We start from the raw sequence: 221066 nt of genomic DNA on the forward strand, positions 1-221066 counted from the left end.
TTCAATAAAAAGCGAAAGCAGCTTGTGTATACATCCAGCATATCATCAGTGACTAGCATAGCAGAGAAATGCCAACAATCGCTACTACCCTATGATTAGGCAGTCTGCTCTCGAGGTCGGGACTGAACGAATTGAACTCAGTAAGCTGTTGACGCAACATTTCTATTATATCACTTCATGATTCATGCAGCAAACATGCAAGCAGAGCGTGCTAACAGTTCCCTGTGTACACATTCAGCAGATACAGAGAAGCGTGAGCATTAATGTTGTTGGACAACTGATGATACAAGACCAATTTTCAGTCTGCTCCTCACTCTGTTTCTGTCTCCACCGACTCCTGAGGGAAATATATAGCTGCTTATTGTTGTGATTGTCGGCTTAGTAGGTAACCCCACAAAAAGTGGATTCGCAGAGCTTTTTACGCCACAACGATCCTCTATGTCTGGAAACATCGGTGCAGCAGGAAACAAACATTAAGATAGTTGGGCTGAATTAAAAAAAGAGTTGTCAGGAGGAAAATGATTTTTGTCTTTCTCATTTTGACCACCTTTCACATTGCACAGACATGTATTTTGCCATTGTTAACATAGACTATTTAAAAAAAGTTCAGCTGTAAGGTGCACTGACAAGAGTTCATTCATTTTTCTGGTAGATAATTGGCATCTTTAACAACTGTTCCTACTCTTTGGATCTAGCTAATATCTGCATTACTTCACAAACCTAAAAGCCTTTTTCTAAAACAGCCTATGTGTGCAGAGATATATAGTGAACTGCTCCAAATAGTCAGTCAGAGGCATACAGTATACATATGTTGACTGTCTGTCATTGAAAATTGCCACGCTTCTAAGCATGAGAAAAAAAGAAAAGAAAAGCAAGTTGTAAAATTGCCGCTGCCACAGGCCAGGTCAGGAGGTCGGCAGGACTAAAAAGATGAAGCTGTTGTCCTCACGCGAGGCAACTCTGCAACCAGAGGCAACGCTTTTCTTTTTTTTTTAAATCAGGAGAGCTGTGAACTTGCTCGTCCGGTTTTTCACACTCTTGGCTCTGCTGCGTGCATGCGAACTGCTTGTAAATGACAGAGGAAGTCAAGGTGTATAGAGACCAAGAGCCTCGGGCCAGGGGAGTTTACACAACGTGTTGCCATTAATCCGCTCTCAGATTTTTCTATTCATGCCCGCCATAACAAGGCCAATCATGTGCAGCTCTCCTGTGAAGCTAGGCAAAAAAGCATTTGGCAACTTTTTCATATGCATTGTTGACAGATGGGATATTGTAACCGCATAACTTCTGCCAAGACGCACTGCTGTGGACAATCGTATCATTCGTGTGTCGTATACATGGTAAATAAATCAGACTTTTGCTAACTGTGGGAATATGTGGATATGCGCTCTTGCAGACGTGGCTATATGCATTTCAACATATAACGATTTAGGGTTTTATCCATTGATTTGTTGCCTCAACTGAGCTCCACTGAGCTTGCATGTGTGGCTCAGAGGGACCTGCACAGCAACACATTCTCAAACACAATACAACTGATACAGTGTGTAAACAGCTTCCTCTGGAAATGAAATGTCAGATTAACCACAGATGTAATGCCGAGGCTCAGTGTCTCTGATTGCGCCACATGGTCTCTTAAACAGACATATGCAGGACAACAGACAACACATACTGATCATGGGATTGGTGGCATGCTGTTGACACAGCTAATAAGTCTATTAATCATCGGACAGGCTTCAATTCTCAGGCCTCTTAGCAGCTCTATTATGACCAGAATGACAGAAGTCGGCCTACAATCGGAAGAGGGTGTGCCCAGAGACAAGGACTGAAAGAGGAACAGGCTTCAGAGAGTAAACTAGGGTGCTTAGCACTTAGAGCCTCAGGCACATAGCTCAGATTTAAGAATGAGGTCGCGTGTTAAGATAGCGTGTCTCGCAGCAGACCACGCCTGCACCTGTCAGGTGTTCCGTGGCTTGTCTGCGTTTTTCGTGTGGGAGATCGTGTGTGTGGCTGCACGATAGATAGTCCGACTAGCTGCATGCATATGTGTGTGTGTGCCCTCTCCTAGATGCACGCAGCTGCATACGCCGGCGATGATGGACACCTTTGCTCCACCTCACCGCTGCAATGGCTGCCGATCTCTGGAAACATCTAAATAGTGATCCGGAATTTCAGCGGTTCAGCTGCTGGGCATGACAACCTCCTCGCCCCTTTTGCTGACACATTCAATCTGGTTATATAAACTGTAGGATTTCTCTGTCGGCCTCCGACTCTCCAAATTACCTGTGCCTGTGGGTTTCATTCACAGACTCCGACTGAAGCTGTTCCAAAGCCGTGTGCGACTGAGATATGTTGCATTTTTGTCTGTCTCAATTTTCACACTTAACAATCCACACTGCACAATCCTGTAAGTGACAATTGACATTCAGGTAATGAATTCTTTTCACATTCCTCCTACAAAAAAGATCCCCTTCATGCCAAGCTAAAACTCAAAGTGCAGGAATAAGGCAGTATAAACTAGTTGTTATAGCCAACACGGTAGCGCTAAGAAGACGGGACAGGTTCTGGTGCAGGCTCTGGTCATGAAATGACCAGAGCCTTTGATGGCACATAACAATGTCTGAGAAATAAACTCTTATACATGGGCGGCACAAAATCCGAGGGAGGAAAACTTTCTTGATTCTTGTTGTTTTGAGTTTGTACTCAAGGTCTAATACACTTATTGTCAGTCGCTTTGGATAAAAGCATCAGCTAAACTAGAACGGGCACTCGGTAGAGCGCATACCTTCACATATCACAAGATTGGGCATTGAATTATGAACATTTTGGCATTAGTTGCATGCCAATTGGATAAAAATTGACCGCGCGATGGTAAAAAGAAGAGTTTGACATTTCCATGAACTTGACCTTGGCCTTTGACCCGATCAATCCCAAAATCTAATCAAATGGTCCCCGGATAATAACCAATCATCCCACCAAATTTCATGCGATTCGGTTTAAAACTTTTTTTGTTGTGCGAGGAACACGCATACAAATAAATAAATAAATACACTGCGATCAAAACATAACCTTCCGCATTTTCAATGCGAAGATAATTACATGTAATGTAATGTAAAGCATGCAAACAATTGCTTATTTACACATCCTACAGACTTGTAGCAGCTGAATGGCCTTGGAGGCGAGTTTCACCCACTGTGCTCGCCAGTAGCTAGTTGCTAGCTAGATGCTAGCTTGTTGCTAGCTTTTGGCTGATTCACTGCGCTGGAAATGAGGTTGATGGAAGTGATTATAAAGTTTGTTTGTCAAACTTGTGGGCCGGCTCATTAAATCAACTGTGTGCCTCAGTCAGTCACCAAAAGTTGCAATTTAAATAATTAATAATTAATAATTAATAATAATTAATAAGTAATTTTAAGGTCATCCTTGTTCGCTAAGTGGACCTTTGTGCCCTGCATGCATTCCTGAGATTCACAAGAATGGCCTGGATGAACAGTCAGCACAAAAAAACACTGATGCAGCTTTGAAATTTGCATCCCTTCGTTATTACACCGCAGGTCTCTAAATGAGTAATACAAGTGACCGATGTGTCACAGGTTAGTCCAGCTCTCTGGGTGGAGCGCTTACCTGCTGCCGTCTGTTTTTCCCCCCCTCGAATTTTGTGTCGCCCATGTATAAGAGTTTTTTTTATCTCAGACATTATACATGCCATCCAAGAAAGAGATGAATGATAAACTTGCAGCAACGCTGACCTGTTACTGGAGCCTCTACTTCCAGGTGCGTGACACAGGTAAAATAAGTTTTCAAGTTTCTAGACATTGATTTTGCACTGCACTGTAATCTAAGAAGTTAGCCTGGAATAAATCAAATAATAATAAGAATAATTTATTTTATATAGCGCTTCTCTAAATACCCAAAGTCGCTTTACAGAGTCCAGAGGTCACACACACGTCATCCCGGTGGTGGTAAGCTACATCAGTAGCCACAGCTGCCCTGGGTCAGACTGACAGAAGCGTGGCAGCCAATCAGCGCCTACGGCCCCTCCGACCACCACCAACATTCATTCACATCTATACGAACCGGGGTGAGGCTGCGGTGCATGTCTTTATGATGGTGGGGGAAACCGGAGTACCCGGAGTAAACCCACTCAGACACGAGGAGAACATGCAAACTCCACACAGAAAGGACCTGGAACAACCGGGATTCGAACCCAGGGCTTTCTTGCTGTGAGGCGACAGTGCTAACCACTGAGCCACAGTGCTGCCCAAATCAATCCCCCAAATAAAATGCATACATTGTTCGGTGCTTTAATACCAATTGGGGCGTCGTGAGTTGGAGACAATCATCCTCTAGTTAAAACACAGAATAATTAACCCCCTCTGAATCTCACACCTGACCCCCCCCCCCCCTTTATAATTTACCTGAACCTACATACACACGAATTCTCACATTTGCAAAAAAATACGTATAGTATAAGTCAGCTTCCCTTCCACACAGCCCCACACGGTACCCCTCACGCACACAACAAAAAAACAACACACACAGGCCCATACTCTTACCGATGACAGCCTCGTCGTGCATGAGGTGCATTTATGAATGGCCATAGCGTGCCAATGAGGACATTATTCTCATACTAGGAAACATCTGGCCAAATGTTATCTGTTGCATCTTTATTCTCATCCGAAGATGCAGCAAAAAATAACACAACTGGCCTCACAGTGGCGACATCAATGCTCGAGCTTGGATGAAAACACTTGGCAAATGTGTTACAGACATATGAGTTGAAATAAAAAACAATGCAAACAGATGATATCACTTAATTTATCAAGCTGTAACTAGTTGTAAAATAATGACAAGTTTGCCTCACTTTTTCTTTCTCCTATTATCATGGCGGATCTACTGTCGCAGGTGCTTCGACGTGCACTCCGTTGACCTCGCCTCTGCTGCCCCCTACGGGCCGAGGGCCAGGAAATGAGATAATCTCTTTCACTCTCTCGCTGACGGCTCTTAAATTGTTTAATGTTGTTTTTCCTGATCCCGGTTGCCCCAGCTACAACTCCGCTCGTGAGCGGTGACCGCACGGCAGGGGGCGGAGCCAATGGTGAGAGGCCCGTCGACACGCACGCACACACGCACGCACGCAGACACACACACACACAAACACACGAACACACACTTTAATATAAGTATATGGATACACATTAAAATACACACAGTGGATATCTATTTATGCAATACACACAGTATACACACAGTGGATATCTAAACATAAATGTATCAGTGCAAAGACACACACACACACACACTAATATAAGTAGATGGATACACATTCAAATACACACAGTGGATATTTATCTATGCATGAATGTATCAGTGCAAAGACACACACGAACACGCACGCACGCACACACACACACACACACACACACACTCTTTCTCAGCAGAATTCACGGGGATCTGCTCCTCAGGATCAAAGCATCAAACAATGCAAAACAAGAAAAAGAAAAGGGAGACAGGGTGAACTCTCGCTCAGCAGATCAATCACTCAGCGTGTGTTATTTTCCAGCCCTCTCTCTGGTGGTGGGTACAAGCCCAGACAGGCCCCCTCTTTGACAGCCTGTGGTCTATAATCATCCCTCCAGCTGTTTATACCTAGGCATCTGACCTCTCACCTCTGATACTTACACCTTTCTATAATGACACTCTGCCACGCTACAGTTCAACAGTGCTGAGGATAATGAGCGGGGGAGGGAGGGGAGGGTGTTCATGTGTAAAAACTCGAAGATGATTTATGGATTTTTACAAAAACATGCGTGTTTGGGAAACTATGACTCTTTTTGAAAGAGTAATGCTGTATGTGATGTAATGCTTTGGTTGCCTCACCTGGTCGGTGTTCAGAGTGGTGCAGTGGGCCTGCCACTTAGCACTCTCTGCTGGTGAACAGGCTTCACACAGGTTGCAGGAGAGCAGACGAAGGTTCCACAAACAATACATGTGTGCGGCTCTGAGCTGAAACTAAAGCTCCTCTGAAGGGTTTTTGTCAGGAAAATGCAAAAAAAGATTCAATGAGTTAATTAGTAGCCTAAGCTTTCGCACTCTGGCCCATCGACTGTAGAAAAGATGGGGACAGAATCACCCTGATGTCACTCATTGGTTTGTGGAGGGAAGTTTTGAACCCTTGAATTTGGCATTTTGGCGGTCACCAGCTTGACTTTTGCACCAATGAAAATATGTACACTTGTGGATATTTATTTAAACTTTTTACTCCCTAATTTGAACGTCATCCAGGCTCTTTCTTCACGAGATGAGCGGTAATTTCAAATAATCTATTTACTTGTTTTTGTCAAAACAGCTTCATTAACTAAATTAAATGTTTGATGAATAAATCTGTCATATATAACTCTGCTTGCATTCTCTTGAAATGATGTGTTTTGTATGTTCTATCTTCAATCCTCAATGTTTCTGAGTAAATGTGATTTTCCAGGCTGAACACTGATGTCCTCTTTGTTTACTTTTGTTACACTCCATGCATCCTCTGGTAACCCTGTTTTGAATGACACATTGCTATGAATTGTGGGTAATTCCATCAGGCAAAATCTTCAGATATAATGGACTTAACAGAAAGGGTTCATGAAGGGCTCAACATGTCTGCAACTGAGCCCTCAAGCCCGTTGACAGTAGGTCCGCCCTAAATGTTGGCCTTAACGTAATTTTGAGGTGACCAGAATGTAACAAGTGAAAACACACAGTGAAAGTGTTAAAGTTGTACGAGGAGTACACAGACACCTTCCAGACCGGACTACATCGCGGTAGCGACCTGTCAATCACAAGGTAAAAAAGGCCACAAAGCTTTTATGGTCTATTTGACTCTAAATGGACCATGATTTACTAAATAAACATCACGCTGTATTGAAGGAGACTTGAAACTAGAGATTGAGACCATAAACTCATGTTTCCAATGATTATATAACAGATGAACTTTTGCGTTTTTGTTAACATATTACAACTTCAGTCATTTAATTGTACAATAAAAAAAGAAAAATACATCAGACATAGCTGTCTTTGTCCAACAGTGGGTTGGTAATACTCTCATGAATCTCATGAATCAGCGCCTGAAGATCCCTCAGAGTGCAGAGGGGCTGCAGAGCTCAGACTCGAGGGCTGGAGGCTGCAGGTATCGGTGCATGGGGCGGGGGGGGGGGGGGGGGTCTTTGTCCCAACGCCTTGTGGACAAACCGTCGGAGGCAGCAGAGCATCTCTCTCTCTTTATATGTGCTGCACACACATCGCTCACACCGCCGCACGGGAAAGGCAGATGCACTGGCAGTGTCTGAGAGCGTCTAATTTCGGTTTGTTTGAATAGTCCTTGCATCTTTCCGTTTCACTGTCCGTGGCAGTGTCGAGAATGTGATCGAGGCTCCTCGCCCAGTTCAAACCGACTGTGTGGTTGAGGCCTATTTACATGTCGGCCCCTTGAACGCCGCCATCCTTCAGCAATGGGGAAACAAAAGAGTGGAGTTTTTGAGGAGGGATGGGGGTCAAAAAAGGGGTCAGGTGCTGAGCAGAATATCTCCTTGACCAGAGCCCCACTCCACAAAATCCATTTCCCCGTTGGAATGGGGAGGGCTGTCCAAGAAGATGCCCCGCCTCTCCCCGAACACCTTCTCCTGCAGTTCAATGATGTCATTGCGGATGTCAGCCATCATCAGCAGGAGGAAGTCGAAGGAGCCGGGCGGTCCCTGAAGACAACGGGGATGGGGGGGGGGGGGGGGGGCAAGTGAGGAAATGATTACATGTCATCTGTCACTGCAGGTTTGACAACCAATCAAGTGGGTTTGAATAGATAGCAAGACATGTTGGCATGTTATAGCAGGGAGATGAACAACTCGGTTCCATTTAGGTGAGACACTTGATGCAATATTACCCTCGTTCACTACGTCTGTTTCACCTGCACTTTCCCTGCTATGCCAAGTCAAAAGCTACAGCCCCCTCCCTGATTACTCCACCTCAAACAGGACAATGACACGAGACGTAAGCTTTCCATCCAGAAGGAAGAAAACCTGGCCAGTTTGGCAGCAAATAATTAAAAGTTGCATTAAAATGCAACAACCAAAACATCGTTTGATTACAGATTCAGAGTGCACATTTTAAACAAAATACGGTGACTATTAGTAGGTTTTTAAAAATTCACATTTCAAGTTTCAATATATAAATACAATGAATCTGCAGGTTTATGTTCTCATTTACATGATAACATGAGGGTGATATGTAGATGAAGGAGGCAGGTATAAGACTAGAGCTGAGCAGATTTAGACAGTAGCTTTAAAATGTGAGTGTTTACAAGGTGGTTTAAGTATAAATCGACTTACGGATGGACCTACGGGACCCGGAGCTCCTCTGTCACCCTGCAGATGAGAAAGAGCAGAAATTAACCCAGATAACAACTTGCTAACGTCCTGAAAAACTAGTTGAATGTCAAACAGGTTCAATATATATATATATATATATATATATATATATGTATAATGTATCATTGTCAAAGAAACCAGAAGCATGATAGAGCTAGCTGTCCAGAAATGCATTTTATAACTTGATGTTCATTTCATTTTAACCCTGTATGTGACCCAGTCAGTCGCTGCTTAAGTGTTGTGTATTAATATGGTGGTTCATACATAGAAACTCTCATTTCTCTATACTCGTCTCCCTCTCCTGGCCTTGATCTGGTAATCAAACGCGTCATCCTGGAGAATGTCTTAATTCCTAAAAATGCACCTCGAGGAGGTTTGCTGGAGGAGCTAGGAGCAAGGAGACGAGGATGCGTATCCTTTTGTGTGAGTGTTGTTGGCACCAGTAAAAGAAAAAGAGATTTCGATTGTTTTCCACTGGCATCTCAGGCGGGTGGGATAAATACGGAGAGGACGTGTGTAATCAAAGATGTACAAACTGAAAGATGAAAAGAGGTGAATAAATGACAGCACATGCATGGAAAATATATGATATTTATGTAATAATGACCTTTAGTCCATCTCTTCCTGTGGCCCCGGGGGGTCCCTGTATGAATGACAAGACACATGGATGGGAGGGTTTGTCAAGGCCGTTTAAAACCACAGATGAAAAGAGGCTGGAGCCGCTCTAAAGATAAATCTTAACCAACACGTCACTCGGTTTAGCAGTTTTCCTCAGAGATTCGAAAAACACATTTCCCCACCACAAAAAAATTCCACCACAGTTTTAAATGAATAGAAACTGAAGAGTTGATGGCCGACTCGTGTGTGCTCACGTAACAGTGGCACCAAACCCTGTCTTCCTATCACACACTGAGGACGTGACCTTTGAGGCTCTGAAGTAGAAGCTTCGGTGGGAAACAAACTGAAAAACAGATGTGACGATCCCCTCATTATGGGATGGATGTTTTCTTCTTCTTCTTCTTACCACAGGCCCCCTGCGGCCTCTTTTCACATGCTTCAGGTCAGGCTGTGGACCCATGGGTCCCATGTCTCCCCGTGGACCAGGCAGGCCCCTGTCCCCTGGGTCCCCTCTCTTTCCCGGTTCTCCTGGGTGTCCTGGTGAGGACAGATGGGTACAGCGACAAAGAGAGCAATGTTAAATGAGATCGTCATCGGCAACAGGGAGACAAACTGCTCAGCTCCTCAGACACACTGGTCCTCTTCTTGCTGCTTTAATCTGGTGCGTATGTTTTTGTGGAGATCTTTTGTATTTTCTTAGATTATTTTTCAATTCATTCAAAATGTCCTCTTTCTCTACCTATTCATTCTCCTTAATGTTGTTACTCTGACACCATCTCCATTACCTGGGACCCCAGGAGCTCCTGGAGGACCGGGTAGACCAGGAAGACAAGGGCTATCTGGACTTTTTACGGCCCTGCCCAGAGACGGCTTGTCACTGCTGTTGTCCAAGTCAGATACCTAAAACACAAAAGGGGAAGACTATGTAAGCCCACTGTATATATATATATTAGGGCTGTGAAACGATTAATCACAGGTTTTTGTGGATTAATCATGATTAATCACATATTACCGATATTCTCGGTATATTTTGTGAGAACATAGAGATTTATGACAAAAGACGGATATATACATTTATACATTCTTCTATACAATGGTGCTGCAACTCAGCAGTTATTTAGCAGTTTTCTTCCATATGGAACATTAATACATCTTCATCCTAAACAGAATGTTTAACCCTCCTGTTACCTTTCGGGTCAATTTGACCCCATTCAATGTTTAATGTCGGTGTTCTTTGGGGTCAATTTGACCCCAGGCTGTTTTTCACTGTGTCAAACATATCAGAAATATCAACTTTTTTATTTATTTAAAAGGCTATTTAGGTAGTCAACAAACAAACATAAAGTACCTCACACTTAAACTTGGGAAGCAATATTAATTCTAATAATTTTCTGGAGGTTTTAATTGCTGGGGTCAAATTGACCCCAAGGGTAGAATATGTTCGTAAATGTAAAGGTAACAGAGCATTTTTCTCTTGTTTGTCAACCATTAACTCCACCATGATACAATCTAAAGGTGGACAGATTGACAAGTGACTTTTTTTTGCTCGGTCCCGATGCGCGCGCACGGAGCTCTGTGGCGCGCGAGACGGAGATCGATAAGTGTTAACGCAACGCGAAGAGACAGAAATGACATGCTGCTGTGGAGATACGATCAACAACAGACGTTTAGTTTAATAAAAGAACAAAGACGTGCTCTAGAGAGCATGTCAGGGGGCGGGCCAATCTTTTTAATGTCATGCGATCCACCAACACTACGCCGCGATCGACTGGCAGGTCGCGATCGACGTGTTGAGACCCTGATCTACAGGAAGTAAAAGTCGTAACAAGGTTTCCGTAGGTGAACCTGCGGAAGGATCATTACGATGAACAGACCGTCTGCATGAGAGCGGACAGAGTTCAGATTGAAGTGGTGTATTGGAAGCTCATTTTGCAAGTGACTTTTTTTTCGTCCCGACGACCAACAACAGACGGATTGGAAGCTCATTATGCGCATGCGTTAAATGCGTTAAAAAAAATAACTAGTTAAACCTGTAATTGAATTAACTGAGTTAACGCGTTATTTTTCACAGCACTAATATATATATATGAAAATATATATATCTAATATAATATTATAATAAATAATTTATATATAGAAAAGCACATATTATATATATGAAAAACCTAAGTCCAAATACATTCAAATATCCAGATCAGATGTGCTACCTGGTTGGGTGACGGTGTGTTGCCCAGCCTTAGTTTGAGCTGCAGCAGACTGTTTTTCATATTCATAAAATCCTCACAGGTGAAGGAGCAGGTACCAGCACTCATCAGCGTGTCTGACTTCCCAGGTGAACTCACTGCAGCACAAAACCAAACTTCCAACGTTCCATTATTGGTGTCACACTATGATATTTGAACAACATGGTCAAATCAAACAGAACTCATTTCATTTCCAGAGTGTGAAACATTTGCTGTGCAAGCATAAAAAACAACCATCCATTTTCATCCAATGCTGTAGAGCTCAGTTGAAATGACAAACTCACAGTTGTGTACGGGGATGCAGGAGCGTTGGTCCGGTGCGAGGATGTAGCCGCTGTGACAGCGACACAGGAAGCTGCCCACTGTGTTCACACACTCGTGGTCACACGTGCTGCTGCCCAGGTGCTCACACTCATCAATGTCTGTGTGTGTGTGTTTGTGTGTGTGAGGGGGACAAAGAGAGACATTATATTTTAGAGATTAAACAAACAAATATCACAGCAACAGGAGGAGGGCGCTGTTTTTTCCAGTAAAAATAAAAGGAGAGAGAGAGAGACCACAGTAGTAGACATGATAGTCAAACATAGTGAAGCAGGAGAGATATGAGGAGGGAGTGTACTGACCCAGACAGTAAGGAGACTTGTGGTTGCGGTGCCGATCTCGGTCGAAGCGATAGCCGGAGTAACATGTGCAGACAACTCGCCCAAAGTTATCGGTGCACTGCTGCTCACAGGGCGACGCTGCACACACATCCACACCTAGAGAGAGAGAGAGAGAGAGAGAGAGAGAGAGAGAGAGAGAGAGAGAGAGAGAGAGAGAGAGAGAGAGAGAGAGAGAGAGAGAGAGAGAGAGAAACAATGGTTTAGATATAAGTTTGACATAGTTCTCCATCGTACCACTGCAGGAAGTAAAATTGTCTATTACAGAACAGAATATATTTTGAGTAAGACATTACATTAGTGGAATGCCAGACTGTGTTATAAACTGATGTGATCCACATTTGTGTAACTCTATAGTATAGCCATAGCTATATCTAGCTTTAATTTGCCCTCCTTGCCTTCACCTCTAAAATGTCCTTTAAAGAGACACTCACCAAACAGAAGGAGACTCAAAAGGACCACAACAAAGCATAAACAACTACATATTGGCTCTAAAGGATGACAGTGAGGTCTAAACAACTGCAAAGAGATGCAAAACGGCTGCTAAGAGACACAAGAAGACTGAAAACAGCCACAAAGACACAGAATGACTACAAAGACACACAGAAAAAAACTATTAAGTACTTGTGTATTGCTCCTATGTAAGAGAGGTGCTGGGCCTTTGGTGTATTTGCACCCAGGGGCCCAGCGTCTCATAATTCGCCGATGACTGGACACACAATAGTTTTCTGACAGATCCATCCTTTATGGAGGCCGTTGTGTTCATGGAGGAACAGTGTCCTCTCGTGGCCAATGTGACTCACTGCTATTCAATGGAGGCGCGCTGCAGTCTGCAGACACTAAACCAGTCAATACTGTTCACTTGTGTTCCTGATCATGATTATATAAGTCCAATTTCCCCAATTAGACATTTTATGGATGACCACAACAAGATGGTGTCAGTTCTCTGTGCCAAACCTGTGTGCAGTTTCCTCACTGGTCGGATGTTTGTTTGTTCCAGAGGGCTGCAACGTGCAAATGTTACTTACCAAGAATCCTTCAACACGATTACTCCAAAAGGATAAAAGTAAACTACAGTATTGCTATTTGGTGGACTTCTTCTTCGGAGGCCAAATGTGGTGGCCAGGCTGTTCTTTGTGCAGCTTGTTTTAATATATAAACTGCTGTGTCGGAGACAGCGTTTGGAGCATGTGAGATCAGATGTGAGTTCATGAGCCAGACTTCGAGGACAGTGTGAATGGTTAACCTACTTTCAGGTATGCACTGGCCCATCACGAAGCGGAATCCGTCACAGCATTTCCTCCTGGAAAGCAAAACAAAAAGTAATCAGACGCTTAGCATTTCTATCACCATTTAAAACCTCGGCTTATTAGCACCATTTGAGCCATCGTGTGACATTTTGGTTCATTTGCAGTCTTGCCCAGAGTTAGATGAGAGGGTTGATGCCACGCTCATGTTTTATGTCGAAAAGCAAGAAGCTGCAGCCAGCAACCGGTTAGCTTAGCTTAGCTTAGCATAAAGCCTGGATACAGAGTGAAACATCTGGCTGAGCTCTTTCTGAAAGGTAACAAAGCCCATCCTTTACCATCACCCTTTAATTAGAATGTTACAACTTGTCAGCTTGATCTGTACCAAAAACCAGAAATTGTCCGAGGTTACGTTGTCGGAATCATTTGCTCGGCGGCACAGATGTGTGTTTTGTAGCGGAAATTCATTCCAAGAAAGAGAGAGAGAGCAGATACTGTGCTGTTTGTAGTCCTACGAGTTGCTAAATTAGGTCAGCAATAAAACAGGTTAAACCAGCCTGATGATATGTTGATTCTGCATTTGTGGGCTTTATTATAAGAGAACCGCAGCCAGACTTTAAACGGCAAACATGTATAAGCAGATTGCCACTCCGGTTGTCTGAGGGCTTCTGGTCTGTTCTCTCGTCCACTGAGTTGTGTAAATACATATGTGGAAGCAGTTTATGTGCTACCCTTTTTCTGACTTGGCTCGTTTCCCTTCTTGTTCCCCGACCAGAACTTGAACCCTGACCAAATAAACTAAACTAAGAAACTATGAATGAAACTCATGTTCTCAACCCCTTTACGGCCTCGGCTTTTGCGGCGTGACCTCGTAACAGTTTGGTAGATACGCAGCAGCTTTCTTTAAACTGCAGCAATGTGCAAGGGATATTGAGAAAAAATGGTTTGGCAGTGACTCTCGTCAAGCCGTCCCGCAACAATCCGCCACATGTTATAGACATTACCGTTGCAAAAACGGAGAGGAAATGGCTCAGAGGCTGGAGCAGCACAGCCACGCAACCAACATCACACACAAGCTTCAAGAAAAAGGGGAAGAGTGCACGACTCCTGTCTGGAAAAACTGCATGCTGTAACTAGAGGGGAACTAAGTATTCACAACCCCCTTAACACAATAAGTTGCTTTTATTCTACTCCAGCATCCATGCAGTGTAACCCTCAATCACTCTGAGATCCCCAGTCCCCCCCCCCCCGCCCCGTCTTCCATCTCCTGAATGAAAAATAACCTTTAAAATGGCGAAGCTCGGCCTAAACTGATGAGATCCAGATGAGTGCAGCTTTAATCTGCAGCCTGTAGCCGGGAGTGTTGAAAGGGATGGATACGGCCGGCATGGAGCTTACGTGGAAACAGGAGAGTGTATGCTGAGATGCCACTCGTCCAGTCAGTCAATCAGTCAATAAATCCATCAGTCGGTCATCTCAGTTGGGATAATGCACTGCAAATGCAAGTCGACTGCTGGCCAGGAAAATAAGTTCTGATGTGACACAAAAAGTCCAAATGTATTGAAAATGATGATTTATTGAAGATGACTTTTCATTTCACTGACACGACAATTCAGGACAACGCAAAAACTTGAATTCATCCCGACCTTCCTAAACCTTGAGATTGTTCATATTGTTGTAACATAATTATCACTTTTAACCGAATGTTCGTTCAACGGGCAGAAAACTAGGGATGCACTGACCGGGTGCATCCCTCGATGTGCATTGAACCTCACGTTTCCATGCGTATTGTCATAAATATAGACTGGAAGCCTGAATAAACTCTTCATGGTGTTAGATCTGTGCTACAGCAGCAACATAGATTGATGAAAGGACTCAAATGTGCGCTGCATGTGTGAGACGTGTGATCGAAAACACTCCCACGTCTGATACAGTTGTGGTCTAGACTTGAAGTCGAGCCACTGGTGGGTTGTGTTTATTCAATCACACGTCACAGCAGGGGCCGTTGCAGACGCACCTGGCGGACATCTACTGAGCGCACCTTTCTTGTTTCCCTTTGGATTTACGACATTAGACTTGCTTCTAACCTCAACTCTGGATCATACACAACCTGTGCATGTATACTTTCAAAGCAACACACCCTCCCCCACACACTCACGCACTTGCATACCGAAACCCTGATGTTACTGGAAAAGCACAACGACTATTGCCCATCGGTCAAACATTTTAAACACGGTCAAACAGACCAGTGACCAGAACCAAGTGTGGCAGATAAAAAAAGACTCATAGCAAAGATCCACAGAGCAGCGGAAGCCAACTGACGTCTCGCTACAGCACATGCACAAAGATCGACAGGCCGCCTGTCAGTCAGACGTGCCCTCATCAGCTCTCCCCCTGGGTTATTGTGATGGACGGGACAGGGAGGCCGTGGGGCCTCTAAGCAGAAGAGGCTGGAAGGAGAGGTGACCCCTGTGTTTTTGTTTTGGCTCGTGAAAGTATGCCGGTCAGACAGGCAGCAGGCGCCGGTCAACATGACACGACCCCTAAAACAGAGAGCATCGCACATGGTGGGATCTGACTTATGTGTACGTGTGTGTAGAGGTTTTGTACGGTGGGAATACAAGTGTGTCTTTTAGCAGTATCTGTTAAATAGCAGTATTTTGAGTTGAATATTGGCACAACATATTGGCAAAAATATCAGTAGCCTTGATTATAAAGCTACCAGGAACCTAAACTTTCCAGAACAATCTAACTGTGTGCATGTGTGTGTGTGTGTGTGTGTGTGTATGTGTGTGTGTGTGTGTGTGTGTGTGAGGGCTGGGATGCCATCCAGTAATTAGGTACAGCCTTTTAACGCCAGTCAGAGTTTGTTAGTGAGAGCGATCCATGATGTTAGTAAGCTTCCTATCCTTCTCCTCTCTCCTTTTTTCCTGTCCTCTGTGCACTGTACTTCACCCGCGTTTTACATTGAGTCTGTGATTTGAAACATGTCGCTTTATATTCAGAGTGCACTCTGTTGGTTCACTCGTTGTTGACATAATCTCTGTCTCTTTCTCTCTCTCTTCTCCTCCGACTGACGTGTTGTTGGCCCCATGTTGCCCTCCGTCCACGAAACCAGATGAGGTGTCTGCCTTCGCCATCTTTCCTTCATTCTGGGGAATATTTTGTTTCTGTTCTCTCAAAGTCTGCTGAGGCCAGGAGGATTGCTCAAAGCCTTTAAGAGACACTGTTAAACTAAAGCACCATGTTGCCAGGGAAAATATGCTGTCATTGTTTATTTCTGCAAACCACATTGAACGTGGATTGACATTACTTAAAGCCACTGTCAATGAAGGTTTGGTGGTGTAATAACGAGTATATCAGTAGCGAAAGTACAGTACGGGCTGGTTGGAAGGGCGATGCGCGCACAAGACACACATCCAGTAGAGTGTTGTGCATGCGCACCTTGAGTCCCACAGTGAGGTATTGGGGAGTTTTTAATTTTAACACACAGCACAATGTTTGTTTCAAACCATAACCACGTAGTTTTGTTTCCTTAAACCAGCCAACCGTTTCACATCATTAACCAAATGGCGTTGTACGTTTCTGCAAGCGTAATATGAGGCTGACATGAAACTCATTGATGAATTTTAATTTTTGATACAGAAACGGCGAAATTCAACGTATCCCATGCAACCTACAATGCCAACATTTTCTTTTTCTGGCGTCTGCCTGATAGTGCTTTGTAATTCGTTCCACCGATCTCTTTGTTTATTTTTTCAAAACCTTTCACACAGTTTTCTTTACCAGCTTGCAGCTCCAAAATGTCTCCTAAAAAAGGTTAGCTTATTCAGATATATTGTAATTAGTAGGGATATGCGTGGTCCACAGCTGATTAGATGAATGGTTTGAAGGGTCTTTGGACAGCCTCTTGGCTTTCCCTGACACACTGGCAGTGTGAAAATCACTAACTGTGACTACTGGATGCAGTTTTTGACAGCTTGTGTACAGAGAACATGAGAACTTACAATAAACAACCAAATAACTGGAAGTAGACTGAGCATTACAGACCAATCCATGAATAAATGCCTTGATTGGCTCTGATACAGCTCCTGCAGAGGGAAAGGATCTGTAGCGAGCAGCAGGCATTATTCTTGGTGATTTTTTGTGAGTCGGATTAAAAACATTAGTCACCTTCGACAGGCGTCCGACAAGGCCTACATGTCTACATGCAATCTCCAGCATGTGAAGACAAATCCATATTGAGTCTGCGTGCCACACTAATCTGATCCCATTTAAAAACATCCTAAACCCCATCCTCCTCTTCAGTCTTTGGCCACCAACCTTGTCTCACCAGTCTCTTGTGATGGTGGTGGCTGACCCAGCATCTACCTGCCAGTTCCCAGTCAGCTGTGGCAGCTGCTGCCAAAATCAGCACGACACCACTGGAGGAAACACCGAGACAGGATCCAGAGGCAAGCCCTGGACCTGGATCACTTTACACTGAAGATTATGTACTTTAGCGAGGGGGTCTCCCTCTAGTGTGTGTGTGTGTGTGTGTGTGTTGGGGGCTCGCTGTTTTCTGGTTTCCCACCCAGCCTTAACTGTGATTTATTTGTGAATTCACCGGTAGGAATGCGCTACAAAGACAGGATATTTATTACAGCACCCCAAGAAAGAAAACCCTACTGCCTCCCCGAGTCCCCAAACCAGACAGTACAGGCGTCCTGAGGGCCGGCGCACAGTATGGATGATGCTTTCCATAGGCGACGCTGTCCCTCTGTGTTACAAGTCCCACTCACATCGCAGGGTGTCGTTCTCCTAGTTTGCAGGTAGAGTTTCTACATGTCTCCTGTGTGGCCGGGATCTGTGGGGGCATGTTAAGACAATGGGGGAAGGATATGAGTAAGAAGGGAGGGAGGGAGGAGGACCTCGACGGGAGGAGGAGGACAGTTGAAAGACAGGGATGAAGGTTGCTATCGGCTCAGTTTCCCTCGTGGGACTCCGTTTGCAAGAACACAGGAAGTGGAGCTCAGTGGAGGTCAATGGCCTCTTGACACGCCAGGACAGGAGACCAGGCCATTACTGTGTGTGTGTGTGTGTGTGTGTGCGTCTTGTCAGTTTGATGGATACCTCCTACTGATGTGGCTTATATATGTTATAATTACAGCATGCTGTATTCATCACCCGTGCTGTAATTGATGTATTTGCTCAGCAACCTACAGTCGCACGCAGTTAAAAATCTTGGCTGGTCGCGCTGCGCCTGATGGTGTGGTGATGGATTACACAGAAACACATTAGCATGATGAGATCAACAATACAACACATTTTTTGGAGGGCTATCATGTCCTCTCCTGATATAGTCAGTATCGCTCATTCCTGATGTCAAGCTTTGTTTTGTTTTGTCCATAAGCCCTTTTCCTGTTTTATTGATCCCCAGTGAAAGCACATTTATACGACTTAATAAGAAGGCTGAGTTTCTTTTATGTTTTTTTCCACCTATTTGCCTCAAATCTTTACACTCAAAAGAATCCTCTCGTGATCGTGGAGGTTTGCTCTTCACAAATGAAACAAAACCAGCCTCTCCATCGTCTTCCTCCTAAAGGTGCTGCGTTCTTAGTGTTGGCTTATAAATGTGTGGTGTGTGTTAGTGTGTGTATGTGTATTCATTTTAAACTCTTGTGAGTATACATATGTGAATGTGTTAGCGTAGCGAGCGTGAGCACCTCCTCTGTGTTTATTTGCTCTGCCAGCCCACTTCCAGGACCCCGGCCTCAGGGGGAACATCAGAGCTCTGGTCTAACAGAGGAAGCTTTGACTGGGAGCACAGGAGGTCTGAACCACTTCAACCAGAATACAAGCTGACCTGCGCTCCTCCTCCTCCTCCTCCTCCTCCTCCTCCTCCCCCGTTATGCCTCACCTCTCCCCACTCTCATCCTTCCAGCATGTCTCCTGGCCTTCTCCCATCCTAACCCCCTCTTTAAAAAAACACCCTTTGACCCTTCTTTGCTTTCTCTATTTTCCGAACCGTCACCATTGCAGGATCATCGCAATAGACACAACTATTGAAAATCGGACAGTTAGTTTTTATATTTTTCACCAACTTCATCGGATGTAATTTAATCATTCTCTGAGCGTCTGCTAACTACGCACTGAATTAAATTCAGTATTGGTCAGAAAGTGAAGCGTATTTCCCAAACGGTCAAAAACACATTTCATCACATCTAATATGACAAGAAACACAGCGGGAAAGTGACTTCATTCCCTGCTCAGGTAGAAATTGCTCCACTATATATTTAGCAAACCTCCATTAATTCTCCGAATCCCGTATATTGCACCTTCAAAGTGTCTGATACCACACCCTCTTTCTTCCTGTCTGTTCTTTGCTCCATGTAACACCTCAGATACCAGAGACCAGCTTTTCTTGATGACTGAGAATAATGCAGAGTCTCACCACCTCATTGTGGCCTTTTGTAAATTACCATTAGTCATGTGTGATTTCCCCCAAACCACTGACCAAATAACGTAACAGGCAAGTGACTCATTTTCACTCTTGCATGCCAGATTTTCAAATTGGCTCACAAGTACTGGGGTTTGTGTTATTTTTAAGAAGTTGCTCGATTCACTTTTTTAAAGGAAGGATTTCATGATTGTGATGACCATGTATTGGGCCCCTTCCAGTCGTCTCTGGCCTCCGAGGCCTCGTCCAAGCTCATTATCAGGAAGGAATGCGGCATTGCTGACAATCCGAGCTGCTATATTTGAGAGCAGACAAATGGGAGTACATTTTTACAATGTTGACACATATCATATTTTAATGAGGTAAGTTTCCATTCTGACTTAAGTGAATCAAGAGCCCATTAAGTGAACCAAGGGCTCATGATGAATAATCAAGTTGTTGTATTGATAAATATTGAGCTAAACACATGTATTTCTGTCGGATTGACTAATACATAACATATGTGATTGTAATGTAGGTAACAGCTGTAATGTTTTAGGACAGAAAGACTCTGATTTACACACTGGCCCGCTGGCCAGATTTTAATTCCTCCTGCCCACATTGTGGGAAGCCGCAGGAAATATTGCAATATTTCAGGCCATGCTAGTTTCCAGGCCATGCTAGTTTCTACTATTTTTCATCATGTCATTATTGGCATGAAATATCAGCATAAAAATAAGTGGATGATATCACTATCACCAGTTGTATACAGTTGTGTGTGACAGAGGGAGAAGCTGTCAATAGTAACACTAATTGTATTGGATGATTGAAGCATGTTTTCCTATATATATATATATATATATATATATATATATATATATATATATATATGTGTGTGTGAACCAATGCCAATGAAACACATTCATGAATCAGGGTAACAGTGACCAATGTGGGATAGGTAAGTGCTAGATATGGGTAAATGAGAGCAGCTAAGCGGTGAGGTCATGCTGACGACAGATCGCTCATAATGATGTGTCTGGTTGAGTTTTCATGCCAGACAAAAGAAAAATCCCCTCTGGATACTTTAACCGCAGCTCAAAGTAATGGACTGATAAGAGCAAGAGGGCCCTCTCCATTTTCTGGATGGCCTTGTGACGGCTATAATGTTGAGAGTTGCAACTGTTTTCACTTGTAACTGCCCAGCTGGGAAACTCAATTTTGTGACATGACACAAGGCTCCGTGCAAACAGGAACATGGTCCCCGCTGGGCTTGCCCACTTCAAACAACACTGCAACAACAATGCCGTCCCAGTCTGTGATCAATTGGCCAGTGATTTGTTTTGTCGAAGTATTGAGAGTGACGGCGCAACCATAAAGCGAGTGAAAGGGGCTAATCTAGAGCAGATTGTATGCAAAAGAAAAATACAGGGGGAAAAAAAACCATCCATTGTGCTCGTCTAGAGCGCCGTTCAGGTGCACACTAATCAGAAGAAGATGGAAGACGATGACTGGAGTTTTTTGGGAGGTCCGACTCTGCTCTGCAGCCGTACGAAGACAGTGCCTCCATTAAACACAGGAAGCGTAACTCAAAGGGCTCGTAAAAATTTCTCTGAGAAAACGAGGACGCAATGAAACAGCGAAACGCAGAGCGGCACAGCTTTTTCACCGAAAACGACCTGGTGTCGACTCCGAAGTGTGAGAAAAATGAACAGGTTGCCGTTCCCACAGCTCAGGCTTTGTTAATTGCCGTCCGAGGCACACAGAGAGTCCCAAAGGGAGGAATGAAAGCGACAGTTTGAACCGGGCGTCCCTGAGGACTTCTGGATGCAGCGCAAACAACCCGCAGTCAGTCCGAATGTGTTGCCCTCACGTGCGAGTGGGCCATTTGTTTCCACTTGTCGGGAGCAGAGATTTGAGAAGAGAGAAGTCATTTAGCCCTAAGCTAAAGCCACAAAAAATAACTTGTGTTGTAACGATGAGGTGAAGACAAAGCTATGCCACACACAAACACACACACACACCTACACGCACACACACACACACAGTAGGCTATATGCCCTCCTGCGCACATTGCGAGCCTCAAGGACAATCTCATATTGGCGCTCACCTGCGCACGCACACGCATGCAGAAACAACCGCGCATAAGAGTCTCCGATGTCGTGATATTCAACCCAGACATCCGCAAAGCAAAACAACCCCCGCACATGCGCCCATGCGCAGATATATTCCCGTGCCATCCATGGACATATGTAGAGAAGAAAGCAGGCACCGGTGCCAGCATCTGGTCCTTGTTGCCTGTTTGAAACCTAAATCAAATCACCTCCTTCCATTCGTCAGTCACACGTTTTACTGCTGTTTGACATAACTGGCTTCAGCACCTAATTTCACTGTTTAATGTTTGTCCATTTTCTTGTGTCGACTCCATCAGTGGAGGACGAGCCACTGGGGCTCCTGGTGAAATGGAAAGCGTGCAGGTTTTATTGAGCGATGATGGCATGTACAAACAGCTCGTCTCCTCAGGAAGAAGGAGATACATTATATAACATGTCATTGAGCACACGCTTTTATCCAAAGCAACTTCTAATAAGTGCATCAACCATGAGTACAAACTCAGAACAATAAGAATCAAGAAAGAAACATTTCTTCAAGAAAGCCAAACTACCAAAATACCATAAGTAAGTGCCATTCAAGTGGCACTGAAGTGCTCTAATACAGATGCACCTTCTCCACTTGAGAAAAACTAGGACATAGGATGTTTTTATTTTTAATTCTTTATCAGCGACAGCAGCATTGTAAGAGCTTGTTTTATGGGCTCATAAGAGAGGGACCTCTGACTGCAGATCCCAGCAGGCCCTTAACGTTCAGGTCCGTATCGTACAGTGCGAGACACACAGCAACATACAGCACGCAGAGGAGACACACACACACACACACACACACACACACACACACACACACACACACACACACACACACACACACACACACACACACACACACACACACACACACACACACACACACACACACACACACACACACACACACGTCTTCTTCTCATCACCTGCTACGATAGAAAGCAGCGCTCTGTCTCCACAACCAGAAACAGATGAATATCACTTCAACGATGTAATGCATTCTGCTTCCTTTCTTTCTGCAGCTGTCTCTCAGACAGAGGGGGCGAAAAGAGACTCTAGTTTCCAGTCCAGTTCATTAACAGTGACATTGATTGTGTTAAAGTGTGGTAAAACACTTCACTGTGCAAAAATAACACCCGTGTTTGTCTTTGACAATGAGGCAGACGTCCTGTGAGCAGGAATACGGAATTGTGCACATTTGACCTGACAGTCCGGGGAACGTTCAGCTCGACTTATGTTACATGCCAACATGAGCTTGAGCTGGAGCTGCTCTCCGTCTGCTTTCAGTGAAGCCGGACTTCAGTCGAGGAGCACAGGTGGAGTGTCTTGGTAGGCCAGCATAGACTGGGGAGTAGGGCAGGTGTAACCAGTGATGGATGTGACTCTCCACCACACAACCAGACATATGAACACAGGCATCGTCATGGCCAGCTCGTGTTGCCTGTTGCCATGCGGTCGTATAGAGACATACTGTGTATGTTACCCGTGGGCTTAAACGTTACTACTCAAATGGGTAGGGTTTAGACAGAGTTCATATTTTGTAACTTTAGTCACAGCCTTTTATTGTCGCTCACATAATCAACTTTGCATAGACGAGGTCGGCAGTTGTATCCTTTGGTGCAAGACATTGTTCTGCTCTCCATCAGTGTCCTTATTCATGATATTGAAAACTCCTACTAGTATGGGAGCCAAGGCGGTGTGCTACACCATGATAGTGACAGTGATGGGGAATATGGGAACATGAACTGAACACTTCAATTGACCCTTTACTTAGTGCCGCCTCCCCAAACACAGACTGGTCAATGAAAGTAGCTTCAGAGAGAAAAATAGTAAGATACAGGGGAAAATAAGGCAGGATAGATCGAGATCTGTGGGAGAAGAGAGAAAAGAGAGAAAACAGTGACAGTCGTGGACTCAAGAAGAGCAGAATGGAAGAAAGAATCTGAAAGGGAAGATAAGAGGGGGCGTGAATGTACTCGTCGATTACAGTTTACATTCGGTAGGAGAGGCCATCGGTCAGCATCCCACCACATCACATCACAGTGAGAAGCTACTTTCAGCAGAGAGAGAAAACTCTCCCTTCTCTGATTTCCCCATCTTGCTCTTTTAAAAAAACAGAAAAAAAATAAATAAATGTATGTGGTTTTCCATGCAAATCTCCCACAGAGCAGTGCACTCGGCTTGCCAGTGTGCAACTTTATTTTGTTTGGATCAAACAAATACCTCCGCTTCAAAAGCCCCCAAACCCCCCTCCTGCTTTACTTTTTTTTTTTTCCTTTTCCAAATGTGCCACCTTCCTGTAGTTTTCCTGTTGTTTTTGTATTGGCCTACTATCTTCCCTACGCTGTTTGTGAATGGCCCAGGAGCTCTCAACAAACCTTTTTTTTGGTAATTTGGTACATGCCCTATGATCATTGTTCGCACTAATCCGCCCAATTTGAAAAAATATTAAATTGTGCACAAAAATACATCAGATGGAGAGATATTAGCTTCTCCATAGCAACACACTTTAAAGAAACTAGTCTCCTTAATTCTGCATTTCCTTTTCGTGCTTTCAAGCTGATAAAATCTCAAAGACTTGTCGTGGGACGTTTGCATAATACAAGGCCGCTAAAATGTTTCTCATATTAATTAAAGAGACTTTAAGTATGCTTTGTTCTCAAAATAATGATACACATTTATATCTTACGCAGAGCTACAAACTGCTCAACAGTGGAACAAACAGTAAAAATGCTGAGGTTGAGAAACTAGAGTAGCTGGATTTTATCTTGGGGATCTGGACTGTGTTAACAGTCATTCTTTTATCCATCTCTCCTCCTGTTCCAACTGTTCCTTTGGAGTTTTCTGTGTTCCAGAGTCAGATTACTACCAAAAAGAAATGCATCAGCATTTTCATTTATATGTGACAGAAATTAATCATATCATGGTTTCTAATAGCTTGAATACATTTTCATTGCTGAGTTATTTAGTAAGCTGATGGCATGAAAGTCTCCATGATGTAAGGGAGTGAAGAAAGCCGTCACAGCAACATACTACATTATGTTCTCCCTCATTAACCTCGTCTTCATCGGCCCAGTTTACTCTGTGTTATGTGAGTCTCACTGATGTCATGTCAGTGTCTGGTTAGCTGCTTAGCTCCTTTTATTTTATATCAGATCTGCTGTGCTGGAGCTCTATTTTTTATGAATTGCTGATGGCTCTTTCGTTTCTGCACTTCATTCTGAATGAGCCCTGCTTTCAGTTGGCCTTTATTACAACTTAGCAATGCATCACTACTGCTAACACTGTTTCACGAGTACGTCTGTTTGTTTGGCTTTGCAAGTATGTGTAGAGACCACGTGGGCTCCAGAGATGAGGTGAGAGCCAAGTCTACTGCCATAAATCCAGACGGGAAACAAAGGAGACGAGAGGGAGCTTAAGACTCATGCGATAACGCTACTTTATCTTAAGCCCTGCAACGAAGGTGTCAAAGAGCAAAGTTCATACAAACACAGTCTTGGAGATGCATCACATACAAAATACACATGATTCAAGCTTGGATCTCTAAGCTAACAGCTGTCAATATGTGGAGCAATCGTACCAGCGAGTCAATCAGTCAGACAGCTAGCTAATCGGCCAGTTAAACGTTCAATCGAGATCAAGTCAGGATATCATTCACCCTGCAAGCAGACTCTGTTTCTCCCGTCCGTGTTATTTCAACTGCTGAAACTCGCAGAGGGACCATGACTCCGGAGATGCTCCCATGTGGCCTCATCCTACCCTATCCTACCCCCCCCCCCCCCCCCCCAACTAGATACTACTGTCCGAAGAGGAGGATGGGACTTAGCAGGACACAAGTAGAGGATGCTGTTGTTAAGAGCCTCTCAAAACAGATTGAAGTGTGTCCCATCATGTACCAGACGTGATCATTTTTGACAAGGACAAGGCTACGGTCGATTTCTCAACGCTAACCTTGCTGACCTTCTCTGGTTAACATAAAGCTCAAACAACCATCAAAGCTCTTTGATTATGAGCACTCCCCAAAAACACTTAGCATGTACGAAACTTGTTGTTTATTTAATTTGACCTGACCTCAACCCTGGCGTTAATACTCAGGCTACTAGACAGAGGCCTGGCTTCTGTCTCTTCAGAGCAAAACTACGAATTTGAGTCCAACGAGAAAGAGAAGAGCTGTAGAGAAGAGTGGAGATGGAGTCCAGGCCTGGAATGGAGTCGGTCTCAGTCGGGTCTCATTAGTGGGCACTTTTAACGTTTTTGGTATGACACGGCCACAGCAACTGTGGGGGGGTAGGGGTTTCAGGCTTGGTCTTCGGTCGGGAATGTACACCTTTTTTTTACATTTTCGCCTTGTTCTTTCTGAACAAAGGCAACAAAAGTACCATGCTAGAATTTTTGTTTGACAGGATGTTCAAACTGTGCTATAAACATAGACTGTGGCATGACCTTTAAAACCACTGGTATCCACTCTCCGGGCATCTCCGAAAACAAAACGAGCCGGCGTGGCCTGTATCATGAGACATTTAGTTCCCAAGAACAGAGAGGGAATAGCTGATGTGTAACGATCAGCAAAATAACTAACCTTCAGTAACCCCTTTTAGGAAGTTCTATGGATTGCATAAAACGCAAAGCAAAGTCTAGATCTGCGGCCCACAATCTCCAGCCAACACTAAGACAATCCCTGTGGCTCACTTAGCGAAACAAGCAAACCCCAACCGTGCAGTTCAACAACTAAAACCAGCAAAGATCTGAACTCACTGGTCACACCAACAACAATGTTCACTGACTAAAAGGTGCAAGTGTGGAGCTGATGTGGTCTTTACAAAGTCATGGCAGCATATTTCTGTGTTTGCATTGGTAAGACTTTACATTCTCCAGATGTTAATATTGTCTTATAGGTGGGTCATTAGACTGTTAATAACGTGTCAACAAACCCAGAAATCATATAACTGTGAATTACAGGTGCCTTAGAGGCTAAACGTCCAGAACAAAGCTATAGCTGTTCTGTGAGGCTGTTCGTCGGCTCAGCAGCAATTGCAGCTCAATGATAATATGAGCATACTAACCTACTGTTTTTTAGCAAGTGCCATGTTTAATGTATACCATCTTGATTTAGCCTGTTAGCATTTCAGCCATCTTCAAAGAATAAACAGCAAGTCACAGAAACATTTACATCCTAATAGACTAAAACTTTATTGATATTTTTTTAAATATAGACTGTATGTATGTGGAAATGATGCGTGGATCTGCATTAAATGCTATCTTTTGTTCTTTTTGCCTGCCTGCAGCACACTTAGTTGCTCACTTTTGTGTTATATTTTTAAGCTTTATTCTTCTTCTTCTTCTTCTTCTTATTATCAATCACACAACCTATTTTTTAGATTAAACCTTCATTGCTTAACATGTGGCTAATCGCCAACAATCTAGAGTTAAGTATTACAATTCCACAGGCAATAGTGTCAAATCTAAAAGCCAATCCGCTCTTCAAGCGTTTCCCATCATGCACTGGGTCAGGCAGTCGGCAAAAGGCAACGGAAGGCTTGGCTCCAAAAACTTCGGGCGTCTCATTCTTAAGTCATTTTCTCTAAGACTTCTATGCAATCAAACACATGTTTGCAACCAGAGGAGTCACCCTCTGCTGGCCATTATAAGAAATGTGAGTTTGAGGCACTTCCACATTGGCTTCACTTTTCTGAACCAGAGGTGCCGTCTGCAACTTGAAATTTGCAATGCCGACACCAAAGGTGGTTCAAGGTGAAACACGAGCTGAGAAGACCCCTTCACTTGCAGCTCTACCTCGGCTAGTAACAAGGGTTCTGAAATGGATTGCTTTATGTGGAAAGAATTACACACATGATTTCAATTTAATCAATCATTGCATAACACATGGGTTGGGTACAATTTTTTATAAATAAAAGCAGCATTTTGTCAATTTTTGTTGAATTCCTGGTAAAGTTTAAAGAGATTTGTCACCATACAGCGACATGGCCAGACACCAACTTTAATTCACATTTAACCAGACAACACAGGAGTTCAAGATGCACACGTATCATTTTATAGGGTGAAAAAGACATAGATAGACTCGCCCAAACTGGATTTTTGGCAACAGCAGAGAGAGGGAATGCAGCTAGGGTATCTAATGTGGACACAATCCAAGTATGAGATGCATGTGAATGCCAGTTGTAAAGAGGCCTTCTTCAGCCCACAATCACATGTTCCAGAGGCAAACCCTGCATGGATGGGATAATGAGTCAAGACAGGAAGTGGTTGTGGTTAAAATGGTATTAAAGCTGGCATAATGCAGTGGACCAGTGGAGCTCTACCGAGCACAAACAGGGTCGAAAGATCAGAAGCAGTCGGCAATGAAGAGTGTGAGTGTATAGTGATGCACATGAAGATATAGTCAGGTCATCTGTGTGCGTTGAAAGTGAGTGAGCACCTCATCGACAACAGATGAGTTGGGGATTTGAAAGTAAAAATATGTGTAAGGGGCCAACAGTGTAATGATACCAGAGACCCCCACAGAGAAGCTTCAGAGGCGAAAATTCTGCCAAAATGACCAAAGTCCGTGTGACTCAGCCTTGAGATATTTCTGTAAGCAAAGTAAAAAACACAGATTGTAAGCATTCCTTTTCTCTCTCAAACAGGAAACAGGAATCAAGTAATTGCATTCAGTGTTACTATATGTGTTAGGAGACCAATTTCTCTCTCAAGCGTCATCCGAAGTGATGACAGGTTCTGGATCAGCACCTTTTCTTTTTGTATTTGCACAGATTGTAGAGCAGATACCGTAGAGCCCAAACCGTTTGCTCCATCATTTTAGGGCTGCTAACTTTTCATCCTCGAGTGATTTATTTAGAATTGATTACCTTAATCGATTTATCTCTGGTCTATAGGATTAGTGAGAAGAGCCTGACAACATTTTCTGAAGCTTTTTAACACAGCTTAACATCTAGAAACCCAAGATGTTCAGTTTACTATCATGTAAGACAAAGAGAAGCAGTAAATCCTCTCAACTGTCAGTGACAGGGTTACATCAGGTGAAACATGCACATTTAAAGGATTCTTCAACATAAAACGTCCACTTGCAACTCTCATGTGAGGCACTACGCTTCCAACTTGGCAGTGGTGCAGCCATGATTACTTAAATGCTGCTAATCCCAGTGAGCACTGCTGTTTGGGGATTCGTTCAGGTGCTGGAAACCAGCGCGTTTGTTCTGATGTAAAAAAATACCTTTCAGCTCCAGCCATTACTCCTGCTTATAAAAATACTTAAATTATTATGGAATAAAAAAACTATGATGACCCCAGTGGGAGAGATAGATCATCCTAACAACAAAAGAAGCTTAAAGTATGGAACCAATAAAAATCTATTATGTCACCGTGACTTTTACTATCGTCCCTGAGCAAGTAGCATGATACCATGAGTGTTATCTTCTGCAGTAATGAGCCATGCAGGGTATGTAAACCAGAACAACATGCCAATCAACTGAAAGAACGGTTCACAGTTTAGTGGAGCCCATCGGCGCTGTCAGATTGGACTCCGCAGCTGAGAGTGTTTAGAGAGAGAGGGCTCAGAAAGCAGCATCAAATCAACTCTCATCATCATAGACCGGCTGTAGCTGCCAGCACAGACAACACAGACGCAATTCACACAGACTCATAAACACACAAGCTCACACAGGCTTGCATCACTCGGACCACGCATGTTTGGATTGGCACGGCTGAAATCCGACCTCCGGGGAAGACAGAGTCAGAACACCAAACGGCCAGAACAATAGAAATGTAGAAATCGAGCTGGTTTGCTGTAAAATAAATAAAAAAACGCAGTGGAGGAAAAGGAGACGTGCGGCCGGCATGGACTTTGTTTAGGTGGTGAGAGCATGCCGATTTACTTCTGCACAACATTGCACACAAGAGACAATCCCACTGATACAGGTTTCAAAAAAGTTTCTTTTGGGACAAATGAATCACCACAAGAAATAGTTTAGAATGCTTCTTAAATTTCACTTCTCGTTAAATGGCATGGCCTCATGTTAAGTGGTGCCATAATATAAGTACCATTAAGTACCATAATTTGCTTCACTGTTTTGATAGCAACTCAGTCCGCTTTCTTCGGGAAGGTGCGACTTTTTTCAAATGGTTAACACGCCATCTTCAATTTAAAAGTGCAGGCATATCTCCCTTTCCCAGATTGTTTGAATATGAGAGAGTGGTGCCAGGTGAAGAAATAAGAGAAGAAAGACAGAAATGATGGAAAGTGTCGACCCTGTCTGCACACGGCAGAGCTGAGAGAGCAGGTTATACTGTTCGACTGACCAGGTCTGGGTCAAATACAGTTTAAAAACCTAAATTGTTTATTCAGAGAATAGTAACCATAACTAGGTCGGGCAAAGCTGTCAAGTTTGGGATTTCTTCTTTAGTGTTCGTGGGGCGGTTGTATTGCGAAAGTGTAAGGACTTGATTGAACGGTGTGTTAATCTTAGCATAGCATAGGATAGCATATCCTCTGTGAGCATAGCCTGTAAGGAGTGGACCGTGCACCGTGACGTCGCCCTTTGATTCGTCGACGACCATTTTGAATCCTTTGCTTTGGCCTTTTGTCCGTCACCAACTTAGATTTGTGTAGCCAGAAGTGACCATATTTGGACGAGTGGGTGGAGCTAAGGAGGCATACGCATCGCTACACCTCTATCCTGACTGACAGGTTGCCGTGGTAGCAACTTGTCGCCATCCTAAGGTAGCCACGCTCGAAAGCATACCCAGCTTTATTTTCAGATTTACTCTAAATGGAGCATAATTTACTAAACAAACATCATGCTGTATTGAAGAAGACCTAAAACTAGAGATTAAGACCAACAACTCCAGTTTATAAAGTTTTACGAGTTAAAAATAACAAGTGAGAACCCTCATGAATTCCTTTCTTTGGACCAGTGCAGACAAAATGGGCCCATTCTGTTGGTTAGAATTGACGTACACATGAATTAATGTATGCAGTGCGACCACATGAGTCCTGACAGTTACACCTGACTTGCTGAAATACTGAAGAACTCAGACATGGCAAACTTCCTGGATGTGTTCAAGTCCTGAATAATCCGTCAAATGATCATGAGTATGATTCACGAAGCAACAAATACACAGCCTGTCATTCCTCCCCCCAAAAAGATTGTTTGATTGAATTTACTTTCCAGGATCCAAAACAGCGTTCTAAGTAAAACATGTCCTGAAGTAGGACAAGATCATTTCAGACTTGCATGGGATCTGAGGAAATCGCTGGGTGTTACTTTCGTAACGGTTCTCCCCAACAATAAGAAAGAAGACATCCATCCAGATAAACTAAAACTTCAACTTTCAGTCTGTCTAAAAAAGATGGAGATGAATAACGGCTGCTTCATCTGCCCTGTCTTGGCAACTTAGCACTCTTGGAAGGGATATTTGTGTCCAGACACAAAGGATCAATCTGATCGCCCCCAAATTTATTTGCTAAATAATTCTGACCGCCTCGAGAAACATGACAAGGAAAACACAACCTCATCTAATCCACCTCCTCCAGCACCACACTGTCACATGTCAGAGCCAGAAATAAAAGAAGACGCAGAGGCTGTTGCAGTCTAGCCTGGACAATAAACAGATCCGGTGGTCGGGCCTCACACTAGGTGCCTCATTTATTAAAGGATCTTCTTACGCCTACAGCCATACAGCCAATGTTTGGCTTCAGAGGAAAGTTATGTTCACGTCAGAATGAGCAATTGACTTTCTCCTGTTGTGATGATGTATCTCAAGTTAAAGGTCTCACAACCTGCCACAGCGCCTGCATTGAATTGATATAGTTCCTTGAGCCTATGTTTCAACACGCTCATACGATATGTTATCAAAGAATATTTTCACAAATTGGAGCCCTGGAGCCCCTTTAAAAAACTGACCCGCAGTCTCCTCTTATATGGTTGTTGTTTTTTGCCCTCATTTAAATGACAAAAACACTGAAGATTGCTGAACCACATTTGGTGTTTGGTGATCACTGAAATGCGTGTCTCGTCTCTGTCTTCCTCTGAATGTGTTACACCCAGACCTTCTGGGTAGTTCTGTGTTCACGGTCTGTTTCTGTTGTGTTGTGTGTCACTCACCTTGTCTCTCGTTTCAGACTCCTCCCTTCTCGTGTGCCGCCTTCCTGTGTGATTGCAAGCTCCGCCCTCATTGTGTCCACCTGTGTCTCGTTCCCCTTTTCATTCACCTGCACCTTCCCTGTGTATTTAAACCCTCTTTGTCTCATTCCCCAGTGTGGGTTCGTACTGTTTAGTTTGTGTGTGTTTGACCTGTTTTGAGCAAAACGATTACATTTTCTGTGGAACGTTGTTGGCATTTGGGTCCTATCTCTCTCTGACTACAACAGCCATCCTGACACAATGGATACAGTGCTATACAAATAACTTATCACATCCTCTTCTGCCACACAACTTCTACCTTGTAGGTTATAAAACAGGCCTAACTTCCTAAGGGAGCCTTCCCGAAATGTTTTAGCTCTGGACCTTAGCTAAGGAAGTTCAAATTCTCCTTTACTATCACTAAGCCAGGCTGGTGGAGTTCAGTGGGGAGCAGACCACAACTGCAGGAAGCGTAAAGTAAAAGTAACAAATGTTATCAAATGATTTACTTCTATTTTTCCAATATCTTGACTTCTCAATGCAGCGGTTTCCAACCCCCGGGCCTGGTCAGAAAAAGTGAATAAATTTATATATTTTATTTTGAAAAAGGAGCGGATACACTCGTTTGAGCCTCTCACGAGGTCACGAAATACGTGACACATCTCAAAAGGTCACGCTTTACGAGTCTCACGTGCCGAACCCGCTCTGCGTACCACTGGCGGCACATTTCAGTGACAACGACTTGGTCTTAAAACATATTCAACCTGCTCAATGAACTCAATCTGTCACTTCAGGAGAAAATGACAACTGTTTTTAAGTTGGCCGAAAAAGTCGCTGCAATTGTGGGGACGGCGAGTGAACAGGGGAATATTTGACATGTTTGAAACATTGAGCGGGATTTTGGAAGAGGCTGAGGCTGAGCCATCGTTCTCCAACTGGTGCTCCATCACTTGTCTTTGCTGTTAAAAGAGTTTGAGCGGTACTTCCCAACCACAAAAGACCCGTGGTCAGCGAAGGAATGGACCCGCGACCCATTTGTAAACAAACCCTGTGAATCGAGCCTGTCTGTGCCAGAAGAATATCAACTGCTTGAGATAAAAAATTACGGTGGCCTTAAAAGTACATTTCACGCGAACAACTCTGCCGATGTTTTAGATCAAAATCAAGGCAGAATAACACAAGATCGCAAAAACAAGCTTTGTAAAGCGGGTTTTCCGCAATGACAACGACAAGAACTAAGTTAGGGAACAGAACAGACATAACAAACACACTTCGGGTGTCGGTGTCTCCCATCAGGCTCATTGCAGATAAACAAGCTCATGGCTCCCACTTATTCGGCTTAATGGGATGTTGTATTTGTATGCACTTTATGCCGGTTGTATCATTTCATTACGTAATATATATATTACGTCATGTTTATTACGTCATGTTTATTACGTCATGTTTATCGCTCCCACTATGGAGGCCGGTCCGTGAACATATTGTTGACACGAAACCGGTCCATTACTCAAAAGGTTGGGGACCGCTGTCTTAAAGTGTCGATGGCTGCTGTTGAATTAAAATCATCATTCAGTCTCTGAGAGGTGACCTTCAGGAAATGATTTTATTTGTCTCCCAAGTGATAACGTTTCCAAAAGAAGGATCCACTGAGTGGGGTTCTGGAAATGACACAGCAGGCGGTTTAGTGGTTTCAGAAATCGTTTCCGAGCCTCGAAAGGTTTCAGGTTCAACCCTCCCTACAGGCATCAGCCACGTGTCCTGTCAAAGGGTCCTGGGGTAAAAATCTGTTCTGGATAAGGCGGAATACCAACATATAAATGTATCTTTGTAACTCCCTACGCGTCATGGCCCAGGCCTGTTGGACCCAGTAGAAACATCAGCTGGGAGTCTTACCTGAAACAAGTGCTGTTCTTCCCCCCAGCTCTGACACAGGGATACTCCACGGTCACGATCTTATCATCTGGACACTCCGTTCTGAGAAAAGAAAGACACGTTGGAAACGAATGTGATCGACTGGCACCGTCCACATGGTTTTCTCTGCAGCTCTATGCATAATAAAATTTATAAATGGACAAATGCTGAAATAAATGGAAATAAAATTATAAAGAAATTAGCAGATTGGAAAACAACGCAAGTTGGATGGGAAATATGTTGCAGTTCGCATAAACCTCTTTACAGGAATGTGCATCTGCTGTTACAGCACGAATGAACACACCACTCATCCCATCTGATAATAGCCGATAACAACACATTTATTTATTTATGTATTTATTTCCGCAGTTATGTATTTATTGTTTTTATATATGCATTCATTTCAGCAATTATTCATTAATACTTCAGCCACATTTTTGTCCTTCATATTTTGATCCATGTTCGGCCCCATGACAACCCAGGTTCCCCCATATTTATAATTATAAACAGTTAAAGAAAGTGACATTAAACACACACTGAAATTTCAGGAACAAAAAAGGAAGAAGCTACTTGTCTGATTGGATACATGCAATGTGAATATAACAGTGTCGTCATGCTCACTCTTAGTCTCAGCTACATAATGTCAAGTCTTAAAGGCTTTGCAGCAATTTACTGATGTTGGAGGCCCATCAATCAGTATTAAAGTGTCAGTTGACACTATACCTTTTCTTTTACGTTTTACCTTTAAAGTAGACAGAATGTGCACAGGTCTAAATTAAATTAAAATATAGCTGTTGTCTTGTCTGGGGACACTATCAGCAGTTTTCTTCTGAGCCGTTTCCTCTCCTCAGAATATCGAGAGCGTGTGTTGCACTCACATCATTTCCTCTCCTCCTGTCCATGCAGACACCTTAATAGCATCTGTCATGTTTTGTCTTAGTACAAGTAACATTTGGCTTCGTGCACCGCGACCGATTCCACCCCTTTGGAGTTTCCCTTTGCCCTTTGTTGTTGTTGTGCATTTCCCTGAACATCACATTAGATTAGACGCGCTGCAGCGGTTCATCCAGGGGTCTCTTCTTTGACAGCCTGCTCTCACATTATGTCGTAAAGTGCACACACCAATAAAAGACAGACTAAACTCTATTATGGCTGTTGGCACTGTGCGCTAACCTGACAAGGGAGCCACTTGTATACCGGGGAGTTTAAATTAAAAGTCGAAACAAACAAGTAACGTGAGGAGAGTCGCTGTTCCCAAGACATGTGGAGCTGTAATCTAACCTCTAAAACCACATCATACGCTGTTATTTAGATGATATGGTTTATACTGGAGAAAAACAATTTAGGCTACATATGAATGCTATTTCTTAAATTTGTCGATTTATTTTGCGTCTGAAACCCGACATTTGTAAACCATTACATGGATTAACGTTATTACAGGCGAGGTGGACAAGTCTTCATCAGCACTTTGTCTTTCATTCACAGAATATTAATCAGGTCCATGAGGCTTACCTCGAGGTGTCGACTGCAAGCGTCTCCCTGATAGAGCTGGCACCAGATTCCCACAGGAAAACAACACAGATAGCGCCAAATGGTAAAAGAGTCGCACCATAAAGTTGACCCATGTCCCCTCTGCGCTCCGGGACAGATGCTCTGTTCCAGGGAAAACGCGCCTTCACATCAGCAACACGCCCAACGTGTTCATCTGTCAGTGACGCGCGCGGGTGGTGGTATTAAAATTTCAGAACTCCTCGTCGAGTATCCCGCATAGGTGACGCACATGGAGCCAGTGGGATAATAAGTGCTGCGCAGTGCGTCCGGAGCCCCGTCCCAACTTTACGCACTGAGGCAGAGACCCCTTGGAGAGCAAATGAAGGGTTTACAGCCCAGCGTGTTCGCACTCATCCCCCTGGGTCTACATTCCTGCCTTTAAAGAAGAGACTGAGTAGATTCCCGCACAGTCCATTGGTGGTGATGACGCATCATAATAATGATTATAACAATAGCAATAGTTATGATACTATTACTACTACTAATAATAATGATAATAACTAAATCAGTTAATTAAAGCTCCCTTATCACAAAGTTACCTGCAAATATACAATGCTGACATTTTAAACATTTCATGAAAGAAACAAGTTTCATAATTGAGTTTCACAGCACCACAGTGAGCTGGGGAGAGCGGGCATTAGGGGGCGCAATTGGATGCTGTGTCTTTTTTTTATTATAGAAAAAAGGTGATTGGCATGAATATGTCTACTACTAATAAATAGTTCAAGAAATAGGCTAGACTAACTAATGACAAATGCATAGGATGTCAAAAAGATATCAATATCATTTGACCTAAAAATCAAAGCACACACCACATGTGATACAAAGGGCTTTTCTACACGACAAAAGGAGAATCCAATTGCAAAAAGAAATGGTAAACAAACACAATATCAATTAAATACAACACAAATAAAATAACAACATATATGATTTTCCAGGTATTAATTGGTAAATTCCTCGGTAAAATAAGTATTTGGTCACCTACAAACAAGCAAGATGTATGGCTCTCAAAGACCTGTAACTTCTACTTTAAGAGGCTCCTCTGTCCTCCACTCGTTACCTGTATTAATGGCACCTGTTTGAACTTGTTATCAGTATAAAAGATGCCTGTCCACAACCTCAAACAGTCACACTCCAAACTCCACGATGGCCAAGACCAAAGAGCTGTCAAAGGACTCCAGAAACAAAATTGTAGACCTGCACCAGGCTGGGAAGACTGAATCTGTAATAGGTAAGCAGCTTGGTGTGAAGAAATCAACTGTGGGAGCAATTATTAGAAAATGGAAGACATACAAGACCACTGATAGTCTCCCTCGATCTGGTGCTCCACGCAAGATCTCACCCTGTGGGGTCAAAATGATCACAAGAACGGTGAACACAAATCCCAGGACCACACAGGGGGACCTAGTGAATGATCTGCCGAGAGCTGGGACCAACGTAACCAAGGCTGCCATCAGTAACACACTACGCTGCCAGGGACTCAAATCCTGCAGTGCCAGACGTGTCCCCCTGCTTGAGCCAGTACGTGTCCAGGCCCGTCTGAAGTTTGCTAGAGAGCATTTGGAAGATCCAGAAGAGGATTGGGAGAATGTCATATGGTCAGATGAAACCAAAATATAACTTTTTGGTAAAAACTCAACTCGTCGTGTTTGGAGGAGAAAGAATGCTGAGTTGCATCCAAAGAACGCCATACCTACAGTGAAGCATGTGGGTGGAAACATCATGCTTTGGGGCTGTTTTTCTGCAAGGGGACCAGGACGACTGATCCATGTAAAGGAAAGAATTAATGGGGCCATGTATCGTGAGATTTTGAGTGAAAACCTCCTTCCATCAGCAAGGGCCTTGAAGATGACACGTGGCTGGGTCTTTCAGCAGGACAATGATCCCAAACACACCGCCCGGGCAACGAAGGAGTGGCTTCGTAAGAAGCATTTCAAGGTCCTGGAGTGGCCTAGCCAGTCTCCAGATCTCAACCCCATAGACAATCTGTGGAGGGAGTTGAAAGTCTGTGTTGCCCAGCGACAGCCCCAACACATCACAGCTCTAGAGGAGATCTGCATGGAGGAATGGGTCAAAATACCTGCAACAGTGTGTGGAAAGCTTGTGAAGACTTACAGAAAACGTTTGACCTCTGTCATTGCCAACAAAGGGTATATAACAAAGTATTGAGATGAACTTTTGTTATTGACTAAATACTTATTTTCCACCATAATTTGCAAATAAATTCTTTAAAATCCTACAATGTGATTTTCTGTATTTTTTTTCTCATTTTGTCTCTCATTGTTGAGGTATACCTATGATGAACATTACAGGCCTCTCTCTGTCACGAATTCCCCACCTTCCTAGTTAAATTCATCCTGCGTACATGTTTCATTAACTCTCCTGTCATTCCAGTTCCTGTCATCCTCACCTGATTGTCCCTCATTCCCTGCACCTGGTCCTCACGCCCTTCTCACCTGCAGCCCATCACCTCATTAGTCCCTCACTATTTAGCTCCCTCCCTTCCGCTGGTCCTCTGCCAGATTGTCTTGTGTGTCACCGCCAAACCTTCCAGCGTTATTAGAGTTTCTTTCTGACCTGCCTGTTACGACCCTGTTTGCCTGTTTACCCGACTCAAGATTTTGCCTGCCCCCTTTTTGGATTTGTTGCCCTGTTGGACTGACTACCTGGTTTTGACCCTGCCTGAAACACACAGTAAACTGCCTCCTCCTGGTGTTTGTCGTGCTTTTGGGTTCCAGTACCTATAACCCTTACACTCTCATCTTTTTAAGTGGGAGAACTTGCACAATTGGTGGCTGACTAAATACTTTTTCCCCCACTGTAGCTCTGAGACAGACAGGCATTCAATGCATATTTTTGATAATGTGATGAGGTCTTGTAAGGACTCCTGTCTGACCGCCTTTCTAGAAAGACCAAAGGAAAACTCTTTATTAATTATTCAAGAAATAAAGTCTGACGGACATCTAAAAGATCAGAATCCACTATGACTCCATGACAGACAGGATGAGCAGCTTCTTTCTTTCCTCTTCAATACAAACATTTCATTTTATTAATTTTTATTTTAGGCCCTGGTCCCCCCTTCCTCCGGTCAATGCTGAGGCAATCCTCATTTTATGATACAGATATGTAAATGTGAGTGTGATTAACAAAATAATTACATGAAAATGACTTGTTCCAAGCAGCCACAGACTCATAGTGCAACTTCCCATATTTTGGGGCCAGATCTTTGCAAAATGTAGGAAACAACGGGTTGTCGTCATAGCAATAACAAATACATGCCGTGAGATGAGACAGCATTTGGAGGAGGGTCCACACGCAGAAGGCTTTTGGAACCACGGGAGCTGCAGCCTCAGGAAGAAGTGAACAGTGTGGTCATCAGGCGCACCCAGAGCTTAGTGCACGTGTTTTGATAATGTTCTGCTCTGTTTCATGCACTTTTAGATAATAATGAAAAATAAACTTTCATAGAAACAATTAGCCCTCGGCTCTGTGATTGGACTGCACTGTAGTTACTGCTGATCAGTCTGTTGAGGGTGATTGTATTTTATGTTTGCTTTCACAAAACTTTCAAAAACGTTCTCCTAAAACACATATATTTCAAGTTTTGAAAATAGGCGAAAGGGGAAGGGAGAAGATTACAAAATAGAAAAAAAGTGATTTGAACCTCCATTAAGAGGCCAGTTCTCTATGCATAACAATCATCCGCTCAATAGTTGTGTTTTTCTAATCCCATTTGCAACCACAGCCTGATCACTTGAGCTCTAAGTGTGTCTTTCAAAGTTGAACCCCACATATCTGATTAACCCAGCACACTATGTACAGCATGTGTATTTCCACATTATGATGAATTTCAATATGCACATTTACATCTCGCCGTTATGGACATTAATGAACTCATGCGAGCCCTGTCGAGTGTTAGTTTATCTTTATTTACGCTGAAAAGAGCATTTGTCATTTCTTTCACAAGTCTTTCAAATGACTTGGTGAGTGAAACGGTCTGTACTTGCCAGTTAAGATGCTTTATTATTATTTATTAATCCTCGGCTTGACATATGGTTAATACAGAATACTTATACAAATTAGAGCATGAGTGATTGAATGAAACACGAGCCAAATGGAGTCAACCTTTTGCCTGGAGAACCTCTTGTGAAAAAAGAACTATAGTAATCCTGTAATAAACTTTAGTGCCATATTACACATAAAGTGAATCGGTAATGTAGTAATTGTGTTAATAATGAGTTTTTGATGGCATAAAGTATAGGAACAAGTTGTGAGTATCACACATAAAACAAGTCCCTATCTGAATGAAAACATTCATTGTCCCTGAATATGATATTTGTTTCAGGCGGACTTTTCGGACAATTTCTCAGCAGTAATAAACGTCTCTTCTAGTGTTGCAAGATCAGATCTGACCAATAGTCACCTCTGGGGGAAAGCACAGCGCGCTGGTCAGCGGATGGTCAGACGATGTTAGGTAACTCTGTACTCGCCGTCTATTCCCCCGGTGCATGGGGTTCTTGGCCACCGTTCAATAGAAACAGCTGGTTTTATTCACCACAAATGAATCATGTTAGGAATACACATGCACTCACTTACACACACACACTGTTGTACATGCATGCTCACGGTAACTCGGTCTAGCACATCAAATTAAACTGCACCGTCTCCTTTGGCTCCGCTCCCTCCAGAAATCAAATGAATTCATAAAACATATATAGCAACGTTATAAAAGAACCGCAGCAAAAGGCAGCTGTTGAAAGGCCGTGTCTGCTTCATTATTACGACCACACAGGCCACAGGTTTCTCTTGGTCCCATGAAGGGGAGTCTTCTGTCTTGGTTTACTTTGGTGGTGGCTTATATTTGGTGTTTGTCTATCTGCTTATGAGCAGGCTGGAAGAAATGTGTTTCTCATTCAAGGCCGGGGCCACATTCTGCATCGCAACCAACTTCATGTCATTTGTGGATAAAACTGCGAAATTGTGGAACACATAAAAGCCAAGATATTTATCCTTGACTTCCCAATGAATAGGGGATTTTAAACTGTTGGCATGAAGTGGGCACCGCTTTGCTGCTCATCCCTTTTAACCACGTGAATATACTGCTTTTACTACTTAGTACTGCTTGAAATATATATATATACACGATTGAATGATTAGGTGTTCATGCTAATTACTACTAATCAGCAAAAACTATTTAATTTCTCAATACTTTAAAGACCACGTAATATGTTAATTTTCAGGCTCACGCTTGTATTTTGGGTTTGCACCAGAACATCTTTACATGTGTTTATTCTTACAGATGTCCTGTAGTCATCCCCTGTCTGAATGCTCAGGTGCAGCACGTTCTAACGGTGTGAGTTACGAGGCAGCAGCTTGGTCCGTGGTCCGCTGATGTCATCACACACAATCCGGAAATGGCATGACCCTGGACGGCAGGAGGACGTACAGGACTTACTTTGTATGTACAACACGTTGTTGTTGTTGTTGTTGTTGATGTTGTATTTGGGTGGAGAGGCTCCACTCTTTTTCATTGGAAACAAGACACATGGTGGAGAGGCATCAAAGCTCGCTTATCAGTTAGAAGTACCAACCCATGCTAGCGGATGACCTCATGCTGGTTTTGGTGCAAGTGTAGATCATCAAACAAGGCGCTGCCCCAACAGAAACGGAGCTGCAATCCCTCAGCTCGAGGATGTGATGAATCCATCTCACCCACTGCATGACCTTCACTCTACGGAACTCAGCAAGTATCCCCCCTTACAGCATGTCCAGCAGTCCTGTTTTACACACTGCAGTCTTCAACCTTTGACTCTGGTAAGCTTGAAGTATTGTGTCTTTCTCCTTCTTTAAAATCGCTATGGTTAAATTTTTCTTTATACTTTGAATAGACTCTCAAACGCTCTCTTAAACCTACATCCTTTCTTTCTGGAGCGCACCGTCAGTCATTTTAATAACTGGTGTTCCCTTTCACAGAGTAAGAAACAGTCCTATACACGGCAGACGTTGCACAATGTTCAGAGATACGATACTGCACGCACTTTTCTAATTTGTGGCATTTCCTGATATTTAGTCCACTGAAACTCATGCACATCAAAGACATACTTGTGATCTTAGACATTGAGAAAAACCAAAGGGTCAGAGTTAGAAAATGACTGTGACTAATTTTATTTCTTCACAATGCTTTCTGATGCACATAAAACAAAGTACAACGTTTCCCAAGTCTCTGTTCGAGCTGTTGGCAACGGTGTTGCCTGATACACACAAGTATCATGAAGTCACGTCACAGAGATAAGTTATTTTTACAAGTGTACTCAGAGGATAAATCTGATCTCTCTAACCTATTTTTCATCTCTGTGATTTTTTTGTTCATTTATAGTCTTTCGCTGCCATGAGCAACACAGTCATCCAGCACTGCTTGTCAATAGGAGAAATATGTGTGAAGCAAACTTGGCCAACGTTTTCTTGTCTTCCGAGTAGTTGTGGCTGCATTTCTGCTCTTATTGTCATTCTGTTACACAGAAACTAAGGGAGTTTCAGAAACATGAGCGCCGCATGCCTCTCTTATCACAGTAAACACCTGACTGTTCGGGCCAAATGACACAGAAGCAATCCATCAGTGTCACAACTGATCATGTGGGGGGAAATCTCTTTTGTAATACGACGTGCACGTTGCACAACTCGAATGATTTGGTGTTGGTTTATGTTTCGCAGAGACAAACGTTAATAAATTGACATTTGGCTGACCTTTCGACAAATGCTTGGCTTGGGTTTTTGCGTGTGTTTCGTTTCGTCACCATTTCTGACAACAGACAGCCATGGATTTAGCACGGCCTTTTCTATAACAACCAACCGACTGCTACGTGTACATGCCTTCATCGGGTCTCATTTTTACATGTTAAGCAGGAGGTGAGGTCAAAGTGTCATGTAGTACAGACTCACAGTTCTCACAGGAACATGGACCCGGGGCCTTCGCTCCACAGGGACCTGGTTTGAACTTAAAAACCCAGCTCCACCACCTCTTATTGTTTCATGAAATTCAAACAAGAAAAAGAGATCTCCCCTGCTTTTAGAAAGCTCTAGAGATGTGGCGCAACCAATGGAAACCATTTCTTTGGTTTACTTTCAAGGGATTCATCCTCCCGCCTTCCAACTGCTGTTCAACATCTGACTTTCAGTTTGAGAAGCACGTCCCTTTTGGAAAATAATATTCGTAATTCTTCCTTGCTGCAGGTTCGCTATGTTGAATAAAGGTGAAATACATGTGAATCATTCACACATATTTCCTGGAACTGTCAAACGACTCCATGATTTGTCTGCTCAGAGCGAGCACTGTGAATCATGGAACTATGTCTCCTCGGCTTCTTTCCGAGGACGCAGTGGGTAGTAAACAAATCCCAATGAGAGTTCATGGGAACATCGACATTAAACTTGATTTGTGGGCATTAAAAACTGCACGAAAAGGAATAATGATGAGTGGGAAATGCTCAAAGGCCAGAGAAGGCAATCTCTCGGTTAGCTCCGGCCTGGATTGTAAAAAGGTAGTGGAAAGTTTAGCACATAAAGGATGAGGATAAGACAGCTCCCGTCGGTACTGCACATTGACGGCCGTTCAATGGAAAGGGCAAACTGTTTGTCAGGCTCCATGATCAGCGTTTTGGTGATCGGTTTCTGTGTGCGTGTCGGTGACAGCTGAGGTGGTGGACCTTTGGCTTTGGATATAAAATGCATCACGGTGTACTATTTGGAAGTACAACATTCAACTGCTTCATGCATATTCACCTTTAAAAAGTAATACTGCAGCACACTGATTAGCACACTTACTCAGCTCTTTGTATATTCAATGTGAAATGCAATCCTAATGAAAACAATTGCTGAAATGCTCATTTATGAGTTAGTGCTGGAGATAAATTGCCATAATCACTTACATTTTCTTCGCAGCTCACACCATTACTCCCGTGTGAATTCCCAAGTCGACCCTACTGTACCTGCACTAGCTTCTATGATGTATACGCTCCGGGAGGCTTTGAACGGGAGAGTTCCTTTTGCTCTCACAGGTGCGCCCAGCAGTAAGTAAGCAGCTGAAAACACAGCAAGTTCGTCTTTGACTCAGACCGCAGTACATGTGGCCCTCAGCAGCCCTGCAGCCATGTGCTGAAGATGTGTCATCTGGGATGGATCTGGCCCTGCTCGGAGGATGATGACGTGATGAAGTCGTCGACATAGAAGGGAGAAAGAGCAACAACCGAGAGTTTGATTCTGGGGACAAGTTACAAAAGAGCTGAATCTCAGAGCCTGAGCATTGTGTTATCACAGGTGAGCTTCTACTAACGAGACAAAAGGCTGTGATGTAATGATGAATACAAATCTTTCAATGTTTAAACTTGGAAATCACTCAATTAGTGCTCTTAATGTGTGTGGTAGAGTTCTGTATAGAGTTAAATAAAGGAATGTCTGTGGTACAGTAGACACGCCTGACATTTTGAATAAAAGAAAGGGGAAAGCTAAATCTGGTTCTGTCCATTTGTAGCAAAGTCTGCCTACTAGCAATAATCTCACCAATTAATACATCACCATTATTTAAATCCGTACAAACATCTGATTACAACATTGACAAGTTGGGTGCATCAAGCTATTATGTGTGAGATTATTTCTCGAGCAGGACTATGGACTATGGGTGTCGCAGTTAATCTATAGGATACATTTTAATATTGAGATTTAGAGATGCTGGAAGGTGGAGTGTGTTGCCTTCAGACAGGGACAAGTTAGCTGTTTCCCCGTTTATTCACTCTGTATGCAAAGCTCCTCTAACCGGCTGCTGGCTGGAGGAGCCTCCCATTTAGCATACGATAAACATGAGAGAGGGAGCAAACGGCTGACTGCCACAGAGGATGTGAAGAGGCCGATTTTTCAAAATGTTAAACTATTCCTTTACACATGAGCAATAACAATATCTACCTAGCCTGAATACAATAACACAAATAAATCCGACCCATAGCAAGACAACATTTTCGGTAAATCATGTACTACAATAGGTGCTGCGCAGCTTAGAAACACCACAGCCGGGAGACATCACCAGTCCGTTAGACAGCAAGGGAAGAGAACGATTTCAACTTGAATCTACTGAGAGAAAGGCGAAAGACGGTTACCAAGGAAATTCGACTTGTAGATACAACTTTCAACATTACAAATACTCCCTGATGATTTACATAAGGTATTATATATTCTACTCCTGTCCCATGCGTGACCTCTATCAGTCATGGTACTGGCACTTCATGTAAGTGTACGGGTTTGTCCTGGCTCAGTGGGAGGGTGTGTTTTGAGAACTGAAAAGCTGTGTAAACTGATGCAGGTGGGTTAACCCTCTTCTACAGCCTAATCAGTCAGGCCAGAGGGGGATCCCGTCGCAGTTGCACCGCGACCCGGCCAGGCGGCGGGAGCTCACACTTTGTGTGTGTTCAGTGGTCGGTTTAATGGGGTAGAAGCAGGGGCCATGTCTGGAATGCCTCCCGACGCGGCCGTGACCTCCTTGGACGGGAGGGATTAGAAGCTGTGGGAGAGGACGGGCCTTCTTTTTTTTCTTCCTCCACACACTGGGCCGGTCGTGTGGTCAGGCCTGCAGATCAGCAACATAAGAGCCCCAAAGGAAAAGATTCTATGACTTTAAAGTGCTGCCCGTGACCCTTTTTTTTGCACATACAGGCTTGCAAGGTTTACGAAGACCCCCTGGCTGAGTGTAGGGCCGCTGACCTACACGTCTAATATTGTAGATTGAAGAGGGAGGAAAAGGCTTTTACATCAGGATCATAATGTAGACCTCCTTCACGGGCACGGTTGAATACTTGATCCCTCAGCACTGCAGGACTTTTGAAAATCCACAACCAAATGTAACATAGTGTGTGATCACGTTTCATTGTCACAGTAGGAATCAGGACCCTGCGCCTGGCAGTGACCTCCCACTTTAGCTAAATGGGACCACATGCAGACAGAAGTCAGATACATGACAGTGGAAGGGTGTGCAGGGTTGGAACTTTATTCTCCCAGCCCACTTTGAATGTACACCCTGCCAGCATGGATCGGGGAGCTGAATGTGGAAAATGTGCAAATCTCCTTTCCGGAGCTGTGAGTTAAACAGCTCCGGAGAAGATAATGTGAAAACCCTGTGCTATGAATCAGGCTGCGCAGTCAGGCTGCACCGAACCTGTGCGGCCCGGGAAAAACATTCCTGCACGCTGTTAGTCACACACAGAGGTGGTGGTAGAACACACACAAAGGAAAGGACGGGATTATTCATCGTTCTGTTCACCCTCCAGAGAAATAGTTGACGTCTTAACCGAATCTGGAGGGGACGTTGTCCCAAAGGGAATCGGACTCAGGGCGACTAACCGGGCCAGTTCTTCTCCCCTCTCGTTACTCACTAAGCCGGAGGGCCTGCTCACTGTCCACCCAGCTCCAGACCGGCCGAGGAATCGCCACGCTTTGATTAAATGAACACTGTGCCACCGAGGGAACCCTGCAGAGCTTATCAGGTCGACTGGATGAATAACGAGGACATGCAATTCTAATTAGTGATGTGCACTAAATCTTATTCTCTGTGTGAGGTCTTTCTACAACACAATATTAGCATGTGTGTGTGTGTGTGTGTGTGTGTGTGTGTGTGGCTGTGTTAGACAAACAAGGTGAAATAATACAAGGGCTCTAAAACTGCAAACAGAGAAACAAGTGGCACTCACAATATGAATTCTACACAGCTGCACAATATATATATATATATATATATATATATATATATATATATATATATATATATCTATACACTACCGTTCAAAAGTTTGGGGTCATCCAGACAATTTTGTGTCTTCCATGAAAACTCACTTTTATTTATCAAATGAATTGAAAATTGAATAGAAAATATAGTCAAGACATTGACAAGGTTAGAAATAATGATTAATATTTGAAGTATTAATTTTGCTCTTCAAACTTCAAGCTCAAAGGAAGGCCAGTTGTATAGCTTATATCACCAGCATAACTGTTTTCAGCTGTGCTAACATAATTGCACAAGGGTTTTCTAATCAGATATTAGTCTTCTAAGGCGATTAGCAAACACAATGTACCATTAGAACACTGGAGTGATAGTTGATGGAAATGGGCCTCTATACACCTCTGGAGATATTTCATTAGAAACCAGACGTTTCCACCTAGAATAGTCATTTACCACATTAACAATGTATAGTGTGTATTTTTGATTAATGTTATCTTTATTGAAAAAACAGTGCTTTTCTTTGAAAAATAAAGACATTTCTAAGTGACCCCAAACTTTTGAACGGTAGTGTATATATATATATATATATATATATAGTATTGCATCTCTGTTGTGCACACAGTCTCAGCAAAGAATACCTTCTGAGGTATAGATGAAGTATATCAGACACAAGAAAAATAACAAGAAAAAGAAAACACAGGAAGACTTGGAGCGGCTGCACAAAGTCTGTAAAAAAGATGAACATTTGGAACAATAAGAAACAGAAGAAGGTGGAGGTTCATCCTGAGAGAGAGAGGATCATACAAGCTTTCATTTCATCTGAAACGTCTGCGCTGCTTCAAAGCTATCAAGGTCTCCTGCAGGACGATTTACATCACACCCGTCGAATTTCCTTCACATTGGCTTCGCATCAACTTCAGGATTCACTTCAAGGTTTTAGTTTCCCACACAGAGCATCAACACTCCTTCTGTGGCCATTGTTGCCGCCTTTAAAAAACGTCTGTAGACTCACTTGTTTAAACTGGTCTTGGTGTCACATTGTCATGTCCAGTGTTTCACATTTTGTCCGTGTTTTTTTTACATCTGTTCTTATTGATTATTTTATAGTTTTTGTAATATTTCTAATCATTTTAAAAGCACATGTTGAATATCATTATTATGAGAATAAGTATTTGAACAAACTACAATCTCTACTTAATACAATTTTGGGATACTTTTACTTTACATATTATCAAAAGTGTTACGAAGAGTTTACTTTTTGAGCACACGGTTAAATTGTTATTGGAACTGGTATTGTCTTTTTGCAGTTTTTACACAAACCAGGAAACGAGACACGCAAACTGATCATCATCAGAAACCTGAAGTCCAACTACTAGTTTAACCTATTCAGTGAAGCGTAACAGAAGAGTAACACACCCTTCAATATTGCAATACTACAGTTGGTAAATGAAATCACAAACAGGGTGCATGTCCTAAATATGGATTTACAATCCACATTAAAATCAACATAGGTTTCCTGGCTACCACAATAACCACTTCCTTGTTTATGAAGCCACACTAGCTCTGTTTATGAGGAATTATAAGTATGACTCAAACATGTCTTTGGCCAATCAAAGCGTTCATTTGAAACTATGTTGTTTTACAATTTCCTTCTCCTCGCCTTGCTGAAAGAATACACATGCTGAAAACACAGACAGAGCAGCAGTGTTCCCATGGTCACTGACCTTAATAAAAACCGTGTTCCGTAATTTTCTTTATGAGGACCAGACGGCACTTGTCCCTGCATTCAGACTTACAGGTCAAACCTCAGAGACCTGACAGAGGCACCGAGGGCCCATCTTAGATTTGTGAGATGCAATGTAAATAGATGCCGAACCAATTGGACTTCAGGCAACAAATACATTCTGCACTCCTTAACAAGATGGGCTTTATTCTACGGAACAGGCCGCTTTGAAATGGCGGGGAAGTGGTGATTTTCAACACAGTTAATGTTCCAGTAAGCAGGAGCAGATGGGGACAAACTTTATGTGGTAAAGTCTTCTAATTGCTCTGTGTAAATGTTTGCTTTTATTATTCGACGGGCTTTACTGTGTCCTGTAAATGTGCCGTTTGTGAACGTCGTCAGCACGGTAGAATGAGAGCACCAAGGAAGTTGTGTCATTAACAAACAATGATTTGAGCCAGCAGGGATGAATTAAAAGCATTTGATTGCATTAATCGGAACCATCTGATCATGAGCAACAGTCGACTGCAGAGAGTGTCAAGGAGGTGACTTTCGGTTACCGAGTGCACAGTGGAAACAGTGGAGGCTTGTTACACAATATAATTGTCTTTCTCTATCGTGAGGAAGGCAAGAAAAACACAAGCACCCCTTGAATACTTTTAAAACATTGAGAAATCATGATCTCCAGTAAGTTCCTTGATGGCTTTTGTATTTTGAAAGTAACGTTAAACTGAGGGAGGAAGAAACTAGCTGCTAATAGTCTGTGAATGGGCGTATCCATTCAAGAAAAGTGAAGCAAAACATTCGTGCAGATGGGATTAATTCTATTCTATTCAGGCCAATGAAAATGGCAAATTAGTAGTCTGGTGTTTGTAAAACTTTCATTCTGGCGACTTCCCCGTTTGGTTTCCCCATGTTCTTCAACAAAACGCAAGGGAAGTGGCTCTTGGATGCCTCTCTAGATAAAACATGATACAGTGCCCCAGTACAGTATTTTGCCAGTGAAGAAAACCCAATTGTGTTTTCTAGGGTGCTCTCATAGCAAAGAAAACATGATTTCTTTCTTTTATAAATTGTTCGGTATAATATTCTGATATCCTCTGTTGGTTATGTTTTCTTATATATGAGCATAATAGATAGAGTTAATTTGGTATTTTAAGGACTTCTCTTTTTCCTTTGTGTGTGCGTGTGTGCGTGCGTGTGTGTGCACGTGCACGTGTTTTCACAACTTTGTGAGTGTGTAATTGTGTGTCAATGAGTAGGCACATCTGTGTGGTCTGCATCCCTAAGCCTGACGTCCACCTCCCACCGTGCTGCAGAGCGAAGGCAGTAAAGGGGTTGATAAGGAACAAAGGGGTTAACAGGATCTGGGACGAACTCTTTCAGGGCCAAAGAGACATAGTCATGACAATAGACACACAGTCCGTCACACTAAGTGCCTGATTGAGCCAGAACAGTTTAAACTCAGAGTTTTTTATCTGGGGCTCTAAGCCTCTCTGTGTCAGACATTATTGTGGGTCAAACACAATGTGCCATGCCTTTGATCTGAGACTCCAAATGAAGAACTTATTGTGATCAGCATGATATATTGTCTGTAAACAAGAGCCGTTTCATTGAATTCAAAACAAAATCCAGCGAGGGACAGAAGGCAGTACATGATCGCACCCTTACAGACCGGATGTCGTTATGTTTACACATATACAATATACTTAGTAATGCTTTGTCTTCTATTTCTTTATGTACAAAGCAATAAGACGTCAGAAGCTCTTAGAGCGGACCGTCTGTGCATCACATGTTTAGCCAGAAACGCATCCCGTAACATCATTGTAACACAATCACCTGACTTCCATTATTGGTTTACTCCTATTTATTTACTTCCCCTTGGCAGGCGAACAGAGCCGAGGTGACGCAGCACGGCCGGAGTCTTCTGGCTGGGAGGGTCTGCAATAGCTGTCGGGAGTGAGGACAGCAGCTTGGCTCACTGCAGCGAAGCATCAATGTGTATTCACTCCAAGACTAGCTGATCCATCCATTGGCGTTATCTTGGGATCTGATGCTCTCTGGAGATTGTATATTCTGTGATTGCTGAAAAACTGGCATTTTAAATAGAAAAAATATATCTAAGAGTAGCATATAGGAGCAACATTTCATTTAGTAGAAAATAAGTATTGTATTCAGAAACTTCAATATTTCCGTGCCTCCACAGGATGAAGTTTACATTCCTGTCAGCAAATACTGCCATGGTACCTCAGAGCAAGGCATTTGACCCCAATGTGGGTCATTTGAACTTGTACAGGAAGTCATTATGTTCATAAAAAAAGAATACCTCAATGTCATAGTATAAACTCTGTCGTCACATTTTTTACTCGCGGAACCAACAGTTGTAAAAAAAAAAAGCGGGAAAACATTGTGAAAGTTTGTGATGCTTTTCTTCACTCAGCGCTCACACACATTTGGAAAAGCGTGTTTCTTTTCAGAAAAAATAATTGAATTTAGCTGATTTTGCCTTCAAACTGTCTGTTTACATAGTTTTTTACTGATAATCATCCAGAAATTAAGACCCCAGCCCATGAAGTGTGGACCCTTCAATGGTCTGAAGCATCACTGTAACAGCCGCGGTTCAGAGCATTCTCAAACCCATCAAAGGTCCAAACATGTGTTTTCGTGCAGAAGGGTCTGTCGGCAAACACAACAATGGGAAGAGTTTGAATACAAAGGAGTCTCACGTGTTTTTGCTTAGCGTTGCCGGGCCCATAGTTTACATGGAGACGAGAGAGGCACACTGAGTCCAGCTGCTCGGGAATATTTGGGCCTTGCGGTCTTTAACACATCTTCATGAGAGCGCTCGCCGACCCTCCGCTGCAGCTGCAGGCTTGCTCCATGCTGTCCCGCTGAACGCACAGCAGGGGCAGTGTGTTGTGGCGGAGAGATGTGTTTGAGTTTAAAGTGTGTAGAGGATCACCTGTTGCACAATTTGACTCTTTGGTTTCATCAGTTTTTGCCTAAAGCTAATGGTGTTGGCAGATAATGGCAGCTACATTAAAACCACCCGCTTGTTTAAACTTTTATATCCTGAATCATTGCTGCTCATTAATAAAAAATAAAGTGATGCAACTGGTGAGGAAAATAACTCATTAATGGACTGTGTTGAAATTATTGGGATTATTGTTAAAAATATCAGGCTGCAATATAATCCAATATTAATATTAGAAAATTGTTTTAAACAAATGCTGGGGAGGATTTTGCTCTAGTTTTTGTACAGGACACAATGTGATTCATGAAATTAATTGTGTCCCCATATGGTTGTAGGCTATGGATAGTGGGTAAGACTCAACGTGTTTCCTCTGACTGCGCAGCAACCTGAACGGCGTCCCTTTCTTCTTCGATCCAGCAGGCATTTGATCTGGTGCCGATCGGCTCGAGACCTCTGACCCGGCTGTGATTTCGTAGCCTGGAGCAACCTGAGCCGGAGGGGTTAAAGTTCTGCGCTGGCGCAAGAGGCCATGAAGCTGCTCTAATCGTGACGGAGCGTTCATTAATCATGGTCACAAAAAGTTTGAATACAGGCGACGCTATGGCTCTCTGATCCTCCACCGGGTCCGTAGTGGGCTCCAGATGTGAGGGCCGACACGCACGCGCACACACACGCACACACACGGGATATGTTTTAATCACACGCATGATGTTGCCTTCAAGGAGCAGTGACGGGGCGTGCTCTTTCTGCCCTAATGCAGCTTGAACGTGGCATTATTGTGTTACTGAGGTGGAGACGGCAGCTTTCACCGGGAGATGCAGGGGAACAGCCAAGCCTTTGATTCCATTTGTTCCACCGCCGTCTAGTCATCGTGTATATTGTGTACATCGTGTTTGTGTGTTTGACTTTGGATTCTGACTGCTGCGTCTCATCAGCCAGCAGATGCGTTACCTCGGAGATCCACTAGAGGGCGACCTTTAAGCAGTTTTTACGAGACATCATGGTCAGAGTTTCATTGTTTTCACAGTGGGGCCAGGAAGTCATAAACACACAAATAAAGACACTATAAAGCACTTTAATTACTGCAAAGATGAAAAATACAAGTTGTATTTAATGTTATTCAAAAAACAGTCCTCTAAAATCTAATATCCTGTCTTTCGTGACGGGGGCGGAGCTGGTTTTTCGTGACGTGGGCGGAGCCTGTTTTTCGTTACGGGGCGGAGCCTGTCTTTCGTGACGGGGCGGAGCCGGTTTTTCGTGACGGGGCGGAGCCTGTCTTTCGTGACGGGGGCGGAGCCTGTCTTTCGTTACGGGAGCGGAGCCGGTTCTTCGTAACGGGGACGGAGCCGGTTTTTTGTTACGGGGGCGGAGCCGGTTTTTCGTGACGGGGGCAGAGCCTGTCTTTCGTTACGGGAGCGGAGCCGGTTCTTCGTGACGGGGGCGGAGCCGGTTTTTTGTTACGGGGGCGGAGCCGGTTTTTCGTGACGGGGGCGGAGCCTGTCTTTCGTGACGGGGGCGGAGCCGGTTTTCCGTGGCGGGGGCGGAGCCTGTTTTTCATGACGGGGGCGGAGCCTGTCTTTCGTGACGGGGCGGAGCCTGTCTTTCGTTACGGGAGCGGAGCCGGTTCTTCGTGACGGGGGCGGAGCCGGTTTTTTGTTACGGGGGCGGAGCCGGTTTTTCGTGACGGGGGCGGAGCCTGTCTTTCGTGATGGGGCGGAGCCGGTTTTCCGTGGCGGGGGCGGAGCCTGTTTTTCATGACGGGGCGGAGCCTGTCTTTCGTGACGGTGGCGGAGCCTGTCTTTCGTGTCGGGGGCGGAGACGGTTTTTCGTTACGGGGCAGAGCCTGTCTTTCGTGACTGGGGCGGAGCCTGTCTTTCATTCCGGGGGCGGAGACGGTTTTTTGTGACGGGGGCGGAGCCTGTCTTTCGTTACGGGGGCGGAGCGGTTTTTTGTGACGGGGGCGGAGCCTGTTTTTTGTGACGGGGGCGGAGCGGTTTTTTGTGACGGGGGCGGAGCTGGTTTTTTGTGACGGGGGCGGAGCCTGTTTTTTGTGACGGGGCGGAGCCTGTCTTTCGTTACGGGGACGGAGCGGTTTTTTGTGACGGGGGCGGAGCCTGTCTTTCGTGACGGGGGCGGAGCCTGCCTGAAAAGTCTTTCCCCTCTATTCTTGAAGAAGCTGAATTTTTTTTTATTTGAATGGTTCAAATAGCTGAATATATGAAGGACTAGAAGAGGGACAAAAAAGGTACGGAATAAATAGAATAATAAGTTTATTAAAGAAGACGAGAACAATAGTTGGACTGCTGAAGCATTCCAACTAATTATAGGGCATGTCTAGACATGTCGACATTCAGTGTGATTTACACTGGAGGCAATGCCGATACCTCTGATGTTCAGCACTTCAGAAGACCTGATGCTGACATTATTACATTACATATCTTTTAGCTGACGCTTTTATCTCAGAACAACAAGAATCAAGAAAGTAACACCAACCAGTACATTATAGTCTAGTAACGAGCTTGTATTTTATTTGATTACATTTGGAATAGAATTTGTTCGTCCAATTCAACTTAAAATATTTTACATATTACATTATGTAAAAAATAGTAATTGTATAGTATGCCATAAAAATATCATGGCATAGAATACCTAGAAAATTTGATAAAAAGAATATATATATAATATTCCATAGTGAATAACATCAAAATATTAAGGAGAACATTGTAAGTTTGACGTGAGGTTCACATCCATGAGCCCATGGAGAAGTGCAGTAGCATTTTTCTCTCAATTCAGCTTTTTGTATTTTCAACTTTTGGGACCTAATGATTTAATTGAGGCCCAATTAAGTGTTTTTACTACCAACACAATCCTAAGGCACCATTCAAGTCTATAGAAAGACTTTTTGGACCAGATGGCATTGCATCGCTGATCTAAAAACTGTAAGTTTACCATTTCGCCACTAAGTAAAACTTATTTCAAATCCCTGCCACTCCTCCTGAGGGATTGGACTCCATGCTTCCTCCATCAGCTCCAGTAAAACGTCTCTTCAAGCCCACACACATGAGAAAAATCCTTTAAATTCAGTCAATTTTGAGACCTGTGTCTCATGGAGAGACAGCTGATCTCCTCTTGTAACACCCTTTTCTGCATATCTCACAAGTGTCTCCCTGATTGTTTCATTCCCTTCACCTGCCCTCAGCCACTCCTGTCTCTTGATTGTTCATGCCCTTCACCTGCTCTCAGCTCTCTTGATTGTTCATGCCCTTCACCTGCCCTCAGCCACGCCTGTCTCTTGATTGTTCATGCCCTTCACCTGCTCTCAGCTCTCTTGATTGTTCATGCCCTTCACCTGCTCTCATCCACTCCTGTCTCTTGAATGTTCATTCCTTCCATCTGCCATCAGCCACTCCTGTCTCTTGATTGTTCATGCCCTACACCAGTGTTGAATGTTCATTCCTTCCATCTGCCATCAGCCACTCCTGTCTCTTGATTGTTCATGCCCTACACCTGTGATTTCCCCCCTTATATATGGTCCCATTCTTTCCATTATCCCCTGCCAGATTGTTGTCATTGATGCTTTTTTAGTCTTGCCATTAATTCCTGTTGTTAGTCTCTTGTGTGACTTTTTCTTATACCGAGTTCCATGTTCGACTTTTTCCTCAGTAAAGAGTTTTTTGTTTCACCTTTACCTGGACTCCTGCCTGTTTCCTCTGAGCCTGAGCTTTTGCCCCACCACACCCGTGACACCTATGTTCCTCAGCTTGCAAATAATGGCGCTCCTGCAGATGGAATCCCAGAAGATTTGACCAACTTCAGTACACAACTTCAATACACTTAGGAGGACTCTTAGTTTCTGAGATAAAATCCAGCCAGATTGAACTGTCTGATACACATCAATACATGTGACCAAGATAAAGGACATCAATAAAAGTTAACACCTTTTCTTTCTGTCAAATAGCTTTTCATTTGTATTTACACATTGGTTTGAGCGCCTGGGCGTCACGTCCCAGCATCCAGAGTAACGTAGTGGACGACATGTCCCGTCTAACTCACATCAGAAAGGCTCCGATGTCTCCTCGGGTGAAAGCAGGTGCACGGTGACGGGCAGTAAATGTCAGACCATGGGTCTACTAGCAAAGGCAACTGAAGCAGCGCAAGACTAAAGGAGTGAGTCACTGGTGCGTCCTGTAGTTTGGTGTGCGGAGGATATAGAAACTCCATAAGGCTGGAGATCATTAGCTCCAAAATCATGAGCCAGATTTAATGGTTAACAATGATAGTTTCTATGCTAATGTTCCACCACCAGATAGTTTCCCACACAAGCCGTCAGTGTAGCCGTCACATACATGAAGACAACTTTGTCAGTATGATCCGTTCAGCGCTTCAGAGGAAGTTACTGCCGGTTTGTGAACAGACGTGGGATCAATAGCGTCAACACAGTCAATGGGGCTATGAGTCAGAAGCTGCTGCTTACTGAACTGGACACAGTTAGCTCCTGCTTCATTTTCATTCTTTGCACGGTAGAGAACAGAGTGTCCCACTCTGTGTCCTGCTGGTGTATTTTACATAACTCGTTTGTGGTTCACTGTGTAGCAATACGCAGCAGCACCTGTTTCCCTCTGAAACTCATTTGGTAGAACTAAGTTTAATATGTGATACAATAGTGAACAGTTTGATGAAAGATTGAACGTTGGTCCTTTTACACAAGGCAACATTTTTCTGTTTATAAGTTGTGACTTATAGCTTCATTATTAGTTCATTAATCATTTCTGGATTTATCATTAGATCAGCTAATAAGACCAACATTTGGGTTGCTTTGACATTTCTTTCTTCTTTTTTTACAATACATAATACATAATATAATTATTAGGGGATATTATGAGGAATATTCTGAAGAATGTATTGTAAAACATGGAAAAGTAAGATCACTGTATTATATTTTTAACTGTAATGTTGATTATGTGATGTTTTGTGGTTATTATAACTATAGGATGACTCGGGTATGAATGACATGTTTTGATTCTGGGACGTAGTCGGTTTCTCCTAAGAGATCGTAGAGTGTCTATTTCAGGCGAGAGAAGCTCTTATTTTGAAGCCACCTTATTTTGAAGAGTCTTCTGAAAGCCGGAAGTGTGAAGCAGCTGTGATCTCTTGGGGGAAGACCACGTCTCCTGTTTAACAGTTAGCCTATTAACACGCTGTATCAGCAGAATCGGAGCATGACGATTCCCACTAATCAATGGGGCCTTAAGCTCAACGAATGAGAAATGATGGCTTTAATAAAAAACAGTGTAAGGCGCGAGATTCAGTCTCTTTACGGATGGTCAAAAGACAGAAACCATCGGTCTGTTCAGCAGCCGGATGGGCTGTGGCCTTGGAATCACTTGAGCGCGTCCAGTTATGACCTACACATGTTGGGTATGTAGTTATCAGTGTGATACTGTTTGATTTCTTAAAATAAATGATGTTTATTATAAATTCCTAGCTTCGAGACTTCTTACTCCAAACACCAGGCTCTTCTTTTAGAACTTTAACAACTCTGAAACTCACAGTGCATTGGATCTAATGTTGCTCTAGATCAGTGATCTTTGCTCTTTATTTTGTTCCATAGTTACGGGGCAGTCTAACTATTATTTTTCAACAACATATAATACATTGTTTGTCTGCCCAAGAAAAACTCAATAAAATCCACATCTTTGGCAAAATTATTTTATATAATATATCAATTTATTTGAAATTCTTTGAACCTATTCCCTTTTCAAATATACAGTTAAGACAATACATGCCACCAGCAGGCATCTACATGGTACATATATTATAAGTACAAACAAAACACAATAACTCCTCCCTCAAAACACCCACAAAGTTTATTATTAAATGTCCTGCCATTATCGAATATGTGACGGGTGCCGAATGAATATCTTATCTCAATCAAAATTATCTTTAAACCCACTTCAGTTTGTTAGTCTAGAAGTCAAATTTTTCCAATATTTTAATTAAAGTTTTATGAAGATTACTTTAGTCTGGGCTCTGTAGCGTTCATTTAGTAATGTATGGTCAAACAGGATGGTTTAAATGTAGCCACGAGCTTTTGGTCCTGGCTACATTTAAACTGAGTATTTTTAACGTTGACAATATAACGCCAGACAAGCATCTGCTTGAGCCCAGAAATTATGCTGTAATAATTTGTAAAATATTATTATTCATACTCGAACTGAGTAACAATATTGAAATTGTTTTAATAGTCTGAATTAATTTCACTTGACTAGCTAATATTTACCCGTGCAAGGCTCTCGAAGCTAGGCCGCATCTATTTCAGTTGTTATTTTACAGATTTCCATCGACTGCGGAATAAAAATTAAAAGTCATCATGCAATCAATTGAATTTGTATTCTCCATTGAGGCTCCCGTTGTATTGGGAGGCGGCGTGAATCAAAAATGGAGTCACTGCAGCAGATTGTGTTCAATAATGAACGGCAATAGCAAGAGAGCCACGGTGCACGAGTAGTGCACGACACTCAATAATACTGCTGCTTGGCCTCACGTTGCACTGCAACACGGCAGACACGTGACTAAGTGGGTATTCCCTCTTGTATTTATCTGTTTTACCTTATTGTTGAATAAAGTGGGAACTATTATTAAAGTCTTGAAACCTCAGATGTATAGTATTCACAACGGAGCTATGGCCTCTGTGTATGTTTATTGTAGCTCAAGAACAAAACTTGGAAATCCTCTTGGGAATTGGAAAACAATAACCCTGCAGGCCACCGCAATGGCCTGTTACATACAAGAGGTGTTTACGGTCCTGAATGTAGACAAATAGTGACACAGTAATACACCACAGCAAAACCATGGCGACACAGATGTTCCGTAACATTCAACATTGACTTGTGCATCCTCTGGGCAAAGTACAGTACGACAACATCAGCGCAAGTCTCACATAACCACAATGATACAGTTATACAGACGACAGTTTTAATAGGTCACAGTGGAAATTATCACAAAGGCAATGCAGGCTACAGAGTACTGTAGGTATGGAGAAAGCTGCTGCACATCCAGCTCCATACAGTGTTCAGGGCTTCTCTCTTGAAAGCTCTGCAGATACTTCTGGACCATTTGGATGAGTTGTCTATTCGATCTGTTGAGTAAAGGAATGGAGATCTATCAAAGTTGCCAAAGCGACCACAGATAAAGTAAACAACAGACCCTTAGAGTAAAAGGAAATACTTTGAAGCGTGTGCACCCCAATCGCATGTCATTCCCATTTAACTCCACCTCTCTTTGATTCACTGGGCGGCGGAGTGGACAATCGGTCTGTAAGACCTACAGTACATCTGATTGGACAGCGTGCCAGTGAGTTATCTCAATTTGCCGACGACTGCACATTTCCTTCCAGTGTCCCTGTCCTGCCTCTGAGGTATCGCTGCCAATCGACACACGACCCAGACTGCTGCTCTTCGTGTAGAGACGGCCCTGTGGAAACAAGAGATAGCTGAATTAAAAAGCTATGAAAGACACGTCAGCATTTTATTATACAATTGCATGTTGCTGTTTGATATGTAATGAATATACAACCCGTTTTCACTCCCAACACGCCTAATAATGCAGCTCAGTCTGTGCTCCATGGCGTCTGACACCATTGAAGGTGTTGTTAGTGTCGTTAGTCACGTGACTTGCTCGTCAGTGAGTCAGGTGAGTAATTAGTCTGTCAAGTTTACGTCAACCTTGCTCTTTTCCTAAACGTAACACATTTTCGATGCCTAAACCTAACTTCCTGTGAAGACAGAAGTTCTTTTTGATAAGACACCATGCATGTAACAAGCGTAAATTGACACGTTGGCGTCATTGAAAAGACGGAGGCGAGAGGGGTACCTAGAGCGTCATAGTATGAAGCTCAGTGCCACTGACCAAGCTGCGTTACATGACACTGCATTATTTACCTGCATGACTATGAACTCAAGCACCAATGGCAGCTGAGTGATGTCACCAGAGGGCAGGTCGAACAGGAATGGGGCGTTCCAGATGGGGTTCGGGCCGCCGGCCCCTTTAGTCTCCTTGGTACCAATTACTTTCCCATCCTGTCGCAGGTTGATGACAACGTAGTGGTCTGTCGGGAAGAAAATATACATGCATGGTCATGATTTTGTTTCATTTATTTCAGATTTCTTTTCATGTCATATTTAGATAGTTCAACAAAGGTTTTGCAAATATTGCTCCTGCTGCCTCCTCTCCTCACCAGCACCATCAAAGCAGAGCTTTAAATCAGATGCAGTGAGACATGATACAGACAGGAAGGGAAATGACAACGAGCTGATCGGGTCCTAATCGGGTTATACTACAAGCCAATCAGGGATCCGGTCTGTCTGACTGTGGTCTGAGGCCGCAGAGGACAAAACAGACAGAGGTATGTGGGATCTTATGAGCAGCTTACAGTGAGAGTACACTGACAGTATCTGCAGCCAGGAACTTGTGGATTTTAAAGCTGTTTGCAAACGTTAAAAAGTCAACGAAGAAAGGGTTCAAATAAATGTAATAATTAATTAATTAATTTCCCCCTCTATAAAAGATAAGTCAGTTCTTAAAGTGCCTATACAGAATATTGATCACATGACTACTGTTGACTTAAAGGAGATGATAATAATGTAATGGTTAACAGTTCAGTTGGCATAAGTGAGCCTCAAATTGGTAAGAATAAGAACTCCTGAGAGAATTGAGGCTTTTAAGATGGAACTTAAAAACAAATGCTGGGATGAGGTGTATGCTGATGATGCATTTTCTACCACTTTTTTGGACTTATACAATAAGCATTGTCCTATTAAACAATGCAGGGTAAAGGATACATATATAGGAAAGCCATACATGACAACAAGTTTGCAAAGAGCGTGCAAAAAGAAAAATCACAAACAGAACTAGCATTACTATCCAAAGAGTTGTTGACAAGAGCTTGTTGTTCCATATCATAACACACATCACATACATATTACATAAGGCAGTGACGAAGAAACTATTTTTACCTGGAGCTCCTGGGATCCGTGTGAGCTTGGCCAGATTCTCAGCTTTTCGGACCATCACCTTGATGCGCTGGGCCGGCGTCTGGTACTGCAGCAGGATGAACAGCTGGCCCAAAGCCCGCGGCGCAGACACCGAGCTCTTCCTGCCACCCAACGTTTCCTGGGAACTCACACTCTGAGGTTGGGAAGGAGAGATAGATAAAAATGAAGAAAGATTTAGCAAGAGGGGGGAAAATGTTTTTCACGGAGCAGATGTGTCCTTCGTCCTTTCTGAATGAAACTAAACCAAGGAAAGAAACGAAGAGAATGGAGCGGATAAATGCTGTAAAGCACTTCAAACGCCACGCTCGTGAATATGTTTCCACAGTGCTGTCAGTGACCACTGTCAGAATTTCAGTTCCCCTTCATAGCGATTCGTCAGGTATCACTGCCTGTCAAAGTAAAGGAGCAGGTCAGGCATTCAACTAGAATCAGCTTTTCTTCACCTGAAGAATAAAACTCAAATCATTAAAAAAAATTATTTGCGGGATCTTGGATTGACCTGCCTGAGGAGCTTAGCTGGGCTGAAGTCACATACATGTAATATGGTATCATGTAGCTGTCAGGGTCAAGCATTGTGTCAGTAGGGGCGAGATCCCCCTAGCGACGCTGGCACTCAGTGGCACCTCAGTGGCAAGTCTGTGGCAAGTGCCGCTCGGTGCCAGTACTCAGCGACAACTCACTGGCACCTCACTGGCACCTCACTGGCACCTCACTGGCAACTCACTGGCACCTCACTGGCACCTCACTGGCACCTCACTGGCAAGTCTGTGGCAAGTGCCACAGACTTGCATAGATAATGTATTTTTTTAGACTTACTTAAAATATGCAATACGATATTGCTGTACAATACTGCTGTACTATATTGAATATTGTTTTGCTACTACTACGTTTCACTTCGTAATATATAACACTTATATACCATGATATGTATAATGTACCCGCCTTTCTTTAATAATAAAAAATATATAATTATTTTTTTTACCATGTCATACTGTTATACCTCCATGAAATTCTCCTTTGAGGAGATGCCACTGTTAGTCTAAAGTTTAAGCACTGGCACTCAGTGACACTTGCCGGCACTTGCCATCAGTTGCCAGCAGTTGCCAGCAGTTGCCAGCAGATGCCACTACTAGTCAAAAAGTGCCACTACTAGTTAAAAAGTGCCACTACTAGTTAAAAAGTGCCACTACTAGTCAAAAAGTGCCAGCAGACGGAGGGTCGGCCGCAGGTGCCAGTCTGCGACGATTTAGTGACAAGCTTCACTGAAGTGCCCGGACAGCGGAAGAAATCACTTTCATGATCACAGAATGGAGGAGCTGCGGTTTAGCTAGATAGATAGATAGATAGATAGCTAAAATAGCTAGATACACAGATGGATGTGTGTGTATATATATATAAAAAAGACACTAATTAATATATATATATATTAATTAGTGTCTTTGTACTGACAATATGCAATAAGATAGTGCTGTACATTACTGCTGTACTATATTTAATATTGTTTTGCTACTACTACGTTTCACTTCGTAATCTATTACACTTATATACCATGATATTGTAACGTCTCGGACGTTATGGCACTGATGACACGGAGACGGGACGGCGTTATTAATCCTCCCTTTATTGGGCATCCACCAACACAGACAGCGTGTTCCTCTCAGCTTAGCAGGTCGAAAGTCAACAACAACGGTTCCCGTCAACCACCCTTAACTCCCGTTTTCCGACAGGTTAACCCGCCTCCCTCTACTCCGCCAATCACAGGCACGCCCGACCAGCATGCACGGTGCCACACTTTGATTGACAGCCACTTCACAGGGTCGCTACAATATATTACGAAGTGAAACGTGGTAGAAGCAAAACAATATTAAATATAGTACAGCAGTAATGTACAGCACTATCGCATATTGTATGTAAGTGTCTACTAAAAGACACTATATATATATATATATCCATCTGTGTATCTAGCTATTTTAGCTATCTATCTATCTATCTATCTATCTATCTAGCTAAACCGCAGCTCCTCCATTCTGTGATCATGAAAGTGATTTCTTCCGCTGTCCGGCACTTCAGTGAAGCTTGTCACTAAATCGTCGCAGACTCGCTACCGCGGCCGACCCTCCGTCTGCTGGCACTTTTTGACTAGTAGTGGCACTTTTAACTAGTAGTGGCACTTTTGACTAGTAGTGGCATCTGCTGGCAACTGCTGGCAACTGCTGGCAACTGATGGCAAGTGCCGCAAGTGTCACTGAGTGCCAGTGCTTAAACTTTAGACTAACAGTGGCATCTCCTCAAAGGAGAATTTCATGGAGGTATAACAGTATGACATGGTAAAAAAAATTATATATTTTTATTATTAAAGAAAGGCGGTACATTATACATATCATGGTATATAAGTGTTATATATTACGTAGTAGTAGCAAAACAATATTCAATATAGTACAGCAGTATTGTACAGCAATATCGTATTGCATATTTTAAGTAAGTCTAAAAAAATACATTATCTATGCAAGTCTGTGGCACTTGCCACAGACTTGCCACTGAGGTGCCAGTGAGGTGCCAGTGAGGTGCCAGTGAGGTGCCAGTGAGTTGTCGGTGCCAGTGATTGCACTCGCCCTCTCTCCATTGTGTTGCCAATTCCACCACCCATCCCATAATAATACAGACATCACTGCACTAAGGCCCTCAGGATAGAAGTAATAGCTAATGTGTACGTACATATGACGATATTTTGCTTCCGGTTTCATGTCACATCTCATGAGCATTGAGCGTGAGCTGAGCCGGCCGCCGGCAGCAGAGTGTGAAGGCGGTTTCCGGTTCACCGCCTCGGTCTGTCGCTAGCACTTTGCCCTCAGACACCGTCACTCTCACTTACACCGCCTTTTAACAAGGAAGGGATATTGAACCCTCCAGCAATGGAAAGATTTGTTTTGTTTTTAGTGTTGTCCAAAGCTTTTTCAACCTTTTCAGTAAATGTTTCAGCTGATCGTCGGCCCCCCACCGCACGCTGTTTGGAGGCCTCTTTCTCATCATGAAACCTCAAGCATTTTTTTTTTTGTTGTTGTGTCTCTCTGAGACGGAATTTCATCACACACACTCAACATCGGAGAAGCCATCAACCAGAATTTGGAATTTGGTGTTTTGAGTTTGAGCCCGGTCGGTGGTCCCCCCCCAACCCAAATCCAATCAATGCGCCACTCCCCACTTGGAGCCCCGCATATTCAAATCCACTTTTTGGAGCGCATTGCATATTCAAACCCGCGCATTTGGAGCCAAACCCACTTGGAGCGCATTTGGAGCGCATTTAACCCACTTGGTTCAACAATTTCAAAGGTACGTAGCTATTTTTGGGGCTAATGTTGTGGTAATGTTATTTCAACCTGCTAGCTAGCAGATAGATGATGCTAATCTTAGCTGTGGTAATGTCATTTCTACCTGCTAGCGAGCTAAATCTGGTTAAAACATTAGGTAACAAAGTAAGATTAATTACTGCAGATTAATCACTGTATTTGAGTGATTGTTAATGGTTAGTGGTTATCTTTCAAATGATGCCTGTGAGGCACTTGACGTTGAGACTGGTTGACTTCCAGGCTGCTTTGGAATAAGGATACCTCTGAGGCAGCCACCAGTTTTTGGATAACTCTGAGGCATCATAGGTAGTGTTGACTGCCAGGCTGCCTAGTCGTTGGTATACAGGTTAACTCACAGGCATCCAGTTGGTTTTAGATACCTGTAAGGCATCTAGACGGACATTAAGAGGGGCTGACTCCCAGGCTGCTTCCTAACACTGGTTAGCTCTCAGGCAGCCAATTAGCTTTGGATGCCTGTGAGGCACTTGATGTTGAGACACTTGATGTTGAGACTGGTTGACTTCCAGGCTGCTTTGGAATAAGGATACCTCTGAGGCAGCCACCAGTTTTTGGATAACTCTGAGGCATCATAGGTAGTGTTGACTACTTTATATCAATAAATAACTACTTTAAAGACTTTAAAGACTACTTTATATCAATAAAGAACTTCAGAAAGCCAGCTCCAAACTATTACACCCCAGTGTCAATAAGTGTTTCATTGTCACATTGGTATGTGCATCAAATCTGAATTTAATACTGTGTTCGTGTCATGATATGTCTTTCCCATTTTTGTTAAGCGAAGCCAAGGACCTGTGCTCCTCCGTCGGTGCTCTGGCTGCCAGGAGCATCGAATTTAAAGAAGTGGCCATGCTGCCGGCATCAGACCCCACTGTGGCCACAGGGAGAGCCACGGAGTTCAAGTAATTTGCAATATTCCACATCCTATATCTGGGCTCTGACAGGTTTAATAGACATTATTTATCCTGAATTTATGTTTATCTTTTCCTCCAGACAACAGCTCCAGCACCTCGCCAACCAGGTGAGGTCAAATGAGCACTTGACCTCCTCACGCACACCTTGGGGCCAGGAATGGTAGAGGTGGTGGTGGATATTTTAAAGTTAAGTGTTGACACACACATTGAAAATATTAACAATTAGCAATTTGTTGTTTGTTGTGTTCATTAATTAAATATCTTCATGTTCTACATCACTGTGTATGTGTCGTGAATTGGAAGTGTATTGAACTTGGCATCTTGATTTAACTAGTCTGATAATTTAGCTAGCTGGGCCTGAAATCGCATGGTGTAAATTACAGATCCGACATGTTAGGCATGTGGATTAAGGCAAATAGTCATGGTAACACAATATGTCAACACTAATTTCTACAGCTTCACATAAGGGTTTATTCCAGTAGAGTGTTACAAGTTAATGAAACCCCAACTTACATTAATTATTTTTTTTAAATGTATCGTCAGAGGACACACACATGATGGAGGAGAGACATGACTGATGGGGTGTGACATATTCTTTATTGAAAATAAAGGCCAAATACAACCCTCATACACACAGTAAAATGGTAAAAACAAAATTTCACACGCAAACAGCTTAGTTTACTAAGCACTAAGGATGGCAGAATTTAATACACTATAAATATTATCTAAATATTTTATTGGGGCAGTGTGGGACAGGTCGGAAAACTGGGGAAAGACTAGTTACGGGTTCGCTGTCTTCGCCTGGCGCTTAAATGCCCGTCGTGATGGACAGTTTGTATCTGCCGCTTGTTGTGGTCTGTCTTTGAATAGTTTGCAATCAGGTGGAGCAGTCCTCCTCCTGATCTCCTCCACCGTTATCTGGTATCTTTGTAAAAATAATTTCTGAGTCACACTCAAAGAAGGTTTCAATGTTTCAACAATATTATTCGTAACAATATTAGGATTTCATCTTCTTTACATACAGTACAGTATTGTACACATGTAATGTCTGTACATAGCCCTTCTGTCTTTACTGCCATCCCAACAGATGTTCCTATAACCCAAAACTGTGATGGGCTCTGGGAAACCAGTCACATGGTGAAAAGGGACATTTGAGATTAGAGTGAAAATACTAGTAGGTCGAAACTCAGTATTTTGGTGAAATTGGGTTTTGATTCAATTATTATTCTATAACATGTCTATCATCCCTAAACATATCTACTTGTTTTCATTAATTGAATGTGTTAAAATGTGCTTTAATCAACCAGCCAGTCTATTTAGAACCCTCTCTTTAAAGTTGTTTTTGTCAAAATTCTATTCCATGAAATCTAACTGATCAGCTGACTTTGGGCAATCATAACATTTGAAACAGACAAATAATGAAAACATATTTGAAACAAGCTTGAAGTCAGCTTCCAAAAGGTCAAATTTCACCATGTGACTGGTTTTCCCAGATCCCATCACAAATGGTCTCAGCACTGTTACTACCACACTACCACTAAAAATATAAACCTGTCTTGAAGAAACCTATGCCTAGCTGTGCACTTCACCTTTGCTCCGATGCCCTGAGCATGTCCTCAAAAGGCTGTGGACATTCTGAAATGCCGGCTGGGATGGGGCAGTAGGGCTTGGTGGAGCAGCAGGGCCGGATGGGGCAGGAAGGGTGGATGGAGCAGCAGGGCTAGATGGGGTTGGGGCTGGGGCGGAGGCTCCACCAACCAGTGGTGACTGGTGGAAAATTGCGATCTTTGCAGATGGTCCTATAAAGTAACAAGAAGTAACCAAATTTGCTATATGAGGAGATGAACTAGTGTTGTAGTACTCGAGTCCAGATGGCAAGATAAAGAATAACTTACCACCTTTTGACACCTGCAGGGCCTTCCGCTTGTCCGCCTCTACTGTATAAAGACATTGCAAGGAACTAATAAGTATTTTTGGGGAATTATTGAAGTCATTGTTAAATGTCAGTGTGTCAAAGAGACTTTCTTTCGTCATTAAAGTAGGTCTAGGTTGAACCTTACGCTTCCTGGGCGCCATTTCTTCATGAACTGAAAGAGAAAGGCAATATGAGTGTGATTAGTATTATCACATAATGTTAGGCATATGCAATGTTAAAAATAATCTGGCAGATTTATTCAATAGGCCTATCTGTATGAGGAGGCATGAGGACAATTTAACTAAGGGATATCAGTCTACAGTCAACCAGTCTCAACATCAAGTGCCTCACAGGCATCCAAAGCTAATTGGCTGCCTGAGAGCTAACCAGTGTTAGGAAGCAGCCTGGGAGTCAGCCACTCTTAATGTCCGTCTAGATGCCTTACAGGTATCTAAAACCAACTGGATGCCTGTGAGTTAACCTGTATACCAACGACTAGGCAGCCTGGCAGTCAACACTACCTATGATGCCTCAGAGTTATCCAAAAACTGGTGGCTGCCTCAGAGGTATCCTTATTCCAAAGCAGCCTGGAAGTCAACCAGTCTCAACGTCAAGTGCCTCACAGGCATCATTTGAAAGATAACCACTAACCATTAACAATCACTCAAATACAGTGATTAATCTGCAGTAATTAATCTTACTTTGTTACCTAATGTTTTAACCAGATTTAGCTCGCTAGCAGGTAGAAATGACATTACCACAGCTAAGATTAGCATAATCTATCTGCTAGCTAGCAGGTTGAAATAACATTACCACAACATTAGCCGGCCCAAAAATAGCTACGTACCTTTGAAATTGTTGAACCAAGTGGGTTAAATGCGCTCCAAATGCGCTCCAAGTGGGTTTGGCTCCAAATGCGCGGGTTTGAATATGCAATGCGCTCCAAAAAGTGGATTTGAATATGCGCTCCGCTCCAAGTGGGGGTAGCGCATTGATTGGATCAGAGTTTTGGGGGGCGGGACCACCTTCCGGCGCCTTCCAGGCAGCCGCTGCCTGGAAGGCGCCGGTGAGGGCTCAAAACACCATCGAGCCAGAATTTGATGGGCATGATTGCATGAACATGATTGCATTTCTTCAGCCACATATTTGAAAAAGTCTATGGAGCTACAACAGATGTGGATTTTTGATTCACCAATCAGAAATTCCAACTCCAACTCTGCCCTTCATTTAAGCGACCATGAGGATGATTGTTGAGGTTCAGAGCACTCGAATCTCTTTAGAAAACCCTTTTTTCCTGCAGCAGGTTCTGACCCCGCACAGTCCTGGTTCTGGTTCTCCCGTGACTCCCTTTTCTCTAACGGCTTTAGGTGAAATGTTAACAAACACTGTTTTTGTATTAAACCAGACCATGATCACTAAGTGCTGCCAGTGCCTTAACATAACACTCGTTGAATAAGTATTCCTTTGTCACTAAAAGTAAATGTATTGTACTGCAAGATTAAATAATTTGGCAGAAAACCACTGAAATACATTGACAGTGAACATATATTCACATTCTTTGCAACTTTCCAGATATAGAAGCTAATAACATTTTCTCATTATGTTAAAGAAAACACAATCCGCTCGCCAGTATGTTAATATGATAGTGTTGGCTCACTAGAGCTGGTGAAGAAATAAACACCCAGCAAGTTAAAGAGCCAGAAATGTTTCTCATGATGTGCTGGAGACCAAACCAGAGCCAAAAATAGGAATGAATGGGATGTTAGTAGACAACTTTATGCGAACAGATTAGCCATAAAAGTGTGATAGTCTAGAGGTATATACGGCTTGAGTTTGGGGACTTGCTGTAATGTTAAGTATCAAACTCCAACTCGGCAGCCTTGTGTGACCTTCAGCTTCCCCCCGTGCCAGTCGACCGAGCCAAAGCAGTGCTGTCCTTTTGTGCAAATCCACCATCTGAAATAAGCCAATTTTACAAATTTAAAGCACAGCTCGAAATTGTGTTGCGCCAGACTAAATAGGTGGCCGAGGATAAAAGCAGGGCAAAGAAATCTGCATGATTACCTCAATTATCGCTTGCAGCATTTGGCAGGAAGATTCTTTTGGGTTTCCCATGCTTTGTTCTTAAAGCTGAAGGCAGCAACAGATCTTTAAACATCTATTTTTCATTTTTTTAAAGGTTGTTTTGGACAAAATCCGGTGATGATACATAGTATTTACTGAATATGTTGATCAGTTGTTCTTAGTTCTGTGCATTTTTATTCATGACTGACAATAGAAAGCTGAGGTTTGCAGAGAATGATATATGATGAACAAAGAGCCTGCATGCAGGAATGTAACGCAGATTATCCTGACAATCAATCGTCGCCCTGTCGTGAACGGGCTCCTTTTGGGTTGAAATGAACAGACATTAAATTGCTGCCACTTTATTGCCCTTACCCCCAAGACATGTTGAAGGGGGGATATAATGTCGACGGATAATCACCAATACTCTGAACTGGTCCCATTACGGCGACCCGGTGCTTCACAGTAAGTCCAGAACGCGCCTCGTCATCCGGATTGGGCCTTGCAGCCCGAAAGCTCTTTCACAGCAGCTTCCTGCTCCACACCCACGCAGAGACACACACCTGGCAGCTGCTTCCAATGAGAAAGAGGAAGGGTATGGTGGATGTGTGTGTGTTTATGGGGGAGGATGAACCATACCTGGACATTAGAGGAGACCTAGATAAGCACATCGGGCTCTAATTTTCACATTTGTACAACATAAATGTGCCAAGCGCACAGTAAAAATTGTCTGACAAATTCTGACTGCCTGAGTAAAGTCCACTGAAACAACAGGACCCTCCTCCCTTCAAACTTCAGATATTAATGCCCTCTGGCAGCATTTCAACAGAACTCCAGAGGGCAGGGCATGGGTGTGCTGCCAATTAGCTGCACTCTGCTTGTTTGCTCTACAGTCGCGAACAACAACGTCACCATGAATAACAACAGTGGAAGAAACGCTAATGGGGGAGCTGATTAGACGCTACATTCCATCATGGATAAAACATGATAGGCGCCATTTATTGGAATGCATGCGTAGTTTCCTATTGTTAAATCAACAACAACAACAAAGCTGAATTGGTTAAGAGATTTTAGAAAGAAAACACGTCGTATTACATCCAGGGAGAGCTGTATGGGGTCAGATCAGTCTCAATAATGGCAAATGCACACAGAGAGACTCACAAATACACGCAGAACGATTCACAAATACATTCCAATGCACACATCATTAAATTACGATTTATTTGTTTGTGAATCGCTCCACATTTGTGTACGGGTTTTTGAGACCCCCCTGCTGTGTCTCGATTCGCAAATGCGTTTTTTTCAACATAGACCTATCTGTAGCCAATCAGATGTCGCCCTCATTTTCAACCAATCACATGAGCGTCATTTGCTTCATTCCGGCCTTAGAGGGGCGTGGCTTATCTCCGTGGCTTTACTCCGTGGAAACGGTTATCGTTTCCTTCATCCACCACGAAGAACTAACCACTAGTCCTGCTTTATACTTGTTGAGGACATCCCACAAACGTCGGAACATCTAACGCCCTCGTGTCTGAGTTCATAACATCACCCGTAGGCTCACACAGCTCGGTGACTTTCACCGACTACGTCTGAATAACTGCCGCTTCCAGCGCTGCTAGAGTAGCAGCAAGTTAGATTCACCAACAGCAAGACGTCAGTGATGACGGGTGTAGTGTCTCAACACTGATTGGCTTTTGCAACTCAGTCAGGCGAAATTTTCGTCAAAGTAGAAATATTTAATCTTGTGTGTCTCTCATTCGCCAAAGTTGAAATATTATTTCTATTTCTCAATGAGGCAAATGTTTTGAATTTAACAAGATTTATAAGATTAAACCAAAGTTTCAATGACTTACAACCAGTGGTGTATAAAGTACCCAAAAGTCATACTTGAGTAAAAGTAAAGATACTTGACTGGAAAATTACTCAAGTAAAAGTAAAAGTCACCTAGAATAGAATATACACTTTTATTAATCCCCAAGGGGAAATTAGTTCTCTGCATTTAACCCATCCTTAGTTATTAAGGAGCAGTGGGCTGCGGTGAAGCGCCCGGGAAGCAACTGGGGGTTCAGTGCCTTGCTCAAGGACACTTCGACTTGCAACTAATGGGGAGAGCGGGGATCGAACCCACAACCCTGCGGTTGCAGGACGGCCCTCTTACCCCACTGAGCTAAAGCCGCCCCTGAGAATGAGAATACTACTTGAGTAAAAGTATTAAAGTATCCGATTTTTGTTGTACTTAAGTATCAAAAGTAATTTTCTGATATTAAATGTACTTAAGTATTGAAAGTAAAAGTAAAAGTAAATGCTGGTAATAAAAAAACAACAAAGGGTCAGAATTTTGAGAATTATGAAGTTTATTTGTTTGGGTGCTGTGGCCGCCATGAACAAGGAGTATGAGCTAGGATGAACTTAGCAATATATGAATACTATGAAATTACTAAAATATAAAAACACGATTAACACAGAAAAAAGCAGAACCAATAGTAACAACCAAAATCATCACTTTAAAGTGAAAAATGTCTTGTTCATCTTCAAAAGAAGTTGATTTTCAAAATGGACAGATTTCAGTGTCGCTCTTCTGGGGCTGAAGACGAGTCCTGCGATGCTGAAGAGCCGTTCACATGGTGCAGGTAGAGTGTGTCTAGCTTCACAGGCCCTGATGCAGGTAGAGTGACAGACAGCAGCACACAGTTGGGAAGCATTTCAGCAAGTCAACGTGATCCACGTCTCCATCCAGCTGTTTGCTGCTGTCACGGGCTTGAGATGACGAAGAAGAAGTCCTCTTCATCAGATGAACTGGACCTGGTGGCATCCCCTAGCTGCAGGGAGGGTTTTTCCATGTGCTGCTTGATGTAGTCCATTCCTGAAATAAAGTGAGAGTATTACAGACATGATAGAATTAATAACACTTCCTAACATGTCATGACCCTAACAAACAGTTTTGTACAAAATAGTTTTTTAAATTTGAAGTTTATACATTTAGTTTCATGCACTGTCCGTGCATCCAGAGTTGATTTGTGAATATGTACTTGTATCTCTGGAGTTAAACACAACAACAGTCCCAAATCAATATCGTCGGCATTACTGGACCGTCACTCTTATAATATTAATACAAATAATTATAATAATGCTGTAATGATTAGCATTATATTATAGCTAAGACGACTCAAATCAACAAATTCTCACAACTGTCAACACTTCTTCAGCTCATTATCTCGCTAGAGATCCGTCTGCTCCACTCACGCTAATTGTCTCATTTAATTGACGATAGCTAGCGAACCTTAGCCTAACATACAACATACGTAGGACAATCAGACACCTGTCTTCCCCTCTCCTGCCAAAGATATAACTTACTACAATCCTGAGGGCAACACTGCTAGATATCTTAACAGGTTTATGATGACTAAACATTAACGTTGCGGCTCATGGGATTAATCTTAATTTACCTCAATGTGTTTCCTGAGGTTGGTGAGTTGTTGAAGGCCATATCTCCGTAGCTTTCGGTCGGCATAAGAGGCACTTCATCCGGGAGGAAGGAACTTTCACTCCGACAAAAGAAAAAAGTTCGCCCAAATATGGCCTCGGACGTTGATCTTGGTCCCCGTGGTTGTTCGAGTAGCTTCCATTGCTGCTCCACATGAAATGAGTCGTATCTGTAGCCGCTCGCTCGCTAGCATCCTGGGCATCACTGGGAAGAGAAAACACGCGGCAAGGACCACTGATCCCCAACCTGGTGCTCGTGCTGCGTTCAGGTACGCTGCGCTGTGTTCCACAACAGTCCCCTATGTGCTGCGTTCAGGTGCGCTGCGGTGTGTTCCACAACAGTCCCCGATGTGCTGCGTTCAGGTGCGCTGCGGTGTGTTCCACAACAGTCCCCGATGTTTGTCTAATGATATTTTTTTCCCGTAGTAACGAGTAACGATACTGTTTCAGGGGAAATGTATCGGAGTAAAAGTACAAGTTTTCATTGCAAAATGTAGTGAAGTAAAAGTAAAAGTAAACAGAAATATAAGTAGTAAAATAAAGTACAGATACCCAAAAAAACTACTTAAGTAAAGTAACGAAGTACTTCTACTTCGTTACTATACACCACTGCTTACAACAACTTCCTACATACATTGTGTATCCCTCTGCAAATTGCGCAACTGTAATGCTGGGAGACTCGTGGAGAGGGGAGGGGATGCGCTCATGGTTGACAATGAGAGCGACATCTGATTGGCTACAGATAGGTCTATGTTGAAAAAAACGCATTTACGCGAGCCACAGCAGAGGAATCTCAAAAACCCACAACAAATGTGTTGCGATCCACAAACAAATGCGGTGCGATCGAAAAAACAAACAAATCTTAATTTATTTATGTGTGCATTGGAATGTATTTGTGAATTGTTCTGCGTGAATTTGTGAGTCTAATTTATTCGTAATTTCTTCTGTGTGCATTTGTAAATCGAATATATTTGGGAATTGTTCTGTGCGCATTTGTGAATCTGTGTTTGCGTTTGTGAGTCTCTCTGTGTGCATTTGAAATTATTTAGACAGATCTTAGCCCATAGAGCTGCACATGCACTCATTGCCCGAATGGTAGTTACAATCTACACGCACGCACAACTGAAACCACACCTTGCTTTATGGTCTATTTAAAGCAGGGTCATTTTCTCAAAGACTTCAAAGTTGTCCCATGATGGCCACGAGAAATAATACAAGTTTAAGGCACTTCTGCATTAGAATCTGGATAGAACAGATGATGCATGATGCCACTCACATGTCTATCTGTTCAATATGAAGCGACAGCTACTAGCCAGGTAGCTTAGCTTAGCATAAAGATGGGAACGCTCTAGCGTGCATCTCCTGTAGATAGATCAAACCAACAAGATAGGACTGCTGATCATGAGCTTGTAAAATAGAACAAGGCACCGAGTAATTTGTGAGGCCTTGATGCAAATTGTGAGCAGCTCATAGACAAATGCGCATCCTTGCATTGACTACATTGGTTCGGCCTGTTTGGGCTCCGGTCCAGTTGCTGACTGCCAGGTCAGAAGATCGCCAATCTGCAATCTTCAGTGTTTTTAATAATGTTTTTTCCACTGCATTCTTCGCTTTTGAAACTCAAATAACATAAAATAAATGAAACCACACATTTGCCGTATACCTTTTTCAACTTGCTTTTGGACGAGCTGAGCTGCCTTGTGTAGGTGCTGGTGGTGTCAGGCAACAAATCCATCTGCTCACAGGGCAGCTCCAGCAGCCCCAGCGCGGCCTCCCTCAGGCCTGAGAAGTCCCTGCTGTAGACAGCAAGTCTCAAGGTGCAGCCGCGCAGCTCTTCCACGGAGCCCACTTGCAGCACGAAAGTTTCGCCGTGGAGGTCCGGGCTGAGGCTGCGGCGCCGAGAGGCTATCTGCTGAGGGGTGGGGCAGAGGGGAGGAAGGCTGGCCCGGACAAACAACCCGGCGCGCCTTCGACTGGCCCCCGAGAGCCCCAGGATGTTGACCATCAGGGTGCCACATGCCGAGGAGAAGAGCAGGGAGAAGTGAAGGAGAGGAGCCGGCTTGGAGGCGTTGGAGAGAGAGTTAGAGCCATACTGAGAGATACATAGCCCCCTCTGCTGGGCAGGAGCGCTGGCAGCACCAGCAGTTAGTTGGCTGCTTTCGGCGTAAAGAAAACTTTCGCCGCCCACGGTGCTGCGGCGACCCATCGCCCGACGGGACCTGGACACCAGGCCCAGCTTAGTGAGGGAGGGCAGGGAGGCTCTGCCGCGACGCCGAGGCTTATTGGATGAGCAGGGAATCGCCGGGGTGCTGAGGCGACGCATCGGGAAAGAAGACCCAGGAGATTGCACCAGTCTGGTCGGGCTGTGGTCAAAGGGCAGGGCGGTGAGGTCATCCTCGGAGGGAGAAGAGGTGCTTTTAAAGGAAGGCAACTCCAACACGTTGCCATCCAGCTCCTCGTACTGCTGCTTGACAGGCTGGGTGCACGGCGACGGAGTTAAGGTCACAGTCACCCTCTCGGCGGGATGAGGAGACAGGAAGATGGCCTCCTTGTCCGCCGATGAAAAACTCTTCCTTCTGCGATAGCAAAAGACGCAGCCGAGAACCAGGCAGGAGCAGAACACAGCCAGACCCACAGCCAGCAGGATCTGCAGGTGAACTAGGAAGACAGTCGCAGATTAATATTGTGTTTGAGGGGTTAAGATAAGATAAGATAAGATAAGATAAGATAAGATATTCCTTTATTAGTCCCTCAGTGGGGAAATTACAGGATCACAGTAGTATAGCTCACTGATAAAACGAATAATAAAATAGAAACAAGTAATATAATAAGCATTAAAAAGAAAACATCAGTAGAATATAATAAGCATTAAAAACAGTAGAATATATGTACAGACTGAATAAAAAGTATATATATATATATAAACAAAGTATATAAACAAAAAGTACTTCAGCATATTGCACATGTTGTTGCACCAGGTAGTGGTAGAGTGATAAAGTGATAAACTGCTGAGTGACCAAGTTCAGTTTGGTTGTGAAGTGGCCTACCGGGAGCTCAGCCGGTTGTGTAGCCTAACCGCAGCGGGAAGAAAGGACTTGCGGTACCTCTCCCTCAGACACCGGGGATGAATCAGCCGGTGACCGAAGGAGCTGTGCAGCGCTACCAGAGTGTCCTGCATGGGGTGGGAGGCGTGGCTCATCATGGACGACAGCTTCGTCATCATCCTCCTGTCCCCCACCACTTCCACGGTATCCAGAGGACGCCCCAGCACGCTGCTGGCCTTCTTTATCAGCTTGTCCATTCTCCTCCTGTCAGCTGCAGTGATGCTGCTGCACCAGAAGACCACTCCGTAGAAGATGGCTGATGCCACCACAGAGTCGAAGAAGGTCTTCAGGAGTGCACCCTGCACCCCGAAAGACCTGTCTCCTCAGCAGAAAGAGTCTGCTCTGTCCCTTTTTATAAAGTGCATGTATGTGGTCGGACCAGTCCAGTTTGTTGTTCAAGTGAACACCCAGGTACTTATAAGATTTGACGATCTCAATGTCTAGTCCCTGGATGCTCACCGGTACCGGAGGAGGCGTTTACCAGCGGAAGTCCACCACCAGCTCCTTGGTTTTACTGGAGTTAATCTGGAGGCGGTTCCGCTGGCACCATCCTAAAAAGTCCTGGTTTAGCTCTCTGTATTCCCTGTCATCATCGGCGGAAATGAGGCCGACGATTGCAGTCATCGGAGAACTTTTGCAGGTGGCAGTTAGCAGAGTTGTGGTTGAAGTCCGATGTGTAGATGGAGAAGAGGAATGGAGCCAGAACGGTTCCTTGTGGGGCTCCTGTGCTGCAGGACACCCGATCTGACTCGCACCCGTATCCGCACATACTGAGGACGGTTGGTGAGGTAGTCCAGGATCCATGCGGTCAGGTGGTGGTCCACTCCGCTCTGCTCCAGCTTGTCCCTCAGAAGCAAAGGCTGTATGGTGTTGAAGGCACTGGAGAAGTCGTAGAACATGACTCTCACAGTGCTTCCAGCCTTTTCCAGGTGAGAGAGGCATCTTTGTAGCAGGAAGATGACGCGTCATCCACCCGATGCCAGATTGGTAGGCGAACTGGAGTGGGTCCAGGGATGAACTCACCAGAGGGCGGAGATGGGCAAGGACCAGCCTCTCCAGGGTCTTCATGAGGTGGGCTGTCAATGCCACCGGCCGGTAGCTATTGAGGTCCTTGGGCGCGGGTCTTTGGTACCGGTACCACGCAGGACGTCTTCCATAGCTGTGGTACTTTCCCCAGCCTCAAGCTCAAGTTGAAGATGTGCTCCGCTATCCCGCACAGCTGGTCTGCGCAGGATTTGAGAAGCCTTGAGTTGATGCCGTCTGGACCCGTGGCCTTCCTCACTTTGATCCTCCTCAGTTCCCTTCTCACCTGGGTAAGGGACACTCTGGGGGGTGGGTTGCTGTGAGGTGTTGGAGTGGGTTGCTGGTTGTGGAATGCTGTGTATGAGAGGTGTGAAGGGAAGAGTGAGCAGTTGAAAAAGGAAATAGATGGAAAACTGAAAAACTTTCAACGCAGTCAAAAGATGCAAAAAGATCTTCGGACATCTGACTTTAAACATTGCGTATGTATCATGTTGTGTCTGCACTCTGCAACCTTGATGAGATAAAAGAGGAAACGTCTCAGGGTTGTAATCATAATTGTATGAATGGCATTGACACAGATGCTGCTTGATCCAAAGCGGAGCAGAGCACATGCAATGCGTTGGTGGCAGTTTCCCTGCATCAAATTGTGTGTGTGTGTGTTTGTTTATCATTGGAGCATCTTACACATTCATGGTCAATTGTGATGTTAGCCAGTAAAACTAGTCCAGCATAAGTTTAATTAAACATTTCCCCCACATAGCCAACCTTACTGGATATATTCTGTATACGTGTCATAACGTTAACATTCCTCATTACATTGTGGCTGTACCATTACACCAAATGCAGTGTTTTACTTGATTTGTCATTTCCTGAAAGGCATCTCTTTTTTTCCCAAAAGGAATAAAATGTGTGGTTTAATCACATTTTAAAATAAGAAGCCGTTAAACGCCGATGTCCATTTAGCATCATAAAATGAGGGTGTGAGGTTTTGGATGACTCATGCATCGCATTGCAACACACACGCACGCACACACACACGCACACACATACGCACACACGGGGGTGGTGGTTCAAATAAAGCTGGAGAGCTGGGAGCTTCAGCCGGTGACCATCACAAGGTAAACATCCAGCACTGAGAATGAAAAGATGCATGTTTTTGATATTTTAAAAAGACAATACTTATAAAAGACACAACCCATCACTTATTATGGAGGACTGCTATGATGATTTCCCTCAAAAATAAAAGAGGATGTGCACAGCATGATTGGAACAGATTTGAAAACCGAAATCTCATCCGATTATCTGAGGGGTGTGTCCCAATAATTAGCAGACATCTCATCACAAGAGACTCTCCAGAGACTAAAAGCACACACTGATGAGGTGCATACTTGCACATATAAAAACATGATCACTATCAAAGCAGGTGCGACCTGTCAGTGCATATCCATGCCAGCCCTGCAGGAGCAGGCAGCTCCTCAGACAGCCATTATGACAAGCAGCGTGAATGTAGTCGTGAATGCAGCGGTGATGTTGGAAAATAAAATAGGATCACTCTAAAAATATGAGTCAGACTGGCCAGCCAAAACCTGAGCAGTGCCTATTCAGCATGTGTTGTTATTGTGGTATCCTGGTAGACTTCACTCACATGTACTTTACAAAGAGAAAGCAGTTGCTTGGCTAACATAATCTATTGTATTTGCCCACAAGCTCTTGGTGCCTATTCATACAACGTTATCTCGAACAAGCAGAACAAGGAACACCTCCCAAATGAGTTGCAGTTCAAGGAGAAACCCTCTCCTTTGGCTGCCTCCTCCCCTTCGACTCCAGCTCTTCTTAATAATGTTTGAGCTCAGTTTAACAGGAAACATTTACAATATTGTTGTGCTATGTCCTGATAGTTGCTCGTTGTTTGTCTCTCCGTCGGGAAAATAATAGATACAAGGAAGCAACACTTTAAAACAAACTCGCCATGCAGATATTTTAAAAAAACAAAAGCATTTAAAGTGAGAAAGAATAACTTGTTTCCTACCTCCCAGAGTGTACTGTGACATGTTTCCATACAGTTGTGTGTGTGTGTGTGTGTGTGTGTGTGTGCGTGCGTGCGCGCGCGCGTGCGCGCGCGCGTGTTCGTGTTGAGTCAGCGCGAGCCCTGGTAATGAGAGCAGTCCATCGCCAGTGCGCAGAGACCCGGAGTCCTCCAGCCAATGGCTGCATCGGACCAACGAGCTTTTTTCTTCAATCGCACTGATTGTGTGCAGGAGGCAGGACGCGTCACCGCCTCCTGCACACTGCAGCTGGAGAACCGCGCCGCCGGCATCGGACCGCTCGGACCGCTCGGATTCGGCCTACAGGTCTGAGACGCGATGCATTAAACAGGACACGTTATAGAAAACAGAAATGCCCCACGATGGATGAAACAGCCGCCATTGGCCAATTGAGACACAACTATAGAGCGTATTCACTCACGTGACCACAACAAACTCTGGCGGCCATCTTGGGGTCCCACCACTGCATTGTTGTGCTTGTTTGTATGCCGCTCTTCGCTGAGATGACTATTATATCCTGAAAGAGACACGATTTCAGTTCAAAGCGGTGTGCCTTGCGATTATGGCACTGTGCCTCATTGTTGGATGTGGGACTAATGATTCAGAAAATGGGTTTATCAGCTCAACAAGAGGCTATTACTTCAACTTGTCATGCATCTACTTCGGCTTCACTCGGCGTCTGAGCGTTAGGACTGTTCTCATGTGTTTCTGTTGATGCATCGGGTTGTGGGCACGTTTCCATTCACACACTCGTCAATAATCTCTTTTTGCTTTTTCGCTGAGCGAAAATCAATGTTTCACTTGCGCAAAAGGAACTGTGGATGGAAACTTGGGAGGAAGCCATGAACATGGCAACTCCGTCGGGCGATGTCTGCCTTTACTCTGTGATTCATTTCAAGGTAAAATAAAACACTGGCTCCATGGGAACAGCACTCAGCACGGCCAGCCAAACAGTCACTGCTGGTCCTGAAGGAGCTGGAAGCGGCTTCATCAGACACTCGTCCTTGAGGCGGAGCTGTGCGACTACGGATCATATATGAACCCAGACACGGGGCGCTTGATGTGGTATTTCTACAACAAGTATAACGCAGAAATAGTTGTTAATGTCCCATGGTCGATCGCGGAAATGAAAACTGTTTTACAGGAATGTGACCGGGCTATGTGCTGGTAACTAGGGGTAACTAGCGAATTAACCACAGTGTTGAGCGAGTAAAATCAGGTAAAAAAGCGTTGCAAATATTCAATTCCAACCGCTGAAATCTTTCTTTGGTAATGCAGAAGGACATGAGGTTGCTGGGCTCTCGCATAATCAAACAGCGGACACGATAGCCAGGTCTTCTTCTTCTGACATTTAATATGTGGGACCCCAAGATGGCGCGATTGAGATTCTGACGTCACGTGAATACGCCCTATACTGTTCGTGCGGCGCGTCATCACAGCAGCCATGCAGGGGACTCGTGCCAGGAACAAATGTGTATGTTTTTGCAATCTCCCGCCATACAGTATTATTTCTAAAGCACACTCGTGACTCTCTGTGACGACGTAAACATGTTTATGTTATCTATAAATAGGACAATAGTTGGGATTCACGATATTATCCCGAGAATCATCAAAATGTGCGCAAAGCTCCTGAAATGGCACCGAAACTAGTGGAATCCATAAATATATATTTATTCATATTTATATATAAAATATATATATATAACATACATGTAAATATAATGTATGCAACCAGGAACTGCATGATAATTATAAGTCAAGGAGATGGGGTCAGAGAAGTGGGTGGATAATAGAAACTATCACTTCTTCTTTTTACTGTTCATCATTTGGTAGATTATAATTAGCTTCTAATATAATTCAATTCAATTCAGTTTATTTGTATAGCCCAATTTCACAAATTACAAATTTGTCTCGGAGTGCTTTACAATCTGTACACATAGACATCCCTGCCCCAAAACCTCACATCGGACCAGGAAAAACTCCCAAATAACCCTTCAGGGGGAAAAAAAGGGAAGAAACCTGGAGGAGAGCAACAGAGGAGGATCCCTCTCCTAGGATGGACAGATGCAATAGATGTAATGTGTACAGAAGGACAGATTTAGAGTTAAAATACATTCAATGAATATGACAGAGTGTATGAATAGTTCATAGTAGGCATATTCCACGATGGAGACCTCCACGATCCATCAGGCAGATGGCGGTGGGGAGGAGGAGTGGGCGGAGTCTCAACAGGACAGTGGCGTAGTCATGAGCAGGAATTCCACGACCCAGACGATCCATCAGGCAGATGGGATCTATGCCGTCTCATAGGGTCCGATGACCCCATGAGACGTAAAGTCAAAAGGACTTCCGGGAGAAAGCAGAGTTAGTAACGTGTGATTGAGAGATGAAAATTCATCCTTAAGGAGAGAAAAAGAGGAGATAGGTACTCAGTGCATCCTAAAACGTCCCCGGCAGCTATAAGCCTATAGCAGCATATCAAGGGGCTGGACCAGGGCAAACCTGATTCAGCCCTAACTATAAGCTCTGTCAAGAGGAAGGTCTTAAGTCTACTCTTAAACGAGGTGACTGTGTCTGCCTCCCGGACTGAAATTGGAAGCTGGTTCCATAAAGAGGAGCTTGATAACTAAAGGCTCTGGCTCCCATTCTACTTTTTAAGACTCTAGGAACTACAAGTAGTCCCGCATTTAGTGAGCGCAGCTCTCTAGTGGGGCAATATGGTGCGACAAGCTCCTTAAGATATGATGGAGCATCACCAATCAAGGCTTTGTAGGTTAAGAGAAGAATTTTAAAAGTGATTCTTGATTTTACTGGGAGCCAGTGCAGAGCAGCTAGTGCAGGAGTGATGTGATCTCTTTTCTTAGTTTTAGTGAGAACACGAGCTGCAGCATTCTGGATCAACTGGAGGGACCTAAGAGATTTATTAGAGCAGCCTGCTAATAAGGAGTTGCAGTAATCCAGTCTCAAGTAACGAAGCGTGAACCAATTTTCTGCATCTTTTGAGACAAGATGTGCCTGATTTTTGAAATATTACGTAGATGAAAGAATGCAGTCCTTGAGATTTGCTTTACGTGGGAGTTAAAGGACAAGTCCCGATCAAAGATAACGCCAAGATTCTTTACAGTGGTGTTGGATGCCAGGGCAATGCCGTCTACAGAATCCACATCACCAGATAATTGATCTCTGAGGTGCTCAGGGCCGATTAAAATTACTTGGTTTTGTCTGAGTTTAACATCAAGAAGCTGCAGGTCATCCATGTTTTATGTCTTTAAGACATGCTTGAATTTTACAGAGTTGGGTGCTCTCCTCTGGTCTTATCGATAAATATAGTTGAGTGTCATATGCATAACAATGAAAGTTTATGGAGTGTTTCCTGATAATATTGCCCAAAGGAAGCATGTATAAGGTAAATAAAATTGGTCCAAGCACAGAACCTTGTGGAACTCCGTGATTAACGTTGGTGGTTATCGGCGTCATCGTTTACAAATACAAACTGAGATCGATCTGATAAATAGGATTTAAACCAAATTAGTGCCGTGCCTGAAATGCCAATCGACTGCTCCAGTCTCTGTAACAGGATGTCATGGTCAATGGTGTCGAATGCAGCACTAAGGTCTAACAAGACCAGGACAGAGAGGAGTCCTTTATCTGCTGCCATTAAGAGGTCATTTGTAATTTTCACCAGTGCCGTCTCGGTGCTGTGGTGTTTTCTAAATCCTGATTGAAATTTCTCAAATAAACTATTATGATGTAGAAAGTCGCACAACTGATTTGCGACCACTTTCTCAAGGATCTTGGAGAGGAAGGGAGGTTAGAGATCGGTCTGTAGTTAGCCAATACCTCTGGATCCAGAGTGGGCTTCTTCAGGAGAGGTTTAATAACAGCCACCTTGAAGGAGTGTGGTACGTGGCCTGTTAGCAGAGACACATTGATAATATCTAATAGAGAGCCGCCAATTAAAGGCAAAACGTCTTTAAGCAGCCTCGTCGGGATGGGGTCCAAGAGACAGGTAGACGTGTTCGAAGTAGAAACCGTTGAAAATAATTGGTCACGGTTGATAGGAGAAAATCCTCAAATATACACCAGGGCATACAGCGGTCTCCCAGGCCATACCACTTGAGAACAGATTGGCACTGGTTATGGGCAAGAGATTCTTAATCTTGTCCTAATAGTTAAAATCTTTTCATTAAAGAAGTTCATAAAGTCATTACCACTGAGGTTCATAGGAATGCTCGGCTCCACAGAGCTGTGACTCTCTGTCAACCTGGCTACAGTACTGAAGAGAAACCTGGGGTTGTTTTATTTTTCTATTATTGATGAGTAATAGGCTGCTCTGGCATTACGGAGGGCCTTCTTATATGTTTTAAGACTATCTCGCCAAACTAAGCGGGATTCTTGAGATTAGTTGAACGCCATATGCGTTCAAGCTTCGTGACGCTTGCTTCAGTTTGCGGGTCTGAGGGTTATACCAGGAGCAAACCTCCTCTTCCTCACTGTCTTCTTCTTCAGAGGGCTATCGAGTCCAGTGTCATTCTCAGAGAGCCTATGGCACTGTCAACAAGATGATCAATCTGGGACGGACTAAAGTTAGACCAGGAGTCCTCTGTTATATTGAGGCGTGGTATCGAATCAAATACAGAAGGAATCGCTTCTTTAAATTTAGCTACAGCACTATCAGTTAGACATCTAGTGTAGAAACTTTTGACTAACGGAGTACACTCCGGTAGTATAAATTCAAAAGTTATGAGGTTGTGGTCTGACAGAAGAGGATTCTGTGGGAAGACGTTCAAATGCTCAATGTCAACGCCATAAGTAAGAACAAGATCAAGCGTGTGGCCAAAGCTGTGAGTGGGTTTCTGTACTCTCTGACAGAAGCCAATCGAGTCCAACAAGGAGATGAATGCAGCACTAAGGCAATCATTATCAACATCCACATGGATATTAAAATCTCCAACAATAATAACTTTATCGGTTTTAAGAACCAAACTTGATATAAATTCTGAGAATTCAGATATAAACTCTGAATATGGACCTGGTGGCCGGTACAGAATCACAAATCGAATTGGCTGTAGTGTTTTCCAGGTTGGATGTGAAAGACTAAGAACAAGGCTTTCAAATGAGGTGTAGTGTAATTTTGGTTGAGGATTAATTAATAGGCTCGATTCAAAGATGCATGTGTACTTATACCAAACCTGTTTACATATTAATTGGTGAAGCAAAGATTATAGCACTGATAATCCTCAGTAGCCACCGCTGCCACCTGTGTCCTGTAAATGTTAATTTCACAGAACAGTGGTTCCTCATTTTATTATACAATTAAAAAAAAAAATGGATTTCATCTATTCCCTTTTCAATTAATGGATCAATTGTAGTCTATCAAATGTTACAAGTTTTCAGAGCAGGTTGACTTCAAATCGCTGGTTTTGTCTTAACAACAGATATTAAACTCATAACGACATTGAATAATATTGAAATAGAGAAAAGCAGCAAGTCCACATTCATCAGGCTGCGATGTGATTAGTGTTCAGATTCTCTTCTTCATCAGCGGCATCAACATTAAAGATGCTGACGTTTCATTTTCTAATGGATGAATCAACTGATTGTTTAAGAATGAACTTTAAATAACGTTTGATCCAATAAAAATCTATCAAACAGTTTCGACGACTGCTGACCACTCAAGGCTATTGGCTCTCTTCTAGTTTGATTTGAAATAGAGGGACCGGTTACTCAAGCAATGTATGACCACTAGGGGGCAGAAACAAGTAACCTTTATTTGTATAGCACCTTTCATACAGGTTAGTGCAATTCTAAATGTTTTACAGAGGACTGTTTGATAATAAGACAGTATATATAGAATAGAAACAACGAGAAAAATAAATAAAAAACTGCTGAAAACAACTCTATGAAATAGATTACAATTATGCAAAATAACATATACAAAGGGGGAACAATTTAAATAAAACACTCAGCTGCTCTCAGATCCTCTGGCAGACTGTTACAACGTCTGAGAAGTTTTTGTTCTGCATTTTGGAACAATTAAAGCATTATTGCCACAGAGAGCCTGAGGGGACGTCCTGTTTCATAGAGACGAAGCATGTCAGAAGAGTATGGTGCAATGAGACGGTCAGTGAACTCCTCCCGCGTCATGCTGGTTTACATGTCAACCAGCAACACTGAACACAACAGTCAACATCTCTACCCTCAGAGTTTCAGGCTACTCCATTTCAGCTGTTCCAAGAATCTTTTGCAGGACAGGTTTCCTGCAAATGTCACTGGTGCATCCACAAACAACCAGGTTTCAGTGGGAAATTGTGTATTTCATGATCATCATAAGATGAAAAAAAACTCAGAAACCCTTGAAGCCTGATGTATTTGAAACACTTCTTTAAACTGTCAAGAAGAAGATCACATTTTCTCTGAAAGTATATAGTAAGTTATGACGTGTTAGTCTGGCATTGGTCTCCGCTTTAGTGCTGCCAGACATTTTGGATTTGCCGGTTTGTTGAAGCGTCCTTCTCAGTGAAGTCATGTCGAGGTGCCACGCTCAGAGTTAATTATATTCTTATATTGGAATATCACTCAGTTTATTGACTTGTATATACCACAGGATTCATTATAAATCTGTTGATTCAGTTCAAGTCAGGGTTGCACTACCAATTTTGACAGGAAACTACCAATGAATCAAAAACAATTATAACCAGGAACCATTATTGTAATGTAGAGTATGTGTCGACCTTTTAGATGTTTCATACAGTTCAGGGGAAGGAATTTGAAGTCACATAACGGCCAGGAAGACCTCCGTCTACATCTATATCTCCATGTGTGGACATTTCTTCTCATGTTAGTCAGATTTTTACAGGAAAGATGACTCTTTTCATCTTTATGATTTTCTTTAGTTGAAGCTAATCTAAATCCCCCACCCTCTTAGCTTTGTCAAAGCTACCACACAAGGCTCTACCTCCATGTCAGTTCTCCCTGCATCAGCTTCACATCTTCAAAAGCTCCATGACTCACTGGAACTGAGTCAGCGAGTCCCAGACTGATGTGGTTATGGAGGTGTTGAGCGGAGTGAGGTTGTTCAACCCCCACCGACTCTGCTCAGCCCACATAACTAAATTAACTTTCTTTTACTACAAATATATCAAAGAAAGTTAACTACTAACAAGAGCAGGGACTATTGTATTCTCCTTTCTTTTAAACCAGGGAAAACAGCAGGAATAGATTGAATGTTTTTGATAGACCTCAATGGTTATTCAGAGATTTGATAGAAAAGAAAAGCTCCTCGTTAAAAGAGTTACATTGTTCTCAGAAAGAAGGACTTATTCATTTGTTCCTCACACAGGAACCCAGTGGCCTATTTAAGCACCTTATTCATTAAATGTATAACTCACTGTACTTTATATGTTGTGTTTTTGTCAATAATATATACATTTTTCTCAACAGTTGTTCCTGAAACCTGTAACCCTGTAATTAAGAACGATGACTTGCAGATTGTCACTGGTTTACACAACTTGGTTCATAGTCTCCAATGATGCCAGAGATACCTGAAATGTATCCATACATACACGTTAATGTAACACCAATTAAGATGTACAGTTACATCAGAATGGAGACTTTCATCCTGACTTATGAAAAAAGAATGGAGAGAATGACACTTAAAACGACACCAACACAAACATTTTATCAACAACTTGTCAATTTATGAATTGAAACCTTAAAAGCAACTGGCTGGTGAACTTCGTGGAGCATTTAGCGTCTCAAGACTCCTATTTGTCTCAGGAGTTGGTTGAGACCAAACACAGAGCTAAACGGGGAGTGAATATTGGATTTATGTTCATCAGGTGACTCAAAATGAATGATAAAGCAACTGCTTGGTAACGTGTTTCCCATGCCAAGGCTTTTTCAGCCCAAGTGAGGTCATATAATACAGCTTTTAATACAAAATATTTTAGTTTAAAGGGGATGACTCAGCCACCCATTTTAACACTGTGTCACGCTCTTTAACCTTCTACAAAGCTAAATACAATATATTGGGAGATGACATAACATGCCTTTTGGCCAACAGAGTGCCTGTTCATGAACCATGGTTCATGGGCTTTGTTATGCTATAAATACGGCTGCCCTCAGGGCCAAAGGGGCTCTTAACGGAAGTCTTATGTCGCTCCCGATTAAAGCATTAAAGCACCGGGGGGGGGGGGGGGGGGGTCGGTTACATTTTTCTGCCTTTGTGTGGGTGGTCCGATATCCTTTCATGTGCACACAGATCAATGAGCTACCATTTACAATGCCAAATTAGCATTATGGCCTTATGTTAAATTGTTTAAGATGTATTTCATACCAGGACACTCCTGGAGGTTTAACACTGGACTTCTCAGTGTTGAATGTCTCAGAATAATGGTGTTGACATACTAACAGGCTACACATGGTCATCATGTATGTGGGGTTGTGTGTATGTGTAAACATTTAGATGACACCATCAGTGAATGTCTTTTTTGGGTGAAATAGATTTGTTTTATTTTTGGCATTTCCTTAATATTTTTGGACTCTTTGCCAAAAACTCATATCACTATGATGCAAAGCAGGAGCTGCTTTCCAGTGAGCTCAACAATTATTTCAATGGACCAGTTTGAGAGGGATGATACATTACAAATGAGTTACAACTAAATGTAGTTGTGAATAATGTTTCTCAGAAAATATGAATATACACGACAAAGTGAGTATTACTTGGGGAAATTATTTCATGGAAAATACAATGGCTCGCTGCAGCTGGCACTCGAGCTCCAACCTGCTGATTATTACAGTAAAGCATAACCTAAACAAGCATTTATAGTTTATCTGACCGATGTGGAAAAGGGGTCTGGGAAACTATATTGTTCTAATTTTTCAAATTTTCTTTAGATTTGGATCTAGAACACTGTCTTTGGTACAGCAGTAGTCACCAACCTGACCCCTGACCTCTGCCTTGGTGAAAGGCAAATACCTATTGAGAGAAAAAGACTGTCCAGACTGGACTTACATCTTAAGGCTTATTAATTGGCCTTATTGTAATTGAATGAAACCAAACACTTCCGTCCAGCTTTCAAATTGATGTGACCAAGAACACACTAAATTACTTAATTTCAGAAAACATCAAAAGGAAATTATTTGTTAACTGCACACAATATGAACAAGAAAAACACATTTGCAATGAGCAGCTGGATGAACTACAATATTAACTGTTGTGTTTATCAACTTAAGTTACAACACTGACAACATGCAGAGCTGAGTGCATTTCAGCTGTGTCCCATCACATGCCATCAGAAGTCATGTGACTCAAGTCTGTGACTGAACACTGTCTGTGAGTGCTTTGTAGTTCGGCTCATCAGTCGGCGGCAGTCTGTGAGCTGTCTGTCAGTAATCCGGCTTCTGGACTTTGATTTGGTGATTTTCTGAACTCCATTTACGCGGTTGGTTTTCGGGAAACATTTGGCATTCATGAAAGTTTTTTTTTTTCGTTCTGAGCTTAGACCGTGGACGATTACGTTCACATCAACTCTACAGACATCCTCAGATTTAAATAATTATAGGCCTAATTATAAATACGAGAATATTTATATCATTAACAATTACGTTTTTTACATTTTTATCATGATTCTACGAGGTATCGTGATATCATAAAATAAACAAAAGCACGACACGAACACTGCAGATGTAAGTGATTAAATAAATAAGCACTATATAGCCAGAGTGGAATAGAATGGACACATTGTAGGGGTATACAAATTCACGAGGGCCCTTTAAGGAAAGGGGCGTAGCCCTGGTGACGAAGGGGGTTAAAGGGCACCAGGAAGTAGCGAATGAGACAGGTGTTGGAAAGGAAAATAAACAACCACGAGCAAGCAGAAATCACTCGACTCTTCGTTATTTTCCACGCACCTACATTGGTGACCCTGATTTCTCATGGACGTTTCCGGAGAGAAGATGACGACACATGCAGTTTCGCTGAAACTACCGGAGTTTTGGGAGACGCAAGCATCGGTGTGGTTTGCGCAAACTGAAGCTCAGTTTGCCTTAAAAGACATTACAGCGGACGCCACCAAATACTACTATGTCGTGGCGGCCCTCGGCAGTTCTACAGCGGGCCGAGTGGCGAGCATCCTGGAAGATCCACCGGAGAGGGGCAAGTACGCCCGGTTGAAAGACCGGCTGCTGAAGATCTTCGGGCTGTCTGACTGAGCGGGCTCGCCGCTTGCTCTCGCTGAACGGCCTCGGCGACAGCAAGCCGTCAGAGCTCATGGACACAATGTTAGCTCTGCTGGGACGGCACAGACCGGACTTTCTGTTTCAAGAACTCTTTCTGCAGCAGCTACCCCTGCCGGTGCGAGCCGCGTTGGCCAACACCGCGATCACCGACTGTCAGGAGTTAGCCGAGGAGGCCGATAAGTTTTTTTTGGCTGGCCAACAGAGCTACACGGCGGCGCTGAGGCCGACTCAACCCACGGCAGGGCTGCCGAGAGAGACGGATGTCGTTACAACAGCGGCAGCAGCGAGCCAACGGCAGAGAGCTACCGGCATGTGCTATTACCATGCTAGGTTTGGGCCGAAGGCTACACGCTGCAGATCTCCGTGCAGCTTCAGCAGGACGAGAAATGCCAGAGCCGGCGCAGCCATGAGCGTCGGGCGGGAAGGCAGGCTGCTGTTCATCAAGGACGACGTTTCCGGGCGGCGCTTTCTCTGCGACACGGGTGCGCAGAGGAGCGTGGTGCCTGCATCGCGGGTGGACATGCTGACCGGCGGGCAGGGCCCCCCCCTGGAAGCAGCTAACGGTACCCCCATACGCACGTTTGGGACGCGGTGCCTGGAGCTGTCCTTTACGGGGCAGCGTTTCAGCTGGGACTTCGTCACTGCCAAGATCGCCGTTCTCCTGCTGGGCGCGGATTACCACTGCGCCAATGGATTATTGGTGGACGTAAGGGGCCGCCGCCTGATAAATGCGGTAACATTTAGCTCGTACCCATGTACATTAAGTGGAGCTGGCTCTACCGGATTAGCTAGCATGCTAACGGTGGATGAGGAGTTTCTGCAGCTGCTGGCCAAATTCCCGGACCTCACGCAGCCCACCTTCTCGTCCTCCACGGTCAGACACGGGGTGGAGCATCACCTCTCTACCACTGGCCCGCCGGTACATGCCCGGGCCCGGCGCCTGGACCCGGCGAAGCTCACCATCGCCAAGGCCGAGTTCAAGAACATGGAGCGCCTGGGCATTATTCGCCGCTTCAACAGTCCGTGGGCTTCACCCCTGCATATCGCACCAAAACCTGGGGGCGGGTGGCGCCCGTGTGGAGATTACCGCCGGCTCAATGACGCAACGGTTCCGGATCGGTATCCGGTTCCACATATTCAAGACTTTTCTGCCCACTTGTCGGATCAAGTGGTGTTTTCAGTAGACCTTGTGCGAGGTTACCACCAGGTGCCTGTTCAGCCAGCGGACGTCCCCAAGACGGCGGTGATCACTCCGTTCGGCCTGTTCGAGTTCCTGAGGATGCCTTTCGGACTCAAGAATGCAGCGCAGACATTCCAGCGCCTGATGGACACGGTGCTGAGGGACCTGCCTTTTCTGTTTGTCTACTTGGACGACATACTGGTTGCCAGTACATCAAGGGCCGAGCACATGTCTCACCTTCGGATATTGTTCGATCGCCTCAGCCAGCATGGGTTGATCATCAACCCGGCTAAATGCCAGTTTGGATTATCCACCATTGACTTTCTGGGGCATCGCATCACAAAGGACGGGGCGATTCCCCTCCCATCAAAGGTGGAGGCAGTCAGTAATTTTGCGCGTCCACTCACAGTGAGGGCCCTGCAGGAGTTTTTAGGCATGGTCAATTTTTACCACCGCTTTATTCCCCGAGCAGCCCAGTTGATGCGGCCCCTGTACGAGGCCCTGAAGGACAAGGCCAGCAAAAAGATGGTGGACTGGACCGAAGAACGGGAACGGGCGTTCGTGGACGCTAAAATGGCTCTGGCGGAGGCAACAATGTTGGCACACCCGTCCCCTGAAGCTCCGATTGCCATCACCACGGACGCTTCGGACTACGCGGTGGGTGCCGTGCACGAGCAGTGGGTGAAGGGGGCGTGGCAACCGCTCGCTTTCTTCAGCCGGCAGTTGCGCCCAAATGAGCGGAAGTATAGTACGTTCGACCGAGAACTCCTCGGCCTGTTTCTGGCCATTCGGCATTTCCGGTTCTTGCTGGAGGCTCGGCAGTTCACCGCGTATGTGGACCACAAGCCGCTGACGTTTGCCATGAGGAAGAGCGCCGAACCGTGGTCTGCGCGGCAGCAGCGCCAGCTTGCCTACATATCAGAGTTCACCACTGATCTGCAGCATGTCGCAGGCAAGGAGAACCTGGTCGCAGACTGCCTCTCCAGGGCCGTCACCGGGACTGTCCAGATGGGATTGGACTACAGAAAGATGGCCGAGGAGCAGATTACAGACCCAGGCGTTCTCGGATTGAGGACGGCAGAGACGGGGTTGCGGCTGGAGGACGTTCCGTTTGGCGAGACCGGCACAACGCTTCTGTGCGACGTCTCCACAGGCCAGCCACGGCCGGTGGTTCCCGACGGCTGGAGGCGACAAGTTTTCCAGACGGTGCATGGGCTGTCACACCCTGGCACGAAGGCGTCACAGAAGTTGGTGGCAGCAAAGTTCGTCTGGCACGGGCTGAAGAAGGATGTACGAGTGGGCCAGGACCTGTGTGGTGTGCCAGCGCCAAGGTCCACCGTCACATAAAGGCCCCTTTAGCACAGTTTTCGGTGCGGAAAGGAGGTTTGACCACGTGAATGTGGACTTGGTGGGCCTTTGCCCCCATCCCGGGGTTTCACGTACCTCCTCACAATGGTGGACCGAACCACTCGCTGGCCAGAAGCGGTGCCGTTGGCATCGACAACAACGGAGGAAGTGGCTCGGGCTTTCATTTCGACCTGGGTTTCCAGGTTCGGCGCCCCAGTTGATGTATCCTCAGACCGAGGCCCGCAGTTCACATCGGAGCTGTGGAATGCGGTGGCAGGAAGCCTCGGCGTAAAACTCCATCGGACAACGGCCTACCACCCACAGGCTAATGGGTTGTGCGAGCGCTTCCATCGCTCTTTGAAAGCTGCTCTCCGGGCCAGCCTCAAAGACAGTGGTTGGGTGGACAGGCTTCCGTGGGTCATGTTGGGGCTTAGGTCGGCCCCCAAAGAGGATCTACAGGCCTCATCTGCCGAGCTGGTTTATGGACAGCCACTGCGGGTCCCGGGGGAGTTTATCCCCAAAGTCACAGACCCTTGGTCTGCGACCCAGGAGAGAGAAACATTGTGGGAAAAGGCCAGGCTGTTCAAACCGGTGCCCACATCGCAGCACGGCCTGCCGCAGTCACACGTCCCATCCAGCCTCAAGTCAGCGGAGTATGTGTTTGTTCGCCAGGACTGCCACTGGGGAACCTTTCAACCCCCCTATATCGGGCCGTTTCGCGTTCTGGAGACCGGGGACAAAGCCTGCAAGATCGACATGGGCGGCCGCCTGGAATACGTGTCGGTAGACCGCCTGAAACCGGCACATTTGGACCTGGAGCAGCGGTAGGGTGGCTTTACCCCACAACGGGGGCGACCTCGTGCCCTTGTACCTGCCCACAGCAAGACCCAAGGGGAAGCCTCAACGGAGGTCCTGCCCCCGGCCCCAGAGACACGGAGTTGTGCGGGTCGATTGATCCGGGCCCCGAGACATTGAGCTGTTGGTGGGGGCTAGGTGAATTCTGGGGGGAGGCATGTAGGGGTATACAAATTCACGAGGGCCCTTTAAGGAAAGGGGCGTAGCCCTGGTGACGAAGGGGGTTAAAGGGCACCAGGAAGTAGCGAATGAGACAGGTGTTGGAAAGGAAAATAAACAACCACGAGCAAGCAGAAATCACTCGACTCTTCGTTATTTTCCACGCACCTACAACATCTACATTCTGCAACAGTAGCTGCACCAATGAAGTTAGGAGTCAGTCAGTTTACTCGACTGGTGCTCGTAGGCTTTCCCCTCCGAAAAGATTTTAGTCTGAAGTTGCTCGCCTTGCCTGTGGAGTCTGTCGATTGTGCACACGTCCCTTCAGTTGCATGGGTCCGTGTACGTTTTGTTAGTTTGTTTTTTCGTTCATTCCAAATTACGTACACGGACCTGCATGCCCTTATAAAGGAACTGGCGGGGCGTTTCTGCATGCAAATCCAGGCGCACGAGAACCTCATTCGGCGAGCACATCTGAGAGGTCCGTGTACGGACCCCGGTCAACACTTGGGCTGATATGAGTCGGAACCCATTTGCAGGCGTTCATGAATCAGGCGGAGATCTTTAGCCGTTTCTCAATTCAAAGTACACTGAGTACAGACTTGTGTTCTTTTGGAGTCTGGTCTTCGGAGTCTGGTCTTGGGAGTCCAGACTCCGAAGGACGGGAGGACGGCCTTTCTGTGATTGGAACAGCAGCTAACTTGATGACGTCACCACATCAAATGTTCGTGCTCATGAGTTTACTCCAATTATTCACTGTAAATTATTTTTTACAGTCAAACAAAATATGACAACCCTGCTTTTTTCAGGGCTTGTGTGTATATAAATATATATATATATATATTTATATTCACACAATTCAAAATAAAATAATAATATGCATATAATTGTATATATATTGTAAAAAAAACATATATATATATTGTTTATAAATATTTAGATTAGATATAAATATGCATATATATAAATATGTAATATACATACATATATATGTGTGTGTATATATATATATTTGTATGTATATATAGTTATATTACACATGTAATTGCAAACAATTCGGCAAAAATACAGCACTATAGTTCAACGTTAAAGTTGAATTAAAATATTAAGTTATGAATCTTAATCTTCAGTCAAACTAATTTAACGTTATCTGTGAATAAATAATAAACTCTTTGTGCTCGTTAGATCCTTCTGTTTTACCGCTACGGAGACATCAGTGCCAGCGGAGCATTTCAAAAGGTCCTGCTGAAATCAGGCTGCTGTCTGCGGCCATACAGCACGCTGACCGCCCGGCGCTGCGGGGCTCACTGAGCGAGCAGGACCTCAAATCTACGGCGCAGATCTTTATTAGGCTGAATCATAACAAACCTCCACAGATTTTATTTTAAAACTAACTTCTCGCCTGAAAACATCCTAACATTACGTTCCTGTCTCAACAACAGTAGTATTTAGAAAAAGTCAACTGTCAGTAGTTTATTTTTTCCTCCGCTATTGTTGACGGTTGCTGGTGGGAAATGCATTCTGGGATATCTGCTTGCTAGAGTACGCACAAGTCTCCGCTGATGCATCCTCCGGAAAGTGGGCGGATCAAGTCACATCCGGGCATTTTGACCGTGCTTTGCGAGAAGCTGACTTTGAATTGGAACATGTACTCGGGCTGCGACTGATGACGTTTCACGAGTCCACGAGTACAGAAAAGTACGGACAAGAACGCATATTGAGAAACGGCTCTTGGTTTTCCGAAGTCCCTAAGAAAACATTTCAGAAGCTACTTCAAAAATGTTTTGAGATTTAGGGCCAATGTGTTTCTGAATTCATTAAAATGTTATTTCGTAGAGCGACAGGGAAAGTCTCCCCCTCTGATGTACAGCGTATGTACAGTAGGCTACAGGTAGTAACACTCTTAGTAGTTCTGAATAATATAAACAGTGTTAAGACAATTAGTCAATGTTAGCATCTTAACTCCAAGAAACAAAAAACTGAACACATTTATTATTATACATTTATAGCTCCCCCTTTTTAACCTTGGGTATCGCGTACACCCCCTTCCCTACATGCAGACACACACCAATTGATTGACATTTCAGTGCCTTCCAAATCTTGAATAAGGAGAACCTGAATCAGGAGTCAGGAGCAGCAGCACAACGCCTTCAATCATCCCCTATTCCCCTTGCAGCAGAAAGAGACGACAAGTGGACAAGGCCTCATCGAGTGCGGGTACATATTTGTGGAAAGTCGGTGGCGATCTTTGATTATCATCTTCCTCACTCATATGTATAAACAAAGATGCATTGAATGCATGAATATTAGTGAGACACAGACATTGTGTACGAGGAAACTCTCTGGATCCCTTTTTTATGGCCAAAGATATCACTGGAGGTAACGTTTGGCCTTGAGTCTCACATTTTGGAGGCCTTTTGGACTTTAAAAAGATGGGACTAGCACCTACTGCTGGCCTTTCTCTCCCCACATTCTTCCTTACGATCCAAAACACATCTCACAGTCTCAATATTTCTACTTGCACACAAAAAGGACTAGGCCTTTGAAAAGAAAAGCTCAAATTCAGAGCAGCTGATCTGCAGTAAGGTGACAACTTAACATTGGCTGATGAAACATTTGACTCAGGTGTGTTGTGCATCTTCACTCCACACGCCGATCAGCCCCCGGGGGAGGTGGGAAGCTTTACCTTTTCGACAGGGGATTTCAAAAGATCCAAAGTAATGGTTTAAATTTAAGAGAGAAGGCAAGTTTATTTGTATAGAAAATGTCAGCATAAAGGCAATTCAAAGTGCTTTACATAAAACGAGGTCTGGATCGTGGAATATGACTCCTACCAACTATTCATACACTGTCATATTCATTGATTGTGTTGTTACTGTGTTTTAATTTGTGTGTTATGATTCTTTCTGTACTCATGACATCTATTGCACCTGTCCATCCTGGAGAGGGATCCTCCTCTGTTGCTCTCCTGAAGGTTTCTTCCCTTTTTTCCCTGTGAAGGGTTGTTTGGGAGTTTTTCCTGATCCGATGTGAGGTTTTGGGACAGGGATGTCTATGTGTACAGATTGTAAAGCACTCGGAGACAAATTTATAATTTGTGGAAATGGGCTATCCAAATAAACTGAATTTAAAATTAAAATCAAGAGGAGTCTTTCAGCCCTCAACGACATCCTCGTGAGGAGTAACTTATTTAGTTGGCTGATTGTGTGATTGGTTCAGTGCCTTTGCTTGTTTTCCGTGATAAAAATGAAGAAACGACCAGTACATCCACTTCACTAGCTTAGTTACAGATAGTCACATGATTCTTCATCCCGACTTACAATTTATTCATGCAAAAATGTTAATACATAAATAAAAGGTTTGGATGTCAGGAAGTCACAATAATACGTAGTCAGCCGTTTCTGGTGAGGTAAGTGTTTATTCTCATCTTTTTTTAAAGTATGATTGATTCCAGTCAACAATGACACCACAGTGCCACCTAGAGGTTTAATATAAAGCAGGTCAAGTCCTGCTCAAAGGAAGGAGAGGGTGAAAAGTTCAGCTTCTTAATGTCATATAGAAAACTGACAAATCAGATATTACTCAGTCCTATAATCATTTTCATATAACATTGTAATGGATATCCGACCAATCGACATGACATTGAATGTGTGTATCACTGCTACAAATATAATTAACCCTTCACACATTGGCTTATTTACAACTATTAAAAGGATCTAACACTACATTTCAAGCCGCCGCTTGAAATGTAGTGCACCTCTATTCATGGTGTTACGGTACGAGGGCTTGTGCGGCCCAAAAGTATAGAAATAGACCCATTTCCCAGCAATAATTTCAAGTGAAAAAACAAACATTATTTTTGACATTATATGAAATATTATAATAACATACGAAGTTAGACTACTGTGCAGGGGACCTCATGAACAACAATCCAGTGGCAATATAATATAAACTTTAAGGATCTGCCTCAATAACATTATGATATTGAAATGATGAATATAATAATTGAATTTTAGCTGACTTTCAATTCAAAACATACAAATTCATATGTTATTATAATATTATTTCACAGGTCCAAATGAATGTTGTGTTTGACTTGTTATATACAATTGGACAAATCATTGCTTAAATATGGGTCTATCTCCATGCTTTTGGGCCGTACACGCCTCTGTACCGTAACACTAAGAATAGAGGTGCATTACATTTCAAGCGGCGGCTCACATGACCGAGTATCCGCGGATGCCGGCCTACGTGACCGCAGTGAAATACCCAAACATTCACCTGAAATTAGTAAAGGATGCACTTTGAAAGTTGTAATCTGACAAAATGAAAGAAATGCTGTCCCTTGTGATTTGACATTAAAACACTGTGTAATGGTTTAATGCTGCTGATAAATCGGCATTACCTTCCGGTTTGTCCTGTTTAATTGGTGGAGAGGCACCAAGAGTAGAGGTAGGGCTTCCTCTGCTCCGATCAGAGACGCGCAGTCGGCTGAGACCCCAGGAGCAGGATGATGCCCCTAATTCTCACGACATATGTTTTATGTCTCTGGAGTTTTACAGCGACAACAACGCTTTTACCGAGGATGACGTTCACAGAAAAAGGTATGAAATATTGAGCCTCTTTTCTTCTTCTTTCTAAGACTTTAAAATTAGATATTTCTGACGACGGCGCCAGGTGCATGCCCGGACGCATATTGAAGAAGACAAGGACAAGGAAAACGTTTTAGAACATGTGTTATCGTTGTCTGAGACACACAGAAGCCGAACACAGCTGCTGCATTGCGCTAGAAGTGATTAATAAAGTGCTTTTCTTTGGCTCAAGCAGCGACGATTTGGCACGTTCACTCTCCGGGAGTTAGGATGGAGACCATCCTTCTCGAAGAATTGTGTTTATTGTGATGGTAAACTGTCGGACATGTTGATAGAACCACATTAAAATATTGACTGACTACACGGTCACACACACCAAAGTCATTAATAGTATACGATGTATGATCATATTATGAAACAATACAAAAAGCTAAAAATGTCCTTGTATATAATTTTTAATTGCGCCAATATTATGTTGATATCGAATATATATTGTTTAAAAAAGTGTTTAAAGAATAATCGGTGAATACACTTTTGGAAAGTTTTAGTGTTTATAAAGATGCAACTTCATCATTAACAATAGGAAGAGGAACATTTAACACAAATGATAAAACGATGTCTGAATTCCATTGAGCTGCTTCAGTTTGTGTTACATTACTTGGATAGAACAGAAGCATCGGTAATGACCTTCATAGCACCTCTCGTTAAGGGGTCTGAAAAAGACCTGTCAAATTTCACGTTGACACTGAGGAAGGACAAAACGCTCCTTCTCGACATTCTCTCATGTGTAAACGCTGACTGCAGATCTTGCTGATTAATAAACCTCAATCTGAAAGCCCTTTTACAAGTCACCGTAAACTGTCACGCCTGTGTGCTTTTAAAATGCTTTCATTCTCACAATCCGGCAGCGTTCCATGTAGACCTCGTCTGTTGATGGGGACGTGAGGGCAGTTGTGGGAGCCTTTGAGCACCAGTAAGAAAGACAATGAAGAATTCATGAGATATATAAAATAAAAAAAACTTTCAGCCCAAACTGAGGTAGATTCTTTAAAACTCGACTCGAGACCAATAAGGACAAATGTTTTTCCACCTAAGAATTACACCAGCTTCAAAGTCTCACCAGGAGAGTCTCACCTAAACACTCAAAGCCTCTTTGGCTAGGAATAGGACAGCTAATTGTGAGGTTCAACACACACTTGGAATGGAGACCATACTAGTGTATGAACGTAGAAAGTCTCACAGGGACTTAACGAACAAGTACGGTCCTTTACTTCTGTTTCTCTTTCCCGTTTAGCATAAATGTAAATTGGGTATTGTGACACGTTTCTAGCCGTCACTAGTAGGTTCCCCTTTAAGCACCACGGAATGAGCAGTCGGAGTGATATTTGGTAATATATTTTATTATTCCCGACATCAGACAGTGTCTCTGCTCGGCACTCCACTCCCGTCTTCAGTCCATCCAGCTCCTTTAAAGACAAAGCCTCGCAGATACACAAAACACAGATTGTCATCAGCTGGACTGATTACCCATCAGACCAGCTGATGACAATCAGACACCGTTCCCTGAACCACACCCCCACTCCACCCACTCTGCAGCCAAGCCTAAACACACCCCGCTGCCACAGGTATATTTTGGCTGTTGGCATTTTTCAAAGACATTTCCAAGTTCCATTTCATGTTGGAATCAGTGGATATGGACATTTTAATTTGTCTACTGCTGTCTTTTAAACAGTGTTGTGTTTGGGGAAACTACTCCCATCATTTGCTACATTTTCAGTGGTATTTATGTGTTATGTTAATATCTTAATGAACGAGGTACGGCACGATGCAAGGCCGTACCGCGACTAACATCAGCACGCCAACATGATCACAAAGGCAATGCTAACAACCAGGTGCTAAGCAGCTGTGTTTCCCACGCTCTCCATCTCAGTTCAGTGTGTCAGCGTGCTAATCAAGCACAAAGTACACGTGAGGCTGATGGGAGACTCATCGGTTTCACAATCATTTGGTTGTAATTGAAATTATTAAACAGAGTCATCCTTGAACTTGATTACCTACACCAAATTTCATGACCGTCCATCCAGTAGCCTAGTTGGTTGAGACATTTGCCCCCAACACCACACCGTCAACCTCATGGCGGCGCTCCTGGAAAAGTCAGGGGACAAATGAAGTTTCTCATCTTGAATTCACGCGGGGAAAAAATAATGTTGAGCCAATTCATCAACTTGATGTTGAGATATTTCACTGGATGAGAGAACACATTGGCCAGCTGCTGTCACTCGAGGAAAAGTCATTAAGACTTGTTATTTAAGGAACATCAATATTCGTACCAGACATCATGGAAATCCATGTAAGCTTTCTGTCTAAACGTCAACCCCATGGTAGCACCGCAGGATTCTTAACGGCTTAGTGGCAATCCAGGGAATAGCTGATTGGGTGATTACATCTGGATAGCGCCGCGCCGCTGGCTCGGCTAATAACCAGTTAAGCTCTCGCTGTGTACACTTTACCTTATCCGTTGCACACAGTGTTGATTCAATATTTATTTTTCTTCCCTGTAGAGACAGCAATGAAAAGGTTACCGTTACCCGGACACCACGCATCCGTAGTGGTTGTCGTGGAAGGAGAGCCGGACACCGTGATAACCGCTGGACCAAAACACCTCAACTCACTCAACTTCCAAAATCCTCAGAAGGTACAGTGAACACCTCCGACAGTGTTTGCGTTCACAAGTAATCATCAGCGGCTTTGCATGTAATCCACATATGGCATTCATTCCCAGCGACGTGGACATGATAACAAGGCGCTCTTTCTCCTCACAGCCGCCTGTGGAAATACACGTGTGGTGGACGGAGTGCATCGACCACGGGCCTCCACCCAGACTGAGAGCAGTAAAAGAACATCCCTTCACAGCATGCAGCAGAACATGTGGACATGTTGGTCACATCGAATTGTAACATCGCAACCAATCTGTCTCTGGTCACTTAGGATTGCAACTATAACATCACATTGGTCCACAAGAGGGAGGAGGCCGACCAGCTGTTTCTGTGCGGGACCAACGGCAAGGAGACCCTGTGCTGCGACCTGGTAGGACGCCCCCACGGAGAGGAACAGGAACATGTCTGTCTCACCGTCACAACATCTTGGGGATAATCAGCGCTGGTGCTCCTTTCTGTCCGGTCGCTGAGCCACTCTCGTGTATTTGAAACAATCCAATTGTGCAACAGCTGGGGTAGTTTGAGATCTCTTGTGTTTTCTTGTAGAATTTATCAGAGCAGTCACCCGGGTGCCTTCCCTCGAAAAAAATGGAGAAAATAAAAGGCAGCATCAGGGAGTTTGTGATAAAGGAAGGTGAACCGTTTGCCCTACTGGGTGAGTTTCTGAACATGCAGGGTTTTTATTAAACTGCCCTTAATCTCTGCTTTTCAGCACAACTAACTTGCTTTCATCAGCTGAGCCCTTTCTCATGATGTTGCCTCCTTCTTTGCTCCCCATGCTCGGAGGGAGATTGCGCTGGTGTTTTCTGCTTGTGCCTACTGTTCACTCCAGACTCTCCCACCGGCCTCACAGCCAGCACAGATACATTCAGTCTCTTCCAGAGGTTTTGCATGTCGGTAAACTGCCGTCTGGAGTTTGAACCGGTGAACTGACTTTCTGCAAACCAAAAGCACAGCGATGCCGCTTTGATTCCTGAGACCTTTGGAACAGTTTGCTCTGTCTTTTGCAGATTCTCCTGAAAGTGATCTCTATATTACATACTCTGGATCTCAAGAGTATGTTGGCATCCATAAGTTTGGGAAAAACCGAGTTGCACCGGCAAGACACAATAAAGGTATTTGAATGGCGATAGATTTTGTTGTTGTTGTAAGAACTTAGTCTCATCAGTTAAAGGATCATCACTTTAAAATGTTCTACAGCGATAGAGAGAAACAATGACTTTGTCTTTCTCTCTATAGAGCAGCACTATGTGGGTTTGGTGCTCAGCAGACAGAACGAACCCCTGAAGGGTCGAGTATATGCCTTCTACAGGGAGAAAAACAGAGACACAGACTTGAACAGTGACATGTGGATCCCTTTTGTGGCCCGGGTTTGCACGGTAAGACCTGCGCAATCAAGGAATAAGTTTGTTCAGCAACATTTTATATATATATATATTTTTTTTTACATCAGATGTGTGCACATATGTGTAACACATCACTATACTACTGATTGCATACGCCTTATGAAAGAGTGATTGATCCGTTGGCTGCGCTATTGTTGCTAGGGGGATCGCGGCGGTCCCAAGAACATCCTGCAGTACAGCTGGACGTCCCAGATGAATGCCAGGCTCTTCTGTGGAGACGGCGACAGCCGACAGCATTTCTCTGAGCTGGTGGAAGTGGCCACTGTGCACGCAGACCAGTGGCAGGACACCAGGGTTTACGCACTCTTCAGAAATGAATGGTACAGACACGTGCATTATCATTCATGCATTCAAGAAAGGGTGGAGAGTTTCAAACACTGCCTCCCTCCAAGTTTGAATTATGTTGTAGGAAGATACATTAGAGTAGAACTCAAGTATAGCCATGACTTGAGTCTGCAATCCCCCCAAAAAACTCTTTCCAGCATCATAAGATTAAAACCAACCCGATATGAAAACAAGGATGACTTTTTGGCAATGTTGTGTCTGTCCATAAAACAGCAGTCACATGCCATGTCAGGCAATTGAACCAAACCATAACCACAAACCATCATGAGATGGGAGTAACGACTCTAAAAGTAGTTGTTTACTCAGAAGTAAAACAAGAGGAAAGTCTTCAGTTGACAAAACGGGCAAAGCGTCGAACATTTCCCCCGTGCTTTGAAGAGGATGATCACACAGAACTGCTCGGCGTTATGTGGTTTGTTCGAGCAGAGAAAGCTTCCCCTTTCGGGAGAGTTGAGTTCCTTCTTTCTAAACTTAGACCTGTCAGCTATATTTTCCTGACCAGCATGACTAAAGTTTACCCGCTGACCTCTGTGTCTCTCCGCAGGGGCATGAGTGCTGTGTGTGTCTACACCATCCAAGACATTGATCACATCTTCACAACCTCTCCATTCAAAGGCGAGGACGGGCAAAGCAACCGACCTAGAGAGGTACAGTATGTGTCAACACAGTTACGAAGAAGAAGATGTTATCAATTCCGAGTAACATATATGACTTTTTTATAAATCATCATGTCAGCACATCTTGAAATTCTCTTAAATTTGACAAGTATTTTCAAATGACCTTTTGTGTATATTATAGTATCTTTGAAGTCATCACCGGTGCTACTAGAATACCCAACACTGCATTATAATTGTTTGGTTTTAGCTCAATATTGTTGTTCGCCTTCAATTTCTATTTTCAAAAGGCTTTAACAATTACACCCACAGCGCCATGTACATATGATACAAGTCATTCAAAAGTGAGCCGGACAGGTTTTTCCGTCAACTCGTGGTGCCAACGATAGCTTGAGTCGCTTCTCTGCGTGCACACACGCGCGCACACACACGCACACACACACACACACGCACACATGCACACATGGCAACAAGTGTGCCAAACAAGAATTGGAAAGCTGGACAAGCAGGACAGGCGTTCACTGAACCACCACAAAACAAACTCAAACCCACATGTCTTTTTCTTTTTTACACCAGTGTGTTGAAGACAGCACAAAGATTCAACACAGCGTCCTGAGGATGATCGAGACCCATTCGGAGATGGCGCGATGGGTCCGGCCGGAGAACAACTCCGGCCCGCTCCTCTCTAATCACCACAGCTACACCCACATCCACGGTTTCCGGAACAACAGAGTCAGTCACCACAACGTCCTGTTCCTGTCTCTAAGTGAGTGATATTAATAAGAGAAGTTGAAATTAAGAATTGTGTTTCCTGGTCATGAATGTACGCTTGAGAGTCATTACATACACAGGTTCCTCTAAATAATCGTTACTATTTGAACAATCTACTGTTTGACATTTTAAATGAACAAGATATGTTCAGTTTAACATAGTAGCTGAGGTGTTGCAGCTCTAAACACGAGTGTGAAGTATTGGAGAAAGGACTCACAGCCTGACTGAACAGAGTCCTACATGGCTAAGACTGGACAGGTCAGCTTTGAGTCGGACCGGACTGGGCAGGGCAATAAAGGGAAGTGGGTTTTCTGTTAAACACTGACTGATCTCCAGATAGTCCAGAAATCGCACCTTTGGTTGTTGTTTACATTTTTGGGGTTTTGTGTGTAATTTCCCATGATGCATCATATGAAATAGGCTAATGTTAAAATTGAACCATTTTAAGACATATAATGTGCCCTTTTGCACTTTGGCCCATGTGCCTATTAAAAATAACATGAAGAGATGTAAGTCTTAAAAATTAAACCCTTTTTTTTGTGGAAGGAAATATGAACTTCAGCCTTTGAGCATATCTTTAAAGAGTTACAAATGAGGATATTAAACATGTTTGGACTTATTCTAACAACTGGCATCCAAGCCTCAAGCCTCCTATTTGACTGACATGGAAGCAACTTTGCTTATCAGCCTCGATTACGTCAGCACTGCAATACAGAGAACTGATAACGTCTCTGTTGGCTCGTTGGAAATGAATTATATTCAATATTCAAATTACAACATTGTAAAAGTATCCGTAGGTTACAATCCCAATGTAGTGCCAGGCTCAACAGGGCTTTCATTTTTTGCTCAAATCCTTTGCTTGACGAGTCATAACGAGGTGATGAAAAATGTGATATGAGTGGGTTGGTTTGTACAGGTTTGAGTATTTAGTTATCTTCTTCCGGTCTTCCTGATCTAGATAATGGAGCGATTCATAAGGTGATGCAGAATAAAAGTCAGACATTTATCATCGCTGAGTATCAACCTTTCAACCACAGGACCCACGTCATCAGCATCAGCCTCCACCCCTCCTCTGTGAGTAACACAGCCAACATAACTGTTCCACCAAAAACCAAGACACAAGGGGGGATTCTTACTCATATAGACCAATAATGGTGAGAGTGAGTAAAAGCAAAATAGTAGCAATTATGAAAGAAGGGCGTGCAACTTGGATGATTTTGGAAGCAGTCTAAACTTCTCAGAGGATATTGTTTTTTTAAATAATAATAAAAAAGAAAAGTGGTCCCATTTAATTTTTAAAAACAAAATATGTCCTGTAATTGCAGGGGAAGCTGTATGTGGGCTCCAGAAATGAACTGGTCCAACTGAATGTGGCAAACTGTGCCCAGTACGGGGACAGCTGTGAGCTCTGCGTCTTGGCCAGAGACCCCTACTGTGGCTGGAACGGCACCCACTGCACCCCCGAGACAGAGTAAGATGGATCAGGACACATTTCATGGTCTAAATATTCAAACATAAGCTTTCATTTCATAAACAGAGCGTACATGTCGTAAGGGCCTCGCCTCCATGGATACCACTTACTGCTAAATTGATTTGTTGTAAAGTACAACCGCGAGCTAGAAACAAGCAACACATACGTCTAGAACTGACCATGTAGTCCTATGACTCAGCACAAATGTGCATTGACTTCTATTGTCTGAACACACCTGCTATCATAATTACATTCTCACCTTACAGAGACAAGTTAACTTGCAATGCTTTCTGTCAAGAAGATAGTTTGTCATGAAATGAACATCTTTAGATTCCTCACATGTGTGTGGTACTTGGTACTACTGGTCTCTACACCACCTACATACAGAAACACAGACACCACCTCCACATCTGCATACACACTTCCTGTAATGTGCTTGATGACTTTGATCACTCATACGACGCATCGTAAAACTGACACTAATTTGCTCGAGGATGAACTTCTAGTGATGAGTTTCCCCTCATGGGGAAAGGCTGTGTGACGATGGGAACAGGAGAAAAGGAGTCTCTGAGTAAGAGTCTGTCTGGCAGCACATCTAATGTGGTGAAATGCAATGACTGCAAAATCCCCCGTGAGCCCCCCTTACCAGGAGGTAATGGAAGTGACTAATGGTTAATGTAACCTAGTTTTTTTAATGCTGATGTGGATTCATGTAGAATCTAATAAACTCCTCTCGTTACATCCCCTCTAAACTCGATATGATCATCTACCTTCCTCCAGTATATTACTTTGAGCAACACTGAATTATTTCCCTTTCATTTGTATTGTTTGAATTGACTTTTGTTTTATAAAATAATAAGATACGGTCACAAAGTAGTGGGATTATGGAGTAATGTGGGTTTCATATATATAAAATAATATATTTTCTAATTGCATGTTATTTTTTAAATTATTTTAAAGTTAAACTGAGGAGCTTGAAAGCGAACCTAAGATATATTTAGTCATAAATAACTTATTTTTATATGGCGTTGCCAGTGAAGTCTTCATGGGGTTCTGTGGGATCCAGTGAACAGGAGCCTGGATCTGTTCTCACACTGTGTTGTGACAGTTGTGTACTTTGTGTGTCTCCATTAAGACATTTTCTTTGGTTTATTTGATAAGGGACCGTCCACATTTATAAAAACATTTCTGTAAATGTGCCAGTTAGCTAAGAGGCTATTTTTCATCCGTATTGTCCCGAGAGGCAGATGTCATAAAACAAACCTAAAAACATAAGATTACACATACAATGTTTGTACAATATTTATGCTTTACAGTGGGTGCACAACTAATTAATAGTGAGTATCCTCTTAGACGTTGTAAAGTACCAACAAGACATGCAACAAGAAGACTCACACATTCAACACATTTAAATGTTTGATGGACTTAGACACGCTGACAGATGGTTTTCTTGTTTCCGGTGTGTCTGCACATATTGCTGGTGAGTTTTATGTACTCATAGTAGCTTTTGCTTTCGACTCGCATATTTTGATGCACATTTTGAAGTATCGCAATAGGCGAGCTGTAAAGAAACTGCTCAATTGCACACAAAGAAAATGTTTGCTTTTGGTATTTTTTTGCCTTTGACGCAAAAGTGTTGATGCACACAAATGTGTTATAGCGACGTCGTCGTCAGATAAATTCTGTCGCAGCGAACATTTCACTCACATGACTGATCAGCTGTTCCCGCTGCATATCTCTTTAATATATGAAGACTCGTCTTTGTCTCCGGACAGCATGACAAATGGCCAACAGTCACTGACATGACAGACTATTAAACAATTAGAACTGGCCTCACTGGAACTAATGATTGAAGACCTCTTTCCATTGGTTAGAAGGCCAACTTGTGTTGTTTACGGTTCTAAACCTCTAAGACAGCCATGCGTAGCTTTAGGCAACAACTCCTATCCAAACTATGCTGTAGCCCAGTTTATTTGCTCCAAACAAGTTGATGCAAAGGCACATATTTTACATTTCTCTTTCTGCGGCATGACAACATTTGACCTATTAGCTTGATAATTGAATGGAAACATGCACAGCTTCTGTTTGTAACCCAACTGCCATATTTGTCTCACTAAAAATATCCTTTCCGTGACAGTGGCACGCTGCAGGATCTGACCCATGGGAACCATGCCGTCTGCTTGCTCGTGTCGAAGGTTCAGCTCCCTGAAAAAGGTATGTCGATGTTCATGAGGTTACTGCATCCAGGTCTGGCTAAGCTAGGCTCACCGGCGACTGGCTTATACTGAACAGCCTCCCTCCGCCACCCGTGTTTATAAATGAAATCATTTTGTATGCATACAACGTACAAAACCCGACATTTTTTAAATTGCATACAACAGAAGCGAAAAGCTTGATTTGTAGAATTGAAGGAAGAGTCATCGTCGTTAATGTCGTCTACCGTCGCACCACCCGCCATGACACATTCATTTTATGTGTAAACATTAATGCCAATAAAGGATTCAGATTCTGGTAACAAAACAAGCCCTTTGAGCAAGGCACTACAATACAAAAACACTCATCACAGGTTCTGCCCTGTGAGATAACATTGATCCAAAAACATCAGGATATGCCTGTGGCATGAATAAGTAGGCAAACACATGCAAAACATATTCACAAACAACTCAAAGTAGACAGGGCTTCACAACGTTTACTGCCTGAACAGCCCAGTGGGTCCAAAGGCAGGTTTATGAATATAAATTAGGAATAATAATGGTCCAAGAATGGGCCCCTGTGGAACCCCACATATTAGTCTAGCTATTGTTTGAATAACACCCTTTAACAAAAACAAACGGTTTTCTTTTGGCGACATAACTTTTTCACCATTTTTATTCAATGTCTTGGAATCCATATTTATGCAGCTTTTTCAAAAGAATATTGTGGTTTACCGTGTCGAAAGCTTTAGTCAAGTGGAGAGATAACTTTATCAACTAGGTAAAGTAAAGCCATATACGTTGAATGAATTTGTACGGAAACCATGCTAGTGTTTTTAAAGAATTGAACTCTATATGAAACATGATCCTTTTTTGTACAATTATATTTTTTTAGGCAATACAGATATCTATAGTTGTTAAAACATGGGTTTTCTGCTTTAAACAAAGACAATGTGAAGACGAACAAATGGCTGCAGTATTGACTGTTTCACCTGTTTGACAAGAAATGTGGAAATGTTGTCATCGGCAGCCGAAGATGTTTTGAGATCATCAATTATATCACTTCTTAAATATCTGGGGGCAGAGATAATAGGGACATTTGTTGGAATAAAATCCAGTGGATTCCCATGACAAGCCGGAATATTGTTAGCTAAATCCTGACCAATGTTTACAAAGAGTTCATTAAATTATTGAGCGATATCAAAGAGTTTCTCAAGAGAATTTTGTCCATCCATCGTTGGTCGTCTCTTCTCTTTGCAGCAACTTTTCTTTTAACATTCAAACACTTCAAAAATGTTTCACTGGAATATTTATTTTTTGCAGATCTAATGATAGGGGTATAATTATTTCTTCAGGATTTCTGTGCACCGTGAGTCAGAGGAGTAGATGTTGAATGATATTTTCTGCAGTTAATTTTTTCTTCAATAGCTTGACAGCTTTTCTTGGAGGAACTACAAATTGGAAAACACTCATTGAAACTCAGGTTAAAAACTTTCATCGACATCAGTACAACATCAGAGAGCACAATGCGGTCCGCTGACGATACAGTTCTCTATTGTCCTCGAGCCGTTTTAGAGTGCGTCACCCCCACGCCAGACCTGCTTCCTCAATGCCCAACATGGAAACTAAAATGTACACATTTCAGGTCATTTGCAAACAACGTGAAGAACGCCACCTTTGCGTTATTGAAAAACCCTTTATCAAATACATCTTCAAGTTGTTGCAGAGTACAAACATGTTGTTGGAGTAGTTTTACTATTTATATTACACTTATTCAATACTCCAAGCCCGACTACAGTACAAATGACCCTTGCTCTTCTACTCAGTCATTCTATCTTTTCCTTAAGCATCTTCTTCATTAAACATATTAAACATTTAAATTTGCCTTGGCTTGTTCCGCCTGTGGGTATCCAGGCACAATTCCAAGAGGCTTGCCATGCTCCAAAAAATAGTTAACCGGTTAAGCAAACAGCCGTCTAACAGTTTAACAAACCTGTTTCTTTCCTCAGTGTTTCGAGGTTCCACTGCAACACATGCAGACGAGGCCCCGGTCAGCGTCACTCTTTCCCCCGAGTCCAAGTATTTCCTCCGGTGCCCGTTGTCGTCCCATCACGCCCAATATAGCTGGCGTCACCTTGGAAGCAGCACGCGGTGCAGCTGGAGGGAGCAGCAGTGCCTCCTCCTCATCGACAGCATGGGGCCCGAGCAGGCGGGAGCGTACACATGTGAGTCGGAGGAGATGGGCCACAGGAGAGTGCTGGCGCAGTACCGACTACAGCTGGAGGGCCGGGCGGCGGGCCCTTCATCGAGCCGACTGATCTGGCTTTGTCTCTTGGCTGTTCTGGTCAAGAGTTTGTCCTGAGTAGAGAAGATGGAAGGAAAACCACGGCAATAAACTGTCTGTCATCGTAAGACAGCTAGGGCCGCGAGCTAACATTAAAAACCTTTATTTTGTTACCACAGGTCCTGATAGTTTCCTTTGATTTAACTCACAAAATGTGCTCCACTTGTGCATTCGTGAATCAGCGTTGCTTTCAACCGAGAAGACATCGATAAAGAAAACGGATGTCCCAATCTAGCTTTGGACATAAGTCCTCGCCCTCAAATGCACTTTCTGAATAATGTTAAGTCGAAAAGACATAAAAGTTCAAATGTTCCTCATCTAGCATCTCTGAATCCGTTGACATGTCCGCTGCACACAAACAGCCGGTGTACCGTTAAGACTGATGTGAATTCACATTTTATCAGCCCAGTTAAATCTTAATGTTTTGATTGCATTAAAAGTGTAATCTCAAAGCAAACCCACACGTATGGGTGGAAGTGGTATTGTAACGGGTAAAAGATAACCTCCTCGCAAGGTTTCCACACCAGAAATATTTAATCTGTATATTAGTTAAGACCAGCATAATAAAAAATAATATTGACAAATGTCTCCGTTAATGGGACTTTCAAATTTCAGCACCGTGTCGAACAAAAGTCAGCAAGAGGTTCCTCTTGCTTTGTGCTTGGACTTAGTCTCTCCCTCCCGCTACCATCTTTGGGGTAAGAAATACATGCAGAGCTGCAACTGGGGTTACTGGGACTATTATGAATTGTGTTTAAGTTATTTTGAAATACTCACACTTTGCTTTACTGAGAAATTGTGCCCGGATGAGAGGACATTCTGTCCTTGCTGTAATTTCCTACCTCAGACTTGGCCAACACGCTTTGAGCAACGCACTGTATGTCAAGACGTCTCTGCTTGATACTCTTAGAACTTTATTTACTGTAATAAACATATGTATTTAATACTCGTGTTGGACTTGTTTGTTGCACCATCTGCGATGTCTTGTTGTGAGTTGCCCTTACTTGAGCGTTACAATGGATTTATTTTTCAAAACATCCAATATGAATGACAATCTTTTTTTGTTCAGTATTTTCCTGTCATTGCTTGTGACATTTGACCCGTTTAGTTCTCCAACGTCATCATGAAGGGAAGCGGCGGTGACACAAAGGCTGCACTTCTTGGCTCCCTCACACATTTACACCTTAAAAATAAAAAAGGGTTATTTTTATATGGTTTTTTTCTTTTTTGATTAAACAAAAGGCTCCCCACCCCAGTGGTTCTAGAGGGGGACAGAATGACTCAATGGAAATCTGGGGCTGATGTACTGGTGGGAGAACCAATGGGACATTTTTACATTACATGTCATTTAGCTGACGCTTTTATCCAAAGCGACTTACAATCCTGTTACATTCATACACTGTAGACGCAGCTACAGGGAGCAATTCAGGGTTAAGTGTCTTGCTCAAGGACACATTGACTAGGGCGGGGACAGAACCTCAAACCCCCTGATTGAAAGACGGACCTGCTAACCACTGACCCATAGTCGCCCACATTTCAGTGGTCGAGGCTCTGGGTTGTTTGTTTGCTGAGGGAACCGACGGAACCTGGGACACAGAAACCTACAGTTAGTTTGAAAAAGGAAGTGAATTATTTTTGTCCTCCCGGAAGTGAACGTTTGAGGATGTGAAACCGTTTCTAAATGTTAACCCAGCTTCTGAAAAGGGGTAGAAGGTGTAAATCACACCTTGGAAAGAAGCGCACCTGGTGATTTCAGAGGCCCAACGACACTTTAAAAAAGAAGAAATAAAACAAACACACATGGAAGTAAGATATAAAGTAAAACTTTATCATGACATACAAGTTTAAAGCCCTGAGAACCATATCTTTATATTACTAATATGAACAAAACTGAATGTGTGAAAACCACTTTGGAAAAGTGCTCCTCTTAAATACAATCAGCACAAACCAGTTTTTACAAGCATTCATGTGTTTTGTCCTAGTTTTTTTTTGTTTGCTTTAATCAAAGAGAAAACTATAATATCATTATTAACCATGTCCATAATAATAATAACAGTACAAAAATATGCACAAACCCCACAGTTGAATTAATATACGGAGCATTGTACAAGCCAAAAAACATAAAATTGATAAATGAGGTATTCGATAACCACTTGCATATGCGCCTGTTTTTACACAGATCAGGTTAGTTTTAAAACAATTTTAAAACTGAATTAACGCCAAAATCATCTGAGAGACAAAAGGTTCTGCAGACTTCCAACTTCACAGCTTCCTGAGTGACGAGACCTCGCCTACAGTTACTGACGACACAAAACAACGTTGCATTCAGCGAAGTGACCGCAGCGTCCGGCAGCACTCGTCCCCCAACGCAGCTTCAATATCGAACGCAACAGTGACTGCAGCCCACTGAACCTGAGGTACTGTGGTATGACGAGGTAGGGGTCACACACACACACACACACACACACACACACACACACACACACACACACACACACACACACACACACACACACACACACACACACACACACACACACACACACACACACACACACACACACACACACACACACACACACACACACACACACACACACACACACACACGGCGCCTAAAGGATTACGCTGAACCGTGACTGAAAACGAGGTCCACCAGGACGCAAAAACTAAAAACACACACACAAATAAATAGCCAAACTCAGTTGTTACCAACAGCGTGAATGACAAGTGTTGTCCTAACGTCTGATTGAAGTTTTCGCCAAAATCAAATCAAGAAGTGATTACTCTCCGATGGATTAAGCTCGGAGAGAAAGACTTTTTCCCCGACCAGTAGTAGAGAAAACTGCACCGGAGGGATCTCACCAGCAACGATTTTAAGGCAGCGTCTACAGATCTCACCTTTTTTCTTTTAGTTTTTTTATAAAATACAGTTATGTGTCATGCAGGGTTCTGAAGGGATCACCAAAGAGGACGTCCGGTCCTCAAACTGAGATCTGCACTGCAAAACATTTGCAAAAACCTGACACGTAATAGCTCAAATACAGTCTAGTAAAAGCAACAAGGCTGCCCACCTCGGATCCACTGGGCTTAATTAAAGAGGTTTCTAAACGGATACAATGCCTCACATTCAACACAGATAAAGCTAGAAAAATTCATTTTCATCCTTTGTGGCATCTCAAAATACGTAAAAATTTACTTTAAAAAGGGAGAAAAATGCCGTTCAATTTGAGGGATAATTCAACAGTTACTGGATTATCAGAAAGTGGTTTCTTTAATTGAAGGGGCCAGACTCGTGGGCCTCTATGCACACTGGCTGAGAGGGCATGAGCCAACTCCAGGTGTTGTGTCTGAATTATTATTTTAAGGATTCAATTAGGGGGAGATCGGAGGATGCCACAGCATCTGGGCTACTGTTCTGTTCAACACTTTAATATCCGCCAACAAAAAATATCTGTACATGTCATGTAATCAGATTTTGAGTCTTTGAATCCAGATAGAAATGTACGTATTGCCACTGTCGAGTCATGCCGTAAAACGCAAAACATGGGGTTTCACCTCACCTAAAGACGTTTTCATTTGCTTTCAGAAAAACAAATCTAAATCAGAATAAATGATTCTTTTCTTTGCAGAACAGACCGTACGCTGCCTCGCTGTGCACCGCAGCAGGCCGGATCATACCAGGGATCAATCACGAGGAGCGAGTCTTTGGTGTCTAGCTGTGCAATAACCAGAGGCTAACGTGAACCAGAAGATCAAGGTGTTTTTAACGCTGGTGACATGATTGTAGACATGCATTATCATTTCGCTGCTGTCGTGGGGGAAAAAAAAGACACGCAGACTGCGATTTTGGAGTTTAAGGTTAACATGGTCGATTGTTGTTGTTTTTCTTTTCTCTCCGTTTTGACCCACCGCCACCTCGAAACCCGTTGACAATCCGACAGATCTACACGTGTCCGTGAAGAACTATTCTCTTCCCCTGTCTTCTCAGACAACCTGAGGAACAAAGAAAAGAAAAAAAGAGAAGAAGAAAGCAAGCAAGCATAAAACAAGTTACACAAGTGAACACAGGAGCGGAGAGAGCGATAGCGAGCACCATCCCAATTCCGTTAGGCCCCAAAAAACACCAGCAGTGCGTCAGTACGCTCACGTCAGTTTCAGGTCAGGTAAGACATCCATCACGTGGGTGAGGGGGGGTTGTGGTATCAAGTCTTGGTGGCTTTGCAGCCGCATGAGGTATGTAGTGTAGCTCTCCTTTGGGAGAGTCTGATGAGGTATTCTCGAACAGTCGTGTAGACTTGTGCATTCTTCAGGTTTCGAATCCCTTCTTTTTCTTTATAATCAACAGCGATTCCTTGCAGTTGTCACGTTGCTTCCTGAGAGACGCCCCTGCCCTCCCCCCAAAAGAGCAGAGAGGCCGGTATGAGACACCTGAGAAACGATGCACTGACGCCACCCGTGTCGGATTGACATTCAGCTCTGTGGCCGGAGGAAGGGTGCACAAACAAGATGGTGGGAAACAAACTCACACCGATTGTTCTGAACTACCGCTCAGTGACATCAGACAGGAGCCGAGCTCAGGGTCTGCTCGGCCTGGATTAGAGTTGCCGTTCCCCCGGCTTTGTGCTCCACGTGTTTGTCAAAGACTGTTTGAGCGGTTCTGCAATGAGTGGAATTTTCCTTTTCGATGGGACACAAAATCCCTGGGCATTGCCACGGTGGGAGGCGTGTACATAATGAACCTTCCAGCCAATACGATGGACCTGACACGATCTGACCTGAGGGCGGCGTTCTGGGATTAGGTACGTTACGTGCTGATCCACAGCATCCGATCGTTCACCAGTTTGAGTCGAGTCTACGGTGTGCTGCAGCAACCCGAGCGGCCCGGGTTGGGAGGCCTGCCGCTGTGAGGTGGGGGCTCTGTTTGCGAGGTTCCACCGGTAAGAGAGTTACCTGACTTCCCCTGATTGCAACTAGTTCAAAAAACAAACAAAATAAAAGAATATAAAAATAAAGTTGATTCAGGTTAAATATACTACAGCTCCTGAGGTAAAGACACCACTGCAGGTTACTTGATTTGAGGTATGTAAAGAGAGAAAAAAAAAAAAAAAAAATCATCCTAAAAACACACGAAAGAAAAAAGAAGACAAAATGGCAACAAACAAAATGTTCTAAGATAAAACTTTTCAAGTTCAGTTGTGACTTCACCTGTCAGTGGGTTTTGGCTGAGCTGATTGTGTTTAGCATGTACATTTGTATGTGTGTGTAGATTGATTGTGTGTGTGTGTGTGCGTGCATGCATGTATAATTGTGTGTGTTTGTAGTGTAGTGCATGTATGTGATTGTGTATCGAGTAAAATGCATAGCTGTGCATTTGGGCACGTGCTGTCACAATATTCTTGGGCTCTGTGTTCGTGATTGGACAGCCAAGAGGTCGACAGGGTTGATGAGGTATTTGTTGTGCAACAGTTTGTTATTCTTATCCGTTTCTCATTGTACTGTATATTTATTGCTGGGGAGGCCTGTGGGAGCAGGTGCAAAGGGTGGGCCCCCCAAGTTAGGGTGACCCGCTGGGGGCCGGCTCAGCAGAGCCCTTGGAAGAGGAGGAGGACGTGGGGCTGAGGGTCTGAGCCAGGTGTGCAGAGAAGCCGTAGCTAGTGCTGGCTCCAGCTGGGGAGGCGGCAGCAGCAGCAGCAGCACCCGCCGACACAGCAGGCCCCGGGGCCCCACCAGACTTCTGGGCAAACAGGGTTCCTGTCGGAAAACGTGAGACATCACAACATAAAAATGGTGCCTTGATCACGACAGGGGACGTACCACATCATTACTTTTGATGACGGATATGTAGTAATGAATACATCCTAAACAAACCTGAGTAGATGGTGCCATTGACTTCCACTGAGACAGTGATGCTGGCATTTCCATTGGTTGAGATGCTGAGAGACATGTCCTGCTGCTTCTCATCTGAAGAGACAGAAATATTTTTTTAACTAAATGCTGATTTCAAAAGGCCGAATACTGATGCAATCAATTATATATATGAAGAATTTCATATCTGTATAAAATTGAGATACTTTGACATTCTTAGAACAAAATCATTAGGGGTGCTACTTGCCAAATAATTCAATTCAATTCACTTTAATTTGTATAGCCCATTCTCACAAATTAAAAATGTGCCTCAGAGGGCTTTACAATCTGTACACATATGACATCCCTGTCCCAGGACCTCACAATGTGAATAATAGGTTTCTCTTTTGACTCAATAAATATGCACCGGCAAACTTACATCATTTCCGGTTCTTTTTCTAGTATTTTGAAAAGCACAAACCTCGGGTGGTGATGGTGGGGGCTGCCAGGCGCATGTTCATGGGCATTTGGGAAGCCATGGCCAGCAGGTTGTGTTGGAAAGCCTGCTGCATCAGGCGCTGCTGCTCCTCCGCCAGGCGGGCCATCTTCCTCTCCGGCCCCTCTCCGCCGGTCTCCAGCTTTTCTCTGAGCTGCTCCAGAGTCGCGGCCCTTGCAAAGCCTGCGACCTGCTGGTGGCCCAGGGCCAGCGCCATGGAGGGTCTTGCCGTCATAATGGAGGGGGTCATGTCTTCTGGAAGAGGGAGTAAAGGGGGAGCGTTAGTTTAATGAATCGTAATGGATCAGTTAGTTTGTTAGCTGGTTGAATGTGAAAGGTGGTAACATTAGAATTAAATCCAATCAGAAAATTGTAATATGAGAAATCATTGCATCTCAATGAAAACTCCCATTTTAATATTTAATTTTATATATTTCTAATTTTAAGATAGTAACAGATTACAGAGACCACCAGCTCAGAATGAACTTCCCAGAACCCCAATTTACGACGCACTCACTTGAATGAAAACAAAACATTGAACATTGAAAAAGCAGTTTCACATCCATAATCACTGCGTCAGTCAAACCACACGGTGTATGATCTGACCCCATGAAGCGATTTGACGGGTAAAATACAGTGCGTTACGACACAAGTCATGCCACGGATGTGCCGCAAAGTCACATTCCAGCCAAGTCAAAACGACATCAGATAAGACGGCAGCGTAATGACAGTTATCAACAAGATCCTACTGATGTGGACAGAAGGCTTCAAAGTTCATAAAGTGTCCCCCCCAGCGTGGGAACCGTGTTATTAATCAGGAGTAAAGGTGAGGGCTCTCAGCAGCCTGAAGCAAGACTGGTTCACACGTGGACTCTTAAAACACCTGGATGGACCACACACACACCCACGCTCACACAAGTCATATACAAAGATTGAAAAACTGCACGTACACACTCTGATGGCAAGATAGAGAGGGAGGGAACATGACATGTTGCGGGAATGTAATACGCAAATGTAACAGCACACTCGCATGCCAACATTCCTGCACGCGCACACACATTCATACCCATACACACGTGTGCAAACACATGCGCTCACATTTGACATTAAAGGAGCAGGTCCTGGGATGAAAACTATTTTGGTCTAGTGTCAGGGCTTATACATATAAATAATTGAATATATATATATATTAGGGCTGTCAATCGATTAAAAAAAATTAACTAATTAATCGCACATTTTGAAATTCATTTATCGCGATTAAAAGTTGTTTTTCTTCTTTTTAAAGACAAAACTTCACACAGAGCTGTGTTTTCAAAGAGGCTCCTACCTATAAAGCGAGGTATTTAATATTGTGGATGATAAATTGTTTCTTCAGTGAAACATCAGATTAGTAAAAAAAAGAAGTATATTGAGACCCCATTGGTCCTGTCATCTTTAACACTGAACAACAGCAGAACCAGTGGCCTTGGTAAACTGACTGACATTCAAATATGTCACGTTCACCCTCTGGAGGCTGGGGGCATGTTCTCCATTTTACAAAAAAATGTAAATTCACCTTTTAAAGGCGTTTGCATATGACACACCCCCATGTGTTCTAAATCAAACATTCCAGAACAATCTCAGCTCTCTATATATTGAGGCACATTGTCCTCGCGCCGTGTTCTCTGCCGCGGTTTGAAATTCAGGGGAGTGAAAAAACTTCAACGAACACCGGAAGTAAACAAAGTTGCGTTAAAATATTTTAGTGCGTTAACGCGGCCAAATTAATCGCATAGATTAACGCGTTAACGCTGACAGCCCTAATATATATATATATACACACATACATATACACACACACAATACATTTATAATATATATATATATATATAAATAATTTATTTTAAATTATTTTGCGATACTGAAATATAAGCCGACCTAAATCATTCAACCCTTATGTGCAAGTATGTGTTAATTCAGGCGCCCATGCTCAGTTGTTCTTAAGTGCGACAGAGGGCAGTGTTTCCCTATGAATACTTCAAAGTCTCAACACATCTGTAATGGGAACTCCTCAGTTCGATCCCACCAGTCTATATTCTCTGGGGTAAACATTTACCAGTTCATACTGAGCATTGACACAAGCAACACCCTTCTGAACCCGTCATAGTTACACACACATCTATCTCCGAGCTGCTGGTTACTTGCAGACAGGCTTGAGTTGGAAGGTAATTCCCACATACCGCAAGAGTATTTTTCCTGTATTTTTATTTGGGGAATAAAGATTAGCCTCCACCTTAGGCCGCCGTGAAGTTCTGCGTTTATTTTTCAAAATATGTAGGATACTAAGTGGCGTAAACCTCGCTAGAGGTTGTATTAACGCCATCAGAAGACTCCGTATCTGACCGTGGACTGCATGGTTCCTACCTTTCTTCAGAGAGTGTCCCGGTGAGCCCTGCAGGCCGTTGAGGACCCCCGAGGCCCCTGCCCCGAGGGCTGAAAGGTGCATCTTTGGCGGCGAGAGGATGTGGGGAGCCGTGCTGGGAGAGGGCGAGAAGCGGAAGAGGCTGCTGCTGTAGCTCGGGCGACGGCCCTCGCGTCGGTTACTGTCGATGGCGGCCTGGAGCTCACCGGGGGAGCTGAGGCCTTTCCTCTCGCACTCATACGGGTACAGGTATTTCATGTACCTTGAGGGGAGAACACACACAGACACAGAGCATCAGATCACCACAGCAAAGTTCACATAGTAAGTATTAGCACCACCAGACTTACTGGCTTCATCCGGCTCAGAAACATAACCACACACAACCAGTACCAGCGGACTCAAAATCAAAACGTACTTATGATGATCTGTTATGATCTCTGACAAATATTTACTTTAAAAAGGTGACATATCAAGAAAAACTCCTTCAGTGCTTGTGCATATACACTTAGGTATCAGGAGTATCTGCAAAACCACAAACTGAATTAAGGCAACCTAGTCAGTTTCTTTGTGAGCGCTTTAGATCAGACAACATGTGATTTAGCGTGACATTCAGATTTGGCTCCCCTCCCCATGTCACATGCAGACTCATTATATAGCAGCCCCCATCAGAGGATCTTTTATCCCCCAGCACTAACATGGAGCATTTGTGTGTGTGCATTAAAGCATACACATACGTTCTTGTAGAAACCCCAAACTACAACTATGAACCTGAAGATGAGCATGGTACGTCACCCTTTAAAATACTACTTAAGCACATAATACGGGCTGTCAGCAGATGTCAAGAACAGTAATCTCTGCATTTGAAATGTTTTTTCCCCCCCCAGCTGACCAGTGACTAAATGAACGAGCAGACATGTAATCAGCTTCACGGACAGATAAAGGGAATCAGACAAACACGTACTGCAGTTAACCGGTTGCTGCAAAACCCTTAAACCCATTTAAAATGCATTTACTCCAGAAAGCTGACAGTAACCTTCCTATCATTAAACATCACAGGGTTTAATGACAACTTGGTATGACAATGTTGTGCCAAAAAAAAACACATTGTATATGAGGTGCATAATTGGATGACATCACAGGGTCTCCACAAGTATATGCACATGCACAGCTCTCGTATCCCCCCCCCCCCCCAAACCTAGAAGAGAATTGGTTAAAATGAATAAAAAGTGTTGTGCATGCTGGCTGCATGATGGTGGAAAAGAGGATCAATAAAACGCTATGAGCAGCGTCCATTAGAGACAACGGAGCAACGCTGGACACAATGGTCCAGCAACATAAAAAATACATAACGGTTCATTCGGGCACCCTGCCAGTGGACAGGAGAGAGAGGTGTGACATCTACGGCAGGATTTCCATCCAGATAGCGGGATCGTTCAGTCGCAGCTCGCTGTACAATCTGTCAGTCAAACCGCACCTTAGTCATTGTGAACTCTGACCCAGATCACATCAATAGATCTATGGGAATCAATTGGGGCTATGTGTGATGTAATGGGCGGAGGGATTGCATGTGAAGAGGGAAAGGCGACCTGGTGGAGGAAACAAACACTACATCACGGGTTAATATTGACGTCCGCACTAATAGCAGCACACACAGAAATCCACATATTCATGGCATAAGGAAGATGATTGTTTCCAGGTGACAAGTCACACACACTTCAGCTTCTTTATTTAGTTTCCGCAAATTAAATTACAGTTTATATAAGATTAAGATAAGTCGGACTGGGACAATTTATAGCTTCAGCCAATTTAATTAATGTAGCCGTTTTTTTATTTTTGCAACACGGCTGCAAAGACTTACTGTGTGCGCAGGGTGAACGCAGCGCTGGTGATGGAGGTCGGAAGGTTGAGTCCCTTTGTGATTTCGCGCCAGATCTTCTTGTTGATAACCTCCACCAGCCCTCCCTTCTCCGTCACCAGCTTGTACAGCATGTACAGATCCAGGACCTGCTTGGCCATGATGGGGATACGATTGACTGGGGTTCCTGTGGAGGAGAGGGGAAAACCATAACATAAAATCAATACAGTATAAATCATATATCTGAATTTGCGAGGGCTTAGTGAGGCACAAGGAATGCTTTATGGTGGATGAAGTGCATTTGTATCACGTGCGCATGCATTTTTAACATGGACAATCCCAAAGGGAATGGAACCCGTAATGCGGACAATTTCTCTTGTGTGCGAGTCCCTGCTCAGACATATCGGCACCTAACACAGAAAATACATTTAAAGCTGCTGCAGTGTAAATGATGAAGCGGGGCGAATTCTAAATTATGCATTCATTCATCAACCAATCAATGCCAAAACACCCAGAGTCATTTTAGACCTCGACATACAGATACTAAGTGCTGACAGGATGCTGGGAGGAGAAGGGTGTCCGGCCTGCTGCCTGCACGGCCGTTACATTTGGCTTGAAAACATATTAGCCGAGTTAAGGCAATCTGACTTGACCTGGAAAAGGGGATTCGCAAACAACACAAAGCAAAGCGGCTCGAGACTTTTGATACAGATGCATTAATCTTGTCAACAGTTTATCTGCAGTGAGGCTTGCAGGGAGCGCGGCACGGTGGGGGGAATCAAAAAGTGCAATGTGCAACAGTGTAAAGGTGCGTTCACACCAAAAGCGAAACTATTTTCGCGCGACTGAATCCCATGAAAGGTCAACGTACAGCGCGTGTGGCTGCGATAGACGCGATATTTTCCCGGGCGGCGCGTTTGGGGCGTCGCGATGTGGGCGACGCGTTTCCAGCGACACAATTTTCGCCCCGAGTTGAAATATTTCAACTTTGAGGCGGACATCTCGCAACTCGGGCCAATCAGCTCTTGAGTTCCGCTCTCGTCGCGCTGGAAGCGGAAGTCTTTCAGGCTTAACAGTGACTTCATCGGTGAAAGTGACCGAGCTGAGTGAGCCTACGGGTGATGTCATGAACCCAAACACGAGGGCGTTAGTGTGTGGGACGTCCACAACAAATATAAAGCAGAACTAGTGGTTAGTTATTCTGGTGGATGAAGAAAATGATAACGGTCTTTACGGATACGAGACACGGAGATAAGCCCCGCCCCTCATGGTGAGAACACGGTGAACGGTCGAGCGAGTAAACTCACGCGTTTTGGGCGACGCGAAAAATAGTTTCGCTTTTGGTGTGAACGCACCTTAAGCATGTAGCGGGAGGAGGGGACTGTGGATTGTGACGACCTGCTAATCCTTGAGCAACGGTGGGTGGGGGGGCGGGGCTCCTGGACAGTGTTGCCAGATCCGCGTTTTTCCCACGGAATTGGGCTACTTTTCAAGTGTTGCCGCGGGTTGAATTTCTTGTCCGCTGGTTCGGGTAGACCTATTTTGCATGAAAATTACATGAATATCTTAAAATAAAAATCCATATTTTAAATGAAATAATTTATTTATACCCAAATCCTACACAACTGACTCCAGATCAGCACGTACACACATGAACATGGACTTTAAAAGCAGTGTATATGGTTTGGCACGGGCATATTTTGAGTTCTGATATTGGGCTGGTTTTATTGGCCATTGGGCTGGTTTTGGGCTGGTTTTGATTGGCCATTGGGCTGGTTTTGTCACACAGACCTGGCAACCCTGGGCCGCTCTGACAGGGACACGAAGGCTCCGACAAGTCAAGTGGACAACTTCATATCGACGGTTACGTTCGAGGCGTTGAAACTAAAGCTTTCGCTGCCGTGGTGTTCACTGAGAATTCCGCTTGAAGTTTGTCCAGATTTCTATGTTTGGACCCTGTGTTTGGGCGAGGTGGGAAACCTACAGCCTGTTTATATAGATGCCATCATGGAGCAGTGGTTCCCTGCACGGGGTGGGGGAAGCCGATGAGGCTACGATATTGAACTACCATTGTTTGCCACCACAGTTTCCTCATTCTGCAACTTAACATGGCAACAATGGGTTGCAAGTGTAATTACAGGCAGCCAAGAGAACACATTAAGAACAGAAATACATGAGCAAATATAACATGACATAAATAAACTGGTTCCAGTGGAACCAGTTTATTTGGTACGAATGGAATCCAATAAAACACTCACAAAAAATCCATCCTTTGTCATTTTCCCACTTAAAGATGGTATTAGCTTGCCCCAGATGGTATTGATGTGTGCGAAATAAACACACATTTATAAACCCAAAACATAATTGGAAGACCTCGTCTCACACTGCAACATAAATGTAGAAGACAACAGCAAAACAGCTTGTCGGCTATGTGGTTAGTATTGTTCAGCTGCAGAAAATGCTCTTATGGGAAATTAGCCATCTTATCTCCAGAGCCAATTAAGAATTAACAAAACATGGAGGCCCTTTGCCAAAAGGCTAGTTTCCCTTACAGAACCCATGGATTAAAGCAAGAGGAGAGGAAGAGTATTTCATATTAAATGACCCAAATGTTTCGTCTGTATGAAATCAAATATACATTTATTTTTTATTTTAAAACAAAGAAAACGTTTTTTTATTTTTTCAGAGAAAGCTCATGTTTTCCAGTGGATCGCAAATGTGGTTACCGAATTCACAACAGACCTAAAAGAAGCCACGCTTTATTCTAAAAGGTGGGATATAGCACCAGGAATGCTCTGCTGCCGGCACCACGTCAGTTATTTAATGCAGCGTTGGACATCAATCCTGCATCAAACAATTAGTACAACCAAAAGGGGTCAGAGATCAGCCGGGGGTTATTGATGTGTGAATTAAACTGCAGGTCAGCAGGAAGCCATGTTTTCATACTGGCCCAGACATGAACAATGAGAGCACAACAAATGGGACACAACGGCACTGCCCCCATAGTGACAGGCCAGCAGTTAGTTAGGCCGTAATTCACGCCAACGCTTTTATTCACCCCTTTATCAGCGGCTGCTGACAAATCAAGATCAGATTTGATGCATTTACGAGGAACTACCTTCAGAGCAATTGTAAGGGAGTAAACCAAATAGCTATCTATATATTTTAGGTGTACCAGAGGTGCTTTTGAAACCTAAAGCAGCATTAATTAGTCAACGCTCTCATCAACCAGGTTTCACATTTCAACGTGGCCCAAGCACATGTGAAAGCGCTGGGAAAGCCCCTTTGATAATATCGTAATTGCCCCCCACCCCCCCCAAAAAAAGAATCACATTAGCAACACGTGGGCAGTTAGCCGGAGAGTTCCCTAATTTGAGAGCCAGCCTTTGGTGTCCAACATCTGCTCCGTGTCCAACCCTGGAGACATTTAGCTCTAACAGGCTTAATTAGACAGGTCCAAAACATTTCTTTTGATCACAGAAACATAACTCCTCCGCCTCACACACCCTTTAATTTGCACTCTATCCCGCAGTTACAGTTGTTCCCATTTCAGCCTCATTGCTCACTATTATGTAGAAGAAGACGAGAGACACCGTGATCAGCAGCGTCGCAAGACCACTTCATGCCACTAGCCACGCAGGCCTCAAGTAGGCAACTATTGGGCATTTCATCTCCCTGCAAAGCCCTGATTTGTCCACTCGGCTGTTCCGAGCCAATCTGTAATTGGCTGCAGGCTTCACCTCCCATCATCCTTTGCCCCGGACTGATTTTCCCCCAGGGACAGGGCCATCAGGAGCCTAGTGATTAATGGCACCATGGGTCAGAGGTCGCTCTGGTGGGAAGTGCCGCGGCTGAGGGCCCCCGAACCACTCCCTAAGTCCTTCCTCCGACTTCCACAGCGAACACTAGAGCCACACGGCTCGTCTTCAAACGGCTAGACTTCAAATGATAAGACATATAGATAAAGAGTCTGACAGAACGATGAGGTTTGACCAATACAGATCTTTCATATAACATGTTTGGATAGGGTTTGATTTGAGGTGATGTATTTTTGATATGTTGTGCAGATAATCAATATCTTTTTACTTGCTGAATTTTATGCCCAGGATGATTTCCCAGAAGAGAAACTATTTATAGCATTTACATTATGGGAAAATAAATCTCTCCATTAACACACAACAGAATGATAATAAAACACATTCACGCAAACTCAATTATACAGTAAAATATGATGTAATCCAGTAAAAAGCCTTTTAGCCATCCTTCCAGAGGCTGGAGACATCGATCAGGCCATACCACAATCAGTAATAATGACTCGTAGTGGCACCATGCGCTGAGCTAAAGCAAACAGACAGAGACAGACCATCTGAATTAAACATTCCCATTTCCCACCTCACATCCAGCTTTCTATCTCAATGGACGGAAGGGGAAAAAAGAAGGAAAAAAAAGGACCAAGGTCCTTTTATTTGACCCCTGACCTATTTTTAGTAGGAAACAGCTGTTCACATTAAAGGGGGCTTCTATAATAAATCAATTGGGTGCCCCTGGCACCAGTTGTGGTATATTGCACATCGCTGACTTCACATGATGGGAATAAAAAAAAAAAATTAAGTGACAGAATGACACCCATCCAGCGGACAAGACACAGGAAATGCATTTTTACTGAATGAGCATTGGCTGGTGTGAGGTTTTACTAACATCTACGGGGGATCCATGTCATCTCACAGTCTTTGGTTACTTTAATCCCAGTGGTAAATTTGTTGGATTATTCAACTTTTTTTTGACTTGATGACATTAATTCCAATGTAAAGAGTGCATCTGATGGGAAAACAGAGATAGAGCAGGGTGGGAAGAAAATAGAATAGAGCGAGAACAGAGATGAATTAAAAAGGTGCGAAAAAAAGACAGCCGCTTTTTGGAGCTTTCAGGAGGGAAGGGAGGGAGGCTAGAAGGGAGGGGGGAGGAAGAAGGGGGAAGGTGCAGTAACTTGCCAGCTGGAGAAAGACTGGATTACTGCTGTAAGGAAGGTGTCAGCCAACACAAACAGCCCCTGGCCTCGTGGCAGCGTCTGAGTCCTTTCAGAGCACCCCCAGCCCAGCCACCCACACCTTCCTCCTTCCTTCCCCAACCACACCAGATAACACCAAACCAGGGATCGCACTCCCCGCCCTCCACCGCCTCAGTTCAGTTGACGTGCGCTCACTTGGCGCACTCGACCGACCGTTAGTGAGAAACCCCGATGCCAAAGGAGCAAGCGTGCACACTCTCTGGCCTAAAGTAAGAAGCCGTTAAATCATTTGAAGGCATAAACTGCAACGAGGAGTAGTATTAGTTGTTGTTGGCGTTTCAAAAGCTCTCCAGTGCTGCAATTCTTCTCCCCCACCCCCCACACCTCGAATTGATGAATTCTGTGATTACAGAACAGCCCAGACCATTCTTTAACGCAGGACAGAAGGACACTGACTGGTGAGACAAATGTCTGGTCTGCACATGCCAAGTGTTTACCTTACGCCGGGTAGCCTCCTGGCTGTTTAGTTTACACGTTTGTGCGTCGGGGGCAGCATATTGTCAGGACCCTGCTCTGCCGGGGTGTGTTTGTTTTATTTTTAATGCACGGCCAGGGACATAAATGGTAAAAAAGCCTCGAGTGTATGGAACTTGCTATCTTTAGTCCAGGCAGAGCCACCACTCGCATGGCAGACCAATTCATATCAAGTGTTAAGATATGCACCCTCCACATTCAGGGAAGTTAAATGTAACGTTACACTATAGATACATCGCTATTCTAAGCGTGACGCTTAAGCCACAGCTGATAGAGATGCGGACAGAGAGATAGAAAAGAGGGGCCGTCTAATAAAGCCCACAATCCAGCATTGTGGGTGGATGTGCGTTATACCGGTGGCTGCATAGGCTTTCATTCTTGTCGAGCCACAAAGCAAAGTACTGCGTCCGCTCCACGCAAATAAGTGACAACTCATTTAGGTGTTCTTTCAAAGAACGCACTTCACCGTTTGCTTTATTGATTACATGGAGAATCTACCTTGTGACTGTCAAGTAATTACCTTCATACGAGCCATAGACATATGTCTCTTTCTTACAGTTTTCTCGACAAAAAGAACAAATACAAAAGTTTCTTTTTCTTTTAAAGGCTAACCTTCAATGAGGGATAAGTCACTTGAAGCTATATTTACTCAGGAAGCAGCAGGAGTAGCTTCTTAGAAAGAATTATTGCAGTGAGCAGACAAGACAGGATTTTTTAAAAAGAGAGCTGTCTCCTGTGCACTGTCAACTCGTTTGGCATGTGGTGTAAAACATCGCAAAACGACAGAGGCTCCAAACAACAGCCAAAAGCTGTAAATCTCTTGCTGGCTGCTGTTCTCGGGTCGGAGAGGCTCACCGGCTACGAATAATGACACTATGAGAACTTGTATTACACGATTAGAGGTCTGCCTTGTACAAGTCGGCAATGAATCTCTGCACTGACAAGTCTGATGCAGTTAATGTGGCGTTTAAAGTACAGTTAACTGGTTTGGCCCGCCTCTATCATTTGACAGAGAGGCGTCTTTGAACTGAATTAGAGCGACAAACAGAGAGAAAGAAAGTGAGTGGAAGAAAAAAGAAAAAGGGAAACATGACACCTACTCCATGTGTCACGAAGATGGGTCACCTGGTGAGATTAGAGGAGGTGAATTGAAAAGGTTAGATGGCCTCTCCGAGTGTAACCTAAGTCCCCTCGATCCCCAGAGACCCAGCAGATCAACTAACGGGACCCCAATCAACGGCGACTGATATGGAGCTGACAGAGACGGGTGAATGGTTGGAGACCGGTCTTCAATTCATGGAGGTTCTCAGAAATAAAAACATTTGAGTTTATATATATATACACACACACACATATATATATACACATATATATGTACATATATATATACACACATATATATGTATATATATACACATATATATATACACACATATATGTATATATATACACATACACATATATATATATGTATGTATATGTGTATATATATACACATTTTATTTGATCTGGATTTTACTGAACGAATTACAATACACATTTACTATAATGTAAGCAATACAGTTTTGGGATATAATTTAGGAAATACCTACATGTATCCTCCACCCTCTCTGTTTGGCATCTTACAAAAAAAGGGGAAGAAATGACTGCATCCATCCATTACTGCTTCGGACAGAGTCTAGTTCCTCCACCCAGCAGCCCCAGTTGAAGGTAACCAACCACTCTATGGGAATGTTTGTCTTCCATTAACATCTAGTTGACTAGTGAAATTGTGCAGGTGGCTGATGAATTTGCAATGTACTAGCCAAAGGCCCAGCGCTTTGAGTGTGCTACTGTGATGCCAGCACGTTGTGCACTCACTTTACGATTAATGAATGGGTCGATACGACCTGCATAGCGCTGTCGGCTGCACGCCTCTGCTCAACATGCAGAAACTACCTGAACCTGTTGTATTGCTCATGCATGAGACATGCATTTAGTGTGGGAACAATGTTGGGAATTGCACAATTCTGGATTTGAAGAAAAAAATGTCATCACTAGTGACAATTTAAGATCTGAGTTTTGATACTTTACCAACACTGTATAGCTATATATGAAATATGCTGAAATGGTGTGTAACGGTAACACAATGGACACACGCTCCAGAGATCATTCAATATTGAGAAAGTATTCATGTTGGATATCCAGTTCTGCTGCGAGTGTTTGAATGTGTCCTTCATTATCTCCCCACTCCATCTGAGGAGCATCTGACACTAGCTTGTTTGAACTAGCTTTAAAAGCCTCCAGCTGTAATGTGATTGGACTAAAAAATAGCTTTTGGCAAAATCCAATTTATTAGCAAGCTTGTTGATAGAAGACCGAATGCGGCAGATGACAGCGAGGACATTTAGAGGAGGGGGAGGTTCACATCTTTGTTGACATGTACGGTGGTTCTAAACACAGACGATACAGGCCTGTATTGTGAGTTACATTCTGGTCAATAAAAGCTGTTTTTCTATCCACAAGTTGAACTACTTAAGAACATGCATGAACACATTAAGAGGTATATAGTCAACAAAATGTTGGGACCAAAACCGGTTTGATGGCCAAGCACTGAGTCCTAATCCATCTAGTTTTAAACCGCGATGCATCAGATATCAAACACACTCGACAACATGCACGAGAGTATATCAGCCGATGCCTTTGTTCAGACACAAATAAAAAACGTAACAGCTTGTTCCAGCATAGTGGACGACCTCTGCTCTATATTTACATCCGACTGGAAGAAAAAGTAACCCAATAGCTTGGCCTTGTAAACGGCCATCTCTGCTCTATGCAGAAATGTCAAGAATATATATGTCACAGCAACATGACAATGGTATGTTGTATGCATAAAAGAAGACCCCGGGGGGGGGGGGGGGGGGGGGGCATAAACTGTAGATTCTTGAGACAAAGCTGCGGAGGTCAGGCTCACTCGATCTGCTCAGAGCTCAGATCAAATGTATCTGGGAGATCTGAGAGACAAACAATGAGCGGCGTAATTAGAAGCAATTGAAAAAAAAGAAGAAAACAGCTAATCAAGAGTACGCATAAGAGAAACAATCCAAGGAAGAGAGGTCATGGAAGATGCAGAGAAGAAGAAAAACATGTTCTATTATGGGGATGGTGAGGATTATCTGTGACAGGCTGTCTTCACTGGCAGGTGCAACACGGAAGGTGTCCCTCTCTCCTCCTCGTGAGCTTTATCACGGAGCTAACTGCTTCGATCAATGGACACCCGGATTGACAGATAAAGCCATCAGCTGACGAGTCCATTCGGGGCCCAGCACCACGGATCAATACGGGAGACCTCAGCTGCTATAAGCCAAGGAGAGCGAGGGACATGTGGAATCACAGGCGATTTGGGTGCACGCATGTGTGTGTGTGCACACACTCATCTTGGATATGTCAACTTCTGTCAATGCTAATTACGTTTGGCTTTTGGAATCCATGACGGTCATACATTTACCTTTAAAGGATTCAGCCGATGCTCTTAATGCAGAGTGACTTCAAATGAGATCAATAGCAGCATATGCTTTAATGTATCAACTCCAAACAATACACCCTGGAGGAAAACTACAGCAGTATGAACGGCGTAATGCTTCATTTAAAAACACTTAAAGACGAAGTTACACAACAGAATGAAAACATCAGGAAAAGGGCCATGACATGTCGAGATTTAAGCGAGGTTGCGGACGATGAAACCTCATCAATCTTAACTTGTTAACTGACCAAACTATCCATCCGTGCACCCCAAACAGCAAACCACATCAACTAAGCGGCAATGTTTTCCATTAGGCCCGTTTGCACTCAGGTCTCCGTTGCTGCGCGGCTCTCTTCCAGTGCAGCTCTGCAGAGCTGGAAGAGAGCTCAAGGCTATTGTGCTGGTGTAGGGCTCCTCTGGGGGCAGTAATGCGTTTCATACCATCCATCACAAGGGGTGTGGAGGCCAGGAAACCATGCTTTAAGAGCGCACACAGGACACAGATGGAGAAGCAAGACACGCAGATATGCAGAGATAGCAGAAGTTTGGGGAATGTGTTGGTCGCGGGAGAGCTTCACCAAGAACCCCACAAGACATACAGATATATTTCGAGTAGAAATAATTGTAATATTTCACATGAAAAGGTGCAAAGAAAGTGATGTGCGTTTCAAATTCAACTAGATGTTTGTAGATATTAATGTGGATGTTTTTGATTTATAAAAAGTGTTTAGTTCTGGCTTATTTTGTATTCACCAGAAGCTATGTAAATCCATCTTTTCTTTCCTGCTATTTTCACATTAATCCTTTTAGAAAATCGAAAAAGATGTTGATTTTAAATGGTGTTGCGATACCCTCTTTATTAAAACAGCTTGTGTTTTCACGGACCGAATATAACAGCATTTGTTTTCCAAGGTATTTTTCCAAATGTATTCCACCGAATCCACAACAAAGTGCACGGATCTGAGGAGTCTGTTATTTTGACCCTGACCGATGACCTCGCTGGGAAGCATGAATCTGCTCGGGGCCTGTGCTCGTCCCATTGCCTACTCGGTTTCTTACGTGCGTGTTGATTAAGAATCTCCAAGCTCGGCAGCTTAGAGACTCAAATCCCTGTACAGTATGGTCTGAATTAAAGATGGAGAGCACAGTGGCAATCCAGGCCCGAGGAACCGTCTGGCTAAATGACAGAGGAAGTAACAGGGAGGTGGAGCGGATTGGGGGTTGGGATGAAGAAACAGAGAGGAAGAGACACAACGAGTAGTCTCGGTTGGGAACGGAAACCAAAAATAAAAAAAGGCTTCAGATTCTAATCTGACATCTCTCGCCGCAATCCCAATAAAAAAAACATCTCAAACTACTTTGTTTTGAAAGACGAGAGGAGCAGAACCGACATATACTTGCTCCCCACAGGCAGGGCTGTAATTTGCCAGCCGATGGGTGGAGTCTGCCAAGATAATCTCAGCCCTCGCTCACATCAACACAGTGACCACACAATCTTTGATCGCGAGCACAGGGGGAGGATTTGTCCAATGAGAATAGATGTGTCTCTTCTTTTAGAGTCCGACTTGGCGTAATGATTGGAAAGTAGCAGTTGGAATCTGTGTATCATGTGGGTCCCCACCCTTTCCTGAGAGTAGGGGCCCTTCGCCACCAGCAACGGCCTTTTTGGTACGTTTGCCAGATTATCTTTCTGTTGCTTGGTGAGCTCGCCCAGTTTCAGTCCGCTGACGTGGTGCTTTCAAAAGGGAAATGAAAGAGCAGGGCCTTGCCTCCCTTAACCTCTCCTCTGGCACCCTGTCTGTCCTCGTCTCCTTCTGTGGTTTCGCTGTCTGCCCCTGGTGTTGAAAAAAAAAAAAAAATCTTTTCTCTTTTCACACATACAGACACACGACAGTCACTCACTTGTCTGCTGCTCGTCAGCGTTTGCCCCATCAAAAAAAACAAAAAGTTGGCCCCGCTTCTTTGGAGATCATTAATCATCCAGTGTAGGACAGGAGGCCCCTTAATCAACCCCCCCCCCCCCCCCCAGCCTAACCAAGCCACAGTGCGGCCATCCGCCCCTATCCCCCATGGTGTTATCAAGTTTCAGTGGTTGTAACTGTAGCACAATAAACAGAGGGGGAAGGAGAATGGGGTGGGGGCAAAGGAGGAGGAAGGGGATGGAGTCATAGAGAAAGACAAGAGGACAAAATGTCATTTCCTAACTGCATTTTATTGGCGCAGTCTCAGTACAACACACTTGAAAACTGCATCGATTGGGAGGATTGCATCTTTAACGAGTCAGAATACAGAAGTGAATGAAATAAGTGGATCACTCCACTGTATATGACAACTATTGCATGGATTGTTTGAAAAGGTCGATCGCAAATGAAAATCATTCTGCCCGAAACCCGGCACCATCTAAAATGGACAAACGTCCGCACAATGTCCAGTGTTTTTGTTGCTAAACCAACCCGGTGCTGCCACCTTCCAGAAGTTGTCGGGTGTTAACTAAAAAGGAAAATGAGGCCATATCAAAGAGCCAGAGAATGTTCCTATTGTAGTGTGGTGTTTGTACAGACGGACCCGCCTGTTACGAGGGCCAGTGTGAGGCTGACCGGGGGAGTAATATAATGCATACATGGATCCCCCAGAGCCCATTCATGGTGTAATTGGTGTGGACAGAGCTCTCGGTCTCAGGGTTACAGTGAGGGAACTTCCTCTAATGTCCTGCTGGGAGGCCACTCTTCCCACACCACACCGAAAATACCAGACTAAACCGAGATGGAAAATGAATTTTCTTCAAATGTGAAACACTGGCAAATTTGTTTTGAAGCTAATCATGTTTGTTTGTTTGTGTGTGTGTGGGGGGTGTCTTTTCGGCTGTAGTAAAAGGAAAATGCAATTTGAATGAGAAATGTGCCCACAATTATGGCCCATGAATGATGGGGTCCACTGCCTGAGCTAAATGAGACGTCTTTATTATAATCATTATCTCCCCTTTGCTGCCTCCTACTCCCTCCTCCTAATTCTAAACATCTTTCCCCAGCCCCGTCAAGACCACAGCAACGTAATGACATAGACAAGTCCGGCTTAGCACTTTATTGCTATTAACGGGCCTAAATCGACTACACAGGGATTTCCCCCTAAAATAACTCTTAAGCGGCGATAGAACACCATGTGGCCCCTCTTAAGCTGAATCTACACTTCACATGAAGAGCGTCACGCTGGGATGGAGCTAGCCTTTCCTGACCACGACGTGTGGGAGGGATTTTCTGGCTGAACTCGAAAGAGCTAAAACACTTGTCTTTACCCCCTTCTTTCTTGACTGTTGATTTCACTGAACAGGAGCCTTTCTCTCCATTTCTCTCTCTTTCTCTCTCTCTGGCTCTGTCCATCACAGCCTGGGGCCATTAATCATCTCAAGTGGACAGCGCTGACAGGCAGTTGGCTGCATTACTCCTTATTTTTTTCCCCTCTTTATCGCACACCCGTAGATCCCGCAGCCCCCCACCCATTCCACCTTGATCACCTCTTCCCAGCCCCACCTCCTGCCCCGAACCCCCATCCCAAGTGAGAAAGTGGCCGGGGTGTCAAGCCATAACAAACATCCCCCCCCCACCTCCCACCGCCCCATCTGCTTCATCGAAACCTTTGAGGTGGTTAATGGGGTCGGAGCTTTTCTCCCAGTGGGCGTGAAACAGCACCAAAAGAAACAAAACTGTAATGGATATGATGGACAGTGACTCTGAAGACCAACATCCTCTGCCCACACTTCCAACACGAGGAGGCCTCCTGCATTTACATTACATTTACATCTCGGGGCCATTCGCAGAAGTTTGTAGTCGCAGCAAAGGACAGGAGGTTCTCCAGCGGATCAATGTCGAGCTCCGTCTTCAAAAAAAAATTCAAAGAAATAAATAGTGCGAAAGGGTCAATGGCGAAAAGGGGCCCAGCAATAGGTGTTGAAAAGCTAAGAAGAAAAAGGTAGAGAGGATCTGCATGTGTGGAGTCTGCCATTTATGTGATTCAGAGCCCATCAATGGGCCCCTTTACGCACAGACAGGCTTTAGGACAGCTGCTAAAATTCCTCAGCCATTAACACTCACACACACACACACACACACACACACGTGCCTGTTTTTAAGCGCAGAGGCAGGAAATGGGAATCCCTCGTAAGTTTTCCTTCCGCTGTAGCTTTCCTCTCAAGACCTAGAGGCCCCACTGTGAGGTGGGAAAAAGCACTTCACCATTTGTCTCTCTCCGACCAATCTGCTTCACAACAAGCTAGTGCTTTATAAGCATTCGGCTTGTAAGGTCAGTGAAATGATGAGGCTGCCATTTCCCACATCACCATCTGTTATCCGCACCCCCCACACACACACATGCACACTTGTTCCGCATAGCAACATTAAATGAAAAAAAGCTGTCCAAGTACTCTGTCATTATTTTTTTTTAATATATTGACCAAAATATTGGGGAAGTAAAATGGAAGGAGTAAAACGCACAGTAATTAGAAGGTACCATTAACAAGAGCTTAGCTAGGCTTGCTCCCCATCCCTTGAACTCTTGGCACCAACAGCAAAAGGGAATCCAACAAAGCAATTTGTTCCCTGTGATTAAGATTCTGGTTTAAGAGACAGCAGAGGTCAGCCAAGTGCCTCTCGTCTGAAGGGAGGAGTGACAAACTCACTTGAGACGTAGCTGAAATTAAACCCCATCCTCCTGCACAATGCTCTCTAATGCAAATAACAGCGTCCAAGGCCGATCCTGAATCTGCATTTGAAGCACAATGCAGCCATGGCAGATTTATTCTAACCTTTCCAGTCATTTCTATGACTGCATATGTTCTTTCTTCTTCCAGTTGGGGCCCTTTCACTTCCCCTCAAAGGAAAACACACAAAGAAATAATAAAAGATAAACAAAACCTGTGTCCATTCTTGCCTTAATCTTCTCCCGCACACTATTATAGAGGAGCACTTGGGTGACACCGTAATGTTTGTTACAACTGTTGTCGGCCACTGACCCTTGCAACCCAAGGTGGAATAGTTTTACAAGCTAATTTGTCTTAACTTGTCTCTTCTTGCTTTTTCAAAATGCACTCCATATTTGTGCTGCTCAAGACTAAACAATGGGGCGATAAACAGGACTTGAAAGTCAACCTATTTATCCGTGCCGAAAATAAACGCAAAGCTAGTGAGAATGATGTGAAATGACGCACTTTAAAAATCGGCCAGTTATCCGCCGTCTGGTGGCATTTTAGTCAGCTTGATGGATTTCCCCGTCTGACCAGCACGAGTAAAGGGTCAGCCAACCACTCGCAGCGCCTGCCACTGGACAGAGATGCTAACAGGGCCCTGACAGATCCTGTCCCTCCCTTTCTCTCTCGCTGTCTCTCTCCCCAACTCTGCTTAATTCATCACCCTCCAAACAAGACCCCCGGGTGCCAAGACCAGACCAGACACTCAGAAGACGCTCGTCGTGCGAATGAGAGCTCGCCGACACGCACGTACGACGATGCACATGGACCTGGCTACACAAATTTTTGCACCATCATCATCCGTCACAGTCTTACTAAACAAACCATGTATCACGTACACACTCTCATACATGGTGACAAAACAGAATGAAGTATGAACGCACACACAGACCATAATCACCCATCACAAGCACTGCCAAAACATAATGTAAAGTATGCACCACTGTAATAACATTGTGATTCACCTTGGGAGGTATTTCTAAAGCCATTTAATTTGTTTGGCAACAGATTTGTCTGATAGAAGCTTAAGTGCATTCGCTGCCCTGGTCAGAGGGGTTTGTAGGCAGCGTCAAAGCAGCACGCGGTCAGCTGAGCCTCTCTGGCTGTTGGGCAACTAAATAAGTTAGGCCGGTGCTAGATCCTCTCGGCTTTGATACTGCTGCGCCACAGGATCACCGGGGGAAGATCTCACCTGCTGATCTCACCTGCTGACCCCTTAAAGGCTTTACTCTGGGGAAGGGAATTAGCAGGGGATTTTCTGAGCCAGTGAGAGTTAGAGCACGTTTTCTTTTTCTTTTAATTGATCGATGACAGAGCACACTTGATAGCTATGGGACAAGCCAAAGCATGTGTAACAACAAAGCCACAAAGAAAATAACTATTATGTTTCTATCTTTACATACAACCGGAGCGATCCGGAGTGATCCGGTTGTATGTGCTCGACCAAATAAGCCATTTGTGCTGTAGGCTGAACACCAATACAGTGACATTCCAGATGCAGTGTAAGTAAAAAGAAAAGAAAAAAAAATATATATATATAGATATATATAGAAACCCCGCCTTTACTCTGGGGTGCCCAACCTGAAAGAGACAGACACCTCTTAATATAATGTGGATTTCTCGGGGGTGCTCTTACCTCTTTTCTGCATGAAAGTGAAGAGGTCATCCAGGAACTCCTTCCTTTTGGAGTCATTGTCCAGTTCATACAGCTGAGAGAGGAAACAGAAGCTTTAGGGTCACGATGCGCCACCTTGTAAGTTGACCACTGCATGTCGCAACCGTCCCCTTGCTCTGCGTCTGCACGGCTGGCTCTAGTTGTCAGCATGTTACGTTGTTTCTTTCTTCCAAAACAACACCACAAGCAAACACATTCTCTATTTCAATTAGTTGAATCTGCAATGTTCTTTGCAGTGCAAATGTTGCGTTTCCTCAGAGGCTCAAAACAAACATGCATGTCACCGGCCAGCGGACCACTAGTCTCGCGGTCATCCTTAGTCGCGTGCTCAAGTGGAACTTTTAGCAGAAGAGGTGAGGCAACACGAGTCAACGCCACAGGGATAAATGTTCGGCTCTGCGATCAGTTATAAAAGGTTAACTAAACTTATTCACAATTTCCACTAGTTTGATATCAATAAGAGTTAATGTGGTTACGTAATTGGTGTCAAGGCTTTTTTGGGTTGTTTAACACTTACCTTAGCAAAGTCTCTGGAGGCCTCTCCTCTTCCTCGGTTACTGTCAGCGTCATCCGCCCAGCCTGCACTCCCGTTCTACAACGAGAGAGAGAACACAGATAGGGTGAGTAAACAGACAAAAAAAAGTGACAAACACCTAGAGAGTAGTAACTATTATTCGTTTATTAAAGTGTGACAACAGATATAGAGGAGGAGGAAAGACACGTTTGTTTTGCAACTGAGGTCCCTGGCTGGAAGTGAAGTGGGGACTTTGCTCCACCACTAACGTCGTCGCACATTTGTAATTCTTAAGAATGGACTTTGACCTCTAACATTTTTTGGTCTCAAGTATGTTCATTTGGAGTTCTAGCAAATAATCCATCAGGTTGATAATGACCGTGGGCGACAATGGTAATGTCCAGCAAAAAAGAAAGGAAGCGCAGCAAACTCTAAGCTAGTTACAACAACTACCAACATTCTGCAACACACACGAAAACCAATTCAAACTCAAACTCTAAAAGTGCATTTTTCCAGGGGTTGGAGGAGTAACCTCTGGAGTTATTGTGCCCCTGAGCCCCTGTGTCCCCCTCCCCCTTCATCCTCAAACATCTCCATTTGACCTAAACCATCTGCATCTGGGCCTGCCCTGCCCCCACCCATGTCTTCCGACCCAGCTGGATACAAGGGCCCCCCATCCTTCAATCTTAACGCAGCTGTGACGGGTGGCCAAGTTCATGGAGTATAGCTGGCTGTCAGGAGGGGCCAGGGGAGGGCGGGCTGGTCAGTAGCCCTAACACGCGTACACATACACATTAGCAGTGGCTGGTCATGGCTGTGTGTATGCTTGTGAGTGCAAGCAGGCAAAGGGGGTTGAGGGGCAATGGCCCCACAAGACGGGAAGGAAGGAAAATAGGGGGTAGAAAGGGGTGCACGGTATGTGCCGAGCAGGAATGTCTCCTGAAGACAAAACCTATAAAAGCATCAGGAATCAAAACAAGATCCGTTCGAAGGGGGACGTTAATAGCTGCAGCCCGGGGTCCAGTTTCAAACGGGAGCCCATTGGTCAGTGGCAATTACAAGGCCTGAAACGAGAGATGGGAGGGCAAAGGTTGTCAAGGCCCCTGAGAGCAAGTCATTTTCACCCTCTCACTCTCTGTACGTGTAACGGTTGTCAACAGCCATGCTCCCTAAACAAATACTGACCAGCCATCAACTTAAAACCCGCTGAAAATGGGACATTTCGGGGTCGGGTCGGCCTTTTCGTTTTACAAAATGTCATATCCACATATACATGAATACATAAATGACTGCGAACACCCGCCCTTCCACAAAAAACAAAAACAAAATAGTCAGCAGTACAAAGCGGGGAAACTCACGTGCTTACTGACAACATCATTAGCCGTCAGAAATAGTTATTTCCCATCTGAGTTTAGTTTCCAAATGCTTAATTCAAGTAGGGGAAAACTACTATTTGAAGTCCAATGTTCAAAGACATAGGAGGAGATTGCTAACCCCTCAAAAGTGAGAGTTCTATCTACTTTTATAAGCAATTATTTCATCACATCGGCTTCTCAGATGATATCTTGTGCTAGAAATTATTCCACAAACGCAGCTCACTCCGAATCAGAAATGCATTTTGCCGTCAATTTACATTATCTGTAGTATGTCAGAGAGATTACAACAGGATCGCCATGTGAAGGTAAATATACCGTGCGATACATTTGGAGGCCTTATAGACCTTTGCACACAATCTGACCGCGTCTGTTAACCTTTAACCATTATAAATGATTATAAACAGCAGATAGTTCAGATTGCAGCCATGTATAATCTCACTTGCTTGCTCATGCATGAAAGAAAAGAAAAAAAACCCGTTGCTTTCTGCAGCTTTTATACATGCTGGATGTTCCCTATGCAGTGGCCAGAGGTCAACACTATATGTAATCTTAGTCCCAGTTACCAAACAGGGAGTCATAAAGCTGACCGGGGAAACATCATCATTCTGCTTGTCAGCATGTAAATATAAATTCAGTTTTTTTTAATAACAGGAAGATAAACCTTTGTGTTAGATGGTCTTGGCTGTGAAATATCTTTAAATTAAAAAGGGATAATCCTTGCAACAGTATGGCCCACGTGTGTACATACAGGACCTGAACTGTGTTTGGTCATTCATAATGTCTCATACATGCTGGAATTTAACGGACATGCCTGACTCTTATCCGAAGTGACTTACTATGAGTCTTTCCTTCCAACAATAGAAATCTCTTCTAGACCACAATAATCGGACATAAACTACAAAACAACATCCAATGGCTGCTGGGTTACTGGCCTTGGATTGGTTAGGTGAAGACAAATGTGTTTACATCTAAACCACATGCACAACTACACACAAAGACTATGTACACACTAATGCCTCCACGAGGGACACTGTTATGAGAGTGCAGAGGTCAAGGTGTTCCCGACATCAAGAGAGAACAAAAGGTCTAAAAAAGGGACAGAACACCATCATCCAGTCAGTGTCGGGCTCCGGCTTCCTGCTCCATCCTCTTCTCCGCTTGAGCTGAATTTTATGAGGTGCGCCATTTTCAAATGAAACCACCACAGATTTGACACAGATTTAGAGGACTGCTGGGCACATCTTTTACCCTCACTGATGATGCATAACTTAAATATGATTCAGTTGTTGCAGTTACAGGGGACAAATCTTTAATCCTAGTTTAGTACAAAAAGTACTCCAGCGAATCGGATGTGTTACTTTAAAATGTGCATGTTTGTAGATAGAGGTGAGAGACAAAAAATATAACAATGTGATCATTACCAGCATATTATTTTAATATCCATATGGCTGCAAATGTTTAACAGTGTTCCACTGAAGCAAATTGTTTACAGCATGATCTACCATTTCCATCTACGTTTGTTCTATCATGATGACCGACTGCCGTAGCGTCACAATGACAAGCGCCGAAAAGGATAGATGGCGGGAAAGATGTAACATTAAAAGAAACTATTATAATGCTAAATAACAAAAAGAGATATGCTTTCAAAGTAGGCAATTATTTAAACTTTTAACAGAAGTCTTCACCAAAGCATCTTACAATGACAAAGCAGGCCACCACGAGGCCGAGTGGATGACGGTACATCTTTGGATATCAAAACTACCGTTGATTCTTTGTGTTTGGGCTGAGAAGTGTAATTCTGCAAACAAGTTCAGTTGCATCCACAGAAAAAGTCTGCCTCTCTGGCCGCGTAAAAAAGAAAAGAAAAAGCTATTGAAACATGGAAGCCGTTAACCATGAATAGACATGTCGGCTCTCGAATTGGGACCTTGGTCAGCTGAGGAATGTTAACACTACGTTGCGTTTTGTGTCAAGTTAAGAGTGGACACTGATGTTTTGGGACCACTCCTTATGATCAGTCGCCTCTGCCCCTTCATCACATCCAGCGCTCTACCCAGAAAAGGACTTCTTTACAGAAAGACGTTCCCACACCCAGACGACAGTCATGAGAGGCATACAAGCAGGGGCTTTTAAAATTCTGAATGTTTCAAATTAAATGTTCATTGCATGCATCTTGAGGTAAATGTATGTGTATCAAAAGAAGACTATGTTTTATAAATCTTTTTATTTGTAAGAATTAAGGTAACTTATTGTCAGTTATTTTAGACTACAATTTTGTCAGATCAAATTAAATTATAATATTCAAATAAAGCATTAAACATGTGTGTCTATGTATATGCATTGTCAACAGGGCTAGTGCTGCTGGGTGCAGGATGAACAGAAGCCTTCATGTGTTTAAGCCGCCAGGGTTTCCTCTCTCTCCCTCTCTCTCCCTCTCTCTCCCTCTCTCTCCCTCTGGCTGTTAGCAGGTTTACTGGCCAGGCGGTGGGTGGCCTAATCATATTATGGCCATACGTGACTGACTGGCACAGCACCAAATCATGGGTAAGAATAAAGTAGATGACCAGAAGTGAGCTATAGCTGGTCATTGTCTAGGTCTACGGGGCATGTTTTAATTTGTAATTATACTGGAGAGTTTGTAAATAATGGGTCATAGTACACCCTCTACTGTAATTCTCGCGCCAACATTAAATTAATTTGTTTAATCGAAAAAATTCTTGACATTATTTCAGAAGATTTGACTGCACCCCAGTTGGGAAATTAATACATCTGGATTGTGTACTAGTCACATACCATTATTGTCAGTCAACCGTCCTCCATCTGCAACAAGTTGACATTCTTTGCATATCCCTCCATCCGCACCGGACAAACAGCAAAAACACACTCTCCCATTTGAATGTCGATACATGGCTCGGGGGTATTTCTACGCAGCCATTATAGAAAGATGTCTGGAGTAGAGCCACCATTTTAGTGAGACCAGGCATGCCGGAACAAGAAGGGTTAATGGCTGCTGCTTGGGGAGTGGGGGAAGGATGACATTGATTGCTCAGGATGTTGACAGCACTTCTCCAATTTGATAGTGGAGCTGTTATTAGATGAAGAGGCTCATTCTTAATAACGGCATCATGTGATTTTTCCCTTCCCCCTTCCAGTCGGAGGTTGAGTGGGCTCAGATAGCCCTCGAGCGAAGGAAATACTCACTGTGTTCGACTCACTTTGGAAATCATCTCTGGACAATAAAAGCTGGGGTGGGTTTTAAACATAGTTTGAAAAAAGGACGGCGGTAGGGCTGCATGATAACAAATACTGGGTGGGACTCTCTAGGCACATCCTGAATCGATTCCCACTCTCAGGGCAACTATGTGTTTAAAAAACGATCGATTCATCAAAAATGTTTATATAGATGATTTATCTTAAGTACACAAGACGATTTCAGATCTTGGTGTCACAGAACTGTTAAAAATCACAAGGTTAAGAATTGAGTTTGAAATTTACGATCGAGTTTTCTGCATTGAGTCACAATCGTATAAGAGAGAACCGCATTGCATCCAAGAATATTTTTGTTTTTCCCCCATCCCTAAAAGAAATACTGGAATATTATAAGTGCTGTACATTTTAAAGTTAAATGCACTAATCTTAATACAAATATGTGAGCCGAGGAAAACTATGTTCTGCTTCAGTAAACAATTTAAGTGCCAATTATACTATGGATAATAGACTTGGTGACTCTGACCTATGGGATCACAGAAGTGACACAATGCCTCGTCTGAAATGAGGAGCAGACCTGAAGACGGTTGTTGTTTTGCAGCCAGCCAGTTGAACCCTGCAGACTAAACAAGGCCTAATGAAGAGAGGCACGTGCCATATTAGAGCCCTGTTAGCCCTGAGCCAAACCCCTAACCCCTGTCTTCCCTCTCAGAGCTACTGTCATGGCTCTCTGTGTCCCCGCCCCTTTACACAACTCCACACTGCAGACTAAGTCCCCCTGGGCCACAGCCATTGAACGGGAGGCAAATCAATAGCCCTGGATGTGCAAACACAGGGAAGTCCCCAGCCCCCTCCGGACGCAATCTCACAGCACACGTCAATACTCATCATCCTCAGTCATCTACCGCTACGCCAGGGAAACCGAGATGAGGGCAGGATCACAGCTCCCAGGGTGACCTAACCCCTTCACCTCAAAAAAAAACCACCCCAACTTTGACTAACACACTGCAGGTTTCCATGGTTAAACCCTCAACAAATTGCAGCCATCTAAGAAGAAGAAGGGAAAAAAAAGGGTGTAAACAGCCACTCCCATGCTCAATAAAAAAACTAAATACATGCACATACAGGCAAAATCCCTATAGCAACTGCAGCTGGTAAATCAAGGGTAACAAAATGTCACTGTGCTGTCAATGAGAGCTCTCCCAGAAAACAGACACAGGGAGTGAGGGAGGGTGGATAGTGAAAATCACCAACATTCCTGTACACCAGTAACAGGACCTCACAATAACAGGAGAGACCCCCCCTCATCCCACAGGTACTCTTAACATCTCATTCCCGGACTAATCTTTTTTAGCCAAATTGCTGCCTGTCAAAACAGTTCAGCAGGGGAAATCTTTTAAACCGACACAGCGGCAGTAATTTAATCAAGGACTCCAGCAGAAATCTGGATGGCGGCCAACAATAGTGCTGAATGGCGAGAAGCAAGAAAAGAAGTTGCGCACATGCTTGGCAGTTATAATCGCTTATTTTGGTAAATTTGACACTTAATTTTTCTCAAAAATGTGACAATTTTTAAATGAATCCATTTTGTCCATTTATTTGTGAAGAGAACTGAATCTGCGACACACACACACACACGCACGTTTCCTCATCTCCTCGACAGCAAGAAGCCTTAAGTCTTCCAAAGAAAGCGAATCTGTTTCCTCTCAGCATGTCTGTAAAAATGAGCATTGTGGGGGGCAGAAATTTCGAATCCAGATCAAATAATTGGGGCCTTGATCCCACAGCGGGAGCCCGGAGATCATTTATTGAGGCTCTCGCCGTGGGGAGGGGTTAGTGGGTGAGAGGCGGGCGGAGATGAGCTGATGGTGTCCTTTGTCCGCAAACTACTGTAAAAGATGTCATGGTGAGCTGCCCATACGCAGCCGCCAACGAGAGGCTCCGGCTGTTTATAATTCCATGTGCAACGAGAAGAAAGTAAATCTCAGAGGTCCTGCTGACAAACAGATTTACTGCAGATACTTTGCTCTCATTATGAATGACTATGAAGCATAAAAAAAGGTCACATATCACATGAGAGCAGGCCTAGCAGCGGCGAACCGGACCACCTGTCGCTTTTGTGGCCGGAGCAGATTTCTGGATTTTGGGGGAACAGACAAAGTGGCAGGGACGAAGGGGCTAAACTTCCAGGGGGAGAACGTGTTGGTACCTGCCCGGCACCTCTAAACAGGCCACTGAAAAACAGGCCTTTAGGCAAGACCACCCCTCCCTCCATTAATCACTCCAATTACAAAGCTGAAAAAGAGAAACAGAGAAGAAGGGGGGGGGGGGGGGGTCGTCACAGATAGAAAGACAGAATGAAAATAGGCAGGCAGGCACACGCAGAAGAAAAACTTGATCAACACACTTTTTCACCTCATCCAATTTCACACGAGAGAGAGAGAGAGAGAGACCCATCTGTTCCATGTATTTCAATCTTATATTATTCCTATACATAGCTCTTTTTTTTGTCCTCCCCTTTTTTATTTTTTATTTCTTATAATTAGAGGATAGTCTTGTTTTTGTTAAGATGCATGAGCAACATAATAGTTTGAACACAGTCATGTCAATACAGCCACTTAAATTGAAAAAAACAGTAAAGAAGTGTGAGAGAGAGACCAAAGTCTGAAAGAAAAGGGTGGATCTGCATATTTAGTTCCTGAGTAAACATGTCTGTTGGTGACCAGCAACTCTGGTTTGCCAAATAAACGGACTGCATTTGTTCAGCTCCAGCCCTTTCACCAAGACACCACATTCCACAGGCAGAGGCCCCATCCCCCATTACACTAGCTGGCCCCTTTCGCTGCCTCACACAAATGCATCGTTTATAGGCTGGTGTGGCCAGAAGTTCACACTCATTGGTTCAAAGACCCTTACACAGGCAGAACAAACATTTTAGTGAATCACATCTGCGCCACCACATACAGTACTCTCCACAGTTAACCCTTTCCCGCAGCGCTTCGGGCCCATACGAAGCTAGAACTCCGGAGGCTCGTTTTCCAACTAACGTATGCACAGGTTTGCGCGGGGTGATAATTTGCTTTTACGCTATTTGTTTTACTCTGTGAAGTGAACAGTGACATTAATTAACTTGTCTCCAATATGCAAAGCAGTCCTCATATCACAAGGACAACCATGTACACTCACAGCACATTTAGGGCTCAAATTGTAAAATAAAAACCACACATTTTTTGGGGGCGCCGTGTAATCAATGAGGCTTTGAGCAAGAAGTTGCATTCAGGTCAAAGCAGCTATTAGCCGTTTCTTCTGGGTTAAAAGCTTTGGCTAAAAATACCTTGCATATCTCACATGTCCGAAAGAGCAAGCATCCACTTCACTCCCATGCTAAAGGCAGCTGGAGACATCACACGGACCTGATAGGCCTTTATATACATTCTCATCACACGGACAGCACTGGGAACTCAAAACATTCACAATAAACACTTTTTTAAATTATTATTATTTTTGTAAACATTCACTGCAATTAGGCCTGCAATCACATCGCATTGCATATGAAATGACAGAGGTCATGGTTCCTGCAGATAAATGGGTGAATTACTATTTTATCAGGGCGTTTGGTGGTGGTGGTTCCTCCATCAGAGAAGTTAGTGTTATGATGATCTCTCTGAATCTGCAGTATCAGATGTTCAAACCATAAGCGCATTCACAGCTTTCTGTGGACTCTAATCGATAGAGAGCTATTTCTCCGTCCAGAGCCAACCGTATCTGTTTCCTCTCAGCTAGCGTTAAGTGTGCAGGGGCATTCCACCTCTGACAGGCCTGTACCCCCCAGCCCCCCCTCAGGGACCCCGGCTGGGATGATGCAGCCCGTCATGCATCTGGAGCTCATCTCCAGGGGCCAACGAGCCACGACATCTCTACTGGAGGCGTGAAGACAAAAAGATGACAAAGACACAAACACTTTGAAATTATTGAGCCAAAATATTTAAGAAAACAAACGTTCAGAGTGACGTTGCTGTGGAAGTCATGCAGTTATTACAATTACAAACAATTTTAATAAGAAGCTATTAAGTCTATTGGTTAAAAAGAAAAAAAAATTGCCATCCTGTGAAATTATATAATTTCTGTCATTTACACTCGACGAGTTTGAAAATTGGAAACATTTCCCCTGAACTCAACTTGTATGTGACCAGCCACGTAATATAGCCAATCTAACGGTTTCATAGTTAATCATGGTGCTTGTGTGTGCAAAGAATACTGGAACAAACTGGCACCAACAAAACTTATTTCATATATTGTTGAGCAATATACATTTGAACAGTGATTAAATTGTTTGCTTGAACTTTATATGAACATACATATTGTAGTGAACACATTTACAAACACAGATTAAGTTATAAACTCTTTAAGCCACCTTTCTGCAAAGCTGGTTTAAGAAGACATGACATTTGGCACATGAGTGATTATGCCGAGTCAAACTATGTAATTAAATTGTTGACAGCCTCAATTCAAAGCCTGCTTTTTTCTCATCTGTGCTGCAGTTCAATCCATATAGAAACACCACTGAAATACAGTATGTAGGATCAGATAAGATACAACTAATGATTCTCGCAGGGAAATTGGGCTGATGCAGCAGCAATGAATATTATATTAATGACAGAGCAAACTGAGAGTATTGAATGTCACACAACAGCAGCAAGAAAACAAAACAAATAATGCAATGACATACTGGGTTTCCAGTTACAGAATCACAGGTAAGCAGCTGTTTGCAGGGTACACTCACTGAGCCTGATTTGAATTTAATTCAGCTTCGATGGCTTGCAACCAGTCGACATGCCGTTATTTTTTTAAACTAAACACTATAAAAGAGGAGTTTTCAGCCGTGCAACCTCCATAATGCACGAGTAACTCTATTTGATGATCTAATTTGCCTTAATTTTCATTGATGCTCAGTAAAGCTCATTGAATTTCACATGCATTACTTTGTGTCCCATTCCAAAGTATTAATGATCAAGCCTGCCTCCAAACGCGTTAAATTGTGGTCCATTAGTCGTTCAGTAGATTTGACCACTATTCTTTTTAAACAAAAGCTCCAACTACACATCCTCACTGGGCTCAAATCTTCCTCAGGTTATTCTAATCACATTTATTTAGGAAAGCCCGAGAAGTCTTTGTTTGACCAGATGGTAAATCAAGGCTGGCTCCACTGGGGGTTGGGACATGATCCCCAAATCTGCCACAAACATTATTGAACCGTGTTCCACGTTAATATGCTGATGTTTGTTAGAAAAGAGCCTCGTGATCCGATACTTGTGGTTATGTAAATTTCAGACGGACACGCTCCCGACTCAGTCGGTACCTGTTAAGATGGACGAGACGAGTGGCGAGATTAGATTCCTGCTGTCAAATAATAAAAGTGCAAAGGGAAATAAAGAAACGGCAGTGCAGGCTCCATCACACTGAAGAACATCAAGCATTGTGTGATTGGCAACGCCATGAAGTTCTTATAATAACCTATATATTTGCTGTAGTCCATGCTGTTAATAATTCAATTTTCTGTGCCACTCTTTTCTTTAATCATTTACTAATGTGGCTTTTGAAATTATTGACTGCAGTTGACAGGTCCATAGTGCTATTCACAGTGTGATTGTCTATTAACCAGATCAGCTGCAGGTACAACAACCCGTACGAGTGGTGCCGCCGGTCATTTGTGTACAGCAAACATTCACGCAAACGTGAATCTAAAGAGAAGGTCTGCTGTTCCCGTCACTCAAATAATTAAAGTTTGAAAAGCTACATGCATAAACTGAAAATAGGGATTAAATTCAGCTGGAGGAAATTCATAGCTGCCTAACGCTAATGCGGTTTTGTTGATTTAAATCAAGCAATCTGGAAAACTGAGTTTTTCAACAAAGAGTTACACAAAAGCGCCATTTAAAATCTATCTTGCATTCACCAGAGATTCATGAGCTTCTTGGCAAGTCATTAACGATAAAAAGCATTGACAAATGACTAACTGATGATACAAATCTTATTCAAATCATTATTTGACTGATTTAGATGAGGCAGGACTTTGCTCACCAAGGAAGAATTGTGTTTTCTCCCCTTTATGAAAGAAGCTGCTTTTACGGCAGCACAACATTAAGGATTTGACAGACACGCCGCTTACTCTTAGCTTTCTGGTGTTGATTGCGATTCAGGAAGTGAGTCGCTTTGGGAGGGGCGCACGGCCCTGAATGTAGAATGTAAATGTTGGAAGCTGAACTGTGAACACATTGCTTTCAGTGTAATGTGACGTTTCCTGGGCTGCAGCCAGGAACCTTTTTTTCCCCCCTCCCCTTTCCTTCCTCCTCTACTGGTAGCTCCCTCTTACAAGCACGTGATTACACGTGGCTTGCGTTTGAAGACTTGGCAGCCAAACAACTCGGCCACATGCTATTATAAACTACATGGGATTTTGGCAGGCGGCGTGATGACTGTGCAAACTGAAAAGCCGGCAGGCTACAGTGAAAGGAAAGCCTCGCGTACCTCTTTCACCTCCTTCTCTGCGGTGTTTACCCAAGGGCCTTGACACAGTGGCCCAGTTCGCACCAGCAGGCCAGACAACAGCCTGGAGCTCAGCCAAAGCAGTTTGAGGAGGCAGCCAAGTAAAGTGACTGACAATAGAAAACTCTCACTCTTCACCTCCTCGCTGCCTGGCCTTTTCTACAAGGAGCAACATTGGAGGCCAGAAGCCAAAAGAAACTGCGTCTTTTGCAGTTAGCCAGTTGGAGACGGTCTTGGCTGCAGCAAAGATTATCTCATTAACGTCACTGTGCTTCATGACCCTGTTATGACACAGGCTACACCCTAACTGCAAACTATTTAATCATTGAACTTATAATTTAACATCATAAAAAAGAAAAACGCCCTTTCTCCTGAGGGTAAAAAGAAATTAAATATAGTACAGGTAGGGCTGCAACAACGAATCGATAAAATCGATTATTAAAATAGTTGGCAACGAATTTCATTATCGATTCGTTGTGTCGCGCGATTATTACGGCGCTCAATAAGTCGCGGAGTATAAAAAAAAGTTGAGTGCAGAGCGGCGCAGGAGAAACCAGAGCGGAGGGAGAGGACAGAACGCTGCGTTGTGAGAGCCAATCAGCTGTTAAGTTGTAATAGTTTATTTTGATAACATCTGCAGAGGTCTTATGTTTTAAATTAATACATATAGAAAGATATTATAATAGAAAATATTAGGGAGAATATTGATATTATTAATGTATTATAAAGCATAGGGGTAATGTTTACTCTATGCAAATGTAAATGGCAAGAATTAATGTATATTGCATGAGAGTGACTGTATGTTAGTATTATAGATTGACGAGGCCGGTTGAATTCCGTCAAGTGACTTACAATAACGGACTTTTATTGTGAAAGTGATTTTAATGCGGACAATAACGAGACGGGACTCTTATTGTGAAAATACTTTAGCGACGGAACCGGAAGTGACGTTTTGACCAGGGCCAGTATGAAACTCCGGGTTTTAGAGGGATCGGCCTCTTCCACAGGTATTCTCGACGCCGAAAGGAGGGCGGAGGAGCCGATGAAGATCACGATCGTGAGGCCTTGACTGTTTGTTTTACCCTTCCTGCCATTAAATGTTGATAACTTAATTCACGCGTCCGGAAGCCTGTTTTCCATCATTTGCGAAGTGCCCAGTTTCAGAATACTCAACACAGCGCTGAGCTGCTCCGCTGTTGATGAATCTAATTGGCTGCTGCTGCTCTCGTGGCGCTGGAAGCGGAAGTCATTCACGTAGTCGGAGTGACATTCACGGAGCTGAGTGCGCCTACGGGTGACGTTATGAACCCAGACACCAGGACGATACGACGTGTGTGGCATTTCCACAAGATGTATAACGTAGAAAAAGTGGGTATTTATTCCGTGGCTGAAAATAGTTTTCCATGGAGAAAGGCAACAGAGATAAGCCACGCCCTCTCACCGTATGAGGCGTTTAACCCATAAATAGCCAACTCAGGAGAGTAAACCGCTGTCAGTCTGTTTGTGACGGGTTCATCCACATGCTGACCAGTGGATCTCAAACCAAATTTCCATGATTAAACATTTAGTGAGTGTATACATGAACAAGTGAGAAGATGTAGTATTTAAACTAACAATGAGAATTCCAAAGCATACCGTGTATATTCCGTGTAAATTAACATTTGAATGTAACACATTTGCGTTACTTTTCCAACATTTTGGGATTTTATTTTTTTCAATTACTTTTCTAGGCCTGGAAATAGCCATTTAAAAATTCCATGACTTTTCCAGGTTTTCCATGACCGTACGAACCCTGTTTTGAATATAGGGTTGAAAATTACACTGTTTTTGTTTTTTTATCCGATTAATCGAAAAAATAATCAACAGATTAATCGATTATCAAAATAATCGTTAGTTGCAGCCCTCGTGTTCAGCAAACTTTATCTAACTTAATCTACATTGAGCAGTACTACACAATTTGGAGGTTATAACGACTTATTTGTGTCCCTTGACATAGAATCTGTGTGCAATACTTTTTTGCTACCAGTCCGAATGTGTTGACAAAGTTACAAAAGCTGTCGAGTTAAAATAAGACGTGGGATTTTTTTATTTAGTCAAAGTTCTTAAAGAGTTGCTTGGTTTTACATTTGAGAAGTTAGGCATATTTAGCAAAAGACACACTTCGAGCAATGTATTAAGAAAGAGTATCATTTTGGTGACTATGCAGCAACTTTTGGAGTTTGTGCTACAAACTGCTTCCATTGGAAAAAGAGTTGGCAACAATAAACTGGGATTATTGCTTGGATCATAAAAAAAAGTAAAAAACCCTGAGCTGATTTCTCCAATGTCACAGATCCTAGCTTTGATTATTATATTGTTGCAATGCATTTGAGCGACGCATATTTTAACAAGACGGTTACACATGACATGTTCTCCTGCTGGAAAACTCGTCATGTTTTGCATCAATATCCCTTTAGGTATCGTCGGCATGCAAAGAAGGAACCACGTGAGCAGTGGTGCAAAGACAACCCAACAAGTTAACCACAAAGTACATGTTAAACCATAGTGTACATGATAGAAGGACCACGGGACAAGGGTCAGTACAGCACACAGTGTGAACAGCAGTCAACATACATGCGCACCGTTTGTATCACTATATGCAGTCAGCCTATATAAAACTCAAGGAGACTTTGCTCACCAGTGTCATTTGACCTTGGCTCTACCTTGATGCAGCTGCCAAAGGGGGCTGGTGGATGTCTTTGTTTGTCTGCATTTCATTTGGCTATTCGCCTTTCCGTGTTTGCCTTCATTAAAGGGCAGGTGTTGAGATATGCTGAGTGGGAGTGGTTGTAAAGGACGAATGGAACCAGCAGTGGAGTGTGTGTGTGTGTGTGGAGGGGAGGGGTTGTGGTTTTACTAGCAACTGATCAAATTACAGCAGGCATCAGTTCCTCAGTTTCCATTAGAAGCAAGGAAGGCAATCCCCTAGGGTTGATTTGGGGGTGAAAAAAGTGTGACGCATCTATTGGAAATACAACATTTTAATTTAAATCAGAACTTTTTGCCTTTCAATTCAATGGAGACAAGCAGAGTGGCCCTCAGCGACTGTGCGCATGAAGGGTCACCCAACAAGTAATTCGTAGGAAGTTGCCGGGGCGATTAGCTCAGCTGAAAGGCCGACACCTCCATTAAAAGAAGGCTGTGTGCTCTGAGCAGGTACATTTAACAAGGCAGGATAAAATGGGGCTGTTGTGAGGAGCACAACATACATCCTCTCCCGAAGACATTTGTGTTATTCGAGGGGCTCGTGCAAGTGAACTGGGGTCTGAATGGAGGTGTGGAACAATCAGTCTTCCAGGGGCCCAGCTTTACGCAAACATGCCCACAATGCAAATCACTAACGCATATAAATAATAAAGCCACAAAAGGAAATGAGCATTACAACGTCGTAACAGCTGCTTTTTCTGACTCTCTGGGAGATAAAATCATGAGAAATGGGGAAGTTCAAATATGATCTAGATCAGGATCACAACTGATGCTCTTAATAAATTAAATGAAGACATGCAAATGATAGGTTCCGATTAATTCAACAGGCACGACGCTAGGAAAACTGACTTTACTTGAAAACGTGTGACTCTTCTTTGACGCGTTATAAATACTTAAAAGACTTAGCAGGTTGCCAATTGTTTTCAAACCAGGGGGACACCGAGCTCCATTTAAAAATAAGTTTGGGGACAAGTATTCCCCATCTAGGATACACGTTCGGCATATATTTCACCCACACTGACGATGTCGAGTAGCAGAGCAACGAACCACAACACTCACGTCACGGTTCGAGTCGTATCACGGATCAGAGTCTCGGATCAGAACAAAACAAAAAAGGGAGTAAATATAACTTTTAGATCCCAGATCATGGTTTTTTTGCCACCGATACTCATCGCTGATCCACATTCTGATTTGATTATAGCAGCTGGTCTACAAGCCTCCACCGTGGATTCTTTGCCACAGTCCCAAAAATAATTTCAACCACTCTGAAGTAAACATTCTAAAATATTATTCTTAAACTTTACCTCTTCTCCCCCCCCCACCCCCCATGAAGAAACATACACAATTCAAATAAGGAAATAAGAGTATTTGTATTGATTAAAACAAATCTTTTCATTAGTGGTTTTAATTATGTGCAAGAGGTCCCAACTCATTTTGAATATGTAATATACATTGTTGTCAAAACATTTCCTTCGTACAACTGTATTTATTAAAAAATTACATTTTACAAGATTACATGTGAACACATCATGATAACGTCACAATTTACCTTCGCCCAATACTCACTCACTGAACAGAGCCTGAACATCATGATGTAAGGATATTGTCCTCCTCCTGTCAGTTCAAACTCATCTGTTGTCTGTTGACATTGTAACAATGTCAGAAATCAGCGACTACAAAAGCATAAATGCTGATGTTCCTGATCATGTATTTTACTGAACATTGGCAGATAACGATGCCGTGATTAACGTGAAACTGTGGAATTAATCCACAGATCCACAAATGTGAACCGCAGATTAATTTCAGTTAAGATTGGTGTGATCCGTACCGATCACGGCTTAACCATGGTTTCGTTACAGCACAGATGCAGAGGGAAAACAACTTGTAACGCAATCAATAGAGAGCACAGTACGTATCCTCTCAAGGAAGCAGGACCAGGGAATCCATGAGCACAGTCCAGATCCGGATTCATCATGGCTAGTGCCGCTAGACCAGGCCATGATGAGGGGACTAGACACACCATGAGATGCCTCCTCCCGTCTGCCAGAGGCAGATGTGTCCTTTGGGACTCAAACAAATTCAAAATAAGAGAAAGTGTCTCTGCCTGCATCAGCAGGCCCCTCCCACTCAGCTCCTCCCATTCAGGCTCTTTGGCTTTTCTTTTTTTTTACAGCCCCTGCAACACCGAGTGAAATGAATTGAAAGATCACCAATCAGAAGCCCGACTACAACACGAACATGCCCCCCCCCCCTTCCCATCAAACCCCCTGTCTCTTGTTGGGAGCCCCCGGTGGGAATGTTCACTGTTTGAAGAGTTAACTCTTTAATTCCGACTGGAATGTTTCCTCTGGGTGGGGCAGCTAGTGTGCTGAGCCAGACCACTAACCCCTCTTCTCCTTCCACAGTCAATCTCCCACCCCCCTCTCCCTTCTCCCATTCATCTAGCTACTAAATTCAATACCTCTATTTCTGGACAGGGGGAATCGTCCACACATGGCTGTTAAGAGCAGGTCGGCACAAAATGAAGCCTGGTCGGTGCCAACACGATTACTCTTTACACTCTTATTCGGATAAAACTGAAACCATCATTTGCATGTGAAAAAAGCACCCACTTTGGCATGTATAATAGATGGTTGCCATCCACCCTACTGTACCAAAAAACATTAAAAGTTAATAATCTCAGTTGAACAAGCTCAGTTCACTTGAGCCAGCAGAGTTGCACTTAAGCACATTGGAATAGTAACTGAAATAGTCCTGAAATATTAATACAATACTACAATGTGAGATGTTTGGTTTATCCAGATGCATATTTGACAGATGACAAAAATGTCACCAGCACGTTTCTTTTTATATGTATCATAATGTGTTGATCTCCATAGAGTGTTCACATTAGGGATGGGCATCGAGAACCGGTTCTGTTTTAGAACCGGTTCCCAGTGAACCGATTGTTTGGGATCGTCAGCCAAATTCTTTAACGGTTCTGCTAACGGTCCTCTGTGGCGTTGCGCATACGCACATTTTTTTCAGACTGCACAAACATGGCAACTAGGCAGAAGCGTTCTAAAGTTTGGCTCTATTTCACACGACAAAATGACAACTACGCCACATGTAACGTGTGTAAAAAGTATATTTCGTCGAAGGGAGGAAATACAACAAATATGAATCAGCATTTGAACACAGCATGGAATTAAATGCCAGGAACGTCATGTGTTCGATGCAGCAGCAGCTCAGCTAATGCCGGCGCTTCATCTCTTTCGGTCCAAGGTAAACTCCTCAGAAGTGATCACAACCACTCACTGTGTGAAGCAATTTGCCTTTATTGTGTGTAGTCGATCAAGTTATCTTCTGTCCCTTCGTTTGAAGCATACATTTGAGCTCCGGCATTGGTCCCATGATCACTTCACGTTTGGATTTAAAGTCCAGTTTTGAGAAATGTTTGCTCGTAACGGTGTTAATGATCGGAGGGCGTGTGTTATCAGCAAACGTTCGCGTTATCGTGTTAACCCATTATTAAATTGAGCATATCGATTTTAATCCATTATTAAACTAAGCATATAGCTACGCTAGCTTAGCTATAGAATCTTCCATTTTCAGCCCCCTACATTGAGGCAGAGGTCGTGTTTGCCTCCCCTCTTAATGTGGCTTTATGTCAGCTCAGCAAATTCAGCGATTTTGTTAGTGCCATTTGTTTCATTGTGTAAACCAGCTTTCACGATATAAATAATCTCCATTGCCATCCAATTTAGCTGATGACGTTCAGAGTCAGACCGGTTCAGAGGCTTGTCGTCTGTCTGGGTCTCAGGCTACAGCTAGCACGTCTTGTACACCTCTTCATATCTTTGTGTTCAGGCATCCTCCACCCCATCTGAGAGAGTGTTCTCCACGGCTGGAGACACAATAAGTCCTGGGAGATCGCGTATCCTCCCGGAGAAAGCAGACATGCTTATTTTTCTGCACAAGAATTGTTGATGATCCATACAATTGATGGTTGCACACTTGGTATTTGCCACTGCTAGTTTCATTTTTGGCAGCTCAGTTCATATACCCTTTTAAAAAAAGGAAGGAGCACTGTAATTTCTAGGAACATGTTTAAATTAAACAGAATACATTTTATTTAAGTTATGTAAGTTTTATTTTAAGTTAAAGAGGAATATGTATAAATGTTTTTGGTTATTTAAAAAAATGTGTATGTATACATACTGTATATGGTGTGTGCAGCATTATAGAAAATTATATAAAAGAAAATTAATGTAAATAAACCCGTTTGTGCTCTTTTTTCCACCCCTTGCCCAATAAAAATCGATAAGGCATCGGAATCGTTAAAATCTTATCAATTCTCATCCCTAGTTCACATACTAGGATCTTTGGATAAATACTTTCAGGATTCATTTCATGGTTTAAAAATATATATATTTGTATTTCTTAATTTTTTAAACACAGACAATTTCAATGAAGTGAAATGTTCCAATACTGCCAAGACACCAACGCTACTGGAAACTGGAAGTGCAAAATATAATTACGCATCATTAATTGTGCTGTTGTGCCGGCCCTGATTGGTTTCCATCCTGAAACAAATTCAACCGTAGCCATACCGGCCGGGCGGCAGTACACAAAGAGCAGCATCAATCAGAAAACTGCCATTTAAAAAGGCATCCAGAGTTAAAAGCCCAGTCGCCTCCATCTGACCCGACCAGCCAAGGCCCGCTGTCGATGAGGCAAAGCAAGGTTCACGCAGCATTGAACTACAAACACAAACTGGGAAATCCCAGAGCAACGCCTCATATGTGTAAACACTACAGCTCCCCTTCAAAATACTACCAAAAGAGTGTTTCGAGAGTTTAGGGCTGAATTAGAAAGACATGTGTAAGTCGAATGACTTCTGACACTATTTGTTTTAATAAAGCCTTAATTTAGACGCCGGATCACTTGAAAACCCATTTCTTAAACTGAATTGAAGTGCTTGGGGCACAAACCTGAATGCAACACTATAATACAACCATGCATCTTTTAAACGTCTGTTATAACAAACAGTGCACACATTGCATTCATTTTTGAAGTTCTTCTGGTTGAACAAGTATGACGCGTCTATGAGAGGGAAAGACACAGCAGGTCAGACAAAAATTTCTAAGTGGAATTTCGTCCCCAGTGTGCTACAAATTATGTTAAAATACAAACACCTTTAGTCAGCCTAATCTGTATTGAGATCAGTGTCGTAGCTGGGGGGGGGGGGGGTTTACCATTTAGTGTCCCAACCCATTCATACCAAATGCCATTAGTAATATCATTTTGGAGTCGCCAAAGAACAATGACAAAGAACCGTGTGAGGAATTAAAGAGTCAAGAAAAAATGTAAATGGCGGTAATAAATGCAAATGAAGGTGCACCAGGAACACATTGGATAATTAATTAAGGGACTGTATTAGTTTTAAATAACCTTTCCCGTGATAAAAAAAGGTAAAGGAACCCCAATCTTACAAGCACACCATTCAACTTACTTTCCCAAACTTATATTATTGAAGAGTTTATCATCACTTAAACTGTGCTGAACAGTAAAGGATGTCCTGACATTTGAGTTTGTCCCCAACGGCTACTTTACTGTAAAATGATCTGGTTCTGTCTCGTCAGTGACACAATGTATAAATAGTGATATAAAGGTATTGTTGTCAGTGAGCAGAGGGCGCAGGCCGGGTTGACGTTTTCAATTCCTCGTGTAGCTCAAAAACAGTTTGAGGATAAGAAGGAGAAAATACAGGTTTTACGGAGCAAGCACTGCGACATGTTTTAATGGACCTCCGCCTTCCTCGTTACTCATCATCTGAACTACCTCCATTTGCAAGCGGTTTGTACGAATAGGGGTCGGACGGTAATTCCTGCCTTATTACATCAGCCAAACAGGAAGTCCAGTAAACAGAATAAGACTAAGTACACCATTTAAAACCCACTGACAGTTATGGCATGCGAGGCATTGTGTTCAGCGAGCAGAAATCCGGTCAGGTTGGCGAACACGCAACGTGCACATCAGGCATCGGGGCGCCCCGTCTCCCACGGCGACACGACAGACGTGTCGAGACGTCCAGTGGCCCTCCCACCAGCGCTGCAGTGGGCGGGCCGACTCACCGGCAGGGGGGCAGATTTCTTCCACATACCACGTTTACAAAGATAACTTCAGCCCATCTGCTGAATACAATGTCGAGCTCATTTGTCATAAACAAGGCCAAACATTCCTGCCTCTAAAAGCTCACACACACACATAATCCGTATTGATCGCTGCTCTGCAGCCGTGTAGTGCAGCTCCCCACTTCCTGGCTGATGTGTTGCTGGGGCGACAGCTAAATTATGCAACAGCAATGGCTCAACAGACGAGCGTTATTCTCGAGCAGCAGAAGCAGGGCTCAAGGGTGGCAACCGACGACGGGGCTCGCAGTAACAGATGCTCCGCAGCCCAGAGACCAATGTCCAATTGTGTCAGTTTGTCTTTGTTAGCCACCATTTACACCGGGTCAAATGTATCCCTCACCCAATTTGTAGACTAGCTGTGACTTCTTGTGTTCGGCCCAAGTTAATGCTACTGCTGCCTTTGCACTGACTTATTGAGTATAGGGTTAGTCTAAGGTTGGCAGTATTTGCTCATTAAAAACCTCTCCGTTCCAACCCAAATGACAAACTACAAATATAATCAGACTGTAGGGGGTAATAATCCAGCTTCTTATAATTGAGCCCGCTAAATGTGTGTCCAATCAAAATGTACTTGCGTTCCTGTGAACACTGTGCGTAGACATTCAAGATACTATTTCTTCATTGAATCATAGTATATCAATGACACAAGAGCACTCATGCAAAAGGCCCCCATTGGGAATAGTTTAAATGTGGCCACCAATTTGTCATCTTGATGTCTAGTTTAAAGCTTGCCTTGCGCACCTGAAGCCCAAGTCTCCGCACTGTGATGCGATGAGTGATGTACTCGTGTTGGTTTCCACGTCCTCGTGACTCGTCATTTCTCTCCCGCTGTGATCATAGCAATTAAAATGTAGACGTGCTCTGCTTACGGCCTTCACGTCGTCTTATTTGTCTTAGGACAGACTGCCACGGGGGAACAAACAGCGTGTGGACATAAAACGTGTAAGCCTTGCGGAATCACACACACACACACGCACACGCACACACACGCACGTCCAACTGAAGCTCTGTCGCAATCATTACAGTGCGACGTAAGACACAATCTGTGTTCCACAGGCATGATTAAAACTATTAATCACAGAGGGATTATCGCAAGGAGCGGAAGGGGCCTGTGCACGTTTGTATGTGAGCAGGAGGGGTGGGGGTGGGTGGATTACAGGGGTCAGGCAGCCTCTGTCCCACTGCGGTGGAGGCCAAAGTGCTGAGGCCGGCCGGCTGCCCTCCCTAGCCCGCTCGCCCTCCACGCGGCGCCTTTGTCCATCCCCTTGTTTGACAATTATTTACTCTGCTGTTTAGGACAGGGCTGAGGTCACCACACATACATCACTGACATGAAAACACTGGCTACCCGTGTCTGTCCACCCACATCTGACCTGCACAGGCCCCTTGCCACTCATACACTCAAAACACTTAGGAGTACAGGACTACAAGACAGACTAATCAAATGGTTGTCAGTCAAGTGTTGTTGCTGGCAACTCCCATGCAGCTAAACATTACCTTGTTACGACAGCTACACGAGATGTTTGTTTGTTCTTATTCTGCGGTGTGTGACTCATGTTCCACTCATTGTTTAAGAGCGACATATGACCTTTGCGATTACCGCTTTTAGTTTGCTCCACATCTTGGTGTACTCGCACATGGGACGTGAACATCCGGTTATCTGCAAGCGGTTGTGGATGAAATCAGCAGAACAAGCTCCGTATATCGTCTGCTGTGACACACACACACACACAAGAATAAATGAGCTGCTCCCTACATTATTATTATAGGTGGTCAGTATTTGTGGCATCTACCAGGCTCCTCTCCTCTTTAAGACAATAATATCAAAAAAAGAAACAAAAAAACCCACACAAAAAACAGTTCCCCTGCCTCCACTGTCCCCCTCCCCCTCCAGCGGTGCAACCTGAAACTGCCTGAAGAGATGAGCCGTCATTAAATACTGCAGAGCTGACATAATGACAGGAAAGATAAAAGACAGGGAAAAAAAAAAAAAAGGCCAGACCAATCCTCGTCCCATAATGCCTCCCCCAACCCCCAGGCTCGGCCCGCCTCTCCTAATAAAAGACACCGGGCCACAGATAGGGCACTGGTCAGCTGCAACTCTGCTGCTGTGATCATCTGTTCCGACAACGTTCACACAAAGCCGGGCCCTCTCGCAGCGTATTACTGCTCCAACATCAATGAAAACTCCATTCTATACACTACTCATATTCATGTGATGTGTTTAAATCATCTCCAGCTAATCCCTGTAAGGCCATAGGCTCTGGTTGATATACAATGATAATAAAACTAGGACTACTACCACCCCTCCTCCCTCCTCTGTACTACCGCCTTCCCTAAATTAGGAAATGTGGTCTAGAGAAGAACCATCCAAAGACATTTGCCTTTAAATAGACAGTAATAAAATCCAGACACATGATAGTCGAGCACCCTCAGCCCACTAATCAAGCTCAGATTTGCCCTCTGACACTTCCCACTCTTGTGCAACTATGGCTTTTTATATCACCCTGCTGCTGAGCTCCCTTTAACCTGCTACGTCTCAAGCCACTATGCTGAACCACATGTAGCTCGGCTTGGTTCCCAGTTGGCATTCCAGCGTTTTGTAACACTGTGCTGAGGCAATATTTACCTTCAAGGGAAAGTGCACTTGGCACACAGCCGAAACTCTTGGGTTGGGGCGGGAGGGGGGTGTGACAGATTGCTACTGTGTACTACATCCAAACTTCCCACCCACCCAAAATCCTTGCGCTGACCCGGCCAACCACCCACAGCCTCACAGCAGCGGTCCTGCCCCGGCTGACTCCACTACTTGGATCAGAGCCAAACCAGAGCACCAAGAGGGAGGGAGGGAGGGACGCGTACACACACACACAGACACACGCGTGCATGCACATGCACGCACACACACCCCTCTGCCAGGACTCACTTAGGGAGGATTTTTAGCCACAAAAGCCAATCGGCGGTCAACCATCCATGGAGATTTAAATTGTTTTGCAATTAAACTGCTGGAGGTTCGTCACGCGGTCTAGATTAAGCAGTTGCTTGACTGAAATATTAAACAAAACCCTCCAGAGAGAGGGGAGCGTACCCCTTTAAGAGTAACAACAAACAGTGTTTTTAAAGAACATTAGGATTGGCAGCAGGATATCTTTATGTCCAAAAATTATTTTCAATAGAAAAATCCAACTTTGTACACATGACAGGAAGCTAGCTTTTGTTTGAGGGGGAGAGACATACCTGGGTAAAGACTCAGAGGAATGGAAGTAATAAAAGGATGAAATGGTGCGGCTGGGAACCAAAGCCGGGCACTAACCTGTCTGAAGTGATCATCAAAGCCCCAGTCCGCCTGTCCGTTCGGAGAGGTCGCAGAGTGAGGCCCCGCAGGAGACAGGCCCTCGTCGGGTTCCTGCTTCACTCGGATGGGCGGAGATGCGGCCCTCTGGGGGGCCGACGCAGAGTAACTGCCAAACGGCCGGGCCACGATGTGGGACGCACTCTGCTGCAAGGCCAGGGTTTGCTTGCGGAGGAACTCCAGACCGCTGGCACTTCCCTCATCTTCATCACTGCCCTCGTCTCCCTCCATCATCTCATTGTCGTCGTCATCTTCGTCGCCGGAATCCCGGCCTCTGTCCTCGTCGTCCTCCCTTTCCGAGTCCACACTGCTCTGATTGGAGACCCTGGGAGGCAACCCGCCACCGGGGACCACCCCAGCCAGGCCTTTGCCCATGAAGTTGGCCCCGGACGCCCGGGCTGCTGCCAGGATGGCCTGCTGGGCAGCAACCTGCTGAGCATACATGATGTGGGCCTCTCGCAGCTTCCTCTCCTTGTGTTCCATTTCTAGTCTGGCCTGCTGCTGGCGCTGGAGCTGCTCCATTACCGCCTCCAGCTTCATCCCCCCTGTAGAGGTGTTCTGAGGAAAGGCCACGCCAGGCTCCTGAGACATGCTGGGCTGTAGGAGGAAGAGAAGGAGCCATGGATGACATGCTGAAATCTAATTACCCCTTTATCTTATTTGACATGATGAAATTAAATGCATCGCACCACACATAAAAAACAAAAAAATTAAAGAGGAGCCATAATTGTATACAACACCATAACATGGGTAATCCAGCTATACAATTTCCATCATGTTCATGTCGCGGAAACTTGCTAAATTATAATTCCTCTCTCTGTCAATGGAGGCAATAGGGCTTTGTCAAATCCTTCAGCGTTACAATGATACATCCGACTCGCTAACACACACAAACCAGACGTGTGTTCTGGTGGTTTGGGCTTTCAGCTTCAACATATAAACTCAAAGACCTGGACGTGTGTAAAAGAGGAAAACAATGAAGCAGATCATTCACCAACAGTCTACCAGCAGAGTAACGTCAGCGGGCGCATTGCAGAGCAGCCAAACCTTTACGTTCAAGAAGAACATAAAAAGAAAGAGGGGACTAAAGTAATCCTGAGGAAACCTTTTAACGATCTCGGGAGTCCACACATATATAACAGCTGCACGTTAAAACGTTGACGCTCGAGCAGCGAACCATAATCCTCTGGTAACACCAGAAGAGAGAGAGAAAAGTTAATTAGTTATTCACCAACTTTGACTTCTTGGAGGAGCAGTACAGTGATTTATCACATCGAAATCCCACCAGCATACACGTCCAAGGGCCTTTAACGAAGAGCCGTAAAATTGGCCCCAAATGTTCCTAATATAACAAGAAAACTAACTAGTGTTCAAACTAGGATACGAGAGAAAGATGCGCGGCGTCCGAACAGCCTCGCGCAGACAAACTTCAGCGTTAACGTGAAAAGAGACGTTAAACTGAACTTCTCTTGACCCGGAGAACAGCCAACCAAGAGCAAATAAACGCGTTAAAACTGCAAATAGAAACACAAAGTGTACATCTTTTCCGCATTAGCTCACGTTAGCTGCCACATCCACAAAATACGTAACAAGACGTTACGTTAATGGATAAGTTACCGTACAAACCAGCGACAGTGGAACATTAACGTCTCTAAAATAAAACCAAATACAAACGAAAGATGCACTGTAGTGTTTCCGGAAGATTCTGACGTTACAATTACTTTTATTTTAAAAGTAACCAACCATAGGGTCAAATTAGCTCTGAAAGTTGTCCTTTTTCTTACGCAAAACGTCCCGTTCGGCTGGCTCACGTCAACTCTTCCCCGTAAAGAAGTCAGTCAACCCGCGACTACCGGAGGGCGTCAAGCTCGCGACCGAACATGTAAAAAATAAAAAAATAAAAATAAAAAGGGACGCCAAGCATTACCGCGACTCACCATTTGTGCCTTACTACTGCTCGAGTTGTCCACCATCCCTCCTTCCTTCCTTCCTTCTTTCGGCGGTCTCGTCCTTCCCTCGTTTGCGGCACTCGCTCAAACACTTGTAAACACACACACGCGCGCGCGCACGGGGACTGAGACGCTGTGCATGCACCGTAGATACCGACTTGTCCGCCGGCGGAAAGGCGTTGTGTGCTCTCTTCTGCAGCGAACCTCTCCACATGTACCTGTGTTTCGTTTTTTCCCTTTCCACTGGGGTTTTTCTTCTTTAATGGGGCAAGGGACCGCCTGGAAAATGACCCGATCTCATATCTCGCAGAGCTCTGAGGTAACTCCCTTCACTTGCTTTTTTTCCTTCCTCCCCTTCAATCGACACCCCCCGCATGGCGCACATCGGCATTACGCCCGCCCAGCGACAGCAACGTGTCTCACACAGCCCCTCTCAGTTCCATGACACTGTTTATTAAGTGGGTTCACCTATAATGTATTCATATTCCTGTGTTCCAATTGTACAACATAGCATTCAGCAGGCCGGACCACTGGGATGTAGATATTCAATTCAATTTAATTCAGTGTATTTGTATAGCCCATTTTCACAAATTACAAATTTGCCTCAGAGGGCTTTACAATCTGTACATATAGACATCCCTGTCCCAGGACCTCACATCGGATCAGGAAAAACTCCCAAACAAACCTTCACTGGGAAAAAGAGAAGAAACCTTCAGGAGAGCAACTGAGGAGGATCCCTCTCCAGGATGGACAGAAGCAATAGATATAAGGTATGTGGAAGTAGTAGTAATAGTAGCACCACATCAATGAGAAAGCGTTGAGCTAAATGAGTGATAAATAACATGGCAGTGAGTTTGGCGCAATGTTTTCATGAAATAATACAAAGTAAACTCATTGTAATGGTCCTCACAGCTATTGCACTGAGAAAGCAACATGGCTACATGCTGTCCCCTTGTGGCCACACTGAATGTTTCTAACGTTTAATTCAATTCAGTTTATTTTCTAAAGCCCATTCTCTCAAATTACAAATTTGCCTCAGAGTGCTTTACAGTCTGTACACATCCCTGTCCCAGGACCTCACATCGGATCAGGAAAAACTCCCAAACAAACCTGGGAAAAAAGGGAAGAAACCTTCAGGAGAGCAACAGAGGAGGATCCCTCTCCAGGATGGACAGGTGCACGAAATACCATGTGTACAGAAGGGGTCATTTCAGAGTAACCACCACACATACGTACATTTAGAATAGATCATAGAATTAAAACAACTCCATTGAACTACTAACTCCTCACACATCTCTACCGGACATTATTCTCAATCATTGTAATCAGAGTCTACACATGCAAGTATAGATAATAGCTGTATTTTAATAATGTAAACCAATAAACAGTACAATCAAAGAAAGAAAAAACTGATTTGTGTTTACCATCATAAAATAACTGAGTTATTGCATTTAGCACTCAATAACACAGTCACAATGTTGTAAAACAAGCAGATTGTCCCAATAGTTGCATAGTAGAGGTGAGTCAAGTGTACTTGCTCCTGACCACTGGTGTTAAGTGCAATATTTGAGTCCAGAGAAACATTGTGCAGTCAGAGCCAGGGGGGGGGGGGGGGTCAGTACACTTTAAATACAGCTTTTGCATTTAGAGCATTTACCTTGCACTTGTATCAAGTGACTCACACTCAAGTGTAACAGCAGAATCGGCTTATATCTCCAAGTCACCCACTACGGACTGCGCCGAGGAGAAACTGACTCAACACCTCGCACTTTCCTCAGACCCCGATTCTCGGAAGTACGAATCAGGGTTTCTATCCCCCCCCCCATCACAAAATGTCATACTCTTTTAAGTTCTTGCAATTCTTTACGGTGGCCAAGTCGCCAGCTCTACCTTTTAATTTATAGGACTTGTCCCGCCTCGTGACAGCCAGAGTGGCCTGCAGGTACGTAAAACAGCAGCCGCACATCGATCCTGACCTCGACGCACTAAAACAGCGATCAATTCAAAGTCGCTGTGTACTTGACTCATTTGTGGAAAAAGGCAAACTACTTTCTGGTTGCTCACTCATACTCGCACACAAAATCCATTTCCTGAAAATGATGACTGTCTCTGATTTTGTTAATGCAGTTAAAAAACAAAAGATGTGACCCAGACTGCAATAAGAGGGAACACATACATTGTTGTTGTTAGAAGTGGAGAAAAAGAAAAAAAAGCCATCTCCAGCACATGTAACAGACACATAACAACAAAAAACAGGAAATAATGCATACACAAACTGAATTTGAGGAAATATGATACAAAAATAACAAGTGAACAAAAATGCCTTAATCCTTATGCGGTTTAAACTGGCTTTGAGCTGTAGCTACGTCTAGTGTCCCCGATGAATACTCATCAATAAATAAATACAATATTGTGACCCTAAATCTGTCCCCCACACACTATTGATGTGATTAAGATGACACAGAACAAGTAATCAATAAAATCTATTTTTGAATTCTTCCCATCCAATCTAAAAAAAATTGAAAACAAAAAGGGGGGATTTAAATGAGAAACATATCGACGTCTAACCATGTACACAAATATCATAAGATGACAAGATCACTTCCATGAGGATCTTAAATATAATTTGCTCTTTAAATCTTGTTTTGTAACAGTTTTTTTTCAACAGCATTCTGGATGTTAAAACATTTCTACAATACAGAGTGTAACTCAAAGCACTTGGTAACTCATCTGCTTGGTTATGTTGTGCCAGACACAGCAGTGTAACATTTGGTATTCTTACAAACATTGGATCACTTGGCTGGACAACTTTTTCTTGGTATTTAGCCGTTTGCTCAACCAAAGCTTGTAAAAAGTCTTTGTCTTCTCGGACAGTGCAAATAATATGGGTGGAGCAAAAGATAATCCTAAAACAGGCGTCTTATCTAGATAGCAAAAATGAGCTAAGAAAATAATAACAATTGCACGTGTGCTAAAAATAAATGAAGTGGTTTCACTCAATCATCTGACGACCCAGTTCCATTTAGTGCTTCGCTTCATATAAAAAATTTAAAAACACATCATTAAAGTTGTTCTTTTTGTTATACTGTGTCATTTTTTTTTAGGACAGATACATTAAAGAAAAACAAATAAACATCCAGTTAATGCAACAAGAGTCAGGGAATGATCATAGTTAGTCAATAACTGGAAACAACAGTAACCATCTCCCAACTGGGTCAATGAGGATGCATCCCATAATGTGCACGCCCACTTTACTTGGAGCACGGGCATAGTAAGCATTGCAATAAAATTTGATAATAAGAAAAATCGGTCAAACTTTGGGGTCACAGTGAATAAGGCTTGTTCTTATGTCCCGTTGGCGTTTTCCTCCTTCTTTCCGAGCGTGGGCCGAGCGGTCTCGTGCACGTGGTCCTGCAGGAGCGGGGAGTTTGGCTTCAGAGCTGGAAGTCCTCAGGCAGCATAGCGGTGCAGCTGGATTAGACCGGGGGCCTCTGGCCCCGGTGACTAAAGACAGGGACAGGAACTGGTGCCACGCCTTTGTATACGGTTGGAGTAACGGCACCGGGCGTCACTGCAGGGAGCAGGACGGGCCCTCGGAGCAGCAGCACACCGAGGAGCCCATGGCTTTGGGCGGGATCAGGTCCAGGTCCTCGTCGTCGGGGATCTCATCCAGGCGATAGCCGTCCTGGAGAAGCTGCTTGCTTAAATCAGGATGGACCTGGAGAGCGAAGACATGACATCGCTATAACACGCGTATTCATTTTTGGGGGGACTTTTTTTTAAACACCGTCATTACTTGTGCCTGTTGCTGTGACAAACACTTAATACATGTAAATGGTTTTGCCACTCCTACCAGAACACCAATAATTTGTCGATCTTTATTATATTTTTTAAATCGGGTGGAAACTGCGCTGACCAAAGCGATGTTTAATTGAAAGAAAAATAGAGGCACGGTTTCTAATGACACAAAAAAATATTCAAACTTATATGGAGGACCCACATAGAGATTCCATCACAGCCACATTCACATACATGGGATTACCAAAGCATCCCAGGAATGTCCCAAGAGGCAAACTCACCTCGGCTGAAGAGTATCCTGAGGAATACTGCTCAAAATCGATCTCTTCATCGCTGTAAGCACAAGTACGACAGGTTCCGTCATTCTGATAACAACTGAATGTGTGTGTGTGTGTGTCGGCTGAAATTTCTTTTCTGGGAAAATGCCAAAGATTCTATCTGGATCATGTCCAGGTGGCAACATTTTATGGTGACAATGTAAAACGTCTACTGTTGCAACAAAAGTGGTAACGGTAGATCTGCAAGTATCTCAGTGCTCAGTTTGCTGCATAAAGGAGGAATTCAACAACGCTAACAATGTTAATGCATAATTATTTAAATTCAATTCAGTTTATTTTATAAAGCCCAATATCACAAATTTGCCTCAGAGGGCTTTACAGTCTGTACACATACGACATCCATGTCCCAGGACCTCACATGGGATCAGGAACAACTCCCAAGAAATAGGAAAAACCCTTTCAGGGGGGAAAAAGGGAAGAAACCTTGAGGAGAGCAACACAAGAGGATCCCTCTCCAGGATGGACAGAAGCAATAGATGTCCTGTGCAGGACAGAGCTTCTACTCTTAAACGAGGTGACTGTGTCTACCTCCCGGACTGAAGGTGGAAGCTGGTTCCATAAAAGAGGAGCTTGATAACTAAAGGCTCTGGCTCCCATTCTACTTTTTAAGACTCTAGGAACTACAAGTAGTCCCGCATTTAGTGAGTGCAGCTCTCTAGTGGGGCAATATGGTACTACAAGCTCCTTAAGATATGATGGTGCATCACCAATCAAGGCTTTGTAGGTTAAGAGAAGACTTTTAAATGCGATTCTTGATTTTACAGGGAGCCAGTGCAGTGCAGCTAATGCAGGAGTGATGTGATCTTTATTGTGCACACATAAAGCTAAGCTACCTAACTAGCCAGCCCAGCCAAAGTAGCACCCATGTTGGTGTTGATGACGTCACTTTGCGATGATGTCTTTCAGTGAGTGGCCATCTAGATGACACTATGATCAAACCGCGACTTTCTTGAAGTGCAAGATTATGTTTTTAATTGACAAATTTCATGTGTAATTCATGGCACAGTTCAAGCAGGATACAAAATAAAAAAATTATGATTTGCCTCTTTCCGTTGACTAGCATTAGTCCCATGGTGAACAACTGTAAGGGCAGAGACTTCGCCTCCATACCTGGTGTCACCTTACCTGTCTGAGTCCATGGCAACCAAAGTGTCCTCAGCGTGCTGACTCAAAGCAGCGTAGCCCTTGTTATACTTCACCGTCCTGAAAGGAGAACCAGAAAGTGTACAAAATAAATAATTAATCATCTCCTCCTTTAAGCTGTAAGCTCACATCAGCTTTGTCTCTCCTCATCATCGCTCTTCGCTCCTTGCCTTGGCTGATGCATCACTAGCGGTCCTGGTGAGAGGACTTTCCTCTTCAGTGCCTTCCTCGCCATCTCCCTGTGCTTCTCTGCAAATAACAACAAAAGAAAAGTTGTGCCGACTGGGACGACTTCATTTGTTCACACACACCTGCTGGTATGCATGTACATGCTGGTCCTATCATGTGCCTCTGACTAGGATTTAATACTCCCCACCGCCCCTTGCTAAAACACACATTTATAAAATTAGGGCACTCTTTGTTGAAACTGTACACACAAAAATAAGAAATCATATACCAGAGAAACCAAATATTTCTTGCAAAACACTTCATTCAAAACTATGCAATTGAACACCAAGACTGCACAAAGGTGTTCTAAGAGTAAACACTAGTATTTTCAATTTACCATATTATACACTAAATAAAGTACAATGCAATAACAGTCCTTCAACTCTATTGCCAAACTTGACCTCCATTGTCGCACACATAGAGCACGCTTTAGTCTAATTCACACCATGCGCTCCAATACCCATACCACCATCCTACTCAGTATGCCAGAAAAAGATTTAGTAGATCCCAATATATAAAATGTAAAATGCAGTATGCTTGAAATACCAAATGTCCTACTGGATACAGATGCAACTTTTGCAGTATGCAAGCCAGCAAGTGGTACAAAGTTCAAGGCGCAATGTTACGAAAATGTAGGATGTCCCATTTTAATACATACTGCATGTAACAGTACATGTGTACTTTGTAAGAGCAGCTGCAGAAAAAAAGTGGAACGCTGTGAGTGTTCAAGCTGATTTTATATATACACACATACATATATATATGTGTATACACAAACACACACATTATAGTGCTCAAGTTCACGTTTAATTGTTAGTTCCCAAGAAATCTGATGCCAAAAGTCAGATTGATTCAAATCAACTCACTGCTAAATATTTCCCTTTTCCTATTTACTGAGTGTTGAGTTAGGAACATATTTAAAACAGAGACTTCAAGAGTCATACAAGGAATGTGTCATGGTGGGTGGTGCAACAATAGACAATGACATCATGTGTCTTTTGCAGTGCCACGTGACAAGATTCACACCCGCCGACACTAATTATCTGCATAAAAACCACCTCCCCCTTGTCTGTGACATTTGCCTGGCTTCACTCTGGAATTGGCGTCTGCCGAAATTAATTATTTTCTCGTAGACACCAAATAAGTATATAAATTAAGAAATTCATCCATGTTATTTTGTGATGTGTTTTTGTGGATGCAAACGCATCACATACATGTAGAGGCTGTGTTGCACATGTAACCAGGGTATATGGGTTTACCCTGTTGTGTATCTGCTGTCTTCAAGTGTGTGTGTGTGTGTGTGTGTTTGCTTTGTTCAACAGTGTGAACTACAGCTGAACTCATATGAACAATTAGGAAGCGACTTCTGGTCTACATGCGGGGAGCCTCATGGCACTGGTCATGATGAGTCAAGAAAAGTATTACGTAGTTTGAGGTGGATGGCCGGTGCTCTGGACATGATGTAAGGTCCTCTTTTCTCCGGCGGCCGGATCCCTCCATCCGCGGCCTTAGGTCTCGTGCCGTTACTGGGGACCTGCGATTGGAGTAAACGAAGAATAATCTGAATTTCGCACACATGTGCAGCACCAAGTGATCCACAAGACTACAATATAAATGGCGCCACGTGACAGCTAAACGATCAGACTGTAAAGTTTATTTAGGATTGTCACAAAAACTCAAATGTGATTCAATAAATAATGATACAAACAAAACGACGAGACTAGTTTATTCAAAAATGTTTCTTGTGGGGCAACTCATTTGGACAGCCACTTTCTATTTCAAAAACTCAAAATGTTCCCAGCAGTTCATTCGGTCTACGAGATCAAATCTATTGCACATGTTTATCATCGCAGTATTATTCACGTCCCTTTACAGTCAAACAGTCAACGCCCAACGGACCCATGACATTTATTTAGTCCCCAAGGCGCCTCACTGCCTGAGCTCGTCCACTAGCCTCTCAGTGTCTATTTGCAAGCCAGCGTTAGCCGGATTAGCTTCAGCCGACATTACCGACACAATTTGTGGCTTCGGCTGCGCTTCAAGCAGGGTGTCCTTCTCCGGTTCCTCCATGATGTCGTTCATCATATTGGCATCAGCTGTCACAGTTCACCCCGCGGCCATGGTGTCAAGAGCTCCACCGGCGCGGGACTTTGTTGTTCTCTCCTCAGGGGCAGGTAGGCACTTCTGTTCCGCAGCTCCGCTGTGTCACAGCTTCCAGGCCACTTCCGCCCAAAATTTACAAAATAAAACCCTTTCCACGCTTATGTTGCCAAGAAGATAATTCAACAGCAATGTTTGGTTTAGTGCCGTGTTGTCGTAGTTTATTGTTACTAAACCATCTAACCCAAACCAAACGCCCAGTTAAACTAGAAACACAAATAAGTTACACGGGGAAAACGATTACATTATAATATGTATGTACATATATAATTATATTTGTAGTTGAATACTTCATAGTGAATAATTAAACTTAATGAAGAATGGTCTCATGTTCCGGTTTTCCACAGTAGATGCACAGCATTTTCAAAACATACAAATGGTGCAATAACTCGCGTATATTGCATTAATTATTTGGGTTTTTATTATTATTATAGCGTATGCAACTCTCACCATTGTAATAAACAAACCAGGAAAAAAGGTTTCCAGCCTCCTGTCGCCATCTGGTGGTTGAATATCCTTGAGGAAGTATCATGTTCTGCAATGTGAGGCTAAAACCCCCAAATTTCTTATAACAAATACAATTTATTTTCTGTGGTTATTGCTTGGAACACGGGATGGCTGTTCAGGGGTTCGCAACATGATGGATTTCTACTCAAAGACCAGCTCCCCCATCATAAACACGACGGAGATGTCCAGTGACCGGCCAACGACAGAGGAGCCACAGCGTGACATCTCAACCAAAGCTGTCTTCATATAGCTTATGTTGTCACGTCTGCTGTTGATATGAATCAAAATACGTATTTGTATTTATTAAAAGAGGTTAAATTGTGTATGAGTACAGACAATATTAATAGCATTTTTAACTAAGATTTTTTTCACAACTGTGCTTTTCCTGTGTCAAGTCAAAACTTGCTGTAAGAAAAATAGACAAAAAAAAGGTCCTTTAATAAAATCAACAATTTACCAGAAAAGAAAACACAAAACACATTTTTTAATTATTGGTTTTCTTTATTAGGTCCACCACTTTGTACACAACAGGACAACATGGATTTAATCAACAATATAGACATATTTGACAGGAGAGAACCAGGGGAGCTCATCTCTTTGAACATCAAATGACCTGCGGAGAGAGGAACAAAAGACATTCTCAGCTGCAAGCAACTAATATGCATTACATATATAGCGTAGGCCAGAAAACTCACACAGGTTTTGAGGCATGTTGGAAAAGACACACATCGCCTTTCCAAGCTACATGTCGTGCAGGCTCACCTGACAGTCTAACTTGTCAATGCCCAGCTCTTCTGGTGTTGAGATACCCAGTTCTGAAAGGGTTGGCTTTAGCTCTTGGATCAGGTAGGGGTAGATCTCTTTGTAAGGGCCTGCTTTGTCCTGCAAAACAAAACACTTTCTGTCACAGGCAATACCTGCAAACTTGGCATCAAAAATAAATAATTAGTCATAAACAATATAATCAGCTGAGGAATTTGCTATTACATTTACATTTTTATGTCCTTTTTTAAAAATACTATCATTACATATTGTTGCATTATCAAATTGTATACTATTACCCTAGTATTTGGGTGAATTTTTTATTTTTTGCTTTATTTCTAAAGAAACTGTTGGATACCTTTTTATTTATTTAAGTGTGACAATGTGAACTCCTAATGTAGATATTTCGGATGCGTGTCTGCGCTACAGTGACAAATAAAAGTTATTGAGGCAATTCACTGAAACAATGTTTAATAAAAAGGTTTGTGGCAAAACATAAGTGAACGTATTAAGGGACGGTCACTCGCCTTAACGGCCTCAAGGATGCGGATGGCAGTGGCCAGGTCATCCAGTCTTCGGCAAGCCTTCAGTGCTGAATCCAGGATCTTGGCCTCGGGTACCAGGTCATACCCAATCAGGGTGTTCATGCCTTTTAATTAATGGAAAAATCCTTATTACTTCGAAGAATCAAAATTAAAAAGAACTAATGCAAACAAAAAATGAGAAAAAAAGTTACATCTTCTTAACATTTTACTCATAGAAAAATCCCATTTTGCCATCGGTGGTTGTAGTGATCCCATACAAATCTATTCAACACAGGTCTAATATTTGTTTGAATATTTATCTAATGAGTCCAACTACAATCATGACAAAGGATGACTAGGGACAACGTGCAGAGGACACGTCGTCAGAATGAAATTGGCACAAATTGTCAACAAAGTCACCTTTCCTCAGTTCCCAGGCATCAATGTCAGGTTTGCTGAAGTAAGTGATCCAACGGGCATCAAACTCCTCGTCTGACTCCACCTTTTCATGGGAGTAACATCTGGAAGCCAATGGAGCTGGAAAACAAGAGGCAGAGCATAGAGCATACTTCAAATGTTTTTTAAATATAACTGACAAATCAGAGGTTTCAAAAACTTAAGTACATGTAATGCATTAATAAATAAATGCCTTTGCAACAAAACCTCTTATTTTTTTCTTAAGGATCCAAACACAAACAGCAATAAAAGAAATGTGCAGGTCTAAAATTGGCCAACACATTATAAAGCAAGATTTCAAATATCGTTTACGATTTAGTCAGCTATGATCGCTTATCAAAACTTGTTATCGTGATATAACATGAGCCTGGCCTTTTCAACATGTTACTATGAGGTCACATTGAACTACAAAGAGTCAAGCTGGAAAAACAGAACACCCAATGAATTTAAAATAACTTTAGGTCATATAATGTGGGTTGTTTTCATATTACTGTAGGTGAGTAGGCGACATAATAAATACTGTAAGCTATAAGGGAGTTCAGTTCAGGACAGGTGGAGTTCAAGGCAGGAGGAGAATATGGGAGCATATTAGCATCAAAACAGGCCACAAACTAAAGCATTCAAGGCACTCATAGCAAGCTGTGAGTACATTAAACCGTGTAAGCTAACGTTAGGTAGATATAAAAGATATCATATCGGTTACGTTGGACATTGCAACGTGTTGATAACCGCTGCGCATAACCTGCGGCTACTGACACTCCTGAACTAACCGAGGAGGGTCATCGCAAGGTCGTGACTATTTGGCTAACATTCATTTTGCGGTTTGTCATTTAAACTACGCTACGTGAAGGTGGAAGCACAGCAGCATGTCCAGGTCGAGACCACAAGGTTGGCAAACCACAAACATAATGCAAGAAAAGCTATGTACCACACAGCAGCAGCTCAGCTAGGTCGCTATCCGAGCGCGCTTACTGAAGTCCTCTGAATGACAGAGTCTATTTTATTTCACGGTTAGGTGTGAACGCGGAGACGGGCTTACCTGTGTAGCAGGGTCGTGACCGAGCCAGGCTCCGAGCCCCTGTGGCTGACAGTCGGAACACGGCTCGAAACATGGTACCGCGGCGGGTGCTAACCGTCCTCTGTCAAAAAGGGAGACTCGGAGGCGGAGCGGACAAACACCAGGAAAACGACGAGGGTCACGTGACTGACGGAGAAAGCCGAACGCTGTCAAGTCCACGTCGCTGACAGGTCAGTTTCGTAATCACGTGCTACCATAGACCGGAGAGCGCACTACACTCTGTTTGTGAGGAACACAGATTGTACGAAGTGTCTTGGACATACTTGGCTCTGGCATCCAGTGTATTTATTTATTCAGCTTTGACATTGCTTCAGGAAGACTTCCCGATAAACTTCAGATAGCATTATTTCGGACAGAACAAATGACATTACATCAGCAGCGCTGTAAAAAAAACGGTGTTTGAGAGTAAATGGCATCCAGTGTGTAACAGGGTTAGAGTTGAGTATGAGTCATGCCCGTAAGACACTGGATCCTACACTCCCCACAATGCAACGTAATATCATCTTTCATTAGACCGTCCATGCCTGAAAGACAACCACATCTGTTAAATTCAACACGCCCCGTTTGTAACACACTCTTTCTTTTCAAACCTTTTGAGTGAGATGAGCTCACAGCGAGAGAGAAAACTGAACTTCATTTGCTAATAATAGGGTTGGAGTGCCTCTTTAATATCACTCTTTAAGTCAACACAATACCAGCAGAGGGAGCGCTTGGTTTAAAAATACACTCTAGCCCCGAGTGCACAACAAGCTTGTTTTTATTTTTGTTTTTTTAATGGTCCAGCGTAATAAGTGCATGGGAGGAGCTGAAGAACCGATATATTCCATAACAAAACATCAAGTTATCATTTCAGGAGTAAAGTTATGTTGTTATTAGGGCTGTGAAACGATTAAAAATTTTAATCGGATTAATCACAGGTTTTTGTGGATTAATCATGATTAATCACATATTACCGATATTCTCGGTATATTTTGTGAGAACATAGAGATTTATGACAAAAGACGGATATATACATTTATACATTCTTCTATACAATGGTGCTGCAACTCAGCAGTTATTTAGCATTTTTCTTCCATATGGAACATTAATACATCTTCATCCTAAACAGAATGTTTAACCCTCCTGTTACCTTTCGGGTCAATTTGACCCCATTCAATGTTTAATGTCGGTGTTCTTTGGGGTCAATTTGACCCCAGGCAGTTTTTCACTGTGTCAAACATATCAGAAATATCAACTTTTTTATTTATTTAAAGGGCTATTTAGGTAGTCAACAAACATAAAGTACCTCACACTTAAACTTGGGAAACAATATTAATTCTAATAATTTTCTGGAGGTTTTAATTGCTGGGGTCAAATTGACCCCGAGGGTAAAATATGTTCGTAAATGTAAAGGTAACAGGAGGGTTAAACAGAACATTTTCTCTTGTTTGTCAACCATTAACTCCACCATGATACAATCTAAAGGTGGACAGATTGACAAGTGACTTTTTTTTGCTCGGTCCCGATGCGCGCGCACGGAGCTCTGTGGCGCGCCAGACGGAGATCGATAAGTGTTAACGCAACGCGAAGAGACAGAAATGACATGCTGCTGTGGAGATACGATCAACAACAGACGTTTAGTTTAATAAAAGAACAAAGACGTGCTCTAGAGAACATGTCAGGGGGCGGGCCAATCTTTTTAATGTCATGCGATCTACCGACACTACGCCGCGATTGACTGGCAGGTCGCGATCGACGTGTTGAGACCCTGATCTACAGGAAGTAAAAGTCGTAACAAGGTTTCCGGAGGTGAACCTGCGGAAGGATCATTACCGATGAACAGACCGTCTGCATGAGAGCGGACAGAGTTCAGATTGAAGTGGTGTATTGGAAGCTCATTTTGAAAGTGACTTTTTTTTCGTCCCGACGACCAACGCCAGACAGATTGGAAGCTCATTCTGCGCATGCGTTAAATGCGTTATAAAAAATTAACTAGTTAAACCTGTAATTGAATTAACTGAGTTAACACGTTATTTTTCACAGCACTAGTTGTTATTAATGAACCATAAATGACCTTGTATGTATAATTCCTTTCATGTTGACAACATGGATGACAACTTTCATCCATTTTATTTTGTGATGTGTTTGTGTGAATGCAAGCACATCACATGCATGTACAGAGGCAGTGTTGTACATGCAACCAGGGGTGTGTGTGTGTGTGTGCGTGCGTGCGTGCGTGTGTGTGTGTGTGTGTGTGTTCTTAGTGAGTGGTCAACTCTAATCCGCCCTAAACCCAGGGCACCACACTGGATGTCCATTAGTGTAATGTGCTGCACATCTTTGCTTCTCTCTCTAGTGTCTTCACAACTATCTACGACAGCAGAGGAAATGACACCACGGAGAAATCTCCCTGATATGAGAACATTTAATAAAACATGATATCAGAGGAAAGGATAGGATTTTTTTAAACCATAAAACATCTCCCTTTTTATTGTCATTATTATTTATGTATTTGTTTGGGAATCATTTCACATCATTTATAAAAAGCACTGTGTCACGGTTAGGGATGGGCATCGAGAACCGGTTCTGTTTTAGAACCGGTTCCCAGTGAACCGATTGTTTGGGATCGTTAGCCAAATTCTTTAACGGTTCTGCTAACGGTCCTCTGTGGCGTTGCGCATGCGCAAACTTTTTTAGTTTCTTCAGACTGCAGCAAACATGGCAACGAGGCAGAAGCGCTCTAAAGTTTGGCTCTATTTCACAAGACAAAATGACAACTACGCCACTTGTAACGTGTGTAAAAAGTCTATTTCGTCGAAGGGAGGAAATACAACTAATATGAAGAAGCATTTGAACACGCATGGAATTAAATGACAGGAATGTCATGTGTTCGATGCAGCAGCTCAGCTAACGTCGGCGCTTCATCTCTTTCTGTCCAAGGTAAACTCCTCCAAAGTGATCACAACCACTCACTGTGTGAAGCAATTTGCCTTTATTGTGTGGAGTCGATCAAGTTATCTTCTGTCCCTTCGTTTGAAGCACACATTTGAGCTCCGGCATTGGTCTCCCATTATCGATCACTTCACGTTTGGATTGAAAGTCCAGTTTTGAGAAATGTTTGATCGTAACGGTATTAATTATCGGAGGGCGTGTGTTATCAGCAAACGTTCGCGTTATCGTGTTAACCCATTATTAAACTGAGCATATCGATTTTTAATCCATTATTAAACTTAGCATATAGCTACGCTAGCTTAGCTACAGAATCTTCCATTGTCAGCCCCCTACATTGAGGCAGAGGTCGTGTTTGCCTCCCCTCTTAAAGCAACACTATGTAACTTTTGGACCTTAAAATAACAGCAAAAAAAAAATTTGTGCCGCTACAATGACTTTTAATATGACGATTTGCGTCTCCACTATTGCCAACGGGGGTCTGTGGGGAAATAACTCCGCTATGTAAGATTCTGGAGCCGCCCGGTACATCCGGCGGATGTACTCGACCTGCTTTCTGGCAGTGATTACGCAATGTCATAAAGTGCCACTCCACGCTCGCAGCTACAGTATAAGGGTAGCTTTTTTATGTAGCTTTTTGGTGTTGTCAACAATATTGTATTCGATCACACGTACTCCACATTTGCAGTCCCCCAAAACAAAAGTAAATGACCGCACGCGCACGCGCACCCCCCCCCCCTCACTGGGTATTTACGACACACTGAAATCGATACCTAAATACCTAAAAACCTGAAGGGAGCGCCAAAAGGGAAAAGTTACATAGTGTTGCTTTAATGTGGCTTTATGTCAGCTCAGCAAATTCAGCGATTTTGTTATTGCCATTTGTTTCATTGTGTAAACCAGCTTTCACTATATAAATAATCTCCATTGCCATCCCATTTAGCTGATGAGGTTCAGAGTCAGACCGGTTCAGAGGCTGGTCGTCTGTCTGGGTCGCAGGCTACAGCTAGCACGTCTTGTACACCTCCTCATATCTTTGTGTTCATCCTCCACCCCATCTGAGAGAGTGTTCTCCACGGCTGGAGACACAATAAGTCCTGAGAGATCGCGTATCCTCCCGGAGAAAGCAGACATGCTTATTTTTCTGCACAAGAATTGTTGATGATCCATACAATTGATGGTTGGACACTTGGTATTTGCCACTGCTAGTTTCATTTTTGGCAGCTCAGTTCATATACCCTTTAAAAAAAAGGAAGGAGCACTGTAATTTCTAGGAACATGTTTAAATTAAACAGAATACATTTTATTTAAGTTATGTAAGTTTTATTTTAAGTTCAAGAGTAATATCGTATAAATGTTTTTGGTTATTTAAAAAAAGTAAATGTGTATGTATACATACTGTGTGTGTGCAGCATTATATAAAAGAAAATTAATGTGAATAAACCCGTTTGTGCTCTTTTTTTCACCCCTTGCCCAAAAGAATCGATAAGAGAATCGATAAGGAATCGAATCGATAAGCAGGAATCGATAAGGTATCGGAATCGTTAAAATCTTATCAATTCTCATCCCTAGTCACGGTCCAAGTGGATCTTTATCTTCTCTCCACCCGATGCATGTACTTGTGGCTAGAAATGAAAAACTGCCATTCTGTAGGTTTTTATTTGTATTTGTATTTCTTGTCTCAGATCCAAGTGCCACTATGTCTCTAGAGTCATTTTTCTGCTCCACACAATTACGCTTTTGTCTTTTGGGAGATTTGAATCTCCATCTGTCATACAAATGTGTAAAAGCTCAGGATGTTTACTCGGAGCACGGACACAAACCAATATTGAAAGTCATACAAATAGAAAGGAAGCTCAGTTTGGTTCTACAGTAATGATGGTTTTAATGACATTTTCCAAGGTATTGTTTTTACAATGATGGTCACAGTCCATAAAGGTTAAAGAGATGTGAAACAAAAACAGTGACACTACTGCAGATAAATATGGACCTCTCTCTCGTGTGGCCTACATATATAGCATGCGATTGCCATGTCAGGATATTTCTGTCTGAAGAAATTAATAATTCAGTGTCTTCTAGCAGCAGTCGGACATGCATAACACACTTAATGCACTGCTTGATACTGCTGGGGTTGAGTCATGGGTAAAGCAGTCTGGCCTGGTTTGTGGAGAGGTTGTGACCTCATCTGTAAACTTTGCCTAACAGTTAAATTGCTTGCTGTTGAACTCGTGACCTTTAGCAGAGCTCCACCAGATTTGACCATTGATCACAATGTTACCTGTTATGGTTAATGCCCAAATATTTTTCTAATGCCATAACATGAGTCCCATCGACAATGCTGTTCAGACCACAGACGAATGCAAAATATTTGCTTATGAACGTGGGCCTTTATAACAGAGATTTATGGATTACAACAAATGAATTCAAGATTCAACCCTCACTTTTGACTGGTCAGATTTAGCTTCCTGAGGAAAAGGTTTAATACTCTAGAATCAATGGCATCAAATTGTGTTAATACTGCTCCATCTAAGAGTTGGATCATTAGCGGTCAAGATTAACAAAAAGAAAAGTCACGTCTTCATCCTCATGGCTCCACGTCAACATTAAATGACTGCTATTCAAACAGTGGCCTTGGCTACAAGCTGTGAGGGCTGCATGTTCACTATATTCACTGTGGCCTCATCATGTAGCATCACGACATCCTAACTGATGAACACGTCTTACATGGACAACGCCAGGACACTGGCATGATGGGGGGAGGGGGGGCGTTCATGTTGGAACGAGGTGTACATACAGTTTATATTACACACAGACATAAAAAAATAAAAAAAGATCGATAAAGAAAACGGGTACAAGGGATCTAAGTCGATGAAGCCATTTAAGAAGCGCTATGTACAGCATGGGGACACTTTGAGTGGATGATGAACAGAACTATATATTTATTAACAACATTTCAAAAGAGCAACAACACAGAACAACGTAGACGAAAAGGGGAGGGACATGATGGGCATAATCGAGAGGTGGGCGGGGGGGATGTATGATATGTGCATGTGTGCAAACCTCTATCACTATAAGCATGGTTTTGCAGCGCCTGCTGTCGAGCTTAGGAAGTGGGCGCTGGATGTCGGTGTTGGGGTGGTGAGGGGGGGTCTGGGCTTGGTTTAGTTGGTGTTGATGTTGTTTTCCTTCGGGTGATTTGGGTTGAACGGGGATGAAAGCACTTCTTTTGTTCTCTCGGTGCAGTTTAGCCACTGCCCAACATCTTTGTAGCACGCTGGTTGGCCTCGTCAATCCTGGTCTTGTTAGAATCGGCCTGAAAGAGACACACAGACAGTTCAGTGTGGTGGAAAAGTGACTTTTAAAGACTACAGGTTTAAGCATAACTGTGGCTATGTGTACTTGAATCCATGGGTCATGCTGACTTTGCGCTCGCCATCTCTGTTGTAGGGCTTCGAAGAAATAATGGCTCACCCGAAACAACCAATGAGAGAGCCCCTTACAGCTTGCCTAATAAACACAACTTTTGCATGAATCGGCTGTTATGGCTAACTGCATGAAGATCGATGTCCGGCTCCATTCATCGGCTGACCTTATCCGCCCGCATATTCACATTTCTGTGAAATACGCTTGAAATGAACCGCAGCTATCCTTTTTAATCTCGATAATCGTACTAATTTCATTGACAAAGTGGACAATTTGGATGGGTAACACTCAGATGATGTAAACCTTTGTGTCCATTAGCATGTAAATCAGATTTGCTGCAGCATAGCCGCATCCGCTCTTACACAGCCTAGTGCTGAGCATGGAATCCATGCTAAACAACAGCTAAATACTCCATGGCTTAGCTAGCATATGCTCTAGATGTGCTGCCTTTTGTTTACTTACTTAACCCATAATTATGAGATAACACTGATAAAGGCCAATAAATGGTCATTTATAGGCCTTTTAATACCACAACATTCCTTCTTGATCCTCACATGTAGATCCATAATGTCAATATTTAGAGCATCAAACCTCTCGGTGTAACAGAGTTGGCACTACCTTTATCCACCTATGATGAAACGTTTACTCGGCTGCCCCACCAACTCGGACAGGGTGTTGCCTAGTCACTCAAATCGGACATATTTCCAACAATACGTATGAATTTAGAATGGCGAAATGGCAACTACATCACAGTCCTGCACTTCCCGATAAATGACGTAATCTTTCCCACCAGCTTAAATCTGATAGTGTCATTGAGCGGTACCTTCTCCATGATCCTGTCCACCTGGCGGTTCTGGGTGTCAATCTCCTGGCCCATATCCAGGGCCATGTGACGCAGATTGCCAATGATCCCGCCCACCTGCTCCAGGTTCTCATCCATCTCGTTCTCCCGGGCGTCCTCAGTTACCCTGGAGCACACAGGAGGAGGGAAGTGGGCCAAAGATCATGTGGGGATCCATCACATTGTGCTGGAGAGCACGAGCCTCATTAAAATGGGGTGGCACGGTGCGCAGCAGTGTACAGGGTAGACACCATATGTTCCAAAAAGTAAATAAGTCAGTAAACAATAAATCACAATGTTCTTGGAATTCAAATGGGTTATATGACCACATGGCACACTTTACATCACACACTTTATAAGCAGTCTGGAGATTCAGTACCATGGACAGCACAAAACTTCACTCTGTGAGAGTCCGGTTTTCCAGAGAATTGGAAAAAAACTGGGGAAGAAACCCTGGTAATTCTCCTGGATCCACAATGCTGAGATCACATGTCATAGTAGTGCCCAACGGGTCACAGGATGTTTAAAACACAGCTATGGTACACACATTTGAATTCATTGATTTTTTTTGTGGATAATTTTACCTGCTCATCTTTTGAAAACGACAAAGTTTAGGGTTCAACTTTTAGACTTCTGACACTAATGATGGGGCAGGGGGGTTAAAAGTACACTTTTATTTGAAGTGGTCACAAGCGAGATAGGCTGGAAACAACAATGATCCATCAGGTCGTTTTACTTTAATGTATTAAACCCTTATTGCTGCAGAACTTATACCGGTTCTTCTGCACAGTCCTTCAATCTGTAAGCCTCAAAATAACACGATGAATTGAGATGAACATTTCGGGGGGAATAATATGAAAACACAGATGAGCAACTGACACTATGTTTAAAATGAAGGTGAAGAAGTGTGAAGATGAGTCTGAATGGGATGACCTATTCCAGGATGAGTCTCATATAATATCACGCAAACAATATCACACAAACCAGCACTTCTGCAAACACACACAGATCAGCAAGACTGCCAGCTACACACACACAGAAGGACACCTACACAGACACACACAGACACACACACACACACACTCACACACTACTTACCTGCGGATAAAGCCCCCGCTGATGGCCATCTGTTCACGTTCGTCCATCACTCGAGCCCCCGGCTGGCTGTTCACAACTCCATCCTGGTTCGCTCCCCAGGCCTGGCCCCCGCCCTTAAACCTACCACACACATTTCAGTCAGGCCCAGTTTAACTGCTGCGGTGTGTGTGTGTATGAATATATATATATATACAGGACTGTCTCAGAAAATTAGAATATTGTGATGAAGTTCTTTATTTTCTGTAATGCAATTAAAAACAAACGTCATGCATTCTGGATTCATTACAAATCAACTGAAATATTGCAAGCCTTTTATTCTGATTTATTGCTGATTATGGCTTACAGCTTAAGAAAACTCAAATATCCTATCTCTAAATATTAGAATATCATGAAAAAGTATACTAGTAGGGTATTAAAGAAATCACTTGAATTGTCTAATTAACTCGAAACACCTGCAAGGGTTTCCTGAGCCTTGACAAACACTCAGCTGTTATAAATCTTTTACTTGGTCTGAGGAAATATTAAAATTTTATGAGATAGGATTTTAGAGTTTTCTTAAGCTGTAAGCCATAATCAGCAATATTAAAAGAATAAAAGGCTTGCAATATTTCAGTTGATTTGTAATGAATCCAGAATGCATGACATTTTTGTTTTTTTAATTGCATTACAGAAAATAAAGAACTTTATCACAATATTCTAATTTTCTGAGACAGTCCTGTATATATATATATATGTATATGTATGTATATGTGTGTGTTTGCACTTGTCTGTGAACATTACCAAGACTAGTCGTGCTGTGGGCGTTCATGTGAGGTTGTGCATATGCATATCCATATATACAGGACTGTCTCAGAAAATTAGAATATTGTGATAAAGTTCTTTATTTTCTGTAATGCAATTAAAAAAACAAAAATGTCATGCATTCTGGATTCATTACAAATCAACTGAAATATTGCAAGCCTTTTATTCTTTTAATATTGCTGATTATGGCTTACAGCTTAAGAAAACTCTAAAATCCTATCTCATAAAATTTTAATATTTCCTCAGACCAAGTAAAAAAAAAGATTTATAACAGCTGAGTGTTTGTCAAGGCTCAGGAAACCCTTGCAGGTGTTTCGAGTTAATTAGACAATTCAAGTGATTTGTTTAATACCCTACTAGTATACTTTTTCATGATATTCTAATATTTAGAGATAGGATATTTGAGTTTTCTTAAGCTGTAAGCCATAATCAGAAATAAATCAGAATAAAAGGCTTGCAATATTTCAGTTGATTTGTAATGAATCCAGAATGCATGACATTTTTGTTTTTTTAATTGCATTACAGAAAATAAAGAACTTCATCACAATATTCAAATTTTCTGAGACAGTCCTGTATATATATATCTATATATAGATATATATATATATGCATATCCATGTGAATGCATGTTTTCTAGCAATTCACAATATTCAAAACTTACATACTGTGTGTTTAAAATGTGTCGCGTAATTGTGGTGTCCAGCCAATTGGCCTGCTAGAAGCAGCCTGCCGGATGCGTATGATACACCTACATACGTGAGTTTGCAATCTGTGAATTGTTGATCTGACAAGCAGATCCATTGAATACGAGTACAACAAGCCGTGTTTGAAAGGTTCTCCTCAAAAGGTAAAACCATCTCCCACCACAAGCTCAAACACAGAACACATAATGACCAGCCTCCGGCCGGAAGGGACACGATTACACACGTGCAAAGTCGAGAGGACGTACAAGGCGGAAGACACGGTACACAATGTTTAACACGGGGGCGGAGGGGGGAACATGCAAAGAAGGAGCAGGATCAGACACACACACTGTATCTCGTGAAAGAAAGCTGAGCAGTTAGATCCCTTGTGGAAAACCATGTTAAAAATTTTTTTAAATTAAAAAACAGTGATGAATGGTGATCATATTGCATGCATGACTTAGTAACACAGTAGTAGTAGTAGTAATGAGCCCTTCATTTCATCTGGATGTAGGATGATACACTGTATACAGTCAAATAGGCAAATCTAATTCTTAGCGTTTGTTTTATTACGCTCGGAGCATCTGATGAGCGGATGTCAGCCCGGAGGACAACTCAGTGAATACTGTTCAAATCGGTATTTGGTGTTTGGCCAATGACAGGCGAGCAACGTGCCGTGAGGTGGCAAACCACGCCCACCAGGTGCTCCAGTTTATAACAACAAGCAAGAATTATTTTTCACATGCTATTTGACCCAGGCATATAAAGATGTGTAGATGAGGTGAAACACATAACCACAACCACAGGATCACATCACAAATGGTTTGTGAGAGGGAGGACCAAAGAGCTATAGAATAGACAAGATCTGAACCCAAAAACATCACGTATGGTAGCAGGACCCAAACTGGACCAGCTGGAGGCAGCAAACTGCCTCCTCATAGGAAGCAAAAATAAATAAATCAGGTGGTGACTGTTAAACTATTAAACCAACTGCTACAAAATGTCGGCTGTGATGCAAATAAAGCAGATTAGTTGCGTTTGCGAGTGTCAAGAATCCTGCTCAGCCCTGTTTCGTCTGTTGTTAAGATGGTTCCGCATGTCGCATCGCGAAACATCCTGCTGCAAACCCACCAAAAATAACCAACATATAGCCGTGTATGTCTTGGTTTGTCAGCCCCTTGTCTTTTCTCTAGCTCGGAGATAGACAACTGTATACAGTACGTGTATTGGTCCCAGAGTATCGTACGCTCAGACATGACTAAGTTGCCATAGTTTGGCTGTCGAGGAGATCAGATCACAGAGGAATTTGGCAAAACGGGAATTGGGGAATCCACCTTTATAACGAAGCTTTCACATTACAAATACACGGTGTAATCTCTTTATTATTAAAATGAGTGTGCTCAAGTTGACCTCGCTCTTGTATGACAGTCCTTGGGTAAGACAGGCAGGGGCCAACAGAGGCATCCTATGCTTACAACTTGTTTAGTGAGGGTCATTTGCCAAAGTTGGTGTGTGAAAGCTAAGTTAGACATTTTAGAATTTGTTTTACCGTCTGTGCTGGATTATAAAGTTACTGGACTGGTGATGGAATCACCTTCACATCTTTAAAGATGCCCTGACTGATGTTAACGCTGGCTTGCAAATGTGCTGATGGTCTACAGTCTGAACAATGTAGAACATAGCACACAGTCAAGAATAAATTAATCAATCACCACATCTAAGATCTGGGACTAAAAAAAAACTACACGCTGAAAGGAACAGTTTGATATTTTGCACATTTGCTTTCCTGCAGGGAGTGAGGTAAAGAACTCTGAGGCTACCACCAGCAGACAGCTAGATGAGCTTAGTTTAGCACAACAGCTGGAAACCGGTGGAAACAGATTGCCTGGCTCTCTAAAAACTATTTCTAAAGCTCACTAATTGACAGGTTATATATTGTTTGTTTAATTGATATACATATGGAAATGTCAACTGCAACAACGTGTTCACACTTTGTTTGTTTTTCCATCTTTAACAAACAAGCTTCACCGTGTCAATTAATGACATTAGTTATGCTGGGAGTTGGATTTTGTTAATGGCTAGCTACTTCCCCGTTTCCAGTTGTTGTGCTAAGCTGAGCTGCATACGTTTAGCACAGACTGGAGAGCAGTATCAATCTTCTCATCTAACTCGGCAAGAAGGAGAATGAGAATATTTATTGTAATGTACTGCAAGAGCCCCAGGTAAGCAATTAATTAATATAAAAACATGTAAAACACCAACATCGGGTTTTTTTACAAACGAAAACAAAACGGATAAAATTGAAATGAGTAATTCAATGGAGAAGGCAACTAGTTGATTTATTCGTTGGTTAGACCCCAGATCCCTGCTGTTGCCGCTACCTGCTGGAAGAGAATCTCTAATCCGATGTGGAATGAAGGGCTTTTTTGGTTGATGACAAACAGCAGAAGAAAAAAAGAAAACATTGGAACCGGTCGTGCAGATGTTTGTGTTGTTCATGCAAGCACACACACTCTCTCACATAACACACACACACACACACACACACACACAGGCAGCACTGGTGCCTGTTCCGGGAGCGTGTTGTTGATGTTGTTGTGGTTGCTGTCGTGGCTATGGGCCCGACCGCTCACACCACAGGTCACCATGCTCTCACACACCAGAAGCAGGCGGGCGGATAGAGAGACGGGAAGGCAGGCACTGAAACACATGCAGTCGGGCGACACAGGCAGCACCTACTTGTTACAGGGACATGAACATAGACCACAGAACTGTCCTAGATTGTTCAAATTCTTTTCTGCATCCTTCATGTCCTTATTGATTTGGTCCATCCCCTCCTCGATGCGTTCCAGTTGTTCTGATTACCAACACATTGTCATTTTTTTTTTTTCCAGCAAAAGAACGAAAGCACGTGAAAAGAGAAGAGAGGTGGAAGACATTGCGGGGGGGGGAGTAGAGAGGATGAACAGAGGAGAAGAGACACAAAAAGACATTGACTGTGACAAGAGAGACATCAGACATCACCACCACCACCACCAGCACTGGACAGGCAGAAGCTCGGGGCTCCTGGCCGGTACCTACTTTTTAATACATGGGCATATCAGACCACAGCATTGTCCTATATCTTTTATATCTTTCTCGGCCTTCTTCAGGTCTGCGTTCACCTTGTTCATGCCCTCTTCCATGCGATCAAGTTGCTCTGGTGAGGATAAAAGGCATGAGAGCAGTAAAATAAATTTGACTGGTTGGTTTTTGCAGGGCTGGCGCACTACGCTACGGTGCAAGAGAGGCAAAAAGTGGTTTGGGCTTTGGTAGCAGAAGGCAAAGCGGGCTATGGATGAATTCATTTCCTTAGAAATCTACAGGGGTTCCGACAGCTTTTGTCTCCTACCTCCATCCAAAGTGACTCACCTCGTGTGGTGCTGGGTTTTGATTCTGAGTACTACTGCGTGCCACTGGGAGGCCGTGATAGGCAGGAGCGCGTAAAAGCAATTGGATAAATGAGCGGGAAAATCGATTCAGGCACGCAAAGTCACGATGCTTCCTCACTTAGATGGTCAGAGGGGCAATGAGCTATAAAAAGCTCTGATTCATTGTCGAATTTCTCACTCTCTTTTCTCTCTCTCTCTCTATTTCTCTTGTTGTGACTGTTAATGGTTGTAGGACAAGATACCAGTAATCTCCATCAGTGGAGAGAAGGACTTTATCTTCCAGGGGAAACACTCCTCAGGTTAGATGAGTCACATTGTCGTGCAAGAGGACAGATGGCCATAAAAAACTGGCTCAAGATCTATTGGAACGAGTGCTGCTGATCCATCGGGTTGGAGCGAAGCAGACTGTTACCGGGATTCAGTCTCCACATGGGATCATAAACAACGACCTTGCTCGGACCTCTGCGTTGGCTGTGCAGATCTCTGCCATTAGGGTCAATTTCATAATCATAAAAGCTGTAACAGCCACAGGAGGGATTGCCAGAATACAAGATGTCAGCACTCGACCTGGGTAGGTGTCACAATCTGTTTCTGTCATTCCATTTAATACAGATGAGCCGCAACGTCTTAGTGACAAAAAACACTTATCTCACTCTCTCTCTCCATGAGCCAGAGCTGTTTACACAGCGAGCTAAATAAATGGAGCGAAATCTGAGACAGATCTTAAAAGCTGAGGCGAGAGGATCAGGAGGATTAAGATGAATTTTTCTTGCTAACTGGACTGGACGGTAGAACTGGACAGGTCAGTAGACAACAACTAAATGGCCTCCAGCAGTAATCCCATGGCAGTATGAGTGAGGGTTTGAGCAGAGAAGCAATGAACAAGAGAGAGAGAGAGAGAGAGAAAGAGAGAGATAGAGAGAGAGAGACATTGTTTATCTCCTTAGCTTCGGACAGCCGGGCCAAACTGCCTCCTCTCAAGCCGTTTGAGGATTATTGTGTGAGGGCCCCCCCCCCCTTCCCTCCTCTCCTATAGTCAGACACAGGTTTAACCAATAAGGACGCACAACTCATTGGCGAAAAGGCCCGAGCGTTAAGTCACAGGTTCAGTTTTCCATCTGGGGACTCTATTACACAGCAGCATTTCAAATCATCATTTCATTTCTAGTTTTTATGTCGGACAAATGCGATATATTCCAATAATTGAATGATATGGTCGCCCTTAAACGTGGGAGAAAGCTGATGATGACAATGGTGAGAAAACTGAAGAAAAAAAAAAGAAAAATTAAATTCTTGGTTTTCTCAACTTCGTCGACAACATTTTTTATTTGTTAGGGCTTTGATTCACGTCTCTGACGAGATTCTTCTCCATGGCAACAGCTGCCGAGGATCATTGTAGAGTTTTGAGTCGTGTGCCACACCACGATGACGGACACTACATCATTTCAAAGAAAAAAAGTTGAAATAATAGTCACGGAAAGAAATCTGTCTTTTTTGGTGTAATCGGACACAATTTTATTTTTTGGTGTTGTTTGGAACGGCTTTTTTCTTACAAAATTACAAAATTACAAAATGAAAGTTAAGCAACAAAACCACTTTGTCGGGTTTAGATATAAATGTATGACAAACTAAAATGACAGACTAAAACCATTGTTGACCATTGTCAAAAACCATTGTTGACTTTGAAATAACTACAGGTAGAATGTAGTACAGGTTATGTTAGGCCTTAAAATAACTAGGTCATTGGGTGGTTATTGCAGTGCTTTTCAAACTGTGGGGCGCACCCCTCAAGTGGGGCGCAGTGGTACTACAGGTGGGACGCAGGAGGAAATGCAGAAAGACCTGTACTGAGAACTTCACAGATTACACAAGTTCAAAGTACACAAACATAAAAGTCATTAATAAACACATGTTGAAATGCCTGTATCACCGTGTACATGTTTACATTACGCCATTAACAGGTTACACTTGCGAATGTACGACGGCCAAGACTATTAGTGACTCTGATTCTTGGCGTTTTGCCAAAACCTGCCCTTCAAAACAAGAGCTAAACATTGAGCATGAATTGAGATCGTCTTTTCCGCTGTTGTCCTTCAGAACAAGAGCTCAACATTAAGCATGAATTAAGAGTGGCCGTATCAAGCCTGCAAGCCAGTTTTAAAAAGATTTGTAGTGGAAAGCTCATTGCAGCCACTAATACACTGTAAAAAGGGATTTGAACAATAAGTCATGATAACGTCGTTCTGTAATTTACTGCTAGGTGCTAGGTGCTAGTGAGAGTGTGGGGGGGGGGGGGTGCTAGTGACTTTTTCTTTGCTCCGCCCCGATGCGCGCAGACCAATCGATCACGATCGACGTATTGAGCACCCCTGCATTCAAACATGAAATAGCCGAGTTTTTTCCAGCATGAGAAATACGATGTGTGGCGGGAGTGCGGGAGTTAAGACCGATATGCGTGAGTCTCACGCTCAATGCGTGACACTTGAGAGCCCTGTAGTGGTTTGGAAGTAGTGTCGGCATTTTGGTCCTCTCTCTCGCTTCGACAACACATGACAAGATGCCACGAAATCCTGAAACTTGGACACATTTGTTTCTACTGATTTCTTTACTGTTTACATTGACTTTTAAGGTTTTTCTCTGAGTCTGAACTTTTCAGGGCTCTCAAGTGTCACGCATTGAGCGTGAGACTCACGCATTTCGGTTTTAAGTCACGCACTCCCGCCACACATCGTATTTCTCACGCTGAAAAAAACTCTCGGCTATTTCATGTTTTAATGTGCCGCAGCGCGCAAACATGAGCTGGCCGCGCTGCCCTCACCGTGGAGGAATCAAGCGCTCCCCTGGAGTTCTGCTGTGAGGAGCCACTTATCAGCCAATCAAAAAAAAGAAATGGGCTACACAATAGCCAATCAGAAAAAAACCCGTATCTGGGTAATCCAGCAACCAATGAAAATAAAGCATCCTGGAATTGCGCGCTACTGACGGAAATATCCGACAATGTCTTTTGCCTGTCTTCAAAACTTGAGAGCCCTGACTTTTTGTTAATATTCTGTTTAACCACAGTGTGGAAGTTGTTAGGGATCTGCATGTTTTTATGTAAACTTTGTTTTAATGCAATAAATACGATTTGTTTGCCACAAAACGTAGTGTTTCTTATAACTCAATTTCCATTTGAAATGATGCATACTTTTAGGTCATATTAACTAGGAAAGTAATGTCAACTTCCTTCTAACTTATTTAAGAGTTGACATTACTTATTTGGACAAGTGAACAGAATGCATGATGATAAGTTATATATATTTTTAACTTGCATTGCTAAGTTGAACTAAGTTGTACTAAACAGTCAAGTGAACGTACAGAGAGCATGATCATGAGTTGTATCAAATTGTAAATCCAATTTGACTACACTTGAAAGTCTAAGGCAGCAATTGTACTTATGTTTTTAAGTTGAACCACATTGATTTTTATTATAGTGTACTGATACAACTTGACACACATATCTGCACTAGGTTGCACGTTATTGTTTAAAAACGTATGCAGTGTAAAACTCTGTCAAATATTTGAACTAGTTTTCTTTAGTTTTTCAAAGGTTGTACTTATTGTTATTATCTTGAAAAGATATCCAGTGCCAACCAGGTTAATTGCAGTGCCAGGAAGCTACTTTTTTTTGCCAGTGTGCTTTTTTGCACATAAATAACTTTATTTGCATTTTTCTAACAAGTTCATTGACATTTGGTTTACTTGAAAGTCATTGCAAATTTCTTTATTCTATTATTTAAAAAAGCACACATGGAGGAGTCACAAAAAGTTATTTTAATAAAAAGTCAGCAAAGACCATTTTGTTGGCGGTGGGGCCTGAATGCTTTTCTTCCTCCAAAGTGGGGCGTGAAAGAAACAGGTTGAGATCCAGTGGGTTAAGGCAACAGAACCACATAGAGTGCTACGATCAGTAGTTTAACGCAACAAAACCACGTAGTTAGGTTTCGGAAAACATTACGAATGTTCGGCAACAAAACAACCCTTTGGGACTTGCGTTGTCGAACACCAATCTGGTGGTTGAAAGTCTTGTGTTAATTGGGTCCAAACCACCTCCTTTCCCACCCACTATAAATGCTCTTTCTCAATTTGTAAGACTATCATTAGCTCTGACTGTTGCATAGTCACATGGATGCGTTTGATTTATGAGTCCACCACTTTTACAACCTGCAACCCCGCCGACGTTTAGTGCTCCGAGCTGTTATTCAGGTCAACATGCATGTAATAGCTCGTTCTACCTGACCAAAATTCAGTCTTCCTTCTCTAACCCCAAAAAACTCTTCTCTATCTTTTCCAACCTCCTTGATCCCCCCTGTCCCCCTCCTCCTTCCACCCTATTGCCGAGCCACTTTGTCGACTACTTTACAAACAAGATAGACGACATACGCTCCTCCTTTACAAATCCATCTTCTATCACCTCACCAACACTAACTTCTTCATCCCCCTCTCTTTCCTCTTTCACCCCCTTGTCTCCCAATCAAGTTCTTAGCTTGGTGACCTCCGCTGACCGACCACCTGCGCCCTTGACCCCGTCTCCCATTCTCCAGGCTATTGCTCCTGACCTTCTGACCTTCCTCACCCATCTTATTAACAGCTCCCTCTCAACTGGCTGTTTCCTAACTCTCTGAAGGAGGCGAGTCAACCCTCTCCTGAAGAAACCCACGCCGACCCGTCTGACATCAGCAACTACAGACCGGTCTCTCTTCTTCCTTTTCTCTCCAAAACTCTGGAGCGAGCTATCTTGAGCCAAGTGTCCTCCTATCTCCACAGTAACAACCTTCTTGACCGTCACCAGTCTGGATTCAAGGCCGGCCACTCAACAGGGACTGCCCTCCTGGCTGTCTCTGAGCAGCTTCACACTGCTAGAGCAGCCTCTCTCCTCTGTCCTTATCCTTCTCGACCTTTCTGCAGCATTTGACACCGTGAACCACCAGATCCTGATCTCTTCTCTTCAGGACCTGGGGATCTCAGGCACTGCACTCGCTCTTTTCTCTTCCTACCTTAAAGACCGCACCTACCGGGTAACTTGGAGAGGATCTGTGTCTGATCCTTGTCCTCTCACTACTGGGGTTCCTCAAGGCTCCGTCCTGGGTCCCTCCTCTTCTCTCTGTACACAAATTCTCTCGGCTCTGTCATTCGTTCGCATGGCTTCTCCTACCATAGCTATGCTGATGACACCCAACTGATCTTCTCGTTTCCACCGTCCGAAACACAGGTGGCGGCGAATCTCTGCCTGTCTGACTGACATCTCTCAGTGGATGTCTGCTCACCACCTGAAGATCAACCCTGACAAGACTGAGCTACTATTCCTTCCAGGAAAGGCTCCCCACCCACGACCTGACTATCACCTTCAACAGCTCTGTGTTGGCCCCTACCCTGACTGCCAGGAACCTCGGGTGACACTAGACAGTCAACTCTCCCTGACGGCCAACATCACTGCGACAACGCTTCCTGTAGGTACATGCTGCACAACATCAGGAGAATACGCCTCTTCTTACTCAGAAGGCGGCACAGGTTCTGGTCCAGGCTCTGGTCATTTCACGCCTTGACTACTGCAACTCCTCCTGGCTGGTCTACCTGCTAAGGCCATCCGACCCCTGCAGCTCATCCAGAATGCAGCAGCTCGACTGGTCTTCAGCCTCCCGAAATTCACCCACACCACTCCACCTCCGCCTTCCACTGGTTACCGGTGGCTGCTCGCATCCGCTTCAAAACACTGGTCCTGGCGTACGTGCTCTAGACGGATCGGGCCCGTCTACATCCGGGATATGGTCACACCGTACACCCAGCACGTTCGCTCCGCTCGGCAACAGCCAATCGACTTGTGACTCCTGCACCTCGAGCTAATCACTCGAAATCCAGACTGTTTGCTGTCCTGGCTCCTCAGTGGTGGAACGAGCTCCCACTGACATCAGGACAGCAGAAAGTCTCTACATCTTCCGTCGGAGACTGAAAACACACCTTTTCCGACTATATCTGGATTAAAACACAGATTAGCACTTCAGTGGCACTTAGATAGCACTTACTTATGGTACTTTTGTAGTTCGACTATGTTGAGGAAATGTTACTTCCTGTATTCTTGTTGTTCTTAGTTTGTACTCTAGGTTGAAATGCACTTATTGTAAGTCGCTTTGGATAAAAGCGTCTGCTAAATGACATGTAATGTAATGTAATGTAATAGCCGAGCAGGGAGGGACTCATTAGCTGCAAGAAATGAGAAATATCCAAGGTGTGACCTGCATGTGTAAAGGTCAGAGGGATTAGTTGCACGCCAGTTTACGGCTCAACAAGACAGTATTAATGGCCACACGCATGGGTGGCTATTATTTATGAGCTTTGTTTTTCTTTCATGGCGATATTAGAAGGAATTGTGGATATAAATAACGCGGCAAACGTGTCAAAAGATTGTAGAGGCTCGTGTAGTTTGGCGGCCATTGTAAACGGGCGGGAGGATCTGGTGGGGGGGGGGGGGGGGGGAGAAGGCAGGAGAGACGGAGAGAAAGAAGACAAGAAAAGAGCTTCATCATTACTGTAACCAAAGTGATCTGCAGGCAAAGGAACCGGAAAGGAAAGAACGTGCAGAGGTCAGGAGAGAAAACCGAAAGGAAAATGAGAGAAGGGGCTGGTGGGAAAGCAGAAAAGGATCGTGAGAAAGAGAAGAAGAAGAGGAAGAAGGGAAACAGAGGAGAGGAGAGAGAGAGAGATAGAGAGCGAGAGAGATCGGGTTAAGAGGACATTTGCCGAGAGGCAGAGGTAATTTAAATCTGTGAATTGATTGCTGTCCTGCGCCGACGCAGCCGCGACTCTGGAGGGAAGAAGACAGGAGGGAGGGAGGAAGAGAGGGAGGAGAAACAGGCTATCTGTTCTTTTGACAGGCCAATAAGACTGCTTGTTCATGCATGGAGCGAAGCACAAGCCAATGGTGGAATGTTTAGGGTGGAGAACGAGGGCCCACACTCACCACGGGGCCGCAGAAGGAGCCCTTAAGATTGCACCCTATTTTATTTTTTACCATGAATTTTAAAGATTTAATATCGTGGAATGTAAATGGGAAGATAAATCCATTGTTTTGTTTCCTAAAATAAAACGTAAAAACAATTTTTTTTTTAATCAACAATAAAAATTAAAATGACATGGTATCTGGTGTTTCTACAGTGGTGTCTATGTGGTCTGCTGTGTTTCTCTCAGGGACAGTTGGTTCCACTGTGCCACAGTCTACGGGCTGAAGTACTGCAACATTGGAAAATAAAACAAAAGATCTGATGCACAAGTTTGTTTGTTGTGTAAAAAAAGCGTGTAAGAGAGTAGCGTGTAAGTAAGAGAAAGCGCTCATCTTAACCCTTGTGTTGCCTTCGGGTCAATTTGACCCGATTCAATGTTTAATGTCGGTGTTCTTTCGGGAGTCAACAAACAAACATAAAGTACCTCACACTTAAACTTGGAAAACAATATTAATTCTAATAATTTTCTGGAGATTTTAATAGCTGGGGTCATATTGACCTCAAGGGTAAAATATGTTAGTAAATATAAAGGTAACAGGAGGGTTCAACATTGAATCGGGTCATATTGACCCGAAGGCGACAGGAGGGTGAAACATTGAATCGGGTCAAATTGACCCGAAGGCAACACAAGGGTTAAAGTGAAGGATCAGACGGGAGTGCTGCTGATGTTATTCATACTGTAGTCACAGTGCAGATGCTGTTTTTGTTGTTGTTGTTGTTGCAGAGTACCAGTGGATATTGATAAACACACACATGTGGCATGCATTCCCAGTTGGTGCCGGCTCAATTACGGTGTGGACTTATGTGGCATGGCAGTGAGGGCCAGTAACACCGTGCTGAGCCTGCTGAAGCCGATGTGGGGGTTTTATGAGCGACTTCCGCTGCCACAGCCTTATAATGTGATATTGATATCATATGTGAGAAATATCCTTAATTCACTGCTCCACGAGGTGTGTGTATTTTGCGTATATTGCGTGATTTTGTTGTGTTTATATTAACACAACAAAATCACGAGTTACTATAAGCAAGTGATATTAGAAATGCAAGAATATATATATTATATTAGTCCCGACCGAGATCTTTTTCGGAATATTATAGTAACGCTACAATATTGGTGATGTTATTACTCAGTGACTGCGGAGGAGGTTCCACAATCTAAATGTAAACTTGCGCTCCCAAAAACAAAAGTCCGGATGCTGCATTTGTCATCATGTGAATTCGATAGCCCCACCTGTTAGACCCCACCGTCACCGGAGTGACTTCTAAAATGGACTTTATGCACTGGCTGAGTTCCCGGATTGGCGGAGTGCTCCTTTAAATTCCGAAAGCAGCAGTGTGTTTGATTTCATGGCATCTAGCAGGAAAGCATGAAGCCAAGCATGTAGAAAATGTGAAAACGAGAACGGCCCTCTCTAGAGCCAATGTTCTGTTTGTCCGTTCTGGGCTACCGTAGAAACACGGCAGACTCCGTGAAGAGGATCAGCTCTAAATAGATCAAAACTAATTATTCTAAGCTGATGTAACTACAACGATTCTCATTTTCAGGTGATTATGCATAAAGGAAAGTTATTTCTATTGTATTCCATCTCTACAAATAGAGCCGCTGAAATGCTTCACACTGGCCCTTTAACAGTGGCTCAAGCTATAATTTGGGCAGAACTGGAGAAGATGTGGAGGAATACGAGAAAGTTTGTAACTGATCATTGTTTCCCTTCAGAAAAAAGAGAATGGTAAAGTATAGCTGAAGTTTAAAGCGGTTTATATCCGCATTATAATGCTAAAAAGCACTTATATAATAAAGCTTAAACATAACCAGTGAGATGAACTCAATTTACATGTATAATAATTTGCAATCCAGGAATAATAAAAGCGCAGCACTGTAATGGGGAGGCGAAGCAGAAGGCTGGCTCAACAGTCCCGTCCAGTATAACCATCAGACTGCAGCGGATGTTACTTTTAAAGACTTGGCTGAAGCTCACAGAGACAGAAACTGCCCTTCTACTTTTGTAATTATAGAAGCATATAGGTCCTCCGCATCTGTACATGCTGTACATTTGACTGGGACTACTATTGCGTTATACTGGACGTACTGGTGATGGAGAATCGCCCATTATACAGCAGAGAGAGAATCAGTAGTTCAGACAGATGTTAGAGGGACAGTGTTCAGTGATCTCTCTCTCCCCATCCACTTACCTCCCTGCTCATCCAACATGACCAGAGTCCTGATGCCGGCATCTTTACTCTGACAGACAGAGAGGAAGGGAGAGAAGAAGAGAAGATGGGGGGAAAAGAGAGAAGAAGAGAAGTTGGGAAACGAAGAATAAAATGTGACAGGCCAGTGAAGGTTAACAGAGCAGAGCTATCAGGACAGAGAGGGTCAGGTTACAGTCTGAAGTCACTTCTCTGGAGCGTGGCATTTTGGGGAAATTAACCTATTTGCTTTCTTTGCTAAAAGTCACTCAGACAATGAGAGTGGAACAATAATCTCAGCAAAAACTAATATTTTCCATCATCTCAAATTACTCATTTAAATTAAAACAGCCATCAGTAAAAAAAATAAAAAATAAACACAAGGATTTGATTCATTACACTTCATCCAAGAATGGATCAAAATCATGGGAGTGAATCACTGCACGGGAAATAAACACGGCTCATCATTAGTATACATCTTGTAGCTGGAGAATGGACACATGCAGTAAAGTATTCTCCTTGTTGTGCACTAAAGTAACCAATGAGGGGCGTTGGTACATGGGAGGTGGGTAAACCAGGAAGGGCCCGGGGACCCTTTGGGACTTCCTGTCAGCTTTATGTCTGCTCTGTTTTCAAAGACAAGGACAGACTGACAGGCAGAAAACAAAGTTGCAAACCAATCATATTTACAGACTTACATAGGATGACAAAAGCAAAAAATAAAGAAATATTTATTCTTGAGAGAATCCTTGCACAGTCGTCCCCCCCCCCCCCCCCCACCCATCATAAACTCGTCCCCCGAATGGCGCGTGCTATATTGGTAATATTCACTGGGCTGGTGGTACCAGAGATTCGTTGGCGGAGCTCCAGTTATGTAACATTCTGATTTGGCGCTCAAACACACGGGCAAAACATGAACGCTCGTGCAGACCCACACACTTATTCCTCCGTGGACTCGTGGGCCGGGGCATCGTCTCATAACGCCATCCATCATGAGCACACAATAACCGCATTAACCGCCGCGCATCTGACAGAACAACAGCTCCGTGCTCCCTGTGAGCCCGAGGCTTCCTCTGGCAGATATTAAAACAAAGGCCGCTCGGTTCACGCATCAGCTATTTTGGATCAAAGTGCGCCCTGACCTTCTTCGAGCGGTGATAGATGGAGAGCAGCGCCGGAGGCCAGCCAGACGTGCCACTGGTATTAGCACCAATCGAACCCACTGCGGCAGAGGATCTGGATTAGCAGCAGAGAAGCGGCGTGTTTACATGAGCTTTGTGGACTCATAAATAAAAAAGAATCCTCAGCGAACAGAAACCTCTGCAGAGCTAATGTTTGCAGATACACATGCTTAAACCTCGTTGAAGAACTGCTTGTGTATCTCGCCAGGAATCACAGGAAGCCACAAGACATGCGAGGTCCTGAGCTACTGGACAGGATATCGGAACCCGGCGACTGCGTTGTCGGATAATTCAATTCAGTTCATTTTTAATCGCCCAATATGACAAATTACAAATTTGCCTCAGAGGGATTTACAATCTGTACATATGACATCCCTGTCCCGTGACCTCACATCGGATCAGGAAAAACTCCCTGATAAGATGATATCATATATTTCTGTATGGCTCATTTGACATGCATGCACACACACACACACACACACGCACACACACACACACGCATGTATACACACACACACGCGCGCGCACACACACGCATGTATACACACACACACGCGCGCACACACACGCATGTATACACACACACACACACACACGCGCGCGCGCACATAAATAAAAGGGACTGACTGTTGAGTCTCAGAATCTCCATTTAGGACCTATTCCCAAAATAGTTTTCTTCCCAGGAAATGAACCTGGCAGGTGTTTTCAAGTGATTAATAGAGATGAATATTTTAAATCAATCTCTCTTTCTTTGTTCTTCATTTCCATGCTTCGCAGTGTTCCGCCCTACCGTCTCTGTTGTCTTGAAGGTGACGTGATTTAAAGGTGCTTTCCGTATCGGTTACAATCCTCAAAGTAAACCGAATCAGTGTCACTTCCCCTTCATAAGAGACATTCAGAAGTTCCAGGCAAAGTTAACCAAATCTAATTGTAATCATTGAGGGAAAGAAAAACGTAGAACAAAAGCAATATAAGGAAAGAGGGCAACTGGTGGGTTGACATTAAGACGGAGTCCTTGTATTGATCTTTTCATTGAAAGTCCACTTTGCTGTCTCCTGGAATCTATTCTAATTCAGTCATTGCGGAGACGACCGCGGCTGCCCTGCTATTGGTCAGACAACCACCTGATCCAACAACACAAATCCAATGAAGCTTTAACTGATGGACATAAATGGATCATTTGATGGGTTGATTGATTGAACCATTTTGAATACAGCAGTTTTGCAATTTCTTTCATTAGAATGTCCAAGATTGACTGTCGATAGAAATCTTTTATAAAGCATTTGAGAGTGATTAACACAGTCTTGGTACACATATTTTAAACACGGGTAAACATTTATGCAGATCCTACCTTTTAGATTCAGTCGTTTGCATTTTAACGTAATGATAATTTGCTTGATTTGCTTTAATTAACTGAAGATGTAAAAGTCCTTTCTTTCCGATAGTCAGATAAGAATACCGATACCGCTCTCTATCCAGTAGATATTTAGCTACAGCTGATTAGCTTAGCTTAGCAACAAGACTGGCTACAATCCACCTACAAGCACCGAGAAAGTGCACTTTGACACATTTGTTTAATCCGTAAATAACCAAAGCCTCGTCGTCACAGTTGTCAGGCAACCAGCGGAGACTTTGGAACAGAAAACTGCTGCTTGTTGTCTTTCCCCTGTTTTCTGTCTTCATGCTAGGATGAAAGCGGTATCGATATTCTCGTCTAATTTTCAGCAAGAAACCAAATGAGCCTAAATTATCAAAATATTGCTCTGAAGCCTCGAGTGACTCAACGAGGGAATTAAATGACTTTACTGATTTTCTTTCTCATCTCAGCAACAGTGTAGTGATATAACTGCTATTATGAATGTAATATCATATCCTTCTGGTGTAATGCACCTCTGTCTGCAGGCCTGACGATGCCCATCAAATCAGATCTCCCGTTTCTCTGCCCCGCAGAGGGGTTGTGTATGCACTTCATGTCCTTTACAGGCTCCTCTCTCTAACTCTGTTTATCTTTCTCATCACTTTCCTCATCTCATTCCTCGTCCCTCGGTCTCATTTTCTCTTTTTCATTTCCATCTCGGCCGCTTTCTTCACGGATCATTCAGACCCACCGAGCAGATTCTCATTTCTGTTCCCTGCCCACTGGGAAGATGACCGTTTTCATAACAACTTCGATATCTCTCAATTTTTCTTGATAAAAGAAAATTGCACCACCAAGCTCATTCATCAGACGACATTTTGCGTGATGCATTTAAGATATCGAACATTTAATTCATGCTGCTTGTAGAACATAATTGTGTTGCTGTCTTCAATGTTAAGAGCTAATCAGTAACATTTCACTGAAAATACCTTATATTGTAAACTAATTATTTAAAAAGATAAGTGGGAAAAGTGCTTATTCACTTATTCAGAGTTTGATTGAAAGTTCACTCCCACTCTTGTAGATCTATTAGAAAGCTACTGCCAGCAGCTGGTTAGCTTCAGATAGCCCGGTATCAGTACCTGACTCCTGCCAGCACCTCTACAAGTTGTCATGAGAATGAACAAGGTGTAACATGGTCATTAGTGAACGTTAGAGCTGCTGGTAGCTGGATTGCTGGACAGAGGCTAGCTAGCTGTATGCCTCTGTTTCCAGTGTTTGTGCTAAGATAAGCTAGCTATCTGCAAATTAAAGGTCACGCTGCACACTGTCTGGAGAATGAATTATGGGTCACACATTTACACGAGACAAGGACACATGACATCACTCCCTGTGAGTGTTTCTATACGGTCTGACCTCTAACTGACATTGTTATACGGTCTTCATGTTTGTGGACATTGATGGGAAAAAAAACGTGAAAGAATGTCCTCAACGTGGATCATGGAGATTATAAGAAACAAATACTAAAGAGAGGAAGAGTCAGAGCTGAAGTGCAGTATAGTGTAGGAGTGATCCTGTGATGAGGATCATGCAAGAGAGAAGAGTAAAGAAGCCTTAAAGAAGGAAACGTTGGATCTATTCTAAAATGTCAGTTTACCCATATTTGACTTTCTCTTTGTTTGTTTTTTGTGGCTTAAACATAATTATTTTTAGGGATGAATGTCGAATTATCCTTTTTTGTAAATAAAAACACCCCAGGTACAATTTTAAAACATCGACTGTAGGCTACTGTATAAAGAGGACTGTGGAGCCTCATCCATAATCCATGCTGCCTTATTGCCACATTGCAGTCTATATTGAGCCTCATCTCTCTGGGGGGATGCTAAGCGAGGAGGATAAAGAGCATGGTGTCAGCGAGAAGCCAAAACATGACACAGTCGCTGTTTGTTTCCGCTATTTCTCCACTAACAAACCGATGCACATTTTCAAATCAGAGTCTTCCAGTCGAAGCGACCAAATGGCATCGCTTTGGCATTATCTTCAAAAGGGCACAAATGCATGCACAGCCAGTGAGAAGGCTGGTCTGCCGAGCGGGCCACCGCTTGGGTCAGCCCCAGGTCTCCCTCTGTCCCTCACGGCTTTGTCTCATTAGGACACGGTGGCTGGTCCAGGGGTCAGAGCAGGGATGTGTCCCTGTAGCCGGCAGCAGAAACTAGAGGCCGCTGACAGAGATAAAAATTTATGTTATGTTATTGCTTACCATATCTTAAACTAAACAATCAGAGGAGCTTCCCGAACTCCGCGTTCCCACCCGAAGGTTGTGTTATGGGTTTGGGGAGTCGGATAAGGAAGTGATAATAAACCAGACGGAAGGAATATGTCAACATGTCCTCAGTTCCACTTCTCCATTGGTGTTGTGTGTGTGTGTAAAGCTTTCAATAAAAGGCTGGACCAAAGGGGTGCTCGATGGAATGTCTTGGAGGTCGTCGTGTTCAGAGCATGTGCGACTGAGCTTCCCCTTTGGTCCAAAGCTTTGACCAAAGATACTACGTTGTCTGTGATTCATTCTCACCTCCTTGACCGTGAATATTTTAAATGATATAGAGAGGAAAAAAACCTATCATAACTTGGTGCCGTGACCCGGATCCCAACATACCCATCGTCTGGATTTTTCTTTTTCCTGCGGAGCCACTGACACCTGTGCAAGGCCCCGACTGATCATCGGATTAAGAGACCGCTCAGCAGTGGATAAATTCTGCAGAAAGGAGATCCAGTCGTGGATTGACGGATCCGCGGATCGGAAGACCGAGGGAGACTGACCCAGACAAAGTACGTATGGTTTTGCCCTTTTGCGAGAAATAAAGGTTGACGCTCGGAAAAAAGGAAATAAATAAGGGTTTGCCCTTTTTAGAAATAAAGGTTGATTAAAGGTCGTAAAAATAAGTGTTAGGTGTTTGTTTAGCTTTGTTTGTTTATATTTGTTTGTGGATGAATGCTGTGGCTCTATTGAATCAGCGTCGGCCGAAACCTTCCAGGCCAACATACACCGACGGCCTGTTCAAGTAGACAACCACAGATTGGCAGTTTTGGGTAAAGAAACAAGGAATTGTACTAATACTATACGATCACACCATAAACAATGGGTAATTCTCACGGAAAGCCTGAAGGCGAATTTTCAGGCGACACATTGTTTATGTTCAAACAGGACTCAGATAGTGTGAAATATCTGAAAAAAAAAAAAAAAAATGAAAAATAAAATGGAAAACAAAATACGGCTTTTCCGGCGAACTAAACGTTTTTGAGATAGAAACAATCTGTAAAAATCTAAAAACCATCGCCATAGAAAACAAAAAACCCAGACTCAGCGAATCAAAACACCACGAACTAAAACAAGCAGAACAGTGGGTCCGAGCAGCAAAAGAGAGGGCACAAGCCCAAGTAAAAGAAAAATTATGGGCTACCAAGAAGTCTATTCAAGGCCGTTGCTATTTTGAGTCATGGGCAATGCCATGTCTCAACAGGAGGGATGGTATCTATGATAGAACAAAACTACTTAAAATTTTTTTGTAAAGCATGTGTGACATGCATCAAGCACAACCCTCAAGGAAACCTAATCATTCATGGACGACCCTACCGCCTACCACTAACTCACCCAGATTTAGAGCAAGTGGGTGAGAAAGAAACAATAGTGGAGTACATGAAGAAGACCATGATGGGGAGAGGAGTCAGGGAAGCAAATGTCTTGCCAGATTCACCTGTCTCCCCCATTATGTCTGTACAGGTCGGCGACTGGGTCTGCATCCGCGTCATCAAGAAAAAGACGTGGAGCGACGCTCGCTGGGAGGGACCATTCCAAGTCCTTCTGACGACTGCAACCGCTGTAAAGATAGCCGAGAGGACCACCTGGATACATCTTTCCCATTGCAAACTGTTCCCTACAGAAATCCCGGACCAGTGCCCTGATCCCGAGACGACCACGAGCAGAGGGGAAGACTGACTTCAAAGGGGGCTGTCCGCTTAAAAGACAGCCATCTCAACGTCAGTGAAGAAACCAACAATCCCTGCTCTTAGGTGTCGCCTCGGATGATGGAGCCCATTGAAACGACCGCGTACACTCATATGTATGATGACATGGGAAGACCTGTCAATGCTCCCGTTTAAGAAAATATAACGTAAACTTTTGGTTTAAGCTTGTATGACATAATTGTGTAAAACTCCTCACAAGGAACGGACAATTATTGATGTGAAGCTGCTGACTAAAAAGTTTAATTCCCAAAGAGATTGGTGTGGTGTTACTAACAAATTATGTGTAAGAAAAAAAGAATAATCATGATTCTGCTTGGACTGCTTAACCCAAATACGTAAATCACATGCTGCTTAGAAATTAGACAAATCAAATGAGTGCCCTTATTGACCATGTTTAAATAATAAGCAATAGCATAAACAGGAGGGAACTGACAGAGATAAAAATTTATGTTATGTTATTGCTTACCATATCTTAAACTAAACAATCAGAGGAGCTTCCCGAACTCCGCGTTCCCACCCGAAGGTTGTGTTATGGGTTTGGGGAGTCGGATAAGGAAGTGATAATAAACCAGACGGAAGGAATATGTCAACATGTCCTCAGTTCCACTTCTCCATTGGTGTTGTGTGTGTGTGTAAAGCTTTCAATAAAAGGCTGGACCAAAGGGGTGCTCGATGGAATGTCTTGGAGGTCGTCGTGTTCAGAGCATGTGCGACTGAGCTTCCCCTTTGGTCCAAAGCTTTGACCAAAGATACTACGTTGTCTGTGATTCATTCTCACCTCCTTGACCGTGAATATTTTAAATGATATAGAGAGGAAAAAAACCTATCAGCCGCACACAAGCTCGTCGCCATCTGATGCTGGTAGAAAACAGCTAAATCTTCTTGGAAAAATGCATCCCAAATCCATATGCAAAAGATTTGAAAGAGTTCCTGTCTTCCTCGACGTAGACAAACACGTGAGCCTATAGGAGAGCGGCTCATGCAGCGAGGTCCTGCTTCATGAAACGGGGCGGACGAACCACTGTTTGCTATAGTGGTTAAAAATAATATTACAAAAATAATATCAATACTATGCAGGATTTGGTCCTTGAAATATACATTTTAAATATTGACTTGTCCAGGTCTGTGTTGGTAAAAAATAAATACAAAACTACTTGTTTGCTACTTGTTTGTCCTTTTGCTAATCAAATTCATGGTGAAAGGTTTTCTAAAGCTCCAACAGTGCTGTCCCTAAATTTTATAATAACATATCAATATACAAGTACAGTATTTGTTTTAGATATCTGAATGTTTCAAAAGGTTTGTCAGCAGTGCCAATTCCATCTCAATAGTTTTATCTAACTGGTAATGGTTTCCTGTGCTGAGTCAAGTTTGTATTTAACCTATAACCTACCTCCAGCATAAAGATCGAGTGAAGCTGAGTCTACTCTCTTTATAACCTATGGAGCTGCATCTTTATGATTTATAGCATGAGGCTGGGGGCTGATACGGAAGATAAATCGTTGTTTGTGCAGTCACACGAGTGGCCAACTCACCTCCTCAACCAGAGACAGCATACGCCGAGTGCTCTCCAGAGACTGCAGGGGCAGAAAGAGAGAGAGGGCAAATGATTAGCTGAGAGTCCCAAGAGAGCGAATACAGGACATACAGCACGTCACCGGTAACATGAATCAGAAGGACGTCTGATGGAATATTTAAAGGTGTAAAACACACATGTGAGAGGTGAGCAAGAAAAGACTGAGTATTGACAAATGTAGACATACACATAATACTTAGGCTTCATTATTCCTCTCCCCTTCTCTCCTCTGATCCCAGGATTAACGATCTGATTTCTGACTTTTGTTTGCCAGCGTCTCGCCCTCTGCAGGACCCCCTTTCCAGTCTCTTCCGTTTCTTAAACCAAACACCATTACATTTCATTCCTAATCCTCATTTGGCTCTTTCCCCTGCGTTATCTCCATCCATCCTACCATATCCGACTTCCTTATATCTCCCTTCCCCTCCCGTCACATCCACGCAGCCTCTTGGCCTTGCATTATCTCCTCATGAATGTTTAATAAGGACACTGGAGCCACGCCATGATTCTGCAGCACAGAATTATCTGCTCTTCCCGAGCGCCTCTCGATTCAATAAAAAGGACAAAGTTCTTCCATTCTTAAAAAAAGAACAGAAGAAGCATAGTCTTGATGAAAGAGACTTTGAGAATAAATTGCTAAAATAAGGGAGCGTGAAATTACAGTAGCTGTGCCCGTCAGTGGGCAGGGGATGGAGAGGCATGTGTGTCGTTGAGAGGAAAGAACAGGTTGTAATTGTCGTGTCTTTGACTGTTTCTGTTTGTACTCCACCTACAGAGACTTACATTGCTCTTTTTCTTTTTGAGAAAATCAGGTAATGGAGAGGACATTAAGTTGCATATTCTTTTGCTGCAAATGTTCACGAGGACTAACTACCTGGCTTATGACCAACTTTCTGGATTTCTGAAATGTAAGCGGGGTAAATCCCAATTCACACGTTATGCATTGTGACATGCAAACTTTCTATGGAAAGTATTTGGCGCACAAAGTAAGTGGCCAGAATGCATGTTCGTTTGACTGAAGACTGGAAAAAGAGTTGAAAGAAACGAAAACACAGATGGCAATGTGTCAGATATGATGAGAAGTGCTCCACATATTAATAATCAAATCCTGGGCAATTTAAAGAGTGTATATGACAATCAATATCTGAGGAAGTTCGACTTAAAACTTGCAACCACTTTAGCAGATAACACAGGATCACATGCAAAACATGTTATGTAAAAAGAGCAGATGTGTGTGTGTCACACAGAAGTACACAAGTGTGTGTTGTGTGTTCCACTGTACCTCATCGGCTATCTGGTCTGCGCGTGTCTGCAGATCTGTCAGCTCATTGCGCATCTCTGAATCGTCGGCCATGATGACTGTTGAACTTTGACCTCAAACAAGAACGACTGGAAGGAAGAAAGAAAGACGGAGAGAGGGGGGGGGGTTAGTACATCAGTGGCAAGTAAATCAAGCAGTATAACAAGTGTTGCCCCGTGCATCATGTGACCCGGAGTGTGATAAAGATTAGCTGCAAGGCGTTCAGCCCGGCAGTGAAGCAATGCTGTGCTGTGGCCGTGTGTTGCCTCTGGGGACCAGTGGGACATGAAACACAATCCAGGGAGTCCAGCTTGAGCAGCAGATCTGTGAATTTTGAGGAGGCAGAGCTCTGATCCTTCAGTATAGTCAGACGGTCCGCCTGTGATGAGCTGTGAGATGACGGAACTGCTGAGGTCGAGACCGGTTCGGATTTCAAACGAAAGAATGAAAGCTCATAATGATCTTTTCTGCCCTCATCTGTTGCCAGATCCACCTCGAAGGTTGGACATGCTGTTCCATAACAGCAAGCCTGAAGGTCCAATCACTCCGTTTAGCAGCCATCGTCAAAGTGTCCTTCAGCAACGCGGTGAAGAGCTTTTCACATCAGACCGAAACACTCGACGAATGCACCTACTGCTTTGTGGGAGGCGGGGAGTAAAACTCGACGCAGGCATGGTTCTCTGGACAAAGTCAGAGCTGTCCAACACCGTCAACAGCACATGAAAATAAATACACCTCAACACAGGTCACAAAGCAAATGTTTATTTCTTTGAGATACTAAAAGGGAGCAACGTGTTGCTGACTGAGCCGAAGCAAAGGGGCAGAATTCTTCCCTCGTAAGCACAGGTGATGCGTCATTTACTGTTTAAAACACTGTGGGTGAATAGGCTCTGCTTTTGTGATCAGCCCGCAGCCAAAAGAAAACCCTGAGTTCAACCCGCCACCTTGCTGACCCAGAGTTTCCTCTTCTGGATCCATCGGTGAGGGGAGATGAGCGAGGGATGAGCTCCCTCACTGTTGGGGGACAAAGTGTCAGGACAGAGCCAACGGTCTATTTGTGTTCCTCCCCTGCGCTGCCAGGCAGTATTTCATGTCGCCACACGCAGCAGAGCTGGAGGAACGGTCCATGAGAAATGGATGTTGCTGTAACTCTGCAGGCTGACAGAGCGACATGCTGCTGCTGGTCGGGATCAAGGAGACAGGGGGAACTCTATGTTCCCTTCACTCCTTCTCTACCTTCCTCTGCCGCCGCTTCTCTGAACAATAATGCCCCTAATAATACTAATAATCCGATCCAATCAGACCTCATTTGTACATTCATGTACAGAAATAATGTGATCTTGTTTACATCACACAAATCATAATTGCAGAGTTTTTATGTCTAATGTGGCTTGATATGAAATTAACCACCTGGCGGTTTTTTAGCTCGGGGATCAAGCTCAATGTGATCTAATCCACTGCGATCCACAGCGCAGCAACGGGACCAGGGATTTCTGTGGATGTACCACCTTAAAGGTTCGCCTTGTGCTGGAGCCCCAGGGCCCCGGGGCCCCATCAATCAGTCGCTGACACGAGGTCTCTGTGGTGAATAGACACAAGGTCAGTTTGAGCTGGATGTTTAATAAAAGTATCTCCTTGTTCTGCCGCGCCTTCTGTCTGTCTGTCTCTGCCTCCACACCGGCGGAGTCGTCAGGGCGGTTAATAATTAAACATGTGCCGGGAAGAGAGATGGAGGAGGAAAAAAACACACCAGCCTTTTCAAAGTGCTTCTCTCTTTCTTTTGTGCTCTCTCTCTCCATGTATCTGTGTGTGTGTGGGGGGGGGGGGGGGGGGGGGGGGGTTGGTTGTCTGCTATGCCACTTTAAAATATTAATGTTGTAGCCTTTCTATGTCCACCACGTTTTAAGTGGGACAGGAAACAGTTGCTCCTTCTGATTTTAACAGCCAAACCTTTTTTTAAGTTGAAAGAGATTCAAGAGTGAAACGTCATCTTCGATGTCTGAGCTGAACAGAACCAAACGCTGAGGCCTCTCGCTCAGCCGCTAAACATCCAGACCCCGCGCCCTCGCCACGTTTATCCTCCCAGCGTAACGACGTTCTGCCGCGTTATCGATCCGTCGCTGATTATCTCTTTGCACTTGAGTGGCTTCCTGTCAACACACACAGCACAGCTTCTCGATTCCTCGGGTATTGACTTGAGGTGTGTCTCTCACCTCCATCTATCACCGATAGGATGACAAATCAAACTCGGCCTTTAGCAAGCTTCTATTCGTCCATATTCTCCGCTTTTACAAGTCATTTGGTGAGATTAACTGTGTATCTGCTTGTATGCTGAGCATTAGAGTGACGTGCCCCCCCCACTTGTCCCTGATTGGATAATCACTGGCCACATCTGATCTCACCCATTGATTTGTGTGCATATAATCGCCCCATCTCTTGGTTTCCCCCTCGTACACTCCCTCCAACTCCGTCGGGTTTCCTGTAACGCTCTCGCTCTGAGTTTAAAAGGTGCCACATTCGCTACGTCGGAGTCGAGGGATCGCCCCCGCGTGGCGGCAGCTGAGCTGACGGAGAGCAGCTACTGGGGCTAAATGTGCAAACAATGGCCAGAGCTAAAGGTGAGACTCCAATTAGTTTTACTATCAACAGATCAGATCCAACATGTATGTTGATGCATAGCACAAATTACCAAAATTGCCACCAAATTTCATGTAATACCGAAAATCTAAACGTGATCCTCCAGGAAACCACGGACATCTGCATTAGATGTTCTTGTCAACGCATGCAACAGCTGTCGAGTTGCAGTCACACGATCGCCAACATCGGTACGAGTCATCCTCTGGGGACCAGGACTGTTCTATGTTATTATTTTATGGCAATCCAGTTGTTCGAATATTCACATATGCACCATCGGGGTGGTCAAATGACCCCCAACGTAATATTTGCACATCGCATACAACCAATTAGAAGTGAGCTACATGAGCAGAAACCAATGGCGTGCTCACCTTCGCTCTGCAGTCCCACTTTCTGAGAGCACTAAGGATTTATACTTTGAACTTCATTCTTCATTTTAATCCAAAATCCTCCCGCTGAAGCATCACACTTCCTCTTTAACATGCTCAACCTGCTCAGTTGACAGACAGAAACACACACACACACATACACACACATGCACGCTACTGTTGACGCTGACGTAACACGGCATCCGGTCGTACCCCTCCCCCACCCGCGGCCACGATGGCTGTCACTCTCGCTGACTGGCGGCTGCTGTAAGGCTCCGAACTACCGGGCCCATCCTGTGGAGAGATTAAAGTCAGCGGGGGAAAAAGGATTCTCTCTCTCTCTCTCTCTCTCTCTCTCTCTCTCTCTCTCTCTCTCTCTCTCTCTCTCTCTCTCACGTCCTCTCACGCTGAGAGAGTGTCTGTGGCGCAGAGGAGCACTGTGTTGGTTTAAAGGTGGTTTTTCCACGTTAACGAGTGACTGGGTTAACAGGTATGTTTGTTGTGTGTGTGGGTTCACCCGACTGTCTGTGTGAGTTCACGGAGGGTTTTGTCTGTGTGCGCGTTAGCGGCGTGCGGCTAGCGGGGAGCTAACCGGCGGGGAGCTAGCGGGGAGCTAGTCATGGAGGACATGAGCTTCCTCACGCGCGCTCACGGGATTAGAGTGGCGCCGAGTTTCCCGTGCTCGGAGGAGGAGGTGGGGCTGGCAGTGGGCGACGTGGTCGGCGACGACTGCGTGCGGTCCGCTGCCCGTATGAACGGAGCGGTGGTGCTGTTTCTAGACAGCGTGACAAAGGTTAACGAAGTGGTGGTGATCAGGGGCATGTATGTGCCGGTGGCGCCGCTGGCCACACCGTCGGTTCGGGTCACCGTGGCCAACGTGCCTCCTTTTATAAAAGAGGAGGTGATTTTGAAGGAGCTGGTAAAGCACGGGAAGGTGGTGTCCCGGCTGAAGAAGATCCCCTCAGGGTGGAAATCCTCCCGGATGAGGCACGTGTGGTCCCACCGGAGGCATCTCTCTATGATCCTAAATAAAAGGGGAGAAGAGCTCTGCTTCCGGGTGTTTATCAGGGTGGCCGGGCACGAGTACCCAATTTACATCTCCTCAGGGAACGGGAAGTGCTTCATCTGTGGGCGAGAGGGGCACATAGCCAGGGACTGCCACCGGTGGAGAGCTGCTGAGCAGAACACCAGCAGGGCGGCTCCTCAGGGGCAGAACCAGGGGGGTGCGGAGAGCACAGGGGGTGCACAGCAGGGGGGAGAGGGGGAGCAACCAGGGACTGCAGGTACCCAGAGGGGGGAGGAGAGGGAGCAGGCAGGAACTGGAGGCTCCCAGCAGGATGAGGAGGGAGAGCAGGCAGAGACGGGGGGTGCCCAGCAGGTTGTGGAGGAGGAAGAGGAGGGGGGCACTGGTCCAGTCCAGCAAGGTGAGGAGGGAGAGGGGGAGACGGTCACAGGCCAGCAGGGTGAGGGTGAGGAGGTAGAAGAGGAGGAGAGGAGAGAAGAGGGAGGGGCTGGTGCAGAACAAGAGGTTGAGGAGGAGAGGAGAGACGAGGGAGGAACGGTCACAGGACAGCAGGGGGAGGAAGAGAGGAGAGAAGAGGGTGGGGCTGGGGCTGAGGTGGCCCAGGAAGGTGAAGAGGAGGACAAGGCGGAGTCAGAGGGAGACAGGTGTCAGGGAGGTGAGGCTGTCAGACAGTGAGGTGGACATGGAGGCGGAGGAGGAGAACCTCAGAGTCCCCCGTTTAAAGAGGAAGTGTGGAGGAGGTGACGGAGGGAACCCACAGGCAAAGAAGGCGACGGCGGGAAGAAGGAGGTCCAGGACGAGGGGGGCGGAGCCAGAGTCCAGCTCGGAGGAGGACTCCGACTCCGATCCACACTACAGTGTGGAGGAGATAAAGGAGTTCCTCCGGAAGACCAAGCAGGAGTGGCACGTGAAGGTGGAGGACCACTTCTGCAGGGATAAGTTCTTCCTGTCCGCCACTTTCCTGACGTGCAAGGGCAAGAGAGGAGCCTTCACGCCACAGGAGTTCTACAGGCTCAAAAAGATCCTGTGTGAACTCAACAAGGAGGGCAGGAGGCACTTCCTGTCCTCAGTGGACTTTAGTTTAGTGTCCAGCATGAGCACCATGGACGTTCTCTGTTTTTTCAGGATTGGTGCTGCATTTATGTTTGTGTTGAAAATAATTTGGTTTATTGTGGTTCAAAGTTTTCTTTGAATAAAGGTTTTCTACAAATCAAATCAAATCTCTCTCTCTCTCTCTCTCTCTCTCTAGCTACTTTATCTTTCTCTTCTCTCATGCTTCCTTTGTTTCACCTGATGCTCTCCGGCCGCTCTGTCCTTGAACGTACACACAGGGTATGTCCGGTACCCGGAGTGAGAGGGCAGATATCACGTAAGAGTTTAGGTACAAATCTAAAACTTAAAGGCTGGTCTTTCTTTCGTGGGCAAAATCCTCAAGCTCACAGGAAGTGATGCGGTTTCCGGAAAAGGAAGTGAGCGGCATGAGACTCTTACCACCTACAGAAACTAATTCATTCATTCGGTCAGCCGGGTTAAGGACAACAACATCATAACAATTTTACGGAGCAGAAACACCAGGCAGACCATAACACGCCTCCCCGCTAGAAATTAGAAAACAGATTCAAGCTCGATAGGAGAACACTGACTTAGATTAAAAGGGCACCAATGAATTATTGATCAAAGTATTAATAGCAGTAATCCTAAAAGCTGTGATAGGACGATGCGGAGACAGGAGGTTCAGAAAGAGTGAGGACCAGTGGCGGCTGGTGAAATTTGTTTTGGGGGGTGTGCAGTTGGGCGACGCGGTTTAAATAGCACTCAACAATGAGAAGAAAAGAGGTTTTGAGTAGAATATTGTAAAAAACAAAGCTTTATTTCAAGAACACAGCATGCTCAACACTGTCCAATAACAACTATCAACACACTGTGACTTTGGGCATGAGAGGCTCAGAGCAGCTTTAAGAAACATTGGGTTGGGTTTCAGAGGTTTGCAAAATAAAAGAGTTTCACCCTCACATGAAAGAGGTTCAGAGCAGAATAGAGTCAGAAAGAGATGCAGCACATGTTACATTGGGTGTTTGACAGAGTAGACCCACTACTGTAAAGAAAAGTAGCCTCCTCTCTTTAAAGTTGGCAAACTTCTCAATAACTCTCTGGTTAAAGTTAATCATGTCTGTAACCAGCCTGTTTCCATTATTCTGGAGGGAATGTGTCTGTTTTTCAGAATTTCTTCGTTGTGTTTTCGATGCCAGTTCGGTCTCCTTCTGCTGCTCTGCAAACAGGGTTAGCTTCATGCTGTTAGCGAGTTAGCTCCATGCTCTTAGCTAGATAACTGCGGCAAGATTCGTGCTTTACACTTGTCTGAAGCTCTTTAGATCCCTCCCCCCGTTGTAGTCCAGAGAGATTCAGTCCCAGGACTTTGGAACAACAGACAGGAGAAACTAAACACTGAGCCTCCAGCTAACCAGCTCCGTTAGCAACCTGCTCTGTAGCTCCGTGGAGCTCTCTGGCTGAGGGAACGATACGGTCTCTGATTGGCCGAATAGTCCAGTCACGTGAAATAATAAAACGATGTCATTGGCCAGGGCGCACATTTTTGCGCCCCAAGATCCGCCAATGAGAAGCCGTCCTTGCCGAAACGACCGTGAAATGTTTACTCGCTGCCGCACACACACGTTGGGCCGGAGTCCCGAAAATGGGGAGGGGCTTCTCTCAGTGATGAGTGGCGATATATTATTTATGTCACATTTAACTTAAGTTGTTGTTGACAGGGGCTTACGGTCTCCCACACACAGTTAGCGCGTCAACACAGTATATTTGCTATTTAAATGATTTGGTATATAATGTTTTTTGACAGGATATATTATATTTTTTTCATCTCCACATTTTAAGAGGGGCGGCGCCCTAGCGCCCTCTATGGACGCACCGCCACTGGTCAGGACATGACCTCGAGGAGCAAACGGGGACAACACAGCAGGCCTGGGCGTGAGGACCGAATCCACACTGCACAGTGAATAACAAGTCCAGCTGACAACATGCGGATTCTCTCTTTCCATCTCGCCCGTCTCCCACTTTGTCCGCCTCCTCCACCATCACATCGTCTCCACTTCCTGTGAAGCCATTTCACGGCATGGGAACTAGCTGAGTTAGTGTGTCATGAACGTTTGAAAGTAGTAGCAAGGACAGGGCGGCGTACAGTTTTGGAGCACAGAGCTCCAGAAGGATTATCACCATCATGCGCTGACATGATTACCGCGCAGAGCCCGATCGCCGAAGGAATACAGCGACGAGCTATTTCGGGCAACAAAGAAAAATCCCGTCAAAGCAAGTCAAAATGAAGAAGACTGCTCTCTGAAAACAGCAAACGCCCCGCTGAAGACTTGGACAGGGAAGATGGCAGTGATGAAGGAGCTCTGCTGGGAAGATGGTGTTTTCACTTTAAAAAGTTCAGGAGAAAGGGCCTTTTTTCAACAACAAAATATTTGGTAGTACAGGCCAAAGGTTCCCTCACGATAAGGTGACCTCTGACCCTGTAATCGTCTCCTATACCATTTTGGAGGACTCATTTCCTTAGGTGACATATCTTGATGGGAAAATGAGTTGTGTTTCAACCCAACCTGGTTGAGCCATCTCACTGAGGATCAATTCAGGAAAACTGCAGGATGAAAAGAGAAGAAAAGGGAACAAATGAAGTCACGCTTGTTATAAAGCGATCGTTGCCATTGGTTGGGATGAACGGCCTCGACTCCGATCAACCAAGCGCCGCGTTCGGTCTGCGAGGCCTAACGGGACCCGGGGACACTCGCCGTCATGGGAAACCAGGTCAGCTTGTCGGTTGGAGTTTTTCTCACGGGTTGACAGAAGCCACTAACCTAAATCTGGGGAGATTGTTCAGGATAGCAGGTGCACTCGTCTCTCTCTCTCTGTCATACATTTGCTTTTTTTGCGGATTAGTTGGCGAGGCGGTGCGCAAATGTGACGGTGGGCACAGCGTGCCTGGAAATTAGCAGAGCTATTTATGCACCGCTCCTTTGCTTCGTGTAATCGTGAGCCAAGCTGGTTGTGTGTGTGTGTGAGCATACAGCAATTGTATGGCACACGAGTGAACCCCCCCCCCTCCCCCCAACGCCCCAACCCCCCATCCCCAGGGCGTGTCAGTGGCAGCAATTTAACCCCTCTAAGAAACATGCACGGAGGAGCACGGGAGATTTCAACAGTTACGTGCCTCTGCTCTGACACTTGCACATCTCTTACCTCAGCAGGGTTGCACAACACAACAAAAGATAAGATAGGTGATAATAATTTAAATATTAATGATCTTGAATAAATACAGGGCATGATTCACTTCAAGGGGCATTGGCCGTTGGCGGGTCCGACATCTCACCGCATCAAAGCCGAACCATGTGTCATTATTCACTGGATATTGAGGCAGGTCCACATTATGACTGCAACAGCAGTGTGTATACATACAGCACACGCAGAGTGTGTGTCTGTGTGTCAGTGTGTTTTAGTACACGCCTGCACATGGGCGCCGTTCATTCGCACTCGGTCTCAGATCCAATTCTATAATTTCACACGGTCTTCCAATGTAATGCATCTAATATTACAACTGTGAGTGACCACCTGGTTCAACAGAAGTAATTCACTTTAAAAAAAACAAATGGCCGTGGTATTTGGCGATTGCTGCTATTCTATTATTGAAATAAACATCTATTGCCAAAAATATGTATTCATTTAGTCATATATTTTACCTCCATCCCAAGCAGAAACAATATTTAGTTTTTCGTGCACACTACACACTCTATGTCCATGTCGGACTGTAAGCAGTTAACTCATATGCCAAGATGTGACCGGGCCAGAGAGCATGATGGGAGCCTGAGGGCTAAGCTATTCAGACATCACCCACCACTTTGTGCCTGACTGCTAATGTACAATGCATGTAACAGCCTCGCATGCATATGCAAATGCATGGGCCGTGCACAAAGATGCTTTACCAGTCTAATTATATTATTAGAATGAAAATCAAACAGTGATGGTAAAAATAAATACAGTTATTTCAATCTGACTGATCAAGGTCCCAGAAAGTTTACAGAACAATTATGGAACCTCAATTTGATCACGTTTTTTTAATATCACATTTAACTTTAAAACCAGACAGTACAATCTTAACGCCAAGATAATGGTCTGAAATATTTGTAGTCCAATCAATGTATTTAAAACAACTTCGAATATTATAATCTGCAGAAAGCCTCTCATCTATGTAGGTTTTGGCACAGGGTGGATTTACCAATATATTTTTCACGAAAAGATCTGAGACGTTCATGTGAACAAAATGTTCTTCCGTCCACAGCTGTGAGTCATTACATAATTCCACATTTCATTTCATGCAGTAAACACGTCAGAGAGCTAAAAGCAGGTTTCCACCTTCAGATCCAACGATTTCCATCCAGGCTGAATGTGAATGGAACGAGGCAGAAAAGCTCACTTCATGCTGGTCTTGGGGGGATATTAACATCCAAGGAGTCTTTTTTGGTGACATTAAATAACATGCACGGGCATTGATCCTCATGTCTCCCGCAGTGATTTTCCACAAGAGATTTCCCCCCGCGCGTCCTTCCTGTCTCTCCGTAGGGAAGGTTTTTAGTTTGGCGACTCCATATTGGCACGCCAGCGATGCTGTGGGCATGAAAACCAGCATGAAGTGATCTTTTCTGCCTCGTTCCATTCACATTCAGCCTACTGCGGGACCGGCAGATTACCCAGAGAAATGGACGGAGGGGAAAGAGGCGCGTGCGGAGGTGGAGCGCTCCCTTTCGACACACCAGACACCTCTTCGTTGATACACGGTTCTGGGAGCGGCTTTGAACTGCATCTGAGGGGACGGTGACGGCAGGCCGGCCAGCGTCCGGGGCCACGCACAGGGGTCTCCTTCGAATGTTGAGATCCCTCAACATGTTCCCCATAAATTAGGCCGAATGATGTGCAGGCATGGAAACATGGCGGCGTGGGAGGTACAGGAGATTCAAAGCAATCATCCTGTGGCCTGCAGGGATAATCACTGCAAAGCCCCACTGTCCCATTCACTGAGGATAAAACCCACTGGATTAATCTGCAGGCCTACAGAATACACACAGACAGAGAGAGAGAGAGAGAGAGAGAGCTGCCTTACATAACACATGGATGGACCACTCTCTTCTACTTTACCTCCCTTGTACACACGTTCACTTTTCCCTTCACACTCACAGCCTCTCTCTGCACTTTTTGCCCCCACTAAGAAAACCTACTGTGCATGTGTAATGCACACGCACACCTCCACACACACACACATACACACACACACACACTCTCTCTTTCTCGCCACCCCCGCCTTCCCACCGTTTCTTCCCCTCTCTCCTGCATTAGAATGGACGCCTGTCAACATGCTGCTCTTTACATGCTGTTCATTTCTACACTCACACATATGCTGACAGGGACATACAGCACACTATATATATATATTAGAGCTGTGAAAAATAACGCGTTAACGCGTTATGATTAAATTACAGGATTAATTAGTTATTTCTTTTAACGCATTTAACGCATGCGCAGAATGAGCTTCCAAAATACCTATTTAATCTGAACTATGACCCGCTCTAATGCAGACGGTCGTGCTGTTCATCGGTCATGATCCTTCCGCAGGTTCACCTACGGAAACCTTGTTACGACTTTTACTTCCTCTAGATCAGGGGTGCTCAATACGTCGATCGCGATCTACCAGTCGATCGCGGCGTAGTATTGGTAGATCACATGACATCAAAAAAAATTGGCCCGCCCCCTGAAATGTTCTCTATAGCACGTCTGTGTTCTTTTATTAAACTAAACGTCTGTTGTTGATCGTGTCTCCACAGCAGCATGTCATTCTGTCTCTACGTGTCGCGTTAACACTTCTCGGCTCTCCGTCCCGCGCGCCGCAGAGCTGTGCGCGCATCGGGACGGAGCAAAAAAAAAGTCACTTGCACCTGTCAATCTGTCAATCCTTTCCGTGTCCGTGAGGTTTCCCATGTTGAGTCAAATTAAGCCGCAGGCTCCACTCCTGGTGGTGCCCTTCCGTCAATTCCTTTAAGTTTCAGCTTTGCAACCATACTCCCCCCGGAACCCAAAGACTTTGGTTTCCCGGACGCTGCCCGGCGGGTCATGGGAATAACGCCGCCGGATCGCTAGTTGGCATCGTTTATGGTCGGAACTACGACGGTATCTGATCGTCTTCGAACCTCCGACTTTCGTTCTTGATTAATGAAAACATTCTTGACAAATGCTTTCGCTTTCGTCCGTCTTGCGCCGGTCCAAGAATTTCACCTCTAGCGGCACAATCCGAATGTCCCCGGCCGTCCCTTTAATCATGGCCCCAGTTCATGAAGAAAACCCACAGTCAGTTTGCCTCAGCAGCTGCTAAAGGAAGACTAGAGGCCTTTAGATTGTATCTTGGTGGAGTTAATGGTTGACAAAAAAGAGAAACATGTTCTGTTTAAACATTCTGTTTAGGATGAAGATATATTAATGTTCCATATGGAAGAGAACTGCTAAATAACTGCTGAGTTGCAGTACCATTGTTTGTTTTTTAATGAATAAAAAAATAATGTATAAATGTATATATCCATCTTTTGTCATAAATCTTTATGTTCTCACAAAAATATACCGAGAATATCGGTAATATGTGATTAATCATGATTAATCCACAGAAACCTGTGATTAATTTGATTAAAGTTTTTAATCATTTCACAGTCCTAATATATATGTATATATATATGTATATATATGTGTATATATATATATGTATACTGTATGTATATATGCATATAGGTATATATATATATATACAGTTGCAATCAAAATTATTCAACCCCCATTGCGTATTAGGCTTATTGGCAAATTGTAAAAATATTCAGCTGTTTGCAATGAACAGTAGACAAGAACAGTTGAAATAATTCAATAAAACTAATATTACCATGGTTTTCATCCAAATTCAACACAAAATGCTACTTTTAATCACTACTGCAGTCTCAAAATTATTCAACCCCTTCATGACAAGCATCTTCAGTACTTCAGAGAAGAGATCATTGCCTTGCACAAACAAGGAAAAGGATACAAAAAGATAGCAAAAGCACTGAATGTCCCTAGAGATACAGTTGGAAGCATAGTTTGCGAGTTCAAAGTTGAAGGAACAGTGGCTTCACTCCCTGGACGTGGCAGAAAGAGGAAGCTCTTAGCGGCTGCCACCAGATTCCTGAGGAGGCAAGTGGTCAAAAGCCCTCGAGTGACTGCAAAACACCTGCAGCAAGACTTGGTGGCAGCAGGCACTGAGGCTTCAGTACAGTAAGGCGCACACTCAACACTGAAGGGTTCCATGCCCGGACTCCAAGACGCACACCACTACTGACCCAAAAGCACAAGAAAAGTCGGCTCCAATATGCTGAAAACCATATCAATAAGCCACCAAAGTTTTGGAATTCTGTTGTGTGGACCGATGAGACAAAACTGGAACTTTTGGGGCCTATGGATCAGCGGTATGTCTGGAGGAAGAAGAATGAAGCGTATACTGAAAAGAACACCGTGCCTACAGTGAAGCATAGCGGTGGCTCAGTGACGCTCTGGGGCTGCTTTGCTGCCTCTGGAAACCTGCAGCGTGTGGAGGGCACATGGAGTCAGTCAAGTATCAGGAAATCTTAGGAAAAAACGTCATGCCGTCCGTGATGAAGCTGAAGCTTGGGCGTCATCAGACCTTCCAACAGGACAATGATCCCAAGCATACCTCCAAGTCCACCAAGGCTTGGTTTCAGAAGAAGAAATGGAAGATTCTAGAGTGGCCGTCACAGTCGCCTGACTTGAACCCCATCGGAAATCTCTGGTGGGATTTGAAGAAGGCGGTTGCAAAACTCACACCCGAGAATATTACTGAACTGGACGCCATTGCCCATGAGCAATGGGCTCAGATTCATCAGGAACGCTGTCAGAAGCTGGTGTCTGGCTATGCATCACGTTTGCAGCAGGTCATGCTCTACTAGTACTGAAGATGCTCCATTAAATCTGTCCTTCTGTACACATGACATCTATTGCATCTGTCCATCCTGGAGAGGGATCCTCCTCTGTTGCTCTCCTGAAGGTTTCTTCCCTTTTTTCCCCCTGAAGGGTTATTTGGGAGTTTTTCCTGATCCGATGTGAGGTTTTGGGGCAGGGATGTCTATGTGTACAGATTGTAAAGCACTCCGAGACAAATTTGTAATTTGTGAAATTGGGCTATACAAATAAACTGAATTGAATTGAATTGAATTGTCATCAAGGGGTTGAATACTTTTGACACTGCAGTAAATTCATTAAAGTCATTAAAAGTTATTGTACTATTAGTTCCATTAAATTATTTTAACAATTCTTGTGTAATTTGTTTATTGCAAACAGCTGAGAAATTGTATATTTTGCCAATAAACCTAATGTGCAATGGGGGTTGAATCATTTTGATTGCAACTGTAAATATACAGTATATATATATATATATTTGTATATATATATATATTTGTATATATATATATATATAGGTGTCCATTAGACCGCAGCGACACACAAAACACTGAGCACATGAATGACGGACAGATCTTTTCAAACTCTTTGTTCTTTTAGAACTTTTAGATTTTGAATAATAATTTCTACAAAGAAGAATTCTGAAATCCTTCCCCGCTTGTTCCTCTTACGCCTTCAGGATAAGAGCCCCTGTGTTTATTTCACAACATGTTTATCCCTTTCCTTTTCCCTCCCCCTTGTCCTTGGATTCCATTGTGGATATCACGGCCACTGTTGGGGATGAATAAAAGGAATTCTTCATTTATTATTTGTTTTCATTTATTTTTACATTTGTTTTTCGAAATACTTATTTTCCTCCTGAAGACTGCTCTGCGTTTGAGAACTAAACAGATGAACTGTTAAAAACACAAAGAGGGTTGAGGAGCAGAGAGATCGGGTTGCTACATATCTGCCACGTCATCGCAAATCAAAAAGCCCCAGCATGCATATCATCATTTTGGATATCTGATTTGTTGTTGATGGAATATCGGGATCCGAACACAGAGTCTGTCTCTATTTCCGTGGAGGGAAAGATGAAATGGTCAGCGCAACAAACCACATTCACATCCCTCTCCAGGATGGTTCGCACACCTTTTAGGCTGACATAAGCACTCAAAGCTCCCCGTGGAGTTTTTCCTCTAAACAAACAAGAAATGCCAAAACACATTGTGTGTATCCGTGAGCTTGTAACACCATTACTCTGCACACATTGCCAGAGAGAAGATTCAGTTTTGCACATCACAAAAACTTGGCTATGAAGTCCCAAATCATACCTTCTGTGTTTCAAGTCCTGGACAAGTGAACATAAACTGTTCCCTCACGCTCCTGTAACATGACGAGAAAAGTGGGATATGATTCACCTGCACACTTTTTTTAAATCTTCACGCTTCGGCAAGGATACCAAGCCATTCCAAGTCGCCCAAAGTCATGTGACTCAAGTCAATATTTGTAGCACAAACCGTTTACCTCCAAGAACGCGCACTAGGTGAGCCCAAAACATCTGGCGGGGCTTCCAAAAAAACATCTGCCCCTCCCAGAGAAAGCTGTAATTGAAGCTATAGATGACAAACTATTCTGATGCATGACGCACCGTTGACAGGTTCCCAGAGTCCAAAACAAATCTGTATCCTAAAATCACACATGCAAACGCGTCGGTTGACTAGTACGCGACCCACCCCGCTCGTTTTCACCGCTGAAACCTAATGAGTGAGCAACATGCAGAGAGAGAGAAGATGGTGATCACAGCGCGTTCTTGGATGTCACTGTTTTTTCTTTTTTTCTTCTTCTCCCATCTGGCACTTTTATAGCAGATCACTATTGAAATTCAACAAGGAGAGCAAAAAAAGAACGAGAGGCTTATAATAATGGGGGGGGAAAGAGACGAGAGGGAGAGTGTGGAGACATTGTGCGAATGCCTGTGTTGTCCCCCCCCCCCCCCCCACACACACACACACAGTTCCTCGTCATTCCTCTGTGGGCAGGGTGATGGATGGGTGAGTGTGGGTGCTGAGGGGGGGGAGCGGGTGTTGCGGCAGCCGAGGCAGGAACCATTTTCTCAGCTGGAAAAAGATTATTCGTGTTCCCCGAGTTCATGTTCACATGTTGACAATCTACGTAAACGACACCTGTTTCAACGGAGGAGAAAATCAACGAACCAGGTTTCAGCCGGATGTTTAAGACCAAACTGCAAGTCTTGCAAAGTGCCTGATAGAATAATTGCAGCCAGACCTCATAATTATATGCTTCGCACATCGGACTCACTGAATCTCTCCTCCATAAAAAAAAACGAACTGAATTTTTGCTATTTTTCTTCCTGGGGCCCTCTTTGTCTCAACTGTACGCGCAACAACAGCATAGAGACAGAACTCAGACTTTAAGTGGCGTTCCCTTTGAGTTTTTTGAGCAAGAAGTCAAAACTAATTATATTTCTGAGGTGTCTGGCATAATCTCGTCTAAACATTGTATTTTTGCTTCACAACTTAACACACAAACGCCAAAAAGAAATAGCTCTTGCCGCATGCCAACTGCACAATCAAGTTTTATATTCCTTTATCTCGAGCCTTTGGCATTTTAATTTGGAGCATGCTTTAAAAAATAGTTGTCATGTATTGGTGACCTTGGGCCAGTGGTTAGCTGGTCCGTCTTTCAATCACAGCATCGCCGGTTCCATCCCCGGCTGTGCTATAGCCCGAGTCAATGTGTCCTTGAGCAAGACACTTAACTCTGAATTGCTCCCCGGTATCACATGAAATTACTTTTCCAGAGGTGACATGAATAGAATGACTGCGTGTGCACCTCCGTTGCCATGCACACGGCAAACTGTTGATAGTGTTCAAGCTCTAATTTCTGGCCTCCTCCTGATTGGATGCAGGTTTTTTCTGGGAGCGGGCAAGTGCTCACTGAGAATGTGATTCCAATGGCAGTGTTCAGCAAATGACACACACAGGCCCTCAGTTTGAAATGATGGCTTTAATGTAGATCACCATGTGTGTGTAGTTATTTGCAACTAAAAAAAGTGTCTTTTAGAATTTAGTCGCATACCGGCTCAACAGAAAAGGCCCCACGAGTTAGTGCTTTCAATAGTTGCAACAAAAAGAGATGTATGAACAAAGAAATACATCAGAGCTGCAGCGAAGCTGCAGTTGGCCTACGTTGAGTGCCTCGCGGTCACTTCCTGTCCTAATGGAAGTATCTATCTGTGTACTCCTGGAAAACAAATAACACCGGGCTGCCAAACAACGACAACAACAACAACAACCGTGTCGACCTGAGCTCTTTGTCCTGGCTGACATTACTGTAACACAGATACGGTGGAGCAGGGAGCATCGAGCAGGAGGAGGGGGGCACTGGTCTGACGCTCTCTCTTTAGTCCTGGAATCGAGGTTTGAGGTTCTTTTCTACAATTAAACGGCTGTTGATAAAAAGATATCCTCGTCCAAATTCAGACACATTAAATCGAGTAACAAGGCTTCACAACATCACCCCACAATGAGGCAGACGCAATAACTATTATTTATTTTTCACTAAATATGTTCTGAACAGAGCCTTCAACGATGTCCTGAGGAAGCAACACAGTCAGAGAGGTCTGTGTTCCCGTCTCCCGCTCGGAGACACAGGAACAGGACTGGTGCCAGACTCTTGGTGTGCCAGACAACAACAGTGTTTTGGCCTTCCTTCCACCAGAGTACACCGTAATCTCCCAGAAGATAGACATGCAGACAGACAGGCAGACAGGCAGACACATGTCAACATACAGGCAAAAGGAATCATCACAGCCTCTCCTCCATCACCACCACCACCACATGACTACTCCTCAGAGACCAATGCAATCGAAAGCTTCTAAATTCCCCATCCTCCAAAAATAAATGTGACAACACACAGCGGAAATCAATCCTCTTGCTTTTCAAAAACGGATCAACTTGTAGGCAGCAGATCTCGCCTCATCGCTCGTGCCATAAATGTGCTTTCGCGACCGAATACAACTTCACACAGCAGCGAGAACCGCGTGTGTGTGTGGGGGGGATGCTTGTTTAAAGGAAATGTGTTTTTCTTTATATATATTTCAACACCAGTAGCTCTGATTTGTTGATGAGGCTCCCATGTGCACGTGCGCGTGCGCGCGCGTGTTTGTGTGCGCGTGTTTTCTTTCCGCCAGCTCGAGCGCCTCCGCTCCGGAGCTGTCCGCGGTGCTGAAACCAGAGAGACTCCGGCCGCCCCGACGCGACCTGTGAGAAACACGGGAAACGGCTCCCGAGAGGCAGCTTTATCCTTTAATGTAATCCTGACAACAACTCCTTAAATCCTGTAATATGTTTAAGGAGAAAGCTCGCCCTCCAGACACAGAAAACGCCACAAAGTTGTCCGCTTTAAGCGCGTTAATCGGTCGCGAGGAGTCTACAGCAACAGCGCGGGGACATCTACGTCGTGTGGCTTTGACACGAGCGGAGACGTGGACAGACAGTCCACAGTGCCTGGAGGACACGGCAACACAACTGTGATAATACTCGATTAAATAAAAACCTTCGACACTTTAAAGCCACATATGTGTATGAATAATTGAACGTGTTGTCTTGGATTTGACAAACAAAGGAAATACGACCTATTCAAACCTACCTCGTTAAGGTTATTCTGCTCTCCTTCTCCTTCTGCTTCTTCTTCTTCTTAATTTACTGTATTTGTTTTCGACACAGGATGAAAATGTCCGTCCGTGCTGCCGCTCCACTCAACGGGACTGTCCCCGGTGGAAACGCACCGCCCTCCTGCTCCCCCCAAGTGTGAAGCGTGACGGATTAAGAAATCACACACTTCCTGTGAATGTTTTACAAAATAAACATGTAAATGTCAGGTTTAAATAACTGGACGTTAAACTGATTCACTACCTGCTATTGTTGAAAAGCTAACACCTTTGAAAAAACGAAACCACCCCAGTGGTGCTGAAATGGTCCAGAAGGTTTTTCCTCAACATTGCCCCTCAAACAAAAAGGATAAATAGGCAATACAAGTGGACAATAATAACACAATAGATTATATATGTACATGTATTGTTATTATTATTCATCATCATTATTGTTATTATTGCTGTTGTGTTCTACTCGACTCATTAAATAAATGTTATTCTAATGTATTTATTATTATAATTAAATGAAATAATTAGAAGTAGGTTTGAACCATTTATTGTCTGT

At 43.7% G+C, this 221066-nt stretch overlaps 7 protein-coding genes and 4 long non-coding RNA genes across 14 annotated transcripts; 4 read left to right on the forward strand and 7 right to left on the reverse strand.

Annotated features, from left to right (window-relative positions):
* Positions 1 to 5157: 5157 nt before the first annotated feature.
* On the reverse strand, positions 5158 to 35652 carry LOC130192410 (collagen and calcium-binding EGF domain-containing protein 1-like). Its single transcript, XM_056412390.1, has 11 exons — positions 35288 to 35652; positions 33758 to 33838; positions 13173 to 13225; positions 11887 to 12021; positions 11548 to 11685; positions 11228 to 11361; positions 9806 to 9920; positions 9427 to 9557; positions 9010 to 9045; positions 8364 to 8399; positions 5158 to 7733 (listed from the first exon to the last, which is right to left on the reverse strand). The coding sequence occupies exons 1-11, from the start codon at positions 35398 to 35400 to the stop codon at positions 7545 to 7547; spliced, it is 1161 nt and encodes a 386-aa protein (XP_056268365.1). The 5' UTR covers positions 35401 to 35652; the 3' UTR covers positions 5158 to 7544.
* A 20835-nt stretch (positions 35653 to 56487) lies between these two features.
* LOC130192411 (synaptotagmin-5) lies at positions 56488 to 74239 on the reverse strand. Its single transcript, XM_056412391.1, has 4 exons — positions 73240 to 74239; positions 59797 to 59968; positions 58723 to 58889; positions 56488 to 58255 (listed from the first exon to the last, which is right to left on the reverse strand). Exons 1-4 carry the CDS (start codon positions 73897 to 73899, stop codon positions 58106 to 58108), a joined length of 1149 nt encoding a protein of 382 aa, XP_056268366.1. The 5' UTR covers positions 73900 to 74239; the 3' UTR covers positions 56488 to 58105.
* On the reverse strand, positions 69042 to 71943 carry LOC130192412 (uncharacterized). Its single transcript, XR_008831382.1, has 2 exons — positions 71540 to 71943; positions 69042 to 70956 (listed from the first exon to the last, which is right to left on the reverse strand). It is a non-coding gene; the product is annotated as an uncharacterized LOC130192412 (long non-coding RNA).
* A 21745-nt stretch (positions 74240 to 95984) lies between the features above and the next one.
* LOC130192506 (semaphorin-7A) lies at positions 95985 to 108927 on the forward strand. Its single transcript, XM_056412546.1, has 14 exons — positions 95985 to 96135; positions 98685 to 98818; positions 98946 to 99014; positions 99112 to 99210; positions 99387 to 99495; positions 99851 to 99955; positions 100080 to 100219; positions 100388 to 100566; positions 101136 to 101238; positions 101782 to 101971; positions 102935 to 103050; positions 103302 to 103447; positions 105585 to 105661; positions 107649 to 108927. The coding sequence occupies exons 1-14, from the start codon at positions 96042 to 96044 to the stop codon at positions 107999 to 108001; spliced, it is 1914 nt and encodes a 637-aa protein (XP_056268521.1). The 5' UTR covers positions 95985 to 96041; the 3' UTR covers positions 108002 to 108927.
* Positions 108928 to 110520: 1593 nt separating this feature from the next.
* Positions 110521 to 160289, reverse strand: LOC130192505 (AT-rich interactive domain-containing protein 3B-like). Of its 3 annotated transcripts, none has more exons than XM_056412543.1 (9): positions 159893 to 160289; positions 157917 to 158552; positions 134557 to 134631; positions 134001 to 134073; positions 118586 to 118769; positions 116730 to 116989; positions 114312 to 114581; positions 113855 to 113947; positions 110521 to 113737 (listed from the first exon to the last, which is right to left on the reverse strand). In XM_056412543.1, exons 1-9 carry the CDS (start codon positions 159926 to 159928, stop codon positions 113541 to 113543), a joined length of 1824 nt encoding a protein of 607 aa, XP_056268518.1. In that variant the 5' UTR covers positions 159929 to 160289; the 3' UTR covers positions 110521 to 113540. The 3 variants fall into 3 exon arrangements, with proteins under 3 accessions (XP_056268518.1, XP_056268519.1, XP_056268520.1); XM_056412544.1 differs by having other exon boundaries at positions 114312 to 114578; positions 159893 to 160027; XM_056412545.1 differs by lacking the exon at positions 159893 to 160289 and adding an exon at positions 159699 to 159791.
* Positions 160290 to 161249: 960 nt separating this feature from the next.
* Positions 161250 to 167583, reverse strand: fam219b (family with sequence similarity 219 member B). The gene is made up of 6 exons (XM_056411969.1): positions 167422 to 167583; positions 166837 to 166945; positions 165354 to 165432; positions 165166 to 165243; positions 163984 to 164035; positions 161250 to 163622 (listed from the first exon to the last, which is right to left on the reverse strand). Exons 1-6 carry the CDS (start codon positions 167494 to 167496, stop codon positions 163473 to 163475), a joined length of 543 nt encoding a protein of 180 aa, XP_056267944.1. The 5' UTR covers positions 167497 to 167583; the 3' UTR covers positions 161250 to 163472.
* On the forward strand, positions 167497 to 168401 carry LOC130192192 (uncharacterized). Its single transcript, XR_008831346.1, has 2 exons — positions 167497 to 167585; positions 168198 to 168401. It is a non-coding gene; the product is annotated as an uncharacterized LOC130192192 (long non-coding RNA).
* Positions 168402 to 168558: 157 nt separating this feature from the next.
* On the reverse strand, positions 168559 to 170987 carry LOC130192191 (cytochrome c oxidase subunit 5A, mitochondrial-like). Its single transcript, XM_056411970.1, has 5 exons — positions 170860 to 170987; positions 169785 to 169901; positions 169368 to 169489; positions 168841 to 168960; positions 168559 to 168691 (listed from the first exon to the last, which is right to left on the reverse strand). The coding sequence occupies exons 1-5, from the start codon at positions 170930 to 170932 to the stop codon at positions 168683 to 168685; spliced, it is 441 nt and encodes a 146-aa protein (XP_056267945.1). The 5' UTR covers positions 170933 to 170987; the 3' UTR covers positions 168559 to 168682.
* A 2440-nt stretch (positions 170988 to 173427) lies between these two features.
* Positions 173428 to 175269, forward strand: LOC130192194 (uncharacterized). Its single transcript, XR_008831348.1, has 2 exons — positions 173428 to 173817; positions 174770 to 175269. It is a non-coding gene; the product is annotated as an uncharacterized LOC130192194 (long non-coding RNA).
* Positions 175270 to 175686: 417 nt separating this feature from the next.
* Positions 175687 to 220613, reverse strand: LOC130192188 (synaptosomal-associated protein 25-A-like). 2 transcript variants are annotated; one of them, XM_056411968.1, is made up of 8 exons: positions 220498 to 220613; positions 202753 to 202859; positions 201430 to 201471; positions 193334 to 193382; positions 183412 to 183529; positions 179189 to 179308; positions 178073 to 178217; positions 175687 to 177139 (listed from the first exon to the last, which is right to left on the reverse strand). In XM_056411968.1, exons 2-8 carry the CDS (start codon positions 202822 to 202824, stop codon positions 177071 to 177073), a joined length of 615 nt encoding a protein of 204 aa, XP_056267943.1. In that variant the 5' UTR covers positions 202825 to 202859; positions 220498 to 220613; the 3' UTR covers positions 175687 to 177070. The 2 variants fall into 2 exon arrangements, with proteins under 2 accessions (XP_056267943.1, XP_056267942.1); XM_056411967.1 differs by lacking the exon at positions 183412 to 183529 and adding an exon at positions 183754 to 183871 and having other exon boundaries at positions 220498 to 220611.
* On the forward strand, positions 198075 to 200646 carry LOC130192193 (uncharacterized). Its single transcript, XR_008831347.1, has 2 exons — positions 198075 to 198697; positions 199650 to 200646. It is a non-coding gene; the product is annotated as an uncharacterized LOC130192193 (long non-coding RNA).
* Positions 220614 to 221066: the final 453 nt, after the last annotated feature.

This window comes from Pseudoliparis swirei, chromosome 4, assembly GCF_029220125.1.
Source record: "Pseudoliparis swirei isolate HS2019 ecotype Mariana Trench chromosome 4, NWPU_hadal_v1, whole genome shotgun sequence".
Taxonomy (NCBI): Eukaryota; Metazoa; Chordata; class Actinopteri; order Perciformes; family Liparidae; genus Pseudoliparis; species Pseudoliparis swirei.

Coding starts and splice junctions, on each gene's coding strand:
- LOC130192410 (XM_056412390.1), bottom strand. CDS start 35,400: ATGGGTCAACTTTATGGTGCGACTCTTTTACCATTTGGCGCTATCTGT. Junction 13,226..33,757: donor AAGAACAGCACTTGTTTCAG/GTAAGACTCCCA, acceptor TTTGCTTTCCAG/GAGGAAATGCTGTGACGGAT. Junction 12,022..13,172: donor GGGCCAGTGCATACCTGAAA/GTAGGTTAACCA, acceptor CTCTCTCTCTAG/GTGTGGATGTGTGTGCAGCG.
- LOC130192411 (XM_056412391.1), bottom strand. CDS start 73,899: ATGCGTCGCCTCAGCACCCCGGCGATTCCCTGCTCATCCAATAAGCCT. Junction 58,890..59,796: donor ACGGATCCCAGGAGCTCCAG/GTAAAAATAGTT, acceptor TCTTCCCGACAG/ACCACTACGTTGTCATCAAC. Junction 58,256..58,722: donor TTGAGTTCATAGTCATGCAG/GTAAATAATGCA, acceptor TTGTTTCCACAG/GGCCGTCTCTACACGAAGAG.
- LOC130192506 (XM_056412546.1), top strand. CDS start 96,042: ATGATGCCCCTAATTCTCACGACATATGTTTTATGTCTCTGGAGTTTT. Junction 99,211..99,386: donor AGACCCTGTGCTGCGACCTG/GTAGGACGCCCC, acceptor GTTTTCTTGTAG/AATTTATCAGAGCAGTCACC. Junction 101,972..102,934: donor CGTCCTGTTCCTGTCTCTAA/GTGAGTGATATT, acceptor TTCCTGATCTAG/ATAATGGAGCGATTCATAAG.
- LOC130192505 (XM_056412543.1), bottom strand. CDS start 159,928: ATGGTGGACAACTCGAGCAGTAGTAAGGCACAAATG. Junction 118,770..134,000: donor CACTTTCATGCAGAAAAGAG/GTAAGAGCACCC, acceptor TCTCCTCCACAG/GAACCCCAGTCAATCGTATC. Junction 113,948..114,311: donor CCCCACCATCACCACCCGAG/GTTTGTGCTTTT, acceptor CTGTCTCTTCAG/ATGAGAAGCAGCAGGACATG.
- fam219b (XM_056411969.1), bottom strand. CDS start 167,496: ATGATGAACGACATCATGGAGGAACCGGAGAAGGACACCCTGCTTGAA. Junction 166,946..167,421: donor CGAAGCCACAAATTGTGTCG/GTAATGTCGGCT, acceptor CTCCAATCGCAG/GTCCCCAGTAACGGCACGAG. Junction 164,036..165,165: donor GTTGCCATGGACTCAGACAG/GTAAGGTGACAC, acceptor TTGTGCTTACAG/CGATGAAGAGATCGATTTTG.
- LOC130192191 (XM_056411970.1), bottom strand. CDS start 170,932: ATGTTTCGAGCCGTGTTCCGACTGTCAGCCACAGGGGCTCGGAGCCTG. Junction 169,490..169,784: donor TGCCTGGGAACTGAGGAAAG/GTGACTTTGTTG, acceptor ATTAATTAAAAG/GCATGAACACCCTGATTGGG. Junction 168,961..169,367: donor GCATCCTTGAGGCCGTTAAG/GCGAGTGACCGT, acceptor TTTGTTTTGCAG/GACAAAGCAGGCCCTTACAA.
- LOC130192188 (XM_056411968.1), bottom strand. CDS start 202,824: ATGGCCGACGATTCAGAGATGCGCAATGAGCTGACAGATCTGCAGACA. Junction 183,530..193,333: donor CATGTTGGATGAGCAGGGAG/GTAAGTGGATGG, acceptor GTTGGTAATCAG/AACAACTGGAACGCATCGAG. Junction 177,140..178,072: donor TGGACAGGATCATGGAGAAG/GTACCGCTCAAT, acceptor TGTCTCTTTCAG/GCCGATTCTAACAAGACCAG.